The sequence below is a fragment of the Crocodylus siamensis genome, chromosome 15 (genome assembly GCF_052110815.1).
Source record: "Crocodylus siamensis isolate JL-2025a chromosome 15, ASM5211081v1, whole genome shotgun sequence".
Lineage (NCBI taxonomy): Eukaryota > Metazoa > Chordata > Crocodylia > Crocodylidae > Crocodylus > Crocodylus siamensis.
In genome coordinates this window covers 10,750,127-11,038,484 of record NC_143409.1, presented here as the reverse complement: position 1 = coordinate 11,038,484, position 288,358 = coordinate 10,750,127, and the positions used below count along the sequence as shown (strand labels likewise).

The 288,358-nt window shown below is 43.3% G+C and overlaps 1 protein-coding gene across 3 annotated transcripts; it reads left to right on the top strand.

Moving 5' to 3' along the window:
• The first annotated feature begins 112,244 nt into the window (after positions 1-112,244).
• MCTP2 (multiple C2 and transmembrane domain containing 2) lies at positions 112,245-284,959 on the top strand. Of its 3 annotated transcripts, XM_090028966.1 has the most exons (24): positions 112,245-112,558; positions 144,153-144,269; positions 147,633-148,169; positions 155,105-155,167; positions 156,691-156,799; positions 176,903-177,045; positions 177,817-177,893; positions 179,366-179,477; positions 182,935-182,973; positions 192,317-192,481; positions 193,844-193,974; positions 202,485-202,671; positions 203,808-203,901; positions 206,154-206,256; positions 208,894-208,996; positions 221,579-221,680; positions 223,031-223,105; positions 224,583-224,702; positions 254,795-254,917; positions 257,744-257,785; positions 272,585-272,694; positions 275,006-275,115; positions 279,940-280,037; positions 282,360-284,959. In XM_090028966.1, the coding sequence occupies exons 2-24, from the start codon at positions 144,255-144,257 to the stop codon at positions 282,426-282,428; spliced, it is 2,727 nt and encodes a 908-aa protein (XP_089885092.1). In that variant the 5' UTR covers positions 112,245-112,558; positions 144,153-144,254; the 3' UTR covers positions 282,429-284,959. The 3 variants fall into 3 exon arrangements, with proteins under 3 accessions (XP_089885092.1, XP_089885094.1, XP_089885095.1); XM_090028968.1 differs by lacking the exon at positions 182,935-182,973; XM_090028969.1 differs by lacking the exons at positions 272,585-272,694; positions 275,006-275,115; positions 279,940-280,037; positions 282,360-284,959 and adding an exon at positions 262,757-262,773.
• The last annotated feature ends 3,399 nt before the right edge of the window (positions 284,960-288,358 follow it).

Genomic DNA, 288,358 nt, shown 5'->3' with positions numbered 1-288,358 from the left:
GAAATACAAAAATGACGAGCTTTCTCTGTAGAGAGCCTTCAGAACCCTTGGTAAGTTAGAGGTGCGATATACAGAACAAAGTACTATTCCCAGCCTGACCGAAAACAAGATGCATCAGAAAATATTTTAACGAGATGTTTAAAATTTCACAGGCAACCCAATTTTGATTGTACCTTTCATATCAAATTTCCAGCCACATCAGGTTTGTTCATCACGTTATTCAAAGAGGGGCTCAGCTTTGATTCAGGATGTGAGGACTGTATTCATATTGTCTCCTAATGCTCTTGTGTAGACCAGGTGGGACGAAACCCTCTAAAGCTCACGCATGGCTGAGATCTAATCCCACTGTACTCTTATCCTTTTCCAAGACTGTAACTTTGTTCTTCACTGGGGATTTGTACAGCTCCATGCAATGCCACAGAGGATTCCTGCTCTTTGCATTTTCATTAAACTTTTGGACCTGTTCTGTCTCATCCAAGCAGGTGGATTGACCTAAGCTAAAATCATGGCACTGAAGCAAAATAAATTAAACCAAGACTTCTAAAGGTGATGTTTGAAGACTTGCATATGCACACACAATGATGAATAAGGGACATTTAGGTTTTGGTGTCTTTACTAGTCTTTCAGGCTTTTTGCAGATTTGCAAATGACATAAATGGCTCTGATGGTCCAGAGGCCAGGCTGTCTTAGGATGATATTTTTTTATTGGGCCAAGTATGTAGTTGAGATAAAGTCAGACAAGCTTTTGAATGCATGATTTTCTTTGTCAAGTCTCAGAGATCCAGAGACATAAGGGAAGGTACATAGTGAAGTACGATGAGGCATTTCAGGCACAAATTGATTGTTTTTATACAATGGTGGGTATACAGATGTATACAGAGCCACACTGGATGTAATATGAGAGCTAACTGCTCACCGGGCTTTGGCACAGTCTGTAGAATTCAACAGGAAAAAAATATCCCTGCGGTACGGTATTTTTGCAGGTCTACAAGTAGAAGACCTCTGACCTAGAAGACAGAGCAGGGAACTGGGAAGTTAGGGTCCTGCTGCAGGCTTTAGTATTCTCACTCGAAGGATCCTGCCTCACCGTTCTGTATCCCTTCTTCCTACTTCCTTGCTTTTACTCTTTACAGTGTAAAATTGGGGTGGGAACTGCCTTCCATTATGTGTTTGCACGATGCCTAGCAAAACAGAGTCCCATTCTTGTAATGCAAATAATAAAACCAGCAATACCTGACAGGATTACTGAGAGGAGGGTGATGAATACAAGGAAAGTGTCAACATTGTGAGGACATCCAAGCTGAAGTTGGGTGCAGATCAAAGGATTAAGTTGTCCAAATTGGTTATGCACCAAGATGCTACTATAAGTCCCACCGTAAGTGTCTGACTTGCAACAGGTTACTTTTCTGTTTTCAGACAAGTCGGAAACTGGTCATGACTGAATTTAGGCAAGAGAATGGTTTCTGTTCACCGGGGGGAATAGGTTCTCAAAATGCTTTCCAAGAATAGCTGGGACAAACCACCTAATTGTAGGATATAACATTACTGCCTGCTCAACATGATGAAACGACACTACTGTTTGTGATACCAGGAGACTGGACTTAATGTCTCTGGACAACCCTTTTTTGTCTTATGTTCCTAATCTCTGTTGTATTAGATGGAAAATAAAATGAAGGCAAAAAATCCTTTCACCAACTAAAATTTCATTTGAGTTTTGAGGAAAAAAAACTTTTTAGCTCTTTCTTCATTCAAATTGAGTTCACTTTTTATAGAGGGAGCCTGATGTTTCATCCATCATATATTTAACATATTGGGAGCAAATATATTACACACATATAGATATGTATGTATCTGTGAACTGCATTTTGCACTTCCCTTTCTTTGTGGAAGAAAAGATGTCCTTGATAAGAAAAAGCAACTGAATGGGGCTCTTTCATAGTCCCTTTGCTGTCTCTTTTTTAGCATCAGTGGCAATTTAAAACTTTCAGAGGCAGCTAAAGGTAATGTCTTAATAGCTTTCCTTAAAGAGTGTGCTACAGGGTTGAAGTAAAGCTAATTCAATCCACCAGTGTTCAAGTGTGTCACATTGTATGCTGCCGAATAATTAGCTTTTCACCATAATGGATGTTGAAAGAGAAATAGTTATGTTGGATACATAGCGGGCATTTTTAGTCAGCCGTGTACATACGCTCATACACATGCACTTGTGCATGCATCTTTGCATACACACACAGACATATATATCCATATATATAGTCTACAATAATAGATCACACACACACATATTTATATATATAACATCATATATATATCTATATATCTATATATATATCTAGAGAGATGTCCAATGTTATATAATATATAAATTAGTGAAAGAACGCCAGAGAGAATGGAAAGATGGAAGGCAGGGCTGTATCCAATTCAGTTTCTATATATGAGATGTTTGTGCTCTTTTTGGACTAAACTTTTAGCACTACTAGCACTTGCTAAGATCCTGTTAGAAAATGATTCAAAGTCTGAAAATTTAGGAAATTTTTTTTTATATATATATATATATATATATATGTGTGTGTGTGTGTGTGTATATATGTATAAAACATTTCCTAGATGTACAAATATAATTTCCTAGATTTTTTATATATATCTATATCTATATATCTATAGATATATATATATTTATAAAATATTTATGTGTTTCTCCCACCTCCCAGTATGTGTCTTCCTCAACTCTTTGGCCCACCTCTTACCATTATCTCTTCCAGCATTCAGCCAGCTTTCATACTCATTATAAACTAATCCTCAAGGTGGCTTTTAATTTAAATCCTTTTTTAGGCATGTGAAAATGAAAGCTGTGAGACACAAATCACTCATTATGACCAAGAACTTTGTAAATTTATTATTTCCTTGCTTTTGCTGATTTTTCTGCTCTGCTACAAGCCAGGTATTTGGAACGATACATGGAGCCATTAAAATCTGCACAGCAGTCCTAGGAGAATGCAGCATTCCCAGGTGTGTTCAACTTAGCAGCATGCAGGGTTGAATCAAGTATTTCAGGTGAATTTTGAGGTGGTTTTATAGCTTCATGCAAGGAGTTTATTGTGCTTGTTTTTTAAAAGAAATATATTTCTGAGAAGGTAACCTTATCCCTAGAAAGGCACAGGCACAAGAGTTTTTATCCCATTTACTTGCAATAAATATATCATACTCACTGGATGCTGCTACCCACAATGCTATACCACTATTATCCCTAGTTCACAAAGACACTTGTGATAATCAGATTATTTTCCTTTTAAAGTGAACTATTTCCAGGCTCCCCATGCATTACAATAATTCCATAAGCGCTTAAGCATCACTTCTCACTTCAGGGGCAGCGCGGAGGTGCTGGGACTAGACCCTGAATGGCCTCAAAAAGCAGAAAGTTATTTAAAGCCCCTTCTTTCTCCCATGCCCTAAATGACAACTTCATTTACCAGTACCTTCCCCCATATTATTAAGCCCTACTATCACCAGACTTAGGACAAAGCTTTGAGGTGTGGGACCCTACTGATCCAGTATCAGTGGTGTATTCCCCCAGCTTTGGCATTTATTTTATCTTTATCAGCGACTTATTATTTTGATTAACTAATAAACAACTGTATTTAATGTTTAATTAGTATTTATCTCCATACTGTTCCGCCTCATTAGTGATCCAATGCCTGTTACAGACTGTCAGTAAATTGCTTACAGGGCAAACTCTGCTAGAACCCTTTATAATATAAAATAAGGCAGCATTTGCTCTTCGAAGGCTCTCTGCAGTGTTCACAGCAGCAGTGTAAGGTGTCATTGGCTCCTTGGAGCCTGTAAACACTAATGTTACAATTATTTTGTGAATGCATGTATGGAATAAAACCCTGGTTCAATTTGCTTGGAGGTATGATTCATCTGCTCATGAACCAGCGTTGTGAATATGATTTATTGGAAGGTTGCAATGCGCTGTTGTGGTTATTATTCTATAGGCTGGAGCCAGGTCTAGTTTGTACAGATGCTGTACAAATTTCTTCCACACGTCTCAGGCAGCTTTCCCTGCTGATGCTGTCTGGACTCTGCTGAGATCTTTGTCCACAAAGTCCAGGTCTGGTTTTGTAGCACTCGGTGGTATCTGTCTCTGGGCTTTACTAATTCAAGACCTGTGGCAACAATTTCTGTTTTAGAAACTTAACATCTTGCCCTGCCCTGCTGTACCTCCTGCTGTGACAATTTCACACCAGGTCATCATGCACATTTGCTGGTGCATCTTAGTTATCTGAGATCATTCATTATTTCAGGTCTTCTTTGGTCAGTATTAACCTTAAATTGAAGCCAGGACAATGAGCAATATGGCTGTGGCTGCACGATTACACCGATTGTTCTTTTTCTTAGCATGCAAGGGTATGTTCAGTTTGGGGAAGAGATAATTGTGGCGTTGCTAGTTTTTATTATGCAAATTTGTGTTTCGAGACGGTGGTCTTTGGAGAGAGGGCTAAACAAAAAAAGGAGGAAAGTTTGGACTCTGCCTTAGTTTATGCCATCTGCTATCATTTTGCAAAGCGTTAAAAGTGGGGTCAAAATAGGATATTGGCTTTGGGAAAAGGGGCAATAACCCTATAAGGAGCAATGGGAATTGGCACCTAAGTCAGATAAGTCCTGAAGCTGCTCTAAATTATGCCAGTGAACAGACAAGCCTTTGTATGGATACACAACATATGAAATGAGTTAAAGCAAGCTTTGTTCCCCACTCACTGTTTGATCCCATCCCCAAGTTCAGGAATGATGTACCTGATAATCAGGCTCATGTATATAAAGCTATCACTTTTTGTCTAATTTGCTATTTCCAGTGGCTTCAAAATTAATGCATTGGAGAAGAGAAAGTTTAAACACTGAAAAAAATATCTCTGACTAGGAAGCATTTAAAATCATTAACCACTATGACCTTTGCTGCTCATAGTCCTATTGATTAGAATTGTTTCAGTTTTTTATTTTGCTACTCTCCCCTTCATAAAGTAGCTCTTTATTCTTACAAGCAATTCCACAAATTGCTGGCATGAATAAAAATGTCAGAATCAGGCCTGTCCTTGGAGCAAAGTTGATATATAATCAGAGCCAAATCTTCTCTAAAGGGAACAATGGGAGGCCAAAAATATGACAAACAGAGCCAGAGTTTGGTATTCTGCTAATCCAGATTCTCAGATCCTTCCAATGAAATTAAGAACTATTTACTATATGTCTAGTAAACTAATTCCAGTTGTAAGACCTCCCTTTCTCTCCATCTTGCAATGATTTTGTCAGCTTTTTAAGCCTGTAAAATACTGTAAAAACTGAAGTCCATGTTTTTTTCTTCATTTTAATCAGGACAGAGTTCCATTTGTTCAGCATCTGCACTGGACAACATCTGGACCCTCAGGAAATTCAGCTGCTCTGGGTATGACGCTTAAATGAAATTACTTTTTCATGCACTTCAGAGAAGTATCAAGAGCATCTTTCTGACCAAACAGGCTCTTTTGTTCTCCTTCAGCAAGTGTTTCTCATTAAAAATGTCATCTCCCTAACAAATTGCCTCATTGCTCTTGCAGCTGGGGTTATTGTTTTCATGGTTTTTGACTCAGTGCAACTCTCCTGGGGAGCAGAAAGCTGGAGAAAGTGGGACTTTGTTTATTCTCTCTTTGCCCTGTATGTGTGAAATCCCTTGTTTTCTTTATTTTACAGATGATGGTGCATTTAATTTTTTTTCTATAGTAGCATGGCACTTTAGTACTAGTACAATGCTGCCTTTGCCTGACACACTCCTCAAACTTCCATGCTGGCAAATTCCTGTAGTGGTTATTAGCGCACTCTACCTCTGGAGAATCAAGGTTTCTGAGAAGGGGACCTATAGCAAGTGATAAGCTATTTTGTAAGCCTTTTTTAATTTGTTAGGCAACTTGTGTGCCTTATCAGTAAAACAGTAATGGGAAAAGGTACCCTGTAGCAAAGAAAAGGGGAATGCCTCCATACACATTCAAGGTGTTGAGCAGTGGATCACATAGACAGAAATCAGAAATCCATACCTTTTGGGTCTGCAAAATTCATTCACCATCCTGAAAGATCTTGTGAGATTGCCGCAACTTCCTGATTCTAATTAGGGTGGAAATGCCATAAGGTCAGCAGCCCAGAAAAGAAGCTGTGGGAGGTGAATTGGCACTGTTAGCTACTATTTCTGATAGAACTTGGAGCATAGCCATCATAGGGACTACTCAAAGTGCTCAGCTGCCATTTCTCAGCCTGAAGGCAGTGTGCTCGTCTTTTTGACTCACAAAGATCTCCTCGACCCACACCTCAGCTCTTCAGCCTAGGTGCAGGCCTGCATATCCTATGGACCTCCAGGGAGGCTGTAGAGTTCTACTTCATTAGAGGATTATTTACACCAGGAGCAATTTCAATGAACCTCTTAAAATTTGATATTTTCCTGGGTATCAACTGTGGCAGGCCAGTAGGGGGTGCTCCTGCATTGAGCCACCCGTCTCACTGCACCCGACCACCTTCCAGGCTCCCAGTGCCTCCCTGGGGCTGCCTTACATCTGGCCAACCCCCTTCCTGGAGCACACCTGCAAGCCTGGGAGTAATGCTGCCCCCACCAAGGGTCCAAACTGATCTTGGCCCTGTGTCCCCTGGGAAACACAGGCCTAGTAGTCATTGAGGGTACTTGACCCACTGGAAGAACTTGGGGTACTTCCCTCAGTCTGAAGCACAAACAGTGGTCTCCTCTAGTCAGTCAGACCAAGGGGACCCCAAGGCATAATCTAGACTAGAGGTAGGCAACATTGTTTGGCCAGAGTGCCGAAAACCCCCACAATGCCTACTTTGGAAGGTGCTGGAGTGCCAGCATGCCAGAAAAACCAAACAAGGGCAGGATGTACATGAAAGGATGCCCTGCTCGTGCCCCTTGCCCCCCACCTAAAGCCCCTGCCCCCCAGCCCTGCTGCCCCTTGCCCCCACACAAAGCCCTGCCGCCCAGCCCTGCTCGTTCCCCTGCCCCCAGCCCTGCTGCCCCTTGCCCCCACCCAAAGCCCCTGCACCCTCTGCAGTGTGGGGATGGGGCCAGGGTCCACCAGCAACAGGGGCTGGGGCTGGAGCCCAGGCATGGGCAGTGTGGGGCTGGGGCTGGAGCTGGAGCCAGGGCCCACTGGCAGCAGGGGACTGGGCCCTGCAGCAGCAGGGGGCTGGGGCTACAGCTGGGCCTTCACCAGTGTCGGGATGGGGCTGGCGGCAGTTTGAGACTGGGGTGGAGGCCAGGGCTGCACAGGGCTGGGGCCTGTCAGCAGCACATGGCCAGGGCCAGGGCCTTTGGCAGTGCTGGGATGGGGCCCGGTCCCATGCAAGTCCTTGGGTCCAGCCCCATGAAGGCCCCAGCCCCATCCCAATAGCCCCAGCCCAGTAACATCACTGTGCAGGGGCTGGAGGTGGTGAAGGCTGGGGCTGGGTGCTCCGGCAGCACGTCACTGGGGCTTGGGCAGTCAGCAGCACTGTGATGGGGCTGGGGCTGGGGCTGGGGCTGGGGCTGGGGCCAGGGCCTGCACAGGTCCACAGCCCCAGCCCCATCCTGGTACTGCCAATGGCCCCAGCCCGGCACTGGCAGTGGGCTGGGGTGGGCAGCAGTGGCGGTGAGGCCTGGGGCCAGGCCTGCCAGCAGCACATGACTGGGGCTAGGACAGTCAGCAGCACCAGAATGGGTCTGAGGCCTGTTCAGTCCATGGCCCCAGCCCCGGCCCCATCCCAGTGCTGTCAATGGCCCTGGCCTAGCAGCAGCACTGGGCTGGGATGGGTGGCAGCAGTGGTGGTGGCTGGGGCTGTGCCCACCGGCAACATGTGACTGGGTCTAGGGCCGGGTTACCAGGCTGAGGCCAGCCACAGCAGTGGCGCAAGCTGGGGCTGGGCCCAGGCAGGGCTGGAGCCTACCAGCGGCACGTGGCCAGCGGGGCTGGGGCCAGGGCATTGGGGCACCAATGGCTCCTGGCCAGGGCTGGGGCCAGGGCTGGGGGGAGGGGCAGTGCAAGGTTGTTCCCAAGGGTGTTACCAGCAGCAGTGCAAGGGTGTTCTCGGGCAGCCACACGCTGCTTGATCTTGGCACGGCTCTTCTCTTCCCTTGGGGAGGGAAGTAGTCTGCATGCTAATCAAAACCATGCTGCGTGCCACCTTCGGCACGTGTGCCATAGGTTGCTGACCCCTGATCTAGACCCTCTCCCAATAAGTCCCACGCTAGGTACAGAGGAGAACTTTACTGGTTACAAGGAGTAGGTTTGGAAAAGGGTGCAGGGTAGAGCAATATCAGAGAAATCCCTTAGAGCAAACAGTGGCGTGGTAGCCTTTGATTACTCATCTGTGTTACTGCAAACTATATATCTAGTTAGATCTCAAGTAGCTTACTCACAAGCATCATCCAGAGGCAGGTGGAGATTCCCTCTGGAGGCAAGCAGTTCACTGAACATAAATTTCAAGTCAGAGAGAGAGTTTCAGATGGTTCAGCTTTTCTGAGAGTCCTCATTAAGGCTGCTTCTCCTCCTCCTGGGCAGTCTTTAACTTATATAGACCTTATGACCTCATTTTACCTGATCCAATGAAGGCCAGTAGTTTTTGGTTGCTAGCCAACCAATTTGAAATGTATCACTGGTTGCCAGGTAGACTGGCAGGGTCTCTAGCCTCCCAGTCATGACATTGCTTAGGCCGATAGGGAGTTAACGCCCCCCCCCCCCCCCCCAGCCAGTCATGTAGGCAGAGGGAGCAGGTTTCCCCTTCCCTCAGGAATGTATCCAGCTCAGGTCACAACTCAGGGTTACCTAAAGAAGATGGGGCTAGGGATGCCTGCCCTCTGCAGTGACCATGACGCAACACACTGTGAGAGGTCATCAGTCTGATAGCAGAGTTTGGGGAGAGACAGAGATGACATTTTGCCACATTAATGCTTTTATTTCAGGGTGATATTTCCACCTTTCCCTCCATAATAACAGCTCTTCCCAATGAAAGACATGAAATCCTTTCTGCTTCACCAACACCAAGACAGTTGGAGAATTTTGTCCCACCATGAATTCATCACTTGAGCAATGTAGGATGAGAACTTTTCTACTGCTGAGTTGGCTACACAAAATGGTGTGTCTTATCCACATTAAGCTCAGGAGAACCTGTGGTTTGACTAATTTCTGGTAGGAGAACATTTTTTTCACTCAAAAACAGAAGTACCATTTTTTTTTTAAACCTGCAGCTTCACTTCTGTTGCAAGAACACTTAATGTACCTCACCACCATGTCTGCTTGTGTTAATATCTATCTACTAATCATAGATAATTATGAATTGCATCTTAGCTAACATACACCTGTTGTTGATCAGTTTACGGAGCCGTTGCCGGCTCTTATGATTTTATTGATGTATTTAGAATAGTTGACTTTTTTTTTTCTAAAAGTCCCTGCTTCTGGAATCATGTGATAGCATGAGACTCTCAGCTTCCTTTTTTTTTTAAATAGCCAGTAGTTGACCCCTGTGGCTCTGTAAAACACTTAAAAAAGTTAATGCTTAAAACTGAAAAGCCAGAAAGCAAATAATGCATCTTCACATTAATTATTTTGAAGAGTCTCATGATTATTAAGCTGCTTTCCTGACTTCTGAAGTCTGACGGATGAGTTTTAAATGCTTGTAATTGGCGTTCAACCTTATCATGAAATTAGATTTGGAAAGTAATGGCAGCCAGCCACAGCAAAGGGCAACTGACAGGTCCCTTTCCGATATCTTTGCATTAGGTGGATTCTTTCTCCCCCAGGGCTGGTTTTCAAGGAATGCTTTTCTTTTTCAGCAAAGAGAGCAGCAAACAGGTGGCTCACAAACCACAACACTTGCTTTTGGCTGTCCCATCCAAGAGAGCTGACTTAACTGTCTCAGCCCCACCCAGCCCAAACCCTCTTGAGAAAACCCTTCACATGAAGTATCAAACCAGTTGACTACCCAGAGTGCCTTCCCCAGCACTAGCAGCTTAGACACATCAGGCACCACACTGTGGAAAATAAGCATGTAGCGACTGTAGTTATACATAAAATGGTGCTAGAATCCACAGTGTGTAATTTGTGGGTGAGCTTTAACTACATGAGGATAAATGGATACAAATGAGGACCTCTGGTCTTGGCAGTTGGAGTCTCTTTTTTTTCTCTGCTGGTAAATTAGAAAACATGTATTTCCAAGGTTTTTAGTATAACATTTGACTTAGATTTAAACTTGGTAACTGTAAAACCAAGCAAATCAAAGTGATTATCTTACAGTGTTTCTTTTTCAGAGAGCTGGTTCTGAAATAGCCAAAATCCTGACACACCTCCAACTCTGTGAAACAGATGTGCATTCCCTTCCCTCCCATGAAATGTGCTCTCTGAATCAAGGTTTTTCCTCCTCCTGTGCTATGCATCTACTTATTTTTGCTGCAATGTCTCAATTTTATTGAATGTTAATTAACATATTGGAGCTTGGGCCCTTGATTGACAGCTCTGGAGGCTGAGGTCCCCTCTTTTATCCACAAAACGTATACAGTTCTGGCAGTAGGAAAGCACGCTTCTCTACTCCACCTTGTCTACGTGGCCTGATCTATAGTGATGAAAGGAGAAAGTCACTTGCCATGGCTTATTATTGAGACTTCCAACAAGAAGTCCAGATAGTGACATTTCTTGTGCAAACACCCGCTGTTCTCCAGAAAAAGGATAGAGAGACCACCAAGTCAGTACACACAGACCACTACAGCTGTCAGGTGGTAATGACTTTCAGACATTAATGACCTGGGTTGGGTTAGAATCAGTGACCTAGAAGTGAAAGGCTATATATCCCGTTACCAATCCCCTGAGTCACCCTTTCTCCATCTTTAATTAAAGACTACACATGTGCTTTCACATTGTTCCCAGATTATATCTGTTGATTCCTTTGTATTTGTTCAGCACATGTCAGTAAAATTAGTTCCCATGAACACCCTGGCTGAGTAAAAACAGTAAAAAAGCCCAAGGCTGAATCAAGTCAATCTTCACAGATTAGTTTAAACTGCACAGATTGCACTGATAGGGAAGTGAACAGACATTTACTTTTGATCCGGAAATTCAGCCACATACCTGCAGTGGCCCAAGCCAAAAGCCAGCGGGTACTAGAGCATGCCTCCCTGCTCTGCTGGAGCAAACAGCTTGGGCCAAGACTAGCCTGCCTACCTTGTGGGGGGAGGGGGGTTGTGGGGGAGCTGCAAAGCATCCTGGGATGCTGGGGGACTGGGAGTTCATTTGAAACTGGAGGGGATCTGGGACAGAAGTTCAGTACACTGTTTTAACTTAAATCATTGAAGTCTGATACTACTTCCATCCAGGTTTATCTTAAACTGGTTTCGGCCATTTTGAAAGCAGTTTATGTGCACTGTACTTCTGTTGTGTTACAGATTCGAACTGGTTTCCAATCACCTATACCGGTTTATGTGTAATTTCTGTCCTTAGCTCCTATGACTAAGCTGGGTTTGGGCTCCTGTTGTTACTGCTTCTATACCCACTTCCATGATGATATCTCCTTTCCTCATCCTTTCCTTCATGGAGTACTCTGTCACCTTTATTTTTTTCTGCTTTGTTCCTTCCCACATCGATACTGATATGTTGGGACCAATACACTGGTGTCATGATGAAGTTTATAGTCGAAACAGTGTGAGTTCATAGGTATACCATCCATATTTGTCAAGCTTTACTCCACAGAGGAAGAAAAAAACTTCTATCTTTAACAGGTTTTGATTTCCTTTCAGTCTGTGCATCTTCCGTGTGTTTCTTCTTCATCATCTGGATTATACCATTTGTGCTTAGTCTCAAGGTAAATCTTGTTACCCATTTCCTCATTGTATTTTTTCAGTCAAATCTCTGAAACATTTTAGCCTTCCTCTTCCCGATCTGCAATTTGAGACTTGTTGTTCTGTCATTATAAACTTTGGAATTCCAGATGTTTGTACCTGGTATCACTTACCCAGGGATATTCCTTTTTATTCCTTATGCAGCTACAAAATCCAGACTTGATGGACATTTTGTTTCTTGCTCTTGCCATGCAGCTTAGCCACTTTCTCTGCTTACACTCTCACAACATACAATTTTCTAAATGGCATCTTCATCCATAGGAGACCACCGGCCACTGATAAGTGAATGACCATAACTCTAGCAGAGGATAGTACATAGAAGAAATTTCAAGAATGACCTCTACTCAAGGGAGACCAATTAAGAGACAAAGATCTGAGACAGCTGTAAGACATCAGGATGAGCTGTATGAAAAGAGGTATGTGAAAAGGAAAATGGATGGTGGCTTCAGAACTTCCCATGCAAATTCAATCATGGGATCATAGGAAAATAGGACGGAATGGACCTCACAAGATCATCTAGTCCAATCCCCTGTTCAAGGCAGGATTATACCAGACTGTTACACCATCCTCGTGTCTGTCAAACCTGCTCTTGCAAATTTTCAGCAATGGAGATTCTACAATTTCTCTAGGTAACCCATTAACCACCTTCATAATCAGAGAGTTCCTCCTAATCTCTAACTTAAATTTCCTTTATGAAAGCTTGAGGCTGTTGCTCCTAGTCCTACCTCCTATGGCCACAGATAAAAATACATCTCCATCCTCTTTATAATTGCCCTTCACGTATCTGAAGACTCAAATCCTTCCCAACCGCAGTCTTCTCTTCTCCAGACTAAATAACCTTAGTTCTTTCAGCCTTCCCTCATAAGTCTTGCTTCCCAGACCTCTAATTATTTGTGCCTTTCTATGCTGGACTCTTTCCAAGCTGAACACATGCTTCTTGAAGTGTGGGGCCCAAAACTGGATATAGTACTTCAGGTAATGGTCATAACTATAATTAGAGTCACAACAAGACCTATAGAACTGTAAGGCTGGAAGGGACCTCAGGAGATCATCTGGTCCAACTTTGACTTTAGGTTCCAGTCAACAAGACTCAGCTCCTCTTGAAATGAGGTATCTTAAAACAGCTAAGCAACTTCTTGGAGAAGAAAACTGGTCAAATAAAGGCATCTTCTGGAATGGCTATGACTTACTTTGTCTTTTGAATACCAAGCAAAGCAGGTTAATTATGTTTAAGCTTAAGGTTCTTCAAGAGGGGGAAATTAAGAGACTGTACATAAATTCCTTCTCTAGTTCATAGATTTCATAGACATTTAGGTTGGAAGGGAGGATCATTGAGTCCAGCCACCTGCCCCAGGGGCAGGAAGTCAGCAGGGATCATAGGATCCCAGCAAGATAAGCATCCAAATGTGTCTTGAAGGCGTTCAAAGTGGGTGCTTGAACCACCTCTGGCAGCAGTCTATTCCAAACCTTGGGGGCTCGGACAGTAAAGAAGTTCTTCCTTATGTCCAGCCTGAATCAGTCATGGCAGAGTTTGTGACCATTTGATCTTGTCATCCCTTGGGGTGCTCTTATGAACAGACATTCCCTCAGATCCTGATGAGCACCCCTGATAAACTTATAGGTGGCCACCAGATCACCCCTGGGTCTGCGCTTTTCCAGGCTAAAGACCCCTCAGCCTCTCATCATAAGGTCTGTTTTCCTGACCTCTGATCATGTGTGTGGCTCTTCTCTGGACTCTCTCAAGCTTCTCCACATCCTTTTTGAACTGTGGAGCCCAAAACTGGATGCAGTACTCCAGCTGCACCCTCACCAAGGCTGAGTACAGCAGGAGAATGACGTCCTGGGATTTGCTTGAGAAGCATCTGTGGATGCATGCCAGTGTTTTGCTCACTTTACTAGCCACAGCATCACATTAACAGCTCATGTTCATCTTGAAGTCTATCATGACCCCCAATTCCCTTTCATCTGTAGTGCTAACCAGCACAGCACTGCCAAGCCTATAAGCATGCTGCAGGTTTTTTCTCCCAAGGTGGAGAAACTTGCATTTTTTGGTGTTAAACACTATAAGGTTCTCCCATTTCATGAGCCTGTCATGATCTGCCTGGATCACCCTCCTGTCCTCAGGTATGGATGCTTTCCCCCAGAGTTTGGTGTCATCAGCAAACTTGGCCAGTCTGCTCCTGACACCAATGTCCACATCACTGATGAAGGTGTTAAACAGTATAGGCTCTAGGACAGAGCCTTGAGGGACCCCACTGGTGACCGCGCACCAAGACGATTGGGCTCCATCAACCACCACCCTGTGGGTCCTACCATGGAGCCAGTTCCCCAGCCAGTGGATCGTGGTGAGGTCGAGGCTACAGTTAGCCAGTTTAGCCAAGAGGTGATCATGGGATACTAGATCAAAGGCTTTTTTAAAGTCAAGATATACAACATCAATCTCTTCCCCCTTGTCCAGGTGATAAGTCACCTGGTCATAAAAGGAAATGAGATTGGTCAAGCAAGACCTACCCACAACAAACCCATGCTGGGTATCCCTCAGGATATTGCCATCAGCTAGTCTTTTAAGGATGACCTCTTTGATAATCTTTTCCAAGACCTTCCGCAGGACAGAGGTCAGGCTGATGGGCCTGAAGTTTGCTGGATCTGCTTTTCTCCCTTTCTTGAAGATAGGCATGACATTGGCCTTCTTTCAATCTTTGGGCACTACACCAGAGCACCAGGAGTTCTCGAAGATCCGTGCCAAGGGCTGAGCTATGATGCTTGCTAGCTCCTTGAGTACACTTGGGTGTAAACTGTTTGGGCCAGCTGACTTGAAGGTATTCAACTTGTCAAAGTGTTCCTTCATGAGGTCAGTTTCTATGGAGATAAAGGAATCTCCCTCACCTGGGTCTCCCTGACACACAACGGGCAGGGGTGTCCTGTGGGACTGGTGAAAAACTGGCGCAAAGTACCCATTTAGCAAGTTTGCTTTTTCCTGAGCATTGGTTGTCAGCTATCCTATCTGGTTTAGCAGGGGTCCAATGTTGTCCTTGCTTTTCCTCTGGCTCCCCACATATCTAAAAAGGGACTTTTTATTGTCTTTGATATTTGTAGCTAGTTGGAGTTCAGTTGCAGCCTTGGCTTTCCTGGTTTGCTCCCTGCAGGTCCAGACCAGTACAGAGTACTCCTCCTTGGAGGTGGATCCAGTCCTCCATCCTTTATAGGTCTTCCTTTTAAGATTCAGGAGGTCCGCCAGTTCCCTGGAGAGCCAAGGAAGCTGTTGTGCCCTTTTGGCTGCCTTTCCTCTGAGACGGGATGGACTTTGCTTGCGCATCCAGGATTGCTCCCTTGAGGAGCAACCACTCATCTTGAACTCAACTACTCATGATGAAGAAAACACTTGTCCATGGAGAGGACAGTTAAAAGGGATGAATGAAAATATGCTTGGGAAGTTTGGAGGGAGAAGTAAAAAGTAGAACACATATCTGAAGCCCAAGACAGGAGCTGTTAGAAGGAGGTGGCTAGGAGCAACCATTTCAATAGTATAACCATTGGTTTTAATATAGCCAGTATTAAAAGCTTATTAAATAGTGTCCCTGTGATACTATAAGTAATATGTACTATTAGCACAAGATCCAGCTCAAGTTGTTATCCTTCTGTTCCATGAATGGGGTCACTGAATTTTCCTGTATTACATTAAATTTATGGGCTTTTTCACACCTATACTACAGAAATTAATCTTAGCCAATAGCTCCCTTGGCCTCATACACTCCAGTCTCACATCATCTCATCTGAAGATTAAGGAAACTGTCCATTTCCATCATCCACTGAAATATTTCCATTGCGAGTATAATCATTGCTTTCATATGTACTTCCCTTAGGGTGTTGTAGTGCTGCTTATCACCAGCATATTGAATCTGAATGCTATCCATGTAAAATAGATTGGCAATAGCAAATTCATTAGGCCTCTGGTTTTTATCCCTTTTAGGGTCATACAGAGTTCCTATAGGAGAGAAGTTGATGCTGTGAATGTCATTCTGGCTGTAGCAGAAATGTATTGCAAAGAAAGCTCTGTTACATTTCCCAAAGGTAAGCACATTTCCTCTGAATATTTAATTCCACAGCTGGATCTCTTCAGCCAAAATGCGTTGTCCCTAGCTCCCACACACATGGTGATCAGCACCCTTGCCATGGAGCATAGTTGGTCTGCTGGTCCATGGAGTGAGATGTGGTCTCTAATGGAGCAGGGCTTGATCCATTAATAGTCTTCACCATTTGCATCAAGGCCTTATACTAGCTGGAGAAGCAGACTGGGAGGCAATGGAAGGGCTGACCTGATATGTTCATGACTGCCTTAAATCACACAGGAGGCCACATTTTACCAGCAGGAGCCTTTTGTATTGTTTTGATATTTATTTTTGGAGGCTGTGAATTATACAAATCCAGTCGAAAGGTGACAAATGCATGGCTGCCCATGGTCCTCGTCGACATTTCTCAGTTCCTGTTATCAGTGAGTGTTAGTCTAAAGGCTGTCTACCCTATTTCAACAGCAGATCCTTTCGACATGCCTGAACTAGCTTTAAATGTTGGGTGCTGCTTGTAGCATAGATGTGGTAGCTTGAAACGCTCCCTATGCTACATGGCTATTTTTAGAAACTACTGTGCAGTAGCCATGAGCTACTGGGCCGTAGGTCATTGCTGCGGTAGGTCATTGCAGTAGCATTGGTGTCATGGTTTGTGCCCAGCCATGCTATGTTGACGTAGCTCATGTAGATGCACTCTCTGAGAAGTTTGCCATTTTGATGTCCTTTCCTAAGTCTCTTTTCTCAGAGGAACCATGAGCCTTCACCTGTAGAAGAGCACGTTTCTTTTACTAAACTCTTGGGAAGTTTTCCAAATGCCAGAAAAGCTCTTTTTTACATTCTTCACTCATAAACCATACAGTGACACAGACAAGATCCTATTTAAAGAATCATTCATGGGAGGATGGGGATCTCAAGGGCTTGTCTCTTCCAAAGCTTCAGGTCAGCCATTGCTAACCAAGGGATGCTAACAAGTTAACAGATTACATAGCAGGCTGTAAAACTATTCTCACATTTTTATCCTAGCTAAGTCATTATTCATGCCTTCTGGCCCTAAACTGTTGAGTACTGTTCCCTGCTGAGGTGAACAAGCATCATTATCCTTCTGAGAGGACTTTTGGTTACTGGTGGGTGAATAAGCAGGTTCAAGATTTAGCTTTGACAAGCTCCCCACAGTCTGGATGCTTGTCTGTATATTGTTCAAATTGCCTGAGTCTCTTAAGGCTATAAATTGGGCTCAACATATCATGAGAGCAGGCTTCTTTTTGAGATCTCTGGCATTTCTTGATTTCAGTGACATTGGAAATACAACCACATGCTTTCAAATCGCTTTTAGAGTATGTGCCTCAGGTCTCATTTGGATTCTGCAAACACAGAGATGGGGGGAAAAGGTGGCATGAGAAGCTAAACTACATCAGATTCTAATATGAGTTCAGATACACACCTGGTTGGAGGGTAAGGAAGTATAAGAAGCTCTCTTAATCTGTGCATGGTATCACTGTGTTGCTACTAGTGCAGTGCAGAAAGAGAATAGCTGCAGCCAGGGTTGGCTGAGTAGCAGGGGCAAAGTGCACAAGAGCTAGGGATGTAACCTTTGCTTTGCCCTATTCAGATCATAGGATCTTAGGAAATTGGGGCTGGAAAGGACCTCATAAGGTCATCTAGTCTGGCCCCAATCAGATTGTTTAAGTGAACATGGCTGGAGGAAGCAAACAGGAAAAAGGCTAGTGGCATCATCCGTGCAACAAGGGGGAAACAGGGACCAGATTGTGGCTCTTGAAGCATGGCCATATGCTGTTCCTCCTTCAGCTAAATTGTAAGGAACTGCTGACTAGCTAATTCCCAGGCAGGCAGAAAGGGAGAGAGTGAAGCAAATATCCCATGTTGTACAAGCCTCCATAAAGATCTAGGTTGGCTTTTAAAAAACTGTAGGTGAAGATTTCAGTCCATTCCTACTTACAGGACTGTAAGTAGGAGCCACGTTGTCCACCTTGGTGAGAGGCATATTCTATTTTGAGTTTGTAGGGAATGTCCTTAATATCCAGGAGAGTTTCACCCTGACAGGCCACGTCTGCAAGACAAACAAAAAGCAGTTAGTGAATAAGATAATTTCATGTGTCCTCTGGATACATTTCGATTTACTTTTCTCACATTGACCTGAAAGCACTGGATAAATGGAATTATTTCACCAAACATAGATGTTATTAGGGAAATTGCTGCCTCGTCATTGTGCTATAGCATGGTTTTAAGAGCTGTTTGGTTTTGAATGCTATGGTCATTCCTCTCTCCCTTTTTCATTTAGTGCATTTACTGCCCCATACTTCATTCATGTCATAAGGATATTGCTTCATCATGGTTGCTTTGCCAAACCACCAATGCCCCCCCAGTGCCAATTTCTGCACATCATCTGTAAAGCTGTAAGACCTGCTCTAGTTTTATAGCTTTACAGTTGATGCTAAACTATGTCCTGGATTTAAAAAAAAATCAAGTTGCCTGCTGGCAAGGCTATTAGTTTCCTGAGTCATTTTGTGTAAGGGTTAATATGTTCTTTTTCAGTAACCAAAGTTAAAAGAGATTGAGAGGGAGTGAGAGAGAGAGAGAGACCCAAGCGGACACAACAAGAACAAAGCCCTGTTTATGATTAGCATGGCTGAAAATATCCATGTTAGGCCAGGTGCAGATGGCTAATTCCTCCAGTCTACAAGTCAATTTAAACCATAATTCCTGAGATAGACCACTTTTCCCAATGTTAATAGGAACCAGGTGCCTCCTATTAATAATACGGATGCTTACAAGAGAAAGACGAAGGGGGAGGGGAGAGGTGAAGTTGGAGAAGATATTATTTTCCAGACCATTGGCAGTGTCCCACTGTGGACAATACACACAGCCGTGGAATACTAGACTATTGAAATATCTGTCACGTTAAATGCACACGCCGGGTTTGTTTTGTTTGCTCGGGGGGGGGGTGGCTTATCTACGTACTGTTTTGTTTCAACGACAAGGTTATTGAAGAGATAGACACGTTATTTGTTTATTCGTATTTGCTAGGCCCCTTGACTTTTTCCCCCGCCTCCCCATCCCTGTCGAAAGGTTTTTGTTTTGCTTCATGTTACCAGCTGTGATGGTTTCCACTTGGACCTGATTTTCTGCGAGATTGTTGAGTACATAAAAGGAGGCCGACAATAAGTAAATTGAAGTCTCCCCACATCTGACTTGCTGATTGAAAAGGTTTGCTTTTGCTCCAATAATCCTGGGGCTGGGTACTGAGGAGGAGAAGTGGAAACAGCATATTTGACACCAAGAATGTGTTGTGTTTAGTTTTATTATTATTATTTTGCTTTGCACCTTTCTGTTTTTTGGAGAGGAGGGAAAATGTTTTTCATCTTTTTAATTATTGTACATTTGTGGGGAGAGAGAGTGACAATCCATTTTGTAACTCAAGCGGTCATTGTCTGGTTTGGTATGCTCCCTATTGCAGGGTCCATTTCTCTAGGATTCATGTGTGAACTAGTCCATACAAGTACAGATTTCCCCCTGACCCAGCAAAGGTGGGACGTGCCAGTTCCAACTTTCTGTGCATGATTTTTGTGTGACTCTTCTGGGACTTGTAGAAATCTAAGGGTGGAACACAGAATGGATGGATCTAGGGGCATTATCTCCCTCTGCATCATGACCATCATAGAGGGAAGATTTAGGCTAGACATATGGAAGAACTTCTCCTCCAAAAGGGTAACTAGAATCTGGAAGACACTCCCAGCAGAGGTGGTGCAGTCGCCATCCTTTGAGGTGTTCAAAAGGAGGCTGGATAAGCACCTCGTTGAGCTAGTTTGAGCCCTTTAACCTCCTGCCTATGGCAAGGGACTGGACTCGATGATCTTACAGGTCCCTTCCGGTCCATTGACTCTATGACCTCCAGCCAGCTCCACTGGTTAACTCATCACTAGTTTCTTCTGAGTGCCTTGCATGGGCTGCTGCAGAACAAAAAGCAGTGGTTCCAAACCAGAGCCGGCAGTGCCAGGGACCTATAAAACTCAGATTACCCCTGACATGCTGTGTGCCTACAGCAGGGCCAGATTTCATAGATTTCATAGACATTAGGGGCTGGAAGGGCCCTCATGCCATCATCGGGTCCAGCCCCCGCACCATAGGCAGGAAGTCAGCTGGAATCAAGTGACCCCAGCAAGAAATAAATCCAGCTGTTCTTTGAAGGAGTCCAGACTAGGTGCTTGCATTAATGTATAGCCAAAGTAGGCACATGCCTAGGGCCCTAAGTGAAGAAGGGACCCAGTTGTGCTTATTTTACATATTATAATTATTGAGTGAAAGAAAAGTAATATAAATATATAGTATTAAGTAGGGGCCCATGAGTTTGTTTGCCTAGGGCCCACTAAAAGATTGATCCTGCCCTGGTCCACAGCCCTGCCAAGCTGGGCTTTACAAAGATCTTTTAAACTAGACATGTAACTGCTAAGGTTGTGCTCAGGGTGCAAGAAAGTAGCTTGGTGCCCTCATCAGCTTCACGCCGCGACTGCACGGGAGATGCTGCTGTTGTGGTGGGGAACCTTCTTGCAGTTCCCTAGAGCAGCTGCCAGCCTTGTCCTGCGCCATCGAATCCCATTGCCACTGGACCACTGAAGTCAGTGGCATTTCACCCCATGGCACTGGTATCTCCCCCAGGCCCAAACCTTTGAGTTGACCCTGACTCCCGCTCCCTCCCTGAATGCTGTCTTGACCCCCATCTCTGGTGACCCCTTTAACTTAGTGCCCATGGCTTGTGGCCCACTGCTAGTTATGCTGCTGTTCTCAACGCTCCACAAGAATATTTACAAGAGAGGAAGATACAGTAATGTCAGCCCTCTACGCCCAGCTTTCGGTATAGCATTAAAAAAACGCAAATCGAGGCGGTGGGGGAGGGATCCTGTGCATAGAGCAAAGTTGTGTTGATATTGGCCCTTTATGCAATTGAGAAACAATCTCTGCTCAGACAGTAGTTTGCTGGATATACAGGCTGGCTGCAGAAGATCAGTAATTAGAAGGACAGGATTCTTACTGCATGGAATTGACCCCGAGGGGCCCCAAGAAACCAGCACTTGCGGCTGCAATGAAATGCCGGTGGTCTGCTCCAGCATTCCTCTTGTCAATACAAACCCTGTGTTTTTTATTGAAAGCACATGTCAAAACTAAATAAAACAAAACAAAACGGCATTTGAGACGGCTGCTGAAAAAAGATGAGGGAGTTCCCAAATACCCAACCTGCTGTTCTGCTCATTGTCAACTGTAGAAGAGGCAGACCGAATACCTGTCCTCCACCTGATATCTTGGTACACCCCCAAATGGTCATTTGTATTCTTTTCCCCTTCCCCGCTGCACCCATGAGGGTGCATACCCTGCTACATGAGAATAAAAGAGAAGAAATACCCAAACTATGAAGATGGTAAATTTTGTAACTAAGCTAATAGAGGGAGCAGATGAACATGGATTGTGGATTGCTGTTTCTGTAAATTCTCCCTTCAAGCCATGTGTCTCTGCATTAATTTGATGGTACTTCTTTCTCAATAATATAATTGGACAAATAAAAGGATCTATAATTCGATCTATAAAAGAACAAGAAATAATGGGCACAAACTGATTGAAGATGGCTTCAGGCTCAACATAAGGAAAAACTTTACACGTTGAATGCCGAAGGTTTGGACCAGGCCCCCCCCCAGAGGTGGTACAGTCGTGCGTCCTGGTGATCTTCAAGAGGTGTCTTGATGCCCATCTTGCTGGGGATGCTTGGATGCTTATCATGGTGGGCGTAATCTGACCCCAGCTGACTTCTTGCCCCTTGGGCAGGGGGCTGGACCTGATGATCTCCTGAGGTCCCTTCCAGCCCTAATGTCTATGGAGTCTATGAAATCCCAGTGGTCTCTCTTGCCCAAGTGCAGAGGGGCTGGACCCGATGATTTGTAAGGTCCTTTCCAGCCCCTGTGAAACTATGAAAATATAAACTATAATAAACTCATACATATGCACTAAAATGATGAATGCCATGGAAGCTGCAGGGATGGGGAGTTGATGGATAGCTGGGCAAATATCTTATATCTATGCTTTTCAACCTATCTCATATTAGTATCCTCTCCCTTAAAAAAACATTGTTCTTATTCAGCTGGGAAGCACGAAGTGGCTGTGATCTCGGGATAGCCATTGACAATGGCAGGGTTGAGAGCCCAAGTCATAGTCAACCTCTGGAGAGAAGCACTCAGAACAAGAAAGTGCTGCTCAATAAAGTTTTCTGCAATGGCAGAACTGCATGCAGTCAGGACAATCCACCCATAGCACGTAAGACTTCACAGAGCACCTCACCGACTTTGTAAGCTCTATCCAGAAAACAACAGGCTCTGGTGTTCTGGCTACATTTTTAGTAAATGAGTTGTTTTTGTTAATTTGTATAATTTTGTACCCCCTCTTCCCCACCCTTCCTGTCTCAAGTTGCTTTGTTGTGTTGCTGTTAAACAGCAGCTGCTTTCAACGCTAGAGATGGCTGCATTTTGCAGGTGGAAGGAGGGTTTCCAAGATTGATGGAAAACACTTTGTAAAGTACATTCATGCACTTCAGAACGAAAGGCATGGAATGAATGTAAGATGGTTTGTTATTAATAGTCATATTATTGCTGTTCTGGTAATTCTTTCCCTTGATCTACCTTTCCCGTTGTATTGTTCTCTCTTCTCAGTCCAGGTTTGAGAGAATAATGGTGAAAGCCAGAGCATGTGGATCTCATTTAAGCACATGCTGGCACATTTCTGGATGGACTACTCTAAATGTTACTGGAAAGGCGAGTCGATATCTCTGGCAAAAGAAATCATGGCTGTCTTGGACTTTACCAACTTCAGTATAATGTCAAAGAATGTGTGCTGGCACCATTGTTGGGTTTCCATTTTCAATTGAAAATTAAATCCATATTTCTTCTTGCTGTAGATTTAACGGATGATTTATCAACCAGAAATAAACTGAATAGACTATCAAAGTCTGGACCTAGTTACTTCAGGAAATGGGAGTCAATCTACATTGACACTACAGTGCCTGGCTGCCTGTGCCACAGGACTTACATAGGTTCATTGTGCGGTTTGTACAGCTGACCACCACCCTCCTCCTCACAAATGCGCTGCTCACATTGACCCCCTTCTGCTTCTGAGCAGGTGAGGGCCCCGTCTGGAGGAATGGGAAACATTTACACTCAAACTCAAACCACCAAAAGTTAAGTCTGAGACAGGACATGTATCCCAGGTTGTCCCTGTTCTTCCACTGTTCCCACAAACCCAGACACCCTTAACATGTCCTTGTTACTTCAGATGAAACTGTAAGTGGAAGTAATGCTAGCCTGTCTCAAAGTGGGGGGAAACCAATAACATAACAGGCCTGTTTTTCTTTATCATCTGTAATTGTACATGGAATATGGAGAATAAAACTGGACCTCTCTCAGCTACGATTCCCCCACAGACACAAAAATGCAAAAAAATCCATTTATGTTAAAAAAGGGCACACATCTTATCCCCCAATCTGAATCTTTTAATACTGAACGGGGGTGACTTGGTGGCCTCATATAAGTACATAACGGGTGTGCATCAGGATCTGTCTGTCCACGAGGGCACCCCAAAAGATGGCAAGGTCTAATGGTCACAAACTCTGGGAAGACTGTTTTAGACTGGACAAGACCTCAGTCCTAAACAAAGTAAGATCCTTACAGCCTCAAGAAATGCCCTGCCCACATTTCTCCTACCAAATGAAGTGTGCAGATTTAATTAACTCTTCACATTTCCAAATAGACCCTCACAATCCCATGCCACTTCTACAGGGCTAGCAAATTTGCTTCATTTGACAAGCTCTTATTTAAGCGCAATGTATTTTGGAGCTTTTGGGCCTTATCAACACGTGTTAAGACTCATAAACATTTCAGGAAAGGCCATTAAAATAAATCAGGGACAGAGTTTCTCAAAAATAAAGCCAAGGGAATTGATAGCAGACTCCCTGAGCTCTGCAGGGCTCTTTTCAGCTATCCGGACCATTGACTAGGAATTGGCTAGTCTTAGATTACAGTACAACTGCAAGCATACACTTCACATGGCAGTGGCACAATTGTTTTGAAACTAGGCAGATCTTCTGTGTTTATTTTTTGGCAGCTTTTATGTTTTTGGCTGGCAGCCACATTGAAATGTGTTTAGTTTTAATTGACAGCCCTGGTCAACATTGCAGATCCCAGGTAGGTACTCCTAATCCTGACAAAGACCGGCAAAAACAGACAACATTCTCTGTCCAGCTATCCAGAGCTTCTTGCCCCTTCAGTTAAAAGGAAAAAAAAATCACTTTGAGATCGCAATAACATTTGAAGCCCAAGATTTATATTTTTGACTGATGGCTCCTTTGTAAATAGACCAAACCCCTCTTGTGACATCTGTCTGTAGGAGCCAATTGCTTGATCTGCCATAGACTCTTGTAAACAAAGAGACTTGTGATTTGCTTCAATGAAGTAGGGAGCCAAGTTACAGAAGCCTTGTATGGAAGACATCATTAGGACAGGGGCACCTTACCATAGCCAGCGTTGCAAGTTTGTTGTACTTAAGTCTTGAATAGAAAAGCAGTTGTACACCAGCCTTCAGTATGAAATATAAGAGACGTTCCAAAGGGACACATGGTTAGATTTATATAAGCCATGGCTAGCAGCATTTTAATTTAGTCCCTGCAAGGGAGACTTGCAGTCATGATCTCAGGAGGGTAACACATAGAGGCCTAACATTTAGTACAGGAAAAAGAAAAGAAAAGCACGTGCCCCAGATTGTGATGGCGTTGGTTTTGATGGCTAATTAGAGACAGCAATAATTACTATGAAAGCATGCACAAGAATAATATTTTGGGTCTATCTGTCTGGAGCCCTTCAGCATACAGAAGCTCACATACTATATCATTAATAACATATTAGTGTATCCATAGCACTATAATTTCCCAAGGAATTCTCAAACTTTTTCTCCATGTGCCTTATATTCTGAGCAGCTAGTTAACAGAGAGAGTTGCCAGGCCTTGCTAAAAGGAGGCATAATTTCAAATTAAAAAGGCATGCAGACAGGGCATTGCTACAGTGTGCAGGCTATGGACATGTAGCCAATTTTCTTACTTAAAATTTATGCCTCTAACAGGCAAAGAGAAATCACATCAAGTTCAGCCTACCACGGGAGGAAATGTCATGGCTAAAAGCATGATGAAAAGAGGAAAACTAGCTGGGCACCTGGAGGCAAAATGAGCCTGTCATTCCACCTGCACTTCTTTGGATCACCCAGCAAGAGAGCTTTTCATACCTTGACATTAATTCATTCGGATGTCGATGTGCTGAGCAGGGTGACTGCAGTAAATCATGACAGTCTCCAGACTACACAGACACTTGCCAACAGTATCTCTGCAGACAGCAATTGCTAAAGCTGCAGAGTACTTGTGAAGTGGGAGATGACCAACGAGGGCTGAGTTTTAGGACAGGAGGAAAGTTGGAGAATATTCTGAGATGCTATTTTGAATAGGGCTTCAATATCAGATACTTTCTTTAGGGTGGGTATGTGTTGTTCCAAACTTTCCAACAGGAATTTCCAAGAGTGGAGTAGCCCTCTTTTCCTCCTTCAACAGGTCTTTAAGCTGTACTGTATTAGTTCATCCGTTTCAGACTTTGATTTGGCATGCCTACATTGTGCAGATGTAGCAATCACATTTACTGGCCTGGAACTAATTAAAAATGGAATATTTTAGATCAGTCATGGTGAATGTGGCCAGATTTGCAGGGATAACACAAGGGAGCCTAAGTAGCACTGTGACATAGCCCTTTAAAAATGTTGCTCCTTTAACACCAGTACAGGACAACTGGGCTCTTCTGTTAAAGCACTGTGGCCATGCAAATGTTCTGTTATACCCCGCTGTGCTGGTTAGCAAAAGTGCTTTTGAGGGTACAGTAGTTTCATGGGGTGCTACATTCCAGATGTACAAATGGACTGCCATTAAAATCTGCCTGGCCAGACACCTCTTTTTTATTTTTAAAGCAGAACAAGTCTGCCAAGCACCATCATCAACTTTCATTTAAGACAAGTTGTGTTAAAAAGAGAGGAGAATGTGAAAGTCTGAACAGAGTGATGATGATGATGATGATGATGTTGATGAACAATAGGTCTTCTTGAAAGTTACCCAGAAATTATCATGCCTTTGATATGTGAAAAGTGGGTTATGTTGTAGACAGACACACACATCACAGAGATACCCCCAAATTTGAAGGGACAGCCAGTCCAAAGTCCTGTCAGCTGAGGTTGAAAGATAACTGAAGTGAGATCCTTTGGGGTGAATGGTGCCATGGTATCATTAATGCTGGATTTCATTCTCTTCACACCATGTCCATCTCATCATGTTGTTTTGGTTTTTTTAAAACACATTTCACAAATAGGTGGTAACTTGGAACCCATATCGTGCAGACTGAAGTTCAATTGCAATGAGAAATAACATTTCCCTATTATTTCTTCTTGTTCATTTATTCCTTTGGGCTTGTAAATAAAGATATACGTTCTATCCTGCTTTCTCCATTAAGTGTGGGAGATGATGTCTGCAACTATGTACAAGACTGCTATAATTTTCTCCTTCCTAAACTCAACTGTGTGGTGAAGGCTGCCATAAAGAAGAGGGAAAAATCCTTTTCTCTCTTACTGCAGAGAATACCGTAGAATCGTAGGAAATGAGGGCTGGAAGGGACCTCAGGAGGTCATCTAGGCTAACCCATTGCTCAAAGCAGGACCATGCCCAAATCTATCTAGACCAATCTCTTGAAGTTGCAGCAAAGTAGGTTTAGACTGAACATCAGACTGCTGTTCGAACAGTGAGGACACTGTGGACTCTCCATCACCGGAGATGTTCAAGAAGAGCTAGGACAGCCACTGGTCTAGGATGATCTATGCGTAGCTATGCCTATGTTCTAATACAGGTCTTTCCCATGCTTTGGGCTTTGCTAGTTGCCATGTGGGGCTGGGAGAGAACTTCTTCCTTGCTTCTCCCCTGCTCTGCTACATATCAAGGGTATTTTAAAAAAAGAAACCTTCCTCAGAGGCATCAGGTGTTGGCTGCAGCCAAGGCTGGGGATTTTAACTAGGATGTGCCAGTGCTTTTGCTGGAACTTAAATCCAGAGGTTCCTGGCTAGACGGGTCTTGCCCCTCCACTCAGGTTCTGACTAATCACCATATTTGAGGTCAGGAAGGAATTTTACCATGTGGTCGGATCGGTAAGGTTTTGCCTTCTTCTATAGCAGTGGGGATGACCCTCTTCCTGGCATCTCTCGGGCATATGCTAACCATTATAACATGTTGGCTGCCATGGCCCCCCCTGCTTAATCTGTGGCAGGTTAGAGTGTTATGTCTTGTGTTGTGTCAGGGTTGACTGTATCGTTCTGCTAAGGGGTTAGACAATGGATTTGTGTAGGATGGTTTGGATAGGGATGCTTCTGCCTTAGGCAGGGGGTTAGATTAGATGGCCTATGGAGGTCCCTTCCAGCCTGAATTCTCTGTGATTCTGACACACCTGATGGTGGTTAGATAAGTGCTATACTGTGCTTGCTGCCAATTGCACTAGTCATAGCATGGGGGTGTTAGATTATCAATTCTTCATGGCAGCAACTGCCCTTTCATTATATGTGTGCAGGGCCTTGATCAGAACAGGGTAATAATAATATGTTCTGGGTGTTTCTTGCACTAAAAAATTGACAGCTGACCTGTAGGTTGCTGTTGGGTGTGTCATTCCTTTTACAGTTGTTAGCTGATAGTCAGGTTCAATATTATATAGGAAAGCAGACTTTCCTATAATATAGGAAAACATGCTTTTATTCTTGGTATCCCATTAGGTTTATAGTATGCATAGTTATAGACTTCTCAGCCACAAAACAAAAAAACAGTGAGATTTCTCTCCATTATAGACCAGGATTTTGTTTCATATAGCCTTTTTTATTCTTTTAATCCTTGGAGCATTTTAAAAGCAGTATGTTAGACAAATTGGTAACACAGTGACTCGGTAGTTAGATTTGGTAGTTATCTGGGACTGCAAAAGGCAGACAGTCTCAATCTTTTGAGCCTCCTGCAAAAAGGTAGAGACCAGGTCATCAAGGACTTTTTCTAAACAAAATGCCTTGAGATCTGTGCTGGTTTCTTCCAGCACAGATGGGCATAGAAATGGGCATAGAAAACCACAGTTTATAATTTCAGCCTAAAGACAAATACATGACAAATCTACTGTGCTAGTGAGGAAATGGTGGATTAAATACGAGTAAGGCATGCCTTGAATTATCTTTAATGGGTTCCACTCCACCATAGATTATGTTATCATTAAAATGATTTAATTGGAACATCCTCCCAGAAGTTTTGTAGGTGACATGCTTGCTATCTGCACTGTGTCCAAACAGGCTATTGTGAGTCTTTCAATAAACATTCTGTAGGCCTAGCTCTGAAGGAATTTACATTAACTTGCATTTATTTCATGAGTGCTGGCCAACTCATGTATATTACTAGGAGAGCAAGCCATGCTTTGTATCAAATCCAGGGGTTGTAAACAGAATTCATATTAATGTGGCAGGAATCTGACTAGATACAATATTTATGGTTCATGCATATGAAAGCCTTATAGAAGGTTTGCTTATAAACAGCCAGTGAATTCTTTAGTTGATGTTTGAAATGAATAATAGAACAGGGAAAATTGAAACTCGCTCCCCCAAACACATGTCCATTTTAATTCTTACACTATTGTTTTCCCTCTGGTCCCATAGGTTACGTACAGACAGTCAAAAACCCCGAGGCTGAAATGACTCAGTCTTTGCAGGTTAGTTGATGCACAGATTAAATTGAAATGGAAGTGAACAGACATTAACCTTTGATTCAGGAAATGCAGCCACAGGCCTGCAGTGGCTCAGGCCAGAAGCCAGGGGGTGCTAGAGCACGGCTCTCTAGCATGTGGCCAGCATGGGCTGTCTGTTCACTTCGTCTTCCTGGTGCCCCCAAGGTCACTGGGATTTGCAGTCCAGAATCACAACAGCAGGGCTCTGGAGGCTTGCTCATCACTTCCTCTTCCTGCTTCCAGGTGCCTCTGGTATTTGTAGTCCAGAGTTGCAGCCAGCTGTAAGTTTGAGGGGGGGAAGGGGTGTTTAACTCCCCTCCCTGGCCCCAGATCCCAGCCGGGGTTTGTCTGGGGCAGGGCAGTCCCTTCCGTTCAGACTGGGCTGCATCCCCAGCTGGGCTTGCCCTCTCCCACGCCCTTGTCAGGCAGCCCTCACTGCTCCAGCTAAGGAGCAGAGGGGTGGGGCCAGCCCTGCTCTCTGGAGCAGACAGCACAGCTCAGCCAGGGCCGCAAAGCATGCTGGGATGCTTGGGGACTGTGATTTAACTTGAACCAGGAAGGGGTCTAGGACAGAAGTTTCATAAGCCAGTTTGACCCAAATCAGTTAAGTCTGATAACTGCATTCAGCCAGGTTTATCTTAAACCAGTTTCAGCCATTTTGAAACTGATTTATGTGCACTGATCTTCTGTTCTGTTACAGGTTTAAATCATTTTCTGATCACTTTAACTTTGGATCAGGTGCATTCTGTATGGGTAGGGACAGAAGTTTCACATAAACCAGTTTAAGAGTAAAGGTAAGGAGAGTTCAGTAGGCTTTTGATCAAGAGCAGTATAAATGTACAGAAGGAGTAAAATCAGGTCTGACATAACAGTACTCGAAATCTAATAAGCATGAGCCAGAACCTGATGTCTTTAGTTTCTGCTTAATTCTTATTTGGGTGAAACTTCCACTGATTTCAGTGGTGAGTTTGGATTGAGATGCCACATCTGCTGGCCTGTTTAAACTGTCACCAGTGATTTAGCTTTACTTGCCAGGCATCTTAAAGCTGGAGTAGTCATAAGAACAGGGACAGGCAATTATTTCGGGCAGAGAGCTGCTTACCCAGTTTTGGCAGGCTGTCGAGGGCTGCATGGGTAGCCCTGCCTCTTGCCAGATGCCCTGCCCCCTGGTTACCATCTTCACACCAATGTCCCAGTGCCAGCACTGGTGGGCCCAAAGGAGGGCACAGGCTGTCAGGGGTCTGTGGAGCTGGCCTGGGCTGCACGAGCAGGGAGAGGGGGGAGCTGTCCTGGCTGGCCAGGACCCCTGTACCCCTGCTGCCCTGCTCTGGGCCTCACTGGCACTGGCCTCAGGACACTGGTGTGGACCCGTGCTCCCGCTGACTCCCTGCCAACTCGCTCCCAGGCTTCCCAGCCTTGTGGTACATGTGGGGGCAGCACACAACCCCGACCCCATGATCACTGGCAGGGAAGAAGCTGGTTCTGAGTGTGGGGAAAACCAGCCCCTCGCCCACCCCATGGCTGGTGCTCCCTGCTGCAGCTGCTTGCAGCCCACACGGGGCTGTCTGGAGAAGGCACAGATAGCTCCACATGGGCTGCAAATGGCTGCAAGTGGGGCACTGGGCACGGGGCAGGTGAGGGGCCACTTTTCCCCACCCTTGGTGCGACAAGTGGCGGGGGCCGCAGCTGCTGTTGCCACACACAACCCCAACAGGCGAGCCCGGAGCCAGCGTGGGGCCTGAGCTGGCAGCGGGGCCAGTTTACAATCTGGTGCTGAGTACAGGGGTGGGGAAAAGTGGCCCCTCACACGCCCTGTGGCCAGCACCCTGTGATGCAGCCACTCAGCCTGAGTGGGGCTGCCTGTGCCTGCTCTGGACAGCCCTGTGCAGGCTGTGAGTGGCTGCAACAGGGAGTGCTGGCCACAGGGCAGGGAAGGGCTGCTTTCCTCCATACCGGAAAGGAGCAGGGAAGAAGCCCAGGGAAAAGTTGAGCACGGGCAGGGGAAAGCAGCTCCTTCCCCATCCTGTGGCTGGCACTCCCTGCTACAGCTGCTTGCAGCCTGAGCAGGGCTGTCCAGAGCAGGCACAGGCAGCCACATGTGGGCTGCAAGTGGCTGCAGCATGGGGTGGTGGCCATGGGGCAGGCGAAGGGCTGCTTCCCCCCCCTGTACTCAGCTTTTCTCTGGGCCACATTTCCTCAGGCTCCTTCCCTGCCCAGGGTCCTTCCCTGCCCTTCCTCCTTACCTGCACTTCCGGCACAGGGCAGCCATGTGGTCCCAGGCCAGAAGCCCCCACTGGAGCTTCCTGCTGCGGGGTGGGCCCTGCTGTTGTGGGAGCCCACCGGGCTACTGCCCTTGGTTCCTCTCATTTTTGACAGGAACCAAGGGCAGAGAAATATTAGTTTTCTAAATGTTTTAGGGGCCCTGCAGGCCAGCTAGAATGGCTTCATGGGCTGGATCCAGCCTGCGGGCCGTATTTGCCCACCCCTGCAGAAGAACCTCATTCTGATGAACTTTAGCTGAAGTTGAGACATGCTTCAAACTGGTTTTGATTTAGACATTTCCACATCTGTATGAAAGCCATGTGGCTTTTTCCTTATGTTGTGGATTTTCCATTTTAAATGCTGGATTTCAATATCTTCTGTGTTGGAGTAGGGCTGGAGTGTTGTTGTAACCTTGACTGTCCAGGACACGTCTGAGAAGCAAAGGCTTTTTTGTGATTTCTTTAAGATCTTTATCTTAAAAAACCCCAGACACTTGTGTTACATATTTCTTGGAACATCACAGCTACAACACTCCAATCCTACTTGAAATAATGAGTTCTTTAACAGAAAACAGGACCGGTGCTTGAATGATTTGCATATGGAGATACAGTTAGCATTAAAATGCATATTATTTGCAGCAAGGCATCTGAAAAGCTCTTTTCTATTATAGTCTATTTGCTTTACATAATACAGTGAGGAGTATTCTAGAAATAATTAAGTGCTATGATTATCTATTTTAAAACTGGAAGCATACAAAGGATTTATGCTTTGTGTCCTTTTTCACATTAGCATTTTTTATTTCCCAGTGCTGACACTGGCTTGCATAGAAATAGTACTTTAAATGTGTATTAATTATCTGATTTTTGAATACAAAATAATAGACTTTGGGGAGCAGGTGGTTTCCAACATTTTCAAAAACTGGCGTGTTTTATGAGTTATGTTTTGTGTTCCAGTGAAATATTTCTACATGTATTTTCACAACATTCTCTTCAGCCGTGCTTTTGGGTTAGTTTCTGAAATGCTATGAAAAAATTATTTGATTTCAGGGAGGAATTGCTCAGCTAAAAATAATAAATATGTTGTAGCCGATGTGGAAACTAAATATGTCAGAGGTGATGTGGAAATCGTCAGCAGAGGGAAAATTGAAAGGATAAATGACCCCAAGAAGGAGTCACACAGAGCTGATTCAGAAAGTCCAGCTTTCAGCAGCTTGAAAATTGCAGATGAAAGATCATTTTGCCCCGAATTAATTCCTTCGAGAGGTTCTTCTGGCATGTGTGGGAACATTGTGACCCTCTTTTGGGCAAAGTGTCCGGGTCTGCTATCTTAATGGGTTAAAACTTCAAAATTATTTGTGCAAAGTCCATATACTTCTTTTTGCTGAGTGCATAAAGATCCCCAAGACTGCATATGCAGGGTGCAGTTGTGTGTACATGTTGTTGCATCTGCGTGTACAAGTCTCAATTTGCACTTGAACACCAGCAGGTTCATTTTTTACAGGCACATGGTGAAATGTAGCTATTCATTACTTCTCTCCATGATGCATTTTCAGCATGTTCCTTAGACTGGTTGGTAGAGATCTGTTTTTTAGGAACCGAGGGTCAGGAAGTCTGTTTTCAGTGCAGGGTGTATAGGTAGTTGATAATGCCAATCAGCCCACACACAAACACACACAATCGATACTACACTAGATCACTCACTGTATACATCATCATCATAAAAGGTATGTTGTTTGCCTTTTTTACCATTAAATGTGTTTGCTACTTTACAGGCAGTGCAAATAGGCCTCGTCTATTCTTGAAAACATTAATCTTATAAGGACTAGTAAATCAATACTGCTCCCTCCAATTTGGTTGCTGAAACTAAAATTAAAGTCCAACTGGAGAACGAGTTTTGAAATTCATTTTTAACCCTGTAGCAATCTCTTACCTGGAAACCTAATTTTCTCCCTTTAAGAAGATATAATTAAGTGTCCCCATGGCAGATGATCTGGTTCTGTAAAGCACCTCTGAAGCTGACAGACACCATTATTAATACAATTCTTGGAGATGCAGGCAGGAGAATAAATTGGTTGTCATTGGGACATCATCAATCTAATGAACACCTGACAAGTGCACTGTTTGTCTCAAATGAAGCAGGTAGGGACGAGAGAGAAAGACTTCTAATAAGAACACCAGAGAGAATATTGCAGGGTATGTCTGACTGGTGCATGTTATTCACTGACAATACACTGCAGTTATAAGAAAGAGATACATGAGAAAAATAAAAATAAAGTGAAATGGATACTTAAATAGATTTGGAGAAATTGTGCTAATACATGAGTTCAGATCTTTGAAAAATTCTTTTCTTTTTATCTTGTTTAGAGTTTCTATTATTATTTCAGGCAGGGAATTGATAGTTTGCTTCTCTTTGAGTTGTAGCTATCTAGCACCACAACAAAACTGAACTTTTTATTTTAGGACACGGTGTCTCAAAGAGACAGAAGTTAAATACATTTTGGTCAAGGCAATGCAACACAAGACTGGGCTTTGCAAAGCCAGCTAGAACATTTTGACACAGCTCCCATCAATTGTAAGTTGAATGGGGGCTCTGTGTCTGAAGTCCCCTCAGCATTTTGGAAAACTTCAGCTACTGAAAGCCAGACTCCTTCCTTGGATTGTTGCGGGGCTGGTGAAAGATACAGTTACAAAGCTGGGTCCTGATTCAGCGGAGCGCACAGCTGAGTCACACTGATGACAAGTGGCTTCTTCCCATGCTTAAAGTACATGTTCACCCGCATAGGCATGTGTTTAGACATATGTTCAAGTGCTCTGCTGAAGTCAGAATTTAGCTCATTTTGTTTAGAGGATTGAACCTGGTTTCTTTCAAACTAATTTGGTGTTTGCCATCGTGCTAATTAGTTCAGGCGATTGTTTACTAGACAACCACTGGATTCCACTGCTTATTAATCATGCATGATTGGTCACCTGAAAAAAACAAACAAACAAACAAAGCACAGTGTCATTTCTGCTCCCTGATTAGATGACTAAAACATGTGGAACAGGAAGATAACTTACTTTCTAGGATGCACTTTTGAATCAGCAATTTTTCATGCTAAGGTCAGCCTAACCTGGGAGATTCATGAACTTATTCTTAAATATCCAGCTGTTATAAGAACACTGTTGAGCAGCAGGATTCTTATTGGTCAAATTAAGTGATGTAATTGATGAATACACACACACATAAAATATATATATACACACATATATAATATATAAATATATTATATATATAATATACACACACACATATATATATGTGTGTGTGTGTGTGTGTGTATATATATATATATATATATTCCTACTTGAGAGGCTCTAAGTATCACACATAACAAATTAAATGGCTTTCACCTATTAAAAGGCATAAACTGGCTTAGTCATGAAAATGATTTGGCTGGCGGGCGCATGGCAGCAACAATGAAATAATAAACTGCATGGAACCTGGAAAGGCATGGCCAAATCTCCAAAGGTTTGAAAGTTCAGATAAACATCCTAAAGTTCAGATGCTAACCTGAACTCTGTCCAAACCTATCCAAGCCACCTGGGTTTAGGAAATGAGCCTAACACTGTCAGGAGGAATGGTTTTCTCACAAGATTTCTGGTGCTTCCTGCTTCTTGACAGGCAGGAAATACCATAAGAAGAGCCTTTCTTGCTGTAGTTCATCATTTTCAGCATTGGCTGGAACCAGGAAGTGCAGAGGCAGCTTAAAAATGAAAACCAGTATGTGCCGGGGAGGACTTTGTCAAGCCACTGATGGAATTTCCTCCTGAGGCTTGAATGGTTTTGTGCATCCTCCTGCACCGTGTTGCCATTGTGCCACTGCTTGAAACTGCTTAGTAAGACCCTGGGCGTTACCATTTTCCCTGGCAATCAGTTTTGCCACAGATTTTGTTGGTCTTCGCCCTCTCTCATGTCTACTGCGCTAACAGGACAGCCCATGGGATCTGAATTCTGTACTTGCCACCTTGGTCAGTAACTGCCACCTTGGTAAAAACACAAGGAACTGTATCTGTGCCTCAGGTGTCCTGTCTGTATGACTGGGATAACAAGATGCATCTTCCCGAAGGGGTGTGAGTCTGAATACAGTTAAAGCACTTTGCATTTCTATAGGGATTTCCATCTAAGGATCCCAAAGCAGTCTCACTGCTCATGTTGCCACTTCTGCCTTGCCAAGCTCTCTGGGACCCAGGGCTGATCCATCAGCCATGAGCGTACTCTGAAGAAGTGCCCAGAGAGGAATGCAAAGTCCTGGGCTCTCAGCCACCTTGCATAGTATTGTCCCTTGACCTAAGGTGCGGCAGAGCCACAGCTGTCCCTCACAAGCACATACCTGCATAATTTTGTTCCTGCGGGGGGGGAGCCAAGATTTCTTTGTGTGCCTGTGTGCGTGCGTGCGCGTGTCTTTGCGTGCGAGCTGTTTGAAAGAAAGCACCCAGCTCCTAGAGAAACCACTTCCAAGCAAGTATCCATCTCAGCAGCTATGAAAGGTGTCTCTGTTTCATTGTTGATTAAAAAGTACAGCCCACGCTGACTCAACCCTCCAGGAAGTGGTGGGATGTGAAGGGAAAAGAGGGAGAGAGAGAGAAACAGAAGGCGGGGTGGGGGGAAATCCCTTCTTGAGATGGAGAGTCCGGACATGCCAGATTTCTTTGGCCCAGACCTTGCTGTCATGAGCTTCACAGCTTTTAAACATTTGATTTCCTGCTTTCTTTTCTGAGGCTGAACCAAAGATTTAGGAAAGAGCATCATAAAGTGCTTTATGTTGCACAGCTGACCTGTGAGTGCTCTAAGCAGAGGCTCCTTCATGTGCTCCGAGTTAACGGTGCAGGGGAGAACCTGCCATAAATCTATCATTAACCACCATTTTCTCACTGTGAAATGAGCAGTGATGATGATGATGATTTTCTCACTCCAGACCTTTCTTGAACTCCTCTGGTAAAGCAGAAGGCAGATGCCTGAGGGACAAGGAGTTGGGGGCAGACAAGGGGAACTCTAGTTTTGAAGCTGAATAATAAAACCAGTTATTGATTGCAGTCCGGGGTGTTTAAATTTGCTGGGCTCCTTGGGCCTGAAGGGTGTTTAGCTGATCCTTATATGAGATAATGGCTCAGGATTTTTTTTTTTTTCATTCAGCAAGTGTTTTAGCTATTGCTTCTCACTGAAGCAGTGCAGATCATGTGCAACTCAGTTTCCCGGACAATCTTTCTCAGCTGACATTGTTATTATCAGCCATTTGGATATATGTGGCAGGCTCTTTTCTCTTATCCGTTAAGATACTTAGTCCCGAGGGAGTGACACAGTGCAGCATTTAGGTAGTGGCCTTCCATAAATAAAGGCTAACATGAATAGTGTTTAACAGACTTGGGAAGTAAACTCTAGCACACGGGTTGGCAACATTTTTGGGCAGAGTGCCAAAAACACCCACAACCTCAACCTGCAAGATGTTGGTGTGCCAGGGGCACGCGGCAGGGGAGCCATGAGGGGCCTGATCCTTGTTGTGGCAGCACAACCCCTACCTCTTCCCCACCATCCACCCCGAAGCACATGTGCCAAGTGAAATGCCTTCGTGCGTCATGCTCTGGCACCCGCACCAGAGGTTGCCTACCCCTGCTCTAGCAGAAGCAGATGATTTTTTCATAGCGAACACAAGTAAAATGCATGTGTTTGAAATGATTTCCCCCCCCCAGTTAGCCAAAAGATTTCGGAGCTTGTCCTCGAGTTTAGGCCTCAGTGTTGCCATTGCTCTGCAAAGCAGCTGCACAAGGTGGGGAGTCTGATGGACGCAGTCCACACTGAAGTACTCCTCTCTATGATCCACTTCTCATCTCAGCCCCAGAAGCATATATTTCTGCTGAAGATGGCAGGAAAAAGTTTGGGCCACTGCCAAAAAGTCAGTGGCAGGATTTGATTCCTGGCTATGTGGGCTGGTCTCCCAGCGAGGCAGTTGTTCAGCTTGGTCCTGGCTCTCAGGAAGGAGACAGGGGCGCTGTGTGCCATGCCCTGCTTTGCTTCTGAGGAAGCTCCCAAACCACTTGGAAGCTTGGTGTTGAGGAAGTGTGTCCCCCCAAACCAGGTTCATGAGCACAATTTTGTCTTTCTGCTCTTGAGACAATAAAATAAATTTACAAAGTAACCCATCTGGAATTCAACATGATATGCCTGCATTGTCTGGGCTCCTGTCCTCTGGGACTGCTTGTAGCTATAATGATTGGCCATCCCACATCTTCCAGGGCAGTCCCAGATTTCGGAGCTGTGTTCAGAAGGACTCACCAACATGGGAGTTTTGTTCTTCCTTAGACAAACTTGTCCTTGATCAACACCAGACAGCATCCTGTTACGCCTACTGAGAGGACATGGCTTGACATGGCTTATTGCTGCATGAACATGGCCACATGCTGACATTTGAGAGACACCTGCGGGCTACCTGCAGCCCCAGCAAACTCTGGTGGTGATGCTGGAGCCAACCTGGAGAAAAAATACCAAAATAAGGCAATGGAGTCAGGGCCTCTGTGATGAATGGGCATCTCCCTTCACATGAGAGAAGTGGACTTTGCACATGAGAACTGGAGAAACCCGACATCTGCATGGCCATGCCTCTCCTCCAAGCTAGCCCAACAAAGGGAAGCAGACTACTGCCATGTGTTCAATATGCTCAATATGCTTCTTCCAGGGAAGCACCACTGATGTCTAGATTTCCTGCCAGGGCCTGACTTCCAGCTATCTTACTTCAGCATGGATCATGTAAAGCCCTGCATTTGGCTCGCTTCGGGGAGTTTTGATTCTGACTGTGATCCCTGTCGGTATTGCTCTGTGGCCCAGTGACAGATTACAGCACTCATTCAACCTCTTCGGAGTCTTCTCAGTGCAGTTCACAGAGTTCAGGCAGTAATATGAATGTATATGTCTTCAGTTAAAGGCATGACCGTAAATGCTGGAAAGTAAAAGATTAAGCATTGCCTATCAAGCCAGGTCAGTTGAAGTGAAATGACCCACATCACTAACTAGAAAGATATTTCTAGCTTCATAATTCCTAAACATAAAATTGCTTATGCTTCTAGACATGGTACAACAATTACACGCGATAAAATGAAGCTTGTGGAGAATAACTGAAGTCTCTGAACTTTTTTTTTAAAGCATTTAAATGTTAGCAGTCCATAAAAATCCAAAGCCCATCACTAAAACAAATGAGCCAATGCTTTACCATGCAGGCATCTCCCTAAAGAAAGGCGAAGGGAGCATTCAAACTGAACCTTGCAGAAGCTGGACTGGAATATTTTAAAGACTTCACTAATGTGGTGTGTTACCTTTCAAGAGATACAGACAGCATTTCCTCACCAGCAAAACATTACAGTTTGAGGTACCGCTGTGGTGAAATACAAATCTTTGAGCGATTACATGAGCAAATGTTGCAGCCAGTATTAATCATAGTGTTGGTATCAAAGTTGCTGTGCAATTTTCCTCCCTTCCTCACTTAAGACTTCAGCCTCAAACGGACTGGTTATCCTGGGCAATTTAGAAGGTAGCACTAATAGGTGTTTATTTTTCCTGGACAGCTGAATATACCGTTGGAGTTACTAATTCTCTTTGGAGGAAAAGTTCTCTGAATAGTTACATTTGAAATTCTACAAGGAAAATACGAAATCCACTATACGCTGACATTGTAGGAAATGCGACGTAAAGGTAAGGCATCACATCACGAAGTTTCCATGTATGCCAGAGTCAGGCTGACTCTTCAGATCTCATGAGGCTCCGCAGCTAAATTTGAGTCTCGGTTTACAGATCACCCAAAACTTTGACGTCTCTCGTTCCTCTTTGCTGAACGCAAATCAGCTCTAGCAACCATTTGAGAAATCTGATCTTGGTTCTGCCTTAAAAGTTCCCAAACTTTTAAAGGTTCAGGCCTGTCTCTAACATTTACTAACCATCTGTGAAGCCTTCCCCTTCGGCTCTAATCAAATCCATGGCTTGCCTTTCTCTGAGCAATCCCTCTCCTTCTGTGTCTGGGCAGGTTTAAACTGTGACTAAACCAAACAATAGCTATTAGGACTAACTGGCTGACAAAACCCCATTGGAGGCACGATTGCAGCGGTTCCAGCTGAGTTCTGGGTAAACTGTCAATCACTCGCACAGGGAGCTACCCACACAGTATAGCCCGTACTGGGAGAATTTTTAGAAAAACCAACATAAATTACTTTGAAACATATAATCCACGATTCCTCTAGACAGTAGTCCCAAAGGGAAAAGAAAAGATGTAGTCTTGGTATTAGCAGAATGTAAACCAGCCAATTCCACCTGCCAGTTCTCTGTTGTAGATAAAGTTATCATAAATCTGTCATGATTGGTAATAATACTTTACATATGTAAACAAGAAAGTTACAGATTGCATATTTTTGCATAGATATATGTCTCTGTGTAATATATTCACACACACATGACAAGTATGTTCATTAAAAATGCATATTAAAACAAGTGCTCTTTTTAATGCCTACCTTTTTTTCTTGACTGCTGGAACAGGTAACACCGTGAGATCTGAAGAACAATATTTCGGTTCTGCAGAATAGAAAGTGAGTGTAGGTTTTACACTTTCTTTCATTAAATAATTGAAGAGTAATTTGACATCTTGATAGCTGACTGCTGGTGATTAGGAGTAAAAATGGGTTAATGATGCGGTTTGAATATGTGATTAATTTAGCCTTTGCAAATGCTTGCTCATTTTCTGCAAACGGGCTGATTTTTATGAAAGTTTGTCCTTTGACATTTTTGACACACATTTTGCACAAACATGCTTCGTTGTGTTGGTTGCTTGCAAACAATTTCTTTTACTCCACCCTTAGTTATTTGCTTATTGTTTTAGTTCTCTAAATCACATGGTTGTTTATCATTGGATGACGGAAAAATGTTGAACTTGGAAGATAGAAATTAAGGATTTCAGGATGAGCACATGAGTCCAATGAAAATGATTCCACTTCTACAGCAACTGTTCTTGGGCACTCGCAAGCACCTAGACGTTCTGAGGTCAAGTGCTGATCTCAAATTTTGGATGAGGATTTGGGTCATTTCTTGCTTTATGTTTCTCAGGTCTCCACTGCTGAGAAAAATCTAATCCTGGTGGATTCACACAGCTATGTAAACTCACCTGGAAATTGTATACAGGAATGACTTCACTCATTACTGAAAGGAAGCCACCACTGAGGTGAAGTATAGCTCATTAACCCTAGTGCTGAGAACAAACTGGCACTGTACTTTAAGCGCAGAAGTTAAAAGCTGAGACCAAAAGAGAAGGAGGAGTTAAATGGAGAATTAGAATTTGTCTAGGACACTGGAGTTAACACTTCAGAAAGTCCTTTCAGCTCTTCAGAGTTGCACACAAGGACTAGGGACAGAAATTCACATAAACTAGTGTAAGTGATTGGAAACTGGTTCAAATCTATAACACAGCAGAAGTCCAATGCACATAAACTACTTTCAAAATGGCCAAACCTGGTTTAAGATAAACCTGGATGGATGTAGTATCAGACTTAACTGATGTCGGTTAAATTGGTTAATTGAACTTCTGTCCCAGATGCCCTCAAGATTCAAGTTAACTCACAGTCCTTCAGCATCCCAGGATGCTTTGCACCTCCCTGCAAGTCCCCTTCCCTACCCGCCCCATTGCAGGGTGGGCAGGTTAGCCTTGGTACAAGCTGTCTGCTCCAGTTGAATAGGGAGGCATGCTCTAGCAACCCCTGGCTTCTGGCATGGACCACTGCAGCATGCATATGGCTGCATTTCTGGAATCAAAAATGAATGTCTGTTCACTAGCTTATTGGTTCAATCTACACAGCTTAAACTAACCTGCAAAAATGGGATCAATTTAGCCTTGGGCTTTTTGACTACCTGTACTTAGCTCAGGTGTCAGTACTTCCATAGTGTTTCAATTCCTTGAACTACATAAAGCAGCTTCAAGGACATTTTTAGTGACAAGGGAAAAAATAACCCAAAGTGAATTACCGGTGACCAATGGGAGAATTTTATAGAACATTTTCATCTTCCTTGCCTGCTGGAACCTGACACTTGTTCCTTCTCCAAGTTGTTTTTTTGTATGCAACATTAAGTCTTCATTTTAAACCTTGTTAAATTAAAACAAGGGGATGTAGTCATTTAAAAAAATGAGCTGTCAGCTCTGCAGCAGGGGGTTTTTGGGGCTGTTTGGAAAACAATATAAAACAAAGTTTCAACTTCTGCCTGAGGGGCTAGAAACCTATTTTTTAGGCTGCTTCATTTTATCATTCTCAGTGTATCTACTCAAATTACCTTTAGACAGTGGAATAAATAGGAAATATTGCCCAGGGGTTCTTGGTTTTATCAGAAGGGACTCTGAAGAAAGAAGGAGATGAAAAAGAAGTCTAATTCATAAAGACCTGATAAGTCGTTTTACTGACAAGAAATCAAAAGTGACTGAGGTTAAATGAATTCTAATATGACTGGTGAATGAGGCAGCCCATAATTCATTGCTGCTGGATGTTCAGAATGTAAATGTGAGAATAAATCTGCCCAAGTTTGGATTCAAAATTTAAAGTCAGCAGAGAGAAAAGTGAAGCCAAGGAAAGATGCAAAGCCTGTCCAGGTACTATGACACTCCTTATAACCTTGCAAACCTTGTTCTGGGAAAAGTCCTGATCACTAAGTTTTACTTTTCTTGCACTGATCCTGGGCTCTGATAATACCTCAGCTTCCAGGCTTATTTTTCTGCTACTACACCTTTCTATACACACGCTATGATCTCCATGAGGCCAGCCTCCCCTTATCTTTCCCTCCCTGACAATATTCTGAAAGTGGCCATATGGGCACTAGGGTTGTGCAAAGCTTCAGTCCCTGATTCAGTTCAGCAGAGATTTGGCTCGACTGATGGCTGAATCTCCGAATCTGAATTGAATCAGGAGACCCTTTAATCTCTCTGTACTGAATCGGAGAGATTTGGAAAGATTCAGCAATTTGGATATAGACACAGCTTTAAATGTTTTTTCTACATACCTCAAGGTAGCAGGCAGCTCATGAATGCTGCGATGCTGAGGTGCATGGAGTGTCCCACAGGAATGTGAGGGGCTCCCCAGTGCACTCAACAGCAGACCCAGAAGTGGACCAGAAGCACTTCCGGTCCACTCCCAGGTCTACCAGAGAGCAAGCTGGAAGGACCCCCTATGCCCTCCTGGTGCCTCCTGGGTCTGGGGCAGCACCCGGGGTTCTCCTGTGGCCGATTGCCAAGCCAAGGGGATACAGGGGGACTCCCCCCCGGCATGCTTCCTGGTGGATCCGGAAGTGGACCAGAAGTAATTCTGGTCCATTTCCGGGTTTGCCGCAAAGCATGCGGAGCCCCACCCCACCCTGCATTCCTGTGGGACACTCCATCTGCCCCAGCATCATAGTGTTCAGGAGCCATGCCTGCTACCTCGAGGTATGTAGGAAAATATTTAAAGCTGTGTCTATGTTTGAATCCCTGATTCTCTGATCAGGATTGAATATTCAGATTTGGATTTGGCCGAATTGAATCGGGGACAGTGATCCAAATCAACTAATTGAATCACTGTCCCCAATTTGGGCCAGATCCAAATCAAATACTGCCCCGTTTGCACACCCCTAATGGGCATGTAGACACAAGATATATTAATGTGCATCAGCCTAATTTAATGTGCTTCATGGATGCTCATCTACATGTGCAGAACCTTAATGCATGTTAAAAATGGCAAAATTAGACTAATTGTGCCTAAATTTGATACCCACAAATGCAAGTATCAAATTTAGGTGCGATTAGTTAAAGCACTTTAACGTATGTGTAGATGTGACCCCTCATTAACTTTAGTGCCAGGTTTGCCCAGCCACTAGGGGCACATGGCAGGGCTGCAGGTACTTGGCACTAACTAATTACGTGCCAAGTCCCTGCATATGTAGACATCTGGCAAAATTTTCTTAATGCGCATTAAATTTAGTCACACCTAAATGAACATATAAACATTCCCTATGAATAGATATGTAGATAACATTAATGACTACCTCCTAGGCTAGGGACAGACTTTACACTTAAACTGGTTTAAGTGATCGGAAACTGGTTTAAATCTGTAACAGATAGACATTTAGTGCACATAAGCCAGTTTGAAAGTGGCTGAAATCGGTTTGAGATAAACCTGGATGAATGTAGTATCAGACTTAACTGATTTGGCTCAAACCAGTTTATGAAATGTCTGTCCCAGACCCTTTGCTGGCTTAAGATAAATCAGAGTCCCCCAGTATCCTGGCATGCTGTCTGGCTGGGTGGGGCTCTGTGCTCCACAGCAGGGCTTGCACCGCCCCCCACCCCCGGCTGCCTCACTGGAGCTTGGCAGTCTCTGCAGGCATCTACCTAACTTCTGCCCCCCGCCTTCCCTCCATACTCTGTGCTAAGCAGGCATTGCCTCATCCCTTACAGACACTTCACCGTTAGCCAGCAGACCACATGCTGTCTACAATCTGTGCTGTGGGAGATGACAGAGGCAGACAGGCTTTTTGGAACTATTCAACAGGTAGCTTAATGTCCTTCCTTGGAAAAGCTGTTTAAAAGCTGTTTGTTCCCCCCTTGCCCCTCACCACTCCCTGCCAAACAGGAATGCCCCCTCCCCTCTGCCTTGTGAAGAATGTATCTGTGTATTAGCTAGCAGACCACATGCTGGGTGAGTGCTGAATCAACAGGTAGCTGGTAATGTCCCTCTGTTTTCTTAATGGGGCGATAAACACTGAGATAGGGGTAATACTGTTATCATCCCACTCACCCCAGGCTTGCTTGCCTGTCAGTTTGATGCTGACAGTATACAGAAGCAGGCCAATGGAGATTGAAAAGCTCCGTATCATCAACAGATGCATGCACTACAACCCTGCCCCCCACCTTTACCTCAGCACTAGCTGGGAGCTGGCAACATTCCTGCTCCTTGAACAGTGAGCCTGAAAAACCTGGGACTGCAGGCAGGCTGAGAGTTTATACCCCTCCCTAACAAGAGCCTTCTTCTGGGACCTGGTCACACCCCCCTCAGTGCAGCTCTGCAAGTGAAGGGAGAGCTACTCTAGTGCTCCCTGGCTTCCAGCCTGAGCCACCGCAGGCATGTGCCTAAATGTCCTCAGTCCAGAGGGATTGTCTGTATGGTTGGAAACTAGTTCAGACTAGCCAAGTTAGACTAATCTGCAAAGGTTGAATCAATTCAGGCTCAGGGTTTTTGATTGTCTGTCCCTAGCCCTAGTGACAAATATTACAACTATATCAGGGGTGAGCATCAGGGGCTAGGTGAACAACTATTCACCAAAGCTAGATTCCCAGCAGGGGTGGTGCAGGCACCTACCCTGGAGGTCTTCAAAAGGATACTGGATGCACACCTTATTTGACCCCAGCAGTCTTTCCTGCCCAGAGCAGGGGGGCTGGATCCAATCATGTCATGAGGCCCCTTCCAGCCTTAAACTTCTGTGAATCTGTGTGTGATTAGCATTGATTATAAGGTAGTAATTTCTATAAAGTTATTGTCATTATGCACTGAAAATGGTTAACTGAAACCAACCTTTTATAGGTAAAGCCAAGATGTGGTTTCCTGCTTCCATCTCACTCATGCTTTTGTCTCAGTCCTTTACTTCTTCTTGCTGCCACAATCTTCTATTGGCTATTGGATATCCAAGTTACATAGTATTGTGTGTAATCCTTGTTTGGATGAATTAACCAAATTAAACTCAGATACCCCAGTGACTAGTGGCAGTATAAAAACTTAGACAAATGGTGATTGTATCATGAGCTTAGTGAGAATAAAAAGTGCCCCCTGCACAGACTGTGTTTATGAAGCAGATGATTAAAGACTGGGTGATGTTTGGCTGGGATTATCCATGTGCTTTTTGAACAGGAGTTATATGATGAGTCTTTCAAATAAAATCACAGTATAGAGAAAACATGCCAGACATTTGAAACTATTATTTCGAGAGTGAGCAGGGGATCAAATGATGAGGCCAATACAACTGGAAAAGCCATCAAAAGCCAGATCAGCTGCATTACTATCCTCTTCTTCTACGGGCTTTAGGCAGTAATACAGGTAATAATCTCCATGATTTGAGTTTGGAAAGGAGAGTAATAAAGAAATGGACACTTTTTTATTTGTTTTTTATATGAACACAAATAAAAGTTTTAACATGCCCAAAGGATCCACTCTGTCTGATCAGGAAGTAGCACCTCCTGATATCTAGCCTGAATCTACTCTTAGTCTACTTATGGTTATTATTCCTTGTTACTCCCAGTAGTGCAGGGACTCTCCCATAGCCTGCTGGACCCCATTGGCCAGTTTGTAGACAGCCACCAGATCTCCCCTCAGCCTTCACTTGTGGAGGCTGAACAGGTTCAGGTCCCGTAGCCTCCACCCATGGGGCCTGCCCTGCTGCCCCCTGATCATGCAGGTGGCCCTCCTCTGGATCCTCTCCATGTTGTCCACATCCCTCTTGAAGTGCGGTGTCCAGAACTGGACGCAGTACTCCAGCTGCGGCCTGACTAATGCCACATAGAGGGGGAGGATCACCTCCTTGGACCTGCTTGTGATGCATCTGTGCATGCATGGCAAGGTGCAGTTAGCCTACCTAAGCGTGTCCCCACACTGTCGGTCCATGTTCATTTTGGAATCAATGATGACTCCAGGATCCTTTTCTGCCTCTGCACTGACAAGAAGGGAGTCCCCCAGCCTGTAGGTATGGTGCTGGTTCTTCCTCCCTAGGTGCAGCACCTTGCACTTGTCAGTATTGAATCCCATCCTGTTCTCATCTGCCCACCCCTGTAACCTGTATAGATCTAGTTGCAGCCTGTCACTCTCCTCCAGCATGCCCACTTCTCCCCACATCTTAATGTCATCCATGAATTTGAACAGGGTGCTTTTCACCCCCTCATCCAAGTCGCTGATGAAGATGTTGAACAGTGTGGGCCCAAGGACCGAGCCCTGGGGGACCCCAATGCCCACATCCCTCCAGGTCAAAAATGACCCATCCACCACCACTCTGTGGGTGCAACCCTCCAGCCAATTTGCAGCCTATCTGACTGTGTAGGCATTGACATTAATTTCGTAAGCGAATAGAGTGTTGAAGGCCTTCCTAAAGTCCAGAAAGACTATTTCCACCGCGACACCTGCATCCAAGGCTTTTGTGACCTGGTTGTAGAAGGCCACAAGGTTGGTCTGACAGGACCTGCCTTGAATGAACCCATGTTGGTTGCCCCTAAGCATGATCCCCTCTGCTGGTCCTTTGCAGATGTGCTCCTGGATAATTTTCTCAAAGAGCTTCCCCAGGACCCAGGTAAGACTAATGGGCCTGTAGTTTCCTGGGTACTCCTTCCTTCCTTTTTTGAAAATGGGGACCACATTGGCCCTTTTCCAGTCTTTCAGCACCTCACCAGGGCACCACGAGTGCTTGTAAAGCTGTGCCAGGGGTCCCGCAATGACCTCTGTTAATTCTCTCAGCACCCTGGGGTGGAGATCATCATGACCTGCTGATCTGAACATGTCTAGTCCCACCAGAAGTTCCCTGACTAGGTCCTCACTGACCCTGGGCCTGTCAATGCCTCCCCTGGGTCTGTCGGGGATCCCAGTGGGGGGATGCCCTGGTCCCTGCTCAAAAAGATGGAGGCAAAGAAATTGTTAAAGAGGTTAGCTTTGTCATCTGGTGTGACCACTAGATTTCTTAGCATATCCTACAGAGGCCCTACATTACCCAATACCTTCTTTTTACCTGCTATGTATTTAAAAAAGGACTTCTTGTTATCCTTGATCCAGGATGCTAGTCCCGGTTCCATGTCCACCTTAACCTTCCTAACAGCCCTCCTACAGTCCTGAGCAATGGAGGTATAATCCTCCTTGGTAATGGATCCTCACTTCCATTGGGTGTATGCCTCCTTTTTGGCTTTGAGACATTCCTGGGTCCTTCTGGTGAGCTATGGGGGTTTTTGAGCACTTTTGCCCCCTTTGATCTGTGATGGGATTATCACCCTTTGGGCTTGGAGGATCGTCTCCTTAAGGAACGACCGCTTTTCCTGGACTCCCAATTCCCCTCCCCAACTCCTCTCATTGACATCAACTGACTTTCAATCCAGCCATGGTGCTGTTTCCAGGGGTGGATCCAGTATTTTGCAAAGTGGGGGTATGGGAGCAGCAATCAGCACTGCAGGTGTGTCTGTACCCCTGCTCCCAGCCTCATTTCCTCCCCACTAGTGTGGGCAGATCTGAGATTAAACTTACTAGGGGTCATATGATCCCAGTATTCATTCCTGCCCAGGACAGGGAGTCGGACTTGATTTGCTCATGACCCCTTTGACCCTACATCTATGAATGAATCTATGAATATGAATCTACGGATCTCACCTTGGGAATGTCCAGGTATTTTTTTAAGACTCCAGAACAGATACAAATCCTCCCTGCAACTTCCCCTCTGTGCTCAGAGGCACATTCCCACCCCCCTTCCCCCATCTGCCCTGCTCTTCCCCTGTGTCCTGGGGCTGAGGGGGAGCTCTAGAGCCACTTCTACCCTCTTCAGCTTGGCTGTGTGGGGGCTGGGCTCAGCTGGGGACAGTGTTAGGTGGCACCCCCTCCCCACACTTCCTCTTGGGAGTCCCAACACGGTAGGGAAATCCATGCTCTGACCCATTGGTGATGTGTAGGGCCCCTGAGATCGACCGCGCACCCCTTGGAAGTGCAAGCCATGAAATCAGAAGTGCACAGCAATTGGCCACCTCACCCATTGGTGATCTGGTGCCCCTCCAGACTCAGGAGGCACCAACTGTCCATGCTCTGACCACCCCTACTGCCAGCTGAGCTCAGCTTCTGCATAGCCTGGCTGGAGTGGGCAGGAGCAGTGCTGGAGCTTCCTTTGCCTTCAGGACAGCAGGGAAAACAGAAGTAGCACATAGGGGAGGGAGAAAAGGGGACATGTCTCTAAGCACAGAGATAAAGGGTGTAGGGGAGATTTTTTACCTGTTTGGGGGACTTAAAAAAGTCCCTAGAGGCACAGTGCAGTCTGAAGTGGGGATTGGCTGCCCCATTGCATCCCCTCTTGATCCACCCCGACTGTGTCTGTGTTGCCTCATTGTTTAGCAAAGACAGGGGGCTGGCTGAAAGCAGCCATGCTGGAGTTCAGATCAGACTGATGGTGAGGATTACCTTTTGGGGTCCTTCTGTGAATGTCCTGTTATGGGCTCTTACTCTATGATAGGAAGAACCCTAAGCAAAAACTGTAATCCTGTGGGACCCCTTCAATAGCTTGGGACCTTGTGTAACTGCATGTTTACAATTCTCTCACATCTCTTGACCAGCCAAGATGGACAAGATGTGGGCAGACAAAAGGAAGCATCCTAAAGGTGTGTTGGGAGTGGAGATTTGCCCATAATTTGTCAAGCTTTTTTGCAATTCTGACTGCTTTGGAATTCACCACCAGGCAGAGCTCCTAATCGGAGTGAGGGATGGAAGGCACCTTTTTGTCATTTCCCTCTGCGAACATGATGGTAATTGTTTCTCTCAAATGCCAGTCTTGTCAGCTGTCCAGGTCTATGCGACCTCCAAGTTGGATACTCTGCATGGGGCAGCAGAAGCTTTAGCTCATCCCCAATGGGTCTGCTCACCTCCTAGGTGGTATGAAGAGCAGACAGCCTATTATACCAATAATAAGATTGGTTTTCTGTTTGTTTCCAGGGTCTGACAGTAAGTTGCTGTAAGGATTGAGTTAACAGCCCCTAACCATAAACAGAGAATCTGTTATGGCACATTCAGTTGAGGGGCCCTTGTCTCCCCTTGCTTGCATATGTTTCCCCAGAGTTAGATAGAGCTGGAGTGTGTGGAAAGTCAAGACATGGACCCATTTTTCCACTTGGATAGTGGCAGCAGTATGCTATTGTTGGGTTGTTGATGCTTATGAAGAAGCAACATGTTGGGGGGAATGGGGGACACATGCTCCCCCAGATTTCTGCACCAACAGTGGAGTGCAAGGCACGGGGTTGCAGCCTGAGCAAAGCCAGGGCCCAGCAGTAGTGGGGGGAGGGAGTGGGTGGCATCAGTGCAATTTCTGTGCCAACGGGGGGGGGCTGGGGCTAGAGCCTGACTGGACCCATTGCCCAGCAGCAGTGGGGATGGTGGTGGTGGAGCAGTGCTGTGCCCCACCCCCGTCAGCACTTACACGTCACATATGGCTTATGATTAACTGAACAAAAAAGCCCGGTATAATAGTCCATTGCTCACAAAGCCACCCTATAGTACCAAGCAGTGTAGCTGTGCCTTGGAGATAAGGAAAGTGTAGTGGGCAAAGAGGTTTGGTTTCAGGCTTCCTGAAGATTTTTTGCGGCAAAGAAATAATAATGAAGATAGTAATCACATTCAGATTCTAAAAATCACCCTGTCGGGGTCTCTATTAAAATGAAAACAGTTCCAGGAAGCCAGCTACAAACGTGGCTTTTTCTTTGCCTTCCAAAGCACAGAGCACCTTTAAACATTCATGGCTGAGGCAGATGTGAAAAACATGTCTAAATTGGATTTGCAAAGCACACTTCAATCCTAAACAAACAGGGCTGCCTGGAATCTCACTTGCCAGACAGTTGGCATATCTTGCAGTTTAGCTAACATTAACAACAATGCATTTCAAAAAAGGGAGAATAGGCTGAACTTGGCCTTACCAACAGCTCCTCAGAGCTGGAACGTTACCCCAGGAACACAGGTCTGCCTGTTTAAGCTTTCCCCGGACCTCCCAATCCTAGCACTAATCAAAGTCGAGAAATTTGCAGACAGCAAATTGCTCCACTCCAGCAGCACCACACCCTGCATGGAGGACTACAGGCAGGCTGCAAACTGAGCTCAGCCAGTAATTCCTCTACAAATTGCTGCAAGTGTTAAACCTCCAGGGAACGGACTTAATAGCTCCCTTCCAGCCTTGTTTTGCTTTGTCAGACTGTGGATTATAGACAGCTGAAGGGGGAAGGGGAGAAGGGCAAGGGCTATGCCTCATTTTAATTTTTTTTGTAAGTGCAATTTGCACTTGTTATTGGGATTCTTTTTTAATGATTCATACCTATAAACTTATATGCACAAGTGAGGCAGGAACGGGGAATGAATGAATGGCTTTGATTTAACCTGTGTGCTAACCTGTACCAAATGGGCCAAGCCTCCCGTATGAACAATAATACAAAGTCTCAGCCATTCGGCGTGGAATTTGGGTGACCACATGTAAACAGCAGAGAGCTTGGCCTTCTGGGCAAAAATTATGACTTCAAGTTTATATTTGCCTCAGATTTCAAATGGCAGAAAAAGTGAACTAATAAATGCCAGCTCAGTGAAAAAAAATGACTTTCTGTTTGTGAAGCTGATGGTGGGGCCTCTTGTGTATTAGGTGCATGCATCATACTGACAGAGAGAACTATGCCCACCACCCCCTCCCTCTCTGTGCTAATGAAAAATAAAAAATGCTACTTATTCGAGTGTTTAGGGATTGAAATGCCAAAAGGAAATGAGCAAAATCTCTTTATAGAGAAATGCATGTAATGAATGAAAGAGGTTAAAGTCAAAGATCCAAATATCACTTAGAGGAACGTACCACAGGCAAGTGAAACACATGGTCAATCATGGGTGAGACAAGTAAACAGCTGACTGCTAGCAGCACTAATGGACTCGCGGGCCTGATTCTCCTTTCCCTTTCACTCACCGATGGTAGCGTAAAGCTCACTGATGTAAAGCTCACCGTGTGAGATCGGAATTGGGCCTGTTTTAATTTAGTCTTGCTAAGACACAGAGCAGCGTAGAGCCCCACCAACCCAAACGAGCGTAGATCCCCACCAGCATGGATGGAGCCATAAAAGGAGACCCTCGAGATGTTCTGAGCACCATCTCAGTTTGGATGTTTATCTCCACCCCTTGAACCTCCTTGATCTAGCAAACTTGGAGTATGAATCTCAAGATGGTTTCACTGAGATGCCCAATATTTCTTGGTTCCCTCTGGAATATCATGATGTCATGCCTCCCACCCCCCTTCCACCATCACTTAGCTGTGAGGCTGTCTCTGTTGGGGGCCAAACCCTCTGTAACATGAATATATTGAAGGGAAAGAAAATATAGAGATTTTCTCTTCCCACCAGCTCCCTTTCCATGGCTGAATCTTCCCATCACTCAAGGAATTGGAAGGGAGAGGAAACGCACTTAATCACTGGTGGTGATAGTCCCTCAGGGGCTGTCATCTGTAGCCTGTGGAGCTACCTGTCCTGGTGACATCTGTCATGCTAGCTGGGTCACATGCATTGCCAGTCCTTTTCAAAGAAAGGACCAGCCTTGGCCCTGCAGTGCTGGCAGGATGGCTCTTCACTACTTTCTGTCCTGTCTCCTCTCATATTCCCTTCCTAGCAGGGAGGGCAGAATTTCCTCTGTAGTTCTCTTAAATCATTCATAAGTCATGCTCTCAGGCCCTGAGTCATTTTTTATTGCTCAGCTACAGTTGCGGCTGAAACTGCAAAATTCCATCTAAAAGGAAAGACAGCAAGTGCCCAAAAGGTCAAGGGTGTTGAGGTTGGGATGGCGGGGGCTAGTTTAGGCTATTCCAGAGATTGCAACTGAGAGATCTGTAGCCAACAAGAGCCCCAGCTCTGAGTTTTGTTTGAGCCCATCTCTGCCTGCAACAGTTAACTGTGTCACCTTACGGCATGGGTGCACAACACTTTAAAGCCGGTTAAATGCTTTTGCACTGCTTTAATGGTGCTGGTGTTTGCACACATTGGCGGCGTATAGCATGTTAATTCCAGTCGCTGTAGCACATTCAGCAGCATAATGCACCTTGAATGACTTTGGGGTACAGCAAACTAAAACAGCTCCGTGGAACGAAGTACCGGGCTCACGGGCTGTGCAGGCAGCCTGGCAGCAGCCTGGGAAGGCAGTCTCCACCAAAACCCTCCCCACTAAAACCTAGAAAAAATAGGCAAGGTTGATCCGTCCCCTCGCCCTGGAGCCTGCCTGCCTGCCTGCATGAGCTGCATGGGGATCTGGTCCTTCCTTCCACAGCTGTGGTGCCCCCCAGGACCACCCAAGCTGGGTGCCTATGGGTGTGTGCCAGCTGGGGGAGGGCGCCGTGGAGAGAAGCACCAGCCACCGCCCCAGCCCAGGGACTGCTCTACCTGCCAGCAGATCACCCTCCCCTCCCCCCCCCACAAGAGAGGCAAGTAAGACATGGGTGTACACAATGTGGGGGTTTACTTTGCCCTAAATTGAAGTGGTGTTTTTAAAAACCCACTGCTTCAATTTAGGGTGAAGCAAAGCCCTATTTCTTCTACACATGTCCTTAGTCACCATCCCATCAGACACCGGCACATCTATTTAGTAAAGGGAAATGCTTCCCTGTTCTCTTAGCATTTTAGCCTAATTGCATAGTGTAAACCCAAAGAAGATGCTGTATTTGTATCTTAGGCAGCGTTATGTCCTTTAACCAACACATCAGCTCAACCCCTATCTCAGCATAAGCGACAAAGAAGCAAAACACATTGTTGTTAGGTTGCTGAGAAGCTGTTTGATATGTTGTTTTCTGTTATAAGAGAAGGATGACATAGAGCTCACCCCTCACCCCAAGGATTAGTGTGAATATAGTGACACTGATTGCATCTAGGAAAAAAAAAATCACTTGCATAGTATCATTTAGAGACCACTTCCCATTTCTGGACCAGCAGGGCCACAGTTTGAGCTCAGCTTCTTGTTCTGTACACTTGCATTTGGTTACATAAACACTCACACATGTTTTTGTGCTTGTAAATAGCCATGGTAATACACAAGGTAGACATTTCTGACCTGCCCAGACAGGTTGGACGTGCATGACACATTCAGGGCTGTACACAGGTGTCTATTTATGCATGCAGAAGGAGCACACAACCCCAGAGGCACTTACAATTTGGCCAATATTACTTAAAGACAGAGAGTGAAACTAATAAATCGTGTCTGCTGAAGTTGCTTGTTACGGTATGGAGAGCATTCCTTCAGTCTCTGTACTTTCCTGCAGCCGATGCAGCTTGCCAGATAGAATATTTGTAATGACAAATTTTATACGTTGCAAGGTCACGCTAAGGGGCAAATGGACAAAGGATTTGCTTCCATTTCAAGTGACTAGCATCTCTTCCTCTCTGGCCTCAGAACATGTTCAGACTGCACCGCTCTACTTAGTTGTATATAGCATGTAATGTATGCGACATTTTGATTTCTTGTTTTACTCGTCTGATCTCTGATGCCAGGTGTCACAGTGCCCTCTGTAGGCAATGCTTCAGATTGAACCATGAGTTAAAAAGAGTTCATAACCAGACTTCAAATACAAGAGTTGCCACCTCCTGCTTTTGACTTACTGAAAGTTAATAGGTATCTCTAGGACACACTTGGAAATATCATGAAGTTGTTCAACATACTTCCTAAGGGTCTGTCTGAGACTTTTCTAAGTCTTTCACACCCTGCTCATGATCCTGCTTTGAGTAGGGGCTGAGCAAGGTGAATCTCTTCCAACTCTTCTGTTCTGCGATTTCAACCTGCTCCATCATGTCAGCAGAGGAGATTTAGCCACGGAGATATCTGCAGTAGCGTGTCCAAAAACAGCGTGCATCTTAGTGGAGAACAACAGATAAATAGGACAGAGCCTGTGAAAGGGCAGTTCTCACCAAGGTCAGCCACAGCTGTCAGAAAAAGGAGATATCTCAGTTGGTGGGCTGAGACCCCTGCCTTTGCATGTTGACTGATATTGTGTCCTTGTGCTCCTCCACTTGTTCTATCCCACTGCTTTTCTTGTCTTGTAGTCAGGTTGAAAGGTTGTGAGGGCAAGGTCCCCTTTTTTTGCTCTGTGCTCATTAGTGAAATGGTGTCCTGATCCATCATTGGTGCTGCTGTAAAACAAATAATGATGAAATAATATCATAATTCTTCAAGCAGATCAGATGGTTTCGGTGAGGTTCCAGCCACGACAAAATACCTTATGTGTGCAATCAGGTACCCCAGGGTTAGTTGCAGATGTGGTTGGGAATTTTCTACTTCTCAGACAGTTCTTTCAGGATTTTTTTTCAGGAGGGATTTTAATCTTCTGTTCAGCTTTGATCATGAGTAGTAAGTATCATTCTGGCATTTCAGTCTGTCCATGGTAGGGTTGGACTGTGACAACTCTGGGGTTGCCCACATTGACTGAGCTACCCTATCTGTTAAAGCTACCAAATTAGAAATCCCGCAGAGAAGGAATGCAAATCTCCAAGGACTGATATCAACACTTTCCATTAAGGAACATTTAATTTTCTTTACCTGGCATCAACTACCAGTCTCAGGCCACAGGTTTGTCTGCTGGTTAAACAACTCAGCACAAAGAGCCCATATTCAGCACCACAAGTTAATACAAATTTGTATGTTTACCCACCAAATCTACTTGCTACTCTTATGTGTCATGCCTGAAATGCAGCTGCTTGTGAGAGAAGGGCTCTGCCTTCATAATACAGGATCTGCCACACTGTATTTTAGTTGTATATTTGTGCAGGCCCTAGCACTATAGTCCAGGTCCGTTATTAGCTCTCCAGATGCTACTGTAAGAGTAGTAATAATGAGGATGAACAAATTCATCCAAGAGCATTGGATCTTTATGCTCATGATGACAGATGGGATCTTGGGCTTACAATTCTGCCTGAAAGGCTCACAGAAAAATCTCCAGGAACTGCATTAAATACTTTCTTGGCCTGCCTTTTTACACATAGTTTTGCAAGCACAAGATGTTAGCATTCCTGACAATAAGTTAATTTGAAAGAGTATTATGAGAAATGGAAAACAAAGCGTTCTGTGTCCCATCATAAATTAATTTCCAAATGTGAATACATGTTCATGGGATATTTTTATATTCGCAATATACTTTCAGCTCCAGTAGATACAGAGACAATTATTTCTTCTTAAACCAGAAAGCAGGTTACATGGTGATAACTTCTGGACCTTATAAGCCACTGGAGCATGTAATTATTTAGTTCCACTTATTAATGATGTAAAGCCCATGCAAGTCCCAGAGCACTTGTATGAGATATGCCCAGTAATTTAAAGTGGCAGTATAAATTTAATTTAGCTCCATATTTAGAGGCTGTTAACAAAAAATGGGTTTTTATAAAAATCTGCTACGAGTAGGAACATTCTTGTAAATTAAATACATATATCCAATACAATTTCTCTTTTTGCTGTAAATATTAGCCATTTAATGTGAAGTATTCAGACTTAGCAATGCAGTGGCTGTGTAGAAGATCAGAAAAGGAAATGACTTCAAATGCAAAGGAGACATACCAGTGTCTATTTTGAGTGAAGTGCAAAAGTGAACAGTCCTCCTATGTGATCGATTAGACTCAGTCCACTTCTTTCAATTGCAATGATCTGAGGTTTTACCAGTAATGGAAAGAATGTAAAAAGTATGGTTTTCATCTTGTCCTCTTTGGTTCGTGGCCAAATTATATTGTTCTGGTTTAGAAATCTTCACGTTGTTTTCCTCATCCTCCCTAATATGACATACCAAATCTTATGATGCTCTGTCACCATAATCCTCCTACTTTAGTTTGCCATAATAATGCTAATTATTTCTGTATGTAAATAAGCTATTGTTGACAGGGTTCTTTCAGCAACACACCGATGAGTCATGGAGAAAGCAGCTTTAAAAATGATTTAGTCATAAACAGAAATTCCATATGTCTTAATCTGGCATGGATTTTTCTCTCTCTAACAAAAAAAAATTGTTTCAGCCTATGTAGCAGGGCCATAATGTGGCAATTTGTCTTAGAATGAAACTAGGATTTATGATAGTGGAAACCAAAGATATCAGATGAATAGCAGACTACATGTAATCATTGGTATTTCCAGATATTTTGCTTTTTGTGCCTTTGATGTTTTTTGAGGGACAGAAATGCAGATGTAGAATTTGCCCCAATAAAAATGCAGCTAAGGATATTTCCAATGTATTTAATTGGGTGGTAAAAAACTCTTTTTTCCACTTTGATAGGGGGAGGAGTGAAACCTATACTTTTACCCAACTGGCTTCCTTGCAAGGCTGCCAGTACCAATATATGCTTGATAAAAAGACATTTTATTAGCTGTATATTTGTCAAATACAGGTTTCTGGACATCAGAGTGCTGCACCCTTAGGAAATCCAAATGAAGTAGGATGTTGTGATCAGTCTCCACATTATTCATGCCTCTGCTAAAAGCCTTCTGCTTAAACATTCATGGTCATCAGACTACTTTTAACTCCATTAATAAGTCTCATTTTTAGTAAATAGGAAGTCTAGAGTTTGTAAAGTTCCTTTCTAGAGTAAAGATGACCTTGATGAATAAGGAATGCAGTATTTGACTCTTGATGCACGTAACCTATATGTCCCTTTCAGGCACCTTCTCTCTTGTTGCTATTTTTCATAAACATGAAATCAGAAATGAATCCTGCTCATTCAATCACAGTCCAGGATTTTAATGTAAAAAATAAAAGTCCTGTTAAAGGGAAGAACGTGAACAGCATCCTTTTGGTCTGCTTGGAAAAACATCAACTGTAATGTAATGAACATTTAAACTTTGAACTTCGGAATCACTTCCAGCATAAATGAGCAAGAACAGTGGTTAAATAAATTGCAGTTTAAAAATACAGAAATAATCAGGTCTTTTACACCTTTTATCTAAGGCTATATAGGAATGAGAAATACAACTAATTTATGGCTACTAGTTATCCTCATTATTTTATATGGTTAATGGGAGTGTATTAAATATTTATTAAAATCCAATTAAAATGAAGAAACCTGGTTGTCTGGTAGTCCTGAGATATAGCATAACTCTGAGATATTGTAGAGCCTGAAGTCTGCCAGTAAATCTGTTGATAATGATGATAGCCATGACATATTTGTAGCACAAAAGGCATCTACTAAGATCATGGCCCCACTATGTGAAGTGCCAGATGCTCGTAGCAAGAGAATAATCCATGCCCTAAAGAATTTATGGGGGAGGGAGGAGACAAAGGGTGGGATAAAGGAGATATTATCATCTCTATCTTATAGATGTGTAGCTGAAACGCAGAAAGATTACATGATTTGCCCTAGGTCCCACAGAAAGCCCAATGTAGATACAAGGACTAAAAGCAGAACTTCTAAGTCCTACTTCAGTGTCTTGAAAACCATCTTTCCTTGGATAAGATGGGCAAAGCATCTAACATGTCATCTTCACCCAAGCCAACCCAAATAAAATAGATGTTACTAGAGGCCAGCCGGGAACCTTGTACTTTCTGCTAGGGTTGTGCGAAGTGGGCCCTATTCAATTCAGATTCGGCTGGAGTCAGGGACAGTGGTTTGATTCATTGATTCAGATCACGCTCGCTGATTCGATTTGGCCGAATCCAAATCTGAAGATTTGATGCTGATTCAGAGAATCAACAATTTAGACATAGACACAGCTTTAAAAGTTTTTTCTACATACCTTGAGGCACCAGCGTAACTTGTGAACGATTATGCTGGGGCACATGGAGTGTCCCACAGGAGTGCAGGGGGGCCCTCCACATGCCCGATGGTGAACCCAGAAGTACTTCCAGTCCACTTCTGGGTCCACCGCTATATCACCCCGGCTCAGCAATTGATTGGGGGGGGACCCTGGGTGCCCCCCCAGACCCAGGAGGCACCAGTCACTTGGGGGGGGGGAAGTGCGGAGGGCTGGGCCCGAGTGCGCTCCTCAGCAGACTTGGAAGTGGACCAGAAGTCATGAATGGCATGTGCCCCTGGTGGCTGGGGGGGGCATGGCTGCGTTGGTGGCAGCAGGAGCCTGACAGCAGCAAGCCGGGAGCTCCCACAAATGCCACCGGCACTGTTGGTGGGGGAGGGGGGTGGCGAGCACTGACCAGGTTGGCGACCACCCACTGGCACCACTGGCAGTGTCAGTGGTAGGCAGGGGTAATTGTGGATCTCCCACAGGTGCCACTGGCTGTGTCGGTGGCAGGATGGTGAGTGGCAACTGCCACAGGCGCTGCCGACAGTGTTGTGCACCCCCTACGCGTTGCCTCTGCCAGAAGTGCTTCGGTCCACTTCCGGGTCAGCTGCCAAGTGCACTGGGACACTCCATGCGCCCCCGCATCGCAGCATTCACAAGCTGCTGCTACCCTGAGGTATGCAGAAAAAACATTTAAAGCTGTGACTATGTCTGCATCGCCATATCTTTCTGAATCTCTCCATATCCATTTGAAGGGTTCCAGTTAGATTTGGAGAGATTAAAGGGTCCTTTGATTCAATTCAGATTCAGAGATTTGGCCACCGAATCAGGCCAAATCTCCCCGAATTGAATCAGGAACCGAAGCTTCACACAGAGCCTACTTTCTGCTTCTTGCTGTTGAAGCAGACACTCAAACACAATTGGGACTTCCATGTGATTGCCCCCATATGGACAGTATGTGTGCAACCATTCCTGGAGCAGCTAAGAGTAACCCACCCACCATGTAATAGTGTAACCTCATGGCTTTTATCATACACAAGGCACATTAATGTAGAGATTCAGAAGATACACATCTTCCCCGTCACAGAATGAAATTGGCTTTAGCATTTACACTTGAAGTTGCTACCAAGTGAAGGAGCAAGAAGAAATAGCCTCTTGTAGATGTGGAAGCCAGCACCTGTTCTTACAGTAAGCCATTACTACCTCACTTTATTCTAGGTTCTCACACTCCTAGATAATGTTACATATCTTCCCGAGATGACCGCTTTATAACTTCTCCATATCTCACCTTCTTTCATTTCCTTCTTTTTTTATGTATTCTTTTCTTTATTTCTTATGCAATTTCCTTTTCACTCTCCACCCTGTGACTACACTCTAACTTGTTTTGTGTCAAGCTATTTTCCTGTTCTCACCTCCTCAGCTTTGTATAATGACAAACACCCTGGATTAAGCTGAAACTATGAATGATTCATGGTTGCAATGTCCCACCCATTATCACTGGACAATTAGCTGTATAGACCTTGTGTTACTACTCACAGATATTAAACAAACATGATCCAGGGCTGCAAATATTAAAGTTCTTTTTGAATAATAAGAGTTGAGCCTTTAGAAATGCACTTCTTTTTTTTTTTTTTTAAGGAAACACAAAGTTTCTCCATACTCTTGAGACTCCTGGAACTGGAGCTTTAACATTAAACCTTGTGAGGCTCACACTAAACCAATGAGAAGTGATAATATTGACTGATTCTATCCAACCATGTCTTTTCTTACCTTTGTGATGTGTTCTTTATCAGTGTGGGAAAGCCACCATAAACTATCCCATCCCAAAACAGCTTGATTTAAAGAATATGGGGGAAAACATTTCAGGAGAAATTCAGCATTTCTAGTTGGTGAGGGACACAAGATAGGGACATGGAGAGATGCTATTACTGGCAAGGGCTGGGGTATACCGATAGTTGCGTAGGAAAGCAACTAGTTTGAAGAGAAGCCTGAATTCTGCTTATATGTATGACTGAGACCAGAATAAAAAACCCAGGAATAAAAAGTCTTATCCACATAATTCGTCTTGTCTTTTCTGCCTATTTTTGCAACCTTGCTGTGGAGGGACAGGCTACAGCAGTGCCTGTTTCACTCGGGACGTGCCAATCAGGCTACCCTGGAAGAGCCAGTTGTGGGGGTTATTTTGTGTAGGTGGACACAAGGATTGGAGTGGGCTCAGGTGCTTTGGCAGAGCTGTGTAGGGGGAATGATAACAAATGAAGACTTTCCTGCTCCTTCTCACTGATGCTGCTATAACTTTCTCCCTTCAGCAAGCACAGGGAGAGGAAAAAACAAAACTCCTCACCCCAAAGGGAGAGATCTTTATGTTCGCTTTCTTTAACAGATCTGCCTTCACTACTGATGCTCCAGCTGTTGCTGCTGAAATTCCAAGTCTGATGTCTAAATTGACCACTAATGCTGGCCAAGTCAGCTATTAACAACTCACTGGCAAATGCAAGCAAAATGCACAGGTCCAGCTTGTTCCGAAAACAGCACAAAGCAGGATCGCTCCCAATTCAGAGACTCCCTGCACAGGGTGCTGAATGCTCAGGAAGTGAGGGTGGGTTCACAGCACAATAGCCGTTCTGCACTTACGGCTCCCACTCAACGAGAGGAAGCTTAATTATGCTCTGGAAGTGCAGTTAGTTACCTAACACAAGCACACGGGGCTCCGAACAAACTTGTAACTGCTCCAGAAGTGGAGGGGAGCTGCTGCTCCTGCACGTGTATCAGCTGCTGTGGGGGAAATGTAACATCTGCCTGCTCCCGCAGTGGTATAAGACAGCTAAACCACTACAACTTTGACCCTGAATGCAAGCGGACTGAAGTTACAATGGTTTTACTACATTTATGTCATCACAGGATCATGCAGGTGTAATGGCTACTTTGTAACAAACCTACAATTTGTCTATCTATATCCTCTAAGGCAGTAGTTTTCAACCTGTGGTCCACAGAGCCCTGGAGGCCTGCAGACTATGTCTAAGGGGTCTGCAGAAGATGACCATGTTCAATCAGAAGTATGTGAATACCCACACGTACAATTCAAAGGGGTCTGCACCTCCATTCAAAATTTCCAAAGGGGTCTGCACCTCCATTTGACATTTTTTAGGGGTCCACAAATGAGAAAAGGTTGAAAATCACTGCTCTAGGGGCAAATGAAGAGTTGGCTACATAGACATTTAGGGCAGAGTGCCTGGCATGTATAAAGGCAGACAAGGTTCTTTGGGTAACTCTAATATCTTTTATTAGACCAATTCAAATAATTGGAAAAATTCTTCTTAGCAAGCTTTTGGGCACAAGCACCCTTTGTCAGGCTGAGGAAGCGTCACATAAATTCACTCCCTAGCTTATCGCACATTAGGTCTCTAGACCAGCCATCAGAAACCCTCCTCAAATTGAGTCACACTGGGGGAGATCACAAGCATCCCCCCTCCAGCTGCCACACACACTTTCCCTCTATCCGCAGCTTCTATTTCACATTTAAGCAACTGTGGTATTAATGCTTTGTGATGGGAAGAGTGAAATAACAGCAAAAGCCTTCAAGGGTGAGCAAAGGGGTGGTGTAAAATCAAATCTTAGAGCAGAGCCAGTTACTCACCATGAATAATTTAGCTGACAAATCCCCCCTTGTTTTGTTCGGCGAATGCTCCACAGCTCAAATTTGGAAGCAGAAATTACCGTATTAAATTTTTCATGACATATGATTGCTGCGGCTTGTTACTTACTATTTGAGATATGAAATTAGAAATGAGCAGCTTTGTTGCCATCGGTTCTGTAACACGTTCACTTTGCAGGGTTCCCGGTCTCCGCTCCCATCCCGGGCGTCCTTGTAGATTCCTGTCCTGGCTGTGGAGGAGCAGTGCTGAGTTCTCCAACTCAGGCAGCGGAGACTCATGCTCTGAGATACTGGGTTCAAGCGTATCTGACTGAGGGGCAGAAGAGGAGTAGGCAATGGAAGAACATCTACCCACCAGTTTTCAGCCTGGGGGCAACAGTGTTTTTGCCCTCCTCACCGGCAGCTTTGGCCAACTATCAGCTGTCTGCTTAGTTGATAGGCTGAGGCATGCAGGAAGCAAACATAATCTCCAGTTCTGGTCAGCATGGGTCACTCTTTCCTTCTGGGTTAACAGGAGGCTATAGCTCCAGGTGTGACCGGCTGGTTATCGTTTCAGCTCCTCCTGGCATGGTCTTCTCCCCAGTTGGCTCTGAGGACCAGGGTCTTGGTCTTGTCAGCAGTTTCTCCTTCCTCTCTTACCATCACTGCTACAGTACAAGTGTGGGGTTCACAGCTCTGGAGGTGGGTGAGACAGCAAGAAGAGCAGGAGGAGATGGAGGGAACAGTGCAGCGGAGATGGGGAGAACAAGGAAGGCGTTGTTGTGCAGGCTTAAACGATGGGGCACAAGAACAAGGGAAGAGATATGGGGTACAAAGGACAAGAAAAGCACTGGAGCAGAGATGGGTGAGAAGCTGGAAAGAGGAAAGACAAGATGGCCAAGGTCTGGAGGGACAAACGAGGCTGAGACAAGGACTGTGATGGGAAAGAGGGTGAATGTTTCTGGTTGAGCAGGGGCTATGTCCAACATTTGGGAACAGGCCGAAGAGAGATTGGGTTCCTGGAGATTGGGAATGGGACAAATTTTGGCAGAGAGGCATAACAGGAGGGTGTGTGAGCAATAAGAGTCCACTGGAAAGATTTCATATGGAAGGGAAAGGATTTGGTTGAAACCTGCTGGGAGCAAGCCTCAAACCTGCCCCCTCAGAGAACAAAGTAAGTACCGGGGTCTTGTGTTTCCTTTTGTAGGAATGATGGATAAGGCATGCTTATATTTGTGGGGTGTAAAGAAGGGAAGTGGCATTGTGGTGCACTAGAAACAGGTCTTTGTTGCACCTCTTGCTCAGCAGCCCAGCTTTTTGGCTGTAATGCATCCTGCAAAGAGCTTACAAAGAGATTTCTTGTGAGAGATGCTTTCTTTTTTGCAAGGTCCGGTATGTGAGCTTAAGCTTTGCCTTCTATGTGGGCATCTCTGCCATGTGTATGTCTGCAGGAAGTGAACAAAAAAACTGCCATGAGCACAGCCAAAACTGATTCATTAAGCATTTTTAATGAATGTTTGCAGAAATGTTTTTGGCAGTATCCACCCAGCTCTTTAAAGGATGTCTCGGAAAATGTAGGTCATTCAGACAACTAAAGGCCTGATTTGCAGGTGCAACCAGGCACTCAGCTGTTGAGATGACCTCAATTTTTGAGCAAATAATTGTGATCACTGTTTAATAATCCCACCCACTTGATACCAAGATGAAGAATAATGCTTTCAAGTGATGTGTGTGAATTCCACTGAAATAGCCTGAGAAGTGGATTTGGAATTAAATCTAATGGTACAGTATCATAAGATTATACAGAGATATGCAAATTGCAGAGAGCTACTGGTGAATAAGTTGCTGAGACAGACTTTCTATGAAAACTACCTGTTGCTTTTACTGTGTCAGATAGACAGTTACTGAGGAGTATCATTTCTGCATGACCATACTCTACCTCAGGCTCAATAATGAGCATCTCCTTCTGAAGCAAATCTCTCCCAGGATTCAAAGACCAAACAGCTATACTTGATGTCCTATCAGCAACGTGTGAATTGATGGGTCTGGAAAAAATGGGCATTCTTCAGAGGTAGAAATGAGATTTAAGGGCAGTTATTCTTGCTGATGTACTGATGTATATTTACCATCATCCACTTTATTTGCAATGTACTGATATTTGTTGAAGTACCTCTTAGAGACCCCAGCCTTAAATGTGCTGGGCACTGAATAAGCTAATAGCTCAGAGAAGATTCCCTGTTCTGAAGAGTTTACATGGGCAGCATAGGGAAATAATGAGACCATTAAGATAACATGACAAGATCTTTGATCCTGTGGTGGGGGCAGAAGAGATATGTAGATACGTGATGTTCATAGGTGGTGTTGAGATGAGCAGACTGCCATATTGAGACTGCCAATAGACAGATGCTTTTCTCACCCAGGAAAGTGGGAAATGCTTTCCCCATCCATGACAGGTTGTATAATTCAATAGGGAAAGCTCAGGATTCAGGACTAGAAGGCTTTGATTTCTCTAGGACCTATGGAAAGTCTTTTGGAAGCATGCATAGACCTTGAAATGAGTTGTGGGCAGTTGTTTTTGGAGCTGCTCACTCTCTTTTCTCACCAGTTCACAACCAGAATGAGGCCATGTATCCTTCTTGGGTTAGCACTGAGATCTATGGGCTGATTCTTCCCCGAGGAAGACTGGTTTTACAATGATTTGACTCATTTGGCATCAATGGAGTTACTCTTTATGTCCATGCATTTAGGTGAAGAGAGAAACAGCCCAGATGCTCCAAAGAAAGTGAATGACTGGCAATCATAGTCCTTGCTGCACCCTGGAATTCAAAGCAAAAAGGTATCAAAATAGAAGTGCTGATTTGCAGTGATTTTTTGCTCTTGTCAGTGCTTTTGAAGACTAAATAATTAATCTCTAATTCTGATAATAGCTCTTGCACCTAAAGCATAAATGCTTATTAGAGTGGGCTGCTGAAGGCCCCTGAGGGCACAGTAATACTTGAATATCAAAGAAAAGACCTACGCTGTTGACTCCTGTCACTCACCATTATTCTTTGAAGAAACCTTGTCCCTAACTGAAGGACTCTTCTGTTGTCATTCTGTTCAACCTCACATGCGATGGCTGTCGAGCAGCTGATGCCTTGGCGTCAAAGCGTTTCCGAAGGATGGGTGTGAGGAAGCAGAAGAGCAAGGTGGGAAGTTTTTCTCTCTTGTGTCCTGGATGTGAATGTGTGAGTGAGGTGTGTCTATATGGCTGTCATGAGAGGGAAAATCAAGGGAAGATGTTGCCCAGCTGCTGTGAATACCAATCGCAGAATCAAGGAGGATAAAAGGCAAATGAGTTTTACAGGATGCACTGTTCAAGCGCTTAAGAGAGTACTGAAATCAATATTCATGCCTAGGAGTGAGGTCACTCAGGAAATGCATTAGACTATTGAGGACCCACTGTGTGGGGAGATCAACACATTGGCCTTTGAAGGAAAAGGTAGTTTGAGAGGGATTCTGATTTGGCTCTGGTGCTGTCCAACTAAGAGACTTCAGAAAAGTCCTTTTTACCTTCCTGTGCCTCAATGTCCTCATTTGTTCAGTGGAGCTGAGGATACTGCTATTCTCGGTAAAGCAAATAAAGGATATACCGGATTCTTATTAAATCATTTCCACACTTCTAGGTTCCAGACAGGACCAGAAACAAAGGCATCGTGCAAGACTTTTCGGTTTCCTACTGCAAGCATAACACACAAACTGGAAGCGTGTCTTTGTCTTACTGTAGTGCCTGGAACACGTAAGAGGAATATATCAGCCAGCTATAGCAGTGCTACCAACACTTCTTGGTTGCATATTACTGAATGAAGGATGGACCATGTTTCTAATATGCTCTGTCATAAAGGCAACAGCTATGAATATTTACCTTTTTTTTTTTAAGTTGCCGCTGCCCAACTGCACACATTGTTTTATTCCTAGCACACCACGTTCTCTCCCTCACAGACACACACACACAGACACACACACTTCACAGCAGCTAATATTAGCCTGAAAATGAGTTGCGAGTGAAGAAATCCATACATCCCATTTCCCTTGACATCACCGCAGGATGGCCAGCGGCTCATTTCTCCCCTGTTCCATCCATCACAGCATGACCAATCAAATTAATAAAATTAATGGCCATCATTTTTGTAACACTGGAAAGGAAGGGTTGCAAGAAAGAGGATGGAGTGGAGTAAGAGGGTCCCTGATGAACCTTCCTAATGAAGCTGCTGTCATAAAATAACTTCCAAAGTGTCTGTACTGAGCTCCCACAAAATCTTGCCGCAAAAATACGACGCAGCAATAGTCACTGTGTTGCTGGATCATCATCCACTTCAGCAGCATGATATGTTCTAGTGGTTGTGGTAACCCTTGGCCAATGCTGCTATGGGAGAATCACCGCATTTTCTTTAAATGATATGATACACGGCTAGTAATTCAAAGGCAGTCTGCTCTAAGTGGGCACTGGAAAGTTTGTGGCCTTGATCCAGTGCCCATTGAAAGTCTGTGGATAGCATTGTGTTCATGATCACTCATGAGACCTTTATAATAAGAAACCACTAGCACTTCTGCATACTTCATAAATAACAGACATTGGGGGTATGTGCCACGATCTTAAGTAAGGTATTTTTAAACAGAAGAGAAGCAATTTCAGTTTCAAGTACTCAAACAAGCATGAAAAACCACAACATGCCACCAATTTTCTTTCTTTTTGAGGCGTACCAAATATCTTGGCATGGTCATTAATAGTATTTTAAAGATTTTTGAATAACAGAGTCTTACCCTTTTTTTTTAACTTTTTGTGAAAAAAACACAAATACTTTGGTATTTCCACAGACCTGTGTTTTGCTATTGGCCTACGCTTCTATTCCTCCCAGAAGAGCACACAAACACCAGCAGACTCTCCCTATGTCTGAAGAAGGGTGTTTTTTTCCAAAAGCATGTAAAGAATGATTTTTCCAACTATTTAGTTGGTCTAATCAAAGATATCACATTTAGTACAGAACCTTGTCTCCCTAGGTCTTTAGACCAACATGGCTATAACCAACACCCCTGAACCATGGAAGATACTAAATTTTGGCATGACTAAGAACTGAAAAATAGTCAGACTCAGTCAAGTCTGAAATCAAAGTTGAAGTTGATAATGGTTTTGAATATAATCTGTAGGGGTGTGCAAAATGGGCCCTATTCAATTCGGACTCAGCCCAAATCAGGGATCGTGATTCCATTAGTTGATTCGGACCACTGTCCCTGATTCGATTCAGCCAATTTCGGATCTGAAGATTCGAAGCTGATTCGGAAGATCAGTGATTTGGACCTAGACACAGCTTTAAATGTTTTTTCTACATACCTCAAGGTACCCGCATGGCTCGTGAACACGGTGATGGTGGGGCACATGGAGAGTCCCACAGGAGTGCGGGGGGACTCTCCACGTGCTTGGTGGCAAACTCAGAAGTGGACTGGAAGTACTTCTGGTCCACTTCTGGGTCTGCCGGGGAGCATGCTGGGGAGCCTCTCTTGCCACCCCAGCTCAGCATTTGGACATGGGGGGACCCCGGGTGCCCCTCTGGACCCAGGGGAGGCTGCGGGAGGACCCCCTAAGTGCACTCGCCAGTGGATCCAGAATTTGACCGGAACTGCTTCGGGCCCACTTCCAGGTCTGCTGCCAAGCACGTTGGGGAGCCCCCCACACTCCTGTGGGATGCTCCATGCACCCCAGCATTGCAGCATTCATGAGCCACCTGCTACCTAGAGGTATGTAGAAAAAAGATTTAAAGCTGTGTCTATCCAACAAATCTCCGGCTCTTTCCGAATCAATTCAGAGGGTCCCAATTCTATTTGGAGAAATTAAAGGGTCTCCTGTTTTGATTCGGATTTGGAGATTTGGCTTGATTTGGTGACTAAATCTTCAAATCCAAATAGAATCAGGGACTGAAGCTTCGCACAGCCCTAATAATCTGCAGGTCAGCAGTGAGTGGTAAGGGGAACTGATTACCTTACAATGTTTTTGCTCCAATGCAGTCAAAGGGAGTTTTGTCAGTCCCTGCAATAGTGCCAGCAGTCTGGTCCTGAACTTCAAGTGTGATTATAGTACATGTATAACTTTTAATATGAAGTGTTGTTTCAGTGCTATAAAGATGCTATGCAATGTTGAAGGAAACTTTACAGTTTCATTTGAAATATAAATTATTCAGAGAAGGGCACTAGAACATTTCTAAATGGATCAAAAAATCATTTTGGCTATAATACTCCCAGCCAATTGAATCAGATTAATTATGGGGTAATATTGTTGAAGCCAGCCGAGTACATTGGAAACCAGTCCTAGCTGTCTGTCAAATGAGCCAGACAACTCAGGACAACAGGCTTTACTGTTCAGTTGCTAATATGTCCTTCAGATCAGATATGGGAGATAGCCTTCCTGTACTTCACTTCTGCATCCAATCTGAAACAGAATCCAGACGTGAAGAGGCAGGAGATAAGGAGGAAGAAACTGTAACCAACCTTTTTGGTACTGGGTAGCCTAGTTGATGGTGTACTTAACTAAGACTTGGGAACCCAGGTACTGTTCCTCGCTGCACAACTACCCTGCCAAGCGACCTTATACACACCACCTTTCTTTCTCTGTGCTTTCATTTTTCCACCTGAAAAATGGAGATAATGCTACTGTCCTTTGTGAAGTGCTTTGAAATCTACTGCTGAAAACTGTGGCTTAAGAAGGGAAATAATATGTCCTGGGTTTCATTATATTTGTTGACATGGGTTGTTCTTGCTGACTTTGACCCTCTTATCTTGATCCTGTTCTATCAGCATCATATGGGCTCAATAACTGTTGCGACCATGTTTTGCTCATCAGAGGAAGATCTCTGCAATCAGCAGGGGAGCCTGTTTGGTTGCAGAGGCATCACTAACACGTTTTGTGCCTTGGGTGACCCCTCCTGCCCCTGGGAAGCTGGAGGGAACGGTGGTGGTGAACAGTTACCTGCCTCAGAGATCGAAAGACCCTGGATGCTGCTGCTGCCAAACTGCTATTCTGTTGCTTTCTCTTAGTTCACACCCAGGGCTGGTGTCCTATTTATGCTGCTGTTTGGCTGCAAAGGTATTCAGGACTGCCTTTGCAAAGGTGCCCTCCCATGGTGCATTCACGGAGTTGTACTCTTTTGTGCACCCAGATTCCACATCTGCACAAGCACTAGGGATGGTTTTGCCCCTGAAGTTCAGGCATTTACCCTTCAAGACAACCCTTGAAAATCCTGCCCCTGGGGGGCCATAGGTATAAAGCTAATGTCTTGGTATGGCAGTTCTCAGTGCGGGGTAATGTATGAAGTCAGGAATTTTAGTGTCAGTGCTGGGCGTGAATGCTGCTGCTGTAGCCTCTCTTTGAAAAAGTCATTCTCACTTTTATTTCCAGAGGCAAACATTTCCAAAGTTGTGAACACAAGAGCTTGCTAAATATTAGCTTTCAAGGCTTTAAGTCATGCAGTGTTTACTCTAGTTACCTCTTCTTGAAGTCTATATAAAGAGTCATGTTTGCTCAGGCATACTCTTAAAACTCCTAAGACATGGCTCTGTAGGAGGCATGCAGCAGAGAATGTAAATATAGCTGTCTCAGCTGCCCTTAAATCTAGCAACCTTCCAATTACCCTATAGAAGGAAATGGTCAGAGTGATGCAGGGGATTATAAGAAGGCTTTAGAAAAAAAGACTTGGGGCGGTGGTGGGGTGGGGGGAGAGAAATATCTGAATACATAATTTAACGATGGACCAAGGATTTTAAATATCATTTATTTTCCTTCTGGCAGGATTTTTTTTCCTTTAAGCCCTGAGTCGTTGAAAGGCCACCAAGCATCCATGTTCTGTTCCCAAGTGTGTCTTAAAAGACTTCTCTGCTGCTTTTTCACTTGCTGGGCCTGAAGCAGCGGTTTCCAAACTGTGGTCTGTGGAACAGTTGCTGGTGGCTTGTGGGGAACCAGCCTGCCAAATCATGCCTTCCTCCTCGTTTCAAGCCATTTCACTGCTTTCCTCATGTGAGTTTTTTTTTTAATGGAAGCAGTTGCTGTCATTTCCCCGAGAGTAACTCATGATTGTGCTCTGTATGTGTGATTTGGGCTAAAGGTGCTCCTTACAAATCAGAGTACGTGTCCTCAAGAAAACTTCTGTAAGATGTAGTCCAGGCGATGAAAAGGGTTGAATTAAAAAAGCACTAAACCACATCAACTATATAGTCTCATGCTGATTCCTTTCTCTGGAGGGACCTATCTTGGGACTGAGAGCTCATCTGTTGACTTTCCCCTGCTGTTGCAACTGAGGTAGAGGAAAAGGTGTTCAGGCTCTTGGATTCTCTGTGGGCACATCTACACATGCACAGTTACTGCGGAGTAACTGAGAATTACTGTGCAGTACAGGTGCATGTCTACACATGTGTGCCCATACTGCTTAGTAACTATGGCAGGGGTCAGCAATGTTTTTGGGCAGAATGCCAAAAACACCCACAATTTCAACTTGTAAGATGTTGGCATACCAAATGCAGATGGCGGGGGAGCTACAAAGGGCCTGATCCTTGTTGTGGCCATGTAGCCCCAAGCCTTTTCCCTGCCATCCACCCAGAGGCACACATGCTAAGCAAAATGGCTCCAAGTGCCACACTCCGGCACCCATGCCTGGGGTTACCTACCCCTGAACTATGGTGACTTATGCCGACTTAGTCATAAACTTGCAACCTGCATGATGCAGGTAGCAAATTTACACCCAAGTAGTTGCTGCCCAGTAAGGCATGTGTAGACACCTTACTGCACAGTAACTCTGTGTGTGTTGACTTACAAGTCCACATACATTGGTACAGTGCTGTAATGCCTGCATGTGTGGATGCTGGCGTAAAAACTGCTTACTGCGCAGTAAACGCACATGTAGACATGTCCTGTGTGTCAGGTTATGCTTGCTCTCTGTCTGTAGCATCTTGCAAGCCTCTCTGTTTCCTCATCTGTATGGTGCTCACAGGAGTATGTGCAGAGGCATGAGCTTCCATAGGCAACAACCAGCTTCATCTGATGCTATCTGGGCGTGAAGTATGTGGAAGGGTAATTAACTGAAGTTTATGAAGTACTTTTACACCTGTAACTGAAAGGCACTGTGTGCCTATGAACATTATTAATTTTATCATTTAGCATCAACATCATCTACTGATATCATGGACCTACCAGTATAAGAAATAAGCACCTAGATATAGAACCATCATTCTAATTGTTCTGGTTTTCCAAGTCTCTGTTCAGCATGGCCTGACAGCAGAGAGAGCAGTGAGCTGTGACCAGGACTGCAGTTCCAAAATTCTGGTCTGTGACTTCAATTGCAATAAAATAGTAGGAATATCAAACTTTAAAATATAAATTTGTAGCATTTGCTGGGTTGGATTTTTCACCGAAACTTGTTCATGCTTCTGGGTCTTAACCTCTGCTCAAGATGATATTTGGTTCTGGAAGGAAACTAAATGCAACTCTGTCCTCTGCTGGATTCGATCATGGCCTTGCTGCAGGATGGATCAGTGGAGTGGTGGTGACATCTGCTGGGCAGACTGTAGTTTGACTACATGTCTCTTTTCAAACAAGAAGAAAACCATTGGTAATACCCAGACTTCATAAAGCCCTTATTTACTTGCCTGTATGTTTTACAGGACTTGAAATAGACTTTTCAACCTTTTAATACGAGGAGGTGGTTTCAATGTAGTGCAGTCGGGTATCATTTAGACCATCTTAGGCTCATGGGTCTCAAACAAGCTAATGTCTTGGCCCGTTTCTAACAGCCAGGTATCTGCAGCATAAAAGCTGTTGGCCCTAATTGTCCCTCTTGTCACTCTGTAGCTGCCTACATTGTATAGGGTTCCCTTACCATGGAATATAAATACTTCTCATCAGGTACAAAAAGAGAGAAATGAGCCATGGAAACCTCTAGCACCTAGTAAAGAGTATCTATTGGGTTTTAGTAGCTGGGTAGCTCAAGCATGTTAGTGTATGCTCTTCACCTCTCCCAGTATACATTCTTTTCTTTATTCTTTATTGTGCTGTCCCATCCCACCTCGTCCCATCCCCAGTTTTCTGAGGTCTTCTAGGTGGGACAGAGCCAACCAGGGCTGCAGTCCTCACCCTGCTCTGCCAGGTCCCTCAGTGAAGGGAGCATCCAACCTAAGCCTGGCCATTGTTGCATGCATCTGTGAGCCCCTCCATTGCCCCAGTGTCTTTGACCTCCTGGTATGTCATGCCATTTTCCCACCTCTCCACCCTCCTTCCCTGTAGCTCTGTCCTCCATCCTATTTCCCAGTTGCTTTCAGAATGACCCTCAAAACCTGTGGGGGGACTCAAACCTGTGGTTGCAGGAAGCTAGCACCACTGCCCTGTGCTGCCAGGGGCATGGGGCTGATGTCCTGGGGAGAGCCTGGGTGAGCCAGCAGTGGCCAGCACTACCCCCACCTGCCTGCCCAGTTGCAATTACCCATTGGATGCTGTCGGGGGGGGGGGGGTCTACACTGCTGCTGTGGTTGGGCTGAGCGTGCCAAGCTCCTCAGGGCCCCACTGCAGCCCCAAAAGGCAGTGCTCATCATGCAGCCCAGTCACATCTGTGCATAGGGCTGCAGGCAGAGAGGAGTGGTGCCATGTGTGGCCCACGACTATGAGCCCCTGCAGAGATAGTGTACAGCCAGATAGGGGGTCAGGTCTGCCTCATGAGATCAGGAAAGCTGCCCATGGGACACTCAGGAAAGTGAGTTGGGGGTGGTCAGGGCTGCCCGGGCAGGGGCACAGCCTGGAGCTGTCCTGCTGGATGGGGCATGGTACAGCACCAGCTCCCACAGTGCCCTGCCCTGCCCAAACCTGAGCAAGCTGGTGGGGACAGGGGCTGGAGTGGGAGCCCAGAGCTGCCCATCCCAAACACAGGTCCCTGGCAGCTGGGTGGGCGGGAGGGGTGGAGGGACCCCAGCTTCCCTCACAGCGTGAGTCTGAGCCACCCACCCCCACCCCCACCCCCTCCCCAGAGAAGCACCATCTTCACCTGGGCTCCCGGCAGCGCTCCCTGGGCCAGACTCCTATGGGCTGCAAGCTGGGTGTCACTTACCCAGTACAGTCGGGCTCATGTGGGCAGGTTCCCATCAGTCCAGAACTTTTGCTTCAGTTTTCTCCAGGGAGCCCAGCCAATGGGCTGCTCTCTGGTTTGGACTCCACTGGGCTGTGGATGGGGTCACTTGTACTGCAGTACACAGTCAGGAGCTGGGCACGTGTGGACAGGTACACATCAGTCCGGGACCTCTTCAATTTTCTCCAATGGCCGGGATGCTGAGACAGCCTCAGAAATCTGGGACTGTCCCAGCCCATCTAGGACGTAAGGTTACCCTAAGGATAAGTTAAAACTCCAGATCCCAACTTCCTTAAACTTTGAAAATAGTTCAGGTACCAGGCCTGGATCTCACTCTTGAATTCAGGCCAATCCCTGCAGTTCTAAGGGTTCCTGCAGTAACAGATCTACATTTTAGTTACCGCTGAAAATCCACAGAACAGGAGTTTTCTTTCATTTAAAATCAGTGGAATGATACATAGATTCATAGATTTATATATGGTAGGGCTGGAAGGGACCTCGGAAGAGCATCAGGTCCAGCCCCCCTGCACTAGGCAGGAAAGACAACTGGATGCAGTACCCCAGCTGCGGTCTCACGAATGCTGAGTAAAGTGGAAGAATCACTTCCTTGGTTTTGCTTGAGATGCATTGATTGATGCATGCCAGAGTATTATTTACCCTGCTGGATACAGCATTGGCTCATATTCACGGCTCATATTCATACGGTGGTCTATTATTACCCCCAGGTCCCTTTCATTCGTGGTGCTGGTCAGTTTGGTGCCGCCAAGCCTTTAGGTGTGCAGGGCATTGCTCATCCCCAGGTGCAGCACTTTACATTTCTCAATGTTGAACTTCATCTGGTTCTGATCTGCTCAACTTGTCAGCCTGGCTAGGTCCACCCATATCTGCAGCCTATTTCCAAGCATGACCACGCTTCTCAATAACTTGGTGTCATCTGCAAACTTGGCCAGTGATCTCTTCACCCCCACATCCACCCCTGCCCCAGCCCTGGCACAATCTGTGGGCAAGGCAAGAGCCCCCAAGGGCACACTTGCCTGCCTGTACACTAATGCCAGGAGCCTGGGCAACAAGCAGGACGAGCTCGTCCTCCTGCTCAGTGCAAAGAGATATGATGTCATTGGGATAATGGAGACCTGGTGGGACTCCACCCATGACTGGACCACGGATATAGAGGGCTATACCCTATACAGGAGGGATCGTGTTGACAAAAGGGGCGGGGGTGTAGCTCTCTATGTGAAGGAAAGCTACATGTCCCTGCAAGCTGATGTTGGCGACCGGCATGGACAGCTAGAGACCCTCTGGGTAAAAATTCGTGGGGAATTCGGCACAGGGGACACAACTGTGGGAGTCTACTACAGACCTCCCACTCAAAGTCCCGAGCTTGACCAGGAGTTCGGCCAGGAACTGACTGAGGCCGCTTGCTCCAGGACCTTGGTTGTCATGGGTGACTTCAATTACCCGGACATCTCGTGGGAAGATCACTCAGCTAAATCTGAGCGGGCGCAAAGCTTTCTCTCGTGCGTGGATGACCTCTTCCTGACTCAAGAAGTCTATGGGCCAACGAGAGGCAAAGCGCTGCTTGACCTGGTACTGGCTATGGGGGCGACCTAATCAGCGACCTAGTGATTGATGGGAAGTTGGGTGACAGCGACCACGAGCTGATCACCTTCACCATCCGCCGTAAAGCTGGCAAGTCAGTCAGCAACCCAGAAGTCCTTGACTTCAGAAAAGCTGACTTTGACAAGCTCAAAAGGCTAGTCGGTCAGGCCCTCAGGGACCATGACCCCAGGGAGATGGGAGTTCAAGAAGAGTGGTTGCTTCTCAAGGAAGTGATCCTCAGTGCACAAGCTAAATCTATTCCAACACGGAGGAAAGGCAGCAAGAAGGCACAGCAGCCCTCCTGGCTCTCCAGAGACCTAGCGGACCTACTGTGGCTAAAAAGGAAAGCCTACAAAGGATGGAGGATGGGATTCACCTCCAAGGAGGATTACTCCGCGCTGGTCCGGTCCTGCAGGGACCAAACCAGGAAAGCCAAGGCTGCAACTGAACTCCAACTAGCTTCAGGCATCAAGGACAACAAAAAGTCCTTTTTGAGATATGTGGGGAGCTGGAGGAAAAGCAAGGGCAATGTTGGACCCCTGCTAAACCAGATGGGGCAACTGACAACTGATGCCCAGGAAAAAGCCAACCTATTAAATAGGTACTTTGCGTCAGTCTTTCATCAGTCACACGGGATGCCCATGCCTGCTATGGGACAGGGAAATCTGGGTGAGGGGGATCCCCTACCCTCCATCAATGCTGACCTCGTGAAGGAACACCTTGAGAAGCTGGATACCTTCAAGTCAGCTGGCCCTGACAACCTGCACCCCAGGGTACTCAAGGAGCTGGCGAGCGTCATAGCCCAGCCCCTGGCACGGATCTTTGAAAACTCCTGGCGCTCTGGTGCAGTGCCCGAAGACTGGAAGAAGGCCAATGTGGTGCCGATCTTCAAGAAAGGGAGGAGAGTGGATCCAGCTAATTACAGGCCCATTAGCCTGACTTCTATCCTGGGGAAGATCTTAGAAAAGTTTATTAAGGAGGCCATCCTTGAGGGACTGGCCCAGGCTAACATTCTAAGGGATAGCCAGCACGGGTTTGTTGCGGGTAGGTCTTGTTTGACCAATCTCATTTCCTTCTATGACCAGGTGACCTATCACCTGGACAAGGGAGAAGAGATTGATGTCATATATCTTGACTTCAAAAAAGCTTTTGATCTGGTATCCCATGATCACCTCTTGGCCAAACTGGCCGGTTGTGGCTTTGGCTCCACCACGATCCGCTGGCTGGGAAATTGGCTTCGTGGTCGGACCCAGAGGGTTGTGATTGATGGCAGTCACTCATCATCATGCCCTGTAACCAGTGGGGTCCCTCAAGGCTCTGTCCTGGGACCCATACTGTTCAACATCTTCATTAACAATGTGGACCATTGGAGTTAGGAGTGGACTGGCCAAGTTCGCCGATGACACCAACCTTTGGGGCAAAGCATCCACGCCAGAAGATAGGCGGGTGATCCAGGCTGACCTGGACAAGCTCAGCAAATGGGCAGATGAGAACCTCATGGTGTTTAACGCCGAAAAATGCAAGGTTCTCCACCTTGGGAGGAAAAACCTGCAGCATGCTTATAGGCTCGGCAGTGCTACGTTGTTTAGCACTACAGAAGAAAAAGACTTGGGGGTCATCATTGACCACAAGATGAACATGAGCCTCCAATGCGATGCTGTGGCTAGTAAAGCGACCAAAATGCTGGCGTGCATCCATAGATGCTTCTCGAGCAAATCCCGGGCCGTCATTCTCCCCTTGTACTCGGCCTTGGTGAGGCTGCAGCTGGAGTACTGCGTCCAGTTTTGGGCTCCACAATTCAAAAAGGATGTGGAGAAGGTTGAGAGAGTCCAGAGAAGAGCCACGTGCCTGATCAGAGGCCAGGAAGCCAGACCTGACGACGACAGGCTGAGAGCCATGTGGCTCTTTAGCCTGGAAAAGCGCAGGCTCAGGGGTGATCTGATGGCCACCTATAAGTTTCTCAGGGGTGACCACCAGGATCTGGGGGAACGTTTGTTCACCAGAGCGCCCCAAGGGATGACGAGGTCGAACGGTCACAAACTCCTGCAAGACCGTTTCAGGCTGGACATAAGGAAGAATTTCTTTACTGTCCGAGCCCCCAAGGTCTGGAACAGTCTGCCAGCAGAGGTGGTTCAAGCACCTACATTGAACACCTTCAAGAGTAAATTGGATGCTTATCTTGCTGGGATCCTATGACCCCAGCTGACTTCCTGCCCTTTGGGCAGGGGGCTGGACTCGATGATCTCCCGAGGTCCCTTCCAGCCCTAATGTCTATGAAATCTATTAAATCTATGTTGAAAAGAACTGGACCAGGCACTGACCCCTGAGGGAGACCACTACTCACTTCTCACCAGGATGACACAGATCATTTCATTATGGTCCTACCCCTCAGCCAGCTTCCTACCCACCTAACTGTTGAGCAGTTAAGTCCACAATCCCTCAATTTTCTCTTGAGAACAGTCAAGGGATGTATGCAAAAATATGAAGAGCATGTTACCCAGAGGAAAAGATGTGGAGAGTTTATTCTCTTACTTCTGTCCCCATAGTGCAGTGCTATTGCAATTCATTTGCTTTGTACAATCACTCTCGTGAGACTCTGAAACTACTGAATACATTCCTTGACTGCTGGTGCAAGCTAGCCCGCGAGACATACTAATTCGCAGTTGTTTTCACGTCCAACATGAGCATCACTCCCTGGCCTCATGGGAGAACTTCCACCCAGCTGGTGGAGTGTACTGGAAAAGAAATTATGTCCAAATGTAAATGTTTCTTTGGTCAGTGACTTGTAAGTAAAGCCTCTTGCGTGCAACTTCCTATTTTCTGTCAGGAACACAGAGCTTGGTATGCCAGTGTTGATGGGATGGGACCAGTGGGAGAAAATCAGCCAAAAACAGCAGAAAAAAACACCAGTAGCAAAAGTCACTTTAAATGTCACATTATTTCTTCCAGCAGAAGAAGATGCTGTTTCTCCCCAGTGATAAATTGGATCAAGATGCATTTGCTTGAAGTTTCAGTATGGCTCAAGCCTGAGTATGCTTAGGTTCCAACAGGGAGACTTATTTATGGTTCATGCATCTTAATGAGAGAAAAGCCTCATTCATAGCAAAGGTAAAAATAAACTGAAATAATCCTGTGCTTAGTAGGTCATCTTTATTTTTTGGTGCTGTTGAGAATTAAGAGGACCTCTGCAATTCTGGGGCTTTTTTTGCAAGGGGCCCTCAGAGAGGAGCAAGAAGGTACACTAACTTTGGCCATGTTACGTGAAGACCACATAACAGGCTCCCAGAACCGCCCTGTTTTGGTGGCCACATGGCAAAGAAAGAGTGGCTGTATCTCAGGGATTGAAGCTGCAACCCTGTAGCTTAACAATGGGAACAAACTGAAGGAAATGGCTTAGACCAGGATCAGCTGGCAACAATTGACCTCTGCCTGATGGTGTAAAAAATGGGTTGTATTGGTGATAAAAGGAGCTAGGGCCTACATTATATAGTTATGGACTAGGGCTTCTGTGCTCAATCAGTGTCTGAATAAGTGAAGAGTAGCAATTGCTGATCAGCAGACTTGTTCACTGGAGTGCCATTAAATCCACATTCATCTGAGGCAATGCAATGGAAATTTTCCTTCTAACGTTTTCCACTTACATTCCAGCCTTCAACTCTTATGTTCCCTCATGGTAAATATTTCAAACAAAAAGACACAAATAATGCAGCAGCTTTGGAATATGCTATACATTGATGTTCGCATTTCCTCTTGTCCCACTGTAGTATCAGCGAGTGAGAAAATGCTTTTCTTGGTACATATAATGACATACGTCACAGAGCAAAGTTATATGAACATACACAGCCTGACTGGATTTTATTTTTGTTTATACAGTTTATAGGAAATTTTCATTTTGACAATTTGTCACCAAGTGATTCCTCGGTCTGCAGTTTAAAGAGTGTTTGACATATGAGCTGACTTGATTGGACATACGGGCCAATTAGTTGTCTGAAAGGATGGGCTGGGGTGTCCTGGGTGCCAATGTGTACAGTTGTTAGCTGAGAGGTCACAATTTTGAGGTCATAGCAGAAGTGCTCGCAGCACAGCCCTGTCAGAGTCTAACAAATCTGCAAATTCTGCTAAATACTTTGTCACAAGGACATGCAAAAGGAGGGTCTCTGAATGGATTTGCATAACCACTTGGATCTGCTAGATTGCTCTGGAGTTCTTGCAGGAAATATAATATTGTGAGATTCCCTGTTTCCAGCTATTGTAGAAATCCCACATACAGAAATACCAAAGGGCTAGTGTGCATCTTCTGTACAGACAATTCTGAAGCAAAGGCACAGATGAAAATAGCCACGTGTACTGGCTCAGCAGTTGTTCACCTGGGTTTGGAGTGAAATTTTGGTTTGCGTCTTCTGTCTTGGAAATTATTTTCCCATCTCTCCTGTGAGTTGAGCCTGCACACTATTTGCATATGTGATCATAGGCATGTAGGACATAGTGTGTCTTTTTTTCCAGTTTACAAGCTTAAATGAATATGCTGATGAATGCTGCGATGGGATTCTCTGTCTGACCGTTGTTTTTTTTATAAGAACTCCTTTGCAGAAGAGATTGGCGCTTCTGCAGACTCTAGTAGAGAGGGAATGAATGGTTTGTTTAGCGATTCGCTACCTATAACCTCATTCTCCACTAATGACCCTTTACACTTCCAGAACTGGCCAGTCAGCACAGCAGTCAGCTACAGCCATATCAGTTTAATATAGACTGGAGAGCGCTTGAATGATGCCAGGATTCAAAGCAGCCGCTAATGGCCTTAAAATCTGGGGACCAGAAAGGTGACTTGGATCCACCATCTCCTCAGCTGCTCGAGGAAATACAGAATGGCTGAGGTCCTGGCTCTGGATATTGCTATGCAAAATGTCCAGGGTTTGCTGTGATACTGAAAATAAAGCTGCAGGAGTGCAATGAAAGCAGCTGCTCTCTGAAATCTCTCTGCATCCCCTATTCTCATATTTCCTGTTGTTTCCTGTTGTTCTAACCCCGCTGTGTGCATCTCCAGTGAGAGTCTAAAGGAGTCAGCTGTGGTTTAGGCTAGGTACATGCATTCAAAAAGGCCTGAGGCAGAATCGATCCAAGTTACGTGGTTTTCTGTAAGTGGTGTAGTTTAGACCGGTAGTAAACAGAACAGACATTCGCCCTTGGAGGAGGCAGGGGGGCAGATCTTCGATCAGATTCTGCCATTTTTAAACTAGTCTATGTATGCCAGACTTCTGTTCTGTTATGGGTATAGACCAGTTTCCCATCACTTATACTTCCCATCACTTATACTGCCCACCACTTATATAAAAGTGTAATGTCTGTACCTGGTCTTGGTGTTAATGGCATCTCAGAGTCATCTGCTTCTTTAGAGGCTGAAACTAAGCAGTTATGATGGGATGAGGGACCAGTGGAGTAAAGATTCATCCTCAGATTTAAAGTGAAACCCAGTTGCATCAAGACATTCATGACTTTTACTCTCATCTGGGGAGGAACATTTAAATGAGGTCCAGGAGTAGGCTTTTGAGAACCAGAATACCATGGTGAACCAATCTCAGTTTCCATTTTTATTCAGGGTGGGCGACATTTAAAATATCAGTGTGCCTGTCTGGCCTCGAACATCCGGTCACGCGCGGCACAGCCTCGGATGTTTGGAGTCGCTCGCTTGTCCATCCCAGTGGTCCTGCTGAGAGATGTCCCTCCCCTAGGTAGTCTCTCCCCCAATCTTGCTTGCCACGACTTTGTATCTTCTTCAGTGGTGGGGGAGTCCGACTATTGGGGTCCTCTCGGTTGTAGTACTGCAGGACGATGATCTTCTGCGAGGCACCACCTCCCCTCTACCTCGCCCTTACACCCTGCCTTGATGGGTTCCTGATGTTCTTCAGCCCAAATCCCCAACTGTTGTTGCCCCGCATCCTTTTGCAGAGACGGGCTGTAGGTCAGCCGGGCCAAAACCTCGTCCTACCCACTAAGTCTCACAGCCGTCTAGCCTCCCTTGAAACTGCCATCCCCCTTTTCTGGTTCAGCCAATGCTCAGGCTCTCTACCATGCCTCACAACCCCTCCAAAGGTGGGCAACATAAAACAGAAAGGAAAAATACCAAAAAAATACAAAAGATACTAATGAGAGGCACTCTGCTCCCTTATCACCTGTTCCTACAGTGCTTCCTACCACACCAGGCCCCTGGGCCCCTAAGGACTCTAGCTGGCCCTAAACTGGGTCTGTCCTGAACTGCAGGCTGCTGTGTCCTCCCGTTCATTCTTTGCCCAGCCTGTGGGTCTGCTGGACCCTGGGTGGTCCCTTTTGGTGAGTCTTCCCCACGTCTCCCACCAGGACATCTCTGTAATGCTGGGGTCCATCTTCCGCAGCCCTTCACGGTGCCTATGCCCTTTGTCCCCCACCGGGGATACCTCCTCGAGCCCTCCCAAGCACACCATAGTCCCACCTGTTCTGGCTTCTTGACCACTGCTGGCCTCTCCAGCTCTGCGGTGGTAGCCCCAGGCGTTCACCTCCTCCTGCTCCTCCTGGCCGTCTAACTTGAGTCCTTGGTTGGGCGGGATGCCTCTGCCTCCTCTCTCTCTGAGCTGCCGCCAGCACCGCCTTCCCCGCCGCCGGCTCCCCAGCGCTGTGGGAGACAACCCGTGCTCCGTGCTGCGGGAGACAATCTTTCTTCCCCTTCCCTGTTGTGCGGGCTCCGGGAGTGACTTCCTGGCTGGTGATCCCCCGGGTCTCACCCTGTTTTCCCCACCGGTGGCTCTTCTTATCTCCCTCGTCTGGTTCCTGTCACCCATCATATCAGCTGGCCACAGTTGTATGAAGGCACGGCTAACGAGCCTCTTGGGTCCCACCGCCATTTCCGGTTTCGCCACAGCTCCTGCTACAGGTGAGGAATTTTCTGTTTCTTTCTTTTTTTTTCCCTTTTCACTGTCCTGGTGATTTCCTGACCCCTGGGTTTCCCCTTGGCTCCTCAGGATCCGTCCCTCCGGTTCTCCCTGTGACAATCATGTGTTGGGCCATCTGAAGCACTGCCATATTCCTTTAGGACTTGCTTTGGAGTGGGCATTATGGCTGTAATCCAAGCTATGTTTCACCTGATATAATCACATCCTTTCTATTGCCCTACAATTCAACTGGTGTATGGTGTTTGTTAAATATTCGCTCTTATCCCTTCCCTAGAGGGAGTTACCTCACTATGCATAGAAGAGATAATTTCTCTGCAAATATATATGCTTTACACAGTGCTCTGGCATACTTTGGCAGGAAGCATCTTATGCACACATGTTGCTGCTGTTGCTGTTATTAGTATCGTGCTTTTTCTTCCCTTTCTTATAGAACACTTCTTTTGTGGGGAGTGTCATACACACTAGATGGATTTCCTTGTGCTCAACACTGAATGCTGTACACCTACCTGCTAATTAGGAGCAGCTGTGATGACTCTTTTTGAAGGCAGGCCCTTCCTTGTGTGGAGGTGCTGATGGATTGTGGGAAGATCAAACACAAACCAAATGGGGCGTTCTCTTCCCTAATAACAATTTCCCAGCTCAGCTTTCCTTGATCCCTCCGGTTAGGAAGGGGAAATGTCTCGTGTTAGAGTCTATCTGCAAACTCACTAAGCAAGTCACACAGAGACTACATAATGAAACCCAAGGGGCCGATCTCCTTGCGATAGCCATGGCAATTCACACCAGTCTGGTTTTTTGGCTTTAACCTCTTTGCTCTTGTTGTCCACACAGTGGCAGCAAACAGCTAATGCTTTTTCCTTGTTAGCAGCACAGTCTGGATGGCACCTGCATGTGATCAAAATGAATGCATCTCACCATGCACCCAGTCTGGTTCATAGAGCGGGCTGCTGACAAGGTGTTGAAAGGTACAATTAAAAAAAAAATCCTAACCGCAGGAGCATAAAGACTCTCCATGGCAAACATTAGGCTGCACGGTCTGAGGTAGCACTCATCTGGGATTCATGCTGTGGTAGGGAAATGCTGATGTGATTGGAATAATTACCTACATTATTGTCCTTCATTGTGTCCTCAGCTCCAGTAGGAACACAATGATTTATTTTATGGTCTCTTGCTGATGAGGTGACAAGGTAACCAGAGGGATGCACGATGAAGAGAAAACTTCATTTTTTTGATGGCGTTTTAAGGCTTCCCTATGTTGTTGGGCACATCTTTTCTTTTTTGCAAGAGTTTAGCTGGGAGAACGTGTGAGAGAAGGAAATGGACTTTAGAGAGAGACAGAGACATCCGCTGAAAGAAAAAGGGGAGAAAGCCAGCGTACAGAAGGTGTACAATAAAGTGGCCATCATATTAATAAATCCCACTAAATCCAGACTTGCCCAAAATGTCACATGCTTCTCTGAATTGCTTTAGTTGGAAAATCAGGATGGAAAACTCACCAGAAATGTTTTTATTTTCCCCCCTCTATGTGAGATTATTTTCACTCCTGGAAATAATTTGTCCCACATAAGTCAGGCCAAGATTCAAATCAGTTTTTTAGGGCAAAATAAGTTTAATTTGAACCTGAAAATGTTTTTTTGGTGTGGGTCTCATTTTGGAGTGGGGGTGATTCTGTTTATTTGTGTGAGACTTTGTTCATAAAGAGATGCTGGGAGTGGAGATTGGGGCACAATTTAAAGGAAAAAGAAAGAAGAATGCAAGTTAAAGGCCTGACTAAAAAGCAAAATGATCCATAAGGCTAGTTACTCGTTCCTCCCTTCCAGTCTTTTCTGATTTTTCTTCTTCTTTATTTTACATACTCCAGCTATGCCATGCCCTGTTGTGGTAGGTACTGAACAAAGAAAGAGAGTCCTTGTCCAGACTTCCTTACAGTCTAAATAGATAAGACAGGCAAAGGATAGGGGAAAGGAAACTATTCTCCCTACTTTACAGCTGTGAAACCAAAGCACACAAAAAATATTAACGTTTTGGGAAGCACCTGTGTGGAAGCAGCTACAGACGTGGGCTCCTAAATCTCCAGTGGGGTGTAGTCCCGTGAGTCACTTAATTTTCAAGAATTCCACTCATATACCCCAAATCTGCACATGAGTGAACCCAGACCTATGCTCCGGAGCAGTTCCTTCATCGCAAAATGATCCCCTCTCCCAAAGACCCCTTGGTTCCATGATGCCAACAAATAAGTGATCCATTAAAGAGTAGCTGGGAACCGGCATAAAATGAATTTGGCTCAGGCAGTGGAAAAGACATGTTTGTTTTCTTATTGTGACTTTACGGTCAACCACAATCTGGGTTGGGAGAGTGTATTTAGGGGAGGAGTTGTTTGCTAAATAATTGTCAAATGAGGCACATGACCAACAACATGAGCAAAAAAGAAAGCGGGTGGGGAAAAAAAGAAGCACAGATGAGGAAGGAATGTGGTCATACAGGAAGGCAGAAAAGAAATTCAAATCCAGGTGTGAAAGTTAAGTACAACACCAGCTAGGCTTTTATGTAAACTAAAAGAAGATGCCGTGAAACAGGAGATGTATTTAGCCTGTGGCAGTGTTCACTAAATGGCGCAATTCACTCGCTTGGATAGGAAATGGCACGTTTTGGTTGTTAAATATCTCCTTAAATGGAAAGTGCCTGTAGTCTAACTCATTGTTCCCCCACTCCTCCCATCACCCGCTCGTTAGCATGGTAAAAGGGTGCGTGTCTGGAACGGAGTTAATAAAGCTGTTAGGACATATTACAGACATTTGATAAAGCTGGTGAGTTGGCGGGTATTGGGCCGCAGTCCTCAGCCTGCATGGCTGTTTAGCAGCGCTGTTCTCTGTCTTTCTCAAGTTCATCAGAGATGATGTATTATACTGTATATCAGATGTATTTGTCTTGAAGCCATCGACAAGTGGATAGGATAAAGAGCCTGACACCAGTTTTAAGTTTTTCCTTTCCCTCTAATTTTTTATAATGGAAGAAAAATAGTGCAACCCAAAATGGATTTTTATCTCCTGCTCTATATATCTTAGACATTTTTCTCTTATTCCATCAGCGGATAAGGATCCATCACAAGGAGTCACCTATCAAGATAAATTCTTACCTCAGTCCAAGGCTGAGCAAGGAGCCTGACACAAGGAACTGCCAAAACCTTCTGCATATCTGCACAAATAAATTGCCTGATCTAATAAAGGATGACTTTCCGCCCATACCTTGCAGATTCCTTTATGTCACCTGAACCTGTAAAAGGAACTTCTTTGAACAGTGAAAAGACTCGGACATGGGTTCCATCCAGGTGTTCTGGCAAATGTAGCATTCAAAGATTAAATTTTTGGAAACAGCTTGCCAGATCTGTGCTCACTTGGTGTGTGTGCACGAGTGAGTACGTATGTGCACATTTATGTATGGAGATGTGGTGATTACGGGCATGTATATGCTCAGCTAGACATGCTACCTGAAGGGTTACATGCCAGGTACGTGCAAAAATCGGGGCGTATGCACTTTTTGAAACTTAGACCTCTTTTGCAAGGCTTTGTGTTGAATTAGGATAATTTTCTGCCCCTTTCTGAGGTGTAGGGGAGAAAGATTAATAGTCTCACTGCATCAGGGCAGTAGTTCACTATGTCTCAGAAGGTATGTATCTAGTATATCCATGACCATGACATGCCTGGGGAGGAGCGCTTCTGAGCATACTTCACTCTCCCCTTCTTGCTCACACCTGCCCAGGAAGGCAATGGTGAAGTTACCCCAGGAGCATCTCCTGCAGCTGCTCTTAAGCATACTGGAGGCAAAGAGCTCAAGAGCAGCTCCAGGATGAGGGAGTAGATGCATGAGGGAGTAGATAGGCTGGTGCAGTGTGCTGGAGAAGTCTCCCTCGCTGCGCGTACCAAGAATGTAGGATAGACCAACTAGCCATACCGGAACTCCTTTTTCATGCATCACTTTGAAACAACCTGTTCACTGATGAGATTTGGAAAAAAACCCTTTTTTGCCTGAGGTTCGTGAATGTCTTGAAGCCTGATGGTTTACAGCCCCTCTAAATTCCTTGTTGCACCAGACACTTAGCACCTGTTTTTTTCAGATTGTAGTAAGCATTACCAAAATCTAGAAAATGTGCTGAGCAGTGGCATGGTAATTCAGTCTCCCAAGCTGGGTTTCTGCTGCTGGCAGCAGATAAAGGGAGGCATGGGGAGTGGTGTCCAGGAGAGGTTGTTGCTACTAGATCCTGCTGGTGCCTTAGGATCAGAGCCAGTTGGACACTCTGGTGTGGTCCCAGAGCTGGGATTACAATCAGCCAGTTGTCAATTCCAACTCCGCACCACCAGACTCCTGAACCATCATCCATGCAGCCCCCATGCAGTCAGGTCAAGACTCCAGTGTGGTGTTGGGGGCTGGGACTGAAAAGCAACTGATTTTCAGTCTCAGCCCCAGGACTTCATTGGAACTGGTTAGACTGGTGTGATGCCAGGGCTGGGACTGAAAATCGCCTGATTTTTCAGGCTTGGCCCAGGGACCACTGGAGCCAGTTTGAGTCTGTGGGTCTCAGCAGATTGTAGATCCTAACCCAAGGACTGTGTTGGCACTGGATTTATGACCCAGATACTTTGTTCCACCCTCAGACTGACCATGACCTCTCCACTCAATAATAGGTGACTTTTATTGATACACAGTGATAGAGGATAAGAATAACGCAAACAGTTCTATAGCTACCAGTCCTAGAGCTGTCACAGAGTCAAGATACGTCTGGCCAGTACATGAGCTTCACTCTGAGGTTCTCTCTTGAATGTCAAATGTCAGCAGCTTGGAGACTGAGGCCCACTCTCACCAGTGGGGTGGGTGAGATGGACTGGTGGTACTCCCTCTGCCTGCGGTTGCCTTGGGTTCCCCTTTCAGGGACCCTTTGCTGCTCTGAAATCCCCTCTTTCGTATTCTTTCCCCCTTCTGATGACTCTTCATCTCTGGGCATTGTTGACTGGTTTTCCTGTGGTCGTCATACTGTCCATGTTCTCTCCTGTCACCATATTCCCTTGCTTCACAAACCCATCACATGCACACATCCTAATTTGGTTATTTCCAGTTTTTCTAATTTGGTCCATCTACCAAAACTGGAAATCCCAAGGGCTCTGCACTTGGGGACTGTGACCTGGTGCCAATGGTGCAGAAACCCTTATCTCATTTATGGAACAGTGTGGTACATATTTTCGCTTTCCCAGCTTGTGTGTCTGCTTGCCTATGCCAGACACAGGGGGCCCTGAAGAAACTGTCACAAAACAGCTTTTAGAAACCAATTAAACCTTGTCGTTGCCTTGGACCGTTGTTTTAATGCATATCTACTTTACCTACAAGCCAATTCCCAAAAGCAAACTTCTAAATACCATTTTCTAGTCATTTGGACTGTATTGGCCATATTGTCTCCATGGAAGAGTCTGATGTTAGCTCAGCACATGTTACTTAATATGACATGGAGATACTCCTCACTGCAAAAGGTGCAACTTTGCCACTGTATAGTTCTATATGAGTACACTTATAAGCATCTTGTGCAAGATGGTGCTAAGACAGATTCCTTCATACTGTCACAGCAGCCAAGCCAACTACCCTTTTCTCTTTGAAAACACACCTTTGAAGGCATGGGTTGCAAGCTATCGCCTATCTTTTGGGTGGAACCATGCAGTCCTCCCACTGTGAATGAATCTGAGACTCATGGTGACAACTTCAATGGGTCTGATTTTGCTTTAGTCCCTAAAGCGTGCTTCCCCCTGGGAGTGATGAACAACAGTGTCCAGTAGCTAGAGATCCTTCTTAAGGAAAAGTGCTATTTTTTGAGAACTAAAACATTTCAGAGAGAGCAGGTCTCAAAATAATAAGCTGACTGTGCATATGTCTAGGTTTCCAGGTTGTCTATGCAGCTATAGGGATCCTGATACATCTAAGCTATCTATGGATTATCCAGGAAGCCTGGGATTTGTGTGACAATCTGTATAAATCATTTCAAAGTCCATCTTAGAGTCATTTACATTCTTGGAGATAATCAAATAGTTCCAGTCAGGTGGACTGCGGGTGCATGGGAGAAGGACAATGTTTCCTTTCCTTTTGCTGCCATTTCATCTGCACTTGCCTACAGAGCTGCTTTTGCTCTTCTCTAGGGCACCACAAGTTTGGCAGTGCTCTTCAGTTGCTTCAGTTTCCTTCCTGTGCTGTCCTGTCCCTCATCACCACCACCATGGGATTGCAATTCAAAGGACTCTACCATCCTGCATCCATTTCCCTGCATTCAGATGGGGTCTCAGCGGTGACCATCCTGCCTCAGTCTCCCCAATCAAAATGAGTAATTTTCACATTTGCTTGGCCACCAAACTACTCTTCAGATCATTTACCCCTGAGTCAGTGTCATTCTTGTGGCCTGTGAGGAAACAGGTGGAGGTCTGCCCCTTTCTTCCCTAAGATGTGTCTGCATAGAGATGCTGGGCAGATAACCTGAATGTAACAGCAATTCTGTGTGTGTGTGTGTGTATCTGTGTGTGTTGGGGGGAGGGGAGGGGAGGGGAGGAGAGAAGAAGGGTATAGTCTCTGGTCTGTCTCCAAGTCTTTACGTTTACATTTTCACTGATCTCTTCATTTCCATTCATCCAGCGAGCTGCCAGAACTTAAACCAAGTCCCTTGCATTTAATAGCACCACAGTTGAATTTTGGCATCCACTCATGAAACTGTTCTCAAGGAAATGATCTATTATCCTCCCTGTCAGTGACTGACCCTTCTCGGGTCCATACAAAGATCGGTATAACAGACAGCATAAATGGTTGTTTAATCTTTGGAGTTTTCATCGGTATTTCACACCCTTTTGGTAATCAATGAGTTTCTCTATATAGATTCATAGATCGTTAGGGGCTGGAAGGGACATTGCAGATCATCGGGTCCAGCCCCCGCTCTAAGCAGGAAGACAGCTCGGTCAAATGACCCCAATATATATGAGCTATGACTAGAGTCTGGTGAGTTTTCATGGGTTACCACCCATTGAGTCTCTTCTCAGTAACTTTCACCTTCTTCTCCACTCCATACGTTTAGGTGTCTGGGCTGTGAACTCAACTGAAGGCACACTGTACATGAACTGGCCATGATACTCTCTCTGTCTAAGTCTCTCTCTCACTATAGCATTAACTTGGTAAGTAAAGTTGAGGCTTTTTAAGGACGGTACTGACCTTCACTGAAAGGACTAGGCAATTTGGGGCAACACAACCCAGTTTGTAATAGGCATCTCTGAAAATGCATGTAATCTCTCTTCCAATAAAAAGGTAGCAATTTACAATCTGTGCTCAGCCTGGAGCAGCCCAATTGCTGCATGTCATCCTCTTCCTCTCTGCCCCTTAAGAAATTATCCTGAAGGCTTGCTTGGTGCACATTAGAAATTCAGCATCATCACTGCTGGACCGCTCTGTCCTCTTGTTTCAGGCCCAGCCTGAGAATAATGGAATTGAATGAGGAGACCCAAGGAGAGGGGATGGCCTAAGGCCCTAAGCTTGATGAAGGCTCACTCAGAGAGACCAGGAGGGGTCAGAGGGACAGTTACCTTGGTAACTAATACTGTCTATCTAATTACATTTGTAAGCATTGTCAAAAGCCATGAATACTTCTACATGTTTTTAATAAAGCATTTCCCCCCCACAAATGTTGCAGCATTTACAATGGAATGAGCATCCTAGAGTCTAGAGCAAACTTATTCTGGATAGTTTTGCATTTTGTTACAAATATTTTACATCTAACAAGTGTGGACATATTTAGAGCTGTTTACTGGTAGAAACAGCCCACTTTCAAACAAGTTTCTGCATGCCTCCCACATGTTGGAAGAGAATGGGACTACTTGCCTAATTAAACTGTGACTACAGTCCACCCCTACTAATGACAGCAATCATTGTACATAGTTAATGAACCTGGTCTCAAGGCCCTCCCACAAAGACTTTTCTGGGGTAGAATCTGATTTCATTAGGGCAAGTGTAAGAGCAGAGTAATTCTAATCCAGTGTAAATGAGATCAGAATAAAAACCCTGATTCCAATTGCACCCAATGATTTCTGTGCAGTTAGGGTGCTGTGTGCACATTGGCTGAAGGCCAAAGTATATAGACAATATGATTATTTGATACATTCCTCTGCAGTTTTTAATGCACACAGTACAATCTACAGGACTTCATAACCAGAAGAAAATTAATATTCTATGTAATAAGGATATGATGTGATACTTCTCAGTCAGCAAGGAGTGGAGGGTTTAATGCTAATTGCAGATGGAGGGCTAGAGAGTTGATGGGGAAAGGAGCCTTCCATCAAATCCTGCTTTTCATTGCACTGGGGAGAAATATTTCATATATTTCCTCTTTATGCGCTTTAATAAATCATATGGGAGTACTGCACTCTGAATAAAGGATACCACAGAGGGGAAAATTACTCAAATAGCAATCCATCTTACTCAGAGCATTGCTAGCCTTTGTGACTGCATGCATGCAAGGTTCTCCCTAAAGCTATTTTCTTTGCTCTTACTACTCTTTATCCTTGAAGCCCCTAAACTTATGACTGCTATTGTAGGAAATTAATGTTATAGGAAGTCCAGGATGTTTGTAATCCTTTTAATACTTTAAAAACAACTTTTCCAATTTCAGTTCAATTACAAGTCTTCTCTGTAACCATGATTTGTTCTTGAGTCACAGAATAAAAATCTAGCTGGATGCTATTTACTTTAAAAACAAGACCCTGGGCTGTAAACAAACTCTTTATTCCACCAACATCACTAATGTCTTTGATTATTAGAACGGATTTTAAAAAGCCAACTTACTTGTCAACATGTATCCTCTATGCTCTCAGCTTGGATAAGAAAAAAAAAATCCAGTCATTTTCACTTTGTCTAAAGTTAGCATCTCTTTCAGGTTCTTTTTTGCTGGATATATGGCTTTCAGACTCTTCAAGGGAATGGCTATTTGTCTGGAAATGTTTGCTTGCTTTTAGATGTTTAAAAATCTGGACATACTTATTTTGATCCAAGGCCACTCGCTTTCTAAATTTTACAGCCAGTGCCAAATCTAAGTTGACAGCATTCATTAAAGTAACTTTCCCTTGGAGATGTTCAACCACAAGAGGGAGAAATCACTCTTGCTCTTCATTTGAATGGATTCCCCATTACCTTCCCAGCTAGCTTTGTTATTTAAGGAAGGACTATAATGTATTGGGCGTGTCATACCACTCCCACCTCTAATGCTGATATTTGCATGTCTCACAGACTGAGACTTAAAATATAGTGGTGTGAAACACAGCTGTGTGAAGGGTTTGTAAAGGTGTGTGAAATGATATGGTACTTTTTTTTTCCTGGCATGTGTTCTGCTTTCCAGTGCATGTCACCAAGGCATGCATTTTCAGCTCAGATGACTCTGAGATCCAGACTGGTTTCCAGACCCTCTCCAAAAACGAGTGTGAGCAGAGTGACTTGCTCCGGAGCACTTTGCGTCTGAACTGGACCACAAAATGACAGCTGTCACTTAAGGATAAGTCTACACGGTGCCCGCCCCCCCTCAGCACTCATGGGGAGGAGTGCACTCCAGCATGCTCCACTCGTCCGTTTCTAAACCTGGAAGCACGGTGGTTCCATGTCTTGGAGCAGCCCCAGGGGACAGTTGCACGTCCAAGTTCAGTGCCTGGTAACTGGAATGGCTTCTGTTTGAGCACGTCGTCTCCCAAGAGCACCAGGGGATGCAATGCAGATATACCCTAGGATTCCTTTCCCTTACTACTACCACAAACAGAGAACAAAATGACAATACTCCTTCTCTGATTCACAGCCATATAATAACACAAATTTAGGGTTTGATGCAAAGCTAAACCTTCATCCAGCGCTTACCAAAAATATTCACCCAGCTGTTATCCAGATTACAGGAATCCTTGCAGGATGGCTACTGATAAAAAAGGCAGAAACAGAACTACAGCCAGACCTTTTATTTGCTTGCATGCCAAAACACAAAAACAAATGTTTAGCCCAAAGTCTGCCTGGTCACCTGTGATAGCACAACGTAGAGCCTCACCTATATTGGCTAGGGGGACTTGAGAGATTGGCAGCAGGTCTTCTTGAAGATGCTAAGCTCTCCAAATTTCTCTGCAGCCTATCCTCCTTATCTATAGATGGTTCTAATATTCTAATAAATGATCTCTGATTGGGTTTATTTAAATTTCCTTGTTTCACTGAAATCTTTGGAACTGGACTGAACCAGATCTCTTGTGGCCTTGGTGTCAGTTAGATGGAATTTATATCCTTGGGAAAGTGAAGGAGAGGGTTTCTTACCTCTTTTCCTTCCCCACTGTGGAAAGCTGCTCTACAATATCCTGGCTTTTCTCTGCTTTAGTTCATGGTCTTCACTGAAAAGATTGATTTATTTATTTACAAATTATCTAAGCATCTTAACAAACATATATTTATTTTTGCAAACTACATCTAATCTAATCTAATACATTTGGATACATGAGTCATTACTACTAATATTTTAAGATAAAGCCATGATAGAGTATATTTGGATTATTTTAGGTATTTAATTAAACTGCTCTTTGAGTTCTGTGGTTGATTCTAACCTACCACAGAAATTCCAGAGCCATTCCACTGGGTGCAAAGTATTTTGCATATGGGGTGAACCCCATGTTCAAAGGAAACAAACCTTTTTCAAACCACCTGGGGCACAAAGCTTTGCATTGTTTGAGTTTAATACTGTGAAAATGTGAACCCATACCCACCATCCCAGGGCAATGTGCTGTATGGGAAAAGAAGCTTTAAGCCATTATTTCTCCACCTTATTTGGGCTGATCAGACCAAAAGGGACCCCCAGGCTAAATTTGGCACTTATTGATCCTTCCAGATCATGGTGTATGCATGAGAGGTCTCCAAGACCTTCAATTCAGATGCCTAGGCAGGAGTTTTTTGCTTTCTTTTGGAGGAGTGGAGTCTGCCCAGAATTTTCATCCCTCCTTTAGGCCACTGAGACAGACTCCAAGGCCAGACCGAGTCCAGACATTTAGGACCTTCATGTCTGTATTTGTATAGGCATCTGGGAACTGAACCCCAGATGTGTGGCAGGTGAGGATTCTCCTGCTGAACCATAGGCGACTCCACTGGGCTAAGTACAGGTAGTCAAATGCCCAAGGCGAAATTGATTCAGTATTTGAAGGTCAGTCTAAGCTACAAAGATTGAACCAATAAGGAAATGAACACATGTTCACTTTTCATTCAGGAAATGCAGCCACATGCCTGCAGTGGCTCAAGCCAGAAGCCAGGGGGCACTAGAGCATGGCTCTCTGACATGTAGCCAACATGGGGTATGTATTTGCTTCCTTTTCTTGCTGTCCATGAGGTACCTAGGATTTGCAGTCCACAATCACAACAGCAGGACTCTGTATGTTGCTCATCATTTCCTCATCCTGTTTCCAGGTACCCCTGGGATTTGTAGCCCATAGTTGCAGCAGAGCAGGACAGCTCTGTCCTTGGTGGAAGCTGGGGTTTCCTTGTGGGTGGGGAGCACTGACCCAGCCAGTGAGGCCAGTGAGCCAGCCCTCACTGCTACAGCTAGGGAGCAGAGGGGTGGGACTAGAGCTGCTGTCTGGAACAAACAGCACAGCCCAGCTCAGGGCTGAAAAGCATGCCGGGATGCTGGGGGACTCTGATTTAACTTGAACCAGGAATGGGTCTGGGACAGAAGTTTCAGAAACAGGTTTGATCTAAATCAGTTAAGTCTGATACTACTTCCAACCAGGTTTACCTTAAACCTGTTTCAGACATTCTGAAACTGGTTTATGTGCACTGAACATCTGTTCTGTTACAGGTTTAAACCAGTTCCTGACCATTTAAACTGAGTTATGTGTAACGTCTATCTCTAGCCCTGGTGTTACTTAGTACCAGATGGTCTCAGGTATGGCAGTATTCCTGCCTGGGTTGCTTATAGGCAGAGTAGCCACAAACTGTGTCCCATGACCTCATGCTCTCCTGTTTTGCCCCCATCCAACATCAGGGTTTGTGAGGGGAGGCTGTATCTGGTTGCCTGTGGTCTTCTTAAAAAGTGGGTGGATTCTTTCCAGCCAGTTAGCAGGCTTTTGAGCCATAATAGCAAGAATATAGAAACCCTGCTAATATTCCTTTGGGGTCGGCAGATGGCAACCTCTGTGGGAGGATAGCAGTTTAAACAGGAAAAGGCAAATATTTCTATTCATGTTCTCTGCCCTCATGTGGCCTGGCTCTGTTTAGCTCAAGTCAGCCTAACAGCTGGAAACTTTTGTGTTGGGAACTACAAGAAAAACAGAGCCACAAAGGCTCCAGGAACCTCAAGCTTTAGGCTTTGTTTCTTGAAAAATACCTTTCCAAGACAACTTTAAAAGCAAATTAGTGCTCAGTATACACCCACCCTTCCCTAAGGCCTACTTGTTACAGTCACGTTTCTACTTTAGTTTCTGGTTTTCTAGAAGAGGGTTGGAACTGAAAGGATTACTAGCATGTCTTATTTAGACACAACAGCGATTATAATTTCACACATGGCCTTCAGCTGAACCAGGTGCCCCATCTTTTGGAAAGTGTTTCTATTTCCAATGGACAGTAAATAAAGCACCTAGCACCTGATGTCCAGTGCTTTATCATCTGTTTCTTAAAGATTATAGAAGTGATGGTAATACTTGTTTGGCTTTTATAGGATCCAAAAGGCATTCTTGAACCCTTTAGTAGATGCAAAAAATGTTCACCAATTAGCAATTCCCATTCACAGTGATTCATCTCTCCTTTGTGCCCTGAAAGGAAGTAGTGGACTTACCCCATACCTGCTATATCATCCTTCCTTCTTCCCCACAATAAATTTGACCCTTTCTCAGATCACTGGCCCTCTCAGATCACTGGCCCTCTCACAAAACATTCAGAGAATGAATCAGACTGGCAAGTATATCCCTGTACCCACAGACCACAGGGAAATAAGGCTACAAAGGATCTCCGGTCATCTAGTTCAGGGGTGCCGACATAGGAAAAGTTGTTTCACTCAGTCTGCTAGGCTCCTGGCAGGCAACTGGTGGTTGAGTGCATTGTCCCATCATCACTGCCTCATGTCCTGGCTCATTAAGAAGGTCTATGGCCCAGACCCAGCCTGGGGCATGGGGTGAGTTTGGCCTTCATGATCTTGTCTGGACCATCCTTTCTTGCCTCCACCACCACAGATGGATGCTGGTGTAGCTTCTAGCACCAGAGATTCAACAACCTTTCCTAAGTGGTCTCTCTAACCTAATTTATTTAAAACATGATATCCAGGTTAGGAAACATGGAGGATAGAGAGAGGTCACTGAATAAGTGCACATGCTTACGGAGGGGGTAGGGGGGCAGGAATTGTCCTGCCTGTTGGAAACTCCTCTTGTATCATTGAATACCTGGCTATTCCCTCTCCTGCCCGATATCTTTAAACAGCAGTACCCTGAGGGTTAAAGAAAAGTCAAACTTTTTTTTAATTTCCCTTTGTGTTACAACATGTCTCAATTTCCTTCATGACTTGCTATAGCTATGGCATGGAAATGCTGTTCTGGGAATACTCATTCATATGAGGTGAGTACTTATCTAAGGCTTGTCAGGGAAAGGGGGAGGGGGCGTTAAATTACTGGTAAGTATGACAATTTTCACACTTCCAGTCCTCTCTGGGACTTACGGAGAAGTTGAAGCTTCAGGGGACTAAGGCAGGAAAGGGAAAAGCTGGAGTGTATAGTTTGCATCTTTAGGAATTTTCTTCTCCTTATAAAACAAAGTAAACTCCATAGTAAGCTGACACTGCTATGTCTTTGCTCCCTGTCCTGGAGGGGACGTGTAGTGAGCTGAGAATTAACAACTGCTCTGGTCTACCCTCGAGGCAGTTGCATGTCTGGCAGTGGTGAAGAGATTTCTGCTTTTGTAAAGCACTTTGGACCCTATTTTAAAGGTCCAAAGAAGCCTTGAGGAGTCAGGTGCTCTTGACAGTTCCCCTAGGTTTCCACCTGTCTCTTTAGGGATCGCAGGAACTTTTACAATGTCAAGTTTTGGGTCCCATCTTAAAGGCATGGTGGCAAAGGTATGAATTATCATTGTTGTAGGATAAGAGCAGCAAAAACAGTTCCACGATTAGACCGATTTATATAATGTAGAACATTTGGTCTATAATTTATGTGAAGTGGTTGAAAGTCTTTTAAAGAAACCCCAAAAGAAGAGGGGGAGGGGGTGAAAAGGAAAACAATCTGCTGAATGTGGTTGCTTTAAATTCATGTTGAATATCAAGGATACTAAATTTGCACTTGTGAAAACTTGGGAAGTTTTTTGGCCACAGCTGTACAATGATTTCACTGTTGCTGCCCTGAAAAGCAATGAGCCAGTTTATTCCTAAGTTTCATACATCTCCTCTGGCATTGACAACTGAGCATGTGGGGTTCTGTTATTAGAAAACTGCTGGAACTGGATCTGGAAAAAAAAAAGAAAAATAAAAAAGAAAGAGCACTACCTATCAAGCTCTATCTAGCTTGTTGTTACTTGGTAACATCTTCCTTGGTTTTACTGATTTTTTTTCCTTGTCCCTTAGTAAATCCATTTGCATCCATCAAAGATTTGAATACTGATTCTGTCTGGCTTAGCTTAGAAGAAATAAAGCATGACATCCCTTGAGATTAGTGTGCATCTTTATGTCCTCTGACTGCTGAAATAAGTACTCGGCATTTCTTAAGACTGATGAAATAAATCTACAGCCTGGCAATTTTAGTTTACAGATTTAATGTCTCCATTTGACTCAGTAAAAAATGGCCCTGAACCATCTAAGTTTAGACTTCCCTGAAGTTCAGGAGTAGAGTTTTGGATCTGGGCTTGTAGTTGTGCTATAGATGCTAAGGTGCTAGGGTCAGAAGGCACCTCAACAGATAATCAAGTCCGCTCTCCTGCCTAGGCAGGAAAAAGTGCTGGGGCCAGATGCCTTGTTCATATTTTCTTTCCCATGAAAAAGGGTTGAACTTGGTGCAGCAGGGAAGGTGGGACTAGTTGAGGAATAGATCCTAGGTGCTCATCTACTTTTCTGGTTCTGAGGCTAGCTGGGAACTGCCCAAGAACCCACTTGCCAAGTAACTTATGATGAAGTTATATGTTACACTGAGACCATACAAAGAGCCTTGTTGCACATTCATTTTGAGCAGCTCCTGAATTTCTTAACCCCTGGATTATCCATACATTAACATATGAAACCAGTTCTAAGCAGTCTTTAGGTGGCTTAAAGTTAGGCCACTCCAGCCTAGGTTTATCTTTGATTTGTGCTATCCAGCTTGCATAACACCAACGTGTAGGCACTCCAGGCCACAAGTCTTGATTGGCCTGCTACCCCTCCACTGCCCCCGTGCCACACCTCCCCAACCCCAGCTTACTTTCAGCTGCTGGTGCTGTCCCAGGGGCACAGATAAGGAGGAGAACCGTCCCTCCTTGCCCACCTAGCCCCCACCACTGCCACTGCTTTCTGGGCTCGGCTTAGCCTGGAGAAGAGAGGCAGCCCAGCAGTGGCGGTGGGGGCCAGGCAGGGGAGTTTTCCTTTCCTGCCTCCTTCCCCAGGACAGCACCAGCAGCTGAATGTAAGCTGGGGGGAAGAGGGGAGCTGCAGGGGCGGGAAGGAAGGGGGAGCCCTAGGGGTGCAGGGAGCAGGAGGCAAGCCCAGGATGGGAGTGATTCTTACTTTTCAGTCCTCAAGGCCTCCATTGGCTTAAACAAGTAGCTGCTCCAGACTCAAGCTACTACTAACACAATCAACATTTGAGCAGGTCAAAATGCAAATGTAACAAGGCCCTGAATCTGTGGAATATAAGGCGGTGTTAAATTTATGACGTGCTGTGAGCACTCACATGCTAAGGGTTAATATTGTTCCTTGCCTGCACAGCTCTGACTTACCACTGCAGGACTGTCAAGCAGGGTTGTGGCTACATGCTAGGATGCCTGGGATGGGGAGCTGGGAGCCGTGCACCCTGGGATGCTGAAGGACTGGAAATTGCTCATTTTAGCTCTGTGGAGCAGATTGAAATTACCTTAACATGAACTAGGCAGTACAGTGCAGAGTTAACTCTCACTTGAGTGGTCTAACTTTGAGATGCATGGAGAGCAGTTAACACAAGTTAATGAGCTCGAATGTACCAACACTCACATTTTAAGGGCCCTTAGGATAGTCTAAGTGTGACGTGTAACTTCCCCCTCAGAGAAGCCGGGAGGGCTGCTCTAAATCATATTGGCTGAAGGCTAAGTGCTGTGGATTCCAGCCAGTCCAGTTTCCACTGGTGTCCACTAGAGAAGATGGAGAATAAAGGATCTGTTGCAGAGTCATCTGGCTATCCCAATGCTGGGGAAATCCTCTAGAGCAGTCAGAAAAGGAACAGAAAAGGAGAATGGAGCCCTGTGCTTTTACAGGAAAAACAGAGGCATAAATCAAGTGGCTGTTGCTCTGGAGGGTGTTTATATTCCTAACTGCAGAAGAGGAAAAACACAATCTAAAATAATTCTTCCCTAAGCCTGTGCTTTGAGATGTAAGCTGATCAGTTCCTGGAGCCACCAGGGAGTAATTTCCTTGAATGTTCATCCTTACACAATGTGCAAGGTTCAGTAATGGGGGTTTCCACTTTCTTCGGTAGCAGCTGGTCACTGCCAGAAGCCGGGCGTAGGAACTGATGGGTTAGTGGACTGATCCGGTATGGCAGAACCATCTCTCTAAAAATAGGTAGTTATTCTTCCCATTTCCTTGTCCTGACAGAATTTCCTGTCTTAATTCATTTTTTGGAGGCTTGAGTAGCTGACAGATCTGCTTTGAACCCTATTAGAGTGTACATCTCCAGTTGCAAAATAACGGTATTAATAAACAAAGGGTGGGAACTGAGTTAGAGGTATACGCTTAGTGCTAAAAGCCTTTGATCACAGCCAGCACAGTATTTGATGCCTGTTTTTAGCTCAACATTTCAAATCTTACCATAAACTATCTTAGGGAAATACGCCTTGCTGGCTTAGCTTTATTTTTTTTTTTGTTCTATATACAATGATCAGCCTCCATTTTATTGCTCAAAGCCACTCAGTCAGTAGTGTGGGCTGGGGGACTGGAGGGAACTTGTTATATGGGTCAATCAGTAGTGATCCCAGCACTGTTATGAGTTAGGGCAGCCTAAGGGTAGCAGCAGGAATAATGGGGCATCTATACATGTGCTCTCAGGGTAGGAGAGGGCTGCTTTAAATGAAGTGGCTGCGAGAAACACTCTACTTAAAGTGCCTAGAGTATCTCATGTATCAGCGTCCCCATGCTTCAAAATGGCGGTAGGGGTACTTTATCAAAAGTTTGTTCGATGAGCTTTAGATAAAGTGCCCCCACCACCATTTTGAACTGTAGGATGCTGATGCATGAGACATGGAGGCTGGCTGGAGGGCAGTAATTGCCACTCTCCAGCAGACTTGATTAATCAAGTCTGCTCCAATGCATTGTAATTACAGTGGGTTGGAGCAACTCCCATACTCCTGTATAGGCACCCATGGAGACTAGAGGCCAGCCCAAGACCATATCCTGGTTTTTCAGTGACCTTTCAGGACAGCTGAAGCAGTATGTCTCCTGGCTTAAGTCAAGAGGAAAAATAAGATACAAAATGGCCTTGGCTTGAGCAAGGCTCACAAAGACTTAAGTGGTCCTTGATTTCTTAATTGGTATTCTTAATTTTCATAAGCCTCTCCCTTCCTTCCTCCTTCTTCTCCCTCAACTTGGAGAAAAGAGAGCATATTATATCATTAGCCCAGTGAAGACCAGGCACCCTCAGACTCTCCTTTGAAAGTCTGATTAACATGAGCTAATGCTTTTCAGCCCATCATTAGCCATTTCCTTCATATATTAAAAAAATAAAAGGAAACAAATAAGTGATGAGATTTAAAGAATGTGTCACCGAATCATCTTGTAGGTTCAGGTCCTGCAATGGGAAGATCCCTATAGAGTCCCATTAACTCTAGTGAGGCTCCATTAGAGGCACCTGGTTCTGCTGACATGGGTAAAATTGTACGTTAGGAGCTATTGATGTAGTATAGTCTATGTGGCAAATAAGAAAAGCCACTGTAAAATCAGAGAAGGATTGGAATCTGAAAGTTTCAATTTTGCCTGTTGAAGTCAGTAGAAGCTGACATATTTAGTTTTCATATTTAAATTTTATAAATGGGGAGGAAAGGTGGGGTGGTAGTTTTACAAAACCGAAAAAATGCTGATAACGATGACTGCAAAGCATGGCTTTGGAAAATGTTTCTTTAGAAGGTGTTTGTACAGGTTCCTGGATGTGATGAGGATGGGTCATAATAAGAACATACGCTGGAGTACATGGTGAGGGAATTGTAGCAATGCAGGAGTGTTCGGTAGGGCATGGAAGAAATGTGGTACAGAGGTGGGGTCTGAACTGGAGTTTGGCCTGCTGCACTATTTCGGGAAAAATCACTTGACTGTTCTTTGTCTCAGTTTCCCCTTCTCTTAAATAAAACTGGTAGTACTTAACCTTCCCTTTGTATGGACTTTATGCCTGGATAAAATGTGGTATGGTAAAAACTGTGTATTACAATACAAGCAAAAAAGGGAATCTTACCAGAAAGTAATATGAAACTGAATGACTATTTTCATTCCTGGAGATTTCCTATGAATTAAAAAAGAATGTAAACAGCTCAGCATAAATAATGAAAAACATGTGATTTTAATAGCTGTACCAGGGATGCAGTTTACACCATTATATAGAGAGCAGGTCAAACAATCTCAAAGCAAGGGATGTTTTTGGAAGTGGGGAGGAAGTACGGGTTGGATGAATGGACTGTAAAGTGGACAGAAAGCTGGCTGGATTGTTGGGCTCAGTTGCTCAATGTCTAGATGGAAACCAGTATCAAGTGGGGTGCCCCAGAGGTCGGTCCTGGGGCCAGTTCTTTTCAATATCTTTATTAACGATCTGGAATACGGGATAGATTGCACCCTCAGCAAACTCTCAGATGACACCAACCTTGGGGGTGTAGTAAATACACTGGAGGGTACCGCTAGGATTCTGAATGACCTAGACAAATTGAAGGATTGGGCCAAAAGAAATCTCATGAGGTTCAATAAGGACAAGTGCAAAGTCCTGCATTTAGGACTGAAGAATCCCATGCACCAATACAGGCTGTGGGCACCAATACTGGTTGGGCAGCAGCTCTGCAGAACAGGGCCTGGGGGTTACAGGGGACAATGCGATGGATGTTAATCATCAGTGTGCCTTGTGGCTAATAAGGAAAGCATTGGTAGGAGCATTGCAAGCAGATTGAAAGAAGTTATTATTCTGCTGTATTCTGCACTGGTGAGGCCACATCTGGACTACTGGGCATGTCTACACATGCATTTATGTCACCTTAAATGTATTGTGCAGTAAGTTACTGTGCAGTAAGTGGGAATAGGCCAGCATCTACATGTGCAGGCGTTAAAGCACATTACCGCTGTGTGTGGACTGACTTGGGACTAAAGTTAGTCCCAAATTAGTCCACATACACAGTGTTACTGCGCACTAACTAACTGGGCATAAATTTGATACCTGCATGGTGCAGATATCAAATTTACACTCAAGTCAGTGTAAGTCGCCATATTTACTGTGCAGTACAGGCATGCACATATAGATGTGTGCCTGTACTGCATAGTAATTTCAGTTACTGTGCAGTAATTTCAGTTACTGCTCAGTAAATATGCATGTGTAGACATGCCCACTGTGTCCAGTTTTGGGGTCCCCACTGGACACAGTGGGCATGTTGTAGACACAGTGGGCATAGAAAGTTGTGGACAAGTTGGAGAGAGTCCAGCAGAGAGCAACGCAAACGGTTGTATGCCTGGGACACATGACTTATGAGGGGAGTCTGAGGGACCTGGGTTTATTTAGTCTGCAGAAGAGAAAAAGGAGTTGGGATTTGATAGCCTTCAATTCCCTGCAGGGGGTTCCAAGGAGAATGGAGCTGGACTGTTTTCAGTGGTGGCAAATGACAGAACAAGGAGCAATGGGCTCAAGTTGCAGTAAGGGAGGTTAAGGTTGGATATTAGGAAAAATTTTCTCACTAGGAGGGTGATGAAGCACTGGAATGAGTTACCTGGAGAAGTGGTGGAATCTCCATCTTTGGAGGTTTTTAGGGCCCAGCTCAACAAAGCCTTGACTGGGATGATCTAGTTGGGGTTGGTCCTGCTTTGAGCAGGGGGTGGGACTAGATGTGATCTCCTGCAGTTCCTTCTAGCCCTCATTCTCTGTGATCCTATGATTCTAAGGTGGGGAAGTGGAGTGGGGAAAGTGAGTGTCACAAACGCTGAGTTGACAAAATCAGGCCTTTTTTTTTTTTAAACAGTATGTGGAATATGATCAAAATGTGTCCTTTTGATAAGGCTGAAATGTTTTGTTTCAACTTTACCATGTTGACAATTTATGCTGAAGATGGTGCAGGTGAACAAAATTATCAAGTGAAAAGGAAACATTTTGATCCCATCAAAAATTTTTTTTGAGTTTTTGTTGTTTCTGAAATGAAAGATTTTGAATTATACTGAAAAGTGAAAAGTTCAGACTTTTGATTCCTTGTTCCAAATCAAAACAAAAGGAAGCATGGAAGTGCTTGTATGGCCCCAGAGTGGAAATTGTATTTTCTGACCAACTTTCCTTATTAGCCATACAGATAAAGAATGTTTTAATGAGTTTTATGTTAAATATATCAGTCCAACAACAACAACAATATTATTTATGTAGTGTCCTCTACCCCCGAACATTTTGCAATAGTACATTTACAAGCAGATGTTAATTCTCACAATGCCTCCATGAATCAGACAAGTATTATATTTTCTGTTGTGGAATTGAGTAAACTTAGGCACATGAATCAAATGACTGACACCAAGGACTGATTGACTGAGCCTAGAACAGAATAAACTTGAATTTCAAAGACACAACCAGTCGTACCATTGGCCTTTCCCAATAGTTGCCAGGGGTAAGAAGGAAATTCAAGGGTGTTTTCAACTTTTTTTTTTGCATATCCATGCTTTTTCACCCTTACAGCCATGAAACCTTTTTTCTTCAAAACTGAATTGCAGAGATCTGAGTCTGGGCAGTCTGTGCTTTCAATTACGCCATTTTTTTGTTTGTTTTTTTATGTAGCAAGCTCATGAAAAGAATTGTGTTGGGATCTAATCACTGCTGATGACTTAATTTATACATTACCCCCACTAAAGTATTCATCCAAGCAAATCTACGGAACAAGTGTTGGCTACATCTGATTGTGTTCAAACCTATTTGTTGCTGAAGTGCCTCTGGATGTGATGAGCTACAACAGGGAAGAGAAGAGTCTGTACCAATCACAGGATAAATTAACAACTTTGGTGTGGCAGATGAATAGTAATGCTGCAGGCCAGAACACTAAATCCCATCTACTCTATCGAATTCATCGTAATTTAATTGGCAGGTGCATTTCCATTTCTTTAAGGAGGATCAATGAGAAGTGCCTGAAGAGCCACTCATCCGGGAAGCAGTATGACAAGTAAAAGGAGAGGAAAGGAAGCCCTGGTTCCCAGGGGGTGGGCCCTTCTCTTTTAGAAAATAAAGAGCACTTCTGGAGTCAATGAAGTAATCACAATGTTTGATTTTATCCCTGATTTTGCTGCTGGTTGCCTTTGTGATCTTGGGCCACTCATATAATTTGGCCCAGTTTATTCATGCATTCAGCACTCCCTCACAGAGATGGCACAAGGCTGCATTAATTAATGTTTGTATATATAGGGTATCTTCAGGCCTGTTTCCCCACTGAGCTGTCCATGTGTAATTTTTATATCAATTATTCATTTGCTGTTAGCAGCACCCAGATCTGCTTCACAGACTAAATGCTATCTCCAGGATGAGCCTGAAACTGAATTTCCAAATAGCCATGAAACTTTTGGTTTACACAAGACCCATTCCTACCTTCTTGCAACAGCACCGTGCAATGGATGGTGGCTCAGAGGAATGACTTGGCAGAGTCTGGCTGTTAGTTTGTGAGATCTGGTTAAACAGGCTAATATAGATCAACCAGGAATTCAGGACAGTATTGGAATTTTCTTTCCCACTTAGAGGGGGAAGGGAGCCCTCTCTCTTGTGTGCCTCTCATTACAAGAAATGAATGCTTGTCACGCTCCAAATGAGTGACCCAGGTTTAGAAATGTTTCATTTTTGTATAGCGAAGACCTACAATAAAAAAAAAAAATTAAAAAACCAGACGAGGAGGAAGTTTGAGGTTCTGTGGCTTTCATTTTTTACAAGGTATAAAACTCTGGTTTCAAGAAGCAGTTTCTCTCCTATTAGACAGGAATGGAAAATAATAGAGGGGAAATGTGGTTATAAAATGCATAGAGCCCTTCTTAATCATCAGGCAGTGTCCACATAATGGAGGAGAGGTATAAATTATCTTGCAAATGGTCCAGGGTTGCTCTGTACAGGCAGTTTGTCATCATTATTGATCATCACTTACTTCTTAAACATAAGCCTTAGTTACATTCTTTAGAGCAGGAAAGGCCCTACAACGATATAATTTTACTTCTGTATCTGCATTAGGATAGACTGAGTCATCGTGTTTTGTTTCAAATAAGGAGCATCTCATATCATTCTGACGTTTGCTTAAAGCACACAGGCCCGCATAGCAGGTACAGACTCAGGACTGGGGAGATAATGGTTTTGTTCCAGGATATGTTTGCAAACCAACTTCTGTCTACAATAAGTTGTGCTTTCAAGATGCTTCCTTGTTGACAGGTAGTAAAGTCCAGGTCAGCCTGTTGCACAAAATGCTTGTTTTACAAAAGTCAGAAAATGTTGGAAACAAAGAGAATTAAGCCACCAAATTATTTAGCGTTTGGATAATGGATTTTTTAGATTCCTGGTCTAAAATCAGTAATTGATGGGGGAAAGATTCTAGAAATAGAAGATGTTTTTACTTGAAATCACCAAAAATGTGTTTTGCTTGGTTAATGGGAATAGGGTGACTTTTGTCATGCCTTTTTTGAGCTTGGTTGTTAAGAGGTGACTATGGGAGAAATGCTATGAAGAACAAGTATAAATACCACTGTGCTGTCTCCTGATATTCTGAGACTCAAGAGATCTTCATTTTTCTGAGGCTGAGGCGTATCCTGCTGAGACCAAGGCCCAGAGAAAGGAAACTGAATGATCTTATCGCTTCCATCAGCTTAACTAAACGGGAAGGCCCCTGGGGGTGTGAGATTTGGGGCCCTGCTTTTGCCGCTGTGTCATTTTCATTCTCTATCTTCTCTTCCCTGTCTCTCTCATTTTATCTTCTGACATGAGTTTAGTGGAGATGTTTAAGACAGCTCTACCATTTGCAGTAGTTTGGTTAGCCTGTGGCCAGAACAGCAGCTTACGTAGCTCGCTGTTGATAAAATTTGGCCAGATCTTAAATAGCTGATAAGACTCTCTGCTAAGCCTGTGTTTTCCTGGTAGCTAGGCTGGAACTGAAAGTTTGCAGTTGAAATGAAAGCTATTTTCTCTCTCTGTTGCTCTTTTCTTTCCCTGTTTTCCCATAAAGAAGATGGAACTGACCATCATCGACAGAAGCGATCTTGGCTAACTTTCTCTCCCATAAAAGAACAGTTAATGCCATCCTTAATCCCATTTAAAAGACTATAAAAAGGTGTACATCCTTAAAAACCCACCAGCTAAAATAGAAAAGGAATAGGGAGATAATTATTTCATTGATATCTCTTTTTGGGTGCTTTGTTGCTGAGAGTATATTGTGTAACTGTTCAACATAAGATCATCCATGCTGTTCTGGGCTCAGCTGTTTCCAGTGCTTTGAAGATGCCCAAAGGGCCTTCTGTACTTCTTGGACTTGGCTCCCCTTCGCTGGGGTCTGATACTTCATTGGACTCCCTTCAGTTCCTTAAGGCTTTGCATCCTTCTATATGGGGGAAGTCTGTGTAATCTTCAAAGTTTATCTGTTCCTGGCACTTAGGTGTTATGGTTAAAATAGTTTCCAAATTAACGTCAAGCAATTTACTGCCTCCCCCTCCACCCACCCCCTTGAGCAGATTGGCAGGGACCATTGTTTTTTGCCTTGCTCTGTAGCAGGACGCACAGTCCACTTTCTAGAATGATGTGGGCATATTTGACTTAAAAATGATGTACTGTTGTAGTGGTTTGGGGCATTGGCAACACCTTAGATGTCTCCTGATCGATTTTTCTGGCCCACAGTTATTTTTTAGATCAAGTCTTTTGCACGTTTTAAGGCTTTCAGAAGTCTGAAGCTTGTTATAGGATGCTAGCAGGTGCCGTGCAACCGGTGTGGGTGCTAGAGTACATATTGTGGAATATGGACAACTCACACCTCTTAGCTCAGCAGTTGTTCCTAGTTCTTGAACAGACACCTCCGCGTGGGTTGCCTTTAATTCATGTGATAGAGGTTATCTTAGGAACCATAAAGTCTTAAGCCTTCATTTAAACCCTGATGTTGCTGGATTTACAATAAATACATTTTACTGAGAAGGAAATGTGGGCTCTTTTTGAACATTAAAGCAGGAACTTGCACAGAAAGGCATTTTGTGATGAAGATTAGCATGCCAAATGAAACCCCTTGTGAAGCCCACAGATTGGATTCCTGGCCCCAGTGTATTATATCCCTGGATAATAAATCATTTGTCTCTCTTCTATTCCCAGACAACTATATCCAGAAAGTGCATTAAAATAGGTTACAAACATTATTTCCGGAGATTATCTCTGAAAACTTTGGTTTAAAAACATGAGCAAATTGCTGGTTTCTCAGTAAATAACTCTTCTATTTTGGTCCAAGATAAGTTCAAGACATGTTCTCAATATTTCCTGTTTCTTGCCTACTCTTTATAAATGTGCAGCCTAGAAAACGGGGTTCGATGACTGCAAATAGAGCAAACACAGGAAAGGTTCTATGGAGACTAGACTGTTGTAATACATGAGTCACTGGATACACAGAATATAACGGGAACTGGGAAATAGGCAGTGCTTTCCACTTAGGGTTTGCTGAATCCCTCTTAAGTGGGAATGGAAAAAAAAAGCATCGCTGCGTGTAGCAGGGCACCAGGGTGCCTGCTACTTGGAGAGCCGGAGTAACGGCTCAGGTACCAGTTGCTAGGGGCAACCAGAGGGCGCTAAGGACACACACCTGTCTGGCTAGGTGACCGAAAGGGGCAGGCTCTGGCTCCAAAATAAATTGCAGGCCTAAGGTCAGGTGGGGGGAGATGGGGCAGGCTGGCAGCCAAGGTGGAAGGAGCTTGGCCCTGAATGAGTGAAAAGGAAAAGGCCTGCATGTGCGAGCAGCTAGTGACACGGGTGAGAGATGAAACACCTGTGGTGTGGTTCGGAGGATGTTTTAGCCCCAAGGCATAGATTTGTGTTATAGCCTAGGGACTTGTGTTTTTGGTTGTTGTTACACCGGCGCTTTGGGAGAGGCCATAAGGGGATGGAGGAGGCCTCATAGGGGAACCACGTCAGAGTGTGGACCCCATCCCCAGAGAGCGGGGCAGCACTGCGGAGAAGCCCTGGAGAGTGGGCAGCTAAGGGGGAAGCCCCGAAAAGGGGCAGTAACCGTGAAGCTCCAGCACAGGCAGCAGCGAGCATTAAGCCAAAAAGGGTGCAGCTGAGGGAGTGTGCCTCCCAGACTGCCAGAAAGGACAGTGCAGGGAGGGCGCTGACCCAGAGCATCGGCAAGGGCGCAGCAGAGGGGGATGCCATCTCTGAGCACCAGGAAAAGGTGCAGTATTGGGACAGGGCTGACCCCGAGTATCCCGGAAGGCAGAACAAACAGGGTCGTGGAGAACCTGAGCGCCAGTGAGGCTCGGGGTGAGAGAGAGGGGCAGCGACTGACGTTGAGCACTGTGAGGCGCAGCATGAGGCGGGACTCCAGAGAGCCCAAGCAAGACAAGACTGTGAAGGGACAGAGCATCTGTGGAGCGAGGCAGGGCTATAGAGCGCCCAAGTGCCAGGGAGACCGAGGCAGGTCTGGCACATAGCAGGAAAACTGTAGCCAAGGAAACAAAGGGCAACCTCCCTACAATAAATACATAAAGATCAAAGACATGGCAGGCGAGATTCTGAGGGTGCTTAGAGAAGGCTTGGCACGGTATTAAGGGCAGCCTTAAGGGAGAGCACGGCCACCCTAGGGCACCATCCTGCTATATAGAGGAGAGAGGTTTTGGTTCAAGCTCCCCGTCAGCAGGTAGTTGATAATCCTTTATTTCTCTGTGTACCCTGATATAATTTTATCATCTTTTCAACAAGACACATGATGCACTTTCACTATTGTTCTTACAGCCATTATTCAGACAGCGTGTGTTTATGGCGGACAAAAATCTCTATGATATGGCACAAATCAATTACTAATCGGTGATATACTAGTATACAGGAACTGTGGGTACTTCTAAATACTAGTCGCACAAGAATAGCTGCAGCCATCAGAAAAAACCAGTGTAGTGCGCTTTCCAATAATATGCCCTATTTTAAATAATTCCCAAGCTCTTATTCCGGGCATTGTTTACCTTTATGGGAAATACGCTGTAGTCAGTATTTTCTCCTCTGTCTAGGTCATGCTCTATCTATAGCTCCAAGATTACCCTCTTGCACTACATGAAGGGTCTATAATGATTCCCTATGCTGAATATTTTTATTCCCCTTTTCTCTTTGCTTCAATGGCCCTTTTGTCAAAGTGTTTTATTTCTTCAGTTATCTACTTCCTTGTGTCACATCTCTGAAATCCTATTGGGTTCTTTCCTAGCAGTTTGATAGCTCGACTAGTTTCCTGGCCAATACAAAGATCGCCGAAGCATGCTATGCCAGATCGCTCCTGAACATGTGTGCAGTTCTGCTGCTTTGGTTGTAATGTAATACGGTACAAATGTGTGCAGAACTATTTGTGCGGTAGAATGCTTTGGGGGAGCTTAGAACCAACAGCAACAATTTGTCAAGGGCAATCTGGTTTTGTTCCAAAAGCTGTCTGTATACCAGAGATATGTTTCTGGGGTTAGAGAAGAGAAATGTTTAAATATATTAAACATATTAAATATATTAAGAATGGCCAAAGTTTCCATTCTACTTCAGTCTTAGCATGGATAGGTGACTAGTTTCTGTTCTGAGTCACATCCTCTGCAAACTTTATTTTACTATTGCACAAGGTTAGTCTGGTCAATATTTGACTGGGAAATTTCTTGGAAGTGCTATTATCAGAGTAAGTGCCTTGGAATCAGTAATGATGCTTAATACCACAGATCACTAACCTACATCTTTATGTGGACACTCATTTTTCAGTGATGCACTGATTAGTAGTATGGCTTGTAAGTGCAGCTTGAAAAATAGGGGTCAAAATCGAGCTTAGTTGGTGCTAACTTTGGCCTTGATCCTTCAGACATGCTTGGGTAGCGAGCATTTTACAGAGCAAGATGAAAATTCAAAGTGATCTCAGCCAACTGGAGAAATGGGCTGGTATAAATAGAACAAGCAAAATGAGACACGTATGTAAGAATAATTGACTAGACAAACAGAAAATGAGGAACAATTGGCTAGGGAGTAGTTCTTCAGAAAAGGACTGGATTGTTATACTGGATCATAAAAGAAATGTGAATCAGCAATGGCACACTGTTGTGGAAAAAAGCAAACACCATACTGGGTTGTACAAACAGGTGTATCCTAGGCAAGATACATAGCATAATGCTTCTGCTGTGCACTGGTAGGGCCTCAGTTGGAGTACAGGTTCACTTTTGGGGCCCACACTTCAAGAAAGATAGGAAAGATAGGAATAAGTGGAGAGAATCCAGCAACAAAGGTGATCAGAGGGCCTATGAGGACTGAGTGAATGAACTGGGCTTATTTAGTACGTATTGAGGACAGAAGACTAGAGTTGAGACTTGATGATAGTCTTCAAACAGGTCAAAGGTTGCTACAAGGAAAAAAAAGAGGGAGTAATAATTTGTTCTCTGTGTTCATTGAGAATAGGACAAGTTACAATGGATTTAACTTGCTACGAGAGAGAAAGAGAGATGCAGGTTAGACATTGCAGGGGAAAGAGGGAGCACAACTTTCTAATTCTAACTCTCCTAGTTATAATTCTTATCTCTCCTAATTCTGAAGAGAGTCAAGCATGGGACCGTATTATCTAGGGTGGCTGTGGAATCTCTTTCATATTTCCTTTGCTGGAGAATTGGTTAGACCAGGGGTGTCCAACTGACAGCCCACCGGCCACATGAAACCTGGGAGAGGTTACCTTGTGATCCCCAAGTTCCCACCTAGTGACTCCATCTATTGCTCTGGCTGCTGCTGACCCCAGGGTCTCTAGGCTCCCCTGCCCTCCCTTTTGCTTCCTGCTCCCATCACAGGGCATGCGGCAGTGCAGCCCACGGTGCCAGGGGAGTCTGCAGCATGGTGCAGCTCCCTAGCTGAAGTAAAGGCCACACACAGTGCAGCCAAGTGGCATTCCCACATGCATTAGTGCAGCTGCTGGGTGCGCAGCATGTACCATGTACAGCCTCCAGCCGCTTAGAAGTTGGACAGCCCCAGGTTAGAGAAATCTCTCTCCAGGATGGTTGATTCTATCTCAGGGAAAGGGAATAGACTAGGTTCCTTTTTGCCCTATTTTCCATCACTATGATTTTCTATGAGTACTGAGTAAACTCCTTGTCTCTGATCCTGTAGATGATGCACAACATCCTGCATCCATATGAGCATTTGCCTCTCCAGAACCACCTGTAAATTCAGGGATGAGTGGGATTACTCCCTTGTGTATTTGTAGGATTGAACTTTTATTCCTAATGTAGGCTACAATAATTTTAGGGTGGTATGGTTACAGCAGCGCAAACCCTTAGAGCAGGGGTGGCCAACCTGTGGCTCCAGGGCATGTGCGTGGTACAGGCTCTGTTTTGCACTGACATGGCACGTCTGTATCAGTGGGGACAACCCCTTTGGTAGGCGTGCACTCTGTTCCCTGATCTGCCACAAGCCACAAACAGAGGCTGGTGGTGCCAGTTGTGACACTCATGCCCCAGGTTGGCCACTCCTGGTTTACATTATCCATTTGCACCACTTGAACTACGGTCTAAACAAGCCCTTAGTTAATACCTTTCCAGCTCATAGCAGATAAAGAGAAATGTACAAACCTATAAGGGAGGTGAAGTTCCCAATGAAGGATTTTCAGGTGTCATAAAATTATACTGGTGCAAAGTGGATGTTAAAAATGCCAGACAAGAGTATAAGTGCCTTAAAGTTCCTTAGAGCTCATGGGAAGTATGCAGGCAGGCCTCGGGGGGGAATGAGAACTGCAATGTTACAGATGTGCGATGCAATCGTTGGTCTCTCTGCTACCACTGCTGGAAGTTTTTCAGCCCAAACATCACTCACTCCTTTTATGTTAAGAGATAATACTATAATTTAGGCCCTGGGATGGCCAACCTGTGGCATACATGCCATGAGTGTCACAGGCAACCTTTGTCTGTGGCTCATGGCTGACCAGGGAGGGCACAGGCACCATGGTGGCAGATCGGGTAGGAAGCAGAGAGCAGAGCAGCAGATCAGGCAGGAGAAGGAGACTGGGTGAAGGTGTGGGGCTAATTTGTGGCATGCCTCCCAAAAAAGGTTGGCCCTGCTGATTTAGGAAATGGGGGCTAATTGTGATATCCTTGATTTAGCACAACAACAATAGTAATAATAGCACAGTACTCCTCACTTAACATCGTTTCATTATTGCGTCGCCAATCTATTAGAGAACATACTCGTTTAAAGTCGTGCAGTATTCAGTTATAATGTTGTTTGGCCGCTGCCTGCTAGTAGGTAACGACTGCGACGTAATTGGATTTGCTTAACACCATTTCACTTAAAGTCGCATTTTTCAAGAACGTAACTATGACGTTACTTGAGGAGTAGCTGTAAGAACAATAACAACAGTAGTAATACTAGTAATAATGACAACAGCAGTAATAGTAGTAAGCACAACCACAGTAACAATAGTAATAGCAATAACAGCAGTAATAATAGTAATAACAATAGCAGCAGCAATAATACTAGCATTAATAGCGATAGTAATAACAGCAGTAATACAGGCAATCCTCGGACTTACGAGACAATCTGTTCCTGAAAACAGCGTCTTAAGTCGAAAGGTTGCAACTCAGAACCAATTTTCTCGTAAGAAACAATGTAATAAATGGGGGATTGGTTCCTGAACCGAGGCCTGATACCCTATTTTCACCCCAAATATCCCCGAATTTTGTTCTCAATTACTTATAGATGAGTAATATAGCTACATTAATATATCTATATTGTAGATAGCAATCATATTGATTTGAAAGGACTTCTTTGAGGTGATTTTGCTGGACTTTTCAAAAGGCTTTTGGTTGGACTTTTTGAAGGGCTCTTGGCTGGAGTCTTCTCAGGAGTCCTGGCTGCGGGTTTTTCTGGAGTCTCGTCTACTTTCTTAAAGAAAGTGTTCAAGGAAGTTTGGACAGATGTTCTCCAGGGACATGGTGATGCAGCGAGCTTGCTCATTGGCGTGGCATTGCGTCAGAAAGCCAAAACGAGGTGTCAATTTATAAGCCTCATAAGTGCCATTCTTTGTACTTGAAATGCTCATAATAATAACAATCACAACAGCAGCAATAATATTAACCACCACAGCAGCAATAGTAATAATCACCCCACACATTAATAATCCTAGGAATAATAGTATAATAACAATCACAATATTATTGCTGCTGTTGTGATTGTTATTATTACTATTATTCCCCGGATTATTAATGTGGGGGTGATTATCACTATTGCTGCTGTGGTCGTTACTATTAATATTATTGCTGCTGTTGTGATGGTTATTATTACTATTACTCCTCGGGTTATTAATGTGGGGGTGATTATCACTATTGCTGCTGTTGTGATGGTTATTATTACTATTACTCCTCGGATTGTTAATGCGGGGGTGATTATCACTATTGCTGCTGTTGTGATGGTTATTATTACTATTACTCCTCGGATTGTTAATGCGGGGGTGATTATCACTATTGCTGCTGTGGTCGTTACTATTAATATTATCGCTGCTGTTAACAGTAACAGCCACAGCAGTAATAGTGATAATCACCCCCACATTAATAATCCTAGGAATAACACTATTCATAACAATCACAACAGCAGCAATAATATTAACAGCAACAACCACAGCAGTAATAGTGATGGCAACAACAGCAGGAGTGACAGTAGCAGTAGGAACAGCAGCTGCCAGAAGAGCAGTAGCAGTACTCATAGCAGCAGCAGCCGGAACAGTAACACGAGTCAGAAGACCAGCACCAGCAAGAAAATAAGAGCAACAACACGAGGAGCCGAGGCTAACAGCAGCGCCGCGAGCAGGAGCGATCGAGTCCCAACCCGGCGGCGCGAGGGGGGTGACGCCGTCCCGCGGCGGCCCCGGGCCCGGCTCCGGCCCGGGCCCGCGCTCGCTCGGGGCAGGCTTCCGGGCGGGCGGCGCGCGCAGGCTCCTCCCCGGGGCCGCCCGGGCGGTCCCTTCCCTGCCCGCGGCGCGGCGCGGCGCGGCGCTGAGGGAAGGTCAGCTCCGGCGGGGCCAGGGCAGGCTCGGCGGGACGCGGCTGCAGGTAGGGATGGGGATGGGGATGGGGATGGGGATGGGGGCGCCGCGGGGTGGTGGGTGCCGGCCTCTTCCCGGCAGGTGCCGTCGGCCCCCCCCCGCGTCCTCCCCACGCCCCGCGGGCTCTTGTCAAGCCTGCAGGTGCTGAAGGCTGCGACCCGTGTGAGGCGGGCCGGCCGGCCGGGCGGCGGAGCTCCGCACGCTTTGCTGGGTACATGCAGCGAGCCCCGCTGCCTGCTTTCTCTTCCTCCCGTGGGCTGAGGCGTAACCGGGTGCCAGCAAGGCCTGGCAGCTTCACCGCATCTCAGCCCAGGCGCGGGGTTGAGCGCCCGACTTGTCCCGCGCCCGAGCTGCCAGGTCCGGCTTTCCCAGAGAAAAATACTGGAAGGGCGTTTGTATGGGGCTGGGGGGAAACCCACCTTTCCGCCGCTCCCTGAACGCGGCCCGTGTTTTGCTGCGCGGTGGGCGCCCGCCTGAGGGACCCTGGGATGAAGCTTGGCTTCTTGTGCCGTTCAGCGCTCTGGTTTGAAGCTCTTAGAGATGCCCGATTGTTTCTCAGCTGGGCCACGGACCATGTTGCTGGTACTGGTGACGCGAGCGAAAATTCCCACGGGCGCGTGGCAAAAGTCCTCGTCCGCAAGAGCAAAGCGCGTGAAATAACATGGGTGTTGCGTGTGTGTTTGGAAGTGGCGCTTTTGGTTCACGTCAGGCCTAGTTTGCATACAAATAGAAGTTTTGGCACAAGTATATGCAAGAACAAAGTTGTTTTCAAAGCATATTTAGTGGCACGAGTGCTGTTTCTCCAGTTAAAACCCAAAAGCCTCCCCAAAAACGAGCCATCAAAAGACTGTCATTTTCTGAATCTTTCTCTACCCCTCCTCAATAGAAATGGCTTAACTTTTTTCAGATACGTCCTCAATGTAACACTGAAGTCAGGGGAGTTAGGGGTGCCCTTATTTTAATTAATGCCAATTGCTTATTGAATCCTGTGTGTAGTAAGGCAATTTCCTGCAGGAAATAGATATGTCTGCCTTGGCTGTTTATGTTATATTGCAGTGTATTTGTGAGATACCTGCCTTGGGTGACTTTTTTCCTCTCTGAGAATCTGATATCAGTATGAATGGGTGGCCTGGGTGTCAAAGTGCATAAATGAGTTGTGCTGCCGCTGTTGTTTTTCATTTTAGGGCAATTAGTACAAGAAAGTTCATGTTAGAAGACATTAAAATGGGCTGTGAATGTAAGTGCAATAGCCCTTAATATTTTCAAGACCTGTGAGAATTAATAACACTTGGAATATAAGCGGGGTGGGGATCATTTCCCCCCTCCTCACCCAGGACCCTCAAAACATTTCTGGTGTCTAAAATTTTATTTTATTTTATTTTATGGTGAGAGAGAAGCTGTAGGATCTTCATGTTAAGACAAGACGCTGGTGATTAACCTGTCTAGAGAAAGCACAAATGTAACTTAAATCCCTCATGTCTCTCACTATCAGTAAAAGTTTGCCACCTAAGCGGTACTTAAAAATCTTCCCCTTTGAACCAATGAACCGTGCGTTGAGAGAGGATTAGTAGCATTGCCTCTCCGGGCAGTCAAAGTAATTATCGCTCTACCTGGAATACAGTCAGTGTTAGGTTTTTTCCAGTGCCTTTCACATTTGGCAATATAAGCAACCGGTTTCCAATAATTGAACTGACGAAATTTCCCGTACTTGGCACACAATTACATCAAATGTACTTGTTTGGACAAGACATAAGATTGCTGCTTTGGGGTTTGAAGGTTAAAAACAATGGGAACTTGCCATTGCCTTTGGGATCTGGGGAACTTTGTCCTCAGTACAGCCTGGGTATGAACAGAAGTTTGAGAGAAGCAATGCCCTTTGTCTGTAATACAGTCATTCCACCCTGCCTGACCTTCCCCTGTCCTCCTCTAAAAAGTAACTTTGTACATGGCATTTGAAAGCTGCGCTAAGGACAGGAGGTGGTGGGAGGGTGGGAACAACCTTTAAGCCTCGACAACTTCAGCGTGGTTTGAGCTACTGTTTGCTTAGTTGTTTGTCAGGATTTATCAGTCTCTACAGCTCAGCCTTGTGTGGCAACCTGAGCTTAGCTTGCCACACAAGTTTAGCATGTCCTATTTTCAGGATGCAGGCAAAACCTCACATGAGCAGATATACCGGGCACATTTACACAGGCACTTGAATGCACTTTTCCTAATGCACATTAAATTGAGTACCGCCAACGTGAGGTATTAAAATGTGCGTTCAGCTGCCCTAATGCACCCTAGGAAGAGCACATACTTTTTTAGCAATGCTTAATGTACAGCAGACTATTTGAGTACACAGTAGCAGATTTGCACGGTGTTTTATGAAATGCTTTAATGTGCAGTAAAATAGGCTACTGCACATTAAAGCACACATGCAGATGTGCCCACTGTATGCTTATCTTTGCCTTAGAGGGTGGGCAGCTGGTAGCATTGTAGCCATGGACGTTTGCTACTGCCGTCTCTGGGTTCTTTTCCATCCGTGCCAAGTGTAGTTACACTCTCTCTTTCTTGGTAGTTGCTTTGTGGTAGTCTGGTTAGCCCTCTTTTATTCAAGACTGCTTGGTTTACCAGAGGATAAAACATGCTTCAACACTCATAAACTGCTTCTTTCTTGTTTTGATTGGAAAGCTGCCCCTGGTTTTCTCGTGCTTGGGCTGGTGTGTCCTGCCACCTCTTCCACCATCCCGTTTTCCTCCTATTTGGTGCCAGGGGTGGATGCAAGGGGGTGCAGTGTACCACCCCCAAGGTTTAAAGTAAACTGTCTGGCAATGGCAGCAGCAAGCGAGTTAACTGACTTCATGGCTCATGGTAATCAACCTGATTCCATCTAAATTCTTCATTCCACAGGTGGTAATGACCCTCTTTCCTTTTTAATAGCCTTAATGTTCAACTAACCAAGTTATTCTTTCTTTTGCAATTAGCTGCTGTGTTAGCTGCTTCTGGTAATCCACCTTCTATTTTACAGACCTGCGACTGTCCAATCTAAAATCATTAACTCACCTGAGAAAATAAATTTCTGTGAAGCAAGGGATGCACAGGGAGCTGATTTTCTCTTTATGTATCTGAAAGAGATGTACGTTTAATTCTGATGACTTCAGGACTAAAGTAACAACAACTCTTGATGATTTTTTCCCTGGTTTAGCATGTTTTTAATACATCATGTAGATATAGCAAATTAATGCACATTCTGATGAAATCATATCTGTTTTTCCTTTGATCTTAAATGGGACAATATAACCCTAGGCCTCTAGCCATTAGTAGTCAAGCTTCTAGTTTCTTTTACCCGGAGGAAAAAATGTTATGTTGCATGTGATGATGCAACACAACATCTGCACCCCACCTTAGATCCACCCATGTTTGCTGCTGTTATATAATATAATTGCATAGACGTTGTTTAAAATCAGTGGAACTGAAATAAAACCTCTGATCTGGAGAATCTGTGGATTTTGGAATTGGGGATTTCATTGGCCCCCTGAACTGCGGACATCTCATATATGGGGACATTCTTCGTGGGACTAGGCCTGTGAACACGTGTTTCTAGGGTGGGATTTAAGTGCAGAAGCCTTAGGAAGAGAATCTGATAAAAAATTGACCTTACGCAACAGTAGTTTCATTTATTCACATTCAAAGTAATATAAAATAAACTATTTTTTTCAGGCTGTACTATATTATCCTTCCTTTTTTTTAAAAAAAATAATCTAGGACCTACTTTCCCAAAATTCTTAGATGAGTGAACTACCATCATCAGCCTTCAGCATTTCTCTTGGACCATGATGTATGCTTAAAACCAAACTTTTATTGGCAAAAATCAAAATTTACTGTGGCTTTAAGGGCCACAAATTGGGAACTGTTGATCCAGGATTTGAACCTGTATTCCCTAGGCAGGCCTACCTTCCAATGCTGCCTTCATTGCTTTGGATAAGGACTGCTTTGCATGTTTGGCCCCTAACAATATTTTTACAAATATCTGAATCATGTCCAATAGTTACTCTCTAGGGTTTTTTTTTTTTTGAAAGGTCACATTTTTATCAGTGCCCAGTACCAAAGAAAACTTTACTGAAGGAAAACATCTAAAAAATAAAATCGATGGCCTGGTTTTATATTTGGGAAACCAGCAAGTTACAGGTTTTTGTCTGTGTTATGCGTGGTAGGTGTGACCACAGCATGGGTAGGCAAGCCCAAACTTACTGCTGTGGCAGGCCTGCAGGAAACCCTGTTTCTCTCGCAGGCAGCTGCCCTGTTCTGGAGTCCACACTACTGCATCTGAACTGCTAAATTTCTTTGAGCCAAATGGTTTGGAGTCAGCTCAGATGTGCCTGTCCTTGTTATGATACTACCTCTCTGTTGAAATGCAGATCTGTCTTGCATCATTGCCATTATATTGGGATTAACTATGTAGATGCACTGCTTTACCAGAAATCCATGCTTATTTATGCCTAGGTAATTTGCTGGCATTACTAAATGTTTCCAGAAACAGAATCTCTTATTACCATTAAAAATATGTCTTAGAAGAATTGATTGAAAGGGATTTTTGGTTTGTTTCTTTTTTAAATTGGGAGTGGTTATTTTCTTAATTTTGCAAACTTATGACTCAAGACAAAAACATCAAGTAAAATACAAGTGACAGCCAAGTTTTAAAAAAAAAAAAAAGATTCCTGTAATATTCATGGAGATTAACTTCTGTCTGCTGTGCTGTACATCCAGACAAACAATAAAGCAATTCTTCTGTTGCAAGGAAGAATCGGAGACCACAGCAGAACAAACTGTTTTTGATACTATAATGGATTTCTATTTGAAATCCTTGTACTCATCAGTGTGACGAAATGATCAGTAAGGCTAACTCCACTTTATCATGCATTAGCAGATGCATGACAAACAGGTCCAGGGAGGTGATGCTTCCCCTTTATGTGGCACTGGTCAGGCTGCAGTTGGAGTGCTGCATCCAGTTTTGGGTGCCACACTTCAAGAAGGATGTGGATAACCCTAAGACGGTTCAGAGGAGGCCACTCGTATGGTCCTACGAGGAGAGACTGTGGGACCTAGATCTCTTCAGACTTTGCAAGAGAAGGCTGAGAGGTGATCTCATGGCTGCTGATCAATTCATCAGGGGAGGGCAGCAGGGAATAGGAGATGATATATTTACTAGGGCACCCCTGGAGTAACTAGGAACAATGGCCACAAACTGATGGAGAGCAGGTTTAGGTTGGACATCAGGAAGAACTTCTTTATGGTAAGGGTCACCAGAGTCTGGAAACAGCTTCTAAGGGAGGTGGTGCTCGCCCCTACCCTTGGGGTCTTTAAGAGGAGACTGGACAAGCCCCTAGTTGGGGTCGTCTGACCCCATCACTCTTTCCTGCCCAGGGCAGGGGGTTGAACTCGATGACCTACTGAGGTCCCTTCCGACACTGACATCTATGAATCATTTGTAGGTGTTTGCCCACCTAAGATTGCTAATATTGATGGGCACCCTGGCTGAGAATCACAAAATATGGAAACTACATGGGGAGCATGCCACTGTTTTGTGCTCCTTTCCTATTTTCTTACAGTTGGAGATTAGCTGCTAGAGTAAAGAGAGCAAGCCCCATGCTTGCAGGGGTGAAATTCATTCTGGTGTGAAGAAAAGTTTTACATTATTTTAGAAGAGCACAGAGGCTTAAAGGACCAGGATTAGTTAGTCTGGAGAAGTGAAAACTGAGGGTGGGATTTGATAACAGTCTTCAAATACAAATTCAAAGGGCAGTTTATAAAGACGATGGAACTAGTCTATTCTCTGTGACTGCAGTAAACATGAATAGGATCAATGGCTTCAAGCTGCAGCACAGGAAATTTAGGTTGGAGAGTCAGAATTGTCTGACCGTGAGAGTGGTGAAGCATTGGAACAGGTGCCTAGAGAAGATGTGCAATCTCCACCCCTGGAAACTTTGGAGAACAGGTTAGACAAATACTTGACTGGGATAGTGTATTCAGGGATGGTCCTTCCTTGAACAGGCGGCTGGACTAGATGATCTCCTGAGGTCCTTCCAGCCCAGTTTTCCTATGATCCTAATTAACCTGTGCATGTAAACATCTCCGATAATATTGTGTTGCTTGTGGATCAGGTGCCAGCTGTGCTTCCATGATAACCTGAGGATAATTGCATATCTGGATGTGGAACTAAGAGGTTTGAGTTATGCCATTATTTGCATCTCTATTGAAAACAAATATAGGCAGTTGAGGTTACACATTCAAATATCCAGAGCTTTAATTTTCAAATACATATTACAAAATGAACTTGTTTTCAAGCAGTTAGTGATGTGTGTTCTTAAAATGATAGTTTGGCCTTCATAACCTGGTGCTGCAAAAGACAGAGTGCTGTTAAATAGTCTTGGAGAGGCATCATTTCACAGTTGAAGAAACACTTGTTTTATGACTAAGCAGAAAACAAGCAACACAAAACAGTGCAGTGATCAAGGTACCAAAAAAAAAATCAATATGTGACCTTACCGTGTTTTAAAATAAAAAGCAAATATCTGTTTGGGAAGGTTTTGTTTTGGAGGACTTTCACATTGACAGGATCATTATTTTGTAAATACTGGCTGCCTCTTGCCCAATTGTTCTCTCTCTTTGCTGAATTAGGACCTACGTTGAAAGGTGTTGAATACATGTGTCTTGCCGACTTCAGTCGCTCAGTCTGAAAACCTGAGGTCTTAAGGGATGCAAGGTTTTGTTTTGTGTTGTTTTTTTACCGAATTGGCAGCGTTCCAATACAAACTCAATATGGTCTTGCAAATTTCCGGACATCTCATGTTCAAGACACGAGCAAACACCTCGCGTGGGCAGAGGGGATGTACTGTATGCCAACCTTTGGCCCGGGGAACAGATGGTAATATTGTAGCCTTGGATTTTTGCTGGTGACCCTTATTTTAAAATAGTCTATAATGCTTTCTACTTGTAGCTTGGGTAGGGCATGTTGATGGTTTGATCTAGGCAGTCTGGAGATGGGTTTTCTTTGTGATTAACTGTGGGCATCACCTTAATCTGCCATTGCATAGGGTCCTTGGGTTAAATTCCTTTTTATTCCCACAAAAGTGAGTCGCTGCATTGTTGATTTAAAAGAAAAAAAATAGTTGTAACCTAGGCTTTGAGATCCGCTTTGATTTTATTTTTCTGGCTGAGGGAAAGAAGGAATATCTTATTCATATCCTTTTCTTGCTGGGAAGCATTTGCAGCCATGAGGTGTCTGTTCTTACAAAGTGAACATGTAGTCTGAATTATAATAAGGAAGTTGAAATGTTACATTATCTAGGAGCTTTAATTTTGCACAACCTCTATTGTTTTGCTAGCTTGAAAAAAGGAAGCATCTTTCACAGTAAGCTCCCTCTGATGCAAGATCCCAACCAGAAAAAAAAAAGAAGAAAGAAAGAACAGGTTTCCTGCTGTTTATGAAATTCTAAAGCAGCGGTAGCCCTGGGCTTTTGTCTTGGCTTTACAAGAATGTAAACTGCCTATCCTCTAAGTCAAGGGTTGGTGCACTGTACATCCCATCTTCCTGTGGGATGGGATTTGCTCTTATTTCTTTTCCTGCATTGGCTGAGATGAGACCAAGTGTGGAAGTGGAACCAATCAAGCCATGTTCAGGACTAGTATGCACACTTCAGGATGACGATGTCCCTCCCCCTGCCCACTGGCGATGGAGGACTATCAAGATATCGGTACTGATTTATTAGATGCTACAACCAATACCAAGAAGTAGAGTTGGTGTTGATGTGCTGGGAGGCAAAATGCTTCTTCAAGGCTCTGTTCCTTTTACTGTGTTGCATCTGTGATGATGGGGATGGGCAATTGCTTGTCTTGCAAGGGCTTCCTGCTATTATTCCACAGCCTGCCACTTTCTCACTTGGCCAGTTCACCATCTTTATTGGGCTATTGGGAAGATGTGTGGAAGTTTTTGGGTGTGCTGTGTCAGTAAATTGATGGTTCCTAGTCTCACAGGCCCACTCATTTTGAACATACCAGTTTAACCTTTCTTGTAGTAACACATTCTTTACCAGTAGTTTTCTTGATAATATTTAAGAAATGTCACCGACAATTTAAGTCCTCACTATTTGAGAACTACTTCCCCTCCTATTTATAACAGCACAGTCCTATCAAAAGAAAGAGCTAACAGTCCTGTGCTTTAAACAGGTGAAGGTAAGAATATTTATTATAAGGGACTCTGGAAATGGCTCCCTAAGCTTAGATTTGCTACTGTAATTCTCAGTCTACTGTGAATCTGTTGACAATAGTCTATTTTGGAGAACTGAGTGGGTTAAGAAAGAATGGGGTGGGATGGCAGATCAAACACTTTGGTGGGAGAAATTTAGTAAGTTCTGTTCTTCTAAGGTCTCTGACATGGCTTTGGATGAAGCTTCCATGCTTAATTTACTTTGTGGACGTAAGAATTTGTCAGGTTCGGTGGGGGAAAAAAAAAAGTAAGTATACCTTACTCGGACCCTGTATATACTTCCCTGGATTTAGTGATACAGAGATGAGATGTATTACTGTTGTTTCCTGTATCTCCCACAGAGAAGTGTCTGCAGAACCAGCTGAGTACTTGTTAATGCTTATTAAGTACTAGGCTTTGTTCCAGGGTTTTTGTTCCTGTTTTTCATAAACCTCTAATAGTTTTGAATTTGACTGATGCTTATAAGTCACCTTGGATTGATTCTAGTTGTTCTTATTAGAGCCGATTCTTACCCACGTTAACCAGTGGTACTTGTAATAGTATAGAGTGTGTTTTTTCAGGCCCTAATTCTGTTGTATTTGTTCCATTGCAGATCACTTTAAATTGTACTCTAAGACCCTGATTCAAAGCCCATTGAAAGTTAATTTTGTATTCCTCAGCTATTAGATCAGGACCTTTTCCCCCATCAGTTCAGAAAGTTGGGATAGCTTTTCTGGTCTTTGAAAGTTCCCAGTGTCTGTTATCTACCAGGCAACCAAGGATACTTCACAGTGATATTAATTATTAGTTAATTCGTCTTATATCTCTCAGAAGAGCAAAGCTAGGAAGGGACAAATATCTCCTGTTCTGTACTAAAACCAGACAACCTTATAATCTATTTAGCAATGAGCATGCAGTTCTTATTTCAAAACTGGACACCTTCTGAATAAATATTGAGCAAGGAAAGTTGATCTACATCCAACACACTTCCATAAATTAAGGGAACTGTGCGTAAGCGTGCTGGCTCTTGTCAATGTCTGCTAGACCTAGGCAGCTAAAGTAAGGATAATTCTGAAATGTATGAGCAAAACCAAAGTCATTAGAAAGGCTGATAAATCCACTAAAGGTTTTGATTTTAAACCTGCAGTGACTAAGCTTTCATGCAAAGAACTATGAGGAAGTAGTGTGGTTGTGGTATTCACGAGGGATAAAAACCTGCAGTTAATAAGCTCTGTCTCTACTTTGTAATTATTGGGCATGCGTAGGCCTCATCTTTATATGCATGTAGGCGTGTGTGTGTGTGTATCTCGATCAATTTATATCGATCAAGTCCATTTTTCAATGTCACATCAAATTCACACATTCTGGAACACAAACACATGCATCTCTATATCTATATCTGTATCTACATATCTGTTCCAGAATGTGTGAATTTGATGTGACATTGAAAAATGGACTTGATCGGTAGACATTGATTGATCTGTTGTAAAATATCCTCTTGAGGACATGATGTAATCTGTCCTGGACTTTCTACCTGGGAGATGTACTTTTGCATACTGATCGCTTTTAGCTAAGAAAATCCTGTTTCTAGCAGTTCATTGTGATTTGAAATGGTACAACATCCAGATCTTAATGCATTGGTGATGCAGTATCTTTGTTTCAGGTAGATGATAAGAAAATGGGATGTAGATGCAACTCTGTTAAACATAGGGTGTCAGCCTTTATTCTCTTGAGTGTTTTGTTTTGTATCCTTGCCTTAAAGTAAGGCTGTTTAGCAGCTGAAGTGAGAATTAAGACTGGATTTCTGTGATATATTTTGTTCTTAAGCCAGGTCTTGTGACTCGCGGTTCAGTGCCAAGAACATCTTTTCTGACATAAATAATGCTGAGCTTCATAATTTTTCATTCTTAGAGCTCAATACCTCAAATTCAGGAGGAATTTCTGCAAGAACAAAATTTCAGTCTGAGTAGCACCTCTTAAAAGGCCCGATGAAATAAACTGAGATTGAGTTCACTGAAGAGCATTGTAAGACATGCAGCATTGTAAGAGAAGATATAATTATGCTGTAGTGAGACTGATTTGATCGAAGGAAAAAAAATAACTTGTGGAACATACCAAATCTAAGGCAGATATGAAACGAGGGCTAGCATCAAGGATAACAAAAAGTCCTTTTTTAAATACATAGGGAGAATGAAGAAGGCCTGGGATAATGTGGGGCCCCTGCAGGATATGCTTGGCAGTCTCCTGTGGTGCAACCACCAGAAAGCAGACCTGTTTAACAATTTCTTTGCCTCTATTTTCTTGTGCAGGGACCGGGACTCTCCTACTGAGATTCAGGATGGACTCGGGAGAAACTCCTCCAGGCCTAGAGTCAGGGAGGACCGGGTTAGAGAACTTCTGGAGGGGCTGGATGTGTTCAAATCAGCAGGTCCAGATGCTCTCCACCCCAGGGTGTTGAGGGAATTGGCAGGGGTTATCGTGGGGCCCCTGGCACGGCTTTACGAGCACTTGTGGTGCTCTGGCCAGGTGCCGGATGACTGAAAGAGGGCCAATGTGGTTCCCATCTTCAAAAAAGGGAAGAGGGAGGGTCCAGGCAATTATAGGCCCGTTAGTCTTACTTCAGTCCTGGGGAAGCACTTTGAGAAGATTATCAAGGAGCACATCTGTGATGGGCCAGCAGTGAGGATGATGCTGAAGGGCAACCAGCACGGTTTCATTAGGGGCAGGTCCTGTCAGACCAACCTGACTGCCTCTGTGAGTCACAAAATCACTGGATGCAGGTGTTGCAGTGGATGTAGTCTTTCTGGACTTCAACAAGGCCTTTGACACGGTCTCCAACCCCATTCTCATTAAAAAGCTAGGTGACTATGGCATTGATGCCTACACAGTCAGATGGATTGCAGATTGGCTGGAGGGCTGCACCCAGAGAGGGGTGGTGGACGGGTCATTTTCAACCTGAAGGGATGTGGGCAGTGGGGTCCCCCAGGGCTTGCTCCTTGGGTCTGCACTGTTCAATTTCTTTATTAGCGACTTGGACAACGGGGTGAAAAGCAGCCTGTTTAAATTCACAGATGACATCAAGATTTGGAGTGAGGTAAGCAAGCTAGAAGGGAGGGACAGATTACAGCAGGACCTGGACAGGTTACAAGGGTGGGGAAATGAAAACAGAATGGGATTCAATACTGAGAAGTGCAGGGTACTGCACTTGGGCAGTAGGAACCAGCAGCATACCTATAGGCCAAGGGAAGTTGTGATGGCTTTTACCCTGGGGGTCTTTAAGAGGAGGCTCAGCGTTTACCTGGCTAGGTAATTTGAGCCCAGTTTTCTCTCCTACCCACAGGAGGGGGTTGAACTAGAAGATCTATAAGGTCTCTTCCAACCCTACATCTATGAATCTATGACATTTACAATATAACCCAATGACAATTCTAGACAGCAAAGTTATAACCAGAAATAAGATATATAATATTAACTGAGGATATTTAAATGGATCAATGTAAAAAATATGGCTCCACTACTTGGATTTTTTTTTTTCCAAATCAAGATTGGTTATCTTTGGAAAAGATATTCCTCAGTTAGTTACAAAAAATATGACAAATTCATTGGGTGAAATTCATTTTAGGCCTATGTGAAGCAGGCTGTCATATCAGATGAGTCACTGTGGCCTGAAATTCTGTTTATATGTCCCATTAGGTACAGTGTGCGCAGAGGTGCACAGTGCTTTAGAACTTATCCAAAAGAATCATCTTTAACAGGAGAGAAGGCGAGTCAGTGTAGTCCGAAATTACTATATGCTGAAGCTGAAACCAAGGATGACACCTATGTGGACTGGGTTTAAAATAACAACTTGGAGATGAGAATTCTTGCTAGCTTTGTCAAGCCTGAACCGGTCAGCACCATGATGATCTCTTCTTTTTAGGTCTTGTCCACATAGCGGTGAACTGAGAATATATATAAAGCTCAGTTGTTCTTCCTGGTCGTGGCAAAATGGGACCTGTTATGCTTGCTCCACACATTGTACCTCCAGAACCAGGAGTGTAATAGCCTTGGGGTCTTACTCTCTGTGCTCCAACAGTCTGTCTTGCTACTGTAACTGAACGTTATACAGGTTTCCCTTGCTTTATGCTGTATGTGCATTCCTGGAAAATGGCACGTCACTTGATGTAAAGGGAACCGACTTTATAACGTAACGAATAAGGTTATGTTCCAAGACCTTGACTCTGCTGGCCCCCAGACCCATTTCTACCACTTTTACAAGACAATTTTGGTACTCACCAATGGCAGACAGTACACACCAGCACAGGGCACTGTCATAAAGGGGGTGGCAACTACAGAAACACGTGTTGCAGACAATGAGTGAGGAGCACAGATCCACACAGGAGACTATATTTTAGTGTGTGTCGCTCCCACAATACACTGCACAGAGCAGGTTAATGAGGACTTCCACCATGCTGATCGCAGAAGAGTGAATTTATCTTGCATATAACACATTTTTGGTATAAAAACGGTTATTGTGTAAGAGTGAATTCACACATACAGAACCTGCATAAAGCGAGGGAAGCCTGTAATGCTGTATACACTGTGACTGGCACAGTTCTTTATTCTGGGGTATTTGTTTGACGTCCAAAATGAAGTAACAAGTCCAGAATGAATCTACTTTTCTTTAAGAATAAAATATCCACATGCAATAGCCCTGCCAGTTAATATCCTCTGTAAAAATTCATGCAATGAATGGGTGGACTGAATGTGATAACGACAGGGATTTCAGAAATGTGTGTTTTGTTTTGTTTTGTTTTTTAAAGCAATAGATAACCTTTAAATGTCATAAATGGTCAATGGCTCATGACTTATATATTCCCTACTATTTGTTTACCTCTTTTCTTCTAGATGATTTTACTGGAAATGGTTTAGAATGCAACTTAAGCGGGTTCTTATTGGCATGTGAATTTTTAAGTTCTTTCCTCAGAAAACTGTATATGGTTAGTCCTCCGACTTACGACGTAATTGGTTCTTGAAAGCAGTGTCGTGGGTTGAAACATTGCAACTCAGAACCAATTTTCTCATAAGAAACAATGTTATAAGTGGGGGATTGGCTCCTGAACCAAGGCCTGATGCCCTATTTTCACCCAAAATACTACAGAATTTTGTACTCGCTCAATTATCGGTAAGTAATATAACTACATTAATGTATTTATATTGTAAATAGCAATCATATCGATTTGAAAGGACTTTCTTTGAGGTCACTTTGGTGGACTTTTTTGAAAGGCTTTTGGTTGGACTTTTCGAAGGACTCTTGGCTGCAGGATTTTCTGGAGTCTTGTCTGCTTTCTTAAAGAAAGTGTCCAAGGAAGTTTGGACAGATGATCCCCAAGGAGATGGGTGACACAGCAAACTTGTGGCATCACATCAAGTGTTGTAAAGTCGAAACTGACATCAGAAAGTTGAAACAGGGTGTCAATTTATAAATGCTGTAAGTGCGAAACATTGTAACTCGAAACCTTGTAAGTCAAGGACAGCCTGTAGATTTTCAGTTAATGCTTCTGCTACCAGGAAATACTTTGTTTCTCAGACCATGATGAAAACCAGATGACATAACTGATCTGAAAGGGAAATGCAGGTTGACAAGAAAATCTGTATTACAAATACCAATGGAAGTAAAAAAAAAAAAAAGGTGGTATCCCCGTGCCACAGAGCTACTGCCTCTGCTTTTGGGGAGTTTGCAGTTAGGTTACTAGCTAGGTTGTGTAGAATTTATGCTAACCTAAGAACATGACACAGTCTCCCACAACGTTTTCACAGGCAAGCTAAGGAATTGCAGGCTGGATGAATGGCCTGTAAGGTGGATGGAAAACTGGCGGGAGCATTGGGCTCAGAGGGTAGTAATCAATGGCTTGATGTCTGATTGGCAGCTGGTATCAAGAGGAGTGCTCCAGGGGTTGGTCTGGTGGCTGGTTTTGTTCAACGTTTTCATCAGCGACCTGGAAGATGGCATAAAGTGCACTGACAGCAAGTTTGCAAATGACACTAAGCTGGGGGGAGTAGTAGATATGCTTGAAGGTAGAGTTTGGACAAATGGGAGGTTTGGGCCAAAAGAAATCTCATGAAGTTCAACAAGGACAAGTGCAAAGTCCTGCAGTTAGGACAGAACAATCCTATGCACTGGTACAAGCTGGAGACTGACTGAGTAAGTAACAGCTTTGCAAAAAAGGGCCTGGGGGGTTACAGTGGATGGTGAGCTGGATATGATCCAGCAGTGTGCCCTTGTTGCCATGAAGGCTAACAGCATACTGGGCTGCATTGGTGGGAGTGTTGCCAGCAGGTCATGGGAAGTGATTATTCACTTCTATTCAGCACTGGTGAGGCTGGAGGTGAGTACTGTGTTCAGTTTTGGGTCCTCCAGTGCAGAAAGGATGTGGACAAATTGGAGAGAGTCCAGTAGAGGGCAACAAAAATGTTGAGGGGGCTGGAGCACATGACTTATGAGAGGGAAGTGGGGTTATTTAGTCTAGAGAAGAGAAGACTGAGAGGGGATTTAATAGCAGCCTTCAAGAGGGTTCAAAAGAGGATGGAGCTGGACTGTTCTCAGTGAATGGAGACGACAGAACAAGGAGGAACAGTTTCAAGTCGCAGCAAGGCAAGTTTAGGTTAGATGTTAGGGAAAAAAATTCTTGCTAGGAGGGTGGTAAAACACTGGAACAGGTTGCTCAGATAAGTGGTTGATTCTCCATCCTTGGAGATTTTTAAAACCTTGCTGGACAAAGCTTTGGCTGGGATGGTCTAATTGAGGATGCTCCTGCTTTGAGCAGGGGTTGGACTAGATGTGACCTCCCGAGGCCTCTTTCAACCCTCATTTTCTATTATTCTAGATCTAGACCAGTATCTCCTGTCTCTAACAGTGGCCAGCAGTAGCTCCTCTAGAAGAAGAATAAAGAAAGGTGTTATGTCTGAACTGATCCATCCCTTCTCCAACCAACCCTCCTAGTCACTTGCAGTTATAGGTGTAGGTATTTCATAACCTGAGGTTAGATCACTGACTGTTGTATTTAATAGACCCTAGTGGGCATGTTACACATGCATTTGCATAATTCCTTTCTGAACCCAGGTATGCTGTCTGAAATTCCTTTAGAATATGGTGAAAGTGAGCTCTAATACTATGCATTTGTATTTTTAGGTTCCTGCTACATAGACATATTAGATGTACAACTTGGCTTGATAACACTCCTTTGAAGCCCTGTTTACCAGCTCTGAGTTCAGCCTGATAAGGATGAAAGATTAGTGTGAGGTCTCTTGAGAAAGAAAGAAAAAAAACAAGAAGTGGTTTCAAGCACATGCTAGTTAAATTCAACTTGTTTTAATAGGAAATTACCATGTCAAACCTGAGCCACTGTCTTTTGTACATTTTGTTTTTTTAAATAAAGGCAAAATATAAACAAACCTTGTGATGTGCCAGAGGCTAAAATGTAAATACAAACCAGTACATTACAGAAGAAATAATTTGCTGTTGATTGTTCAAATTTGATTCTCTTCTGTGAAACAGGAGCTGCATTAAGAGACTGAGCAAACAAAAATATTCTCCATTGAAAACAGCTTGTTTTCTTAAGGACATATAGATCTGGACGTCCATTTGCATCTTGAGGATTTTATTGTCATAGTGTTATAATGAGTGCAGCAAAACTTGTCCAGAGTATTAATAGAGCTGGATGGATTGGTGTCATCCTGTTTAAATCCATAACGTTTACAGATTAGGACACAGTGAATTAATTACAAATGCTGTAAATCTACTATGAAAAAATGGGATAGCAGTCCTTCAGTTTAAGGGTGAACTGCCAATGTGCAAGATCCCTTCGTGTGATCTAAGAATATCATGGCTTGATACTCTTTCATGCTCTAAAACAGCACTCAGATTTTGGCCCTGTGGGTGGCGTGGAGCTGATCAATGGACCTCACACCACTACTGCACATGGGACTGGGCCCTGAGGCCCCTGCTGCCCTGTGCACCCAGTCTACTGTGCAAGGCCATGGGGAATCCAGTGGGCTGGATTACATGGGGCTGGATCTGGCCTGTGGTCTGGGGGCTGAACACCCCTGATCTAAAGTCCAGCTGGCGCAAGTTCAGAAGATAATTAGGTCCACTTCACAGCTATCTCTTTTTCTTTGATTTTGACCTTGATTCTTGCTGTCTAAACTTTATGATATCCCTGTTTTGTGTTATCCAAACTACTGTAGCTCATCAGCAAATGCTACAGGACAAAAATAGGGGAGTCATGGTGGGTATTGTATTGGGTATACTTTGAGTGTTTTTTTTCTGCTTTGATTAGATCCCCCCCCCCCCCCCGGAAGTGTTGCCTAGTTCTTCCATGCTGGCTTCTTCTTGGACACATTATTCCTGATTTTTCTTTTTTTTTTTTTTTTCCCTTTTCATTGCTGCAGGGAACACACAGCTCCTATTGAAATCCTATCACATTAAGACAGGATTCAGAATGCGAATACTGCTATAGTGCCATAACAGCAGTTAGTATCACATGTGTAGTCATTATTGATCTGTTGGGAATTGAAGAAAAATTGCATATTAATTTAAGCAGTACTGACATTGACAAAATACATGTCCGCAGTCAAAAAAGTGTGCTGAAATAAAATACTTGCTTTTGACAGTTTTATAATCTGAAGGTTGGAAATACATGTATGGTGGCTGCAAATAGATCCTCTGAATTCAGCAGCCAAGCATTGACTCGTTCTCACTGGAAAAAAGGCCCCTTCTCTCTCTCTCGGTATTTACTTCGATCTTCTTGCATATCTTTTTTTCCCCCGGTAGTCTCCCAAAATCCCTATTTAACTTCTGCCTGTACTTCTTTTTTTCTTCTTCTGTTTTTTTGGGACTCTTCCCCCTTCCCTCCGTCCCCATTTTAACATTACTCAGTTTCATGGCTACAGACTGGTTGGAAATAGAATAGTATTCTGACTGGAGAGGTTTTAAAATGACAACGCAATAAATAACTGATAGGGAGATGTATGTAACATTTAGTAAAGATTAGATTATCTTAGGGCTTGATCATTTATCTTTACTAAATGTTTCCAAACAACATCATCAGTAAGCATTTGGATTTTTCGGTCTGTTTTCAATGTAGTGTTTTAGTTGAGTGTAAATGTCTTAACCTAACTTCCCCTATTTTAGAAATGACCCATGCAGAAAACAGTACATACAATATAATATAAGTATTGAGAAAAGTCAGGGGTCTCCTACAGAAGATTGATCTTGGAAGCTGGAGTCCCCTCAAGAATATGGGTTTAATATTCTGCAAAATGAAGGTAAGTATGTATGTATGTATATATTCATATGAGTCTGCATAGCTTCAAAAAAGGCTGAGGATTTATCATTCATGGGTCGCATCTACACATGCACTCTACTGCGGAGTAGATTAATTTGCTGTGCAGTAAAGCATTGCTGTCTACACATGCACTACTATAAGGTCACATTAGACTAATTTACTCTGCTATCAGCTGTGCCCAGATTATTTTACTTTGGTGCAAATTGCACCTGAGTAAATTTAGTGGCATAAACTGCATATGTAGATATGTCCACAGAGTCGCTGGTTGTTGGTTGTGTGCTCTGTCCGCCAGATCACGGTGTCTAGGCACAGAGCACACTGCAATAGTGATGAAAGCTGGCCTGTACGGCAGGTTGCTTAGTGCAGTTTATCGATCTGTTGAAGGCTTGGTTGGATTATAAATTACAGTAACATATGGCCATACTTGCTTTGTGATGCTGATTGCAGAGATCCTGTTCATAGCTAATGAGCCTGTTTAAGAAAATCACAGCGCATGGGTTTTTACAGATCTCTTGCTTAGCTGTCCTTTTTGTCGTACTGTATGACTTTGGAGGTGAGCTGCTTTGCAGAGTCAGGAATAATTTGCATATAGGCATACATTCTGGGCTTTATTTTCACACGAGGAAATGTAATGCTTTTGAAAGGTATCAGCTTTGTTGGTTTGCAGTTGAGGGCAGGGATTCCTAACCATGCTTATGAGCACTATTGCCATGAGCAGCAGGTGAGAGGGGGCAAGACTTAGCTGTGCATATTCCAGGGGAAGCTGTTCTGGGTCTTCCATGTATGAGTCTCCAGCACAGGGATGTGCAGTTCTTTAGTTTGGAGAGCCACTTTGAGAGTTTTGGTGAGCTGTTGCGGGCCGGGTCAGCACCACTCACCCCCCTCCCCTCCCCCCAGCCCATACCAGCTCACCAAAATTCCCTAAGTGGTAGATAACTATACTGGTCTGGGAGGGAAGGGTCTCCACGGAGATTGGCCCAGGTCTCCTGCAGGCAGGGTGAACTCAGCTGGGCAGTTGTGATGAGGCCATGGGTAGGCAAGGGACAGTGTCCAGGAGTGGGACAACCAGGGCTGGGACTGGGGCCAAGATTATGAGGTCGTGTGAGCACCAGGTTGGAGCCTGAAGCAGAGCCATGATCTGCTTCTCGCACTGTCACCGTCCTGCAACACCTGCCCCTGCTTGCCTGTCCTCTTGGACGCCACTCGAGCGTGCCTGCTTGTGGGGGTCCCGGGCTGGTCTCCATGGAGACCCCACCTACCTGTCTGCCCACTCCATCCAGCACCCCGACAATGGGCAGTGAGGCCGGGTCTGGTGACGGTGACAACAGTGGCAGCCAGAAGGAGCCACTGTCAGGGCGGCTGGGAAGTGGAGTCCGGCTACCACGCTGCCCCAGCCCTGCTGTGCTCTCAGGGGCAGCAGGACCAACTGCCCAAGCCATAGCTCAGGCTGCCCCCCACACCTGGGCTGGGCAGGGCCAAGGGACTTGCCTTGGGCCAGCTAAAATCTGTTGGTGGGCTGGATTCGGCCTGCAGGCTGCATTTTGTCCATCCCTGCTCTGGCACCATTTTGTTCCTTTGGTTTGTGACCCCTCCACTGTTCCTGATAAGACTTGATAATCCACCACAAACTCCTGGCCTTCCCTAGTCTTTCTCCAAAAGCTCCAGTCCCACTCATAGTTCTGCTTCAGTCTCCATGCATCTCCTCTGCTTTCTCACCTTCCTGTCCCTCCCTGCCTTCCCCTCCCTCTTCCTCTCCTTGTGCCTATTGAATGCTTGCCATATTTTCTGGGGGTGCTGCACACACCTGGGAGCTGGGAGCCTGTGCCAAGAGGGAGCAGAAGGGGAAAGCACAGAGGCTGCCAACTCCGACTCAACAGGTGATGCGTTGACTGAGTGGTGAACAGGAGGACCATCTGCATCTCAATACCCTCTGCTTTCCGAGAACCTCACTGAGAATGTGACATTCATCTGGGGCTTCAGGGATGTGAGGTAGGGTTTGCATGCACGTATGCCACAGGACTCATGAGACGCTTGGCAAGTCTGATTGTGTGGTTTCTTTGTATGGGATGATAGGATCTGAATACGCAGTCTGATGTGAGCCCTGAAGTTAGGTAAACAGTACAAAACGGATAGTGCTGTCTGGCTTATACCACTACAATCAGGAGACACGTTTTTCCTACCCTCTGGTGTGGGGGGAGCAGACTGGGTGGTGAGAAAGTATATATGGCAACACGTTTTCTCTTGTTTTAGAATGAACTGCAAGAAGTGAAAGTTTCTCTCCCCAGGTCAGAGGCAGGTGCATATTCTTTCATTAACTTTCACTACCAGTTGCTATTTTGAGGTGCCTGTAGCACTTGGTTCTTGCTTGTTGTTCCTGTCTGCTGGTACGTGCAATGAAAAATAAATGCTCCAGATTGCGTCATGGATTCTCCAAGGAGTTCGAGCTTCTTCCTTCCTCTTCCTTGTCCAAACCGCAGAGAATGTGTGCGCGTTTCACACACTTCTGAAGCACGCAGCTTGCTATTCATAAACTTAAAAGAAAAAAAAAAGACCCCAGGGCCTAAATAGCCAGGGCTCTGTGGAGGATTTGAGTAGAACAAAGACATAAGAATCAATCGTATTCTTGCGTTACCTGTGAGAGTTGCCTGGAATAACCATGTTTTTTGTTAAGATTAGTATTTGTTCTCCATGTCGTTCCTATTACAGCATTCTTCTGTAGATCTGTTTCTGATGACGTGAACAGGCGGAAGACCTGTTTCTCTTGCTCATATGATTTTCATTCAAGCACCGAAGCATGTACAGATTCTCTTTTGAGAAACTTTTGACTTGCAACATGCTAACTCAGTGAGAGGGGTGTGAGCCAAACACAAAGGGAATAGTCCACATGATTTAACGTTCTTTCCTTTTCCCACCACTTTCCTGGCTACAGGATCCCAGCATGCTTTTCTTGCTACATATACATGTACAAAGAGAAAGCTTTGACTGAAACGGCAGGAGTGATTGGGAAAGGCACAGCGCTGTTGTTCAGCTGGAAGTTGGCCAAGATGCTTACGCCCATCCTGCTGTACAAAGTCCCATGGAGCATTTTATGTCCATGCATAGCTAGAATTTGAGCAGCACCCTGCACCTGCAGCTGCCCTGTCATAGCAGCCTAAGGCACTTGCTCAATATTAATTCACAGAGATACCTGAGTTAGCTCTCGACAAGCCATCCTGGGTATTGGCAGTAACCTAGCTGTAGTTGCAGTGAGTTTGGATTTCTCATGAGAAGCAGCCTGCAGTGAAGACCCCCGCATCAAGAAAAGAGTAAGCATTGCTTGGAGCAATGAAGTATTTATTTTAGGTCTTCTGTCCACTAAGCTTAGCTTATGAGATCACCGAACGAAAGATCTATGGTTGCAGACCCATCTAAATCAATGTTTCATGTTAGCATCAATCTGTTTGGTGCAGGAAGTAAAAATGATTGGAGGAGGCAGTAGTCCATTGGATGAAATCCTTTGGGAGAAGGCAGGGTAGATTTGCACTTTATAGTTAACTACATCAGAGATGCATACATCCTTAGCCCATTGGAATCTGCAGTCTGTGATTTCTTTCTGAACTTCATGTATAAGTGGCATTGGCTTTGCATACTTAAGGATAAACTGAAAAACATGAATGCAAATAGAGGCCACCCTTGTTTTGTTGTAAGTGTATTTGCATACTCTTTTTGATTGGGGTAAATGATCATAAAGATATTAGGCTCTCAAACAGGGTGGTAAAATAAAAGCATACAAGGCTTTTTGTCTCAAAATTGCTTTGCTGGGAGCAATAATGGTTTCTAGTAGACTGAAGTTGTGTAAGCAGTGATGGGAAAAGCCTGGTGTGATTAATGTCGTCTGTTTAGTTTATAACCCCCCTTACCACCCGGTTGTTCTGCAGCCAGTTCATGGCAAATGCTGTTTAAAGTGGATTTGCCATTATTGTATTAGAAACCACCCTGCTTACACAAGTCCACCCTCCTAGTGTAGACAGGCCACTGTTTGCATGCATGTAACTTCTTGTTTGAAAATGATGTAAGTAGAGCTGATGCAGTGTTCTTTATTTCAATTAAAGGACTCTGTTGGGACATCTAGGTTAGCGTTACTGATGGCAGAACCAGGGATACATATCCTGTTCAACTGAAGCCTAAGGTACTCCAGCATTCATAATGAGGGAGGTGGAAGGTTGTACTTACTTACGTGCCATTCTGTGCTATCCTGTCTGATCCATTGTTAAGACAGATGTGAATAAAGAATATATCTCTAATAGCCTCTATTTGGCACTAAGTCATAGAGAAGTAGGGCTGGAAGGGACCTCAGGGGTCATTAGTCCCGTGGTTCTCAACCTTTTTTTGTACCAGGACCCATTTGTAAACATCGATGGCCACTCCCAATCCAGTGCTGCTCACTCCCGACCCGCTGCCTCTAGTCCCAGCCCCCCAGTGTGTGAGGCAAGGGGTGGACATGTGGGGTGTGGAGGGGGGAGCATGGTGGGGATCAAGCAGCCTCTTGCAGGCTGGAACTTTGCCAACCTGCAAGGGAAACGCCGCGGTTTCCCACATTTTTCTCCATTAAAGGAGAAGCCATTTTGTTGATCCATTCTTAAAGTTTGTTCACAACCCTTTCATATATTCTTGCAACCCACTTCTGGATTGTGACCCATGGGTTGAGAAACACTGATCTAGCCCAACCCCTTGTCTGAGGCAGGATCACCCCTATCCAAACCATCCCATGCAATCATAGTCTAAACTCTACCCTTTGCCCTGACACAACACAGACCTAACGTCCTAACTTGCCACAGGTGAAGCAGAGGAGCTACAGTAGCCAATGTCCTGTTTCTATAAAATGTTGTCAGTATACACTCGAGAGGTCCTGAGCAGAGGACTCCCTCCTCTCCCCCCCCACTATAGAAGAAGGGGGTCCTGTGCACAGGATATACCAGTCTGGCTAGCTTCGAGCATCGAGGGCAGTGATGGAATTAGGACTAGCTTCCCCGATTTAAGGACAATATGAAGTCCTTCTTTAAATACACGGGGGGTGGGAAAGAAGGTTCTGGGTAATGTGGGGTCCCTGCAGGACACGTTGGGAAATTTGGTCGTCACACCAAACGACAAAGCTAACATGTTTAACGATTTCTTTGCCTCCGTCTTCCTAAGTAGGGACCAGAACAGTCACCTCCCTGCTGGGCCCCCCTCGGGCCCCAGGGGAGGCACAACTGGGCCAAGGGTTAGTGAGGAACTAGTTAGGGAACTTCTGGAGGGACTGGACGTATTCAAGTCAGCTGGTCCGGATGATCTCTACCCTAGAGTTCTAAAGGAATTGGCTGAGGTCATTGCAGGACCCCTGGCACGGCTTTACGAGCACTCGTGGTGCTCTGGTGTGGTGCCGGAGGACTGGAAGAGGGCCAGCGTGGTTTCCATCTTCAAAAAGGGGAAGAAGGAGAACCCAGGAAATCATAGACTAGTTAGTCTTACCTCAATCCTAGGCAAGCTGTTTGAGAAAATTATTCTGGCAGACATCCACAATGGGCCAGCTGGGGACTGCATGCTTAGAGGCAACCAATGTGGGTTCATCAGCAGCATGTCCTGCCAGACCAACCTGGTGGCTTTTTACGATCAGATCACCAAATCATTAGATGCAGGGGTAGCAGTGGACATAGTCTTCCTGGACTTCCAGAAGGGTTTCGACACTGTCTCTCACCCTGTTCTCATCAAGAAACTGGGGGACTGTGGTGTCAACACCCACACAGTCAATTGGGTCGCCAACTGGCTGGAGGGCCGCACCCGGAAGGTGGTAGTGGATGGGTCCTTCTCAACCTGGAGGGATGTGGGCAGTGGGGTTCCTCAGGCCCGCACTGTTCAACATCTTCATCAGTGACTTGGACGAGGGGGTAAAAAGCACCCTGTTCACATTTGCTGATGACACTAAGATGTGGGGGGATGTGGGTACGCTAGAAGGGAGTAACGGACTACAATTGGACCTAGATAGGTTACAAGGGTGGGCGGACAAGAGTAGGATGGGATTCAACGCAGACAAGTGCAAAGTGATGCACCTGGGGAGGAACAATCGGCAGCATACCTACAGGTTGGGGAACTCCCCTCTTGTCAGCACAGAGGCAGAAAAGGATCTTGGAGTCATCATTGACTCTAAGATGAACATGGGCCGGCAGTGTGGGGAGGCAGTAAGGAAGGCCAACTGTACCTTGCCATGCATCCACAGATGCATCTCGAGCAGGTCCAAGGAGGTGATTCTCCCCCTCTATGCGGCACTGGTCAGGCCGCAGTTGGAGTACTGGTCCAGTTCTGGGCGCCGCACTTCAGGAGGGATGTGGACAGCATGGAGAGGGTCCAGAGGAGGGCCACTCGCATGATCAGGGGACAGCAGGGAAGGCCTTATGAGGAGAGGCTACGGGACCTGAACCTGTTCAGCCTCCAGAAGAGAAGGCTGAGGGGGGATCTACTGGCCTGTTACAAACTAGTTGGGGGGGATCAGCAGGCATTGGGGGAGTCTCTGTTCCACCGAGCACCGCCAGGAGTGACCAGGAATAACGGTCACAAGCTGGCAGAGGGTAGATTTAGGTTGGATATCAGGAGGCGCGACTTCACGTTCAGGGCGGCTAGGGTCTGGAACCAGCTTCCAAGAGAAGTGGTGGAGGCTCCTACCCTGGGGTTCTTTAAGAGGAGGCTAGATGAACACCTTGCTGGGGTCGTTTGACCCCAGTACTCTTTCCTGCCATGGCAGGGGGTCGGACTAGATGATCTACTCAGGTCCCTTCCGACCTAGAAACGATGAAACTATGACAATAAGAAGTCCTTTTTCAGATATGTGGGGAAACGGAGGAAAAGCAAGGGCAACGTTGGACCCCTGCTGAACCTGATGGGACAGCTGACAATTGAGGCCCAGGAAAAAGCCAACCTATTAAATGGGTACTTTGCATTGGTCTATCATTAGTCCCATGGGACGCCCATGCCCACCATGGGACATGGTGGTCCGGGTGAGGGAGATCCCCTGCCCTCCATTAATGCTGACCTTGTGAAGGAACACCTTGAGAGGCTGGATACCTTCAAGTCAGCCAGCCCTGACAATCTGCACCCCAGGGTACTCAAGGAGCTGGTGAGCATCATAGCCCAGCCCCTGGCACGGATCTTTGAAAACTCCTGGTGCTCTGGTGTAGTGCCTGAAGACTGGAAGAAGGCCAATGTGCTGCCTATCTTCAAGAAAGGGAGGAAAATGGATCCGGCTAACTATAGGTCCATCAGCCTGACTTCTATCCCAGGGAAGATTTTAGAAAAGTTTATTAAAGAGACCACCCTTAATGGACTGGCCAATGTCAGCATCCTAAGGGATAGCCAGCACGGGTTTGTTGTGGATAGGTCTTGCCTCACCTGGTCGTAGAAAGAAATGAGATTGGTCAAGCATCACCTGGACAAGGGAAAAGAGCTTAATACCAAAAAATGCAAGGTTCTCCACCATGGGAAGAAAAACCTGCAGCATCCTTATAGGCTCGGCAGTGCTACACTGGCTAGCGCTACAGAAGAAAGAGACTTGGGGGTCATCATTGACCACAAGATGAACATGAGCCTGCAATGCGATGCTGCGGCTACTAAAGCAACCAAAACACTGGCTTGCATCCATAGATGCTTCTCAAGCAAATCTCAGGATGGTCATTCTCCCCTTGTACTCGGCTTTGGTGAGGCTGCAGCTGGAGTACTGTGTCCAGTTTTGGGCTCCACAATTCAAAAAGGATGTGGAGAAGCTTGAGAGAGTCCAGAGGAGAGCCACGCGCATGAACAGAGGTCAGGAAAACAGACCTTACAACGACAGGCTGAGAGCCATGGGGCTCTTTAGCCTGGAAAAGCGTAGGCTCGGGTGATCTGATGGCCACCTATAAGTTTATCGGGGTGACCACCAGGATCTGGAGGAGCGTTTGTTCACCAGAGCGCCCCAAGGGATGACGAGGTTGAACGGTTATAAACTACTGCGAGACCGTTTCAGGCTGGATGGACATAAGGAAGAATTTCTTTACTGTCCGAGCCCCCAAGGTCTGGAACAGCCTGCCATCGGAGGTGGTTCAAGCACCTACATTGAACACCTTCAGGAGCAAATTGGATGCTTACCCTGCTGGGATCCTATGACCACAGCTGACTTCCTGCCTTTTGGGTGGGGCCTGGACTCGATGATCTTCCGAGGTCCCTTCCAGCCCTAATGTCTATGAAATCTATGACGATGGGGTAAAATTCCTTCCTGACCTCAAATATGGCAATCAGTCTGACCCTAAGTGGAGGGGCAAGACCCTCTAGCCAGGAATCGCTGGCTTTGCTCCTGGCAGAAGAATTGGTGCATCCCAGCCTTAACTGTAGCCAACACCCAGTGCGTTTGGGGAGGCTTAAAAACACCCTGACATATATAGCAGAAACGTGTGTATTGGGAGGGTGAGGGAAGAGCAACCAGTAAAGCCCGGAAGAAAGGAGAATAGTCATGGTAGAAAATAGGCGTAACTATGCCTAGGTACTCCCCAACCAGTGACTGTCCAACCTCTTCTTGAGCGTCTGCAGTGGTGGAGAGTTCACAACTTCCCTACACAGTCTGTTCCACTGCTTCACTTTTCTTACAACAAAGAAATTGTTTCAGCTATTCAATTTAAATTTATTTTGCAACTTCAAGCAACAAGTTGGTCCGTGCCCTCCTTTCTGCAGCAAGAGAGAAAAAGTGTTTTTTCCCTTTTTTCTTTATGACAGCTTCTCAAGTTTTTGAAGACTGATATCAAACCCCCTATTTAGTGCCTTTCCTGCAAGGTGAACATGCCTAGCTCCTCTAGCCTCTCCTCATATGACTTGCCTTCCGAACCCTTAATAGTTTTTGTTGCCTGCCTCTGTACCTTCTCTAACTTCTCCGTGTCTTTTTTAAAACGTGGAGCCCAGAACTTCATGCGATACTCCAGGGGAGGCCTAATCAGTGTCTAGTAGAGAGGCATTGTAACCTCCTGTGTCTTGCACTTAATGATTCTATTGATGCAGTCCAAAACTGCCTTGGCCTTTTGTGCAGTTACATGACACTACAGACTCCCAAGTCCTTTTCCACAGAGCTACCATCTGGCCAGGTGTCACACATTTTATATTTGTGTGTTTTCGAGGGGTAGCACCTCACATTTGTCCATATTGAACTTCATCTGGTTAGCTCTAGGCCCACTTTCCAATCTGTTGAGATCCTCTGAATTGTTCCTGCATCCTCCAACATGTTCACAGTCCTTCCCAGTATTGTGTCATCTGCAGACTTGCTCAAGAAGCTTTCTATGCCAGCATCCAAATCATTGATAAATATTTGTTGGTCTCTTCCAGATACTAATAAACAGGAATTGTTGCGGCGGAAAAGATATTCACTCAACCGTGCATTTACAGAAGATTGGTATGCAAGTTGATCCCTGATTTTGTACTTTCATGGGATAAACAAGTTGCGTACACAATTAGAAGATTTTTGAAAGTGTAATAGTGGTTTTTGTATTCTCAGTGGCATGCATGTGTACTTTACTGTTTTGAGGGAATTTCTTAAAAGCCTTGCCGGGTAATATTTGAGCATGCTATGTTGTAAGTATATGTGTGATGCTCACTTTATCAGGTAATTCTCTTGAAATGAGGGAGACCCTCACTTAAACTGAACAACAAAAAAAAAGATATTGGGTTCTTGAATAATGATGTGTCACAGCATATATCTCTAGCCCAACTTATTTAGTAACACTTCATTCTTTCTGCAATGCCTGGCTGAGAGTCTCCAAATACTTTGCGTGGTGAATTTAGTTTTAAAATATTTCAGTTGAAAGGTAGATAAGAGAGTTGGTTTACATAGTTTTTCTGGACAGTCAAAGAACCTTTTCACAAACCTCTTATTAAGAGGTTTGCAAGGAAGCTAAATAACCAAGTGACAAACATTAAGAATCAAGTGGAAAGACAAATTTGACTGAAAATACATGATTGATTTTCACCCTTCCCCCACTCTCCTCTGCCTTCATGGGTTAAAGTTAACAGCCGGTTGCCCCGTGTTTTCCTTGTAGGACTGTGAGATGGTAGTTGATCAAACCAAAAGGTAATCAAATGAAGGATTTCATGCTGGAATTGCCCAGGTAAGTAGCAACAATTGTACGAGACACTTATTTTAGTACTAGATAGGCACTGTAGGAGTATCTGACTTGTTGGACGCACAGTCTGGTGACACATGGGGCTGATTACTTTTAAGTTAGTTGTTAGAAGCCACCACTATTTACTAAAAGCACTATTTACTCAAAGTGGGAAAATTTTCCACCATTGAGATCAAACAAAATCAATTAGCCAGCCAAAAAAATTGACATAGTAGTGCTACTGTGTTTCATGAATGGGAAAAGAAATATTATTCATAATTTTATATCAGTTGATGGAAAATCGTGATCTAGAGTACCGTGTTCATTCTCTGTGTGTGTGAGACTGTATATAAAAATAGAGGGGGTATAGATCCAGATAACAACAATTACTGAATCCATTGAAAGACCTCTTCATTTAAGGAAGAGAAAAGATTGGGACTGTTTTAGAGAACGACATGAATCAGAAGGAGTCTGATATGTGTCTATTAAAATAATGACTAGCATAAGGATAAGGTAGTTCTATTTACTAGGCATGTGTGAAGCGGGCCGTATATGATTCAGATTTGGCCTGAATCAGGGACAGGGATTCGATTAGTTGATTCAGATCACTGTCCCTGGTTTGATTCGGCCAAATCTGAAGGTTCGATGCTGATTCAGAGAATCAGCGATTTGGACATAGACACAGCTTTAAAAGTTTTTTCTACATAGCTCGAGGTACCAGCATGGCTTGTGAATGCTGCAATAGTGGGCTGGATGGAGCGTCCCACAGGAGTGCGGGGGGGCCCTCCATGTGCTCAGTGGTGAACCCAGAAGTGGACCGGAAGTACTTCCAGTCCACTTTTGGGTCTGCTGGCGAGCACGTGGGGGTGGGGGTGGGGGGCGCACCCTCTAGGCTTGGCGATTTTTAGCGTGTCCCCCTGGTGGACCCAGAAGTGGGCTGGAAGTGCTTCTGGTCTATTTCTGGGTCTGCTGCCAAGCGTGCTGGGGAGCCCCCCATGCTCCTGTGGGACGCTCCATGTGCCCCAGCATTTCAGCGATCACAAGCCACCTGCTACCTAGAGGTATGTAGGACAAACATTTTAAAGCTGTGTCTGTGTGAATCTCTGAATCTCTCCAAATCCATTTGGGGTGGGGGGGTCCAATTCAATTTGGGGAGATTAAAGGGTCCTCTGATTCGATTAGGATTCGGACATTTAGCCACTGAATCTGGGCCGAATGTCTGCCGAATCAAATCGGGGACCGAAGCTTCGCACAGCCTTACTATTTACCCTTTTTTATAAGTACAAGAACAAGAGGACAGTCAAATAAATTGAAAAGCAACAAAGCTAAATTTGATACCAGAAAAATATTCTTACACGTAAATTAGCCTGTGAAACTCCTTGCTATAATATATCTTTAATGCAAAAAAAGAACAAAAAGGCCATCATTGGACAGAGAATCTGGCACAGTGGATGTTTCATGGGATAAATGTGGTGGCTTAGTATTCAAATAATTTGGAGGTGCTGTTAGTACAAACAGCTGAAATTTGCCTCAAGACAGCAAACATTCAAACATTTTGGACCTGTGGTGAGACAGACATACACAAAGGACAACAGCCATTCCAAGGGTAAGACTGAACTTGTGAGCAAAGGAGAGGTTGTTGCTGTCTTGTTTAAAAGTGGTGATAGTGGTGATGATAAGGTTTATCAGATAAACAGTATGAGTAAAAGTAAAGGGGAAAACAAATTGGAGGAAGTAAAGGTGGGATAAATCCAGTGCGGTTTAGTTTTGAATTTGCTGTGGCTTACAGTAGTCGGTAATTAAGATAAATGTACATATTTATGCCGGAAGGTTGTTAATGACCGGTACAGAGACTTGTAGTGTGATGGTGCTGACTTAATCTCCTTTATTCCTGTTCCCTGACTGCTGTGACCCACATCATCTAGGCTGAAGATCTCTGGCCATTCTGGTGATTTTAGATATTTTTATTGTTGTTGCGAGAAACAGATGAGAAACTATGGGCAGTTACCATCATCGTCGGTTATGTGAATTAGTGAATTTGATACCCAAACTTAGTTTCCCTAAGTTAATGGTGGCCTCTAATACGAGACTATTATTTGCTTTATAAATATGGTGTATGTGTGTGCATGCAGGTTTATGTAGGTGTGTGTCTATGTGTGCAAATGCATGTTTAGTATTCCTTGGAGTATTCTGACATGAGGAAACCCTCCCCAGACACAGTGGTGTCTAGATCAGCATGTCAGATATGGGAGGAGTGCAGTCCCCCCCCCCCCAACTCCCACCCCCGCTTTTTTTTGTAGTACCTCTGTTTTTATTGTGGTTGTATCATCTCGCTCTTTATAGGGTAGGAAGGATGGTGCTCCATCCATACTGTCATAAATGGGTATGATGCCTCTAAGTAAGGATAAGGGCTTATGACCCAAGGGCTTTTAATCTGGGGTTTTGTATTGTACAAATGCTGCCTCCTGGGTTCTGTTCTTTATCACAGGAACCATGCCAAGAAATGCCTCTTGGGTAATGCCTCTTGGGTAACAAAACAATAACAAGCCAACAAGGGGCTATGGTGACTAGTTAGGAAGGCAGGGGAGGAGCATAACAAGAAGGGAATAGAAAACCCTGTTCTTTGAAAGGCCTTGGGAAGCAGATGTTATGAGCTGGTCCTATTGATGTTAACATCTGGTTCTGTTAGGATTAAGTGCATGTGTATAAGGCTAGCAGAAGCAGACAACACTAGAAGGAGACAAATTGTGAAACTCAACTCAGCGGTGGTATTTTATGATATGGTATATTTAGCCTGGTAAATTATGGTTATATAATGCTTTGAAAAGGGGGAGAGAGGTTTCTAAACGGCAACTGTCAACAGAAAGCAGCGGAGTATGAGGGCCTCTGTTTGAACACAGCGCTCGGGCTTGAATATGGACTCTGATTGTGCCATGGACTTCTTCTCTGCATCCTTGTGCAAGTAATTGAGGGCATGCTGTTTTCTTTTTCTCCCTTCCCTGAAGTGCTTGAGTCCAGTTAGATGTGTGGGTACTTAGCAACTTGGAAGTTTTGGCCTACAGTCTCTGTGTACTTCAGTTTCTCAGCTCTGCACACACACTTATTCCTACCTGACAGGGGCATAGTGAGGCCAAATTGATCTGGGCCATGGCTGCATGTGGGTGTTGTACCTGAATGTAACTTTTTGAGTTAGGAGTAGGAATTTATTTTCAATGAAATACTTACACTGGCACAACCTGTGGATACAGCAAGTTATGGTAGCATAAAAAGTACTTTGTACTGGTGTACCTTATTATTGTTTCCATAGTATATAATTATGTAACAAGTACATATATGTACATATATAAGATGTGCTAATTTCTGGGGGGCAGCGGAGGGTGGGGGAGGGTTATACAGTTTTCAGTATACACTGTTATAATTTAAGCAGCATAACATTGTGTGTATCGGCAAGCCCTTGCTATTTGTATGGTGTTGAATCGCTGCAGAGCTGGCCACAAACATGTTAAAGTAATCAAGGAAAGAATTGGTTGTGAAAGTGCTTTAAACCTGTTCCAGTTTAGGAAGCATACGAGCAGCCTGCTTTGCAGGTGAATTGTTTTCTCTTTTGAGTTTAAATGTCTTGTATTTATCTTGGAGCCCAAAGATTGGGCAACTGTTCTACCATGTGTTTGGGTATTGGCCTTTTATGATTAAGTTGAATATTTAACAAGCATTTTCTAGTAAACCCTGCACATATACTTTTTACAAGTTAAAGAGACCACGACTGATTCCCTCAGTATTTCTGTAATTTTTTAGTACTTGCGTATATATACTAAGAAACACTTTTTTGTATATATTCAAAACTGTAAAGATTTCAGCCTGATAGTTTGATCAGCTCTTTTTTCTTAAAGACTGCAGGATGACATGGCTGTATTCTCTTTGCAGAATTATGGTGGTGGTTTCACTGTTCTTTGCAACCAGCTCCTTCTGTACTTTTATGAAGATACTTCTGTCAACAGTGCTGTCTTTTTAAATCGGCTTCTTAAGATGCAGCTACCACAGGTGAATTCATTTTAATTTTTTCCCTCTTTTGCTCCCTTGAGAATGTCTGTCTGCATGTTTAATCCCAAAGGCAACAGTTCTACCCAAAGATGTTCCAAAGCTACAAGGTAGCTTTTCCCCTCCTCCCCTGAAACCTCCGCTGTCCTATCATGGCATTCGATTAGAAAGCACGAACAGAAGGGATTCTTATTATTTGCTTTCTGATTAGTATCATTTTTTTTTTAAAGTTTGGAAAATGTTGATGTGGGCAGGGAGGAAAATAGAAGCAAAAACATAAATATGTAAAAGTATTTAATTGAGTTCTACCCTCTCTGATGTATGTGGCAAACAACCTTTTCCCCCCCCAAGAAATACCCAATAATTTTCTTCGCAATTTATTAAGCTCCCCTTATACCCGGGGACCTTACAATATTCAATATATTTGGACACATTATTTTCTTAGGATGCTGTGGATACATTTTTCCAACACAGTGGCTGTGTCTATATGAGTGGTGGGCTGCACAGTTGTTACTGCACAGTCATTTAGTACTTACATAAGGATTAGCAAGTACTAAATGACTGCTCAGTAACTGGCATTACTGCGCCGTGGCATCCCCGCTCAGTTTTTTTAGATGGCACTGCACAATAGCAACAAGCTAATGTGCGGTAGCTTGTTAGTACTGCCCAGTAGCTTTGCATCACAGTTGGTGTCAGCTAGCACTACTTGCTCTACAGTAGCAATGAGCTTCTGTGCAGTAGCATCTCATGTAGACATGCCCATGGAGTAGTGATGGTTTAATGCTGGCTTGGGTTCTTTGTTTCCATGATGGACCACCCTTAGAGGAAACCGTGTTCCTGCTTGATTACTTTAAAAATAATTTATGTAATGAAAGTAGATCCTCCTAAAAGATCTGCACTGCAAGGGAAATGCTGAGAGACTAGATACTGGTACTGACTTGTCCACTTAGGGATCTAATCCAAAACCTATTGGAGCCAACAGAGACTTTCCAATAGACTTCAACAAGCTGTGGATCAGGTGCTATAACAGACTTACATAAGCAGTGTTTCAAAGCATCTACGCCATTTTCTTGATCTCTTTGCTCACAAACCAAACGTCTGGAGTTGATGGAGCTTTTCTAGCTGGTTTTAAAGTCCGTCCAGGAAGTGTTTATAGGATTGGTTTTGTTTTCCAGAGTTGAATCATTTGGGTAAGAGCCCAAGCTGTGTGTTTAATTCCAAACAATCAGACTTGAATTAAGTGACTTGGCTTCTTACTAGTAATCATTACTTAGTGCCAAGAGGCCACATGTGGGATCATGGCCCAGTTGTGCTAAGCACAACTTGGAGAAAAACAGCGTCTGCCTGTGGAAAAAAACAGTCTCTGCTTGAAGAGCTACATGCAGGAAGAAAGAAATTCTTAGAATATAAAGATATGCCTTCTTCTATCAGTTCATAGAAATCCTAAGGCCAGATCATCTAGTGTGAAATCCTGCATTGTAAAAAGTTAAAGAACCTTACTAAAGGAAGTTTTTTCACCACACCCAGAATTTCTACATGAGCTGTAGCATAGGTTAGAAAGTAATCTGGTATGGATTTTTGTTTATGCAAGCACCATTTTTGTAGGGGTTTTTTTTTTAATCTGCAAAAAACACACAATAGTGTGCCTCAGCTGTCCCTTAGCCTTTCGATATAGTCATTGGCAGATGGCATAGAGGTTCCATAGCAGAAATGAGTCTTGATCAAATAAAAAGAGACCTATGTGAGTGAGAGGTGGTGTGGAAGTATGTTCAAAAAGTCTTGTGGGTTGGAATCACAGTTTGGTCAGGTTGGAAGGGACCTCAAGGGTCTTTTGCTCAAACCCTCTGCATAAATGCAGTGATGCTACTCCTAAATCATTCCTGACCAGTCCAGTCTCTTGAAAACCTTGTGTGTGATTGAAGCTCATGTCACTGACATGTTGGACAATGCAAGGCAAGAGGAAAAGTGATTCGATAAATGCCTCATCCAAAACGCATTAAGATTCTCATTAACTTCAGGCAGCTCTGGATCAAGCTTATCTACACTATATGTATTTTTCTGATTCGGGCTCATTTGATATTCTTGTACTAGCTTGAAACTAGCCAGCCCAGACACTGCTAGTAATATAGCCATAGCACTCTCTTGCAAAACCCATTCAAGTGCCAAGCTTGATTGAGATCTGTGTTGTTGCTAAACTCCCAGCAGTACTTTAGCTGGATAATTTAAACCATTTTAGGGTTATCTACATAAGCTACAATGAGAAAAGTTACCGAATTTCAGACAGAACTTAAGATTCAGCTGGAAAGAACAGAGTTTACAAGGTAGGATGGTGGCATGTTGGTTATTAGGTTATAGATGTGGTAAGTATTCAGCTTGCTTTGTTTAAAAACCCTAGCATTTACTATGTTGGGTCCATTAAGTATGTGGCCTTTTATCTGCAAAAATATCTCATGGCAGAACTAACTGTCAACCTCACAGGTATTTGATACCTATTTGAATTTCCTTCTTCTCAGTGGGCTTGTTTTTACCAACCTATGCTCCCATGAATTGGTATTCAAGTGAATAGTCTCTTTGATGCCCATGGGATGGGTAGCAGGATTAGGCCTTCAGAGGGTATGTGATTGGAGACAGAAGTAGATATCCTACTCTCATTTAGGTCATATCTTGAAAACTCATGTTCTGTGTGTACAGGTACCCCGGCTTTATAACTCTTGATGGCTAAAACTGTCAAAGCGGGCTCCTCCAAAAAATAACTCTGATGTGGGGCTTTCACTGACGGTAGCAAGTATATGGAAAGTAGTTAACTGTGTATGGTTCAGAGTCAGTGTTTCTAGAATATTTTAGGTGGAGGCTCTGGGTAATGTGATTAATGTAACCTACCTGATGAGGAACAGTCCTTGTGTGGTGCTTTACTCGTGGTATGCTGAGCCAGCTAAGGAAATGATGAAAGTTTTAGATAGTTTGGAAAGGAGACACACCAGGTATGATACTAAAATTGCAATTCCTGTCTCCCCCTGTTCCCCCCCATGCCAGCTTTCCATGAGCCAAGTCTCTTTGTTTATAGTGTTCGTTTAGTGGATGCTAAATAGAATAATTCGCCATTTTTGACAGAGAAGGAAACAAATCATCTACCCCTTGCACCTCTTAATAGTGTTTGGTCCATTTCCGAACAATTTTGTCACATCATGGAGTTAAGTACTTTCCTTCCCTGGAAAATCCTCCCTATCTATGCGATTTTATAGAAAATGGTTACTAATGCAATGTTTAGAAAGTCCATTGGAAGTGGCTAGCTGAGACATGAACTGTAGTTCTCAATACGCATTCGTTTTCAAGGCTTGACTTCTATTCTTCCTCCATTTGTTTTAGCCATCCCATGAATCACAGAAATCTTTTGAAAACAGAAGTGCTGGCAACATCCCCATTGCAGCTATGGATTTGGATAAACAGTCCATCTGGGAATCCCTGAAGCAGAAAACAAAGCCCTTGTTACAAAATTTCAGTGGAAAGAAATCCAAAAGAAGCTCTCCCAAAATGGTGGAGAGAAGGAAGAGGCCTTCGCTGGACCGACACATTAGTATTTCTGCGCCCGACATGCTGGATATCGAGTCTTTCGTAGAAGGACATATGTGTTCAGATTCCCACGGGTCGTCCCCCTACATCCCTGGCCATCTTTCCACCAGGGTCACATCTCTCAACAGCAGAAGCACCAGTTTGAAGCAGACAGGAGAGGACTGTCAGTGGAAGCAGCAGGAGGCAATCCACACTGAGGTCAGCATTACTGAAACAGAAACTCAAGTCATTTGTGGCTCAGGATCAGAGGCTAAGCAGAAATCCAACGATGACCTCTTTGAATTGCTACAGACAGCAGAGCTGAGTGATGATCTAACAGAAGAGGTGACTGAGGTAAGGGGCTTTTGGATTATCTGAGATAAATAACCTTGTTAGACTGCAGGCAGCTGCCTAGCCGACTAGGCTGTGGATGGGATGGAGAAGGGCTTATTCACAAGATGCATAAGAAACTCATTTTACTGACCTAAGTTATTTTTTTTATCTTTGACTACGTTTTCTGCTGACACTGAGAATGTGTGGAAAAGTCAGATCAGAGCCAAGGTACCGTTTTCTTGATTTGGCAAGAGTAGGGGACTTGTCACAGGCGACTTTTTGATGACTCTTGAAAGTACAATCCCTTGATTCAAAACAATTTGCAAGCTGCTGAGCTCCAAAATACGGTGTCCTTTGAAACACCCTATAATATTTTCTTTGCTATCATCTTAGAGAAAACACAGCTATTCCCTTCCATCTACCAAAACTCAAATTGAATAATGGGGGTGAGAGGGGAAGGGTAAGTGGGTCAAACTGTCTCTGAAATTGGAGCTAATTGAAATGATGATTTAATGGAGTACAGTGAAGTTGTTTCATTCTGCTCAGAGGTATCCTTCAAGTTTTCATTACAAGATGATTCAGCTGGTTGTGTGCACAAACAAAAAGGCCTGTGACTCTCCCTTTTCAGTGCTCATGAAAAAGAGAGAAGCATCTATTTGTGGTTAGGGATAATGTTGGAAGGGGCCATGTGATCTTTTCAGTGCATCTTAGGTCTGAATTGCAGCACTACCTGCTAATCCTGATTAAAGAGAGGAAATGGAGCAGAATTTTATGGGGGCATGATAATATAGACATGAGGGTGCAAGTAGATCTCGTCGATTGATATTTAATTTGCTCATATACCGAAGATGAAAAAGGTTGGAGAATACGGTGTTTTGAAAGAAATTTTCATTGGGGAAGGGTTTTTGCTTGTTTAGTCTGCAGGAGAGATTGAAACAGATTCTCTTATGTTCTTTTTCCTCTTGGAGGCAGATTGAAGGCCCAGGTTCAAGTACCTGCTCTCCCTTATTCAGTGATCTTTGGTCTGAAGCGAGCAAAGCAGGGACCCGTCTGGGTCTTCAGTGCTCCAAACTAGTCCAGCTCTCCCTCCCTTGTTTCCTCCCTCCCTCTGGTTTCAAAATGGACAAGAGTGGCTTTGATGGGGAAATCTGCTGTTAATTCATTTGTAAACAAATGTTCTGACGGTTTTGTTGTATTTGAATACAAAATGAAAACACGTTCTGAAATGTCTAAAATTTGTTTATGCAAATTTTTTTAGCTTTGCCCATGAGGGGATCGCTCTTAAAAAACCTGCGCTCCTACAGCTGAATCCAAATTTGAACCCGTTTTAGAGGCAAGTTAGGACAAAGGCATCACATAGAGGCTGGGAAGCCTGTATTTTCTCAAGGCAGACATTACCCAGGAACAATGAAATTAAAATGTCTCCTGTCCTAAGGTTAAGAATATATAGGAACCCTGAAATGTGCCATCAGATCTAGCTCCAACTCCATTGAAATAAATGAGAGTTTGGTTCCTAAATATCTACTTAACCGTTTGCTCCTTAGTTTAGTATGTAGTCTGGCACCCATCTGTATGTGGGAGACGTCTGCATAGCTGGTATTCTGCAGGGAGGCCGTTCCATATTTCATTTCCCAGTCTGCTGTCATGAGCCTTTGTGTTTTCCAACCTAAGAGACAAAAATGTTCCCTTGGACATATAATGTCTCTAAATTTCAAAGAAACAAAGAAAACCTGTTTCTTGTAGTTGGGGAATTTCCCATCACAATGAAGCGGCATATGTTACCTCTTGCTTTCAGTCTGAAATACATCTGAGAGGTCTGAACTCCTCCAGTATTTTGAATGATTACGTTGTTAGTTATTTCTCTCTTCCTTCTGGAACAAACATGTAGTCCTGCAAGCCCAAACCGCTCGTCTGGTTCATGAGCTCCCTGCTTTTTGTCCCTTTATTCCATTATCACTAGCTAGGCCTGACATACTTAAGAAGCAATGTAAACTCACTGCTTTATAATTTGTGCTTTTAGAGTTGAGATGACTTGAGTTCAGTCGGTATAACTGAAGTGAACCCAGTGTAAGCGCATATTGTCTAGGAATTTGTATCATCAGCCTAACATCATTTATACTTTTGATTGTTCCGCTGGTGTTCTCTCAGTGCTGTAGACAAGTCTTTAAAAACGGAGAACTTGTCAATGGGCATCACGGCAGTGGTCTATCCAGTTAGGACAGTGGTCAGTACCAGGTACTTTAAAAGGAACATGCAAACAGGTACTGCAGTAGGCCAGAACAGGATTCTTTGTTTCCGAGAAAAGCTTCCTTCCAACCTCTACTAAATTAAGGTTGGACTGAGGGTTCAGACCCTTCCAATATTGTCCCCTGTGCATTTTTAAGGCTGTTTTAATATTTACCATTATCATTAATCTTGTTTAATGTTGTGAATGTCTAACCGCTTTTGTAATCTGCCTACAAGCTCAAAACGCAGTATGGACAACTCTCAAAGCAAAACATTTGCAAATAGAACAAGGAGGTTTTCTTAGACTTGTTTTCCATATTTAATTTCAACCAAGACTCCAGTGTGTGTGTGTGCATGCAGATGAGTAATTTACTCAACGCTCTCAACGTTTTCTGTCTGTTCTGCCAGAACGCTGCAGTGCCAGAGGTACACCACAATGGCTGTTGTCTTCCCTAACACAAACAACATAAGACCAGCTTAGAAAACATGACAAAAGCTTTCTCCCTTCTTCTGTAACCTCAGCTTCATTTTCCTTGGCACGTTGTTGTGGGGTTGGGGTGGGGGCCAGAAGGAAGTTGGGTTTTTTAAATACGTATGTAGGGTTTTGTCTGTTTGTTTTTTTCCCCCCCTCAGAGCTGTCCTACTATGTGTCGTTTCCTGTTTTGTCTTTGGTCAACAAGTATTGTGTGATGCTTCCATTGTTCTCCCTATGTGTGTGATTGTGGTTTCACACTAAGGTTGACATTTGCTGTTGCTTTGAATTATTATTCCAACACCACTGTCCTCAATAACGGCCATAAAAGATTCAGCTACCAAAGAACTTTGGTATGACTAGTTTTTAAACTTTCTGTCTCTTTCTCTCCCAAATATGATTTTTTGCCTCCTTTTTTAAAATAAATCCTCAAGTATCTGGGAATATTTCAAAAGAAAAGAAGCAGTCTATAAAATACAATGGCAAATAAATACTCTCTCTGAATAATTCTCACCTTCAGAATTTTGCCTCATTCTGGTTTGAAACTGTCTGTACTTGCAGATTATAATCTCAACATATCGGATAGATACACGTGTGTGTGTATAAATAGCAATCATTCTGATTTTTTACACACACACACACACACATTAAAAACAGTGTTAACCAAAGACCTCATAAAGCTGTTCCCCTCCCCCCGAGGGTTTTCAAAACTGATTTGTTGCTGGAAGAGAACACGGATGATGTAGTGTTATTCATTATTAATTATTTAGTTGCATGAGCTATTTCCTAGGGCTGTGCAAGGCTTCAGACTGTGCTTTGGATCTGGAGAAGCTTTGGACGCTTCGGTGCCCGAAGTAGCATCTCTGGATCAAAGCGCTGGCTTCGTCAGGCTTTTGAAGCAGTTTGGAGCTCCTGAAGTGTTTCGGAAAAGCTTCGGAGTTGCCTCGGAGATCTGGCCATAGGGTATAATGGGGAATCAATGAAATATCTGTAACTTAGTTGTTTTTTGTCTGATTTGGATGAAACTTGCAAGGGTGGTAGCCTCTGCTGAGAGCGTGAAGCATGCCAAGTTTCAAGAAGATTTGGAAGGAACTGCACCTCCAGCTGTTGACAGGCAAAACTCGTGACATGGATGACCCTGTGTGTGTTAAGGCACAGTGGGCTGAAAACTACGGGGATGGTAGCCCCTGCTCAGGCCACAAAGCCTGTCAAGTTAACAAGCAATGATTAACACCTACAAAACCACAAACTAATGAGAGGAAATAATCAATACAGACAATCAAGTGCCTCAGGACGGACACAGTTGCACAAGCACCCATGTCACGAATTTTGCCTGTCAGCAGCCAGAAGTGCAGGCCCCCTCCCCCCCGCACCAATCTGCTTGACAGCTGGCAGGTTTCATGGCTGCAGCAGGGGCCACCATCCCTGCAGCTGTCACCCTGCTGCACCTTAACACACACAGTGTCACCCATGTCATGTATAACACGTCAATCCAGGGTACTGAAAAGGCTTCCAAGAAATTTCCTTCAGACACAAACAGCCATATTCACAGAAGTCTCTCCCAATAAGTTGTTTTAAACTACATAAAAAGCAGAATCAAAGAATAGTGGAGAAGAGGGTGGGGTAAGGAAGGAAACTCTGCTGCTTTCCTACTTTTTATGTTAAACCAACTGCCTTCCAATGATTATTTCTACCTTTTTTTGCATATTGCATATTTTCCATTCTATGCCAACTGTTAGAACACATTTCTATAGAATTTTTTAGATAAAGAAAATAGATTTCATTTGATTTCTGTGCAACATACATTGCTATTATTCTGAGAAATACAGATTTCACAAAGGCCCCTGGAAGTCTATCATAGCATAGCTAAAGCGCAGTCAATGAAGTTTTGATGCTTAAACTGGAGGAGAATCATAAGGCCCACGTCCATGGTACAGAGAATTAAGAGCATCTAAACACAGACTTCATGTGCAAAATGAATAGATATAGCAAGCCAAATCCATCTCAGGGAAAATTCCTATGGATCAGGAGGAACTTTGACCTGATAAGGTTTGCAGAATTTGACCTCTTATACTTGCATAAAAAAATAAAATAAATTCAGCATCAATTTCCCCTGTCGTTCTCCTTGTATACGAGAACACAGCAAAACTCTTGACATGGGTACTGCCTAATTCTTAGATGCTAAACCCTGCCATATTTTATGCTAAACCCTGCCATATTTTATACTAATGTCCATTCACAGTAACTCCACTGAAAGAACTGGAGTTATTACAGTTAGCACTGGTGGGAATACTACTATAATGCAGTCCTTTATTTTGCTTCATTTACGTTTTTAAAGTATAACTTTACTTTAAAAAGGGCAACAAAACTTACAGAGAAAACCATTCTGTTAACCATTCGGTTGCAAATTTTGAATGCCACAAAAGCAGAGCTAAAAGTGTTTGTTCTATTATATTCTTTAAGTGTATTTTTGAGGCGTAAAAACGAAAAAGAGGGATTATATTTGTAAATGTAAACTGTACCCACCCACATCAAGGCCATAGTGCCTAACTGGGGAATCAGGCCGTGAAGGCACCCTCTTCCCAATCTCTCTTCCTCTGCCGTGCAGAAGTCTGAGCAGAGGAAGGTACCAGTGGCCAGGGGTATTCTGGCCTGCAGGTCCTCTTTTATCCTTCCAGAGAGCTTGTCCATGGGTCAGTGTCCATAGAAGACAGAATGGAGGGTTTTGGTGCCCTGGGCTTTCTCCTATCTTGTCTCTTTTCTTATGTGAGCAGAAGGTCCAGGCTGTTCCATTATTATAGAAAATGGTGAATGCACAAATGCAGTGATTTCCCCCCTGCCTTTTCCCCCGCTTTTCTCTTCTCTTGACACAGGATTTTTCAGTCTGTTTTTAACTTGGCAACAATCTGCATTCTCCTCTTCTGCCCTTGAGAAGTTTTGCACAGTATCTGCCGAGTTTGAAACTTAACAGCTGATTTTTTTTTTTACTGGAGCGTAACCACTCCTAAAAATTCAGTGGAACAGATCAACTTCTTGGGCGAACATAGTTACATCTGTGCAAAAGTGACTGAAACTGACATCATTTATTCTTGTCTCTAGGAGGCAAGATATTCTGGTAAAGCAGAACTGTGTCCATGCTGGAGTATTAGTAACACTTTTAAGTATAACAATAGATACACCAGATAGCTAAAGTGGTTCAGATTTTGTAGGTACACAGGGCTTTATAAGACAATGGTTGAGAGGAATGGGGGGGGGGGGTGTTGATCCTGGGAGCTGTGGAGGGGCTGCCAGCACTCTTAGGAGTTGTTAGAAAACCTAGAGCAGTGATTCTCAATCGGGGCGCTTGCTGCAGCCACGCCATGTTAGCTACGCAGTCCGGATGCCATCCAGCATTGGCTCTGTTAGGTGAGCAAATATGATTCACAAAATAAACTCAGAGATTTCCAACAGGAATTCGTTCGGCAACGTTTTGACCTGTCGTGGACTTTCTGCATTCTTTGCAATAGTATGAAATTACTTTATAATTCTTCTGTGGTCAAAAAGCAAGTGAAAACTAAGAGCTGCCATTTTCCAAGGGCTGCCTTGAGCTTAAAGAGAGGGAGCTTAAGTTTAAAGAGATTGAGAACTACTAGAGTAATTTAGCTGCTCCCATGCAAAGAGACACTTTGTATGTTTAGGTAGACAGATATGGTTACATAATTTTCTCCTGAGATTTTTTTGCCTGTGTGAAAATTCCATATAAAGAGTCTCAAATTTGAAGTTGGCTGGGTTTTCCAACTCTCATTTCAATAGAAGGAAATTTATTTTGTGGACACTTCCTGAGAAGCGGTAATTAGGCAAACTTATTTTCCCTCTAAACTTAAGCAGCTTGTGTGTCTGTTTTGATATTTTTGATTTCCTGACCAGTTGCTGGAACTTCTAGGAAAGATGCAAAACTATTTAGTTTTAAGGATGTGTTAATATATATGTATAATATTACACATGTCATGGAGCATATATTGTATATATTACCAAAATATAGCAGGTGTGTGTGTGTGTGTGTGTGTATATGTGTATATATATATATATGTGTGTGTGTGTGTATGTATATATGGATCTCTCTTGTTTCTGTCCGTCCCCCCCCCTCCCCCCCCCCGAATATAGATCTAGATCTGGTAAACTTTTATTTCATATAATGGCAAGCACCTGAGGACATTGATGGATGAGGCTATCATATTAATTTCTCATTGTTTTATTTTTTTTCTTTAAAATGTTACAGGACACATGTGAATTCACAGACCTGGAATCTTCAACAGCCTCTCAACTTTTTGATGAGCAAACTGTAAGTGTCCATTTAACATGCTCTGACTTTTTTCAGTTCTCTCAGAGAATCTCCTTAAATTAAATTTAAATTCAAGTTCTTGGCCCTTTATAGACGTAGGAAATGCTACAGCCCAGATCTTTGGGATGGAAGTGATGCAAGACCAAAGCACGTCAAAGGGACAAAAACATTCTAGAAAACACATTTTAATGATAATATGCAGATTTTGCATCCCACCACAGTTTTGATATACTGAAGAATGCTAGATTAAAGAGCCTTCAAAGTTAATCACCCAGGAAAAAAAATACAGCTGTACCAAATCAGGGCTGGATTTACACATAGGCAAACTAAGCACATGCGTAGGGCCCTGAGCTGCAGGTTGACCTGGTCCTTCTTCCCATGGTGGTGGCATGAATGGCCCCATCTACTTCCCTTCTCTTTCCCTCCCCTCCCCTGGCCTTGCCACCACCATGGCTGCTTCCTAGCGTTGGCTCCTAACCCTACTCCCTGCATGCGGCAGGGCCAGGCTGGGGTGGGAGATCTCAACCGGCCTGCAGCCAAATGAATTTGTTTGCCTGTGGCCCACTAAAGGGTTAATCCAGCCCTGACCAAACTGTTTAATAACTTGGACAAAGCGAAAATGTCACATTGGTGATTGATGGAAAGCAATAAATTAAGTGTTCAGTTACTTTTAAGGGTCTGAGAAAATGAATGGAAGGCAAACGGGACAATAACTTGAACGCGAAATAGTCATTGCATTGAATTATTTTATGGTCTTAAGCACTTAATGATGAAGAGAGACATAAAACATATTTTCTGGGCTGTATGACCTTCAACAGTTCTAAAACAGTCTGGCTTATAAAGCGCAGGGACTGTATAAAAGAGACAAGGGTAATTTTGACACTTCTTCAGAGGTGTCAAGTACATTTGTAAACTTTGAATTCAGGTCTGGAATTGTCACATTTAGCATACTGGTTCTTCACGCTCCATTATCTTCAACAGTGATATCAGTGGATGTTTCAGCTGAGAAGATGAAGATCACCTGAGTGCTGATAGCATCTAGAGTTTTAACTGTGATTAGGTTTGCATTATGCTATACACTTCACAACTGCAAAACAGGAAGTCCAGAGAAACGCGATTCATTGAAGGCTACTTGGAAATGAAGACTTTTAATAGATTTAATAAAATCAGATTGATACAGACTTGGACAGCTTACTAGAAGCAACCACTGCACAATGTATTCTTCACTGTAACAGGTCATTCTTGTTTCGTGACCCAACCTTTATTATACCTTTTCTCTGCTGGTGATGCTATTACATCTGTTATGGTTCTTACTGAAGCAAAGAAAATCAGTTCCTCTTACGTGAGAGGAGGTAATTTTTCTTCTTTGCCCACCAAAAACTGCATAATTAGGGTTGCCACAGCACAAGAGCAGGAAATGAGGCCTGTGAATTGCAAGTGTCTGCAGCACGAGAAAGTGTCTGTTTATATTGGTACTTTATGGAAGTGAAACCGATGGCTTTTTTTTCTTTTTCCTTTTACAGTCGCTTGAGGAAGGAAGCGATTATTTGAGTAACCTTCCTAATCCCTTTGCTTACCTACTGACTATACATCTGAAAGAAGGCCGTAATCTGGTTGTCCGGGATCGCTGTGGTGAGCCATGCCTTTTATGTGATGTGCTGTTGATTTTTCTCTGCTGCTCTTTTTTAAGACTACAGGCCAGTTTCTCTTTGTTTGCCTACTTTGGTTTTGCACCAGTTTAAGTCCATAGATTTATTATTTCGTATGATATATCCTGGTCTCCAAGGCTGCGAGCTGGAGTGTTAAATTGCTTGTTATCCACCCTAAGTACACAAAGCAGGGATGGGCAGATACACACTCGTGCTTTGACTTTGTGCATAGTTTCTGCATAGTTTTATGATGTTAACAAGTAAAACATTTCCTCCGTCATCCTCGTTGAATGTATGATCTTCTTCCATCCTGCTCAAAGCCCCAGTTGTTTTAGTTTTAAACAATTCTTGTTGACCAGAGGATGTTGTGAAATGAAGAAACACAAGTCATTGTTTTCCAACTTGCAGATAAGGCATTTACAGAAGGAAGACTTTGTTTAATAAAGTCTAGGAAATATGGAAGGAAAACAGTTTGTGGCGGGGGGGCAGGACCGAATCATTACAAAAATGTATTAAAGACAAAGCCCTGAATACGTAGGGGTATTTCTAAGTGCCACCAGCATGTCGTCCTTTTCTATAAGGAGGAATACGGGTTTTATTCAAGAGAATATTGTTTCAAGCTACCTGAGAAACCAATGAGATTTTATTACATTTTCATTTTAGACATGAGACCAGACCCTTTCTGGCTGTGAGTGGACATGATGTATTGTTGGAGTGCTTTTTCCTGGGATCTGTTTCCTAGGGATGGGATGAGAAAGACTAGTCTAGACCCTCTGATATTCCTAGGAGTCCTCCTAGGTCTGCTGATGTACAACAGTAAAAAAGAAAAGGCTTATGCAATTTTTCTTTAATTGCCTTTAGTGTCTCTTTAGGAGGCTCTGTATGAACACATTTCTGAGGAGGGTCTTAATATGGTTGCTGATTTGTGGGAAGATCCCAAGAGGAATGGTTTTAACAAGTACTAATCGCTTAAATGGGCCCTTGAATTAAACAGCCAAACCTCAGGACAATAAGAGAACTGCTCTATTGAGCAGCTTTCTGATTGTCAACAGAATAAAATACATTTTCTTTATTGCAGTGGCATTCAACCTTTTGGTCCCGTGGGCCAGATGAGTGGTGCAAGGCTGGTTTGTGGGCTGAATTGGACCCTACATGCCAGACTGAGCCCTGGAGCTCTGCATTGCCTCTGTCCAGTCTCATCCAGCAGGATTGGGCTTGGGGAACTTGGGGTGCCTCATGTGGTTGGATTGGGCCCTGTGCCACCCCTGCCCAACCCCATGTACAGCCATGCGAGTGTTGTGCAGTGTGCAAGGCCACAGCCAGTAGGGCTCTTTACAGTCCTGTGGGGAACCCATTGGGTGGGATGACCTGGCACCAGGGGCTGGATCTGGCCCACAGGCCAAGGGTTTAGCAACTCTGTCCTACTGCATTGCTTGGAGGAGAGTCTCTCGTGTGTGTGTGGCATGGAGAGACTTAATAAAGAGCTCTGAACTTGCCTGCTCCAATGCGAAGAGCTGGGTTTGTCTCCCATGGGTTTGTGTCCCATGCGAAGAGCTGCGTAGGCACTTGTACCCCAGAGGGCCTGTGACATTCAATTCTTGACTTGGTGAAAGCAAAGCTGGGCAGATGCTGTGAAAGCGAGTTAACTGATGGGTATGAACATGACTGAAAATATGGCAGGCAGGTGCCCAAGCATCTCTGCCCGATCTGAGAAATCAGTACTTTGACAGCAGGTAGGGGTCTTTGTCATTGCTTTTACACTTACACAGTTAGTAGCATTAATTATATCTTTCTGTCCATTGTAAAATGCCTGAGAAGTTTCTTTGCTTAGAACTGGTGAACTAGGGCTACATACACAGAGAGAACATGGAGGGGTTGGAATAGCACTGGCGTCTGAAAAGGCATGTGGGACTAGCAGGATATTTAGTGATTTATAGGATGGTTTTATGTGCTCACTCCTAACGTGCTTTTTTATAATTGAGGTATCTTCTGATCATTGGGCTTTTTCTTTTTTTACACAAAAAAAATATTTTTCTCTCCTAGCCAGGGGATAAACTTCTTTCCAGGTATATGCACCCTTCTCCATCCAGTTCCTTGCATCCTGAAGGTTTAGATGTAAGGTAGATCTTTGGTTTTTAAACAGAACAGAGTGCATTTTTGGTAGGACAGCAATTCCCTAGGTTAACTAGGAATCCACACATGCCGGGACAAGCCAGGGTGGTTCTGTGGAAATGACTGTCATTGTTAGAGGAATGTGTTTGTTTCAGGTTGTGATGTCTTGAGTTGGATTTGAATATATTGCTCAACTTAACCCAGTATTATATGAACCAATTTTAATGACAATTCAGCAAATAAAAGCATTTTGGCTGGCTGCTGACATATGTGTCGGAGACTGTGTATGTAGCCCCTACAGCAAGAAGGTGCTTCAGAGGGTGATTAGAAACGAGTATGCATGAGCTAGCAGATGATGCAATGAAACTCGTATTGTGTGTGCACACGGCTGCACAAGAATCTTAGTATGTCACTGCTGATTTCTGATTCGTTCACCATAATATCTATATGATGATCCCATAAAGTGTCTTAAATGCTTGTTCTGGTGGGTGTCTGTAGTGACGTTGTGCACTCAAATGGGGTGTCTTTGTGAGAAATTTCCCTGAGCTAGTTTGCGGCTGCTTTTATTAGAGAAAAGATGGGTATTTCAAGTACCCTTTTAAAAGTGAAAGATCCTGGGCATGTCTTTCTCTCTGATAATAGGAAACTCCAGAGACAAAGGCCTTTCTGCCAAGAGGTCCTGACCCCAGCCACTGAGATCTGGCAGCTCAAAGTCTGAGTAGGACACAGCTGTCCTAGGGAGTTTTAGACGGAGTGAATGTCGGTCCCCGAAGGTTTGTCTATGCTGAATAATGAAGCGTAGGGTAGAGAGACCCTAGTGAGCCTGGGTACTGGAAGCAGTCTACCCATAGCAGCATGAGGTTCAGGGGGTTTATTTACTTTGCAGGGTGAATTAGTCCATGTGAAGCTCTCTGCTGTTGGACTGTTTCTGCGACCTGAGCCAGCTCACTTCATAAGCTAACCTGGCTGTCCACGGCACATTGCAAGCTGCAGTGTAGACAGGCTAAGATCATGCACTCGCTTTGTAAGGACAGCTAGTTTGGATGTACAATAATTCAGTGGCCAAAACAACACTGTAATAGAGTCCAGCCGGTCTTGTTGGAAGGGGCACAGAGAGGAAGGGTGCCTTAGTGCTACAGGTGTTAGCCTGGAAAGTGGGAGATTTAAATTCAGTGCCCCCCTGGTTCTGACATCTTATGTGACCATGAGCACTGTCTGCTTCTGTGGGACCTCAGGAGGAAGCTTGCACCAGATTAGTCTGTGGATTCCTCTTCCCCCATCCACATTGGTGTCACGTTGGTGCTTTGGACACTCTGTAAGTGAATGATATAGTCGGGGGGGCTTCCAGGGGAAGTGGTGCCAATGTGGGTCAGGCCTGGGTGTAGGCTCCATTTCTGTACACCGTTAATGTACAGGTGAGGGTTACTTCCCCCCCCAAGCCTTCCTCATTTCTCCAACCAGAATTGAGTTACTTGTCCCTGCCTTAGGGTTGCCAGCTGTCTGTAAACTTATGGACACGCTGTAAAATCCACCCTAAAAATACCAGTCTGTAAAACACCCTAAAAAAAAATTGCCCTTTGTAAAAATGTGGCACCGCTGTTACTTTAAACTCTTCTAGGGAAAAAGCTGGAGCAGTGTTGAAAGACGGACAGAGCACAGCACGGCCACCTTCTGTATAAGTGCAGGCATGGCACCCTGCACGCACTGCATGAAGTCTGGTCAGGGCTTTGCTTACCAATGACTGCTGTATTCCTCCTCTTTTAGCATTGTGCAGCCCCTGGGTCCATAAGCTTGTCCTCTGTCTCTTAACAGCTGCTTGCTTTGAAGGTAGAGGGCAGGGAGGCAGCTGGGGAGAGCTGAAAGCCCAGGAGTGGGGGAGGCAGGATCCATGCTGGAACAGAGGAAGTGGGGCTGACATGGGTCAGGCCTGCGAGTGGGCTGTGTAAGGCAGCATGGTGTGGGGTATAGTCAGGGGTGTCAGGATATGGGGTGAGTAGGGGACCCCTGTGGTTGGGGTAGAAGGGTGTAAAACACTGCTGCAGTTGCACAGGTCTGCTAAGCCGAGAGTCTTTTTTTTTTACTGAAAGTACAAATGCATGTCAGTAAAAACAATGCCCCCCCCCAAAGAAAAAACCCCAAACAAAACCCTAAGCCCCCCGAAACCTCTGTTAGTTAGAACAAAATAACTAAAAATAAAAGGCAGCTTATCAGTAAAAACTAATTTCTTGGGCTAGTGACCTTGCCCTGCATGTGGAAAGGACTCTGCACATGTGCCAGTGAGCAGTCCTGAATGCAGTTACTGTATCATATTCATACTGGGGTGGGTTTTTCAGAGAGCTTCTGAAAATGTAAAGCTTTCAGTTGATTTTAAAGCATGCCAGTTGATGCAGAAAAGTTACCTAGCCACCCACACGGTGCAGTCAGAGTGCCCTGAAGCTTGTCTAAAATCCCTCCCAACTATACAGCTGGCCCAATAAAAAAAAAATCATATAAAAGAAAATGAAACAAAACCCCTTGCCTTAAGAATACCTGATATTCCTGTACCACCGAGGGCCGCGTTCAGACTTAGGATCCTATTGTACGTCTAATGGAAACTACCAGTGACCAAGGGCAAGCCTCAGTTGAAAACTTCCTACCTGTACCTGTTGTTTTTTTTTTTATCCTGTCACTATTGTATGTAAAATAGAAACAGCTTTAGATACTGTGGATGTTAGAATCACAAAGCTTGAGTGAGTTGTTTTACCAGCCTCTCTGGCTTAATTCAGTTAATTAAAAAAAAAAAAAATGGTAGTGTCTTTGCCATGCAGTGTCCATGACAGTGTACTTTAATCAATCCACAATCACTTACCAATTCTGGATAACAGGGAATCCATCAACAGTTATAGTGCCACGTATTGTGTGAGTGTAATGGAGAAGAGCACACAAAATTGATATGCACAGACATTATCACTGAAGTGAGACCCCCTTCTCTTGTCTTCATATCTCTGTTAGAAGTTATTTGTTGACCAACTACGAGCTTAGATAAAGTTACCGGGGTCTAACAGAACGGGCTGTAGCGGGAAGGAGAAAAAACATGTGGTTGGTGCCCTCTTGCGGTCATTTGAAATGCTGCAAAGACTAAATAATACTAAGACAAAGTAATATTGTACGGTGCATTTCTGTAGCTCTTATGATACGACTCCAAGCGTTTTACAGAAATGAACTAGGGCTAGCTTTTTCAATCTCTTCATTTTTACTCGTTCTGCTACTGAAATGAAGCCCCTTCTTGAATGAGATGCAGCAGTCACTGGTTTAACGGCATCCAGCACTATTGCAGAATCATTTCTAGCAAGCCATAAAGAACTTGGCTGGGTAAAGTTGTGTTTATCCAGGGCACTAAAGTTAATACATTTACTCCTACCAAAAAGTATCAAGTGTTCTTTACAGCTGCCCTATTTTATATCACTCTCTGTTTCTAGCTGAACAGTTTGTCCGGAACAGTTAAAGAGAAAGTGTGCTGACTTACTGAATCAAAAAATGCCAGACTCAAAGTTAGTAAAGCATCAAGAACTTCAAAGAGGAGTGCTGGTTTGTTGTCCAAAGCACAATCACAAAATTGCCACTGCTTCTTTTGGGGTGAAAACTTGTTTTTTCATGTGGCTTTTCATTTGCTGGCTGTTCTGCTTCCCTTCTCTTGATAGAGCCAGTTGAGAGCCAGTTAGACACGATGTCAGAAAATGCCTGCTGGCTGAAATCAAAACTTTTTGTGGGAAGGTACCAGTTTCAATTAAACCTTCTTTAATTTGCATAGGGTTTCTTAGCTGTAGAGGGAATTTCTGGTCTAAATCGGGTGGAGAGAAAGCGAACTGCTTTCACGTTGCTTAAATAATTTGAACATTAATTTGGTAAATGAGAAACAGAGGTGTGGGTAGGACTCTCCTCTGAGATATGAGAGACTCCAGTCAAGGCATTGCTCCCACAGTTGTTTGGAAAGCCTGCGGCAGAAAGGACACCTGTTCCAGAATAGCCAGGAGCCTGATGATCATTTGGGGCATTAGGACCCAAGGTCAGATTCCTGATGAGTCTTTGGCAAAGCGGAAACTTGACCTTGGGTCTTCCAGATACATGTCCTGGCCACTGGGTTATTCTCTTAGGAGAAGGAATATATCTGGTAAAGGTTTTTATCCCTTCTAGAAAATATGAAACTTCATAACCCAAAGGAAATATACTTCTACATCTTGCTTGCCACCAGGCATCTTCGAGGTAAAAATATTTTTTCAATCTTTCTCTGTGCCTAAGCAGGACAAAATGAACTGTTCCAAACAGGAGACTTTATAACACCTTCAGCTTTCCTGTGAAATAGGAATTTTCATTTCTACCTAGGAGAACTTTTACAATCTCTGTGCCCTCCTATGCCTGATGAAGTTGGAGTGTACCAGGAAGCTTGCAAATAAATAAAATAATTTCTCTGCAAATATCTAATTTGTCTAATAAGAGATACAACTCCTTCCATGACTTTTGATTCCTGTTATCCCTTCTAGATGCCTAAGAGAAAAGTTCTGAAATCTCAGAAGTGCGATAGGACAGGAGAACTGTTTCTGTCCACTTTTAACTGCTGGCATTGGAAATGGCTCATGCTGGGAGCTCCAAATCGGACTCAACAGATTCACTTACTCCTTGCAGCTCTTGGACTCTCTCTGAACTCACCAATTATTATGTACTTGGATATTCAGCAGTAAAACATTCATGCAGCCAAATTCAAGTTGGGTGTAACTCAACCGCCACCTGAAATCACACCGGGATAGATTTGCTTTTCTCCTTATCATTTCCAAGGTTTTCTGTTTGTTTCTCTCTTCCTTCTACATTATACTACATACCAAACTATACTTTAACTGTTCCCTGTTTAATTATTTCTAGTTGCCAGCACAAATGTTCTTCTTGCTCCAATTGCTGTTCCTCCCTCTTATGTCCCAGAGAGGGGTTTGGTGCTATTTTTCTTTCCCTCTTCCTACTTCTTGGGGTAACTATGGGTCTTTGCAGGAGGGAAGTTTTCATCCACCAGTAACTTGATTTGTTTTTTGTGCATAGGCAGCAAGTGTTGAGTCTTGCTCAGCCTCGAAGAAGAAAGTGCCAGTGAGCTTTCTATCTGGATTAATATACGTCTGTCCCCTGGATGGCTCATTTTTGGAAAAGAGAATAGTTGAGTTGCAGTAATTTTAAGAATGGAGTCAGACTCCTTCCTGCTCATGGAAACGAGGCTAAAAGTGTTTGTTTTTTTTTAATTTAAATTTTTTTTGGGGGGTGGGGGATGGGGGGGTTCTAACCAGGTCTGTAGTACCCCTCCCTCCTACCCCATTAGTACTGGATTTATGACCCAGATGCCTTATTCCAGCTGGACCCAAAACCCTCAGACCAACCATGACCTTTCCATTTTATTAACACTCAGTGATAGCAGATAAGAATAATGCAAACAGTTCTATAGCTACCAGTCCTAGAGCTGTCCCAGAGTCAAGGTACACCTGGGCAGTATGCGAGCTACACCTAAGGTTTTCTTTTGAATGTCAGCAGTCTAGAAGTCAAAGGCCTGCCTCTTGTGGGGTGGATGAGATGGGCTGGTGGTATGCCTTCTGTCCATGGTGGCCTCAGGTTCCCCTCTAGGGAACCCTTTGCTCTGAAATCTTTGTTGCCTCTGAGGACCAGGGATCTGGGTTTTCCATTTCCCATGGAAAACCAGAGAAAAATGTGGACTTCTCATTTTAATGGAGAAACCCATGGATTTTTAGTTTTGCAAACTCTCTGCAGGCTGACATGGTTTCAGCCTGCAGGGGGCTGGGAGGGCAGTCAGGCAGGGGGTGCCATGTGCATAAATATTCACATGATTGCCAGGCAGCCTGGAGAGCAGCTCCCATAGGTAAGTGGAGGTGTGATTGAGGCCTCCACAGGGAGGGAGTTGGGCAGGGCTTGGGCTAGGGGTGGGGCTGCTGCCCAGTTGGGCAGTGCATGGGTCTTGGGGCCTGGGGATGCGGTGCATGGCTGCAGGGCCCCAGCAGAAAGCAGGATGGAACCACAGGCAGCTTTTCCAGGGGCTGAGGGTAGGGCCAGCTCCTACTGCTGTGCACAGCCGTGGAGGGGCATGGGAGACCCGTGGCCCCCAGATATGTGCGTGAGGCAGGGGTGGGTGTATTTTGTCCACTGCAGGCTCAGGCTCCCTGCCCTGCTGCCTTCTCCCAAGGCCTCCACAGCCTAGCAGGTGTGACCCGGCACTGCAGGGAACACCAGGGCCATGTGGGGAAGCTGTTTGCCACTGCAAGCTCTGCGCTGCCCTGGTGAGGTGTCTCCAGTGCATGTGGCAGCAACAGGGGCAGTAGCAAAGGGTTGTGCGGCAGTAGCACGGAGTTGTGCCCGTCATTGCAGCCACATGGGCAGGGGACACATCGCCACAACAGTGCAGAGCTCGCAGCAGCAAGCAGCTTCCCTGCAGGACCCCGCTGTGTCCTACAATGCCAGGTTGCACCTGGGCTGTGGAGGCCCCCGGGGTGGGGTGGGGAGGGCGGCAGAGTGGGAGTCTGACCCTGCAGTGGGCATCCTATGCCCACCATGTGCACAGATCTGGGGAGAATGGATTTCTCTCTGCCCTCCTGGAGTGTGTGCAGCAGTGGGGAGCTGGCCCTCTCTCACCTGAGCCCCCAGCAGGCAGGTAACAGGCAGCAGGGAGTGGAAGCTGAGCTCTGCTTGGCCAAGGGCAGGGGGCTGTGGACCCTGCCATAGCTCTGGCAGCTGGGGGCCCCCTCTAGCAGAGGACTGTGGGTGGGGGCAAGGGCTGTGGGAGGGAGTGAGGGGCATGAGTAGGTCCAGGGAGTAGGGGAGAGAGGGGCATGTGGGGGGAGTGAGGAGCCTTTCATTTTAATTACGGATTTGGGGGCTTTTATCAGAGTTTTGCTTTTTTTTTTTCCATCGGGGAAAACCAGGATTACTGCTGATGACTCTTCATCTCTGGGCATCTTTGATTGGTTTTCCTGTGGTTGTCACACTGCCCACATTCTGTCTTGTCAGCATATTTCTCTTTTCCACAAACCCATCACATGCATACATCTTAATTTGGGCTTGTAATGGTCTGTCCTAACTTGATTTTTTTTTTTTTTTTTTAAAGAAAACTGGAAATCCCAAGGGCTCTGCATGTTGGCACTGTGACAATGCCACCTTATCTCATGTTATGGAAGAGTGTGGTCTTCAATTCCCCAGCCTGGGTGTCTGCTTGCTATTTCCCTGTGTCAGACAGTGGGCCTTGAAGGAAACTGTCACAAATGGACTTTTAGAAATCAATTAACCCTTGCTGTTGTCCTGGACTATTGTTCTAATGCAGTATTTACGCCTACAGGCCAATTCCCAAAAGCAAACCTCTAAATACCATTTTTTAGCCATCACCCCTGCTGTTCCTCCCTTTGCCTCCGTTAAAGCTGACAGGCCCAACCTAACCTTGTCTAGCTTGTAGAAACTGCCTGGACATACCCTGTGAGTTCATAAATGTACAGGTCTCATAACTCATGAACTGCACACTTATGTGGGTACCTACTCAGAGCCAGACTTTCCTTTTTTCCCACTGCTGAAACCCTTTGTTTACCTATACGTTTGTTTCCCTTTACTTACAATTTCTGGGAATATTTCAAGTCCTGTCTAGTCAATCAGATTTTCCAGTAGAAACAATTTTGAAGCCAATAAGTACCTCATTTATTTTACATCTCGGGGAACTGAAATTAATTTTATTAATACTAACAGGTATTGCTGGTTGTGCAGATAGTTTTTCTTTTTCAGGACATGTCTTGCCGCCACATGAAGCTGCCGAGACTACCCACCACTTCCGGCAGGGTCCCGTGAGCTGCAGGGAGAAGGCAAGGCAGCCGGCTCCATTATGTGGGATGCCCCCCTGGTGGTGGTGTGCAAGCCTGGGAGCTGCACATGAGCCCTGTGCAGTAGAGGCGGGAGACCTGGCTTCGCTCCTTGCTGCCATGTGCAGCTCCTGGAACTGGCTGGAGCTGCATGCTGCTGGGCAGCAGCGCCTAAATGGCCCACGAGCAACCCAAGCTATGGGGGTTGTTTGCCATAAGAAGAAGTGTAAGTGTAGGGGGTTCCCACACCTGTTCCTCACACCCCACAAATGTCTTATGCCCACACCATACCCCCACAACCTCTCCATATATACATACACCCCTTCAACATAAGACAGTTTTGTCATAACATTACATGTGGCTTTGTCTTTTAATATCAGAACTCATTTCTGAGAGGTGATGTATCTTGGCAAGTGGCTTAGTCTTATTCCAGTCGCATCCTCTATCAAGATGCTCTCTTTCTGTTGCTTTTATGCACCAGTCTCTTTCATTAGTGCTTTGATTTTTACACTTGTATAGTAGTTTTTACGTCTTGTATGTTGCTTTGAGTCTTCCTTTTTTGCTATAGTTGTCATTTTCACTTCCTGTTCCTGTGATATGGTTTTCTCTCATTTTCTTCTTTCTCTTTTTGATGTAGATATTATGAAAGTGTGTGCATACACATGTGTATGCATGCATATGGATGGGTGAGTATGTGTATATGTAAGGGGGTATTTGTTTCTCTTGGGCCCCTTTCCTTTAATAGAAATTCAAGCAGGGCAGGAGAGCTGTCACTGCTGCATTCAAGCATATTTCAGTAGTACTGGTTCTTGCATTCCTGTTTTGTGACTATGTGGATTGATCTGAGATTCCCTTGATTAGAAGCACTAAGGTCCACTGCATGGCACAGAACAAACGGAAAAGGAAGAACCAAATGGTGAGGTATTTTGTTTTAAACCTGGCCACAACTAACAATTTATCATTTAGCCTGACTATTAATATGATTACAAATTTGACGGTCCACCGGGGCAAGAGCTGTGTTCTGCATTGCACTAGGCATTTTGTCAGCATATACAAAAAAATTAAAATCCAAATAATAACAGCTAGAGTGAATATTTTACTACAAGTACATTATTGGATGAATTTAGACCTTTTGTGCTTCCAAGCTGTCTGCAATTAGGTCATTTATTTTTCAGAATGTTCATTAGTCAATTTACTAGACACTGTCTTCCCCTCCCCATCCTGCCCTGTCCCCCTAAGCTTAATTATGAATAGTTTGCAAATATCTGGAATGAGAGTGGTGTTTAGCTGTTATGATGCAGCCGGGTAAGTCGCATAGTCTTTTTCCTGTTCCTTAAGGGGCTTCTGCTGTAGTGGCTTGCATGTGTCAGCTCTGAAACTTTGTCTCCCACACCCATTCACATCAGTAAACCCAGTCATTTTAATGGCTGTGAGAAACCAAGACACCAGGAGCCTGAGCATAACCAAAGTGATTTCATTTAAAAACTAAAGCAGTTAACGGAAAACGTTCAGCAGCATCCTCTGTTTTTGGGCAAGATGCATGTCTAAATAGGGACTTGGGTCTAGAAGAGATTCCCCCCCCCCCCAATGCCTTCAAATACCCAGTGTCTATTTATTGTATGCAGCCCGGTTTTATAATCCTTTTCATAAACTGACCAAGTGCCATCTCATGTTATGGGCCAAAATTGGTTTGTATTGGAACTGACAACCATGCTACAGTGTTCACACAAGTAGCTCTTTCCAGGACCCTTGACAATGGTCTTTGCAGCAAGACCAACAAGCACTGAGTGGGTGGAGAAATTCAGCTGCTGTTTCCAGTGTGTCATTCTGACACCGAAACAGGACACTAGCATAATTGCCACAGTCCTTAAGGGGAGGGGAACTCACAATTTACAGCTCTCCCCAAATAATCTACTGCAACAAATCAACCCTAAAAGCAATGGAAAAAGTAAAACCACAGCATTATTTGGAAGGTTAGGGGAAATTCTTCCCCCCCCCCCCAAGTTATTACCTAAAAAAAAGTGTTATGACTCCAATAATTCTAAGACTTTCCATTTACAATGGATTTTACATGGAAGGTACTTGGTGATGGGTGGGGTACAAAACTACAAGATTACTCATTGGTTAGGGATAGAAATTATACCTAAACCAGTATAAGTAGGGATCTACCAAATACGTGGTGGAAGTGGGGTGCACAGCATCTCCTTTAATTTTTCATGTTCTCCCATGTGCCCCTTATCCCCGCCCCCCCCATGTTGATTATCAGAGGGACCCCACTGCTCCCTCCTGATTAGTAGGGAAGTGAAAACTGTGGTTTTAAACATGGAGTAATTTTTGCCTCCCCACTGGTCAGCAACAAGCATCAGGGTTGCTGGAATCCCTCAGCCAACCAGTGGTGGGAGACAAAAGCAACGCCACATTTAAAATCACAGTTTTCATCTCCCCGCTGATCAGGAGTGCTTGTAAGTGCGGCTCTTCCACCAATCGGGGTGGGGGGTGTGGAGGAAATAATAAAGGAGATGCCACACACACCACTTCTGCTGTGTATTTAGTAGGTTCCTAGGTATAAGTGATCAGAAACCAGTTTAAATCTGTAACACAACAGAAGTTCAGTGCACATAAACAACTTTTGAAATGGCTGAAACCAGTTTAGGACGAACCTGGACGGATGTAGTATCAGACTGAACTGATTTAGGTTAAATGGGTTTATTGAACTTCTGTCCCAGATCCCTTTCAGGTTCAAGTTAACTCACAGTCCTCCAGCATCCCGGGATACTTTGCACCTCCCCTGGAAACCATGCCTTGAAGGGTGGGTGGGCTAGCTTTGGCCTAAGCTGTTCGCTCCAGCCGAGAAGAGAGGCATGCTTTAATGCCCCCTAACTTCTGGCCCGGGCCACTGCAGGCATGTGGCTGCATTTCTGGAATCAAAAGTGAACATCTGTGCACTTGCTTATTGGTTCAGTCTACGCAGCTTAGACTAACCGGTAAAGATTGAATCTATTCAGCCTCGGGCTTTTTGATTATCTGTACTTAGCCTATATTTTCTCATATCACCATGTTCCTTCAGTTTCTGGGTATCTGTTAGTATTATGGCTGTTTCTATGGGAATGGTGACTTTTTCACTTAAAACAAAAATGCTGGAATAAATCACATAGTGGCTTTTTGAACTTTTGTAAATAACTGTCGCAGTATTTCTAGAGGATTGACAAGTAATTTACTTGCATTGCATTTTGTTTGTTATTGTGAAATATGTCTTTAAAATTTTAGAAATAAATTCAGATTCTTCTCCATATCAAATTTGGAAGTTGGACCAAAAAATAAAGTGATCATGGCCATTGTTCTCACATTGTTTTGATTTTCTAGGATTGCGAGACAGCTAGATCATTGTGTTCACTGGCTGTGTGTCCAGCATACTTATTTCTGTTTCTACTGGATGAAAGAAGGATTTGAAATTAGATCAGATCTGCTATCAGTTGCCTAATAAGAGTGAAATAAATGTGCAAGATAAGTAAATAAGTGGTGCTCATGTGGTAAATCTCAAAATAGTTGCTAGAGGGCAGCAGTAACCATTTTAAAACACCATAGTTTCTTAGGAAACTAAGCCCTGTCTAGTAAATATGAGCAGAATATATTTGTTTAGGCAGCCTCAAATTTCAGTGAATATTTAGTTTGCACTGAACAGTCTCCAACATTGCTGGCCAATCTGATGCTCTAGGGAAAGAACACAATAATCCACTAAAATTGTGGTAAAGGGAGAAGATAATCATATAGCTTAGGGCTTTGCAACTTCGAAGTGACTGAGGGCTGAATGCTCAGTGGGCCACACCAATGGGGATCACACAAGAGTGAGGCGTGTCCCTGCCCTCTCCCACCGCTCTGCCCCCTGCAACAGGTTGCATGCCATGCTGAAACCCTTTCCTCCCCTTCTCCATGGCCATAATATAGTCCATGTGAAATCAATGAAAAAAATTCCAGCTTGACTTTTAGGAAGCAGAATTTGGCCCATAGTACTTTATGTGCTTCAATTGTTCTGTCTTTTCATTTTAGAAGATACTTGCATATGCATGTGTTAGGGAGAGTACTTTTTTTTTTTTTTTTTACACATTTGGAACATACACAGTTACAAGTGCAGAAGATAGCCATCATATTAAGTAATTTATTATTATTTTTAACAGTCTAACAGTCTATTTAACTTTCTGGGAAGAGAGAACCTGTTCTGTGACAGGTATATTTAGGGTGTGTTCATTTTGGCTGGTGTCAACTGGTATGTCGAGTCTTAATTATTTTAAAAAACACGCCTTTTTTTTGCCAGCTTGTAAAATCTCCAGAGTGTCTCAGTTTGTAAAAGTAAATTCAAATACCTGATTTGAATTGAAAGTAAAATGAGCATGCTTAAAAATTAATATAACAATAGTAAAAGTAAAGAAGACAAACAGAATTGTTTTTCAGAGGCCATACTTTTGCTTTTCTTTTACTGGTCTTTGCTGAGGCATCCAAAAAGCTAATAATCATGCATCGCATTTACATTATTTCTAGGTCATTGAGACATTTCCCCACCGTTCTTGAACACTTAAATAAAACCTCAAAATCTTGCACCTTGCTTGGCCCCACTGGACACCTGCTTGGGAGGAAGAATTCAGCTGTGCTGACCTGACTGCTTGCAATATCCCATGCTAATTAACTCTATGTGTCCCTCTCCCAAAATACCTGGATACAGTTGGAGTGATGTAGAGTGAAACCTAATATTCAAAAATCTACATGACTGAAGTTTAACTTTGGGCAGTAGCTAATTTGGATGTCTCCACTTCATGGGACACGCCTAAAGACATTTTTAAAGACCCTGACACTTTTTGGTTAGGCTGGAGTGTGATAGCTGTGATGGTTTAGGACAGTGTTGACACAAAGGTTGTGTAGGTGGGACTTCAACTCATTTGAAAATTTACATTAATGATTAATATAATACTAAAATGCATGTAAACATAAAAATACACTTCTTGGGAAAAGTGGAGTTTTGTTATTATCAGTGGCAATGCATAGGGGGTGCATGGGCACCCCCTGAGAGCGCCGGTGCACCCCCTGGCTGGCCACGTTCACTGCTTAGGCGAGTGACAGGGGAGTGGGGGCAGGCGGGAGCACCAGTCCCCTGCTACAAGCACCATCTGATTGGTGCAGCCTCTTCTGGGAGTGGCTATAGTGAATGGGTGGCTCTTGCTTGCACAGGAACACCTGCAAGCAGGTGCAGTGATCACAGTGATTGGCTGTCACAGGATTGCCCGGGGGACCCCCCAGTGTCCCGGTCGGCAGTACTGGCTGTGGGGGGCCCTCCCGGTCAACAGGACTGGTCAAAGGTGGGGCATATGCCTCCCCCGATTAAGATGGCACCAGTTGCCCATGGTTTTTATCATGGTGGGACCGGAGTTTTTTGACAAAAAGGTTGGTGGGACGTAAGGTGCAAAAGGTTGAGAACCGCTGGTATAGAAATTATATGGGGGGCGGTTCTTGGGTAGTATCTTTTACTGCAGGGGTTTTCAACCTTTCTGGATCAGTGTACCACCTGCAGCCAGATGCGGAGCAGGGGTGAGAGGTGGTGCCTGTCTGAACTCAGAGCGCCGGCAGCTGCCACACGTGAACTTCCCCTGCAAGGCAGCGTGGGATGGTGCATGGCAGTGCTCCATCCCCGCCTACCTGTGCGTACCCCCTAGGGCCTTCTCAAGTACCCCCAGGGGTAGGCGTACCCCTGGTTGACAACCCCTGTTTTACTGGATCAACTGAATAGCTGGGAGAGAGAGTGCTCATTTTCTAGCTACTTGTGATCACTTGTTTGCTCCATATCTGTAGTCTTTTTGCACTTTGAGTTAAAAGTCATCGTTTTATTTGGTATTTAGTGTTGGATGTCTCTGCTTCTTTGCTAGACCTGAGGAAGGGCACTTTTTGCCTGCAATCGTGCCTAACATCTCGGTCAACTATTTGGTTGTCCCAGCAAAAAATATGACCAAAACCCCCTCCAAAAAGTAAAAATCTTTGCTACTTGTTGCGAAGCTCTTTTCAGTTCCCTCAAGTACCTAAAATCACTGTTCTCTTGTGAAAATGTAGCTCTCTTCACCCACCATTTGGAGTACTCCTTTTGAATCCTTGTAATATATGCAGGTATCTGTAGTTCTCCATGGCCCAAATCAAGTACAGATAATGCTTTACTCTTTCTCTCAAAACGGTGTTGCCCACTTGCTGTTGTTTTTTTTTTTTAACTCTTTTTTTTAAAACCCTATTGATTTTGACCACTACAAACATAACGAACAGAAACCTTAGAAGAGAGAGGGAAGTGAGACTTGAGAAAGGGTGACACTGAAGCTTCATTGGATCTAAACAAAATAATTGTGTATGCTTTCCACCCCTCTTTCTGGATGAAGAAGGGCCGCCATTCAGTGCCATGCTCTGCTCCGTTTCTAATCCACTCCTATTGCCAGGGCAGGTTTTATGTTCTAGCTATTTGGTTCCATCCGAGTAAATGCCAGAGCCACGTTGTTTGTGAAGCTCCCTATGCAAAGGTTAAAGTCCATCTGTTTGCTGACACCGAGGCGTCATCTCGTCATTTGTATAATCTCGGAGTTGCATTCTTGAGCAGCCGACCCCCTTTTTCCCCGCTTGCCTAGTTGAGATGTTACTTTCCTGACAGTAAGACAGTTGTGCTCAGCTAGAAAACCACTGTGTGTTTCTCTCTCGCTCCCCTTCTCTCTCTCTCTCTCTCTCTCTCTGTCTCATGTGCATGCTCTCTCTCTCAATTATTTTCCCTAACAATTAACGCTGTACTAACTTGACACCCTTTCCTCTTTGGCTTTGTAAACCATCATCCCTTTTTGTATTAATTCCAGACATTAATATTTTCTTTCACGCAAGTGCCGCCATTCACCCGTGAAACAGTTTGAACATTATGTAGCTGTCAAGATACCTAGGGATTACCCAGTATGCCTTGCCTCAGTAAGTGACACCACTGAGGCCTAGTTTTGAGATGTTTATTTTGAGAGTAAGCTGACAAGCATGAAGGCCTGATCCCAGAGTGGCAATCTTATTTAATTAAAGGCCTTTTTTATTATAGTTCCCCTCCCACACGCACTGTTTTGTTTTGTTTTGTTTTGGGGGGGGGGGGTGTATCTATCTATCTATATATAGATGTGTGTGTAAGTAGGTAGGTATGTATGTATGTATAATCAGAATGATTGCTAAAGCCTGACTTACATGAACGGTGCTGCTGTACATAGCCCTACTCCTCTTTTCCTGTCTAACAGCTTGGAAAGCTTTCTGTGAAACAAGGCAGTTGGAACGCGTACTTAGATATGGTCTTCTTGTTTCCTATGCTTAGAAAAAAGAAGCCAGTTAGTGTTTTTTTTTTTCTTTTTAATACTTGCAGATGCTAAAGTTATTGGCTGTTTTGCTTTTTCTTTCTCTTTCGCTCTTCTTTTTAAAGGCCCCTTCACTCAAATGTTCTTTTCTATTTAAGAAACAGATGAGTTATAGTCATAGACCACCTGCCTCCACTGCCCTATTCATGTTTTCATTCCATCACATACTTTTCTTGTCTAGTTTTGATACTGCCTCTTTCATGTAGTAAATAGTTAAGACTTTTTTTTATTAATAATGCAGTCTGCTTCTGCTTATCCAGGAGATAAAGGCTATTTCTCTCCTCTCTGTTTCTTTCTTTCTTTCTTTTTAAAGGAGAAGGGAGTTGGAATACTCAAGAAAAGTTAACAAAGGATGACACCAAATAGCTCTATTCATGTCATTTCTGAACTAATGCGGCCTCTGAAGGTTATTGCATGTACATTGTTGTTGTTGGGTGTTATCTATCCATTCCTGTCTGTTATTTAAAGTACCTGCTGCTGTTCAATATTTATTTTCAAGACATGCATTTAATAAGTGAATATAAATAATAATGAAAGATACTCTGAGTAAGGGCCCAATCCAGACGCACTGAATACAAAAGAAAATCTTCTGTTGACTTTAGCAGTCTTTGGATCCCTCCCTGAATGTGGCTACCCCTCTGAGGACTAGAAAAACAAACTTTCTTTTTGTTTTGGTTTGCAACATTGCCCACAAAAAAGGTTGATTTTGATACTTAAGAAAAGAATTTGCTGCAGGTGGTGTTTGAGGGTAGATCAATTGGTAGATATTTCACCTTTCACAAAAAAAAGCTTGTCCACCTAATTAAGCAAATGTTTCTGAAGGAGCTCTATAGAAGTGAATGAGACTTGCAAAATACTATCAAAATTAATCTTGAATAAGAGCTGTTATATAGATTTTTTTTTCTAAATGGTTACATTTAATTTTGCAGCTGGGATTCACTTCTTTTAAATGTTATTTGTTAGCTCCATACAGACGTCGCAGCATAGTTATTTTCTTTTGTGCCTTAAGATTTCTTCTATAAGTGACATCAGTCAGACCTGCAGATACCTGACAAATTCATGTCCTTGCTATTTGGTATAATGAGAGGGCTCATGGTAAATTTGTGGAGTAACGAGTTACCCTGGGCGGCCCTTTGCCATCACCAGACTCAGCAACCAGAGACAGCAGAAGCACAGCTTGGTCTTCTGTGTATAAATCCCGAAGAAGAGAGCAGTTTTCCTCTGTCCTGGGGTAGGGTTGTTGGCTTTCTGGCCACCTGAATGATTGGTCTGAAACTTGGCACATTGTGCTTATAGTGATTTTTCTTAGTCTGCGCTTTTAGAATGACCACTAATTAGACTAGCCACTAATTAACTTCACATCCGTTTAGTTCTTTTTTTTTATTAAATGGAATGATTACTGGAACATGTTAATTCCTTACAGAAACCATAGCAGAGGGCATCAAATATGAAAGATAAGAGAGTGCAGCTGAGTCAGTTATATGCTCTACTGAAACTTTACTCTCTCTTGCTCCTTCCTTTTATACTGACCCTCTAAGTTTTGGGTTGCCTTGTGTGCGTAAAATCTGTAGGTGCTGTTAAGTCAGCCATCTGGTTAAATGCTTTAAATCTATTTATCTTGCTTTGTAGCTTGCTGCTGACTATTCATTCACATCTCTGCCTGGTGTTAATAGTCATGCCTTCAGTTAAAAAAGAATGTAGATATAACGTGTGTGTGTGTGTGTAATTCTGTTCAATTATATGTTATGTAATTATACATACCCTCTCTCTCTCAATACAGGTACGCTGTGTACATAGCACAGTTTGTTACCAGAGTTTAGTTTAGAAATGCTATCTTTAAGCTATGTTTAATGCTTTCCGACTCGCACTCACACACGCACACCTATATTAAAAAAAATCCCTTTTGTGTTTTCCTTTGACAGCTGCAAGTCTTTCTCTTGCTGCCCAGCAGCAAATCCCAGTGTTCCTTGAAGGAACATCTGGTTCATTATTGCCATGAAAAAAATGTATCACTTTGAAGATTAAAAAAAGTCCTTATTCTCCAAGCATTATTTATTATCTTTCCTGAACCTCAAAACCAAAAATGTCATTGTTTTGAGTTGCTCAAAATTGTCAACAATATGTTCCATTTAACTTCAAATTTGGAGTGAAAAGAGAGAGGGTACAGGACTGTGCTGTCACTAAAACCCTGTCTTGATTATTTACTGTTGTTTGTGTTGTTCTTTTAGCCCTAGTAGAAACTTTTGGTACCTTGTTACTTTTTGTTTTTATATATGAATAATGCATTTTCCTTCGAATTCTTAATCTTTTTCTTTTTCTTTTTTTTTTTTACTTTAGTGTGGTTGTATCCATTTACCTTCAGTTATGTTTGCTCTTTCCCAAAAAATATACCAAGTTAACAAAGCCAGTAAAATAGCTCTTTTTCAGAGTAACAGGGCAGAGAGCAACCAGTGTGTAATTCTGCTCTTCCATACTATGCGTCATTAACCCATTGTGTTCAGTATAATCCTTTTATTGACATAGAACAGTCTTTTTTCCCCCTTTTTAATTTATAATATAGTGCGTGCATGCATGCAAATGTTGTGGTTATTACTGTGGAATTATTTTCCAAGTTAATCCATTTATTATTCTTATTAGTGTGATTGTTATTAACATTATTGATGATATTAATGTTAATGTTATTAATATTAATGTTGTTATTGCTTATACTAGGTACAAGTGATCCATATGTGAAGTTTAAATTAAATGGAAAAACTGTATACAAAAGTAAGGTAATGTACAAGAACCTAAATCCAGTCTGGGATGAAACAATTGTGCTGCCAATACAGAAGCTTGGTCAGAAGCTCGGTGTCAAGGTAAAATGTTGGTTTCTGTTCTATAGCATTTGTAAAAGCTCTTGAGGGCCAGTTGCTTTTTATTTTTCATGTTGTTCAATGTAGGGAACAAGTGTTGAAAACAAAATCAGGAGTGAAGTTTTATAAACTTTAGATTAACATGCCCATGTCTTTGCCAGATGTCACCTTGATGTTATGTTTTCAGTATGTGAAAGCCCCCAATTAAAAAGATATCTTTGAATGGATATGTTTGAACCTGCTGAGTTAAATTCTCTCCTTGGTTATACTTGAGCAACCTAAATGAAACCAACGGGGGTTATGCAAGCATAATTTAAGAGTTCAATTTGGCCAACTGAATTGAGGAGAATTATTACCTGTGATGCAGTGATGACAAGTAGCAAAGCCTTTTCTCCTTATGAATAACATTACAGTTAACAAGAGCTGCAAGCTACCAGTTGTAAGCACTAATTGATAAAACATCTGTAGCTTAAACTGTGACTTTGTGCAGTATTTGAAAGAATGGCTGTATAGGATATTGAACAAGAATTCCAGTATACACGTGTGCACGTGTTTCTGTTCACACTATGTGAAGAAAATATTTCATGTATACTGTTTAAATATTAACTTGAGGTTCCAAATTAAAAGAGGAAGGTGGTAAATTATCCTTGAAGACTATTTCAGCTTTGAATATCCGACCGTACAGCAGTGGACTCAGGGCGAACATTTTCTGTTCTTTTGTGGATTGTGACAAAACTAGATATGAAAATCATATGTATTTTATTTTGCTCCCAGGTGTATGATCGAGATTTAACCTCTTCCGACTTCATGGGGTCAGCATATGTAATCCTCAGTGACCTGGAACTTAATAGGTATGATATGAATTTACCAGAATGTATTAACAGAATTTAGTTTAGAAATGATGCGTTACATTTTAGTACTTTTGCAACAGTTCAGAACATTTTCTACACACATAAATTATTGTAGACTGAAGTAGGCTGCATACTTAGAAGAACAACTCTTCTAGAATAACAACATATGTGCATGCTTTTAATCTGGAAAAAATTACAAATAAGAATTTCTACACCTATTGTTATTTGAGAATAATTATCACAGGATAACTTCCTTTACAGACAAACCCTCAGTCCTTTTTCTGTCATCATGTGGTCTACATGTAGACTTGGAAACTCATTTTTCCTAGCACTTCTGCAAACTCCGAGTAGATAAACTATGGCTCCCCTGGCTATAATATGAGACCGATTCATAAACATAGGATCATAGAAAGCATGGCTAGATGCGACCTCATGACATGAGGTCGTCCAGTTCAACTCCCAGCTCAGGGCAAGATCATTCTTCATTAAACAATTTGTGTCAATTAATTTCTCATTGGAACACCCTTGTGAAGTAAGGGGACACGATCATGCCCGTTTTCAGAGCAGGGAACGGAAGCAGATAGGGATAAACTGATTTGTCCGAGGTGATGTAGAAAGCCTGTGTCGGAGTTAGGAGCTTAACAGAGAACGCCAAAGTCTGGTCTGACTCATCCGGAAAGTTTGCTTTATAGTTCATTTGCCAGTCGGAGGTGTGGCCATGCATGGGGCAGTGCCAACTGGAGCTCTGCCAGGAGTGGCAGCTATTTTTGCACCTCTGGCCCCAAGACAGTGACCATGGTTCATGCCCTGGTCCTCCTGACTCGGTTACACTATTACAGTCAATTTTCTTTTACCTGTAAAACAGAGATTATATTGGTCTTCTTCACTGTGCTGCAACGGTGGTAGGTTATGGATATTAGCTATTGCGCTGGAGATTGCTTGGCACTATTTATCTGATCATCACTGGATGAGGCTACATGCGACGCTGCGTCTCTGTAGCAACATGCTATGGTGACATAACTCATTGCTATGGCAACATAGCATTAGTAGGCACAAACTGATGGTAACGCTATGGCACTGTAGCAATGAGCCACCTCGCTATAGTGCATCGCTACGGCATTGTAGCTGCTAAAAATAACTGCGCCGTTGGGGTGGTGCAGTAACGGTTGTTACTGCCATGTGATTTAGTACTTCCTAAAGCAAGTACTAAATGGCAGAGCAGTAACAACTGTGCCGTGGGGGGCACATGTAGATGCCCGCACTGTGATGAAAGTGGTATATTTTGCAGAGTTTGTGAGACCTTTATTTGGTTAAAAAATATACCAGATCTTACTTTCAACACTTAGGCTTCATTTTTAAAACGTCAGACAGCGTGCAGGAATTTAAGCAGATCAGTGTGTTCCTTCAGGATGAACCAGAAATTAACAGGGAAACCCAACCAATACTACATTTTTTTTTTTTTTTGCTTTCAGAAGTACTGAACATGTTTTAAAACTGGAAGATCCGAACAGTTTAGAAGATGACATGGGTGTGATTGTGTTAAACCTGAGCCTAGCAGTCAAGGCAGGAGACTTCAAGAGAAATGTAAGTGGCTTAGGAAATCAAATTTAAACCTGGAATGTGCAAAAAAAAGAAGAAACTGCTTTAATCTGATTTACTGGGAAATGCCACTTTTATTTTCATCCTCTGAGGCTCAATATTGAAATCTAGATAGTTCATGACCTAAAACCTGGCCACATTTGATTGGATAAAAGTTACTTATATATCTATAACTGAGCGCTTCTGTTCTTGAAAGCCTGTGAATAGCAACAGTTCCCATCTATTGCAGAGAGAGAGAGTGTCTGTTATCTGCAAAGCGTATAGTTTGCTAACGGAATATGCATCCTTGTAGCTTTGAGGACTGCTATTCCAGGACATGCCATTTACTGATTGTAGGCGAGGAGAATTTTTTTTAATGCCTTGGGGAAAAAAAAAAAAATTCCAACTGGATTTTTTTTTTTCACACCAATTAAAAATATACAAGTGTGAAATCAAAAAGCACAGATCTGTGATTAAGACCTAGATGGTGCCAACTGTATATGGGCGCACACAGGTGGAAAGGAGAAAAATGGGCACAAAGAGATCTGTTATGGCAGACTTCTGAATAGCCGAGACCTCAGCCAGTTTCTCCACAGTGAATTTTCAGTCTGCTTTTAAATTAGGCTCATGGAGCTGAAGTATGGTGGGTCTCTTGTGTGCACAGCCCCCCTCTATATGTGCAAGTAAAGGCATGATGTGGTCTAATGTGTGATCCACACAATTGCACCTCCTGCCATGCCACATGTGGATGACGAGGTGTGGTTGTGAGATCGTGTGTTAAAGCTCATTGCATCTTATTGCTAGTGCAGGGGTAGCCTGATCCTGTACCCACATCCCTGGGGCTAAAGGATGCAGCAGCTATAATCCCCAGGGCTTGGGGGTTTTACGCTGGGAATGCTGCACCCCAGGAGCTATATCAGCTGAGGCAGCTCCCCACCACAGAGGAGACCCCACTATACATGCCAGTTAGGGCTGTGCGAAGCTTCAGTTGCTGATTTGATTCAGCAGAGATTCAGCGGCTAAATCTCTGAATCCAAAACAAATCAGGAGACACTTTAATCTCTCCAAATCAAATTGAAACCTCTGAATTGATTCGGAAAGATTTGGTGATTTGGACATAGACAGCTTTAAATGTTTTGTCTGCATACATTTAGGTAGCAGGCAGCTCAGGAATGCTGCGATGGTGGTGTGGATGGAGCATCCCACAGGAGTGCAGGGGGGTCCCCAGCATGCTTGGCTGGCAGCAATTCTAGTCCACTTCCATGTCTGCCAGGGAGTGTGCTGGAGGGTTCCCCTTCCTCCCCTGCACCCTCTGGCTCAGTGACTGGTGCCTCCTGGGTTTGGGGGGCACCCGGGGTCCCCCCACAGCCGATCACTGAGCTGCGGGGGGCACAGGGAGACCCTCCAGCGTGCTCAGTGGCAGATCCAGAAGCTGACCAGAAGTACTTCTGGTCCACTTCTGGGTTCACCGCCGAGCACTTGGTAGAGGGGGTGCAGCTCCTGTGGGATGCTCTGTCCACCCCAGCATCATAGCTATCACAAGGTGTGCCTGGTACCTCAAGGCATGTAGAAAAAACATTTAAAGCTGTGTCTATGGCCAAATTGCTGATTCTCCAAATCAGCATCAAATCTTCAGATTTGGATTTGGCCAAATCGAACTGGGGACAGTGATCCAAATCAACTAATCGAATCACTGTCCCTAATTCGGGCTGAATCTGAATAGAATATGGCCCATTTTGCACACCCCTAATGCCAATGAAAGCTCAATAGCGACCAACTGTAAAGGTAGTACGCATTTTTGTGGTCTGAATTTATAATTGGTTGGAACTTTTTATGGCATGAGAGCTAGCTTGCACATGTAGCTGGTCTTGAGGTAACTGCACAGTTAACCACTGAATTGTGCGATACCTGTAACACATAGAAGGGGCCCTATTAAAAACCCAGAATGAGTCAGATATTGTTAGTGGAGGGTGTGATTAATATGAATATATGTTCTGGGTCCAGGCTCTATGACTATCTTTTGCTTTACTGTTTGTGTTATACAGAACATGTATGAACATGTAACTTAATTCCACAACTATTTAGAGCAGAGGTTGAGAAGGGAAAAATTGATGCCAAAAACACCGTATGAACAGAAGCAATTTTCAAGAAGGCCAAATTTTAGAAGTATAAAAAAGGCTTCAGGTTAAAAGAAAGGACAGTGTTCTGAAGAATCCTATATATAACTCTTGAAACTTTTTAGAATCCTATCCAGTTAAATTGACACATGGTATTCACAGCAGGTTTGGGATATTTATGCAAATGAAAATGTTACAAAAGGAGGAAAAATAAAACCAGACTTTGCAGAGAAGCTTGCCTTTTCTGTATTAGTGCTTTCCTAGGTAAAGCATTCTTAAGTTACCTAATAAGCTAACATGGAAATGCCTGTCAAATTATTTTTGCCTATGGGTATGATTGTTTAAAATCTACAAACAACCAGAAACCTTCAGAATAATTATTTGTATTGCACTGGTCCCATCTAGTAATATGAGGTTTATATGCTATAAGGAACCTTTTCCTATCGGACTAGGGAGGGAATGTACGAGGGAAGAGAACAAAGAACTTTAGTTAGTCATTACAGAGATGAGAGCTCTCTGTAAAAATACTGTAATAACCCTTCTCTACTTACCTGGAAATCTTGCTTGTTTTTACTAATGTGAACCTTTTTGGTCTGGGCTGCAAATCCAATTATCTTAGATGAGGATCTGTGGTATACATGTCACTGTGTGCATTAGAGGGGAGTCTAAGGCACACATCTAGAAATGATCTGCTGGAAGGGGCAACAGCTCAGACTTGGGAACCAGACCTATGCGAATAGTGAGAGGGAGCGGGCTGTGGCTGACTCGGGGGCCTTGGGAATAATAGAGAATGCAGCACTGGTTCTGGGCAGAGACCTTGGGCACTCCTGGGCGCATAGTTAATATTCTGAGTGCAGATGTTTGAAGACTAGGTGCACACTAAAAATTCCATTAACTATATTTTAAACTCTCACGTTTTAACTGCAAATTGTTCGACCATTGCCAGTAGAATCATGATAGTGAAATGGCTTTGTCCACATTATGCACTTAACAGCAAGCTGACTTTTTTTTTCCCTTTCCTTTTTAAACTAGCTTAGTAGGGCCAGATGGCACCACAAGTATGAGCCGTGCATCTTACTAATGGCTCTGGATTCCTCCACTTTTTATTTTTGATGCTTTTTTTTCCCCCCCTCCTTTTATTTCTGGTGCAATGCAGGTGTTCTGCTTGTTCCTTGTTACGGTCCTGGAGGGAGACAGTTTAGCCAAATGCAGTAGTAGATCCTACTCCCTCCTAGGTCCATGCCTTCCTAACACACCTTATAAATCAGCATTCAAATGACTTACTAACCACTTTACCTGTTTTACTTCCTCCCCTCTTCCCATTTCCGGTGGAATCTCATGAATAGAGATGGACGAATCGGAAGAAACGAACTTCTTCAGCCAAGGTAACCCTACACCCTTATCTTCACAAGTTACTCCCCAGTTCCTTTGCTTCCCTGACCATCTGCCCTCAACAAGACCTATACATAGTTTGAAAAATCTTAGCCTAGGTGACCATTGTTGAACTTTCTGGTTTGATTTTTCCCATTCCTTTCTCTCTCCTCACTATGCGGTGAGGAATGTTGGATGTTTTATTGCTGTATATGTTACAATAATAGCTAGAGGCTTCAAAAGAAATGAGGGCCCTGTGGAACCGTACAGCTATCTAGTGAAAGACCAGCAGGCTGCTGCTTATGAAAGCTTATACATTTCTGATTGTGTTAGCCTGTCTCTAAGGTAATGTAGATGTGTCACATTTCTACTGGGAGAATCTCCACTCTCCTGGTAAAAAAATTGCCAGCATGCAGGCATTCATTCTGTTTTTCAAGGAGGGAACATGCTTCATCCATAAGAGACCTGGAAGATCTCCCCTGTATGAGAGTGTCTCTTACTAGAACGAACGCGTATACCCTTCGACTCAACTTCTCTATAATTGGGAAGGGTAGAGCTGCCGCTGTCCTCACAAGTCTTCCCTAGACTGGGAGACCCTGGTCTAGGGAAGGCATAAGGAGCCGTTCTTCGCCTAACAGGGACCAGGAGGAGGGGAGAAGCAGCCTGCTCCCCAGAGCCTGTACACTCCCAGAAATGTGCATCGGTAGAAATGAATGCCTTTCTGTAACCAAAGATGCCGCCTTGCCCTGGCTTCTGCCTTCCCTTTACTAGAATGACTTAATGGAAATTGAGAAGATGCAGAAAGAGATGAAGTGACTTGGCCAAGGTTATGCATCAGAAAAGTGGCTGAGCTGCAGGATAGTGTTGGCGGAAGGTGTGATTAATGAATATATGGGCATCACTGGCTCCCAGTCCATTGTCCTGGTGTTATATGAAGATGCTTTTCAGTACTTCAGGGGACAGGTCCTGACTACAGTCTTCCTTAGATGATTCTGTTGAGACCTTCTGGTCTTTCTTTTGGTGTGAACGACCAGATATTTCTGTTGCCTGCGGGCCCTGTGTTTTAAAAGGTTGTTGTGCAACTTCAGAAAAGCCTAGCATGGCTTCAGGGAGCCGAGGCCCAGATCTTGGCATTTTTCCTATCAAGATGTTTGTTTTTGCTTATGTAAAATAAATAATTCATTTCCCTTGGCTTTTGTTCAGCACATTTGTGGTACAGCATGTGGGGAAAACCCACAAGGCTACTTCTGTAAACAGTAGACATGTAGTGTAATTCCTGGGTTCAGGTTCATGCTTTCTTGGTTTACCCAAACAATCCCAGAGATAATGCAGGTCCTCGACAGCTCCTCTGATGCCATAGAGAAACAGCCAGGATTCACTAAATGGAATATGACAGCAAGTGATGGCATAATTGAAGAGCTCAGTGGTTTAGTTTTAACTAAAGCTCTGGAAATTACTAGTGCCCTCACTCAATCAGTGTGGTTTGATCTCTCTCTCTCTTTCTCATCCATGCACACACAGCTGTCTCCCAGATCTGGTTGGCTTTGGGTCTTAGGAAGGGGAGCCAGTTATTCAAACTCTGGCTATTCTGGACCGAAAAGACTAGAGTTCTTTCTTAGTTATTTTTTTTTCCCTTCTTTTTTTGTGGTGGTTTTGTTTTGTTTTTGTTATGCATTATCTCTCTGCATTTTAAACACAGTATTTTAAATAAAGGAGATAAAGCTGTAAGTCATGTTGGCAGGTCATTTGGTTCCCAAGGCTCTGGCTAATATCTTAACATCCCTTTAAATAAAATTAAGAGATGCCAAAGCACGATATTGGGTGAGTGGAAGCAAGATTGTTAAAGTGGGGGGGGTGGGGACCTTGAAACCCTTTGCTCTATTTTCTTACAGTCACTAGAGGGTAGGAGAGTTCCAGTTCTTCCAAGAGAAGACACAGTTCACGCTCCAGTGCAATCTCTTAAGAAAAGCTTCTGTGACCATCCAAGGTAGTAAAGAATTTCCCAGAATGCGCTAGAAAAATCTGACAAAGCAGTATTTCCTACTTTATTGATTCTGCTACTGCACTAAAACACTAGTACTGTACATCAATAACCATCTTTAGTTAGGAAACTCTGGTCTGTGGAAGCAGTACTAGCAGTTTGTGGCAGACCGTAAAGGCTAGAAAGAAAAATTGTGAGCATGGGGAATATGGGTGTCTAGGGAAGGCATGAGAGGTTATGGAAGAATGGCCAGTGTATGTGATAGGGTAGAGAAAAATGTTGCTGGACTAGATAAAGCTGCCAGAAAAGGGTTGGGGGAAGGGGAGAAGGAGATCTATCACAGATACACAAATTCAGCACTGCTTTGGCTATTGTACTTTATTTTGGTTGGCTGTTGAAGGAGAAAAATGGCATATAGTTCCCATTTGTTCAGCTGCGTACCTGATAAGTCTACATCCCACTGATTTTAAATTAGATCTGTCCCAGAAATCTACCTCTCTGTATTACTAGGTGAGTAAAAGTTTTCTTAACTGCCTCTCTCATTTGAACTAAACTCAGGCTTGGTTGTAACTTGCAGTTTCGGCCATGCAAATAGTGGGAGAAGCAGTTAATTGTAAAGGAATGGAGGAACTGAGTTCATTTTTATTTTTCAGACTTTGATTTATCCACTCATATATATGAGAGTTGTGGTTTGTAATCAGATTTGATCTCCTCAGTTTTATCTCAGCCTAAATCTGCTATCTACACTGACAGTGTTGCAAATTAATCTTGAATTACTTTAGTCACCAGTCTGTCATGTAGGTATTCAATAATATCCCCAAGAGATCAGTGTCTATAATGATAGTACAAATAACTGCTTCGTTCCCAAGTAGGGAATGAAAAAGATGTCATGTCTACCGTTGGTACCTTTTGATAGATTTTAAAAAAAGAGCCTTCCCAACTCCCTGTTTTGTTGTTTTAAGGGACTGTAACTTTTGTACAATACAAAAATTATCCAAGCATTGGCTATCAGTGGTTAACAGTTATATTTAAAAAAAAAATTGGAAGTTATTTCAAATACTGAATGTTGCATGTAAAATCCTTCTAGTGCAGGAAATATTGAACCAGGTGATTTGGCAGCTTGTATGTTAGTCAGCATTTTATATTGCTTGAGGAAGAGAATCATCTAGAGTACATTTTTTGAGCTCATTGTGTCAAGAAAATGAGCAAGATGTGTACACCCCAATCAGAACCCCTTGCTGATGACGGGAGCCTGGAATTGCGTTGCCGTTTCATATCGCAATCTTCCCAGAATGCAGCTTGCTCCCTTGGCCATCAAATAGATATGACAATGCAGAGGGAAGAATAATTCTTTTGTGTTTAGGAAGTATTACCTCAGACACATTTATATATGCATATATATACATTTGACAAAGCAGTGTGCATGTGTGTGTATGTATATACAAATATGCAAGGGAGGAAAAGGAGATGAATCGCTCCTCTCTCTCTCATTTTATAGGGGTCATCTGGGGCATAGGTGGAGTCTGCAGATTACATTGTTGGAGCTCCGTGGCTAAAGCTTGGTAGCCTTTTTTCTCCCGTGTGGCAAGAACCTTGCACTGATGATGCCCTGCATGTTATTTCCAGCCTTTGTACAGCGGAATAACCTTTAAGAGTTTGAACATTTAGGAAGCAAACACGTGGGTTTGCTTGGGGTAGATTGACATACTGCAGTTTATTCCTGAAACAAAAGTGATTTGATTGCCACCTCAATATCCAAAGCTGATTGACTAAATTGTTTGAAAGGGTAACCTGGCCAAAGTACTTCTAGTCCTCTCATTGCCAGGGGAAATCCCTCAGCCTCCTTTTTCATTTGTGGGATTTTTTTTTTGCCTGCCTCATTGGGGGAATGTTTGTTCGCCAGGGCACCCCAAGGGATGACGAGGTCAAACGGTCATAAACTACTGCGAGACCGTTTCAAGCTGGACATAAGAATTTATTTACTGTCTGAGCCCCCAAGGTCTGGAACAGCCTGGCATCGGAGGTGGTTCAAGCACCTACATGAACACCTTCAAGAGCAAATTGGATGCTTATCTTGCTGGGATCCTGTGACCCCAGCTGACTTCCTGCCCTTCGAGCGGGGGCTGGACTCCATGATCTTCCGAGGTCCCTTCCAGCCCTAATGTCTGTGAAATCTATGAAATCTATTTGGCTCTTGCTAGTAATACCCTTTGGGCAGCAGAGCTGCTGTGATCTTTGAACTTTGCATAGAACCATGGACCTTGGTTGCCACTGGGTCATGCACCATCACAGCGATGTCTTGTCAGTACAGTTGCTTTTCTCACTGTCCTCTCCTTTCCCAGTGGGAATGTGCTTCTGCAGAACATTCCCTACCTGATGCCTAGGGCTAAGTACAGAGGGTCAAAAAGCCCAAGGCTGAATCAATTCAGTCTTTGCAGGTTAGTCTAAGATGCAGAGATTAAACAGAGAAACAACTAGACACACATTTACTTTTGATTTAAGAAATGCAGCCACATGCCTGCAGTGACTCAGTCCAGGTGCCGGGGGGGCTAGGGCACAGCTCTCTGGCACAGACAGCATGGGCTATCTGTTCACTTCCTTTTCCTGCTGCCCTTAAGGTCTCTGGGATTTGCAGTCCAGAATTACAGCAGCAAGAGTCTGAAGGGTTGCTCATCACTTTCTCTTCCTGCTTCTGGGTGCCTCTAGGATTTGTAGTCCACAGTTGCAGCCAGCAGTAAGTTTAGCAGCAGGGCAGCTCTGTACTTGAGAAGTGGGGTTTAGCCCCTGCTCCCAGGCCCCAGATATTCAGCTGGGGTATGCGAGGGACTGCCTACCCGCCTGCCTACCTCCTCCCCCCGCCAACCCTTCTGTGCTGGAACAGACAGAACAGCACAGCCCAGGGCTGGGAAGCATTCTGGGAAGCTAGAGGACTGATTTAACTTGAACCAGGAAGGAGTCTGGAACAAACGTTTCATAAACTGGTTTGACCCAAATCAGTTAAGTCTGATACTGCGTTCAACTGGTGTCAGCCATTTGGAAACTAGTTTATGTGCACTGATCTTCTGTTCTGTTACAGGTTTAAACCAGTTTCAGATGACTTAAAGTGGTTTGTGTAACTTATGTCCCTGGTCTAGAGGTCCAGGTTTTATTTTATTTTATTTTTTTTGTGTGCCAAATTACAGTGGTTTTAGTCGCTTCCTTTCCACAGAAGTGAACAGCTGTTCTCTCTGGCTGTCTCATCCTTTTAACTGAAAAGTATAAACAATGGGTTCATCATATACTCTTAGACCTCTTTCCATTTTTTTGTCAGGGTACAACATTTAAAACATTTGAAAATCACCCCCTCCCCAGACCTTCAAAATGAAAGTTTCAGCTTGTGTGCGAGCTAAGTAATGGTTTAAACGAGCTGTTTTAGTAAATTTATATGAATATGTGTAGAGGGAGAATATATGGAAATAATGAATTTGCTTTTACCTATGATGAGCTCAGGCACTTCCTCATGTCTGCAAAGTTCTGTATTTGCAATGGAGGGTAGAGTAGGACCCACTACATTGAATGTACTTTGAACAAAACTACTTCCAAATTTCTAGAGTTACACAGGGTGTCTGAGAAATAGGGAATTTTCTACTAAATGCAGATGAGGTTCCTCATAAGTTTGTTAGGGAACTGCCTAGTTCTTTTGTTACTTTTGTACAACCCTGGGAACAATAGGGTCCTAAACGATGGCCCGTAGATGCTACTTGCTCTGGTGTTTCATGCATCATTCTTTGGGGGCCCCTAAGCCCTAAACAGATGGGTGGACCAGGCCTTTATAGTGCAAACTAATGCAGTTTGGATGCTTGGTCCTCCCCCCCCCCCATTCTTTCTGACCTACATGTTTAAGTTCTTTCCTTTTTTTTTTTTTTTTAAAGTTGCTGCTATTATCAGCTTCTTAGCCATTAAAACCAAAGCAAGTCCTTTAACAAAAATATGACCTTGATAATCTCTTGTATTTTCAACTGTCAAGTGAGTAGTAAAGAAGATATAAACTGTCCCCCCAAAAAGGATTGCAAACAATGGTCCCTGAATTTGCCACCAAATCCATTTGTGAGGGCTTGCAAACCCATCCAAGGTCTGGTTGATGCCAGGGAGGTTCCATATAGGCTCAGAGGGATGCTCATGAAAATATGACTGCTTGATTTGGGGCAGGATGAGAGAGGAGAGAAGTTGGGAATAACAAAATGGGAAGGAGAGTGGCCATGCTTGTGAGGTAAGTAAGGAGTAATGGACTCTTCTGCACAGGCAGGAACAGAAGCTCAGGGAAACTAAGACTTGCCTAAGGTCATACTCAAAATTGGAGGCAGTGATCCCATGGGCTGTGTTGGTCTGAGCTGATGTTTAGCCAGTATCCTCCCTGCATTTCTAGACCACCTGACGGTACCAGCTTTCTGCAAGTCCGTGGAGGATACCTGTTGCTTTCTGAGTTTTCAGGCTACAGCCAGCATGAAAGCTGGAAGATTGCAGAGAAACTAAGACAAGAGAGTGAAGAATCTAGTGCTTAGTCTAAGAACTCAACTCAGCAGGCTCCAGGGCTCAAGCACAGGTGCTCATCTCTAGTACAGGGTTCAGGTAGGGTATGAAGGCACTTGAGCAGTCTGCATCTAGGTGTCCATCCTGGATTCAGGCAGGGGGAGAGCTGGGCTGGAGCCAGGTGGGGATGAGCTTCCATGCTGCAGGTCCTATGTCCTGGCTGTACTTAGCACATGGGCAGTGAGACTGGAGGCTCAGGCAACTGGCTGAAAAAGGCACGTAGACAGATGCAGGAAAGAAAAACTGTGAAGAACTGCCCTTTCCACCAACCAGTCTCTTCCCCTTTAATAGTCTGTTTGCAGAGGGCTGCCTCTGAGGTGAACCAGGGTTTGCAACTCAGGCTCAGCCCTCTTCAATTGTAGCCTGAGGGAGGTTGTATAGATAGTATTATCTGTTAACTGAAGAAGGGCCAAATGCACTTAGGTTTTGATCCTTCCTCACAATTACTGGGGCTTTTTCTGAGCCAAGTGGGTGAAGCTTATGTGTGTGTGTGGGCGGGGGGGCGTTAAAGTGAGTTCAACTCTGACATGGTTTTTGACCTTGGTCAACTCACTGGATTTCCCTTTGCCTTGTTCCGCTCATCAGTAGGAGGGATAATATTTCCCTTACCTCTCAGGCACGGCTGCAGGGTTTAATTAACTCTATGCAAATAACTTTGAATTGCTTAGGGAGGAGAAACACCAGAGAAAAGTTTTTAAAATACATTTTATAATGAGAAATAAATAGCTGCTGCTTCTTATGTATGGGACAAATGGCTTAAGGGCAGACAGCTTCTGCTGCTGACTTAGCTGGACCAGGTGAGAACAGGACTATTGTGGATATGAAGAGGGAGAGAGCAGAGCTGGAGAAGTGCGGGAACTTTGGGGCAGACTGTTCCCATGAAACAATGATGGAGAAACAACTTTAAAACAGAAAACCGATTGGGAACAAAAGGGATCTGAATGAAAAGGCTCACCCCATTTGATTTTTATAACGAAGCAATGATAACTGTTGATTTTTTTTTTTTCTTCACCCTGGAAACTCTGCAATTAAATAGATATTCCAGATTAAAGCACATTGTAATGTGGTTAATAAAACTTGTCTGGTGGCTTGTTTTGTTTTGTTTTTTTAACGAACCAACACTTCAAATACCTCCTCCCTCCTCCAAGGAAGGAGGGGGGAAATCTTTGGACCTAAAGCAGCAAGTACATCACATCAAACATGACTATGTTAAATACTAAAATGTTCAAAGTACAACTGAGATAGATAAAGGCTTTGATGGGAAGTGGATATTTCCCAGGGACATTACAAGCAATAATCCAGATGTTATGGTGTAATGCAACGAGTGTCCATGGATAGATTGGGAGCTCAAGCCAAGCAGCGCCTGCTGTAGGCCTTACCCCTCCACTCCCATGCTGTTCTGCCATATGGAAGCAATCTCTAGGCCCCTTTAATAGCCAGCTTTGGATTCCATTTTCACAGGGCTCATAGAGCTAAGTGGAGCTGTTTTATGGACAAGTTAGATAGAAGCCTTTCCAAGATAAACATCCAATTCGAAATTAGGACATACCAAGCTGCAAAATTATTTTAGGGCATATTTCATCGAAGCATTGCCATTTTTCTTAGGCAGTTGCCAGACGTAGGATGCCCTTTGATCCCTTGTGGACATTACTCCCTTTTTTATAAAAAGGATTTTGAAATAGTTGCAGTGTTTAGGGAGGAATATATCTGCCGGGACTTTGAAGTATGTCCATGGGAACAGTCATGCTTTAGCTTTTTGGCCTACAAGACGAACTTAAAAAAAAATGTGCTGCAGCTGGATTTATGAATCAAAATCTCATTTTCTTTTTTAAAGGTAGGAATTTTCATCCCATGTGCCAGGAAAGCCAAACAGGGTGTTTAAATAGAAGTATATTAATATGCGTGTGGGATTCAAAACTTTGGGTATTTTAACCAATAAAGAGCTAGTTAAAATGTGCGAGTATACCTTGCATGATTTAAGGATTTTGTTACTGGGTAATTTAGCTCTAAAAAGTAACAGCCAGGCCTGGAGCGCTCTTACAATCTTTTTATTGACCGTGTCTTACTTGTAGTTAAAGCGAACGCATCCTGTTTTCATGTGACTCCCTCTTGAACCCACCTGTAGTTGACCTGATTGAAGCACAGAAAGGGGGCGAGTTAAAAGTCGTTGCACAAGAATAACATATTGCAAGATTTTTACAGCAAAAAAATGTAGCTTTGAGTGTTAACGTTTCCAGCTCTTTTCACTATCCCCCTCACCCCCTTCACACACACACAAAAATAAAATAAAGACTCATTTAGTCATCTCCATGTCCAATAAAATATTACCCGTTACTAAACTGTTAGCACAGCTAGGGCTATATTCTACAAGCTGCTGTTGAATGAAACTGTAAAGTTAATAAATGTGTTGAAATAGCCTATAGCCACCAGATAAAAGATCCAATCATGTCATTATTTGTCAGTGGGCATCAGTCTTTATGATTCACAAGCTCAGGTTCCAGTATCATAAACACTAAAAGCTAGCAAGCAAAGAGCTATGGGAGCATAATGGGAGATGGTCAAGTGGTTTGAGCACCAGCCTGGGACTCAGTAGACCTATGTTTAATTCTCTGACTTGCCACATGCTTCTGCTGTGACCTTGGGCAACTCATTTTATGTCTCTGTCTCCCATCCATAAACAGAGGACAATCGTGCTTCCCTGCCTCCAGAGGTGAAGTGTGAGAAGTCTTATGTTGCACTATGAAGCTATATAAGCATCTAAGAATATGGGTGTTGGAGCATTTATAGTTTGACGATTTGTTTTCCAGCCGAATTTCATGCGAAACGTGCGTCTGTGTGATTCCTTGCGAAAGAACCAGTTGTGGAATGGACTTGTCACAATCACTTTATTGGAAGGGAAGCACATCCCTGGAGGGAGCATGGCACAGATTTTTGTTCTGTTAAGACTGGGAGATCAGAAGTATAAGAGTAAAGTAAGTATTAATGGATTCTCACAAGGGATCTAAAGTGAATAGGAAGTCCTATTTCTGTGTTTAAGCAGTAGGAAAGAGTTATCCCTGATTCTCCCCAGCAGTTTCTGGGATAAGGGCTGGGTTCAAGGACCTGAGGAAGTGTCTCTTTTACTAATATTTGCATTTCAGTGCAGAAAAAGGAAATGCAGAATACACGCACGTGTGCTCACGCACAAATAAAAAGAGAAATGGGAGTCATGCATCACACATGTTTGTGTCCTCTGCCAACACAGAAGTCAGTGTTGTAGTGTTAGGAATACTGTAAAGGCAGAAGTTAAACATTTGAATGGGCAGCTCTTTTCTTTTTTTAATCACTAGCGTTTTTTTAAAAAAAGGATACCTGTGTTTAATATGAAAGCGAATGTCTGAAATGCTCAGGCTTGCCGCTTCAAGCTAGTGTTTTCTTGTGTTCTGCACGGGCCTGAGAGAGTCCATGTGTACTTGCACCTTAAGCAGTTTTACTGTAGTCCATAACTTATACCCATGTTTCATGGGATGTGCACTTCTAATTCTAAAGAGGAGGGTTTAAAAAAACACGATGATGGAGAAATGGGCACTACAAAATATCTCTTTTAAGGCCTGTGGGGGAAAAAATAATAAAAATAATAAAATGGGGAGAGTGAGTACACCAAAAAATGGTCCTTTCCCTCTTGTTGTTCAGAAATTTATGAATAATTCTGGTGGGGGGAAACCTTCTGGAGCATAATATGTTGCCATTTCAGTTAGGAAAGAAGTTCTATAAAGTGATTAGCTAGTTTTATAATTAATTTTCATAGTCTCCCTCCAGGAGCCATTTTTCTATCTGTCTTCAGTGATGCCATAATAAGTACAGCAATTTAATAATAGCAACATAATTGCATTGAAAAATGCATTATTTTGGGAAGGGTTATATAACATATATGGTACAATCACACAACCCACAGAAGCAGAAGAGATGCAGGAAAGTGGGGGGGAGGCCTCAGCAGTGATCCAGAACCTGTCTCTTGAAAGAGCTGGTGCTAACGCTGAAAAAATACTGATTATGCAGTGCGATATATGCATCGCAGTGACTTAAGGTCCTGATCCTGCATCTATATGCACATGTATAATCTCATTCAATTCAATGGGGCGTTTTACGTGGCTAAAGGTGTTTAGCTGTAAATATTTGCAGGGCCCAAGTAGTACTTCCTTTCTCTATGAACATGTAAAGAGATGGGGGTCTGTATAGAACGGCCCAGTGGGTACTTAATGCCCAAACATCTGGCCTCAGTTTTGGTATGTGCTTTTTCTGTGGAAACAAGTAGATTTTAAGAAAAGTAAATATTATAACTGCATGTTTTCTAGACACTGTGTAAGAGTGCAAATCCTCAGTGGAGGGAGCAGTTTGATTTTCACTACTTCTCTGACAGGAAGGATGTATTGGACATCGCGATCTGGGGAGAGGACAACAGAAAGCATGAGGAGCTTTTGGCAACGTAAGTCTCTAAAGTGTGAATGACAAAGAGATTAAACCTGATCTAATTTTGATTTGCACTGTCCTGTCTAGAGCAGCCCTGGACATTGTGTTGTGCTGTTTGGACAGACCCCAGCTGCCTTTTTGAGGGGTATAATGGAAATACCTGTTTATGTTTTGTTCTCCCAACCAGGAAAGCGACTTCAATAGAGCTGGAGGCTCACACTACTAAGCAATGTCATACCAAATTATTCTTAAGCCTGTTTGCTCTTCCAGTCCACTTTCTGGCCAGTTGATGTATATTTTCCTATCGAATAGCCCCAGAATCTTTTTCTGATTTGGCATTGAATTTCACAGGATTTGCTAACATGATTTTAAAGGATTAATGTCTGCATTCTTTTCTTTGTTTTTCTTTTTTTTTTTTTTCAATGATGCAGGTAGGTGGATAGATTATATTTTCACTGTCCTTCTCTTCCTCTGTCATCAAGTCCCATTTTGCTTGTGCTCTAATGGACATCTCTGTCTTGTTCTGGTAATTTTGCACCACATTTCCTTTTTTCCCTTTTGTTTTATCTTGCTGCATTACTACTTAGCCCATGATCCTGAAATGGGGCATTTGGACCTCTGGAACGACACAGAGCCCCATTTAAAGCCAGGGGATCCTCACAGCAGCACCGCGTCTGCATTTATTTGTGTTGGCATCTTGCATGCTGATTAAAAACCGGTAACCAGTAGGAATGTCCTCTGACTTTCTGCTCTCAAATTGTTTGAAGCTGTTCACCAAAAAAGGACAATACCCTTCTGGCTTTAGAAATGTTTGTGGCTTCCCAGAGCAGGAAATGTTTTCTGGCTGAATGCTGTTGCTCATCATGTGGAGAGACATTTGGGGATGAATCTGTCCCTTTCTTTCTCACAATCACTTTCATTACGCCTAATTTTTTTTCTCTTTGTACTTAAGGAACACACCAGCGTTTGTGGCAGGTCCCCTCTCAATCTCTTTGATACCAAAGACATTTCTGCCCAGTCTCTTTCCCTTCTACTCTTAAAAGAAAACCAAGCCATTTTCGACAGGTAGAATTCCCGGTGCACCAAGAAATTGTCGGTGAAATGCTGTTTTGCAGAATAATGACATTATAAAAGATCTCAGCATTGGAAGTAGTATGTGTTCTGAAGTTTTTTCAGGTTATTTTTATATTTCCAGAAGAAAGGTGGGTGTGTTTGTATGTTGTCTGGTGTAGGGGAAGTCTTTCCACAGCAACATGATGTAGAGAAATTATATGGTTAGACTTTGTTCATGTAAAGAAAATTAAAAGTTCGAGGGAGGGTTTGCAAGAATAGGTGAGTATTGTGAGTGCTTGGAGAGTTCAAGCCTTGTTTGCACACTTGACACTCGCTACAAAAATAATTTGTTGTGAGCAGCTCAAATGCAATTCTGAGCTAAAAAAAAATAACTGCAAAATCCCAACAAAAAAACCCAAATGCATGATGAGATGCCATGTTTATTCTCAGACAGTCCTGTGCCAAGCTGCAGCATCTTTTCCATCTTTCATGTCATTTGTGATAAAGAAGAGGCCATAGATACAGTTCTGCTATGGATTAAACCTCTGTACACCAATTGCAAAGCTTCCTTTGTCTTTCAATTCTGTCTTCATGCATACTCGCAGCTTCCCTCAAGCTCCACAGTTGCAACCAAGGGCAAAAGCTGGGCTTGCAGTTGGATCCCCATTAATTTTGTTCTTCATGTATGTTAGCCAGAATGAAATCTCTTTCTTTGAGCTGAACTGGTTCTTCTGTGCTTGTAAGTGCTTAAAAAAAAATTAAGTGTGACTTATTTCTGAAGCAGGCATACTTGAGTGGACATAGTGTAAATTTTTTACTGTATAGATGTCATGGTAAAAACTTCCATTGAGCCAGGATTTCAACTATATAGCAGCTGACTTTGATAAGAAAGTGTCATATTTATGTGGACATCACTGGGTTTCGAGGCAAAATATTTCTCTTAAGGACAGACGATATAGCTCCAATGGAAATGGTTTAGCATTATAGCAAGCTTTATAATGGCCTTCACTACTAAAGGCCTGTGAATATTAAGGCATTAGGTCCACTGCTGTGACTGTCAGCAAGCAAGCAGTGCTATTTCATGCCAGCCATCCTAACTCAAGAAATAAACAGTTAGGGCACTTTTACTGGTATAAGTGTTCAGAAACTGGTCTCTACCTATAACAGAACAGAAGTTCAGCACACGTAGACTGGGTTAAAAATGGCAGAGCCCAATTTAAGATTTGTACCTCTTACTAAAGGGCAAATGTATTCTGTTCACTGCCGATCTAAACTTCACTGCTTCCAGAAAACTGCATAACTAGCTAGATTCCACCTGGGGCTTTTTTGAACGTCTCTACCTGGTCTTGTAATCGCTCTCTGTTGCTCTCTTTGCTCTGCATAGCAAATTGGTATTCTTCTTAACAGGTGAGCAAAGTACTAATTGAATTATTACATCGTGCCTGTTTATATTCCACTTTATATTTGCAGAGGCTTCTAGTTTTCTGCTCTCGTTGTGCGGAAGTGTTGTACATTTCAGCTGCCACAATACAACACAGAGGGGAAATGATCCCTCTAGTCTGCATAGAACTGTTAATAACATTTCTTGAGTGCTTCTGCATCCTTTGGGAGAAAAGGCACGCTCTAAGGAGGAGATGATTTTAGTGCGTCTGAATAAACAAAGGTGCTAATAGTTTGCAGAATCTGTCCAGGCTGAGTTAAATTGTTTTCCCAAGTTCTAAGAGAATGATCCTGCTCGGAGGGATATATTTTAAGGGCACTGCTGCAAAATGCTGATTGGACCCAAATTGACTTCCCGAAGTAAGTTTTGTGGAAATTGCGAAACTTAAGAAAATTATGAGCCATTAAGTTAAACCAGTGAATGTGATGTCATTATGGTGATTGCCTCTGGGAAATGCCATTAGTGCCTCTGAACTAGGTTTGATTAAAAATCAATGGCTCTCCCCCCGCCCTGAACTATGAAGAAGCCGGATATTTGTTGGGGTTGTTTTTTTTGTTTTTTTTTTTGATTTTTCAACCATATACCTATTTAAATGAAATCTGAATTTAACACAGAATATATTAAGGCCCAGAGTTATTACTAGCTCTTAAAATAATGAAGTAAAAATGAACATGGTGAATCCAAGAGGCTTTATTAAAAATGTTGTGTTATGGGTTCTGTGCTTTTTTTTCCTGCCCCGCCTATAAAGAAAGGAGCAAGTAAAAGATGTCCAATGTTTGAAGCTTTATACATCTAGCACATCAGTCATACTGTATTACGGGCTTGGTCCTGGGTTACACCCTGCTCTGGTGCTTCTGGATGCTAGAGTCTGGCAAAAGTCCTCACGGGCATGGGCATGGGGACGTGGCTTCAGACTTGAGGAAACATTGTGACACTAGGAGCATCCGCTGAGGACATCTGTGTGGTCTCATCAGCATATTTTAATTGTGGCTACAATTTTCCTATGCTGTGAGTGAACAGGTATCTAATCAATTGGGGTCTGCAAAATTCAGGGTGGCTGCCCACCGATTTTGTGGGCAGATGTGAAACCTAACAGACATTTCACAGGCAGAGCATGGCGGCCCCATGCCTATGATTGGCCTAGGGGCTCCAGTGGCCCTGCCCCTTCCCACAGATTGGTGGAGAGGAGCAGGGCCACGTGATAGGCTGCCCTCACAGCCAGTGAGGTGTGGGGGTGACAGCTATCTTGCCAGCAGCCCTTCAAGAGGACAACCCCCCCGCCCCTTCCCCCTCTCCCACCCTGGTGGGCTGCAACAGCAGTAAATTTTCTTCTTTTTCCCTGTGGATTTCACGGGCAATATCAGTTTTTGCAAAATCCACAAAATTTCCATTTCAGTATGTCCCTCACTCACCGCTGTTGAAAATACTAAAAATGTAAAATTAATGAGACTCTGAACCTATGATGTACTTCAATAAACATATATCATTAAAGGGTGTCCTTCTACAGAGCAACCCCCCCCCCCCCAAAATCTATGTGTAAAGGTCCTTTTGTCTCTATATATAGTACATACAATGTAGATATTTTTAAATGATTCCATCGACAAATGACAATGTGCTTCCCTTTAGAAAATAACAGAAGAATGAATGGAAAAGCTGCTAAAAATAGATTTATTTAAATCAGGGGTTTGTACCCGATGATTTTAAATTGCAGATTTAAATCTCCTTAATTTAAAATCTAATCCTCTTGCTCTACACCACAAAATAAACCAATTTGGGAGTCATGCAGTAAGCCTGCCAGAGCTGGACCCAAACCCTGGATTGAAACTCCACCAAACTCTCAGAAAGAATTAGGCATTAAAAACTTATCTTTATAATTGGCCGAACCAACCCTCTACATCTGAACATCCCTGGCCTTTGTGGAGTTTGAAATCCCTACCCTAATATTAACTCCCAGCCTCATCTTTTAATTATATTTTCTTTCACTCATGAGATTTACTGATTATAATTTAGCCAACTGCTAACTGGCCTGCAGTATAAAATATTAATATAAGCTATGATGACGAGTAGGAGGTTAAGACCAACTGCTTTGAGTAAAAATCTTATCTCTGCCTGCCTGATATATAGAGGGAAATAAGAGGCACTAAACTCAAGTGATAAAACTCTGAAAAATTAATGGAAACAAAAACGGGGCAAAGAGTTGTATGGTGCATAGGCATGTGGATTGCAAATGAGGCACTATATTCTTAAATGCCCGCTAAAGATCCATTGTAGCCATAAAACCTTCATGATGGGCTTGCAAATGGGGAAAAGCGTCTAGTTGTTGGAGAGAAATAGGAGGCAACATTCATGTATGTAATTTGGGAGGCGGGGTGCATTTAATTTTTTCTGTGTGGACATTGCCACCTTGGCTGATGTGCACTGTATTATTCAAATGACCACCTCCAGAGCTAAACACCCACATGTCTCCCATCCTCTGTGGGTCACATGCAGGAGCAGATGTGTAACTTGTACTGATGGGTGGGTTACATCTATAATACATAGAGGCATTTGGATAAACAGTGAGACCTGAAAGTAGAGCCCAAGTACTAAACTATGAACGTGGGATAGAGGAGGCCTTTAAGAAGTATTCACAGTATGTAAAGATCTTCTCTTAGGAGCTAATCATAAAGGAAGCATTTAGTTCCTAATGGTGTAAGGAATTTGTAGTTTTACTCCTCTGCTCTTAGTTTTTGCTGATTGTGAGAGGCCAGTTGCATTTATTTGCATTACTTGATACAATCTGATTGCCTTCCTGTCTTATGTTTTCATAGTGCTACCCAGCTTAGCACCCTTCTTGTAAAATCAGTAGCAAAGTCCAGCTCACAGATCTAAATCTGAGAGAGAAGAAAAGGAATGGCTTCCAGAGTGTCAGGGAAGTGATGTGAAAGCAATTAGGCTCCTAGTAACAGTAGCTGATTACTTGTATAGAAACTACTGAATTTATACATTTAAGCTCAATATTTGATTAATTTCTCAAGATGCATTCTTTGCAGGCTGATCAATTAAATTAAATGTCTCAAATTAATCTGATTAAGGGTGCAATTGTTATTCCCCATAATTTTTGCCTTGCGCAAGCACAGATGTGAATTCTGTTTGTGGTTGCTAAGGAAAAGGCCATGCCAGCACCTTGAATGAACCCAGATGTTTTGGGGAAGTTACTTGCAGGGGAAATCAAAAGTCATTTGAGGAAGCAGTGTTTCCATTCCTACCCCTGCTGGTTTCTTCTCTACACGTGTCCCCCGCAACCGTGCACTCGGCTTTCTCTTGGGTCTTTCACTGAAAATATTTTGAATGAGCAAAAACAACAACAAACTAGAGTTAAATAAAAGTCGTCACATTGGTGACTCAGAGTTTTGTGGGGGATTTTTTAAGTCATGTTCTCAAAGGTGGAACGCCATTTCTTCAAATGTCTTTGCCCTTTTGCTCGTTTTTTCCCCCCCTGCACATTTGTAGGTACTTTGCCATCAGTAAAAAAGATTGGACCAAATCGATATGAAATGTATTTATTTATTTAGTTTCCAACAGTTTACTTTGTGTTTCATGGCTAGAGCACTCGAGTGGGACTGAGGACCCTATGCTCTGGTGCCAGCTTGGCAGGTTGCTCCCACTAGCTGTGCCTCAGCTTGTCCATCAGTAAAATGGGGTTATGATGCCACAACCCCTTGAAAAGTATAAAAGGAAAGCAGCGTTATAATTATTATCTAGCTCAAATATTATATTTGGCAACATACATTCTGCAAAGCTACCAGTCTTGAATTTGATCTGAAGCAGAACCTGAACCGCAGGTAGGAGAAGAGTTAGGTTGGTGGACTGTGAGAAGCGACCAGCAAATACAGTAGAGGCAATTTTGACCTCCTGGGTTATAGTGTTAAGAAACTGAGAGGGGCCTTGATTTTCATCCTTTATACCCCTTTTTCTTTTCCTATAAATGCAGATTAAATGCGAACTCTCCTGCTTGGAAAATGGGTTGAGTAGCAGCTTGTGTGCTGTGCATTGAGCATTGGTGTTCTTTTCTTGGTTTCCTTGCTTCCTCTTCCAAAGCACTCGAGTGCAATCAGTAAGAATAAACTTGCAACTAGTTGTATGTTCAACACCGTGAACTTCAAAGAATTCACCCAAGAAAGAGGCACTTCCATGATTCTGGCAGTTAGAGTTTTACACAAATAAACACTTCCTAAAGTAAAACAAGTGGATGGCTTATACCCTTATCACATCAGTGACTTTTACTTTTTAGGGTAGGTTTTTTTTTTGGTTTTTTTTTTTTGTGTTAATTTAAATGTTTAGGGGAGGTTTCCTGCCCCCCCCCCCCCCCTTGCACCCTCCCGAACATTCACAGAAAATAGGCTGTTAAGAAGCGGAAAGCATGCAATTTATAGCAGATGGGTACAAACCGCTCCAGCTCTACAACTGGAATGGGATCAATCAGGAGCAGTGCATGCACCATTTACCCAGAAGAAACTCACCTGGGAGAACCCTGTGGAATTTTTGCCTATTAAGACAGCACCTTAACAAGTTTTGTTTAAATAAAAACTTGTCGGCAAGCATTAAGCGTAGCAAGAACTCTCTCTCCATCATCCATCCTGCATCCCTTTGAGAACTGCGGCTCACGCTGTACCATGGAAACAAAGCTTTCCCTGCCTACCTTTTTTTGTTAAAAACCACAAACTTTCTGTTCAGCCTGTTCTTAAAAGCCAGAACCCGCAGAGCTTCCTGCAAGTTCCACTCCATTTACTGGCCTTCCAAATAGAAAGCATTTAGCTGAGTTAAGTGATTAGACTGTGAACAAGTCGTGCACTTGACCACTTGCTTCTGATTCAACTGTCTATCTAGCGAACACTTGCCTGCTTACCCTTGGTTTCTGTTTTGTCGTCTCTTCGCGATACATGCTTTCTTCTTCTCTTTTTTTCTCAAAGTGTCACAGACTATAACAATGTGCATTATGAGCTGGAGGATACCTGCAAGCCACACTGCCCCCCTGGGAAATATAACAATATACTAAAAGCACAGCTCTAGGAAGGTTTGTAAAGGAGATCGGGGCATAAAGTATAATGTAGCATAAAATGGAGGATGCGACTTTAAGGAAGCTGGTTGTTTTTCAGCTCAACATTTAGATGTTGTGCTTGTCCCCCAAATCACAATAAAAGTAATTGGAGCTTTTAAAAGTCATTAAAAACACTGGAGTTTTGTGGGAGGGGGGGGAGGAGAAAAAAGTTAGACTTAAATTTCTCTGCTGTAGAATCTGCTGCCTAAATCATTCAAGCCCAGAGCTAGTGCAGGAGAGCCAGAAAGTAAAACTGATAATAAATGAAAACTAAGTAGTCTTGCTCGTGTGGTTTTTCTTTTGTTGTTGTTGTTTGTTTCTTGTCTGTCTTTCTTTCTTTTTTCTTTTCTTTTTTTGCAATTCTCCCAGCACGAACAGACAAACCCGGCGGTGAAAAATAAGTTTAGATTTTTAACTTTTAACTCTGATCTGGTACCTTGGTACCACTTTAAAAGGGGCAAGAGAACTGCCACTACTGTGTAGGAGTACACATCTGCTGCAGCGATGTAACCATCACCTCTTCACCATCCTGTGGTGATACAAGCCAGCTAAATAACATGTATTTTGATCCTGAATGAAGTGGGAATAAAGTGGAACGGTTTTGCTACACTTGACTCACTACAGAACCATGTAGATAGCAGTGACAGTTAATATTGGTATCCTTTGATATTGATATAATTGTTACATCTATCTATGCCCTTGGATTCTAGCCTCCACTAAAATCAATTTTAATTACTTCTAGAAAAAGCAGTGGGAGTTGGGTGCCTACATATGTTTGTAGATCTGGGCTATAGTTCATTTACGCTTTTTTTTTTTTTCCCCTTTCTCTATGCTTTTTCTTCGTGTTCTTCTATTATTATTGGGGGAAAATGGCTCTTTTTAAAAAAAAATGCTTCTTTTTGTCTCACATAAATGATTCTTTTTAAATTAATCCATGTCAATGGTTTTCTAGGTGTAAAGTGGATATTACTGCTTTGCCTAAGAAGCAGACCTGTCCTTTAGAACTGCCGCTGGAGAAGCACCCGGGGTCTCTGCTGATGCTGATTGCTGTTACCCCCTGTTCAGGAGTTTCTATCTCTGATCTGTGCGTGTGCCCCTTGGAAGACCCAAATGAAAGGAAACAGATTTCCCAGCGCTATGTGAGTTTTTGTTTGGTTTTTACTTTATTTAAAAAGAGAAAAAGAAATAAAAAAGCTCAAGTTGCATCATGTCCCGGTCATAATTACATGCCTGCTGTCACACAATAGTTATATTCAGTGTGATGAGTGGACTGACAAAGCAGATGGCCTCTAGCAAGTTGCCTGTTTGCTTTTGGCAATTTTTAAATGAATAGTTCCTTTTGAGAATGTGAATTACCTTAAGACATTATTGTAGGAAATGAGAAAGAAAAGAGAAGTACTTATTATTCTTTTCTCTTTATGAGGATCTGTTCTGTGCTGACTTTGGTAGGATAAAGGCTGATGTTAATGTTTCTTGGATATTATGATTTTCACCCATAGTTCTTAAGGTACTAGACAAGGATAGATAAAGGAGTTTCACCACTATGCTGCAGAGGGGAAAGCTAACGTATGCAGAGTCCATGAATTCAACTCAGTTTCTTGAACTTCCATTTCAGTGCCCTTCCCACTAGTTCATGCTACTTCTCTGAGCCTACCTTGTATCTAACTTCGTAGTAATACCGGTTTCTTATTAGCATCACATTAGCAATAAGCATGCTTTGTGCCTCTGAATCTCCTTCCCTAAATTAAATGTTGTAAACTGAAAAAAATGCTTGCTAATAAAAAGTAAATAACTGCAACAAAATAGCCAATTCACAGGCTGTCATGATGCTCTAACTGTGATGTAGTGGAACAAAGGTGGGTGGAAGAACTGGAGGAGTAGGGGCTTAGACAGATGTCACATACAACATTGTGAAAAACCAGTGGAAAGACGAGGTGGATTCCTAAACCAGGGGAATTTCAAAAAATCCAGGGGAGAATTATCTTGGAAACAGTTTGCGGTAGAAATAAGTTATGTTGATTTAGATTGTGTTTGTCCATACCCATCTCAGAGGAGCCATTTGCTAAAGGTTGAGTAGCTTATCTGCTCCATTGGTATAATGGCAAGCTACTGTCACAACCAGCTACTCCCAGATGGCTGAAAATTGCCCCATTCCTGATCCCATATATATTATGCCAGGATATGTATACATCTGCCAGCGCTCTGAAGTTTTGAAGCAGTCTATCAAGATCTGTGGTGGACTGAATTTCTGCTAAAAATATCTCTCTTCTTCTAGAGTTTAAAGAACTCCTTTAAGGACATGAAGGACATTGGCTTCCTACAGGTCAAAGTATTAAAGGCAGTCGATTTGTTGGCAGCAGATTTCTCAGGTACTAAATGTCTTTGTCCTTTTCATTTTAAGTCTCTTTTTTTCTTTTTTTTTCCCTCACGTGAGGGGGTAGCATATGTGAAGACTGCATTATTGATAACAAAGTATAGTTAGCCGAGCAAGGCAAAGGGCAACACTTCCTTATTAAAGGTTTAGTAGCAATATACGCCCGTGGAGACAAGGTTGTGCATTATGGAAGCCCTCAGAAACCTTACTTGAGCCTTAAACAACACACGACTCATGTGTCTACTGCTGGGGGCGGGGGTCAATGCCCTCTTCCTCTGGATCTGCACATGATGTATTTAGGAATTTCTTCCCATAAAATGTTCTATTGAAAAGTTCCCAGTCAGCTCTCCACTTGTCTGAATGGGCTACATCCAGCAAGAGCAAAGGGATTCATTGCTCTAACTACAAGTCATGCCTTCACTCCAGTGCTGTTTAATCCTGTAGCATAGATTGGATCCAAGGGCATCCGTAGCATCTTCTAAGGTAGCTGCACCTATGCTAAATGACCTTTCTCTGCATCAAGCCTCTCTCAGCCCTGGTTCAACAAGGTTTAATGGCCAGTACATACACTGTGCAACCATGATCCGCTCCTGATGCAACAGGTATGGTCAACCCCGTTTGGTGTGGAACAGAGTACAACCCTAACAAATGAAGGGAGCGCTGGACTTGCTTCCAGCTTTCAAATCTGGCTCTAGAACAAACAGCCACAAACGTTTGACTGAATGGAGTACATTCTTGGCAACCTACAAGGCAAGAAGAGCAATGGCTGTTTCTGTGCTCAAACAGGAATGTGGGCATTTTTGGGTAGATAATGAACAGAGAGAGATACCAGAGTTCTTGATTGTACATTTTAAAGACCTTTTTTTTCCCCTGGAGAGTCTATGACACCCATTTCTTGTGCACGGCACAAGAATGTAATCCTGCTTAAGTAAAAGGTTACTCTGTCTGTCATTATATTCAAAATAACCCAGGCTTTGAGCCTGATTCATGAAGCAAATGACAAATTGTTTTTCAATGGCAGGGCTGAAAATATCCTAGTATTATGCAGTAATAGACCCGCCAAATTGCAAAAGGATGCAGCTATTTTAGGTAAAAATAGCATAATTTCTGATCATGAAATGAGAGACATAAAGATTAATTATCTGTTCTGAGCCATTCATAAATGATTAGTGCAGCAATTATGTGCTTCCATAATAGAACCCCCCCAGTGTAATGCCATATTTCCTGCATTGCCTGGGAGACTGTTCAGATATATTGTTATTGATAAAAGTAAATTCAAGGTCCAGCTAAAACTCTGTTAAAGAGATCATCAAGGAAATAATAATAATAAAATACCAAAGATTTCCAAGGATTAATAGAGGAACAATTTGAGCATGTATCTTTTTTGTTGTTGTTGTTCTGTAGCATAGTCATGATTCAGTGGTGGGCATGTGTCTGCAGACCAAACCAGCCATCTAATTCTGTTGTGTAGAATGCTATTTTATACCATGTCACTTATTACTGTAGTAAACATCAGATTTCAGGGTGATGGTTATTTGGGTCGATGCATGTTGATATGGCATATTTTAGCAAATGCAAGTTAAAAACCCACAGTAATAACTAGAATCAGAAAATTACATTATGTATGATTAAGGCTTTAGTAGCCTTTTGCAAATCCACAGGTAGGTACTGTTTTAGATCAATTTTTGGGTTCCCACACCATATTTAAAATATATAGTTAAGTATATCAAGCCAGTGCTCCAAGAACCTCTCAAACCACAGCCATTCAGCACTATTTGCTCATTTGTAAAGTCCTAAGATAATATGAAATGACTTGGCTTTGCTGGAGTGCCCTGTGGATATCCAGGAGAGGTCAAAACCCCCCCCAGAAAAAAACTCCACGGACAGTGTGCCCTTGCAGCACAGAGAACGCCTGTCTGTGCGGTATGTGGCACTGCAGACAAGTTTGCAGCTCCACGTCCCGCGCAGCCACGATGGTCTGGACGCATACCAGAAGGAGGTTAGGCTGCGGTCAGTGCTTACTAAATAATTTGTTAAGGAAGACAGGTTTTTAAATGCAGTTTATTCTTATTTTGCCCATTAATCTCCAACTCTGCTGGAAAAAGACCGAGCTAACTATATGGAGAATGGCAGAGCAGGGTGACAATTATAGAGTAACGTATTTGGATGCACGCACTTTCATAAGTTTACAGCCTGCTTCATCACATACTGCATCTCCCCCCTTTGTTTTACCTGTTTGTCCCTCAGGTAAAAGTGACCCTTTCTGTGTATTAGAGGTGGGTAACGACAAACTTCAGACGCATACCGTTTACAAGAATCTCAACCCGGAGTGGAACAAAGTTTTCACAATGTAAGTGAATTCCTTTTGAATGTATGCCATAAACACTAAACAGGAAACACGAGTTCAAATGTGGGGCATGTCATCTTCTGCCTAGTAAAATAAGGAAAAGGAAATAAATAACACAGTGAAAGCCTTTTGCCTTCTCTTAATATTTTTCATGAAATGCATTAATAGAAGAAGACATTAAAAGAATTATTACTGGGATATTTATAAGAAGAATCATGACTCTGCTTCTTGGACCCAGATAGGAGTCTCTTAGATTATCTGGCAGGAAATGGAGATGAGATGGTCACTTCTAGGTTTTCCATAATTTAAAATAAAATTTGTGACACTGGCATTTTAGAACTTTGGTAAATAAGCAGGAAGTTGCAGTTTTATTGTCCCTGCTAAAAAAAAAAAAAAAAAAAAAAAAAAAAAAAGCTGAAGTTAAATTAGACTATAACAGTCGTTTTCAACCTTTTTTTTTCTTTGTGGACCCCAAGAAAAAAATGAATGGAGGTATGGACCCCTTTGAATTGTAAGTGTGGGTACTCATATACTTTTGATTAATCGTAGCCATCTTTTGTGGACCCCTTAGACATAGTGGGTGAACCCTCAGAGATCTGCGGGCCACAGGTTGAAAACCACTAGGCTATCAGACGTGTAAACCAAACTGGAAATCTATATATTTTAATTGAACAGATTTTAAGTGACTGCGATTGTAATGAAAATGCTCACTTGGTATTTACGGAACTTTCCCCATATGGGGACTAGCTCTTCGCATTTCTCCTCAAGTTGACCATCTCCTTTTCTTAAATGCTGAGGTGGAAATACAGCTCACTGGGGCTTCAAAATGAGTTTGATTTCTCTTTCTTTGTCCACTGCTGTTAAGACGCCTAGTAAATATGGTAGCTGCATCTTTATGATGTGGATGCTCATCTACCAGGAGCCTGGGAGTTACTGACTTCCGTTGCACAAACAAATATGCAGGGGGTTTGGGATGGATTTGAAGAAGGGTATGAAAGGGTTCATGCCACATTGGTCTACAGCCAGTAAAGACTCTGCCACACGTTGCCACTTAATTCACTGATCCAGAAGAGGAACTTGTTGGACATGTAGCGTTCTTCTCTTCGATCACCTCTGCCATTTAGAGGATATCTATTTTCAAGAAGGGTCATACCCATCACTCTCCTGGGATTGCTCCAACTTCTGAGTGGTAAAGAATATTTTGCCAGTGTCAGAAACCTTGTAAAGATTGCAAAATGTGACCTTCCCTTCAGATCTCCTATTGCCATTTGTATCACCAGATCCTTTGAGCCTTCCATTCTCCCGCATACTCCTCCCTTGATTTTAGAAGTTTTAAATTAAACAAAACTTTGAAAGTTAGCAGTATTATGGGTTTGTCTTGCCAAGTGCTCAGAGCAGAGTGTTTGTGTAAATCCACTTCCATTGTATATGGTTGGTACCGCCAGAGACCTTTTCTGTCCATCTCAGTTTCTTGTATTCATCAAGGTGGTAGCTGAGCACTTTTAACATTTTATATCGCTGCCAGCTTGTATTATTTGGAGAAGAGTGATGGGCTGCAGAGCTGTCTACAGCTCTTCTAAGGCATTTTTTTTTTAATTTGCCTTTGAAGAAAAATAGAGGGATAGCTTCATAAACCAGCAGGTACGGATAGCCATTTGCTTTGTCTGGGCTGAGAACCTCGGGGCTATATATTTTACTGGTTGTCTCCCTCTAGTGGCTGCTCCACATAAAAGATTAATGGGCACACTACAGCTGTTAGTTGTCGGGAGTTAGCACTTCAGCTCGAGTTGCAGAAGCTCGTGCATTTAGGGCAATAGGCTCCAAGCTGAATTTGTGACAGGTGGTTTTCATAAGCAGCAGGCCCCAGAGCTGGAATATTCCTGGGATTCGTTTTATTCTAGCTGGAGCAGCAGCTCTCTGGGGCTCGTATACCAGAAAAGCAAAGCAAAGTTTCACCCTGTCAGTTGTTTTTTAGATGAATAATAACATCCACTTCTCTAACCTCATTTCATTCAGGATCTATGCTTTCTTTTCCTGTGGAATACCTCCAATAAATCACCGGTGTTTGCCCAAATTTATACCATTCCCTGGATTAATTTCATATTTAGTAATGATTCTAATCTCTACTTGCACTTGGCAGATGGTTGTCACCCTAGTTAAAACATATGAGTTGGATGAAACTAGAAATATTAGCTGCTTTAGTTTGGGGGGGGGTTAGGATCTTGAAATCAGAGCATATTGCTCAAGGCGAAGGGGACAGCTATAAACTGTGCTTTGTGCTTAGTTTTTTACATGTTCACACACCTGACAACCCGATTCTTTATCTCTCCTTCAACGTATTCTCTTTCCTTGCAGTGCCTGTCTGTGTGCCATCAGCACCAGCAGCCACACACACATGAACTATCACTGTCTAGCAATAATTGTTATTTTTCACGTGTATATATGAATGCTGCAAGAGGGGAAAGCTTGGGGAATATCCTTGGTTTGATTTAATTTTTGCAATTTAATTAAATGCTAGTTTTATACTCCAAGGTAATGCAGACTTAATTAGTAAAACACTATTCTCAGATCTTTGTGGAGTAGACGCTCTGTGTATGTGCATAAAACACTTTTTTTCCCCCCCTCTGCTTCTCATTCCAGCCCTATTAAAGATATCCATGATGTTCTTGAAGTGACAGTGTTTGATGAAGATGGAGATAAACCCCCTGATTTTCTTGGAAAAGTTGCCATCCCTTTGCTGTCTGTAAGTTATCTGTGCTTCATATATCACTTGAACATTGATGGTTTCATTGGGAACAAGTTGCATTTCTTTTCCCCCTGTAGTACGTAACAACTCAGATATAGAGATAAACAACCTTTGTGATATATATGTGCCTTAGTTGGTCAGTGTTTACAGTCCTCCGTAATGCAAGAAATGTTGCCAGTGCTTTTCTGTCCAAATCTGGTTGATTGGGAAAGGAAAATTACAGAAATGTCCGTGGTTGATCAGTGCTATATGGCATTTTGGCCTGAAAACCTAATTGTTCATCTGTATGTTCCCACACCTCCTTTCAAAGGTAACATTTTAAATACCTCTGTTGCTGCTTTTTTCTCCAAGAAAGTAATTGCACTTCACAATAGGATGGAGTAGAGAGAGTTGTTGTTGGCACAGCTGCACAAAATTACCTAAAAGGGGTATTCAGTACTCCCTACTGCCTTTAAAGATCTGCATTTTTGTTGTGGGAAGAGAGAGATCTTGGGAGAATAAAATCAGAACAGGAAAGCAAACCAGCCCATGGAGAAAGGGGTTGCTTTGGAGATCGAGGCGTGCCAAAGCATTTCAGAACTGGCCAAAAGACCACCTTACTAATAAGAGGCATCTGGTGGTAAAACATTGGTACAGAGATAAAGAAAAGCAGCTGAGTAGAGGGGACAGATTTAATTGGAAGCAGGACTAGTGGCAGCAGAGGGGCTGGACTAGATAATTCACAGGATATAAGTGTGTGTGTGTGTGTGTGTGTGGTCTTACAGTGAGCACTGATAATCTATGCTGTGGTAAAGTTATGAAAAAAGCGTCCATGATAACTATGCTCATGGCGTTTTTTGGTTTTTTTAAATAGGTTCAATTAAGTACATATTTGGGGCTGAATTTCAGCATCCAGACTGTCACCGATATACTCTTGAGTTAACATTTAAAAAGCAATTAAGCATGTGTGTAAAGTTAAGTAATGGCTGCCTGTTTATTCAAATATTTTAGCCAATGCAATTAAGTTCAAAGAAGTACATTAATAAAATAAAAGCAAGATTTTAACAGTAATTTTAACCTAGCAATGGTAGTACATACCACTTTTGTTCTACTTTTATTTCCCTTTTCTCTCTCCAGGGAGGGAAGAGGGAAGGGGTGGCATGGTTTCAGCTTAGGTAGCTTAACGTGTTACTGTTTATATTTAAAATATTATCTGTTTCATGATATACAAGATGTTGTGGACAGCAGAGTGAGTGTTGCTGTGGGAACCTTACCTTTTTAAATTACTGCCTTTCATGAATTTTTAATTGCATTAATGTAATTTCATTTGCATTTCATATCCACTTTATCAGAATGTGTGTATATGTGGCACTGGAGATGAACCAAGAAGCATTTGGTAGTCCATGGACACGCATTGTGCTCAGGGAACATATCCGTGCTTAGAAATAGCCCAAATACAGAAGGCAGGTTGTGCTGATCACTGTGGTAATATTTGGCTATGTTTTTATGAATTATCTGCCTAGAGCTAATACTGAACATCTCGCTTATTATCACTAGTGCAGCTATTTTCTGAACAGTGGTATAATAAAAATGACACCACAAGTTCCATGTCTCTTGTTACTTACTGATGCCTGTTTGAATATGCTTGCTTTTGCAAGAAAAAATAGATTTGTGTTTCCTGGCAGTGTTGCAAACTCCACTTGGGATCTGAAAGCCGCATCAAGTGAGGCCTTGCTGATCATCACTAAAATAAATATGCTGTTCTTCAAATGAAGACACAGAAGGGTGGATTCAACAGTTCTGGAAACCAGGCCCCTTTTGTTGGGTCAGGCTGTACTTGTTCACATAATGCATAACACAATTTAAAAAAAAAATAGATACCTGTCTATGGAAACTGGGATGCTTTGGGAAGAATTACAGATGCAGAATAAAGATGCCAGCAGGTGTAGAAAAGGGGGTATAAGAGAGGAAGAGGCAGGAAGATGTGGGCCAGGGAGAGGGAAGTGATGGACAGGTTTGTGTAGATAGATTTAGCTGTGGGACCCTCCAAAGTCGGAGAAGGTAAGGTGGACTGGAAAAATTACATCCGTCAGGAGACAAATCATGAACTCCACATAAATTCCCTGTACCCGAGCACCTGACCTCTGCACAAAGAATGTCCCCAGGTGGTAGAAAGTGGGGCAGGGGAATATGTATGTATTTTTAATCTCGGTATACGCTTTATTCTCTCAAGAGGAATGCCGTGTTCAGGACCTTTGTACAATGCTGCTTTATGTGGCACAAATCCTACATCGCTGCATAGGAGATAAATTATAGGATTTGGAGCACAAGAATGAGCCCCCGTAAAGCAGGGGAAATGCTTGGACCCTGTAAACTCCATTGGCAGAGTAGATTCGGATCTAGCACAGTAGTCCCAACACACAGCACTTGATTAGGACTGTGACACAAAAGTTACTTGGCAGCCCCCCCCTCCCCGCCCTGTTACTGTCGCACTACGGTCTTTCTCAAGATGCAGTTATTTTAAACCATTTGTTCTCTTTAGTGTCCTGCCTCATTGACGTCTGCAATTTTAGGATAATATTAAGTCGGCTGCATATGAGGAACCATTTGATGTTTACAGGGAGGAACAACTCTTAACATCTTTTATTCCATTTTTGATCACTTGGTTAATTTTTCCCAAAGTCCTCATATCCCCGATGTTACTGGAAGAGAGTGGCTAGAGCAGCTGCTCTCCTGCAGATCCTGCGCCTGCCAAATGGTCTGTCTGATCGGCAGCAGGCTGTGTGGGCTTACAGTGAGAAGATGTTAGATTTGGATTTTGTGTTGATTTTACAGGCATGCATCAAGTATCCCTTAGGAAGCATGTAACAAGGCAGAGGAGGGGAGGGCGTGTGTGTGTGTGGCGGGGGTAATGTTTCCAACTCTGTTCCATGTAGGTTCTTTTGTCCAAGGTTTGAGACCAAAAAAAAAACCCAAACATGTTTATGCTTTTTCTAGCCAAGTGATCTTCCTTTCCTTCCAGACTTCTCTGCCTCCTCTTTCAGGCCAATCTAATACAAATATACTGTTCTTTGCATTTAATTAAAGACCATTTAGCATCTATTAACTTTGTTCAAAAAAAAAAATGCAATTTTCTGAAACACTCCTTATTTAAATTGAAGGGTTTTTTTCTCACTTCTGTTGATGTACGTTTTCCCTGCATTTAACCATATCCTTCGAGGTTTTGGAGATTGGTACTGTAACATAGCTGTAGCTGGGAGTAGATAGTGATGGCCAGTATGGGCTTGCTCATAGGTGACTGGGCCTGAGTTTGACTGGAGTTAGATCAGTCTGGGAAAACCAAAATGCAGTTTGTAATATGTTCTAGTTCTTCAGGAGGAAAAAAAAATAGTTTAATTACTTGTGACCTGTTTACAGATGAGATACAGTTACTTGAAGATTTATTTTGAGTTGTCACAGATTTTCATCTTTAAGAAAACTGGACTGAGTAAAGAGTTAGGATGGGGGAAGAAAAAAGGAATTACCCAAATATTATTTCAAATTTAATAGCAAATTTTCATTTAGGTGTGTCCAGGATATATATGCAAGTCCTCTGTACACATTCAAGTGCTTGAGCTTTTGTTACTGGGATGCTTGGAGCAAACAAATTGTAAACTTGAGTGCACAAATGCTCACAGAAAGCAAAGTTGGAAATCCCATGTTCTGTTGTAATATTTGACATTTTACATTTTATACTGAACTCGTTTGTCAGATGCATCATTCAGACAGGGATGGAGGCATCATTCAGAATGGGGAGGAAGTTCAAGAGAGAGTTTTCAGGTATCGGGCAATATTTGAGAATTTGACACTGTTCTGGACAGAGTGGAGAAAACCTAGAAGAACCCCACTAAACTAGGCATTGTCCCCATTTTAGAGACAGGAAAACTGAGGAAGAAGAGTTGTAACTTGTTCACGGCTACCCAGTGAGTCAGTACTGGATTAGCACTGTGGGATCTTTGGTATCTAAGGCAGCTTGCTTGCAAAGTGTTGTATGTGGCATGGAGTTCTTTCTGATGTGGTGAACACATGATTAAAGGTTAAAGAAAGCTTTAGTTCCAGTAACCAATAAGGGATTTGGGAGCATCCTTATCTATTGATGCACAAGCATCTCCTCAGTACGAGAACTGATGGCTGGTGCGTTTCAGCAAGCTGTGACTTCAAATACAGCCAGCATGTTTTGTAGATTCACCTTAACAGAGCTCATTTGTGAGAGCTCATTTTCACATTAATACTGAATTTTTCTGCCATTCACTCTTCATTTCCTCTCCTCCCCCCTGCTTCTGATTACACACAAGCTTATTTCTTTCTCCAAGAGTCTTTTCTTTCCACCTTCAAGGGACTCCTATCTAGTAAAAGGATTTACGTTGTTAGGGAAATGGGAGTGTGTAATGTGCTTCTATGAAGTTGAAAGCAAAAAATATCAATTATCTCCATGTAGGAAGGGCCTTCAAATGAAGTACTATATCACAGAATGATGTTTCTGTAGATAAGAACATTCCAGCTCCAGGCAAACTTCAGCTGCACCCTTTTTAAATGGTAGAAAATGTCTGTAAAATGTCCTCATGTAACCAACTAAGCTTCGTGTGCAATACCACGGTGGATATAGCTGCTACGACTATCCCAAGGATTTCATGCTCCAAGGCAGAGGTGGCCAACCTCTGGCATAAGCAAGGGCATCCTCCTTGATTGGTACCCAGAAGATCAGGCAGGGAACAGGCAGCACAGCAGCCAGTAGGACAGGAAGCAGAAAACAGAGAAGGAGATTGGGCAAGGACTACAGAGTAGGGAGCAGAAAGCTGAACAGCAGATTGGGCAGAGGAAGATCAGAGTGGCACTTGGGGAGAATGTGGGGTTAATTTGTGTCATGCTGCTATAAAGATTAGCCACTTCTGCTCTAAGTGATGGCCTGCACATGGTACACAGGGGGGACCTGTTCTTCTTGAGTACTGAGCACTTCCAGTTACTGCAGGAGTTGAGAGCACTTAGCACTTGGCTTGTAACACTCAACGTTTTACAGGACAAACCTTGGGTGACATGGTGGTTGTGATAACACTGCAGTTAAGTTGGAGTGGAGCTGGCTGAAATACAGGATTTCTAGTACTGGGCTTGTTTTTTAATTTGGTATTGGTCTGACTTGGACATTTTTTTTTTTTTTAATTTTCTATGAACCAAAAATTCCATTTTGGGGCCATCAACACAAATGAAGTGTTTGACATGATTTTTTTTTTTTATTCCCCGGCCCTTGCAATTGCTCAGTGCAGCGGAGACTGAAATCGGCACTGTGGTCAATGAACAGCTGCCTGGGATGTCAGGGCTGTCTCTGTGGTTGGAGCAAGGGCTTTCAGGCTCCCAGCTCCACGGGAGAGAGCCCAGGCTTGGCTGATAGCCTCAGAGCCATGGAGCCTGCAATCCTGGAGTCCTTGTTCTTTGGCCAGAAAACTTGGGTCTGCGGACCTCAGACAGCCTGCCAGGAATCCAGGCAGTATCAATTTGAGTTGTGCCTTATGTCTCACCAAAGCTCATCCAACCTGAGATATTTGGGGCTTAATGCGCTGGCATGTTGCAGTGAAAAAAAAAGGGACCTCTTCTTTCCCCTTTGGAAAAAATTCTGATCAACTCTCATCTGCAACAAACAGCCACACCTAGATGAAGCAGGTGGCTTGAGTATCAACCTTGCCATCCTCTTTTCCTAGGAAAAAAGAGACTTTGTAATGGTTCCAGATATCTGTCCTATTTGGCACTCTTTATGTTATGACATTATGCATCCGGGGCGAGTTCAGGCAAGAATATCAAAGGTTCCAAATGTGTTTGCAGGGGTTTCCCAGGGGATAGCCGTTGACTTTTATACACATGTTGGAAGGAGATATTACAGGGGTTTCATCTGGCTTTGTTTTGTCAGGTCATCTAGATGACCCTGAATCTGCATCAAAGCTGGATTCATAGAGACGTTTTCTTAAAATCAATGCAAAAAGTCTCACTACATCATATTTTTTCAAGACGAGCAATGAAAAAACACTGTTTCCCGTGCAAGGGTCTTGTCTGCTGAGAGTCTTGCATCATATCCATCTTCAATCTTAGCTTTTACTGTTTCATTAAAATTGTGAAGTGTTCAGTGAAGTTGTTACTTAATAGGTTTAGCATTGGCTACTGACAGCAGTACCATGTTTTAGTCGCATGTTTGATCAGGGATGCTTGTAGAAACAGTTTAGCAAATATATTCATTAATTCAAAAGAAACTCAACCCATACTTGTAGACTGACATGAAGAACTTTGGAAACCCTCATTGCATTTAGATGTTTCCCCCCACCCCATACACAGAGATTGGGACCGCTCATTTGGAGAGACAAACTAGTGCAGTGGTTTTCAACCTTTTTAGTTACAAGGCATCCCCTTGGAAAATGCTAGCATTTAGCTTTTGCTCATTTTTTTGACTACAGAAAAATAATAGAGCCATTTGTTTGTAAAGAACTTGGATAAACCAAAGCAGGTCAGAACATTTTTGACATTATGGATTCCTATTTGAAATCTTCGGGTTTAACTTGTGAACCATGTGTCAGTGTTTGCACACCTAACCTGGCTAATATAGAGGTGGCAGCTAGGGGTACCCTGAAAACAATCTGCAACATTATAGGGTGCTACAGCATTCTGGTTGAAAAATACTGAGCTGATAATGTGTTTGGGGGAAGATTGAGCAGCTAAGGTGCACCTTTCTACGTCTGAGATTGTGGCAGCTCTAGAGATGTCTTTTACTATAAGCTTGAGTGATGTCTAGGACCAGCCCTAAATTGGGTCTGCTACCCCATGCCACCAAAGGGCTGCTATGAAGCCTGGGGCATTTGGAGCCTGAACAGCCTCCTCCACGACGTTCTTTCCCAGTATGGTTCTTCATGGGATGAAGAGGACAAGGACGCAAATATATTTCAAAACGTTGGAATTTCTTATGGGATAGAAATTCTTAATTTTCAACTAGCTTTGTTCAGAAGCCTAGTTTAGATGCTGAAAGTAATAGTAGAAGTTGAGAGCTGACCTCTGCGTGTGCTTAATGGGAGGGAGTGCATATTGGAGGTTCCTGTTGTTTGAAATTTTAGAAGAATTATTTGTATGTATCATAATGATGATTTATTAGGTAAATGTTGAGTCCCCAAAGAGTTTAGAGTCTAAAAGGCACAATGTGAATGAAGCAAGTAAGCTGTGTGTTTAGGACAGTAGGTCACTAGGAGAACAGTATAACAATAGTCGTTAGGTTGGTTTAGCACCTGTTGTATGGCAGTTTTTGTACCCAACCTGACAAGGGATTTAAAAGAGGATAAGGCAGAGTTAAAAGGATAAGGTTGTAAGTATTTGCACAGTGCTTTTCCTTGTACCTAACCTGACAAGGGACCTAGTAAGACAATGCAGAGGAGTCTTTGGATAAAGCAGACCGCAGATGGTTGGAGCTTCATTGCTAGGTAAATATTATAACATTAAATGTTGTAAATATTATAACATTAAAGAATAATACTTCTGCTAAGGGAAATGAAATATAACGGGAGGAAGCAAATAATATTGGAGGAGTCTTTGGGCCTCACAGAGTCATTTTCATCTTCTATTAGTCATTAGGGGTTTTGGGGGGTTTTTTTGTTTGGTTTTTTTTTTTTTAGAGCTGTATGGGAGGATGCTAGATCTTTTTCCTGTGTAGCACATCAATCTACCTGAAATGAAAACATACTTGGATAGAGCATCCTATCTGTCCTCAGACCTTACAAAAAAGAGCAAGTCGATGTGTTGGGCTTTCCTGCCGTCTGTGCCGAATCACTGTTACAGGCACTCTCTGCTGGTGATTATGTCTAACCATAAAACTTGTACGTGATGAAGACTCTCCTCAGTGCAAACATTCCCTCATTAGAATCCATCAGGGTGTAAAACATAGTGCCAATAAGTGAGTAGCTTTACTTGCTTCTCTTCAAGGGTCAGACATTTCCAGATTTAGATTAGAAAGATGTGTACACATGTTAGCATGTGTAGGACAGACAGATAGGAACATTTCCTTTATTTTCTCTTCACCCACGTGCATAGATATATTCAGCGTTCTTTTGGAGCTTGCCCAAACCAAGTCCCGTTATCAAGCCCTCGAGCTTGTTGTGTGATGTCCTTGTGATACCAGGCACATTGCAGAAATGATTGTGCTTGTAGGGCCTAGTCAGTTAGTAGGTCTGATGTCTTTAGACTTTATAACCTTTCTAGGATTTCATGGTGTTTCCATTCACTTTTTCAGTAGCTGCAGAAAATGCTGTAAGGAACAGCTGTGGATAGGAAAGTTGGCAGTGAAAAACGCGTAGAGTTGAACCAAGTGGGCCCAAAATGAAAGGAGCTAGGTTTAGCCTTTTATTTTTTTTTATTTTTTTATTTTTTTTTATTTTTTTATTTTTTAGAGATTTGGGGATAGAAAAAGAACAGTAAGGAGGAAAAAAAAAGTAGGCCTCCAGCACCTTCTTTGAAGATGTACTGCATTGAAAGCGTCCTGTGCATTTTCTTCTGTAGTCTGTTGAGGGATGCTACCTTTTTATTTCCATGCAATCAAGGGGAGTGGAACTCCTTCTTGCACGTGTTGAATCAAACAGGGTTAGTATGCTACCGATGCATCAAAAAAGGTGTTTTTTATACTCTACATTTGGTAAGTCCTGCATAGCCAATTCTTGCTTTTTCCCTCCATATTTTTTTGCTGAAGGTTAGAGAACAGGGAATCAGTATAAATGCTTAATATTTCACCAGGCTATTATTGCCTGGTGAACATGAGCTGGCAGTGTAAGGAAGCCATCAACAAAGCCAGTTGCACCTTATGGAGCATTAGTAGATGCATGATCAGCAGATTGAGGGAGGTGATGCTCCCCCTCTACGCAGCGCTGGTCAGGCTGCAGTCATAGTACTGTGGCTAGATTTGGGCACCGCACTTCAAGAGGGATGTGGAAAATCAGGAGAGGGTTCACAGGAGGGCCACTCGCATGATTAGTGGCTCTGTGCAAGACCTTACGAGGGGAGTTTGAGGGATCTGGATCTCTTCAGACTTCACAAGAGACAACTGAGGGGAGACCTTGTAGCAGCCTATAAGTTTATCAAGGGAAGACAATAGAGAATTGGAGATGCACTATTTACCAGGGCACTTCTAGGAATAACTGGGAATAATGACTACAAACTAGTGGAAAGCAGATTCAGGTTATATTAGCAAGCCATTTTTGACCGTCCATTCATCCAACCTATACTTCCTTAGCCTGCTGGAGAGATCGATGCTGTAATACAAGCCAAAATGTTAGAATGAAGAATAACAAAGAAAACTCATAGTGCTTATCGTTGAACTGTATTATGACAGTGTGATAGTTCACTTATGCAGTTTTAAAAACAACCTTTTAATATAACAAGAGAAAACACTTTTTGATAACAACCTTTGCACAGCATTATGGAGTTTCGTGTTGGGTCCTAGCTCATTGCACCTCCATCATGTGATTCATCTCGCTGTGTACACCAAGAGGAAGCCCCTTGACGTCAGTGATACTATGAGAATATAAAATGGGGTGACACCAGAATCAAACCTTCTTGTTTTAGCAAGAGCAGCAGCTTCTTCAGACTCTGTGTGTCTGCTTCCTCGTATGTAGTAAAACCATCCTCGATGCTTTCTTTTGTTAGATTTTTAAAAGCTGTAATTAATTGCCTGTCCTTGGGCCAGACAAGGTAAAGAGAAGTCCTTGGCAGGTATCAGCGGGTTGATGTGCTTGCTGCCTTGCAGGGTGGCTTTGCTCCCCTGGGAACTCCTGAGCCAGTCTTCTTAATACAAGCAATAGCCCCTGCCCCTGAACAAACAAATACATGAATAAAGCAAAACCTTCACCTTCTTTCCAGGAGGCAGAAGAGGCCCCTGTACCTCTTGCCCCCTTTTAATAGCAAATTCTTCTGGGTTCCTGGACACAAACTGCACCGTCTCAATTCAAGCTCCTTGCTCTTTCTCCACTGGAGCTCCTACCCCAAGGGTGGCTGTCTCCCTTTTTGAGTTAGACTAGGTTATTGTCAGGGATGCTTTAACTCCCTCTTAGCAGAGAAAAAAACAAAGAAAAAAGGATACCCGAAAGGTTCTAGGAACCGTCACATCTATTCATTATTTCACTGTTCATTTTTTTAGCTCTTGATGAAGAAAAAATATAAATGAGCATTATTTGTTGTGCATGTTTCACATATATGTACGCTGCATTTCTAAGGATGCTCCAATCTAGCCCCCCAGTCCCAGGATCCAAACACCATGAGCCCAGATGGCCAGGGATCTTCAGGGAGATGAAGCACCTCGATCCATTCTTCTCCATTGTCTTGTGAAGTTTGATATGCCTTTACTGCTGTCAAGAAAGGGTGATGAAACATGGTCAAATCTTTCAGCACTTTGGAACTTTTCTTTTAAAAGTAGAAAGAGAAACCACTCTCCACACTGCTGGAATACCGTTTTCAGGTTTCTTACATGATTGTTTCTACAGACTGAGGTTGCCACAGTTTGAAGGACTCAGTGAAGCAGACTTGGGAGGCCATTCCTTTGCGCTGCCTCCCCACCCAGAAAACCTAAGATTGTGTGTGTAACATTTTTCTTCCCTTTCCAGCTGCCCTCTACTCTTTTTTTTTTTTTTTTTTAATGTCAGCTGTCTGTAAGGAGTGTGTAAAGCATTAGGGTGTGGGTGTATGGAGTGAGAAATATAGTGAAGGAAAGTTTCCTGTTGAAGGAAGTAGGTGAAAACATCCAGAGCAATGTTTAAAAAGACATACGGGCTTCCCACAGTTGTCTTAATTTACAGATGTTGGTACAGCTGGTTGAAGTCTGTGGAATGCCGTGTGTGTGTGTGTGTGTGTGTCCTCGTCCCCTTAGAGGGAGGAGGGGATCTAGCTAACAAACAAAACAAACCCTTGATTTCAGTGGAATTTTCTAATGGGGAAAATTAAAATAAAATCTTATTTTTCTGATGCATGTTTCCAAATTAAAAAAAAAAAAAACCCAAACCCAACACTTTTTTTCATTCTGCAACAAAAAGTGTGATGTTTTGATATGGTTTTTGTCTTCATATGGGATTTTAAAAGTGTTAAACTTTTGAAATATCAGAACTTTCTATGGGACAAAGTCCAGGAGTTCAGCACCTGTATTGTCAGTATGCAGCAGCTCACATTCCACTCCATGTCCTCCCAGAATATGAGGCATACACATCACACCGGCACTAATACCTGTGGGTCCATATTTGACAGCATTGTCTCAACCGGCAGGTTGCGAAGTAGCTTATCTGTCATCAGTCTCAGAAGGAGCTGACCTCCTTTGTGTATGACCTGCAACTCTCTTTTAAAGAAAGCAAAATTGACCCCACATCAGTTTGACCCAGTGCCCTATTTCTTGCACACGACTGCACAACACCCTATCAAGTGAAGCTCTGGATGACGGCAGTAATGGAAAGTGAAATTCCTGTTTGGACACTGGTGAGGATGCAGACTGGTCTGTTACAGAGGGCCCTCTTCCCTTGAGCCATTAGCCGGGAAAACCATTTAGCTGTTGAAACTCTCTTCTGTGCAGAAGAGGTAATACAACCCAGGGAAGGAAAATGACCTCTCCCTTGTCATGTGAAATCACCATGTAGTCCCATTATGCCATTTTCCCCTTACTCATTTCCACTGTGGTTTATATGAATAAACATTGCAGCAGCAATAGCTATTTTAAATATGGTTGCAGTTTCATGCCCTTGAATTTCCTCTGTTATCTTTAATCTTTGATCATTACAGTCCCCAAATGGAGCTCTTTGGGATGCTGCCGTTTTTATGTTGTTGCTGTTTAGAATTAACTGGTCCGCTTCCTAAAAAGCCAAATGTTTAATCAATACATATCCTTCTGTGTATAATAAATACAATTCTGCCATCACTTCTGAAGAGAGAATGCTTTTAATTTGAGCCAAATAGTTTACAAAATGGTAAGGGAGATGGGCTTTTTTTTTTTTTTTTTTTTTTTTCATGGACATTGAACAGGACAGGGCCAACAGGCAGATTAGAGCATAGAAATGACATCTGAAACCTAGTGCAGGGGAAGTCTTTTCCATGAATTAGTTTATTTAGAACATTTGTTACATTATTGCTCACTCCGGTTAAACCAATTAATTGTCTTGGACAACCTTTCAGTAAAACAAGAAGAGGTATATTTGTGTGTGTTGCAGGGTTTAGAGTGAGGACAGTGGGGGTGTTTTGTTGCTTGTGTTTCTTTTTCTGATCTTTGGAAGAAAAATGCCATTTTAAACCTATACTAACAGAGCCTGATTACTTCCCATCAGCTCCCTAGCTTCCAGGGCAGAATTCTCAGACTGGTTATTGCTTGCACTGTGCTACTATAAAATAGAGGGTCTGTAAATTAAAGTTTGGCCATAATAGCTTTAATCTCCAGTTTTATAGGTCTCCAATCCAATGGTCATTTTGCATTTCAGCCTTTGATTATATTGTCAGATTTGTGAGGGATTGTTGTTGGAAAGAGTATTTTTATGTATAGCAGAGAGAAAATACTGATATGTTCTTCTTCAATTCTAGATTAGAAATGGGCAGCAAAGTTGTTACATGCTGAAGAATAAAGGCTTGGTACAGTCTTCTAAAGGATTAATTTACTTGGAGTTGGATGTTCTGTTTAATCCGGTAAGTTTTAACTGTCTTTTTATTGTTTTGTTTTGTTTTGTTTTCTTCACGCATCCTTTACATAAGGAACTAGGATTCCTGGCTCTGCAAATGCAAAGAGAGAATGCAGGAACCACACAGATAAGGTCTTGACCTGGTTGCATCTGGAGGGAGGGATTGAGTTTATTGCCCTTTTTTTAAAGAAGTTTTGGCAGATCACAGTGCTATAACATTCCATCCAAATGGATGAGGCAATGAAATGGCAGCTTTGGACTGAGAATGACCAGAGCGTTCTTGGGAAGAGGTGTGGATCATTGCACACCGGGGTTTAATTTGCAGCCAAAAGAGGAGTTAACATCTTGATTATTACAGATGACTTTTAACTCCTACTTCCTCCCAAAAAGCTGAGCCACAATTTCTGCTTCAGAGGGTGTTGACAGGAGAATAACCCAGACACCAAAGTGGTGTGCTTGCACGTAAGGCTGACTCAGCTACTTGTGCTTAATCATCTCTTACTGAATGAAACCCTATTTTATTTTTGCTGTCATTGTGTGGAATATGAATCCTCTCTTATTGCCTTTTTTTTGTTTCTTTGTTTGTCTGTTTTTTCCTTACTGTGATGCTGGAAGCAAAATTTCACTTTTTGTAATGGCTCATAGGAATTTATCCCATCTTGTTTGGATTCGGGGTTTGGGAGTCACTGTAGAGAGCAGTGATGGGTGCTCTTTTTGAGGTTCCCTGTTTCTGGGGCAGCCGTTGAACAGAAATAATGACTCATTACTAGATTCTGATTCGAGCCATCACAGGACTTGAAATATGTTTTTGGCTATTTTTCGATGTCCCTTTCAATGGACAAGTATTAAATACACAGGTTCAACTAGAGGATTTGGGGAATATGATCTTCAGCTCGCATTTTCTTTGTTTACTTTTCTATGGGGATCACCAGCATTTGGAAAGTGGGTAATACAAATGCACAGGGTGGCAACAGCAGAGGAGACCTTCTACCCTGGTGCTTTTGCTCTACACCATGCAGCCATGGGTTACAGAAGTAGCAAAACATTCCTGTTTCCCCCTCTCTCTATCACCAGTAATTTCTCCTTTGCCTCATTAGCTGGAGCTGGTTGTGTAGCCTTCATGTTAGCATTGACAACACCCGGTGCTTAAACTGCACAGCATTTCATACCCCTGAAGGTAAGGGAGAGGGAACAAGATTGTGCATACAACATAGGTTCCCACAGAAAGCTGGTGGCTGTTGTGCAAAAACACAGTAGCAAGGGTCTGCTGAGCTGAAGGTTAAAGTCTTTTGCTCCTGGTTATATGCCGATGCTGAGTTTAAATGACAGTATTCTAAATACAAGGTATTTTCTCCAGATAAAAGCATGCAAGAGAACCTTCACGCCAAGAGAAAAGCGCTTCATCGAAGACAGGGGCAGGTTTTCCAAGAAGGTATGGCTCCCATTCTTGTCTCTCTTTGGTAGGCTTTTTCCAGTAGCCTCTTCAGTACACTTATGCTAGGATGCACGCTCAAGTTGCAGCAAGGGAAGTTTAGTTTAGACGTTAGAAATCGGCTGACCATGTGGAAATCCCTTCCCCATGGCATTCCCACAAGTTGGTGGGGGCAGGGCTGCATGCTGGGCAGGCAGGCTCCCCATCACTCTAATTCCTGGCCAGACTGCACCCCTGCATTTCCAGGATGCCCTTTTAATTCTCAATAGCTGCCTGGAACCAGCCTCTGAAATCTGGGACCAGCCTGGCTAAACAGGGACATATGGTCACCCTAATTAGTAAAATCCTCACTAGGAGGGTGGTAAAACACTGGAACAGGTCACCCAAATTGGTGGTGGAATCTCTATCCTTGGAGGTTTTTAAGACCCTGCTAGACAAACACTTGGCTGGGGTGATCTAGTTGGGGAGGGTCTTGCTTTGAGCAGGTGGTTGAAGTAGATGACTTCCTGCGTTCCTTTCCCGGCCTAATTGTCTGCAATTCAATGATGTACAGGTGCAGAACTTTAATACATGGAAACACTGAGCACAGGTGTCAATTCTGTGCCCATTTTTGAAAGTGAGAATGCTCATTGGCATTACTGTGCATTGGATCCCTTATCCAGTTTGACGCTGTAGTCTGGTAAATCATCCCACTCTTTAAGTTAACACAAAACAAAAAAAGCCCCACATAATTAAGGAATCTGGGCTGTAGCCATGTTTGTCTAAGCACAGAGGCAGACAAAATCTTTGGGTAGAGGTGATATCTTTTATTAGACCAACTAAATAGTTGTAAAAAGTTATTACAACTTTTGCTGTTTTCCTAGAGGTTGCTACAACCTTTTTGCAGCTATGTTACTTGGCTTAATAAAAGATATTGCCTCTACCCAAAGATTTCATCTGTGTCCTAATTAAGGAGTCTTAGCACATGTGCTTATTGTGCAGTTCATGGATTTTTTTTTTTTTTTAATTCCTTGTTCAACAGATCAAACCAAGAAGATACCATAGAAATGTCATGGTGTTTTAAATCAATTAAACTTTATACATTTTTAAAGGAATGTCCTTTCTGGTTTGATACTGTCATGGTCTTATATTTCTCTGAATATGTATAGACTAATCCAGAAATCCTGGAGAAAAGAATTCATTTTATGATAAATTCAAATAAGATTTTTTTTTTTTTTTTTTGCTTATTAAAAATTGAAGGATGGACCAGACTTTCTGACTTCCTATGGAAGGTGAAAGAGAAGTTCTGAAAAGTTTGGGGGCAGTATGAAAGCACACAGTAGTGGGAGAGTCTCTCTGAAACTTAAGCCTACATCTAGAACTTTATATCTTTATAATTTAAACTGTCCGTGTTCCTAAAGCAAAGTAGAAATGTATAACATTTAATCAAGTGTTTTTTTTTTTTCTCCCCCCTTTTTCCCTTATCCCCATTTCTCAGATCTTATCTAGAAATGTTAACCGGGTGAAAAAAATCACCATGGCAATATGGAAAACAATACAGTTCCTTAAAAGCTGCTTTCTCTGGGAATCAACAGTTAGAAGTATGATAGCTTTTGTGGTAAGCAATTTTTTTTTTTTTCATATTGGTTCAGACAAACTTATGTAAGGTCTTGGGTATTACAGTCTCTGCTCTGACCCTCAATCTGGAACCCCACATAGTTTGTGGGGTTGCTGTTGTTATATACACCTGTAGTTGTCCTCAGGGACCTGTTGTGCAGGGCAGATCTGAAGGAAAGCCCCATAGAGCAATCCAGCCCTTTCTTCACTCACAACAGAGGCCCTCTTCACTCCTTGAATCGTTGCAATGACTTCTGGTGGAGGAGGCTTGCATATCAAAGCACAAAATTAAGGGTCTGCTGGCAGGTCTGTATAAGAGGGGATAGGTATGCTGAACCATCTGCTAAACCATTGGCTTACCCAGAAAGGTGGGTGACAACTATGAGGACAAGTGTATCTGTATTTACTTGGATCTGCTGGCCCAGAATCCCCCCAACTACAGATCACCAAACCTGGACGAAAGTAGTGACAAGGGAGTGCGGCGACCTTGTAACTTGTCTGCCTTGTTCTGAGAGAGGAGCTAAAGCCTTGGAGGGACAGTTTGTGAGAAGTAATCCATTCCTGATGGGACAAGATGAGATAATAGGTCTTTTCCATTTGATCTTTAATGTCAGCGAGACTGCATTTTACAGTGCTTTAACAATGCTTGCTACACCCCTTTGATTCTGGGTGTACTGCACATCCTGTTGCACTTAAGTGACATTGTCTTGTGCAAGTCCACCCTCCAGCCCATAATAGTTACAAGAATAAAACCGTTTTGTCAGCAAGTCCTGCTGTGGGCAGAGATCTAAAAGCCAAGTTCCCCACCTGCCTGTCCCAGTTTTCAACTCTATTCCTTTTCCTCTGAAAACACCCTGTTTTCAGCTTTGTCATAATCCACTCAAGCACAAAGAGATTTCTCATGCTTTTTTTATTCTGCAGTGTGACATTTTCTTCATGCTTGAAATGGCTGGCATGCCATTAAAGGTTGCAAAATTGTTTTGCGGTGGTCCGGAGACAGGGGAGAAAAAAGTTTTTGAGTAGAGTGTTTATTAAAGAAAATAACAGCCACATCGCCAAGCGTCCTCCTCCTTTTCTGCCTGTGAATTACGAGTTGCTTTAAGGTTCTTTTGAGGAAAACACTTTACCGTGTATTTGCTACAAACAAGTAAAGTGAGCCATCCCTGTGTGAATGAAGCACGGAAGAAAGACGGAGGAAATGTCTTTCACCCTGCAGGTTGAGAAGGGCTGACTGGCAGGCAAGGGCACAGAGAAAGAAGGGGTGTTTGGGTCTTTTAAATAACTCGTTTAAATAGCGTGCACAGTTTGCTCGAATGGTTCCAGATTCAAAGGCATGCCAGAGTTGAAAGGCGAGGCCTCGCCTCTTAAAGTCCATCTTCAGCTTGAGCTATTAATTGATGCACCTTGCCATGTGATGTGGAGTGGAAAGCGCCAAGATGAAGAAAAGAGAATAACTCTTTTCCAGCTGTTGTCTTTGAATACTTTGAAACCTTGGGGTCCTTGGAAACTTGGCTGCAGCTGTTTAGCTGTGGTCCTGAGATGCAAGTCCTTGTGTATTTTGCATGTGAAGGTAGGATGAGACCTATGGGGGAAGCAAGTGTGCATGTGTGCACAGGAGGAATGGCATGGTTGTGCACACAGGAACTGCAAAGAGAAAATGATTATGAAATCTTGGCTCTACATGGCTAAGGCCTTGATGGAGGATGGTTCCTGAGTAAAGTTAGATCCATGCTTAATCAGTTTGATGAACTGGGGCCTGAAACAAACTTGGAGATGTGTCTGTGTCTCTAGACCACAGAGAAATGTAGCAATGTTAGTGAATGAAGGAAAAGAAGCTGGAACATAAGGAAAGCTGCAAACAAAGACAGAGGTAACCTTTAGGTTTAGGGAATGAAAAGTGATCATTCAGGGTCTGTTTAGAGAGGTGGGATTGAGATAAACTAGAGAGATTTGTTCCAAACTTCCTCCTACTGTGCGCTCTATTGCTCTTACTGTTTTCCCACATAGAAGGGAAAGATGGTAGGAGGACAAGAGATACGTGACTGCAAAATGTGAAGATAACGGAAAGTAACTGTCGTCTAAAACCAAATATTAAAACTAGCTATTTTAAAATTAGTTAGAAATCAATCTATTAAAGTGCTAGTACTATCCTTCTCAGAGTGTGTTTTAGTGTTCCCAGTTATAAATACGAGTTGGCAGCTTATCAGGTGCAGAGTGAAAACTATTTATACTGCCCAGGCTTTGCAAATAAAAATGGGCCATAACACCCCTCCCTCCTCCCCAACAAAGCTATCAGTATAAACTTGTTTCAGCTATCTTGTTTGCATGCCCTCAGAAAGCCAAGCGAAACAGTCAAGGAGTTGATTTCGTAGGTCAGCTTCAGCTCAGCTTGTCCCACCCTCCCTTTCCAAAAGGCCACTGCAGATTTTAACTTAAAAACTAGAGAGGGAGTTGTAATCCATTTGAGACCACTTGCCTTTTCCTTCTTACTTCTCAGAACACAGTTACTGAAGGATCTAATATCAGATAATATTTCACGTGGGGTTCAATTCAGAGAGTCAGTGCAAGGTCAAAGTAAGGTGGCTGGTGAAGTAGTGTGCTGACTTTTTATTGATTTTTTTTTTTTTTTTTTTTTTTTTCCCCCCCGCATTGACTGCAGCACCAAAATAGCCACTGACAACACCTGCACGCAGCTAGGAGCATCAGTCTGTTTTCATCCAAGTTACCTGTACTTCTAGCAAGGTTTCAGCATGCATGGGTAGGAAGAGGTCCTGGAAAGGTTCTCACCCTTATAGGCAGATGTTCCAGAGGTTTCACAGTCTAAGACCAGAAGGGCCTGTTAGATAATCTAGTCTGATCTCTCATCTATTGTCAGCCTTTTGATTTTAACCTGTCACATGCCTGGCTTCATTAAATGGTATGGTTGGTTAAAACCCATCTTCTAGATAGGCATCCAGCATTGATTTGAAAACACCAAAAGGTGGGGAAATTTTTTCACTTGGTTGTTTGTTCCCAGTAGTGGCTTGCACTTGCTGTTTAAAAAAAAAAAAAAAAGTGTCTAATTTCTAATTTAAATTTGTCTGGCTTTACCTTTCACCCACTGGTCTCTCTTATGCCTTTCCCTTATCAAATAGTTATCCACTTAAATATCAGTCCCATAGATTATCACTGGTTTCATAAATTAATATTTCCTGTCTTCAGCCTGGAATCTAGTTGTCTGCCTACGAGCAGTTTTACATAAGTGTCTGCACACCACTTGTTTGTTTTTCCTGTCATATAAATAGTATATGGCTTAATTTTTCAAATGCTTTTCTTTTTTTTTTACCATTTTTTTTAATTCATAAAAAGCCCCACCAGTTTGGTCATGGAAGTCAAGCTTATAATGTGAAATTAATCAAGCCTGCTATATAATGTGTATTTTTAAAATATTTTAAAAGCTAATTTTGGTCACAGAATGATTTTTATAAGGAATCATGCATCATTGCACATTGCGCTTGTGATTTTATACAACATAATTACATCTTCTATCGACAGTTTTCCATGCATTAATGGTAATTATGCCATTTAATGAAATTATAGTAATTGCATTAAAAAAAACCTATAATCTAGTGCAAATTAAAAGGACATATTGACTGCTTTTTACTACTGTACATTCACTTTAAAATGTTTCATGGGAAGTAATAAGAGATGCTGAGTACACCAGACATAATATGGCAAATCAGCTACTGTAGCACCAAGCTGGAGCCTCAGTCTTCACTTCTGATCCTCTCTGCCCAATTTTTGTCCTTCTCTGTTACACTGTCCCAGTGCCTCAGTCTTCTCAGCAGCATGCGCTGTCATTTCAGTCTTGTGCCTCTGAAAGCCAGGCCTGCTTTCCCAGGTGGGGGCTGGTGAAAGAAACTTCCCAGGCCCAGACCAAACTGGTGCCCTAGGTCACGTTGACTGGTGCATGGCAGAAAGTGTGGGCAATATCTATTTGAGTAATGTTGAAGGGCTGCTGCTTATAATTCTTTGGCTGAGGTTCAGTATGGGGAAGGACGGGGAAGGCATGTGTCATGGTGTTGCTGGCTGAAACTCAGAACTTCTGATCAGTTTTAGTGCTGCTGTAAAGTGGGTGGCAAGCAGCAGCAAAATGGGTAAGAATAAGTATCAGTTTTAATCAACATCTGTGCAGCTGTAATGGCTTTGGAACAGCCCTGCCAGTCAAACTTCCTTAAGCTGGAGACCCCAGGACAACTTGATCAGCCTACTGGTCCCCCCGGCTGTTTCAGTCCGACAGCCAAAGGAGCCAGCGGGCCTGGGAATCTGGAGTCCTCTGGCTCTGGGGCAGTCTGCTTAGCAGGGATAGCTTAGAGTGGTACAAACCTGTCCCTGGACCTCCAGGCCGGCTGCTGCAGAGCCGACAGCTGAGAACTCGCAAGTTCCAAGGCTGCCGGTTCTGTAACAGGGAGACTGGAAGAGCTCCCCAAATCACCAGGATTGGTAAACTCCCTGACCAGCTGGCTCCATCCGTGGCAGGGGTGCCCCAGCACTGGAGCCTCTGCTGGGTTACGAGGCAGGTGAGCTGGCAGAAAACTGGGCAGGTTTGCAATGAGCAACCTGCCTATTGAGCAAGGCTCCCTGAGATGACTTGCAAATCAGGCTGCGTTTCTAGCAAATTAGCAGAAAAACAAGTTGTTGAAAACGTGACCAACCAGCCCCAAATATTGATGGGTAGCTGCAGGGTTTTGTGGAGTGTTGTGTTTGACACTCTGTGCAAATGATCTAGTAACTCACTTGGCCTATTGATTGCTAATTTGGGTGCCACCATAAACAGTTAAAAACAACTAAAACTGCTCAGGTTGAGTACTCAGGTGGCTCGGCTGAGTATGTTTCTCCTACTTAGGGAGCAGCAATATACGAACCTTAGTTAGCATGCCCCAGTCCTCACCTGGCACGATTTCCTCTGGAGGTAACAGGACTAGCTCAGTCCATGGTCCTCAAGTTCTCTTCCTCAGCTGAGTCTGATAGTTAGTACATAAAGGCTAGGAACAGAAATTACACATAAACCAGTATAAGTAATTGGAAACCGATTCAAATCTCTAACACAACAGAAGTTCAGTGCACATAAACCTCTTTCAAATGACCAAAACCTGTTTGAGATAAACCTAGATGGATGTGACATCCATCTAGGTTTAACTGATGTAGGTTAAATGAGTTTATTGAACTGCCATACCAGATCCTCTCCAGATTCAAGTTAATCCAGTCCCTCAGCATCCCATGATACTTTGCACCTGCCCTGCAAGCCCTTCCTTGCAGTGTAGCCTGGCAAGCTTTGACCTAAGCTGTCTACTCCAGCTGAGCAGGGAGGCATGCTCTCATGCCACCCAGCTTCTGGTCTGGGCCACTGCAGGCATATGACTGCATTTCAGGACTGAAAAGTGAATGTCTGTCCACTTGTTTATTGGTTTCGTGTTCTATGGGAAGCATTAATGGCTCATCAGTAGTGTTGTTTTCTTTAAAAATAAATTTATCTCAAATTCTCAGCTTCTGGAGGTTACATAGGCCTCCAAACCTTTTCCATACTCTGCACACACAAGCAACACCCCTCCCACAAAGTGCTCAACCTTTTTCAAGCCAAATACAGACCCTGTTTCACACATGTTCTGTTGTATAGGCACCAGATACATGGCACACATGCATGTTTGCTCTACTCGGTTACTTCTGCTCGCCTACATAACTAATGTTAGAGAGCTGGTGAACCTCCAAGCAGAACAAGAGGTTTAGTGCGGAGTTATCTAATTAGCTCTGCAGTAAAACGTCACCATCTACATGTGCGGTGCTATTAGGCTGGAGCAAACTAATGAGCTCTGCCATAGGATAGTTGTGGTAAACACAAGTGCTGTCCTGTGGCAGAGCTATTGATCCCATAGCAATGTAGATGCTGGCAGGGCTGGCTGGGACATGAGGGCGCTGCCTGCTAGCCAGCCCCTGCACTGGAGCACCCTTGTGTACCAGCCAGGCTGGCAGGTTGACCCCCTAGCTCCCCTGCCAGCTGGGGCTGCTCCAACCCAGCTCAGTGTGCTGCGGTCCCAGGCGCATGTGCAAATGGCCCAGGAGCAATAAACTCTGGTGCGTATTGTGATATACGGTGATATGCACCAGAGTTTATTCCTTCAGCTGAATTGCATATGTAGACATGTCCACTGTGTATCGTTGGCATAGTAAGTAAGATGTGTAGGACTTCTACCCTGTGCTAGAACCATGAATGTGCTCTGGGTAGTTAGAGCTAGCTGATTTTCATACGTTTCTGCTCATTTTAACCTTTCACAAACTTTGTTTTGAACTTTGTTTTTTGGCTGTTGTTTACAACACTGGCAAGCTTCTAAGTGGCCATTTCCCTATTAACTTTGTCCTTGTTTGTCCTTGCATTTTTGTAAGAGCTGGAAATAACATTTGTTTACTCTTCTGTGTGCGTCTTCGCATCAGCAATATCATTGCCACCGGTCCTTGAATGTTAACCACCACAGCAGAGCAAAAGACTGAATTCTCACGCTTAGAATGTAGTCATCAATTCCTGCTTTTAAAAAAAAAAAAAAAACTTAAAGTCTCTCCAGTAAGTTACCATGGAGTTTTCTTACTTGTCTATACAAGGTTTTTTTTCCTATGGTTATTTTCTTGCAGGCAGCTTGATTGTTTTATGCCCTGGCATGAACAGAAAGTAGAGAAAGCACAGTGAAAATGTTTCCCTTTATTTAGAAGAACATTTCAGTTGGGTGCAATATTTCTAATAAGGCAATGTGGCCGTTTAAGACCATCTTTCCGAGGCTGTGTTGCTGTTTCTTTAAAACTGTAGCAGGACCTCAAGCAGCATAGCAGCCATGAAAAGCTGTAGGCAAGAGATCCAAAGTAAAGCAGAGTGTGAGCCTGCCTTTTGCAATGATTCTGTTTTTTCTTTTTCAGTAAAAATCCCTATTCAGTTTTTGAAAGAAGCAGAACTTTTATTGACGCTTTTTCCTCTGTAGGGCTATGTCTCATTTTTTTCATTTGGTCATATTTCAACCCTCCTTTTTGGCTGTTATTGCTGCCACAGCTCCGACTTTGACTATAAAAGGGAATTTCAGTTTTTTGCAATGCAGAATCCAAATGTCATTAAGAATCTGCCCATCCTAAATTGATACTATTGGGTAGCCTCTTGTAAAGGGTTTCAAAGGACACCTGTGCAAAGTATATAACCCCTTAATCCTTGTCAAATAGACCTACCCTTCCAAACAAAATTTGACTCAGTGATTTTTCATTCCTAATATTTTCCATTCTTTGGTGTCTACTTAACTGTGTTGCACTGTGGATGGGACCCTTTCACCTTTAGTTGTGAATTGCTCTTGCTTTTGGTGGGGGTATCACCAGTCCTTAATATGATTCTAACCTATGCCCCTTCATGTGAATAATAGCAGCACTTTCTGGGCAGTGCATTTTAAACCCGCGTTCATCATAGGGAAATCTCTTAGCTCTGGTTACTTAGAAGAGCCCTAGTCCTTGCCTTATGTTTTCCCCATATGTCCACTGAAGCATTTTAAAATTAAGGTGAAGCATGCACACATGTCTGTATGTCTGTGTTCCTGAAGCTTAAAGACAGTGTCTAGAAAGTCCAGATCTGCCGCAGGCTGCACAGTTCCCATTGACTGCAGGTCACTGAGAGCCATGCACGTAGACTAGCCAAACGCAGAATGAAGGCAGCAAGAGATGAATGTATTGCTGTCGTGGGATAGATAACCCCTTGAGAGAGCGCTTCCCACCCCCCTTCCCCCCCCACAACTGAATTACTAATATCTATTTTTTATCCCTTTAGCTACCTAGCAGCAACACACAAAGCCAGCCACAAATGTGCAAACATTTTGTGTACTGAAAAAAACAAATAAATGAAGAGGGCTCTTCAGAGCTTAATCCCTGGCCCCGAAGTGTGTGAAAACAGTTCTGCTCGGCTTTCTGCTTGCATTGTGACCTGTTGGAGAACCTGCTCAGTGCTTGCATTTCCAGCTAATTTGATATTGCCTTTTTTGTGGTTTGAGCTTTGTCATTTGTTTCTAAGCTGTCATTTTTATTAGTCTCCCTGGCTGATCTTTTTGGGCTCTCGTCAGGTGGTATGTGTTCTCCATTGTCTGCCTGGTCTTGGCAAGCTGTAGGTCCTTTTTATTGCCATATGACGTGGGCGTGCTTGTAGCAGTAGCCTGTAATTATACCCACCACAGGTGACAGTTACAAGAGAGCTTTGGTAATAATTTTAGCTGCCTGATCTGATGTTTATGAAGAGAGAGCCCTCTTTGTGGTCTGGTTAGAGTTTGCTATCATGTATTGTACTTTAGCAGTTTGATTTATGAAGCCCTTTTTTGCCACACTTTTTTTTTAGTCTTTTGAAGTTATGGATCTCATTTTATAGGAAGTTATTCTTGTTCTTTTACTATCACACAATTCCTATTTATTTAACTTGCACTCTTCTCAACAGGATCAAATTGTGCACTCATCTTAAGCCGGTATTATTTGTATATTCAGCGCCACGGGACTTCGAAACCTGCCTAGTTTTAGCAGGCTCGCTACGTCCTTTTAGTACCGTTCTAATCACAAATCAGCCTTTAACAATGTGTTTCCTTCTCGAGTTTCAACTATTTGTCAAGGACATTAGTTCAGATTCACTATCCGTGTAATCAGGATCAGGTCCATTACTGTCAGTGGAGTTACAGAGCCTGCTCACACCAGAAGGAAATTTAGCGCTCTGCTCTTAGTGGCAGCTCCTGGGTCGTTCTTGAGTCAGTGGGTCATATTCCCACCTCGCTCCTAGGACAGACTTCCACGCATATTGATAGGAACTAGCTATGAAATAAAGGAAAACAGACATAGTAAAGTGCCTAAAAAGAGATTTCCTTCTTTTGGTGCAGATCTGCATTTTTTTTTTAATTCATCTGAAAGTATGCATATCTCGAGTACATGTTAAATTCATGAGATGGAAAAATAATTTTTTGCTAGTTGATGAATAGGTAGAAAGCATAAACTTGCAGCAAATTAAATCAACTCATCTGGTCCTGAAGAAAAATAACTTATAGAGTCTTTCTGATTTGAAAAATCTGTACATTTTTTTTAACACAGAAATCTATTAATGTCAAATTAAAGAACTAGAATTAAGTTTAATGAAGATTACATGCAAATAATTGTACATGCATATCCATGTTTCACATTTAGATGTTCATACAACCCCATCACTATCTAAATGTGACACGTTTTGCAAACCCCAGAATTACTGGGGGGGGTTTCCTTTTCAAAATCTCTTGGGATTTTTCTCAAGTTTGAGCTCATTTTGATCCAGGGTTACTGGTACAACATATTTGCTGTATGTGAAAATTGCAAACTAAAGCTGACCGTAATCGTTGCTTTCATTAGCTGAGGCATTTTGTAACGAGCAACTTTTTTGTGTGTGTCTTCATTTAAATGAACAAAACTAAGCAAAAAAAAAAAAAAAATCCTTTAGTTTTAATGCCAATGTAATCTAAAACAAAAAGTGCCTCTGTAAATAATGTGCAGTTTAGACTTCTGAAGTTTACAAGGGAGAATATACACTGCAGTTATTCAGGGGCGTAAACCAGCATAACTCTATATGCTTTTCTTTGATCAGCATTAGCTGAAAATTTGGGTTCTTGTTTTGGAGCAAACTCTTTCCTGAAGATTTATAACTGGCTGACGAAAGGAGAGTAAAATCCTGTAGGTGGCGATAGACTCTCATGAATGATCAAGCTCTTGCTGTAATGTGGGGCTTTTTTGTCAGATTTTTCTGGCTGGTTTTCTTTTACTTGAACAATTTTTTTATTTTTAATTTAATTCGCCCATTCCTTCAGTGCTAAACTTACCGTTACAACTGGAAGAAGTTTCATATTTTAAGGTAATGAAACATTTTGGGTTTTTTGGTTGATCACAGATGTGCCTTGGGACTTGATTTTAGATACGACTCCTTGATTCACATGGACACACAGATATCTATCTATCTATCTATCTATCCATACCTATATATCTGTATCTATATCTATATATCTGTGTGCGAGTGTATGTGTTTTTCTGAACATGAGGGAGGGCTAGGATAGAAATCATACTGTAAATAATTTTTTTTTAAAAGACTGTTTACCTGGGTGGTTTTGGGTCGTCCCCCCCCGCCCCCATTCAGTTTTCCTTTCATCAACTAAAATATGATGCACATGTCTGAGACTCGATTCAGCAACCAGGAATTTCACAGTTGTTGAGTTCAAGTTAGTCTACGGATAATTACACTACCCAAAATTAAGTTGTAATACCAAGTACATTTGTATTTTTAGCACATTCCTTTCCTTGGCTCTCTGATGTAGATTATATTTATCTATATGTCACTGTAAAGCTCTGGGAAACGGACAGATTATATTGTTGAATATAGTCAGAACCTACTGTCTCTGTAGTAAAAGTTTAAAAGCTTCTCTTTGTAAACCTGACTTATCAAATATCTTCTCCTCTGTCCCCTTCACCAGGATCAAGGCAGTTTAAGATTACTTGTGACACATTTTAACCCAATTTTTCTTAGTGTAGGGAACTTTATATTTAATACAATATAGTGATTTTTGAGTGCTAGTGAATATGTAAACATAGTATTTTTTTCCCCCCAGGTCTGTGGGTTTGGTTTTTTTTTTCTGATTTATTTCAGTCTTGCGCCTTAAGTTTTCTCTAGCAAAGGAAAGGATTGACTTACACAACTGACTGAATGAAGACTATTAGCAGAACTCTCCACTAACAACCTAGTTGGTCTAATAAAAAATATCATATTTACCCGAAGAAGACCAACATGGCTACAACCAACAACCAACTAAGGACCCTGAATTATTGTTTTCTGCTAATTTTGGTTCAGAACTCCTTACATTGCTTTCCATGGGATGTCACTGCTTTCTACATATGTCCTCCAAGTTTAATTTTAATAGAAAATAGTAGCTCTACAGCTTTCCATCAAACCCAACTGCTGACATTTAGTAGTTGTTGTGTTTTCTTGCTGTTCAGTTTACAAAAAATGACTAAAAGTATACTTCAATTTTGGAAGAATTCTCTTTTTTTTAATATACTAAGTAGATGCCACCTTTTCTTTTATTTTGAGGCATATTTTTAACTTTGAGAAGCAGAACTGAAAGTCTCGGCTCATAAAGATAAAAATGTTTAATTTGTGTACTGTCTATATAATTGCAGAGAAGCAAACAATTTTGCAAATTGTATCTACTTATGCTTCTGTAATTTTTAAACTCACTGGGTATCTCATGTAGACCTTTGCAGAGCAAAAATATTTGTTATCCTAATTGCAGTTCCCATTATTCAAGGGTGGGTGGGAGTGCAGTTAGCTGTTTAAAAAAAAAAAAAAAAAAAATGTACTGCCTGTATAAAGAAGCTCAGAGTTGGCCCCTGTCAGAATATGATGACATGAAAATTCAATTCCATTAAAAATTGTATTAAGCAATTTTTCTAAAAAAACTGTTTAGAATATTAAAAGGGAAAACATAACTAATACAGTTACAGAACATGGCCATTAAGAATTGATGTCTTGATGTAACCAGCTCACATTTGTGCAAGTTTTCCTTTCTTCCCTGCATTTTGGAGGATTATTTATAATTATCCATCTTACTCTTCTTAGTAGACTAGACCTCTCTTTCTAATTCCCTCTCACTCATGTTCCCTCTCAGTTAAACTGAACTCTTAAAACTGACTATCAAATAACTGTTTAGCTAAAATATTACTCAGTACCATGTCAAAATGTGTTTATGTCCACAAGCAGAGAAATAAGCAGTGAGGAAAAAGACTCAGACACAAAATTATTATTATCGATAGTCATCAGAACTTCTACTTGGGTGGTTTTCTTTATTTATTGGAGAAGTGATAACTACGCAATTGCATAGCTGAGGAGGGGTTTGCTGTTTTCGGTTTTAAAAGCAGTATGGATACTACCAGAGATAGTGGACTTTTAATGCACAGTGAAGAATGTCTTATACACTGATACCTACAGTAACACATTCATACTGACTATGAGATCAAATGTTCTGGCTAAAAAGCCTTAGGGGAGCATTATGCGTCTGAGGTCTGATCTATTGTCTGGGAGGTCGGAGAGTGTTAATGCACTCTGCAAAGATTAGACTCCCTCTCTAATTGCTCCAACACTTCCTTAAAGGATTTAAACAGTCAAGAAAGGTGATGCTCCTTGTCAATTTTTGTCTTCTGACAGCCGTTGAAGTTTATCGGTCTTTCCATGGACACTGCTACATCAAGTGAAACAGGCAGTGTCAAAAGCATAAACCCTGAATTAGGACTGAGAGCAATGAGTGACATTATTCACAGCTCAGTTAGTTCACCTTTTATATTCTTTACAAAACAGGAACAGGAATATGTTACATCCCACTTGTACTCTTTACATTTTAAGATGCTAGTCCCATGAAAAGTTGAACTCCTTGATTTCCTTTGTAACTAACTTTTCCTTCAGATTTTGGCCTCCTTCCTTAATGAGGGATAATTCTGTGCCTGGCATGAATCTACCATGTATTTTAGGAGATCTTATTTTAGTAGCCCATGCAGTGGTGCTCTCATAGCGAATCGGTAGATCTCCAGATCCTCAGCTAATGCCCTGGACCCATGCTGTTCATCAACAAGCACTTTTACTTTCACAGGACATATTCATGATCTGATTGTTCTGGGTTCTCTTGGACTTTACTGAGAGAACCCAAATGTGCTCCGTTCAGATCTGTGTTAGGGTCATGATATTTATGACGTATGTTTCTATTAACATAACTATCCAAGTAAGTTTTTTCCTGATCACAGGAAAGTGGGGCTGGAAGGAACCTCACAAGGTCATCTAATCCAGGACCCTCCTCAAAGCAGGGTCATCCCTGACTAAACCTGCCCAGCCAAGTGTTTGTCTAGCCTGCTCTTGGACATTTCCAGAATGGAGATGCCATACCTTCTCGAGGTAGCAGGTAGCCTGTTTCAGTACCCGAACACCATCATATCAGAAAGGTCCGCCTAATCCCACATCTAAATTTCCTCTGCTGCAGCTTGAGTCTGTTGCCTCCTAATCCTGTCCCTTATGGCCACAGAGAAAAGCGCATCTCCATCCTCTCTCTAATTGCCCTTCAGATATTTGAAGACAGTTATCAAGCCCACCCTCAGTCTTCTTTTCTCTGGACTAAATAATCTTAGCCTTTTCAGCCTTTCCTTGGAAGCCACGCTTCCCAGGCCTCTAATATATATATTCTTTAGCTTTCCATGGATCTCTTTCCAATCTGTCCACATCCTTCTTGACTCATGGTAACTAACAAGCTAACTATGAATTTACCCAGTGCATTAAATCAGCTACAGAGATTCATTACTAGCTTGGAAACATCAAATAGCTTTCTGCTTTTTGGGATGGGGTATGTTTGCAGGGAGGAAAAGAGGGAGGGGGAGAGCATGTTGTATTGGATCCCAGTTGCAAGGTATATTTTGCCTGTCTTTGAAAAGTCTTTTGAAATGTAGGGATGAAATATGAAAAAGACCAAAAAGTGTGTATCAGGACTCGTAGTAGAGATGATATCTTTTATTAGACCAGCAAGATTTTTGCAAAAAAAAAAAAAAAAAAAGTCTTTAATTGCAAGCTTTCGGGCACAAACACCCTCCATCAGGCATTGGAGAAGATTGTAAAAGTTCTCCTGGGTAGAAATGAAAGTTCGTATTTCAGAGCATTTCACAGAGGAGTCAGTAGATGGAAAGCTCCTCTGGGCAGTATGTATGTATAAATGTACGTACAAAATAAACGTACAAAAAGGGTGTATGGCAGGAAAAACTGGACCATCAAGAGATGACATGAAAATTTTAATATGTGCCTTGAAACGTTCATATTTCCTATCTTACATCCCTAACAGTGTTACCTGGATATAGCTGAGGGCAGGATTTGACCATATATTTTTAAGTAGTTTCAAAGGCAGATAAGAATTTCCCCTGCTCTACAAATGGCTCTCACAATGCGGTAGGTCCTGCCAAACAGAGAAGAACCCTGTGGTTTGTCCTAGGGGATTAGCAGGTTTTTCAGCTGATGGCACTTGCAACTGTACTTGTACTGTACAGCCTAAAGCTGTCAATAGAGGAGTGTGTGTGTGTGTGTGTGTGTGTGTGTGTGTGTGTGTGCATCTTTTATGAAGACTTTTGAGCAGATGACTCACACAGTTGCTCAAAGTAGAGATGGGGTGGAGAAGCCCTTTTGGCTCTGGATTAGAAATATAGGAGCAGAATTTGTCAAATATATATTCTGATCCTTCTCGCACAGGCAGTTCTCTTATTTCTCTGTGTAGCATGTTATCTTGCACTGTTGCTCTATTGCATGAAACGTTTCATCTGTATATAAAAATTAAAAATTCAAACAAAAATCTGGCCCACGAAGAACAGGCCCTTTGGGCATATGGTTCATTATGCATATTCGTTTAATTACTAAAACACTTGGGATGTCTCTGCTGCCCTTGCTTTCAACTTGCAAAGTTGGATCTGTTCTGCTGCACAGAATATGTTGAACAGGCATGTCAGAGAGGGCTTCATTTTCCCCTCTTTAAAAATATCTAGCAAGTTCTAGCATGGATTGTTAGAATTTACTGAATATTGGTTCAAATCCCTGAATGAAATAGTGGGTATTTTTTTTTCTCCCCGTTATTGCACCAACTCCCTTCTCCAAAAGGCTGGCTTTACAGTGGTTAGTTCATATTCATTTTAGTGAGTATCACAGTAATGCAAGACTAGCTTTACATTTCAAGCACATTCCCACAAAGCACCTGAAGTCTCCCGTTAAAGCTGTATAACTTTTATTAGCTAAGAAGGGATCACTGCAATGGTGTGACTTTAATTGATTTTCAGGACAAACAGGTGGTGATGGTTTAGGCATCCCCTAGTCTCCTGCCATTCCTAATTTGGAGCTGTACATATAATAGCTTTATTAAAATAAACAATCTTCTGGCTTTGGTCTTACTTGAACAGCTGCCTTAAATTGCAAAAAGGTCTTGATTTTTTTTTTTTAAACAGTTCTATGCTATGAAAAGCAGGATGCCATAGGTCTCTCACTAAAAAACCTTTATTGCATAGTCATGCTATCAGTATTAGATCTTGGTTTTTTGTGATGGCTACGGTTGCTAATTCACAACATGAAGACTTTCTGCATTGTAGTCTTCTATATTTAGGATTGTAATTACAATTACTATACCAGTTGTCTGTTGTGTTCATTATGTAATGTTGCAATTTTATGCACATGAAAAAATTATGTGTGTTCCTTAATCACCATAGGGTTTTTTGTTTTTTTTAATGAGCATCTAACATTCTGCTGCTGCTTTAAAAAAATACTATTTTTCTTTCTCTCCTTCTGAATACAGAATGTTGTAGTCTGATTGATAACAACATTTTTCTTAAATCCTGCACAGTGCATTTTATCAAAGTCGATAGTAATACTGTGCAGTTCAGTAGTCCTTGGCTGGAGCAGGCAACTGTTAACATATCTGAGGAGTGGACAAGCCGAAATTGTGTGTGTGTGTGTGTGTGTGTGTGTGTGTGTGTGTGTGTGTGTGTGTTAATTTGACATTTGGTGTTTTACATTCCAAATATGCATTTGTATTTGAACCAAGCAAACATATTGTAGTGTGCATTTTTGGTCTGGGAAGCAACCAAATCCATATAATCCATATAATAATTCGACCAAACTAACCATTAAGTCTAAATTTGGGTCCCACCTGGGTTGTAGAAGGTAGTTGGGGAAACCAGCGTGCTAAGCTTGGAGATTGCAGACAAAAGGTACCACTGCAGTCTTGCACAAGCGGCTACGTCTCCCTTATGTGGGTTTATTACAACCTACATTCTTTTCATGCCACTAACGAAAGCTGCCAGTGAAATAACTTTGTGTGTTGAAGTGTGATATTGCTGCGACTGTACACTGAACTCATTCTAATTAAATATGCTCAGTTTATTACAAATAGTCCGTTTTCCTTTTCTAAAATCGTTCAGATCTAATATGTGCTATGAACATGAATGAGAATGTTGTTCGAATAGTTTAGCCTAAACTTCTTGTAATAACAGTTGTAACTTGATGTTGATTGTTCAGAGCCAAAGTCCACTTAATACTTTTCCCACTTAGTCTACAATGAAATCACCATCTGACTCTTTCTACTCATGTTTCTTGTAATGATAACCATTATGTCTCCAAAGTGAGCAGATCTTAATCAGAACAGTTAATGGGGAGTTTTTCTTGACCTTTGAAGTTGCTTGGCTTTACCAGTAACAAATAAAATTGATGACGTTTTACTTTTTTTTTTTCTTTTTTGCCTTTGCTTCCTTTTCATCAGTGAAGTGATTTCTTTTTCTTTTTTTTTTTCTTATTCTGATACTTTTTGAAAAAAGCATTTAGTGAAAAATCAGACTTTCAGTTGGCACAATTACTGGCTTCTTCGAAATCTTATAATGAGAAACTTTCTGTCTGATGCTAGTCCTGAAACTATTACTCTGCTTTAAAAAGAGAGGTCCAAAAAGGACTTCATTTAATTTAGCCAAGATAGTGACACCCCCCCCCCACCCTCTTTGAAGTACTTTCCCCTTGCTCTCCCCTCTCTTCCCTCCCCTTTCTCGGGAATAGCTTATTTACCTGCTGGTGGATAACAGTTTGACTTGTTCTCCCCCCACCTCAATGATATAATGCCATCATAAATATTTCCTCCTGCTTTATTAGGGTTCATTGCTTGAGGATCCTAAATATATTTTACTTGACTCAGGAAATGTAAACTATGGTGTATATAAGCACAAGGGGGAAAATTAGAACAGACAGGGGTCTAACGAACGGTTATTTCTGCAGCATTTGTGATAGAAAAGGATCTGCAGAACTACTGTCCATGCATAAACATAGGCCTCAAGGACTTTGCTATCTTTACTCCTCCCTGGGAAGAAGAAGTACTAACCACAAGAAAACTCTATAAAGGCTTCAAATAAGAATAGTGCTAGGCTATTACTCTGTGGGGATTTAGTATACACATGTTCAAATACAAGCCCAGCCTTTTCTCCATTGCTGCTGTGTCATCAGCACCAGTACCTGACGGCATTATCCTCAAGCATTTGCAACACCATATTCAGAATTGGGCAGCGATAAAAGTGAAAAACATTTGCAACTGGTTACTCTGTCTCATAATCCCTCATAAAAAGAGAGTCTCTTTTTGTAAAGCCTTTGTATTTGCTCTTTACTGGGCTGAGGTAGCCTGATATTCCAGACAGGTGCTTGGATATCAGGGCAGCAAGTGCTTTGTAAATACCTACAAACAAAACCGAAATTCTTCATTGTTTGATCGGGCTTGGTTCGGTCCCTATATTTGAGTCAATAGCAATACTGAACAAACAGTCTGAGATCTGTATCTGGATGTTTTGCAAGTGGCTGCAAATCATTGCAATCTCAAATGTAATCTTACAATCTGTCCTGAATAAGTGAGTAACTAGTGTCCTGGGAGACCAAAAAAAGAAAATAAACTTCCGACTCTCCTGTTTTTATTTAAAGTCTTTTGTTGTTGTTTTTGTTGTGAAAGCCCCAGTTCATTGAGTCCTCTGTTTTGAAAATCACGGCTTTCTTTCAAAACACGGAGTCAGGTTCTGCATTTTGCAGCAGAGGAAGTTTTAAAATGTGATCATCAACAGGTCAAAAACAGGAACACAAATTTCATAGACATTAGGGCTGGAAGGGACTTCGGGAGATCATCGAGTCCAGCCCCCTGCCCAAATGGCAGGAAGTCAGCTGGGGTCATAGGATCCCAGCAAGATAAGCATCCAAAATTAAACAAAAAAGGGGAAAAAAACACATAACGTTTACCGGCTTCAACTTCATGAACTTAAAAAAAAAAAAAAAAAAAAAAAAAAAAAGCTCTGGTTCTGGCTGGGGTGTGGCTTTCTCATTGCTTGGGAATGCTTGCAAGTGGCAATACAATTCAGATCAGGGGGAGCACAAACTCCTGTCCTTCTTCTCTGGGGTACTGAGAAGCAAGTTAATTCATAGTTTCATAGTTGGTAGGGTCGGAAGGGACCTAAGCAGATCATCTAGTCCGACCCTCTGCCATGGGCAGGAAAGGATGCCATGGGCTAGGTCAAATTACTTTGTTCCTTTTCATGAAGTGGGTTCATGAAGCATCTTCTTTCCCTTTGCGTTCCCACCCTGCTCCATGCTCCTATGGCATGGAGAGCAGGTGGCTGAAACCAAGACTTCTTCTATTCCTTAGCTCATAGCCTCCTCAACCACTCCATTGTGCTGCATTCACAGGCAGTAGGGCCAACTTGGGGGAGAAAAGGTAGAGGAAGGTGGGAGAGAGAGGTCCCACCTGTTCTTCAGCATGGCTGAATAAGGGCTATGACAAGCTAGTCCTTTTTCCTATTTTCTGCTTGGAAATGTTACCTAGGACTTCTCCCTTTCATTCCTTTAACCTTTCTTCTTTAGCCTTTAAATGATTTAAAACTGTTTTCCTGAAGGTACTTTTTAATTCTTGGCTCTGCATAGGGGCATACATCTAATATACACTGGCTGTGTCCTTCCTGGGCACAGGTTTTCCTTCTTAAGTTAGATCCTGGTTCTGGCTGCTCTTGCAATAGTGAACTTATATAGGCCATATAACATACTCCTCAATACAAACAACTCATAGGCTGATGAGCTATGCAGAGCAATCCAGTGGTAGTTGGTTACATGGCATAAATATTTAAAGATGTTCTTTCCTTCAGGTCATTTTTGATTTCAGCTCAATAGGACATACACTTCATAACACTATTGAGATGCCCGGCATTTCTTTTGCTGGGGAAACAAAAAGCAAATTGGATCTAAAGCAAATAGGTTTCCTCTGTCAGCGATAGTTTGTTTAAACATTTTTTTTTTCTGCCACAAGCTTTGTTTCATATCATTGCATTACAAAGAGGGAGGCACACTATCAGTGTGGATGATCAGCTATTTCCTGGAGCTTTGACTCCACGCCCACCAGGCAGACCATTGCAAAGCATGTCCTTTTTCCAAAGGGTCTGCTGACCAGAAAAATGTGAGACAGACATCTGGGCAGGTAGAGCTGTTGCTATATGAATACACTACCTTTTGTTTCACAAAGGAGACTGGCTACTCTAGCTCGGAGAGATTTCCCCTGGTTTCTCAGACTTTATGCCGGGGTAAGATTTTTACCCTTGGTTAGGCAATGTCACAGTGGCAGACACATATTAGCAGCTCATTTCTTGATGCATGGATTTTTTTCAGATTTTGTCAGACTTTACTGCAGGACTGGCTTTATTTTTTTGTCTTGCTGCTCAGGGTTTTTAAATTTTTAATCGCAGGAATAGGTACGTGCCAGAAATAATAGTTGTCAGCAGGACTACTGCCTCCTAGAGATTTATATTTTCCTTTCTGGGCCCCAGTACCAAATTGCATTGGCTACAATTCTTTATTTTGTTTGGGACTGGGAGGCAGTTGAAGACTGTCGCCGAAGGGATGAATCTTGTAACCGTCCTTGAATGTTAGGCTGAAAGTGCTCAATTTCTCTGTGAGCGTCACAACTATGTGCATGAAGATCTTAGTAGGTTTAACTAGTCATTGGGTGGATTGGCATCTCCCAGTGCTGTGCTGAATGCTGACCATGTTCGTATCTTAGGTCAAAATTGGACTTGTTTCGGGCCAGAAGAGATAACATGGTCGTACAACTATAGATTAGTTCACGTTTTCTCTCCTTCTCCTTCCTCACCGGGCCTACGTTCATGAATCTTCTGTCAAAGCTGTCTTTAGTTTAAAGTTCTGTCAAATTGTGCATGTTCAGAAATCCAGGGTTTATGTTGGGAGGCATCTTTGCAAATATATTTTTTTCACTGAGGAGGCATTTGGTTAGCGCTGGGGCCCCAAACAGCTAAGAAAATAGTGTTTTGATAAAAGGTTTTTTTCTTTCTAGTTCACATTCTTCCTCTTATTTTCCCTATCCGATGGAATTAATTGATGTCTTTGTACTTCTCTCTTTGCCATTTTTTCCCAAGGATTACTGGGTTGCATAAAGCACAATGTTTTCCCCTCACTAAATGGGCCAAAGGGAAGCTTTTGTTAATTAGAGAGAAATATTCATAATTATTGTACAGATGAACTACATAGATACCTTCCTCTAGTACTCTAAATCTCCAAAAATGATTCTCTACCACAATTGTGGGCTTGCTGGTGACAAATGTTTTATGGGCATGCTTTAGTAATAGAAACCCATCTAAAATCTGTTTTCAATAGTCGAGTTCTAAATGAGAACCAGAGAGGCAGCAAAACCAGATTCAAAACGTGTTTCTAAGGGTTTGTTTGTACTTTGAGTGGTAGACTGCCTTCTCTCATCTCTTGCACTGCTGTCAAAAGGGCCACTCTCGCGGTTGTTCAAACTCCATGCTTCTTGACAGGAACAGTTGGACCCCTCTTCAATGATTTTCAGATGAAACAGTTTCCAAACCTCCAGAGCTCTAACTTGTAGTTATTAGGCCCTTTGAAATAGCAACACATTAATCAGCTGAAATCAAGTGGACTCTTCTCTGAAGTGATGATACTGATGTTTTATTCTTGATAGTGGTCTTGTCTAAATTTTAGTTTCAAGAGTTCTTTTCACCCTAGAGGTACCTGCCTCATTTCTACTTTGATTTTATAATTTTTTTCCCTTTATCCCATATGCTATTTCTCTTTAATTTCTCCAATTCAGCCCTTTTACTAAAATGAGGAGTGGGGGAACTGATTTTTTTTTTATTGTTTTGTTTTGGAAATTGCCTTCCTCTCTTACTCTAACTGTTCTCATCTAGAATATGCAGCCTATTAATACAACTGGTGATAGTATAATGACTTATCTTGAGTCAACTGAGGTTAGTCTAATGAATATTGTGAAGCAGTAGTGAAATATTGTCATAATAGCACATAGATTCATAGATGCTAGGGTCGGAAGGGACCTCAACAGATCATCGAGTCCGACCCCCTGCATAAGCAGGAAAGAGTGCTGGGCCTACATTACCCCAGCTAGATACTCATCCAGCCTTCGCTTGAAGACCCCCAGGGTAGGGGAGAGCACCACCTCCCTTGGGAGCCCGTTCCAGACCTTGGCCACTCGAACTGTGAAGAAGTTCCTCCTAATATCCAATCTAAATCTGCTCTCTTCTAGCTTGTGGCCATTATTTCTTGTAACCCCCGGGGGCGCCTTGGTGAATAAATACTCACCAATTCCCTTCTGTGCCCCCCTGATGAACTTATAGGCAGCCACCAGGTCGCCTCTCAACCTTCTCTTACGGAGGCTGAAAAGGTCCAGTTTCTCTAGTCTCTCCTCGTAGGGCTTGGCCTGCAGGCCCTTAACCATACGCGTGGCCCTTCTCTGGACCCTCTCCAGGTTATCCGCATCCTTCGTGAAGTGCGGCGCCCAGAATTGCACGCAGTACTCCAGCTGCGGTCTGACCAGCGCCCGATAGAGGGGAAGTATCACCTCCTTGGACCTATTTGTCATGCATCTGCTGATGCACGATAAAGTGCCATTGGCTTTTCTGATGGTTTCGTCACACTGCCGACTCATGTTCATCTTGGAGTCCACTAGGACTCCAAGATCCCTCTCTACCTCCGTGCCACCCAGCAGGTCATTTCCTAGGCTGTAGGTGTGCTGGACATTTTTCCTCCCTAGATGCAGCACTTTGCATTTCTCCTTGTTGAACTGCATTCTGTTGTTTTCTGCCCACTTGTCTAACCTGTCCAGGTCTGCTTGCAGCTGCTCCCTGCCCTCCGGCGTGTCCACTTCGCCCCATAGCTTAGTGTCATCTGCAAACTTGGACAGAGTACATTTCACTCCCTCGTCCAAGTCGCTGATGAAGACATTAAAGAGTATGGGTCCAAGGACCGAGCCCTGCGGGACCCCACTGCCCACACCCTTCCAGGTCGAAACTGACCCATCCACCACGACTCTCTGGGTGCGACCCTCCAGCCAATTCTCCACCCACCGGACTGTGCAGTCATCCAAGTCACAGCCCCTTAACTTGTTCACCAGTATGGGGTGGGATACCGTATCAAAGGCCTTCCTGAAGTCCAAGTATACGACATCCACCCCTCCTCCTGCGTCGAGGCGTTTTGTAACCTGGTCATAAAAAGAGACTAGATTGGTCAGGCACGATCTGCCTGCCACGAACCCGTGCTGGTTTCCCCTCAGCATAACTTGCCCTGCCGGGCTCTCACAAATGTGAGCCTTGATAATTTTTTCAAAGACTTTGCCAAGGATGGAGGTGAGACTAACTGGCCTATAGTTGCCCGGGTCCTCCTTCCTCCCCTTCTTGAAAATGGGAACCACATTGGCCCTTTTCCAGTCCTCCGGGACTTGACCCGTGCGCCACGAGCGTTCAAATATTCCCGCCAGTGGCTCTGCAATGATGTCGGCCAGTGCCTTCAGTACCCTCGGATGGAGCTCATCCGGGCCTGCCGACTTAAAGGCATCCAGTTCGTCCAAGTGACCCTGCACCACCTCAGGGTCCACGCATGGCAGTCTGGTGCCTTGCTGCTGCCTCCCTACACTCCCAGTGAGAGACTTGTCGTGCCTCTCGCTTAGGAACACTGAGGCGAAGAACTCGTTGAGGAGTTCAGCCTTGTCCCCTCTGTCCGTCACCAATTGTTTCTGCCCATTTAGCAGGGGTCCTATTCCTCCCTGGGCCTTCCTTTTACTCCCTATATATCTAAAAAACAATTTCTTATTGTCTTTTACTTGGGTTGCCATCCTCAGCTCCATGGTAGCTTTGGCCTGTCTAACTGCCTCCCTACAAGCACGAGCAGAAGAGGTATATTCCTCCTTGGTGATCTCTCCCTGTTTCCACTTTTTATGTGCTCCCCTTTTGGCCCTTAGTCTGCCCTGGATTTCTCTGGTCAGCCAGGGAAGCCTCCTGGCCCCTTTCCCTCTTTTACCTCTCACGGGGATCGTCTCGCTTTGTGCTCGAAGGATAGTTTCCTTAAGGCACAGCCACCCTTCTTGGGCTCCCATCATTTCAAAACTAGTGCTCTGCAGTGCGTCCTTCACTAATCGCCTGAGTTCACTGAAATCAGCTTTCCTAAAGTCCAGCACGTTCACCCTGCTAGTTACCTTACCCACTCGACGCCTTATGTTGAATTGTATTTTTAGGTGATCACTGTCCCCCAGATGGCTACCGATCTGTAGGTCCCCTACTATGTCATCCCCCGTTGCCAATACCAGATCCAGTAAGGCATTCCCCCTAGTGGGACCATGTACCTCCTGCGTCAGGTGGAGGTCCTGTACACAGGTTAGAAACCTGCGTGAGCGGTGGGACTTTAGGGATGAGGGCTTCTGGATTCTCTTATTGCTACTGACTCACTTTGATCCTGGGCATGATGGTTTACCTATCTGTGCCCAGTTTCATCTTGAGTATTTATATTTCTGTAATACCTCAGTCATGGACCCTTGTGCTAAGCGCTGTACCAACAAAGAGCAAAAAGATGGCCTATGCGCTAATGAGCTAAGATAAATTTAGATACAGGTAGATGGATGCGGGAAGAGGGTTCAAGAAATGAGATGATATCAGACAGCACGATAGACTGTAGTCAACCATAACAAATCAGTAGCCTAACCATGATCCAATTTTGGACGGGTCATGGGAAGAAAGAGGGTTGTTTTTTTTGTTGTTGTTGGTTTTTTTTTTTTTAATGATGGTTTTGAAGGAAGGAAACCAGTCGGCTTTGTGCAACTTTACAGGATGCATCTCCCATACATCAGGGACAGCACAAGAGAAATTTCAAAGGTGCCTACTTAAAATCTTAACAAGAAGATCGCACAGATGAGTTGTTATTATGGGGCAATCTGATGCTGGAGTCTGCCCATTGAAGTTGACTAAGAGATGATGATGAAATGAAAATACTGCTACCTAATGTGCAGCAGTACTTCTGTAAAAACTGTTTCAATTATTCTTGGATTACAGATGTTTCACAATCATTTATAAAAACATTGTATGCATGTTACAAACAACTTAAAGCTACTATACACTTTGTGTTCAAAACAGTCCCTTTGCATCTCAGAACAATTTCTGAGTATTCAAATTTGTCACATCACAGTATTGCGTGATATAGATTGAAATTATCTCTGCTGTGACTTTAGTAGCAAAACAGCCTTTTTTATATGGCTTTTTAGTTATTTATTTAATTTGGGGTGGATGTTCTACGGAAGTGCTGCTACCTGTGGGTTGCAATTTGGCAGCCCACCAATAGCATAAGAATAAAACAGTTTGAAGAAAGGAAGTAATGGTTTAAGAAAGGAAATAATTGCAACTGCTGTGGAGCTCTACAAATAAATTAGATTTTTTTTTAACTGAAAAAGGTAATCTGGTCAGATCAGAGGAGCTAAAAATTTAGGCATATAAAAAGTGCCTTGGGATTTGTAATGATCACACATTGACAGGACCTTGATTTTATAATTTGCCGAATGGACAGATGGTTTGCAAGGTCATATTAGAATTGCAATGAGGAACTTCTGTTGGGTCTTCTAGTCTAAAGATTAGGATGACAGATGCACTAAAAATACAGACATGAGCTTTGATCCTGGAAATGGATCCATGGAATTTTAGAGTTGAGCAGGGTACCAGTCCCTGGTGCCAACTTTGCAGGGTTGGTGGGGTGCAAAAATAAGAGTTGCTACTGTTGCTGGCCTGATAGGGCCACTTGGCCTCTGTGGCTTCCCCATGCACCACTCCTGGCCAGGGTGCAGGGCTGCCCAGTTGCACCTCTGCCATCAGGGTTTGACTTACGCTTCGACTTTTGGGGAGGGGTCTGCAAAAATAATTTGCTGGGGTTAGGGCTGTGCTGATGGATCCCCACCATGACCACGGGGCAGGGCCCAGTGGCAGTGGTAGCTGGAAGGAGCTATCACTGCTTGGGCTGCTTAGAAAGGAGTGGAGTGGGCCAGGGGCTATGCACGGTGGTGCATGGGCTCCCAGCTGTTGTGGGGAGGGGCGAAGGGGTGCTGACCAGCCCATGGGGGGTTCTTGTCTCTTAGGGTGTGGGCCCTCATCTCTTATGGAGGGACTCAGCCCCTCCCTACCCCGAGCACCCCTGTAATTCAATCTCTGTCTGCCATGTCATAACAAGACAACTCCCTGTTCTCCTAGGTCAGTGGTCACCAGCCAGTGGATCTTGATCCACTGATAGATCTCAGAGCCTCTTGCAGTAGATCTTGGAGCCTCTTGGAGTTGATCTGAGGCTGGGGTAGGGGGCTGAGTGCCTGTGTGTATGCATGTGCCCAGCAGGTCAGTCAGTGGGGGAGGGAAGGGCAGGGGCTAGATTGAGGCCCCCGTGGTGAGGGACAGTGGGTAAGTTGAGTGGGGCCCTGGTTGGGTGAGACTTACCTGCTGGGGTGGTGTGCCCCCAAATAAATTTTTCTCCCTCTGCCTCAATCTGCCTCCCTCCTTCCCTCCCCACAGACTTACCTGGTAGGAGGGGAGGGTGGCAGTGCACAATAGATCTTGGGTTGTTTTTAAATGCCAAAGGTGATGTCCTACTTGAAAAGGTTGAAGACCACTGTTCTAGATGGATCTTGTGTATAAAACCTTCAGTAGACATAGTGCCCCCCAAAAACAAAATTGTAGGCTAGATATGTGTCAAAGGCCATACTTGTTCATGATGGTATTTGGATTCAGAGCAGAGCTGAAATGACTTCTCTGTATCTCAGGTATGTTAAACAGTCAGAAGCACAACACTCAAAGGGGGTTCAGAAGAATCTGTTCTTGTTGGGGAATTCTGTTGAATAGCGTTTCCCACCCTAGAATAGCTGGACTCTGCAATCATTTTTTACTGCACCAAAATTTCCTACAGTGGTAGCAAAGCATTATCTTTGCTCTGGCCAAATGCCTGTACTTCTGTTGATACATTGTCGTACGTAAGTGGAGTCAATGGTGTGTGTTTTTGATCAAGAACTCAACCCAGTCCTGTTCTAATTTCCTACATTGCCAATCAGTGATATGGATCTGTAGTGTCATGTATATCTTAGATGCTATTTTACTGGGCTATGAATGCTGATAATAAGACGAGAGCCTAATTCCTGCCATAGCAACAGCTAACACAAAGTCTAGTATATTTGAAAAAATACTACTGTTGCTGTGGGATTGGCTGGCTTGAAATGGGTTATAATAGAATATGGAGTCTTTTCCCCCTTAGTCAGTGGTCAGAGTTTTGCCCCAGGTGAATGATGACTGGTAGCTTGTCTAATGCGGGAAAGAAAAGGTATTTTGTTTTCAGCATTCAGTTTTGACTATTCTACAGGGGGGTGAAATCTTGGCCTTGCTGAAATCTGTGCCAAAACTCCTTTTGAGTACACTGGGGCTAGAAATCTCCCCCTGGAGTCAATGCTGTCTTTATCCCTATCCCAAAGCCATTGGCACAAATTAAAGTTGATACTTCTGTCAGCAAAGTCTGAGCGGTTAAAGGGTAAAGGACATGGAGACTTATCTGTTGCTACTCGTAGAGTTTCTCCCGTCCTCACTGTTTTTGGAAGGAGGATCTAATTCATTGAATCTTTTGCACCTTTATTATTTTATTGTATTTTAGATTTTGGCTGGTCCAGAGGCTTGTTTCTGGATGCAAGTAAAAAGCAATTGTGTGTATGCATATTGTCTTAAGGGGTAGTAGTTTGAAATAGCTCAAAGCTGTTAATAGCATTAGTCCATCCTTCTGCAAATACTTGTGTAGGTAGAAAAAGGAGTGTAATCGCAACATGATTTTTATGGTAGTTGTGGACCTAACTTGTAAACTTTATTTTGTGTTAACCATTAGCTCCAAGTTTGGAATTTGTTCAGGTACTGTTACCAAACAAAAATTTTACTACTCCCTGTATATGTGAAGGAATCATCACTCAAAAAGCTGCTTGACTGAGTGCAGTTTTGTTGAAAAACACAATGTATTCTTTGTAAATCTCCATCTTGAAAGCTACATCCTTCTTTGCACAACTTCTTTGCAAATTAGTTTGATATCTGTCATGGTGTGGCGTCCCAAAAATGGCTGTGATGCCCTGAGGGCTCCATGAGTGTGCCAACTCTGCCTTGCAGGTGCTTTCTAATCTCTCCTGCCACGTCTTGTTGGTAAAAATCCTAAGTAGGGAGGCTGCCTGTAAGTTTCTGAGCAGCCATGATACTGTTGAACCCTGTCACGGGGCGGGGTCCTAGGAGCGGCCGTGATCTCTCCGGCCGCCCCCTACCATGCAAAGTTTGGGATAAAGCACCCTCGTTCTCGCCCGCCACGTCTTTGATGTTAGGTATTTTATAAGGGAGGCTGCCTTTTTTGTCCCCTTGGACAACGGTGCTCTGTTTATCCTGGCCCCTGTTCTGTATTGACTGACTTGGTGCACCCCAGCCTTATGGGCTATGTGTGGCTTCTATACCACGCCCCAAGCCTCACAGATGTATCAGACATTGTCTTGTCAGTTCTCCCCTTGGTGCCCGCACTGGTGCTCCCTCACAGTTGCCTGTGTCTTCCCAGACACTTTCTGGCTTGTCTTACAATTGCCCCCACCTCACGGGTCCCTGGGTCCGTCTCACGGTTTCCTGCGCCCTCGCGGAGGCACACTGGGGCCTTATCCGCGACTGTGCCCACCCTGGGGCTTACCCCGCCATCGGGCACACTCTGGGGGCTTCTTGCCTGTGCCCACTCTGGGGGCTTCTCACAACTGGGGCTCGGGTAGCCATAGCCATGCCTGGCCCCAAAATCCCCTGCTTGGGTCTTAAAGTGAGTGCCTTCTAGAGCTTCTCACCTGTGCCCGCTCTGGGCTTCTCACAATTGGGGCTCAGGTGGCTGTAGCCGTGCCTGGTCCCCAAAATCCCTTCCTCGGGTCTAAAGTTCCTGTGGGGCTCAGGCAGCCTTGGCCTTACCTGGCCCCCAATCCTCTGTGCCCCTTCTCAGGGCTGGGGTCAGTGCACCCCTGAATTCTGTGCCCTCTCTGGCACTGGGGTCCCCACGTTACCGTGGAGCCCCTGTGAGGCCGCCTCCAACCCCTAATAGCCTCACCCGGTCCTCCGGTCTTATAAAACTACCAACAAAATTCGAGCCCCTGGGCTGCAACATAAACTCTAAGCCACCTGGCTAACCATCATTCAACTCTGTACCAGGGCTTCCTCCACCTGGTATCGTTGAACAGAAGCTGCTCAGGCCATCAAGCTGCTCTACTCTGCTTACTCCAGCAAAGCTCCTTCTTCCTTGGCTGCAAGTGGGAAACTGCCTCCCTGCCTCAGCCTGGATTACATTTATATAGGTCAGGCCCTGCCCCCTTCCGGTCAGCTGACCAACTGTGGTTGCCCCGGCAACCAGCACCTGTACCTCTTTGTAGGAGCAGGGCACTGAAGTGCCCTGCGACAAGCCCCACTAAATCTTGAGGGCTCTTGGACCCCTTGCTGAGTCCTGCTCCAAGTTGGTGTCTCACAGGACACCTTAAGCCTTATGGGCTAGATGCATGACTCCAAACCTTCCCTTACCACACCCCATGCCTTGCGGAAGGTATATTAATATTGTTCCCTCTGTTGGGGCTCTCAAACTAATTGGCCTCCACGCCTGTTATGTAGCTAGGCTTTGTAGCTTAAACCAAGTGTGTTAGGGCTGGCTTTGAGGCAGTAGCTTTACTCAATCTCCTCTTGTCACTGGGGCTTGGCCCTTGTCTGCTGTGCTGTCCTGGCATTGGGTACTCCAGCCCCTGTAGCTGCATCTCCCTGGCGCTGGGCTCTCCAGCCCCTGTAGCTGTGCCCTCCGGTGCTGGGGCTCCACACAATTGTGTGCCCCTTTCTGGGCACTAATGAAGCATCCACCTCCCCTTATAGCCTCATCCCAAAACCACCAGTGCAAATGACATCATAAACCTAAGCCCCTGGGCTATGACATAACAATAATGATGGAAGCCACGCTCTGCCCCTTTTAAAAGGCAAACTCCTCCCTTAGTATTGTATGTCTCCTTGCCCTGGGTGCCTTTATGAGCTCCTGGAGCCCTGTTAGTCTTGCAGGCAGATCGGGCAACCAAAGGTCTCTGGGTAGCTCTCACTCAGGAGCTCCTTCCCCTCTCGGCTGCCAGAGAATTAACTCCTGCCAGCCTCAGCTTTGGGCCGTATACGTGCCCAGGGCCCCGCCACCTTCTGATCAGCTGACCATGAGCAGGTGCCAGCTAATTCCTTCATTAGCCTGCTGCCCAGGCAACTTGCAGTTGTGGGGCTCTGCCCAGCTCGCAGGGCACTTTGGCTAGCCTGCTTCTGTCCTCAGAGGAGCAGGCACACTGTAGTGCCCTGCTACAGTATGAAATATAGCTTCTGCTCTTGGCATTGCTAGCCTAGATCAGGTATCCCTGTCCAGGTGGAAACTAATGGCTGGAGCGTCAGGGGTGAGAGGTAGGATTTTTTTGAACAGCACCCTAGGAAGGTGTATGAGGGAGAGAAGGATCTGCGCTATGGAAATTGCTGTGCCTTCCCCATGGGAAGAAATATGGCTGTTGGCTTAAGGAAGTAGTGGTGGGAGAGATGTAACTTTTAAAGAATCCACAGCTATTCCCCAAGGGAAAGGATACATAGCAGTAGACGGGGCTGTAAGGCAGCTCTCATGGGGACCACAGGAAAGATTCCTGTTTTGTTCCGTGGAAGCTGTTGTCTGTTAGACCTTGAGGGAGCAGACTGGCTTTACTTCTATAAAAGTAACAAGTACGTCTGTTGTGTGTTGGGAATGAGAACAACGCATGTCGAGGCTTGGGAGAGTCTCAGTAAGGAGGGAATAATGTTCATAAACTAACATTATGCTCATGGCTTTGTATTGGGAGGGAGCAGGAGAAGCTAACATACGGCAGCTTAATGAATCAGGCAAAATGGAAAAAGAAGAAAGTATCTGAGCAGCCTTTCTTTATTAAAATGAAAAATGAGGTTAACAGAGATTCAAGGATGAATATACATAAGAATTATGACTGAAAGGATTTATTGTGTGTGTGTGTATGTGTGTGTGTGTGTGTGTGTGTGTGTGCGTGCATCCATCTCTGTCTATAAACACCCTTTTATTCCTTTTCATTGCTTTTATTCTCATAGATTTTTGTGGTCACTGTTTGGCACATGGAGCTGTACATGGTGCCTCTGGCTTTGTTGCTGCTTTTTGTCTACAACTTCTCTCTGCTCACAACGGGGAAGGTCAGCAACACCCAAGACGCCCAGGCAAGTCAAGTAACACTAATGTTTCAGGTCCAGCTGGAATTTGCCCTTGAACAAAAAGTCTTATATATTAATGACTTTAAGAAAATTCTAAACATTATTCTATTTGCAGGATACTTGAGGTGAAAAATAATAGTCACTAAAGTTCCACGATTCATTGCATTTGATAAACCATTTTGTGTGCATGTGGCGGGTGGGAGGAAGGGGAATTAATGTTCTTAAGCTACAGTAGATTTTCAGGTAGTTTTAATTAAAGAATGAATCCTTGGTTCATTCAAAGAGACAAAATTTGGATCCCATGCCCATCCTCACAGTTTTTGACTTGGTAATGAATCAGAACTTGAAGGGGCCAAAGAAGATGTGCCAAATCCCAAAACGGAGGTTGGTTTAAAAAAAAAAAAAATCTGTCCTGTGATATGTCATCCAAAATATAAACCGCTTAGCTTTCTATTTTATAGCTGATTCTTGTACAAAAGTTCCTTTTCTCTTCGAAAGTAAATTGCCACATACTATAATTGTTGTTATGAAGTGTCATGTCAGTGACTTTACTTTTTTACATTAAACATTATACTTCTGTGCACAATAAAATGCACCTATGTGTCTTTCAAGTTAAGTATAAATAGAATACATTTAAGCCTGGCAGATTCTGTTTTTAAGCCTATGATAATCGCTTCAATGAAAGGCAGAAAAATTTCCCTTCTTGGATTTTGAATAGAAAGCACAACTTCGCATAAGACAATCCTATGGAGTTTTCAAAGGAAAGGCATCCCGGGCCTAGCAAATACAATAATCATGTTAAACCGGCACTAGACACAACTCACCCAGTTAAAAATTGAGTCATTCCCAGGTGAAAATATGGTTGCAAAGTGGTGGAAATTACATTTTTGATACCAGGCCATTGTACGCAGATTGGACATAAAGACGGATGGGAAGAGGGCTGCTAATCTCCAATCTCAGCAAAGTTCAAAGTACCTTGGAAGGCTGTTGTCTGTGTTCCCAGAGTATATTCTATCATGAGAATGGGAATTCCCCGCTGGGGAGAATCCAGGACAAATAGTTTATTAAATACAAAAGGTAATCTATAAAATAATGTTGAGTGTCTGACTAACCAGATGAAGGCAGGTAAATGCAGTGTTAACATTTGTCACTGTCCCATCACTCATTCTCTGAGTTGGTTGGATATTCTAGCAGACCGCATCCTGCTGGAATCCATGGGATTGCATGGTTTGCCCTTGCTGTGCTTGTGACATGCTGCAAAGTGCAACGTACAGGCAGGCTGGAAGAGAACACAATTACTTGCGTTCAACACGCCAGATAATCAAGTCAGTTACTTCCTTTGCACACGTAGCCTAGGAGCAGTTCACACCATCTGGGCACATAACGGTGCCACTGACCTCCGCATGAACAAAGCTACACGTGTGTGCTGAAGCGCTTGGCAGGATTGGGGTCATATGGATTATTCACTTACTTGAAGCAGCTGTTTTATTTTTCATGAATGGGCAGGACTAAATTCCTGCAGTTCAAAACATGTGATAAAGTGCTGCTTCTAGTTGCATCCTCTCTGGGTGAGATAGGTGGCTCGTATAGCTTTCCCTCTCAACACACCAGTGCTTTGTGCACCGTCAACTTTTTCTTCTACTTATTTGGACCTTGGTTGTACATGTTGTGGATTAGCTTCTGCATCCTTTTGTGCACATGTAAACAGACAATATTCTTCAAATACGAAAACATGCAACATTATTTGGAAATCCAGGCCTAGCGTACAACCCAAAAATCCAGGCCTTGCTCGGCTGCGGGCCTAAATTCATGAAGTTGCTATGAGATGCAAAAAACTCAAAAATAAAATAGTGCTATTCACTTGTCTGCGTAGCATGTTGGAGCAAAGTTGCTGGCTGTTCTTGATGTAAAACTCAGGTATTTGAGCCCTGCAGTTTAGATTTCTTCCTGAAAAAAGTAACCTTTATATGTGATTCTCTACACCCTCACATTTCAGCTCTCTTTTAGTGCAGTTGTTAAAATCGTATTAAACAAAAAAAAGATCTCAAGTAACTTGTTAAAGACTCAGCTGGTAAAATGCCTGAATAGAAAGCCAAGTGTCCCTAATTTCAAGCCCTAGCCAAGTCTTTTGTTTTCTTTCCTACCTGTCAGAATAGATGTCAGAGTGAAGGAATAATGCTGTATAGAAATCTGTATGTGATTCTTGAGATTGATTATGTTCATACTAATGTATTTTCTACTGTCTAATGTTTCGGTAATGGCCCTAAAGGGAGAGAGAGCAGTCATTGTAGCACTGAGGATAGAACAAACTGAGTATAGAAGCTTCAGCCTTGACATACCAACTGGTTCATTTGTCATACTAAGAACAAAGCTGTTTACAGACAGTAAAACTTGGCAATGAATTTAAAAGCCTATTGCTTTCAAACTACTGGACACAGCCACTAATGGCTGTATTTAGACTTAAAATTTGTATGGGCAATTGCACACTATTGTTTATGATTTTTTTTTTTAAGTCCTTGGAACACAAAATAATATATCTGAAAGGTGGCCGTGATTGGATTTTTTTTTTTTTTTTTTTTTTTTTTTTTTAGAGGAGGGTTTGCAGATAAATTGCAGGGGAAACTGAGCAGGCAACTGTTGATCCTCTGGATCGTGGTGTATACATAATCCATTTGTGGCTGACTGACAAGCCCAATTTGAGAATGACACCGGTTGTAACGAGGGAAAATATACAAAAGGAAACACTATTAACAGTTCCATAAATGTTGTGAGTGCTTGGTTGTGTCCTGAGGAACACATGTTCTGGTTTTAATATGGATGTATGCTTTTCAGGAGATTATGGGCTTGGATGAGGATGAAGATGAGGATGACAAGGTAATTGTCTGATGTGGATACTAAGGATGTATATACCATTTCAAAATGATCTGTTTGACCTTCTCTAATTGTATTTGTGAAATGGTTAATCGATAACACGTACCTAGTCCTGGCTGGGGTGTGTAGCTCCCTGGCTCAGTGCCTGCCTTGCCCTGTCCTACCCTGCCGCCAGGGAGGGGCTGCAGCTACCTGCCTGGAGCAACACGGGGAGCCAGGGACCACACACCGACCCGCTCGGACACAGCTGCTGCTGGGAGCCACTCTCCAGGCCCCTTGATAGGGAGGGAAGGAGGTGGTGGCAAGCCCTGCTGGACAACACAGTCCACGTGAAGCTGCGGGTGGCAGCAGCAGGTAAATGGCTTTCCCAGCCCACTACAGCCACTGGCGCGCTAAGAGGGAGGGAGCAGACTAGCTATGGGTATTAGTTCCTCCTCATTGCTCTCCTCTTCTCTCCATCCACCTGCCCACCCTGCCGCTCCTGGTGCACTGTGCCACTTCCCCTCCCCACTGGACTGTGCCCTGCACTAAACATGAACCAGTAATGCATAAATGGTATTTATCATTTAAACATTTAACCTTTCACGTCTCTAGTGGATATATTAGCTAGGATGAGACAGAACCAGGAGAATGAGAACGATGCATTCTTACCCCACTTTAGCTGGTTTTCTCCTCTTCATAGTCTAGGGAAATTAATAGTTAGCACACCTGAAACTATTTCAAGTTTGGTTTAGATAAGTACGCCAAAGCGCAGGTGCTTATTTGGAGCACATAGACACACGTCGCACTTAGCTCCTCTAGGGTTCTCAAAATGGTGACAGTTCATGCAAATAAACTTTCTTTTTCCCAACTGCAAGATTTCCCAACAATTCCAGCTCCAATCTCAGAGGGAAAGTCGACAAGAAAAATATTTCCTATGGGATTTGGCATTTCCATTTTTGGTCCAAATTGAAGCTCAGAAGTGCTGAGGGCTGGTGAGAATTATCTTAACGTTTCAGAGCCTCCAAATTTTTTTTAAATTTAGTTCAGCTGCTGAACATGCAAGGATTTGGTGTTGGAGAGAGGTCTTTTTTTTCAGTGAACATATTTTCTCATCCTTATACATCACTGTGAAAGATGCATTGGATTTTTTTTCAGTTTATCAAACTAGGCTGACGAACGATAAAAAGGATTAGAGGGCATGACACATGAAAAAAGATTAAGGGAACTTAATGTATACAGTTGAGAGAGAACACAACTAAGCAACGGAGAATTTGATGGTCTATATACTTCAGGGCTAAAAGGTGCAGAATTATTTTTACAAGTTACAGCCTGCAAAAGAAAGTTTGACATTAGGAAGTAAATATTCACAAGGTTCCTGGAAACTTCTTTTGAATTATATAACAGATAACGTGCGACTTCTTGAATATTCCACATATTAAGAGGATGCTCAGGTAAAATTTTTAATCATTCAAGTGTGTACCGGTTCCACCATTAGTGCACATGCTAAGTTTATCTGTATGCATCAAGGTTACTGCTAAGCAAGCAACAACCAAAAAACCCATATATGCATGCGCGTGCGCGCGCGCGCACACACACACACACACACACACACACCCCCCCCCCCATTAAAAAAACCTTTTGAAAGTTTCACCTTTTACAAGTATGGTATTTTGCTTATTATTTAAACTTTTGTATGAATAGTTGGTACTACTTATTGGTACTGTTTAGACTATGGATTTCTCACAGGCTGTAAGCAACAAGTATTGCTCCAAATCATTTAATTTAAAGGTGATTATTCGCACGGTGTGGTTAGTTGGCTTAGTCGTACAGAGTTGTGGCCGTTCCTTGATGCAAAAATCCTAAATCCACAGAGTTCTCTGCTGGCTCCTGAACATTTCTGGTGTTGGTGTTAGCACTAAAATAAACTTGCGTACGTTTTCTCAGTGATAACGTTCTTTCAAAGAAAAACAAAAAAGCAGAAAATGATCAAACTTCTTAAGATCCAAGAGCAACGTATGCCTGACCAACCTGATTTCCTTCAGTAATAAAATGACAGACTCTGTGGATGCAGGGAGAGCATTGGATATGATAGACTTTGATTTAAGCACAGCTTTTGACAGTCTCCCAAAACTTCCTCATGAACAAGCTAAGGAAATACAGACTACTAGACTAAAATACTGTATGGTAGATACAAAACAGGTTGGATCCTTGTGTTCAATGAATAGTTATTAATTGCTCAACGTCTAGTTGGGAGGAGGTATCAAGTGGGGTTCCCCAGGTCTCTGTCTTGGGTCTGGTATTGTTTAACATTTTCATTAATGATTTGGACAATGCGATTGAGTGCCCACTTAGCAAATTTGTGGATTTAACTAAGTTAAGTGAAGCTGCAGAAGCTCTGGGGGGGTAGGGCTAGGGTCCAGAATGACCTGCATAGACCAGAAAAATGGTCCACAATCAGCCAGAATGAAATTCAGCAATGACAAGTACAAAGTCCTACAAGTGAAATGGAGTAACTCTGTGCACAAATACAGACTGGGGAATGACTGACAAGGCTGCAGGGAAGGACCTGGGGATTATGGTGGATCATAAGCTAAATAGGAGCCAGAAGTGTATTCTTGCTTTTAAAAAAGCAAACAAACAGCAACAGAAAACCCAGCAGCGTACTGGGTTGCATTAACAGAAGTGTCACAAATCAAGAGAACTGATTTTTCTGCTCTGTTCAGCAGAGGTGAGGCGTCACCTGGAGTCCTGTGGCCAGTTTTGGGCCCCGTACTTCAAGAAGAATGTGGACAGATTGGAAAGAGTCCAGCAGAGAGCCCAAAGTGATTAGAGAGCTGAGAAGCTTGATTTACAAAGACAGGCTGAAAGAACTAGGGTTGTTTAGTCTAGAGAAGAGAAGACTGAGAGGCGATTTGATTCAATCTTAGCTACCTGAAGGGTGATTATAGAGAGGATAAAGACAGATTATTCTCTGTTGGAGATGAGGTTTGGATTACGAGAGTGGTCAAGCATTGAAACAAGCTACGTAGAGCAGTTATGGAATCACCATCCTTGGAAATTTTCAAGGCCAGAAATTTTCAAGACAGACATTTGGCTTGGAGTCAAGGGTGATCCTGCCTTGAGCAGGGTCCTGGACTAAATGGCCTCATGAGGTTCCTTCCAGCCCTGCTTTCCTATGATTGTTGCAGTTAAACAAGGTGATTAACCTAATGATTTTTGCTACTGGGAGAGACAGGGATTATTGCACAGATTCTCCCCTCCACTCCTTTTTATTTTAAAGGTGTGGTGAATCAACATATTGTCCTGAATTCCCTGTGGACCATGCACTACAATCCTTTATTGAAAAATGAGCCATTCAGAGCCAGGTTCATAGGAACACACCACTCAATGGAGGCCCTTCAGCCTTTGTATAAATTGTGCCATTGCAATACAAAATGTCCCGCAGCATAACTTTCTATACCTTAGTTTCACAGTAACCGTAAAATGGACCATCTCTGCAGGTATTCGCTTCTCAGTCTGTGGGGTATATACTCCCTTATAATAGCATAATCTCCCCATTAAGCCCCCTTATAATAGTGTAAGCTCCCCATTATATTATATGGGAGCTACTTGTGTGAGTGGAGGAGAGATTCATTTTTTTAAGTACATTATAGTATTTCAAGTAAGGCAGTGGTGGGAAGGGATGGGGATCAGAGCACTTTTGCTAATTAATTATAGTTTGATGCCATTATCTCAATGTGATGTCTACATTTCAACAGAAAAAATGCACTTAAAAAAAAAAAAAAAAAGTTGGATGGACTTTTTTTTCCCCTAGTACAGGAACTCCTAACATTGAAATCTGCTAGCTGGGACTGGGAACACAAGGTCAATGTTTCTGTTTCCTATCATCGTGTTGTATCAAAATACTCGCACACAGAGCTTTTCTGGATTCTGTTGCATGTTAGACATAACAGACCATGCTTCTGGGAATTGTAACACGCCCTCGGAGAGATGAACTGTTTACAAATTAGAAACGCACAGACGCAGAGTTCAAAAACAGAAGAGCAGATTAACTCCCCTCCACCTAAACTATCTGTCTTGAAAATGACAGGGCTTAATTGCCAGCTCGCCCTTTCCCCCACAAATACCAGCACAGAGTACTGTGCAAGATAAGAGCATTGCGTCCCTTTGGCACAATCTGCTCCGTGGATGAATGCCTTTTCGGATCCTTGCCATTTTGGATGGGGAGTCCGGACTGCATCATGTCAGCTCTGGGGTCTGTCAGGCTGTCTGGGGTAGGAATTGTTTTAAAATGACCTCACCAAGGCATCTTTCACTCCCCAGTACAAAGGTATAGACAAGCTACATACAAGTCAAAATGTATGCAACTTGTCTGGTCATTGTCTTTACCCTCCCCCCATCTCTGTTTCTCTCCCCCCGTGTAGATAATTGCTGTAGCACTGGATGAGTAGGCAGATCCCTTGTGCATAAATGCAATAGCATACTCTCTTTAAAAAGAGACTTGGAATCTTTCATGACTTCAGCTTGCCCAGATCACAGTTTTGCTTTTCCTCCAAAAGAGAAAAAGCAAATTCATGGCTATTGCCAGGCCTGGAAATCAATTTGAGGGGGAGTTGGAGGGAATAGTGCCCTTTCCCCAAATCAGCACTGCCTCCTGTTGCCGTGGAGGTCTCCTATCCAAATTGTGAGCCAGTCCAGCCCTGCTTAGCTAGTGAGATCTACAATAATAAGTTCAGATCAAATGAAGTTATGACTGCGAGCCAAGTTATTTCTCAGCTTCCAAGGAATATCAAGTAGCTTGTGCTTGGGGGGAAAAAAATCCCCAAAGGGGGGAAAAAGTCATTTTTTCCTGATACAAGAAATTCTCTGTTGCACTAGTTGGTACCAAAAATATACCAAGTTTTATGAGCACAGTTCAAAAAGGCTCTAGCTGAACAAATAAAAGTCAAATTCCTCCAGTAGCAAACAGCTGACATTTTCCATTTGTGTTAGATTTAGCATGTGGAAACCTTCCGTATGGATCTTATTTGTACGGGTGGATTACGATGAAAATTGCATTAATTTTCTCCACAGTAAAGGTCAGTAATTGAAACATGAACCAAGAGTCTATTGTGCAAGGTGCTATATCCCCATACTTAGGAAAGGTCATTCAAGACAATATCATCTCATTGTTTTCATTCCTGAAGGTATAAATAATTGCATTAGGGCTTCTTTTCACTTCACTGCAACAATCGCAATATAATTTTTCAGCATCTCCCATTAATACCACTGAAGAGAAATACAATAAGCTACAGTGAGTGCTCTATTGCTAACAAGTAGCACCATCTCTACGCAGAGTGGGTCATAAGAGCATGTCTTGAAATAGCATTGCGGTCTCTTGAATTCTCCCTTCTGGAGCCCTGGCTTTGAGACTCATCTGCCATTCTTTCTCAGTGAAGCTGTGTACAGAAATGCTTGATCACAGGGTTTTAATCGAAGTAATTTTGGCCGCAAAGCAGGCCTTTCCAACTTCTAACCAGGTGAGGGCCAAATGTCCCGCAGGCTGCATCAGCAGGGACTGCCTGTCTTTGGGCCGCACCAAGGCAAACCATGGGCCCTCTGGACCACACACTACGTGCACAACCTCCAACCCTGCTGCCCCAGCATCTTCATCTCACAGGTGCATCGTGTACCAATGTCCCGCTCTACCCCTGACCACTGCACCACACATGCGTGGCCCTCAGCTCTCCCAGCTATGCCAGGCTATGTTGCAGACGAGAGAGTGGGAGCCTCCTCTAGCTGTTGCACCAGGAGTGTTGGGAGGAGCAGCAGCTTGGTAGGAGACCAGAAGCCCCAGTTTTGTTTCTCGCATGCAGCCCTGCCACAAACAACATAGAAATCTCTGCGGCTGAGTTATGCATGGTGCTGGAGAGGGGCACAGCTGGGTTTAAACAAATGTTTTGCCAGGGTGTAGAACTCACGCAGTTCCAGATTTTCCTTAGGGCACCCTTACCTGCTCCTCCAAGCCCACAGTTTCCTAGGACCCAAGCAACCATTTTGACAAACTGTAAATGCAAAGGTTGTTCTGCTTTCACCCATTTTCCCCAGGAACCTTCTTCATACCAGCATTTCAGAGAGAGATGGAGAGAAGACTTCGCCTTCATTCCTCTTGGGCTTCATTCAGTTAATAACTGTATATACACATAGCCTGTACACACAGCCCTTGCCCTAAAGAGCTTGCTTCTTAAGTATAAGGTGCAAGTCAAGAGGTGTATACATCTGATAGTGCAGGGAGCTGAAGGTAAAAAGATGATGGTATTGTTTAAGAAGTCATAGCCAGCAGTCTAACCCAGTGGTGCTCAAATTGTGGACCAGATGGGTGGCATGGGGCTGGTTCATGGGCTGGATCTATCCAGGGTTGGTGCACAGGATTGGGCCCTGCACCATCTCAGCCAGGGCTTGCACCACACCAGCCTTGCACACCCAATCTAGCACACAGGGCCGTGCTATTCAGCCTATCAGGCTCCCCCGTGGGTTCAGAAAATTGGCAACAGGGGAGAGGTAGTTAATACTGCCACCACTCCCTTGCCACCAAATTTTTAGACCCATGGGAAACCCCACAGACTAGGGGTTGAGCACCCCCAGTCTAGCCTTTGGAAAATTATCTGTGAGATTTGCAGCAGGGGTGAATGTTTAAGGAAGGAGTTGAAGAAAGTCAATGAAGTGATCTTAGGGACTTGTGCAGGGATCTCCTTCCATTTCAGTCACACTAAAGGAGGTCTGTATCACCTTGAGTTTCCCCGTACCGAAGGTGAATTGCTAGGCTAGGCTAGCAATTGCTAGGCTAAATCAGGATTATATTTTTGGAGTAGCAGCTGGCTGTCTTAGTACAAGATCAGATAAAGTGTTTGCTGTGAAATACAAGAAGGAAGGTGATTTGCTGTACATCATCTGCTTACATAGCAGTTGCCAATCTACATGTTCTAACCTGGTGGTAATGGGGGGTGGTTTCCCCCTCGGCAGATGAGGCCTAAGCCTGTAGAGCTTAATCATTGCTCTAAAAGCATGCACACAAGCAGCTACTGTGGAACAGCTGGTCTACAGTGAAGTCCTGCCCTTCTGTATTTCAAGGTGAATAAATCACCTGCCCATAACCTAATCAGGCACTGAGAACTATTGCTTCACAGGAATTCAAAATGTTCTTCAAACTTTACGCATTTCTTCTAAATTGGGCAGTTGAATTAATAGACCCATCTTTTACCCCCTTCCAGACCCACTAAAAACCATTACGTAGATTATAGTTGATGATCTGGTAGTTTGTCTAATCACCATGTGCTTGTTCTTAGGAGAAATCAGCTGCTCTGGCACAATGATTTAGCTGGTGGGTATCTCCTAGGGAAAGCACGTGTTTTACTTAAAGGAAGTCCACCCCCCCACCACCTTTTCTTTTTTTTTTTTTTTAATAGCTTTTTATCCCCATTCAAATATTCTTTCTTCAGCATTTGCTGTGTACATGCACTCTTCACCTAAAGATGTATTTCTTTAAGATTGTTACTGATATAACAGGAGTTGTTTTTTTTTCTTGTCTAAGCAAACATGAAAAACTGCAGAATATATCTCTTCACAAATCTAGAGAATGAGGCCCACATAAATAAGTAAATTAACAGTGTCTTGCCAGGTATATGAAAATCACAGCTATCCAGGTGCAATAATGCCTGTACTTATGCATTTGGTTCATGGTAAAATGGAATCTTTCAAATGCTAACTGGTGGTTTGATTTAATTCCTTCATCATCTGATTTCAGATGGATCGGGATTGCAAGGATATCTTTTTGCTGTTGTTATGGCAAAGGTCTAACCAGTTTTATATCAAACTGCATTAATAAAGTAATTAAAGACACTTCTGTCATACATTAATTTTTAAGAAGGCCAGCACAAAAGCTATGAAACCTTGACTCTGTGTAAATAAAGCTTATGCTTACGGTAGGCATAAGAAGTCCATGGCCCTTGTGCTCGTCTTCTGCAGAGAGGAAAGGCATCCATTGTGAGCAAGAAGATAAAAGTCTTATTTCATGTAGTTATTCCTTTGTGAGCTTGCATTTTAAAATGGTGTGAAAATGGCTTGTTTTACATTCTTCACAGTGAGCCACATGGTATAGCCTGTATGAATTATGTTGTGAAAATTACTTGCATGGGATTGAAATCCTGTCCTTTTAAGCCCAGTAGTGCACTTGTTTATCTCAGTTTAAAGTCTGGAAGTGATGTTGTGGTATCTTTTGCGATGGGTGATATCTTTTGTTGGACCACAATACCAAAATGCAGTATACCTACTCCAGTGCACCAAATACCTGTGTGTCAACTCTGGCATCTTCGGTGGGTGCAGTCAGACACAAACTATGCACCAGAATGAATAGTCTGGATTAAGGACAGACACTAGAACACAGGTAGGAGAATGTTTTCTAATTTAGTCCCGGGTCAGAGCAGCTTACCATGTGCCCCTGTGGCCACTGAGGGGGGTGGGGCAGGGCGGGAGCTCCAGCCTCTGACCATATGGCTGCCAGCCCTTGGGACTAACTTGAGCCCCAAGTTAAAGCCAGAGCCAGCTGCCAGCACTTGGAACTACCTTCAGTCCCAAGTTGAAGCCAGGACAGATGGCCAGCCAGGAGACCTGGGCCTGAGCTCGGGCCAGCCCCCTAGTGTCAGGCAGACCCATCAGAGAGGCCCACCGTGTTACTGTGCAGTAGCATGTCTACACGTGCATTGTTGTGCAGTATCTAATTAGGCATAAATTTCATACCTGCATAATGCAGGTATCAAATTTGTGCTCAAGTTAGCATAAATTGCCACATTTACTGCGCAGTACAGGCATGCACATGTAGATGAGCACCCATACTGTGCCGTAATTTCAGTTACTGCTTAGTAAATGTGCACATGTCGATACATCCACAGAGAAGAGAACTTGACCATTAGTAGCAAAGCTTTCCTCCACAGCCATTGTTTTAAATCTGTTCAGATATACTAGCTAACCAAGCAAACAAGCATGCTGACAACATTATGTTACTAAACAGAAATCCTGTAGCAAACAGGTACCTATCATTTGGGTGCCAAATTCTGGCATGTACGAATTGTGCGCTTTTATTCCTTCCCCATCAGCACACAGTAGGGCAGCAGAATGGCTTAGCAGCACAGGGATTATTTTGGTCTGATTTTTTGCCCCTTTCTGATGCCTTCCCATTGTATATAAAGTCCAGCTCAAGCTTGCTGTGCTGAGGGGTTTTTTTTTGTTTTTTTTCAAAGCCCTGGCAGGAATTGATCCAAGGCAATTCACCCCTGTGAGCCAGAGACTGTCTGTCTCTCTCTGGGACCGCCTCTCCCTCCCACAATAGCTTGCTTCTATTTTAATTATGTAACTCTTGGCCAGCTGCCCCATCCAAAGTCAGCATCAGGGCAGTTCTCTTCTATTTACACCTGATAAAATCCTCTTGACTTCAGAGATACACATCTGTGAATATGTTGGCCTTTGGAAGCCTTTCTTTGGCAGAGGATCCACCAGAGCAAGATGGGATGGGACTACCCTGCTTACAGCAGTGTGCAAGTTAACAAGGAAAATGAGACATCAATAAAGTCAGTATTTCTTTTCAGTGTCCACAGCATGTTTTAAAACCCCAAAGAATAATGGAGCAAGATGCCATGCATGCTTGAGTGTGGATGTGTTTAAGTCAATCCTCCTTATGCAAAATACACTAGAGAAATTGTACCTGGTAAATTGGACAAATCCCAGAAAAATATTACCCCGGTGTACTTTTCAGGATGAAGTCGTATTGGGTCATCTGCTGCATGCAAGTCTGGTTGGCCCAGGGACAGCAGTTTTTTTTCTGAATATTTCCCCCTTTTTTGTTCACAATTATTTGCTCGTCTCCCTCTGCACAGCCCCTCTCCCTTCCGCGTCCTTCCCCAACACACACACTATTCTTCTTTTCTGCCTAGTCCCCATGTGTTTTTCTCCACATTGGCTTCCTTACCTATCCCCTGTCATCCTGTAGGTTAATGTATGTTGAGTTTCCCCAGGCATGGCCAAAATCTGTTGACTAATAAAGCTGTATGAAAGTTCCAGGCAAGATTTCTTTTTTGCGCAAGTGTTTTATGTAACTCTTTATGTAACTAATATGAAAGACAAGCAGTATAAAGCCATTTAGAATTGGTAGTGATTGCAAGATTAATTTTTTATTTGTGTGCAGTGAATACAATTGTTACCATTCAAATCAGAAGTGCACTTAGAAGATAGCATTAGAAATTGTCCTTGGACTTTCAGTGGAATGTATTCACATTCTTTTTTGGACATCTCCATAGGAAGAAAGCTAAAGGATTATTTTAATTTATTAATTTATTTTTTTTTAACAATAAGGTTGGTTAAACATTGGAATGAGTTACCAAGAGAACGAGTAGATCCTCTATTTCTTGATGCCTTCCAGTCAAGACTAGATGTTTTCTGCCACGTGTGTTTTTAGTCATACAGTTGATTGGACTCAATATATGAGTAACTGAATGAAATTAAGTGGCCTGTTTTATAAAGAAGGTCAAACCAGACAGTCTGTTCTGGCCACATAATTGAGGCTTCTCCAATTCCTAAGATATCAGGTGGAAAGTCCAGCTCTAATGGTCATATCTGGCTGGCCAGTTCTGGATTTCTGTTTATTGGGGCAGAGATGTTTTTATCTCTTTATATGTCAGCTTCAGAACTATTTGATGGGTGGCAGTTTTGCATTTGCATCCAAGTTTCTTTTGTTACTATCCCTACCTTCCTAACCACAACACCAAATTTTAGTGAGGAGAATCTGAAAGACATGCAGTAACTCTAGAAGCAAATCTGTCTGGGTCATTTGTTAATTGGTATCTAGTTAATGAAGAGTAAAACCTAAAAGTACTTTTCCTTACATGGGCATAGGTTTTGCATCCCACTTTCCAAGTTCAAGCTGATGTGCATTCATTGGACACACAAGATTTGATTTCTGAATTTAATGAACTTTTTTTTTTTTCTTGGCATGGCTAATTTTTTGTAAGGCCTCTTTGTGTTTTAGTTCAGGCAGTGACTACAGAAATGACGATTTTCTTAAATCAGGATACACGAAGAAGATTTAAAGTAACATACTGATTATATAATTAATTCTCGGTTGTAAATTCATTTTGATGGTTTTAATGCTTTCCCAGAGGCTAAGGGCTAGTTTTAGTCCACCCACAGTGTTGTAATCAGCCAAGAAATAGTTAGAGGAGCGGGGGAAAAAGGCCTTGAAGAAGTGAAGATTTCACTGCTCTTTTTTTTTTCTTCTTCTTTTTTGAATTAATGATTTTCTGAAAGCAGGCAGGATATTGTATTTTTGTAATTTAAACCAAGGCCATATGAGCTGAGATTTTAAACCCTGGGTGTCCAGACATTTTACTTTTTAGTGGACCTAGTCCATATTGACTTGAGACAAACCAGGCCACAGACAGTCCTGCTAAAAAAGTATAAACACCCCCCACCCCCCAGCAAGTACTAGCAATTATGTGGACTCTTTGGCTTTGTCTGCAGCCCAGGATACTGTGAGATGCTGGCTTTAGTAGGAATACATGGTGCTCAGAATCTCATAAGAGCTTATAAATGTTTTGAAGGAGTGGGTCTTTACTCTCCTTACATTGCTTAATGAGTGTCCTGGTCGTATTGTAAAAATATTGTGCTCAAAAGCTTGCAAAGTAGAATTTCTTCCAGCTATTTGAGTTGGTCCAATAAAAGATATCAGATTTACGCAAAGAACCTTGCCCTCCCTAGTCGTTTGTATGCATCTCTGGATGTCAGGATACTAGTATAGATAACCTGTGTAAAGTCTCACAAAATATAAAGTAAACCAAATTTATGTGAAGCAAAGTACAGAAAATCCTAGAATTTTCAAATGATTCTGCAAAATCATTGTATTGTGTGAACGCTTCGCAAAACCAGAAGCTAACACCGATTACTCAGTAATCAGACTCTGATTTCAGGAGCAACACATTTTAAATCATTTCTGTAGACTTCTCTTTCTCTTTCTCTCTCCTTCTTTCCTGGACATGTTTTGTATTGAAAAATGAAAATGCCACTACGTAGAGTGGTTTTTATGTTACAGGCTGGGTAAGGAAACATTTGATTGCTATCACTTCCTTCAGTACGAATCAGTATTTTTGTTGCGGCGGTTTGTTTTTTTCTTAAGCAACTTGCTAGCCGCATCAGAAGTATCTTTGCATGTGTGTTAAACTGTCTTAGCACCGCATTTCTAAACTCAATCTGAGATGTGTAAATGAAGCCAGCGGGATGCTGCGAGAGCTGCCAGATGATCTTCCTTCCAGCTCTGGATAGCAAGAGTAGGCTTGCCCCGAGAAGATCACTTTTTTGATATGCTCTTGCTTTCACTCTCAGTTAGCCTCAGGCTGGACACAACTAGGTAATTACTGAACGGGTGTGCAAGAACTGTTGACCAGTGTCCCACAGGTAAGTAATGTATGAAACAGCAGAGCTTTGCCTCTGAAAGCAAACTTAAGCATTTGTAGTGGTCGGATTGCTACATATAATCATGACTTGTCATTTAATGTTGACCCTAACCAGGGTATAACGCAAGCTGCTGAAGACCTACTTTTTATGTGCTACTGTCATTTAAAGCGATTCTTTTGTTAATGTTCATTTGAATTGCCAGAAATTTCTTTTCTTTTCTTTCCTTTTTTTTTTTTTTTAAATCTATAAAGACCTATTTTGGCAGCCATATATTTGAAATGCCATCTCATTCAATTTTGCACTAACAAAGCTGAAATACATATCCGGGTGTTCAAATATTTACATGTTGATAACTCTGGGGGGCTTTATACTAACAAAAACATTACTGTGAAGAGAAATGGGACACGTTTTAATCCACAAATCATAATGTTTTGGGGAAGATACAAACACATTGTTATATCTAAATAGAAATAAATACAATACGTGTAGTGACTCTTGAGAAGCAGTTCGTGTGTCTTCATACCACTCCAGGGGAAGCTGAAGGACAGCGTCTGTCTCACATGCTCTCAACCCCTCCCTAAGCAGGCTTGTGTGATGAAGCTCACACTAGTCGTATATGTGAGAAGGTGCCAGGGCCTTTGGGTACCTTTTCATCTGGATCCGGTGCCAGGGGGAATGAACTGATGAGTATGAAAGGAGCCAGTACCATTCAAAGTCTGGCCTTTGACTGGTGAAAATACAATGTTTTAATTCCTATTTTACCCCCTAAACCAGTTGATTCTTAGACCATCAAAATGCATTGTACCAAGCTCAAGTATCAGGGCTGCTGGTTTTGTATAAAAACATTGTATACATTTCTTTTTTGAATATGTGCAGTCACCTCCATTAGCATGCATGCATACATGTTAGGTTGCACGTAAAGATATATGAATAATAATAATCGCATCCTGATTTCTACGTCTCAGATAAATCATTTTAATATTAATGCCTTCTTTGCTTTCTATTTCTGTGTGTTTCTTTCCTGGAATGCTCTTGCCTAAAATAAGCAGAAAGAAATGAGTTTGCAAAATGACTTCTGAAAAGGGATTTGCCATTTTTCCTCTAAATTTTTCACCAAAGGAAAAGTTCCTGTGGGCAGAACATGCATTAACCTAAAAGACAAAAATCCAAAGCCTAAAGACTTCTTACCATAACTGTGAAATCCCAAGCTAGTTGCAGACTCCAGGTTTGCCAAGAGTTGGAATTCTTCACTATAATGCTGTTTTATGGTAGCACCGCAGTGTTTCTCTGATTCAAATCGCTGGGTACTTTCCAACTGTCAGTTTGATATGGACATATTTGTGCAGCAAAAGTTAGTGGCTCTAGGTGATTCTTACAAGCATACAAATAATTTAGGGTTCCTGAAAGAAGTCGGGAGAGAAGATGCTTAACTATGTCCCGAACAAACTGGTCTACAAAAATGTTGTAATTAGTGTGAAAAGTGGGGCAGACAAAAGTATATTGGCTAAAGCAAAAATACTCCCATAGCACAAAAGTTTGAATTTGATAGTAGAGATGACCTCAGAGAAAATTCAGACAAGATCTCAAGATCCCTAGCCCTATAGAAGAGCTCTGATCTAGGTCTCAGGATAAAGAGTGTTGAAAAGGTTAAGAGATTTGCCGATCTCTAAATAGGCTCCATAAGTCTGATTATTGTTTTGTAATGAGGTGTGGTGGAAACAACATGTTGGCTAGCTAGAAGAAACCAGCACAAAAGATTGGAAGCCATTTAACTTTGCATTTGTGCACACATCACTAATTTCTCTAAATAATAATGTCCTGGTTGTCAATCATGCTGCAAACATAATGGATCTAGTCACAAACAGGAAAGTAGAAAGCCCATTCTGGGGGGGAAGAATAAAAAAAAGATATGTAATTGCTTCTCAGCAGGCTTGATCCTGAGGGATGCTGACCACCTGTAATGCTTACTGGAGTCCAGTAGACTTGCAGGTATTCCTGTCTTAGCTTACGTTCTCAATGAAACATGCAGTTACAACTCAAGATGAAGTTAGAATTGGAGATCAGGGTTGAGATGCCTTTGCGAGCAGGCCTTTGCAGAGTTGGATGATCGGGGTTGAAAACTGGACTTGCGGGAAAAGCAGGTTTGCTTTGCTCATGTTGGGAAAAGATGACATGTAGCAGTTTATAGCTGAACAGTAAGCTACCGTGTTTTCTCTCCTCCCTCCTACTTTATACGCGCATGCACATCACACCAGTGGCAATGGGAGCGTTTTACATACCTGTATTATCTATGTACACGTGATCACATGTTAAATGAATTAAAATATTTGGTTTGCTTTTCAGGAATCGGAGAAAAAGGGGCTAATTGAAAGAATCTACAGGGTTCAAGATATTATAATAGCAGTTCAAAACGTCTTAGAAGAAATAGCATCGTTTGGGGAGAGAATTAAAAAGTAAGTAAAAGGCACTAATCTCAGGAAACTGTAAAGGGACGGGTGCCTTCCTCAAATGATGGCTCTGAGTTTTGAGGGAGGAGATTGTCCAACACTGCACCTGTTTCTTCTTTCCAAGTGGTGGTAGATAAACTATTGCTCAAAACAGAGAGAGAAGTCAGTAATGTTGCCTGTTCCCAGTTCTCTTGCTGACATGCTTGCCCAGGCATGCTGAGCCTGTCCCCTTTGCTGGTCTACCGCTCTGCCTAAGTGGAAGCCCTAGGCTGTGAATGCGAGAAATAGTGCTGATAGAAGAGGGAGGATACAGGGATACCTTGGAGGGTATTTGTGCTGCTTAGCTGCTGTCCAAATCAGCTGTGGAGTGGTGCTGCCTCCCCACCATCCTCCATAGCCTGCATGTAAGGGTCGTTTGCCTCCTCTGTCCCCTGAGTCTTTACGGGCCTCTCTTTTCATTGACTGAGCTTGCCTACTTCCTCCCTTGAGGTTCGCTCATTTGTCATAGCATAAGGCAGAAGGCTTCCTTCTCGCACAAGGAAGAAGGTGGAGATCCCTAAATAGCTTCTCTATGTGGACACATACACTCTCTTCTTTTATAATTATGCTCATGTTGGAAGTGTCATTGACCATCACTTTTAGCCTTTATAACACAAAGTGACAGTGTGTGACAGAGCCACACTTGAATGAGGAGCTGGGTTAGAGCTAAAAATACTGCAAGTCCATGTGTTGTGGTTCCACTCCGACCATCGCAGCTGGAGTGGAAATGGCCAAGAGATGTATTCCAGTCCATAAACAGGGTACTGTTCTGTCCAGCTGCGTAGCAGGAAGACTCTCAGTGCCTTAGCACTATTAATTCTGGTATTCATTTTGGTAACAATGATGTTAAAGAACCCTATTAATGTTGGATGGCCTATGTAATTTCATAGGAATTCCATTGTAATTTGGCAGTAATGTATCATTAAAAAAATTGCCACTGAAGTTGTGGTTTTTTTGTTTTTTTTTTGTTTTTTGTTTTTAAGTGACAGACTGATTTGTGCCAGAGCTTCCGTCTGTCACTCTGCTTATGCAATCAAAGGGATGTTAATAGCCTAACTGTATTGAGCTATTTTGTGTTTCAAAGTTCGGTGTTGACTTTACCAATCCGCTCTGTATTGCGGAACCTTTTCTATCTTCTCTTCTCTTAATTTTGAATATCTCTATTGAAACTTACGAATTATTTTTCCTCTTCTATTAACATAATCTATCAAATAAGCATTATTTTATTTTATAGCCGGTGCTCTTATTGATGAACATTAAAAATATCCCTCTTATTCATCTTCATCTTGATGTGTGGATGTCAGCAGGAGTACTCACCAGTGGCCAGACCTGCAAATCTACCTATGAGTTAATGAATAGTCATTGTCCTGGACTTGAGTTATCTCAGTGTTTCATTACAATTGCAGGATGAGAGAGGTGGGGTCCAAGGCAGGACAGCTGCGGAGAGGCAACCTAGTCATTCCCTCTCTAGCTCTACCAGAAAGGGCTTGTGTTGTTAGTAACTGGGCTTTTGGATGGTCAGAGTGAAACAGATTGTGCTTTCCAGTCTTGTTCGAAGTGGATCATTGTCCACATCATTGGAGAGACAGGGTCATGACTGAAGCTGCTACTGGCAATCCTGGTTGGTACGAAAACCTAAGTGTCTGTGTGTGACTGTTTATAATACCCCTTTGTTCCTCTACGTGTGCTCCCTCTAAAACAAATCTGAAGCACGTTGCTGATGTGGCAGCCTTAGAGTGCTGCTCTCATGTAGCAGTAATGGCTTGGTAAAAATTACGACCATACAATTAGAAAGGTGGAATCCTTTACTGCGTGTTACCACAACGGAGGGCTCGGCATACCCGGAGACTGTCTCTTTAAAAAAAAATGTCAGCGGCCACATTTCTAGCCCCTTTTCCTACAAGTCGTTGCCATCATGCTCTTCTGTGGGTAATCCTGATGAGCGTTCAGCATTGAATGTTGGTGGAGGCAGGATTCAATGCATACATCTGGTGAGCACGGGCTAGCTGTGCATGCAACATATGGTACTTCAGAAGAAGAAAAATGCTCAACCTGCTACATAAGTGAGTCTTGCAGAGTATCTTCCTTGGAGGAAACACCCTTGAGACAGAATAGCATAGATTCAAGGAACTACTGTCTGTCTTCCAATGGATTTGTGCTTCTTCTTACTGTTTGTTTATATTCATTGAATATTGTAAAAGGGCTCATTGAGTTATTAGCAGGCTCCACATTTACGGTTGGTAACTCTGAAGGTTCTTTTTCTTCTTATTATTTACAGCACATTCAACTGGTCAGTGCCTTTCCTGTCTGTCTTGGCCTGTTTAGTACTGGCAGCAGCAACGATTATTTTGTATTTCATACCGCTGAGGTACATTGTTCTAATCTGGGGTAAGTGGTCCGTACTACCTCGCTGTCATGCAGAGATCCCAGTATCCAGTCGTAATGGGGAATAATGTAAACTGTTCACTTGCTAAGGGAAGTACTTAGTTGTGTTAGTCTGAAGTCAGGCAGAAACCAGGGGGAAGATGCATATTATAGACTGATTGAACCAGGGATGCATAAGTTTTCATGAGCATGAGCTCAGTTCATCAAACACTATGGAAGGACATGCACAGAGCAGGCTATCGAATAGAGCGAGGAATTTGAATGCGGGGAGGAGGGGGCGGAGAAAGTGGGATCAGTGCTGAAAGAGACAAACAAGTAATAACTTCTTTGTATGGACAAAGAAGCAAAAAGCTCATCCAGGTAATGGAATAAGACTCCACAGTCCCCATTTAGACCAGACTTAACGCAATCCAGTCTTTGGTTGATTTCTTGTTTCACAATTTCACATTCAAGTTGGCCTTTAACATTTCACTGAAAAAGAATGGCTACTCTCCGGTCAGTAATGGAAAGTCCAGGAAGGTTCCCATGTTCTGCCATAGGCTTTTGCATGCTTCTGGACTTCATGCCAAATTGGGATCCCCTCATTCTTTCACATAGGTGTTCCTTTCTGCCCAGTATAGAGCACTGTAAACATATGTTGGCATAAATGTCAGGTTGGCATTGCAGATGATCAAGTGTAGTCTTGGGGAGAGTATTTTGACAATGAAGACCCCAAGAACACTCTATAAAGACTTTTTTCGGGGGGGGGGGGGAAGCCTTTCTAGTGATGGACTGAGAGTTTGACAATGCTGAGCTTTTTCTTAGAATTTTTTTTACTGGTATCAGAAATTGGAGCCTTTATGTATTTAAGATACTGCCGGCATCTTCTCCGTTGGGTTGTTGAAGCTTCTGCTGACCTGCAGAATTTGACAATGATTTAAGTGTTAGTGCTAATGTGGCTCAGACACATGAAGGAATAGCAGAGGGCATATCACTTAATAGAAGTGTGTGAAGGACTTAAAAATCAAGGCTCAGATCCACAAAGGTAAATCTCTTGGTGCCAAACTCTTCTTTACACCCATAACTCCAATGGGTACCCAGTGGAGTAAGGGGCATCATACCTTGTGGATCTCAGTGTAAAAGGGCATTGGGAGTTCAGGGTACTCAGCAAACCACTTGAACTATTTAGCACCTTTTGGGATTGCAAAATGGAGAATGGTGACAAAAACTGTTCAGGGCTAAACGAAGGTTCATGGCTGTACCGGAGGTGAAAGAGCAAATGGAAAAATTAGGTGGAAAAAATATCTAACAGTGTGAGAATCTCTTGTGAAAATAGAAGATGGACCAGTTGCTGAGGATATTTTTGGTGTAGATCAGAAAAAGCACTAGCCCATGTATATACTGTAGAGAAACAGGCTTGCCTGACCACAAGTTGAGAGTAGATTAAATGACCCGATAGGTTTTATTTCCTCATCTAGTTTCTAAGGATACTGTAGGGTAACTGTCTCTTTCTTCTGTAACTTGTTTGTCTCTGGCTAATTAAGATAATGGAATATGCACCTGTAACCTGCATTTCAAAGGGAGATGAAGGGGATGGGAGAAAAATGTATTTCACAAGGAGGAAAGAATAAAGGTACAGAGAAACATTTGACGTGCTTCTGAACAGAGTTGTTGTTCAGTGCTATAAATACGCTTTCCATAAGTAATAGATAGTGCTTCCTTTGCTGTCAAGTGTTTGTTTTAAGATAATTTCCTCTCAAAACCTGCTAAGGAACAGTATGAATAGGTGTCTTGGTAACTGGTTGCTTTGTAGGAGGTGAGAATGAGAACGTGCAAAGGTAGATTTATGTTTAGGAATGAGTAAACTACATGGAGGTTGGCTCAGCTCTCTGTCCAGATTTCAATTTATTTGGGACTCGTCCCAGGCAAAAGGCTTCTTACCTTTGTGTATTCCAGCTTGGCATACTGTAATTCAGGAAGTTAGAAATCATGAGTCCCAGGATCAGGCAGAAGAAGAGGGCAAGATATTATTCATTTTCTCTTGCCTGGGGGATCAGATACCCTAAGCAGTACCTGATGGAGTTCAAGTAAATTGTAGGCAGCTACTTGTCCCTTTTCCACAGCAGACCATTGACAGTGCAGAGCGGGATGAGAATTGGGAACAGAGGGTTCAGTTGGCATGTCAGGGGAAGGGTGGAAGGGACAGAAAAGCGATGCCTGGAGTATTAAGGGAGAAAGATGTGATTGAGTCAAAAGGAGGAATAATAGACTTGAAATATTTTGTAAACTATCAAAATATTAGGGCACAAAAAGGGGTCTGAACCAGCCTTTTAGGATCCCAATTTAGGGGACAGCAAACCACTCACATTTTGGTATCATTTCAAGGAGGGTTGACCAAATATAAGTAAGGGGCACTTCTGAAGGTTGCGATCCAGTATTAAAATCATTAGAGTAAGTGTCCTGGAAAATGTGATTATAGCCAACTTCAGTCGAGCAAGCACAGGTGACAATAGCAGTGAAAACACAGAGGCATTGGCTTTCGCATGGGATAGCAACTAAAGTATGAACCTTCTGGGGACTCTGCTGGGTACATCCCCTGTTTTCTAACCCAGGCAGAAGGTCATGTTGCTGTGTCTTCAGGACAGTTGTTATCTAGATTAGCCACATCTTCGCTTTGCTGTGTATGCATTACCTACACTGTGGTTCAGTTTTGCTGTACTCACTGTGTCTAAGCATTATTTGACTTTAATGGTATCATTTGAACTAACATTAAGGGGTATAATCTTAGTGATATTATTAGCTAAAATTCAGTGATATGAAGAATTTTAGGATGCCTCCTTGCCTTGATATTTAAGGTAAAGAATTCAAGCATACATCCTTTTTTATATATATTTTTTTTTGGGCGGGGGGGTCGAGTGTTGTGTACGCTTCTCGAACACTAACACCAGCATGGGGGCAGAAGGCTTGAATGCTTACATGAAGATTTATTGCTGCATTCATGTCCAGGGGCTGAAAACGAGACTCTGTCTGTGGGTCTCTAGCAAGGGAAAGACGGATGCTTCCATAGCATGCTCTTGCATCCCATCACCAGTTTCCTCAGTTACACGCAGTCCCAAATCCAACTGCAGTGATCAAAACCCAGGGGGTAGGGGAGCTTCACTGTGCAATCCTGAATGCACGGGCTAGCCACGCCGTTGCTGCCTGCTTCTGCACAATGGTCAGCTTTGATGAGCTGGTGTCACTCTCAACATTAAGGGCTACAGAGGAGGACAATGAGTGGGCAACGCCATCCAAAGTCAGAGCTGGAGGAAGAACGAAATACAAGTCTGAATCAAAAGAGAGAACAAAGGGAAGAGAGGGAAAGTCGTGGGAATGAAAAGCTCAGTAACAAAATGTTTTTCTGCTTCTGTGTGAGGAACATCCAGCATACACAAAAATACTATACATTCATTCAACATCATCTAGACTGACAGGGCCTTCAGATATGATACATGTTAAACAACTACCCTGTGGCAAGTCCTTAAAAGACCTTATGGTATTTTCCTGTTTTTTAAAAATCAGGTACACAGAAAACTGTGTTGGCATTTTGCTACAAGAATATGGCTTAAGAGCTGAATCTCGTATATGAAACGGGTACATTTTATAGAGAGAAAGGGAGGAGGTAGCAATTACTGGATTTGAAACGGCGTGCAGGGAAATGTCTGGGAAAATTTTGGGCTGGAATATTATTACATTTAATGGTTTCGCCCCTTTTTCTGCTTTCAAGATCTTAATTTTTTGAAGCCAATTAGAATGGATAATTTAGAGCATTCGTAATCTTTGCGTATCTAAAGTGCGTGTCATCCATCTAAAATGGTCGATTAAAGAGGAGAACAAAGAACACTGCAAATGTGTAGGCACACGCAGAGAAACTGGGGTAGAGAGAAACCAAGTCGCAAGTCTGAGTCGGGAAGAGAAACCAGGTTCTCTAGTCCTGCACCTCATTCGCATGCGATTGCCTAGAGATGGGGCCAGCTCGTGGGTGTCCAGTGCCCCCTTTACTTACACGAATCAGAAAATGAGCCCTTACCCCCTCTGTCATGATCCAAAAGCTACATCCTTGTCTCCATTGCAAGCACCATGTACACCTGATGCAGAAGCAGGCCCAGCTCCTCCGAGGAGCAGTGCTTAAAATCAAGTTATCAACCTTAGCAAGATCAGAAAATAAAATCCTAATAATAAGTTTTCACACTTTCCCGCAGCATTGAAATACAATCGACGTGTCAAATCTGGCTCTGCAGTGAGAGGATAAAAAGCTGCGAAACGTGGTGGGGAAGAGATTTCCTCAGTAGCTTTCTTTTTCAAAAGAAACACAAGCGGGGGGAGGAAAGAAAAGAGCTGCCCTCTGCCCGATTTCTGTCCCCGCCCTCCTGTGTTTTCCCATGGGGCATTAGGGGATGTGTTCTGCGGGGAGCTGTACTTGGTCTGAAGCAGGTCGAGGCCCAGCTGGGATGGGATACTTGAGAGCAGTGTGGGTCGTTAATCCATACATGCCTCCCCCTGCTGCAAAAAGTGAATGAATTCCACAATCTCTGGTTTTGCAACCACAGCCCCTCTGCTGGCACGGTAATGGGATTTTCACCACCAAAGTAAAGCAGGGGCTTTATATAATAATCCCCTTTTCTTCCTCGAAGAGGCATTAGTGAATGATTCCACATGACAGCAACATGTGCACGACTTGAAGCCTAGTCATTATTTTCACACTAATTTTTACTTGTGAATTCTCCTTTCCTCCCCCTCCCCTTTGTCTGAGTAATTTAAAGGGGAAAAAAATACTGAGGGTCTGCATTGTTTTTGTTTTGTTTTTAGGCATAAATAAATTTACTAAGAAGCTTAGAAATCCCTACGCCATCGACAATAATGAGTTACTAGATTTCCTCTCCAGGGTACCTTCTGATGTTCAAAAGGTAAGTAATGAATGGCCACCACCAACAGGGGCATGAAGCGGCAGTAAGAGCTGCCAGGCCCTAGGCTTGGGGAATACAATGCCAAAAATGCTTTGAATAACTGAGATAAGGCATCAGGAAAACCCATAAAGGGAGGGGATAACTGTGAGAAGAGAGGGGAGCCAAAACCCTTTGTCAGAAGCATAAGATGAGTGTGGAAAATTTTATCCTGAAAAGAGCTACTTAAAAATGATCTTGGAATCATCAACATGGTTCCCTGAACGGTGCTATTTATCACTCCTCTACTCGGATAAAGCACAGTCTCTTTGATAGCGATGATCATCCAAAAGGGTTTTTGCTGAATTCCCCCTTCTTGAGATGGAGGGGAGGGGGAATTATTTCCATGAGTTCATGCGTGCTGTGATTTGCTTTGTGGCAGCTGCCTTTCTGACTCTTCCTCCCTTCCCACCTTGAACTCCAGGCCTCTCTTTGGACAGCGCTTCACTCCTTTCTTTTTTTTTTTTTTTATTAAAGAAATATTTGAGATCCATACAATGTAACCTGGATAAGACTGATCTTCCACTAGCATGAGTTTAGATCTGTTAATCTCGCCAGTGTTCGGCTTTCCCCAACTTCAGTCACGTCAATTATTATTATTATATTTTTTTTTTTGTTAAAGCTCTGTATTAAAGTTAGTTTGCCTAGATGACCGCAAATTATTCAAACAGCGAGTCCTTTGAAGTGTTGAGGTCTGTTTATTTTCTCAGAGGAAGGGAAATAGTTTGATCTGATAATGAGCCATGCAAAACATAAAGAATCGCTTATTCTGGTGTCGTCAGCCTGAATCTCTGGTGACACTGGGCCATGGCTCTGCAGCTCCGAATTCCCATCCGAAACGGGACCTGGTTCCTTGATGAGTGGTATTCGCAGCGTAAGGTGCTGCCTGCTACGAGTAAGGGGGATGAAATCTAGCCTGTTGTGATTTCACTCTGCTGGAGATTGGAAAATAATTGCCTCCATGCAGTGTCAAGGCATCTGGTCAAAACAGGGTTGGAAAGGCTTACGACAGCACTCGTTTCAAGAGATCACCAGATTGGCTGATGGTGATGCTTATAGCTAGGGAGAAATCTCTCAGTAGATTTGCGGGGTGGGGGGGAGGGAAGCTCGGCAAAGATAATCATTGAGACGTGGCACTTAAGTGTCTGTGCATCTTTGCTGTTGTTGTTCTGGAGTGCACTGGATTTGTGGCAAGGCCTTGCACTTGTCCTTTTAATGTTTGTATTTAAAGATAAGCTGCTTTTCCATCTATGCTGTATTTAAGATTGATATTTTACCGTTTCCTTGAATGCTTCCTGTCATCTCTGGGTCCTTTTTGTTGAAGGAAAATGAAGCTATTTTGCTGTGAGGAAGCGCTGGTAAAACGTCTGATGGGCTAGGCCATCCTAGGGGAGTTTTGTACAAATGCTAAAAATAGTAAGCACATGTGGCATCCAACACGAGATGCTAATTAAAGCCATTCCATGGCAGTATCAAAGCCATCTCTGTCCACTCCACTGTACATGTTGTTAAAGCACCTTTGTTTCATTGTGCTACTACTGTGAGTTATAAAATGCCCTATGTTATAGCGTGTTAACAGCACACTATTAGCAAACGTGATGGATAAAGACAGAGGAGGATGAAGGCGTCCTCGGCATAAGATTCCCATGGTTTCAAAGGGGGACACTTGTCTGTAATGCAGCAGACATTGGCCATTGGGGATTATACCACATTTGGGCTTATCCCAGATGTTTTAACCATTATATCACAAGCCCAATGTCTGTGGAAGGGGGCAGGGACTCTGTCTAGGTTCAATTCAGGAAAATAGTTTCTGCTTTAAAATGATTAAAGAGGTCTAGACCCCAGTATCTGAGTGTAGCTTACGACAACATATAGGATAGTAGGATCCACTTACTTTATAAATCCCAATAGGAGTTTATTAAATTTATGGGTAGTTACCAGGGCTAAAACACACACCATGCATGCACATGCGCACAGACAGACATGCTCCCACACAACTCGGAAACAAACCCAACATAAGGGTTGGCCCTGCATTACTGAGACCAGGTAGGGTCCCATGCATCTCATTAGAACAATCTGCTTTTAATATTTTTGTTTCAAGAAATGATGCATGACTTCTCAAATCCTTCCTGCAATTAATCCCCCATGTTCCTGTGTTTAGAAAATGATTCATTACTTTTGAACCTTCCTTAGTTTCTCTCAGTTTGTCCTCGGGGAGCCATTAACACACACTGTAGTGAGCTAGAGTTACCTAACTGCAGACGTCATGTCTATTTGTTTTTACAGGTGCAGTATGTTGAATTGAAACCATATAGCAATGCCAGTCCCTCTAGGAAGAAGCGGAGCGCTCCATAGGATGCAGACAGCGTTTGGAATGCAGCATCCATCTCCGTACACACACGCACACACGCTTTCTTCCCCCACTCCTCCTTTTTGGTTCAAACCAACACTACAATCACTGTCGCGGACCTGCCACAGTTCACTTGGAGATGTGCGTTTCTGTTCTTTTCCGCATGAACTTATCCTGGCTTGGTTTTTGGGCCTCAAGATCCAATTTAACAAGAGAGGAGACTGTATAGACTGGCTAATGCAGGAAGAAAACAAAAGTGCAACTGTGCCTATATATATATATATATATATATATGTATATTTTTTTTTTTTTTTTACTTAGCTTACCTAGGGAGGCTCAAACGTGGCGGCACTCTCTTTTGTATGTAGGAAGTGATCGTTCCTCCTAGGGTAGCAGATCAGCAAAGCTGGTGGGAGGAGAGGCTCTGAACTAGTTCTTAACGTATCCAACAGATTTACAATACAATATGCAAGCTCTTCTTTTCTCAGTTACACTGCTTGAACAGAAGATGGGTATCAAAGACTCGTTAATTCAGTGCTCAAACCCCTTCTACGCAGAGCAATTTATGTTTTAGAAAGTTGTTTTTTAATCATAATTAGCAGAAAGCTGAAAGCTCCTGCGGTATCTCAATTTTTCATTCAGTATGTCTGCGTTTGAAAAACTGCGGTTAACCCTTTGATGCGCAAATCTTCTGCCAGGAGGTCCGTTGCTGGCAACGGATGCGTTGGAATCAGCTGCTGGGGAAGAGCTGAGAAAATTTAGAAAACATAACTCACTGACCTGTGTTTTCTGTCTGGCCTGGTTATAATGCCATCTCCGATTTTTCAGCATGCTGGTTGCTTTTATCCAGATCCAGAGATGTCAACACTATGGCTCTAGAAGCAAATGAAGTTAAAACCATTAAGAAACAAGTGCTTGAGCAGGAGAGCGCAGGTCCCAACCTAGTGCTTGTAGACATGTTGCTTCAGTGCACTAGCTCTCAGACTTCAGGCTACTAACTACTCATGTCCTATGGAGTTCTTCCTGGTGCTTCACAGAGCAAAATGAGTGGTATTTTGGGAGAGGAGATGGGCTCTTGAGACAAATATCATTCTTATAATACTGTGATTCCTATATAGACAGCACTTTTTATCCATAAACAACAATGCATTACTAAGCTGGGCAGCCCTATTCTGTATGAGGAAATTGAGACACAGAGCCATGAAGGCAGCCAGAGTCCATGACATTTCAGTGAGATTTGTACCAAGATATTTTCTTAGGTGGTGTGAAATCCCACTAACTCAATACCACAGTGGCAGAGATGGGACTAAAATTTAGGACAGATCTCCCAGTCCCCGGTATTTTTCCTGAAGTGGTTGACAGAGTAAAAAAATGAAAGAACCACTGGATATTGGTTATTTTAATCTGACTGATTATTGGTCTTAAAGTAGAGCAGGAATTGCAGGGCTTTATTATTCAGTGAAGTCATGCCCAACACCACCACCTTTCCGTGGAGCAAAGTGCATGCCTGTTGCAAAAGAAAGCTAACCAAGTAATGGATTATTCTTCCAATCCAATCATTCTCTGATAATTTAGTTTTAAAAGACCCTTAAGAGCCCTTCTTTATGCCTCAATTTAAGGTGCGACAGTTTTTATATACATTTTATAAAGACCTGTATTTTCTCAGCATTTATGTAGATTTATATGAGAGGATGGAAAAGAGATGTAACTAATGTGTAATTAATTATCTAATTTTAAAAAGGAAAAAACTTGTGTATACATGGAAGTGTGCATATAAAAGTAACTATACATGTACAGTGCTTGTATGATGTATGCATGTGGGATAGTGGGGAAAACGTACACACTAAAAAATCTTCAAAGAAATTGCTTATGAAAAATGCCAAAGATCTTAAAGCTTATCGTCTTGTGTCTGTTCTTCTTCATCTTTTATCTTTCCCGGTATGTCTCTCTGGCTGAGCCAGATCTCTGCATGATTTGATTTACTTCAAGTTAATGAAGCTGGTTGGAAGAGTTGTAGAAATTATAAAAGCTCCAGTAAATCTCCTAGTTGTATGTACAATAGATGTCCATGGACCCCTTTGTTAAACCAGTTACTCAATCTTGTGTGTAAACAATGCCTCATTGTCTTGCTTTAAACTATCATCTAGTGCATCCTACTGTAGCTTGTCATTTTGCAAGGACCAAGTTGGACTCTTTTATGAGATGTATGAGATCTGCTCACTCATTTGAATAAAAACATTTAACTGCCAGAAAAATACCTTATTTATTCAGAAATTGGGACCAATATTTTAATACTATTTTTTTTTCCTATATAAGTTTCCGTGTGAACTGTTTTCTGTTCAGGAGACAGGGTAATATCTATTTTTTAAAATGTAGATATGTGTTTGTTTTTATGTAGAATAACTTGTATTAGATCATCATGGTGGAGACCTACCAAACAAAGGGTTTGGGAAAGGCCTGTACCTGTATACATTGCAATGTGTGATTTGTTATGATAAATAATGTTTTGAAATGCAGTAAAAAGTTTTATTTTAAACTCTGATTTGCTTGATTAATCTGTTTAGAACACAAGTTTCCTGTTGGCTGTAGACAACTTATTGTAGCACTGTACTCAGTATCTGACCATAACGAGTAAGCAAGCAAATGATACTTAAAATATACATGATAAGGGCACAATGAAACAGCTAAAGCTAAAGGTTGGCATTGGGAATGTATTGAAATGGGGCTTGTGCTCTTCTTGGGGATAAGACAGGTAATCTCCCAACTTCCATGAGAAGCAATTAGTGGCTTGGGTATTTTCTTGGTCTGCCCTATATGGCCCTGTGTGACTGCTCTGCATTCAAATGATTCATTTCTTTTCTCCCCATACTGTATTTCCCCTTCATACAGAGGCAAAAAAATGGGAGATGGATGTTTGGCAGGGACTGGGTCCCTCTTAAGTGAGCACTTGGGGCCAGTGACCTGGTCATCTGCTGCTTGTTACACACCTGGGTTCACAGGGGGTAAGGGTACATCAGTGCACGTGTTTCAAACTGCATTCAAGCAGTTCACTGTAGGTTTAGATACATAGACATATGGTCATTATATTGCTTAAGCCAGTGGTTCTCAAACTTGTTAGACTCAAGGTACACCTTGAAAAATGCCAGCTCTTAGCTTTCACTCGTTTTGTGACTCCAAAAAAATAAGAGCAGTCCTTTTGTTGTAAAGAACTCAGAGGATGCATCCACACATGCAGGCACGTGCGCTTGCAGCAGCTCAAATAGAAGTAGTGCAAATTTAATCTGGGGCTTTTTGCCTCGGTGCATGTGCCCGGACATGCGCTTTGCTGTGAGACAAATGCCTGGCTCCACGCAGATCTGCAGGGGGAGCTAGAGGCTGGGGCCAGCATGTGGGCTGCGCTGGCAAGTAGCTCAGGGCTACTCGCTCTCAGGAGCTTCTGGGGCCCAGCCAATTGGTACCTGGGGACACTACCCCTTGTGCCAGCTGGGCTGCTGCAGCAGCCCTGAGAACTCCCGGCACCCTCTACCCACTACAGCAGTCTGGCAGTAGGGGTGGGAGCCTCGCTGTGACTTGTTGCCACCTGCAACAGCATATGGCCTCAGGGCTGCTCACCTGCCAGATGGGGACTAGAGGCGGATGGCCACTAGAGGCATCTGCACTTCTGAGTGAGTTGCCAGTGGGCTGTAGCAGCACAGTTGGCCTTGTCACACTGCTGCCATGTGTGGCAGCCATCGCCCAGAAGATGTTCTCAGTATGGTGGCCTGCTTTGAAATATCAAAGCATGTCCTCCTGGCCCTAAGTGGCCAGGTCAGCAACCTCCAGCTGGGTGCCGGGTGCCAGCTCGGAGTAGGCTCCTTTGCCTGGGTCCTGGCACTTGCCTCACTAGCAGGAATTCTGGTGTTGCCTATTTAAAAACTGCAAAATCCCTGATAAAAAAAATCCCAAAGTCACTCTTTAAAACACCCCAAAATCCATGTTCTTCCACAAGTAAAACAAAAGACCACTAGACATACATATATATAGAAAGAGAATTTAAATCAGTTGGGCAATGTTTTGTTTTTATTTCTACGATTTTAAAGCAATTTAGAAGTCTACCAGTGCCTCTATCATCATAATAAAATAAATTTTAAATATCTATAGTTTTGCATTGACCTTTGGCTTTTTTGTCATTAAAAAAATCAGAGCCACGCCTACCCCCTTCATTCACCAGGATGTGCAATGCCTAGCAGCATTGATATGCCAGTGCCCTGCCCCTGCCCCTTCCTCTCAACCCACAGCTTGTCCCCACCCCAGTCCCCTCTCTCCTGACCCACAGGACCAGGTATGTGGGTGACAGGTTTGTGGGGGTGGCTTGGGGGTATGAGGTTTGTGGGGGGCGGGGCTGCTAAGCAGGGGTGGGTCTCCTGCCCCCCACAGGACACAGTCCCTGACCCAGCTCATAGACTGCTTCCCCCCCACAGGGCCACAGCCCCTCAACAGGGGACAAAGTCCCCCAACAAGGGCTACAGCCTCCCAACAGGTGCTAGATCCCTTCAATATGGACCATATTTCCCAAATTTCTCAACAGGAGCCACATGCTCCCGCACAGGGCCCATGTGCCCCCACCCAGTCCCTGCTTCCTCTCTCAGACCCCGCTCACTTCCTCAGCCCCCTGATCATTTCCCCACCTGGTCCCAGCCCCCAATTCCTGCCCCGCCCAACCCCAGCATTCCTGCACTCATTGGCTGCAGTAGTGGTCATCAGGGACACTGGGGCCTCATGCCACAGCCTGTCGTCCCCCGCCCCACAGGGCACGTGGCAGTGGGGGATCAGCCCCAGCCACCTGGTAGCCATGCTGCCACTGCTGCATTGCATGCAGGTCCAGCCCGGCTCAGCAAGTTTCTGCACGTTGTCTGGCAGCTTGGGGCTGCTGGGGCTGAGTGGTGCTGGCCCCGGGTGACAGTGGCTGTGGCTCTGAGGTGTCACAGAGCATGCTGAGCCAGGCTGCACCTGGACAATGTAGCAGCAGTAGCGTGGGCTCCATGTGGCTGGAGCCAAAACTCCTGCCCCCCGCTGCCCCACACCGTGCAGGGGGGGACTCTGCCATGAGGTCCTGAGCACCCGGATCACTGCTGCAGCTGCAAGTAAGCTCAGGTCATGTGGGGGGAGGGGTTGGGGAAGCAATAGGGGATCTGGGGAGAGCAGGGGAAATGAGGGGAGAGCTGGGGAGAGTGGGGAAACAAGGGGGGGACAGGGACACCCCTCAGGAAGTGGGGGAAATGAGGGGAGAGCTGGGGAGAGCAGGGACAACAATCGGGGAGTAGGGGAAATGAGGGAAGAGCTGGGGGAAGGAACGGGCGCTCCCGCATGTTCCCCTACCCCCTTTTTACCTGGCATGAAGCCGGGTCTAGGTCCCTGCAGCTTGCACCGCTGCTTGCCCTCCACAGGCAGGCAGAATGCTTCAGCACCGGGACAAGGGCCAGCCATAGAGAGTCTCTGACTGGCCACCAGAGCATCTCTGCAGAGGACTGAGCTTCCAGTTGCCTCCTGCTTTTTTTACCTGGGGTTTTTTTTTTGACCCTGGATATCTAATTTTACCCCTGTGCTGCAAATTTGCAGCATGAGGAATGGGGTTTTTTGTTATTGCACGCGCGTCTTGCAGCATCTCAAAGGGGTTGCAAGGGCTGCAAGAGGCACTTGCTCAACAGGTCAGAATGTTTTTGACACTATGAATTCCTATTTGAAATCTTTGGATTTATCTTGTGTAGGTGTTTGTACACCTAACAGTGCCAATATTCTGTGGTACCACACAGCAGCCTTAAAGAAACCCATAACAGCCCTGGTTGGGAATCACTGACTTAAGGTGCTAATATAAGGGAAACTTCAGTGGCATATCTGTACATCTACACCATAAAAAGAAACCTAAACCCAAGAAACACAAATCTAAATATGGGTT

Bases quoted from the DNA above. Each gene is read 5' to 3' on its own strand.
- MCTP2 (XM_090028966.1), top strand. The intron at 182,974-192,316 runs GTAACCCTACAC...TTTGTTTTCCAG, and splicing joins AACGAACTTCTTCAGCCAAG to CCGAATTTCATGCGAAACGT. The intron at 206,257-208,893 runs GTAAGTGAATTC...TTCTCATTCCAG, and splicing joins TGGAACAAAGTTTTCACAAT to CCCTATTAAAGATATCCATG.